The sequence below is a fragment of the Nelumbo lutea genome, chromosome 7, assembly GCF_056320005.1.
Source record: "Nelumbo lutea isolate HS-2025 chromosome 7, American lotus-T2T, whole genome shotgun sequence".
Lineage (NCBI taxonomy): Eukaryota > Viridiplantae > Streptophyta > Magnoliopsida > Proteales > Nelumbonaceae > Nelumbo > Nelumbo lutea.
The window spans coordinates 62109333-62397690 of record NC_142690.1 but is presented as its reverse complement, the minus strand read 5'-3'; the positions used below and the strand labels follow the sequence as shown (position 1 = coordinate 62397690).

The window sequence follows — 288358 nt, the reverse complement described above, 5'->3', positions numbered from 1 at the left end:
ATTTTGTACAAAATGATAATAAAATAGGTCAGCAGAGCGAGCAAGGCAAAGTCGCTCCAGAGTCTAGCCACAGGCAAGGTGACCAACTATAGAGGTAGCCACCTGAAGAAAGGCTAGTTCGGGGAATGATCCAAATGATCACTGGCGGATCAATTATCGCGGGTTGCACCTCAACTGCGGCAAGGACCTCGGCTCGTGAGATCAAAAGAGAAGAGCGGAACCCCCCGAAGTGACCCAAGATAGAGGAACCAATCTTCTTCACCGAGGATGACACGTCTGGAGTCCAGTACTCCCACGATGACGCGCTCATCGTAAAGATAAGTTTTAGCTTCAGCTTTCGGCAGACATACTCTTCAAGCCCGTTTTTGACAAGCTTCAGCTTCAGGAGAGCGATCTCAAGCCCGCGAATACTCCCTTGGTGGGCTTCAGCGAGGAGGAAGTCAGGCCCCTAGGGAGAGTCCTCGTATCAGTAGAGGTCGGCACCTGGCCCAGCATAGTGAGGCTCGAGCATAGCTTTTTGGTGGTCGCAACTCCCTCCTCGTACAATGCCATAATAGGTCATCCCATCACCCTTACTTTGTGAGCGGTGGTCTCCACCTATTATTTGGCCATGAAGTTCCCCACGGACTTTGGAGTTGGGGTAGCGCGAGGCAATTAGCTTGAGTCTCGCAAGTGCTATGTTGCCTCCCTCAAAGGAAAACCCAAGTTGGCAGACGAACTCAAGTTGGAGCGACCTGTGGAGCACTGTGAAGAGCGAGCTGCACCTACAGAAGAGACGACTTCCATGTCTGGTTCAACAGAGGACCTAGATCGAACCCTCCAGATCGGCGCTTCAATCGAGAAGCCTCTACGATCTCAATTGGTAAGCTTTTTACTTCAAAATTTAGATGTTTTTGCATGGTCCGTGGTCGAGATGCCCGACATAGACCCTAAAATCATTACTCACAAACTGAACATTGATCTTGTAGTTAGGCCTGTTAGATAGAACATTGGAGGGCAGTTGACGAGGAAGTTGGGAAGCTCCTCGTAGCCAATTTTATCAGGGAAGTCCATTACCCAAGCTGGGGAGCCAACCCCATTCTAGTAAAAAAGGCTAACGGTAAATGGCACATGTGCGTCGATTATACCGACCTAAACCGAGCTTGCCCGAAGGACTACTTTCCACTCCCTAAGATCGACTGTTTGGTGGACGCGACCTCAGGGCATGAGTTGCTGAGCTTTTTGGACGCCTATTCGAGCTACAACCAAATCAGAATGGACCTTGCTAATGAAGAAAAAATGGCCTTCATAACCGAGCTCGACCTGTACTGCTACAAGGTCATGCCCTTCGGACTGAAAAATGTCGGGGCAACATTTCAGAGACTTGTAAACGGACTGTTCAAGCCGTTGATCGAAAAAAAAAGTAGAGTGTTATGTAAACGACATGGTCATCAAAACCCAATTTTCAAGCGAATTAATAAAAGATTTGCACTATATTTTTGAAATTTTGCGCAAGTTTAATATGAAGTTAAACCCGAACAAGTGCGTTTTTTGTGTCACCTCAAGTAAATTCCTATGTTACATCGTTAACCAATGTGGTATTGAGGCCAACCCTAATAAAATTAAGGCCATCTTAGATATGAGGCCACCCCAAAAATTGAAGGAGGTTCAGAGGTTGAATGGCCGAATAGCCGCTTTGAGCAGCTTCATGTCTAAATCGGTAGATCGCTACCTGCCTTTCTTAAAGGCAATTAAGAAAAGCAAAGACTTTGACTGGACCGAAGAGTGCTAACTCGCTTTTGACATGCTCAAAAGGTACCTCACTAGTATCCTGGTGTTAACCTGACCCGAGGAGGGAGACATTTTGGAGCTGTACCTCTCCATGGAGCTGTACCTCTCCATTAGCAAAGTGTTGCAGGAAGCAGAGACGAGGTATCCTGAGATCAAAATGTTGGCATACGCGCTAGTTGTTGCAGCTCAGAAACTGTGACCGTATTTCCAAGCTCATGCAAGCGCCGTCCTCACCAATAAGCCTTTGAGGCAAGTCTTGCTCAAGCCCGAGGTCTCCGGTAGGTTGACAAAGTGGGCAATTGAACTCAGTGAGTACGACATCTAATATAAGCCGCAAACTTCTATCAAGGCCCAAGCCTTAGCTAACTTCGTCATAGAATGCACTTTCAGCACCGATGTCCCTGAGTTGGCCGAGCCTAAGCACAAGCATGGCCTCTCTCATGGTTAGACAGAACTCAACCTGGGATGAGGATCCTTGGCTCCTCCATGTTGATGGCTCATCAAATCAGTAGGGCAGCGGAGCTAGAATCGTTCTGTACGGACCAAGTGGCATGAAATTGGAGTATTCGTTACGCTTCGAGTTCGTTGGTCCAACAATGAAGCAGAGTATGAGGCGTTGATAGCCAGGATGGCCCTAGCAAATGAAGTAAAAGCCAAACATGTCGTTATCTGCAGTGACTCCCAGCTCGTGGTCAACTAGGTCACCGACGAGTACGAAGCTCACGAGCCAACCATGGTCGCCTACTTAGCCAAAGTCAGAGAGACTCTGCTTAACTTCCAGTCATACTTCATCAAACAGATCCCAAGTTCCGAGAACGCTGAGGCTGATGCCTTGTCCCGACTAGCTAGCACAAGCGATAACACCATGAGGACCGTGTACATAGAGAACCTGCCTTGGCCTGGCATTCTCAAGGGGGCAGAGGAGGTCATTCCTGTCGTACAAGCAGAGCCAAGCTGGATTGATCCACTTGCGAGCTACCTGCTACACGGGACCCTCCCTACAGATCATAGTGCTACTAGAAGTGTAGAGCTTCAAGCAGCCAAATATGTCATAATAGATGGATGGTTGTACTGAATATCCTACACGCTCCCTTATTTGCGCTACTTGTGACCTTCCGAAGCCAAGCTCGTACTCCCCGACACTCATGAGGGCTTGTGCGGCGGACACTTGGGGGGCAGGGCCCTCGCCCAGAAAGCACTACGACAGGGGTATTATTGGCCAACATTGAAGGCAGATGCGATTAAGTTCGTCAGAAGGTGTGATAAATGTTAGAAGCACGCTAATACCCACCACCAGCCCGCTGGCGACCTAAAGTACCTCACCAGCCCCTGGCCCTTTGCACAATGGGGGATCGATATCCTCGGACCGTTTCCACCAGCGACAAGACAGAGGAGGTTCTTAGTTATAGCAGTTGATTATTTCCCCAAGTGGGTGGATGACGAACATCTTGCAATGATCAAAATGCGAAATGTGCAAAACTTCTTCTGGAAGAATATATTGTGCCATTTCGGACTACCCCGAGTACTCATCTCTGGCAACGGCAAGTAGTTCGAGGACATTAAATTCCAGAATTGGTGCAAAGATATGGGAATACAACAAAATTTTACCTCTGTGGCACACCCTCAAGCGAATGGCCAAGCGAAGGTCACAAACAGAGCCATTCTCTGCGGACTAAAGGCACGCCTAGACCGAGCTAAGGGACTGTTGGCAGATGAGCTGCCTAGCGTACTATGGGCTTACCGAACTATGGTGAAGACCAAAACAGGTGAGACCCCCTTCAACCTCACTTACAGCACCGAGGCCGTGATCCCCACCGAAATCGAGGTCCCCGCGTTACACCTGGAAGCATACGACGACGAGGCAAACAAGGATGAGCTATGCACCAACCTCGACCTACTTGATGAGGTACGGGACCTTGCATACATTAGGACCATGGCCTACTAGGAGAGAATAGCCCGGTACTATAACTGGAGTCAAGAAGCAGAACCTCTACGTCGTTGACCTGGATCTTCATAAAGTCATGTTACCTGAGCCCGGTGTTGGTAAGCTCGGCCCAAATTGGGAAGGTCTCTACCGAGTAAAGCGGGTGCTCAGGGAAGGAACATATGAGCTTGAAACCCTAGAAGGGAAGCAGATACATCGTTCATGGAATATTGTCAACCTAAGGCAATATTACCTGTAATTACCGAACTCTAGAGGAGTGGACTATAAGTCGCTCCCCCAGCCTAAGGGCTAAAATGCCAAGCTAAGGACCTCAGCACCTAGTCGCCTCTTCGGCATGGGCGAACTCTAGAGGAGTGGACTATAAGTCGCTCCCTCAGCCTAAGGGCTAAGATACCGAGCTAAGGACCTCGACGCCCAGTTGCTTCTTCGGCATGTGTGAACTCTATAAGAGTAGACTATAAGTTACTCCCTCAGCCTAAGGGCCAAAACACCGAGCTAATGAAAGACCACGGTACCGTGTAAAACCTAATCGCCTTATCGGCATAGGCTAAGTACTTTTAATGCCTAAGGCGCAGGCAGCTCGGGTGTGAACCCTATGATGCATAGCCCACCCCGACATACAGTGGGTTGAACCCGTTAGGGACAACCGACATCAACTTAAGTAACCCAAGTGCAGACAGGTCGGGCATATACCCTACTATGCTGCCCATCTCGTGTACATCATAGAATCACCCCTAAGTACTGGTAGACAGTTCAGGGTGATGATAGTTGAGAAACCTCCACTTCGGGTACTTAGCTTGATAGCTTAACAATTCAGGGTAAAATAGTTACATCGGCAAATAAAGTAAATTGCACAGCACTTAGCAAAAAGTATATTTTCATTACAAAGATGTATTTTGTTACAAAAAAGTTTGTTACAAAAGGGGAAAAGAAAAGGAAAAACTGAGCTCGCAGTACAAGGACCGTCCAAACTACTTAAGGGACCCATCACTCTTGCTTGGAGCCTCCGCAGAAGTGTCAACCTGGTCGGCAGCCTGGTTGGTAGTGTCAACCTCCCCGATGTCTTCATCGCCATCCTCCTTAGAGTCCAGGTCTTTAGCGGCATGACGGGCTACATCTCCTGTGATTCGCAAGGTAGTGATAATGCTTACATCGAGTTGCGGGAACTCACGCTTTATCAACCATCTGCTGAGCTTGAAGCCCTTGCGGTATGCATCCACCATCACCCCATCGAACTCCTCCGACCTAACGTAGTCTTGGACGGCCTTGACCTTGGCCTCCTCCATAGCACCGAGAAGGATATTAGTTCGCTCCTTGACATCAGCTTCGAGGTTCTCTACTTGGCGCTTCAGAGTCCCCTTATTCGACTCAAGGTTCTTCACCTTGCGCAGCAATTCCTCCTCGCATAGCAACTCCTCCTTCTCGCGTTGCCACTCCTCTTTCTCTGACATCAACGATGTAACTAGCTCTTTCTGGCTAGCACATCACCAATGCAGAGTCTTCGGCAGCCAGAGCTCGCTTTAAGTGCTGCTCAGACTAGTCGGTCAGGGCATGCATGACATTTTTCACCTGCCAAGAATCCCAGTTAGCACTAGTAAAGAAACAACTGCAGAAATTGAAGTTGAAATTCAAGACTTACCACCATGCAATGGGTAGCTGCTCAAGCTCTGAGCTGAGCAGGCGATAGTTCGCCCCAGCTGGAGGCCTCCTTGGCACACGCAGCCCCTTTGCTCTTCCGGAGGCTGTATTGCGAGTTTAGAATACTCTGGTCTGATCCTCGGGCTGATTTCCCGCTTCCTGAAGTAGTAGCAGCAGTCTCAGGAGTGGGCTCCGCAGTTGTCTCGGGAATGGGCTCCGCAATCGCCTCGGGCTCCCGAGCTGAGGGGTTCTCCGACTCCTCCAAGTTAATCACCGGAGGAGCATCAGCAGGCTGCTCAATAGGCAGCTCGGGCTCGGGAGTAGGAGCCCGTGGAGATTCGATGCGAGCTCTGTTTGCAGCTCGCTTCTTTCTCCCCTTCATTTTTCTAGAGAGCTTCTTGCACTAAGTCGCTCCATAGAACCTTGAACAGAGTTCGACATCAGTAATGCTACTAAGAAGTAGAAAGTGGCTACCGAAGAAAAAATACTAACTCTAAACAAGGTGACCTACCGGGGCTCAGACCAGAGCATCTCCCTTGTATCCCGGTCCAACGTAATGCCAGAGTCTTGAATGGCCACCCTCCAGTGAGTAGGGAAGGGACGTCTCGTTTCTAGGCTAGGATTTTATTGGGGAGGTCATGTAGTAGCTTGTAGCCTGAGCGAGGGGACAAGTAGTAAGTCCGCCTGCGCTCGGGGAGAATGCTAGAAGCATTCTTCTTTATGGAAAGTATGGAGGCAAAAATGTCAAGGTCAAGAGGTAGGGCATAGTCGAAGCAAAGGGAGATGGTACCGACCACGTTCCGAATGGAGTTCGGGTGAAGCTGGTCTATAGTGACGTCGAAGTGATTTAACACTTCAACAATTAGGGGGTGCAGTGGAAGGCGGAGTCCGACCATGAGCTGTTCCCCGAAAATCACAATTTCTTCGCGATCGTGTTCCCAAGGGAAGTCGCATGTAGGAAGGTGGTAGGTATACTCCCTAGGAAGGTTATACCGAGCTATCAGGCTCCTAAGCCTATCTACCATCATGGTAGAAGGACCGAACTTGTCTGTTATCCGACCTCGATTAGAGGTGGATGCCGGGTTGCTCGAGGTCTCCTGCACCTCATAGGTGGAATGTGCCTCGGAGGCACCTACTTGAGCCGAGGTACCCACCTCAGGCTCATCTAAAAGACTGTCGAAGCTATGGTCTGACATAGCTACGAACTGAAAAACGAACTAAGGGAAGCTAGCTACAAAACTAAAAAGACTGGAACCAAACTGAAGAGGAGAGGCTAAGGAGACTCACCAAGGGAAGATGACCAAACTAGGAAGAATTGTGGACTGGAAAACCCGAGTTGAAGAGCTTAGCCACGACCTCAAGACGAGCGTTAGTGAACTTGTGGCGGAGAAAATGGTTGGGGTCCCCCCTATTTATAGCCGATATGCTCAAGATTCAGCGGTCGAGATCAAGACGATCTAACGGCTCTCAAGAAAACCGGCTGCACGACCCCTGAGGTGAAATCAGTTTAGCGCGTTTTCTAACATCCGCGGAGTCTATAGATCGCATGACGTCCGCGTGTGAACTGTATGCGACCCAGGTTATCCTTGATTGAGCTGAGCAGCGAACTGGTCTGACCGGCGAACTCTGACAAGGCAGCCTAGACTTCGGGCCAAATCCACCCGTCACGTCGTAAACTCCCCACACCAAGTTGAGACCCCTAGCTCGGGGACTGGGGGGCAATTGATGGAGGGTGATTTGACCCGACCTCATCATAAGAGGACACGTGGACGTGATTCGACATAAATGACAACTCAGCGTGACCAGTCCACCAAGATCCAGCGTAGCAGCTCGATACCAGGTGACACACCGATTACCCCGAGCTAAGATTCTTCCAAGGAAGCGCCCCGAGCTAAGATTCCTCCAAGACAGGAATCTCCCGAGCTCAAGGCACTTCAGGTTGAGCTCGGGAGCCCCCTAAGTTAGAATAAATTTACTCCTACCCAAACCTAAGTAGGCCACCTTGGGTAGAAGCACCTCGATATGGCACCTGCAGCTCGGCACAGGGTAATTTGGTACAAGGCAACTCGCGGAAGAGCAGCTCGGCATATCACAAGAAGATCTCCTGTTTGACAACCGTACCTACCAAACCTGGAGACCTGCACCCACGTCTCTCTCCAGGCGGCGTTGTGCTTGCCAACCCTGAGAGGTGTCCCCCGCCTGGCAGGGTCGTACTCTGCAACAATTACCTACGCAGCCCTGGCAGGTAACGGCTGCGACAGAAAATCAGAGCAATTATGCCTGATTTGACAAGGCACCGCTGTATAAGAGCTCCGACCCCCAAAGAGCAAAGGTATTGTAACTTGCGTGATCTGCACTCTAGCTCTCTCATTTCTTGCTCTACAACTCTCTTCCTGCTACTAACTTAAGCATCAAAGTGTTCCCGCTGGACAAGTCCCCCGGGATCATTCACCTTCTCCTCCTCAGGTATCTCATCCATCGCCAGCTATGAGTGCAGCCCCTTCCAGATAGGAGTGACTAGGTCACGCAATCCCAAAAATACCCTAATTGAAAGAATGAATTTCTATCCCAAAGAACTAAACTATCAATCTATTAAGCGAGTGTCCAAATGTTTTTTTGATTCATTGTTATCGAGAAGCTAATATGTGTGCTGACTATCTAGCTAATATAGCTTGTGAGTATCATAATTCTGTTTTTGGGAATAGTGTGTGGAAGTCAGGCAATTACTTTGGGAGGATATTAGCTTAGTAATGTTTATCAGTGGGGCCCTTGTAATGTGTATATTTCTTAATTCTATGATATTATCTTTTGAATAAAAATTATTGATATTATTAGGTAAAATTTATACCTTAGTTCCATTTTCTTCCCTTTTTTAGATTAAGGTGGCGTACACTTGTTAGGTGAATATTATATTTGAGAAAAATATATAACCACCATTTCTTATCTTATGCAATTCATCAAACTTTGTTGCAAGTTCTTGCAACAATTAAAAATTGTTTCATGTTCTTAAAATTTAATATACCAACAAACTTTAATTGAGTAGCCTCTATATTAATTAAAGGGACAAACATTGTTATTCTTAATTTATCTATATTTTAACCTGATTTATTGTATAGCTATTTAGTTAAACTTCACTAGGAATCTTCAATGAATAATATACTTAATATTGTATAATTGTACAAGCAAAATGAAAATAAGGATTATATCTACCCAATTATTCGTGACTAAAATATGGAGCTAATTAATGATTATACCTATTACTTATGGTTCAAGTATATTATTTTGGGTTCTATCTTCAGTTGTCTACTATTCGTATTGGTAAGATTTAACACTATAGTTTGTACTTTGCTATTATTCCTATTTCCTATTGGTAAGATTTAACACTATACTTTGCCTTTTAACTACTATGGTTTGATTTTTTTTTTTTTAATTTTAGTTGCTACCCCTCTCTAAGTCTTATTAACATATTCTTCCTCTTATTTCTTATAGTTAAGCAAAGCTAATTGGATAATAATTTTTTCTTACTTTGTATGTGATTTAGATCTATGTTCCTCTTTGTGTTCATTAGCAGATATGTCAACACTAGCCTACTTGGGAATGCTCATGAAGGTAAAAACATTCAATTTAGAACATGTTAAATTTATTGTCTCTTCACCTCTTAAATTTCACGTTAGTTAATTTATTCAAGATAAACTTTTAATTTATTTAGCTTTTCTTTATTTCATAGAATTGGGTTTTGTAAGGTTTGAGACAACGAGAAAGAAGTTGTTATACACCTACTTTTTGGTTTACATGATTCCGTGGTAATGTTGTCAGTGTAGGCTTTTCAATTGAACGATGTGATCTTGTATATTTGTTTCTTATTTTATAGCCTAATTTATTGTGTTTTGATTTAATAATTCCATTGCTTCTCAGAGTAACATAGTTGTCTTAGGTTCAGATAGCATCAAAGCAAATGCTTTAAGGGTTAAAGTCATTAAGTCATCGAAGATGTTACTAAAGGAGTGGTTAATTTACTTCTAATTATTAGTAACTATTTTTCAAGGATTTTAGGCAATGCCAGAAAAAAAGATTGATTACTAGTGGCCTCTCCATCAATTCTTTGTCAATTCTTATCATTGATTTGGTACATTATTGTTCCAATCTAATGCATTTACATCTGCCATTATATTCAAGTTATGAAAATCACATCTTAGTTTTTTGGTGAGGACTTCCTTTCTTTTTCGCATTATATTGTATAATTGTTTGAAGACTTGAACTATATATTTAAATTTTCAATTTTTGTGCCCCACATATGAGAAGTATAGTCAAACATTACCATCATTGTCATTCTTTCAATGTTGCACTAGCATTTTAATTTGGATTAGAAAGGACATTAAAGCTTGATTTTAGTCTCTGTTTAATTTTTAAATTTTTAATATTATTTTTTTTTTGTATTAGAAAAGACATTTCACCTCACACGCATGCAAATTTTCTACAACTTTTTTTATTAAGCTGCGTTTGTTTTGGGTGCAAATTCAATTTTACATCGATGAAAAAGTTCATGCCGGTTCGATGATCGGTGGAAAATAGAACCGAGTGAATTTAAATTTTTACACTGGTGATGTTTGGTTGTCAGTGTAAAGTGAAAGGCTTCCACTCTGTTTCGGCAATGCAATGCCGGAGACTAGTGTGTCATTGCCAGATATTTCTCTTCGGAAAATACAAACTCGGGAAAAATTCTCTCTTTCTCTCTCTCGATATTCCCTGCCCTAGTCTCCTTCACCGCCATCCTCTTTCTTCGTGAGGTCCCACCGTCCTCTGTCTCCAACCAAGATGCAAATACAAACAAGGAGGCTCTATGAGGAACCTCAATCTCAATGTTCTCGCAATTGCACCTTGCTCTGTCGGCCTTATTATTGATCGTGGTCTCTTTGCTGCCTCCACCACCGCCATGTCACTGGAACAACTCTCACTTCGTATGGCTGTCATCTTCTTGGGTGGTGCAAACAACCGAGGAGCATTGCTACATGCTTCCCGGATGGTGGAAGGTCCAACCATAGCTGCCCTCCTCGTTACACAGTTGATCCTCTCCGACTCTTCTAATTCCAACGATTGCGACATCAAACTTGATACCGCAGCCATCACCAATTTTATATCAACCAGCTCCCATTGTAAAAATGTTCTCTTCATAGAAGAGGTGGTGGAAGATGAAGAGCAGATGGTGAAGATTATCCGATCCATTCACACTAGCTCTGACCTTATATTGGTGGGAAGGCGCCACACCATGGAATCCCAGATCATGGCCGGGATTGGAGAATGGTCTGAACGCCCGGAGCTAGGTGTGATAGGGGACGACATACTTGCTTCATCCGATATAGATGGCCGATTTTCAGTCTTGGTGTTGCAACACCACACAGGTTAATTTAGATCAGCTTGGCTCGACATCGTAGGCTGCTACAGGCAACATTAATTAAAATTAGACCCTGTATATAATTACAAACAAATTAATTAGTTGTTCTAGTATAGAAATCATGGCTGACTTCTTTCAATCGCTTTTGCCGTCATGCCTTTCATCCTTCTAGTTGCACCCTTAGCTATACTGTTGTACTCCGAATTTCAAAACTGGAGACTAAAGTTTTACAAAGAGCCATTGTTGGTTTATGGAACCACACCGGTGACAGCAGCAGAAGCCACAGGCGAAGATGGGAGAAGTGGAGGTGAGGCCGTCGCCCCCTGTGATCGGAGAAGAACACACAATCCTAAAAGCGATCAAAACCTTGGATTTCTAGATCTTGTGGGTACGGGGTTGGTGGTAATGAACAACATGGAGTAGAAGCTATTTAACCGTTGTAGAGTTTTACACGGAATAAGATGGAGATTTACATTAATTTTATAGATGATAACTTTTCACGGATTCTTCATAAAACTCCACAGTTTTATGTTAATTTATGTTGTAAAACGACACCTAAAACAAACATATGGAAATTTGAACAAGGTATAAAATTTATCCCGATTCTTATTTACATCTAAAACAAACGCAGCTTCAAAAAAAATGTTACCTATAAACATGTTATATATATATATATATATATTTTTTAAAAAAGAGATAATGATTCAAAACTTCATACCTCTAGTTTACCAAAATAAAACTCAATGTTTAATCTCCTTATTTATTGCAAGCATGTGGTTTTATTGGTCAAGCTTTAACATTGCAAACACGGATTGATTTTATTGGTCAACCTTTAACATTGCAAACACGGGCCATTCTAGTAGTATATCGAATTACACATCGCCAATCTGAAACCGGAACCGACCAGAAATAGTAGAAACTTTAAAGCCGATTAACTCGGGTTAGTCGGTTTGGTCGGTCTTAAACAGCGAACGGTGTGATGCCGTGTGAAGACGGATTTTGTGAGGAATTCGAATGGATGGATTGCACTTACACCGACGTTCGTGCACTTATGCTCTCCAAATACTTCTCACACGTCAATGACCACTTGTCGACTTCCCTCTGTGGCTCTGTTATCGACTTAACGGCTTTAATCTTCGACTGTGACTGTACGAATTGAAGTGTTGACTGTTGGGCTTCCCTTAGCAGACGTTAACGTTGTGTCGCCGTTAGAAGACTGTCGATGGACGCGAGAGAACGGAACAACGCCCCCATCTATTCGGAGCAAGTATATATCCATGCGTCGCGCCTTAAATATCGACTTCCGATCGCCGAGAAATCGATCTTTTAGGCTCTCGCCTTGCTTTTTAAAACCCTAAATTTCCCATCCATTTCGATACTTTTCTTGCGGGGGTTTGAGCAAATTGGGTCTAATTTCAAGTGTTTTTTTCCGGAAAGATTGGGGTTTCGTTGGATGACTCGAGATCCTGCTAGTTATCGATCTAAATCTAGGTTTCAGATGTGTGAAGCATGATTTCCCGGCAAAAACCAGATTTTTCGGAGAAGAAATGTGGATCATCGGCGAGGTGGATAAGGTTAGTTGTTTATGAATGGACTCTATAGGGTTTGTCTTAGTTGATGTGGAGTCAGGTGTAGTATATAGTTGGAATCTTTTTGTTATTTTTTTCCTTGAATAAAAGATTGGGTTTTCCGATGTTTTAGGGTTTTGATAGGAAGGAGTTTGGAAGGTCTGTCTGTGACATGAGTTGCTTGCTTTTAGGTCGCCCCAAGGTCACGGAGAATTTAGGATTTAGGAACTTACGGTTGTGACATTTTTTTTCTTTTATAATGGGCACGGAATTTTATAGATTTGAGTGTTTTTTTTAAGAGGGTTTTGTATGCGAATATTCAAAAGACTCGGTTTTCGTTGGTTTTCAAGATCGGGAAAATTCCATGGAATTCGTTTGTATCTGTATAAATCCTAAAAACACAGCTGGAAATTTCCGATGTTCTTGTTTGGGAACATATTTATCTTTTAATTAGATTATCCTTTTTTGGTTGATCAGGCATAGATAGTCAAAAGTTTTGGTCTTAGAAGCAGCGTAGAGCGTAGTTCCCCGACTGGGCTTTATAAGTTAAGCATAAGGTTCTGTTCACATGTTCATGTTCAACACTTTTCCAATACTGCATTTTTCTTCTGTAGTAGCTTTGAACAATTACTGTTTTATAGTTAAACACCAGATTTTGATTCAGAGGGCTGGATAAGTTATCAAAGACAGAAAGCAATCGGAGGTGGTTTCTTGGGTATGCTGTAGAACATCCTTCCTTTCATAACTGGAAATTTGAAAGATAGGGCGAAAAGAAATGCAGTCCAATCGAATTTATTATGCTGATCTTGATGATGATGTGGATCAAGGCGAGTTTGATAAAATTCCTGATTCAGTAGTTCTTATAATCCTCAACAAGCTTGCCGACATTCGGTCTCTTGGGCGCTGCACTGCTGTCTGCAAGCGTTTCAACTCCCTCGTGCCCTATGTCCATGATGTCTACATCACTATTGACGAAGTTGTAACAATCAATGGCTACAGTGACGATAGCTCATATTCTTCTTCCCACAAACCCCGTAATTTCTTCTCCAACTTCCTCAAGTACATGTTTTTCAACCTTCTCAAACCCTTATATCATCTACGAAACAGCAACAACACAAACAAAACCCTTCTCCCCCAAGTCTCTCAGTGTACTCTTGATCAAATCCTCAGGAATTTCCATCACATTCACAACCTATGGATTGAACTTCCAACTGCCGATGTTGAAACTGAAGATGGGGTTCTTCTAAAATGGAAAGCAGAGTTTGGAAGCACACTCCAAAATTGTGTTATTTTGGGAGGCACTCAGATAGAAAGGAAACCAGTAACTGATCAGGGATCACTTGAGGACAATGGGAGTATACCAGAATCATTTTACACGAATGGGGGTTTGAAACTGCGAGTTGTGTGGACTATTAGCTCATTAATTGCTGCTTCCACAAGGCACTATTTATTGGAACCAATAATCAAGAATCATTCAACTCTGAAAACTGTGATTTTTACAGATGCAGCAGGTCAGGGAACTTTGAGCATGGGTATCGAGCAGCTGAAGGAATTTAGGGAGAAACCCTTGGCGGCATCAGCCTCTTCGAGACGGACTCAAGTGCCAGCCTCAAACATGAAATTGAGGTATGCTCCATATTTGGATCTTCCAAAGGGATTGGGCATGCAAGGGGCAACGCTGGTGGCTATCAGGCCAGCAGGGGAAGGCAGTAGGAGTAATAAAAAGGAGGTAGAGGCATTTGTTCATGGGGCGTTTGATGGGCCATTCAAGGCAGCAGTGAAGGCATTGGTGAAGCGGAGAACTTACCTTTTGGAGATGAATGGCTTCTAGACTTACTACAGTTACGTGGTTAAGAGGCCGCTTTGTTTGTTCAAGTTACCAATTCAGTTTTTTTAAGTGAAATTTAGTCAAAAACTTCAGTCAACTCTATAACCAACTAAAGATTATAGGGAAGGCTGTGGATTCAGTTGCTGCGTTTCCAGGGAGATGTTGTTCCTGGGTAATCGTTGTATTTTTTTTTCGTTTCCCGTCTGTTGCTCTCTAGTTTTTGTACGTGTACAGCGATAACTATTTGAGAGGGGTTTACTATCGCATGTATAAAAACAGCTGTATTGGCGGCTTAGCAATTGGCATATGAAGTTGAAAATTTGAATTGGCTTTTTAACATTTTGAAGGGGCCTGGTCTGAGGGCCCTGACAATCCGCATTCTTCAATCGTCTGCATGATTTGCAGTATTACGTCAGGGCGTGCATTGAGGAGATTTGTACTTTTGTTGTCTCTTCTCATTTTTCATCACCACCACTGCCCACTGCACCTTGTTTGCAGCAGCGGACCCCTCCACCTCCGGCCCTCTCTCGCCGTCTCTCTCTATCCCTCTTCCCCTTCTGCAGCTCGTCTCAGATCTGTAAGGAATCCAGATTTGAAAGATTCACTGTCGTTGGATCTTGGGTATTTTATTGTCTTTCTGGAGATGGAGAAGTTTGCTCCAATTCCAAGGGAACGTCTCCAATGATCCTTGAGCTCTTGGGATCCCAACGGAAGTATTAACGTCGAGCTTATCTGGCTTTGCGGAACACCAGCCTTGTTGGAGTATTACCGTCGAGCTTATCTGGTTTGAAATCTTTAATATTGCTGCATGGGAATCGGTTTACGGGCAACATCCCACAAGAATTTGCACGGATTACGACTCTGTGGAAGCTTAATTTGTTGAAAGAAAAAATCAAAACCCTCGAAATTCAAACAGTTGCTGGTGTAACCCTCGAGATTCAAACGGTTGCTGGTGTTACAATTGCATATGGATCTCCCCAACATCAATCCTATGCTCTTGCCTAAATCTCTGTTGAAAGCCACCAAATCTCCCAAGAAGGCTTGAATGTCGAAAGCCAGGACTTCTTTTTATTCCACTTTTTCCCCTTCCCTTCTCCTACCCTCCGTCTGTATGTACTTTTTATTTATTTCACGAGTAGGACTCCCATCTTTGGGATTTCAAACAGGAATTTACTGTACTTTGTGATGGTGTATTTGGATCGATGAATGAAACTTGTTGGTAGTTTCATCCAAAAAAAAGAATCCATCAATTGAATTGCGAACCTTTCCATTTGATCGATGACTGTGAATCAGTATTACTGCACAGAGCGATATGTGCCGTTGCAATTCTAAAGACCTCTTTAATGGTGTTTATTATCTTTGTCCTTTTGGAACAAATTCGACAGTAAAATGCGATGTTCAGCGAGAACCGTGTGAGTGAAAGAAAAAGGAGTCATTGGGGAGATTAAAAAGTACTTTTTCCATGTTTATTACCATAAATCTTGCCGCCACCAGAGGTTCCTACGTTCATGGATTCCAGTGTATATTGGGATGACCGGTGGGATGCTTCTTTGAATTAGGATTCGGTGGAGAGGAGTATATTGGAGGGAGTTCGATTGAAATCCTTTGAAAGAAGTGGGTTTAAGTTTTTGTGTTCATTTTCTGTCTCGTTCCGCATCGTCTGTCCCCTAGGGACAAAATTTTCTTTCTCAACCAACGAGATGGAACACGTTGCTCTCCCTTCACATATTAAACTCATGTAATCCTCGTCTTTTCTGATTCCCTCTCTCTTCTCTTCTCCTCCCTCCCACCGTCCTTACACAGTACCGAACCCCCTTGTAGTTGTAATGAGAGAGACCATTGACCATCACCAATTCTTTCTCACACTCTCTCTGATATTTTCCTCACATAACGTTAATGGCAGTTAAACCCATCATCTTAACAAATCTAATATTACTCTTCATCTTAACAACAGTCCCTAGAGATTATCGATCTTTGGTATGACTGGTCTAATGGCTGCAACCCCAGCATCATCCAGGACCAGCTGGGCCGACTTCTTTATCACCTCGAGTGGAACAATAACACTTCCTTGTAGTACATCTCGGACTCCTCAAGGTGTACAAGACTCAATATTTCGAAGCGGGGATCCCTAAACCCAACTGGCTAGACGGTGCAAACCACCTTGGCTACTAATACGTCGATGGGTTCTTTTGCAATGCTTGGGAGAAGGTTGATTTCATTTGGTAGTGATGGTGCACGATCTGGATGCTCCTATCTAGATGGCAGCTGTCAAATTGTAACAAAGTAAACTAAGAGGACCCAGGGTGACTTACCCGGTGTGGGTGCTTCAATGCTTAAATTAGTAATGGTATACGAGTTGAAGGCTAACAAAACTCCTCCAAGATCCCCGACCCTTATATAGGCAAGTTGTCATAAGTCTTACGAAACTCCTCCAAGATCCTCGACCCACGCTTCTAGGAATCCGTTCTGCACTCGGAGGTAGACTTCGTGTGAGCTGATAAGGCTTATCGAGTTCGTCTAATCCGGGAGGGATAAGGATAAGGCTTGCGGACATGCAGCATGATACTAGAGAAACCGAAGACAGCTGGCTAGCTTCTAGAAGTTGGGTACATCTCACCTCGGTAGGTTGGGCCTCCACAAGCTGCTCGGACCTCGATCTTGGCCGAGGTGCCCGAGGTACCCGAGCTGACTTAGCATGCCAAGGTGGCAGGGAATGTTGAATCCCCATCCATGTCATCAAGTTGCATCCACGTGTCTGTGTGCTAGTAGGTCATCACAAATTACCCCTCATCAATTGCCCCCACTCCTATTCCAGGGGTACTTGACCCAATGTGGGAGTTCACGACAAGCTTGGATGGATTTGACCTAGTCTTTGGTTTGGCTGAGGTCCGGTCTGCAAGTTACCTAACTAACCCAACTGTCTCAACCCTAGAGCTAGATTGCGTCTATGGAATGCACGAATGTCACTTGGATTATAAACTTCGCGGATGTCAAACATCTGCTCAACCAATTTTGACCTCGAAAGTCATGTGATCGCCCTCATGGGAACCGTCAGATCTGGTTGATCTGAACCATCTTTGATTAGATATACTAGCTATAATTAGGGGCCTTGGGGTCCTATTTCCTTTGTCCTATTTTGAGCTTTCGTGTTCTAGAGGTCGTGCTCTAACTCTGGTGTCTCCAAGTCGATTGTTCATTCTTGAGGTCGGCCTTTTTTCTTTTAGGTAAGTTGTCTTCCCTTGCTCCAGTCTTTCCTTTATCTTCATTTCCTTCACGTCTAGTTGTAGTAGCGCATTTGGCGAAGAGTGTGTGGGGTCTGATCAGGCTAAGGAGGGCACCTCGGCTCAAGGGCAGGAGTCTAGTCCAGTTGAGGTGGGGACCTCAATTCAGGATCGAAGACCCTCTCATAAGAAGGCTTTGTCTTCACGTTGTGCACGCTAACCTAGAGAACTAGATAGCTTTGACCCCTCCATGATGTTCATCGAGCAATTCCCTGACCACTACGGTTACTACCTTCCCTTGTGTTAGATAGTGTATGCCCTTAGCTCCAATCAAATTGATGTACATGCCCATTTATTGTAAATGAATAAAAGTACATAATTGATTCATGTTATATCTGGTATGTTTTTGTGTAATTACGCTTAAACTGGACACTTATGAGACTCGTGTTAATTTAGAATGTTCTCAGCCATTAGATAGACTTGGGGAAATTTATCTGGCCATGGCTAACACTGATGTGCTACCAAGAAGGTTGGGGCAGCCTATCTCAACTGACAAAGTTAGACCCAAAGCACATGTAGTGTGTGTTTGTTCAAAACGTTGAACCCAGACCAATTTCTAGTTATGCCCTGGACCATAGAGACTGGTGGGCAAAACTGGAAAGTTACACCTACCCCTAGGCTTGATTATGGTACTACACTAGGTGTTGGACTAGTCTATCTTTGATGTACCAATCAGTGAGATCCATTAGGGGTCAAAACTTGGGTATGTTGGGGTAGTCCGAGAATTCACTCAAGTGGGTGATCATAGTGACATGATTAACCCTTTTGTTGGACAAAGTCAATGATCGGGACTGCACTCTCTTTAATGGAAACCAAAACTTTCGGTAGTCAATTTCAAACTTGTTTGTTTGAGATTTGTTTCCTAATCTAATTAGGAGAGAGTTTCCTAATCCAAACCTTATATTTGTATTTTGACTCTTAAATGGATAAGACTTATCTTATCCTTTAGCTAATCCTAATTAGTTTAACAACTGAATTCACCCCCTTTAATTAACTAACTTAAGCCTAGTTCAAATTGGGCATTAGGCCCATTAAGCTTATATGCTCATTTACTCTTTAAGTCGTTGCCAACTTGGCTCTCTTTATATGGTGTGGGACATTAACATTGATCTATATACATCAGCCACATGGGTTCAACCTAGTCTTTGTTATAAGACCTGGTCGAATTCATTGTATGTCACAGTGAACCCCTGAGTCCATCACCATGGGCTATCAATGGGCCCAACATTTACATTAAATGGTTCTTGGATCCAGCAACCTTATGAAAACCCAAGAGCTATGGGCAGATGCAAAATTAGCCCATCAAGTATTACCCTCAATGGTCTTACACTTTAACCTCTCAGCTCATAATGATTGAGCACTGCCTGATAAGAGAGGACCTCTCCCTCGGCTGCATGGTGCAGTGCTGCGCTCTCTAACAAGTTTGAAATCAACTACCGATAGTTTAGGTTTCCATTAGAGAGTGCTTTTTTGATCATTCACTTTGTCTAACAAAGGGGCCGATTCTGTCACTATGATCACCCACTTAGGTGAATTCTCAGACTGCCCCAACATACCCAGGTTTTGACCCCCTCTAAGGATCTCACTGATTGGCATATCAAAGACAGTCAAATCTGACACAGTGCAATACCATAATCGAGTCTAGGGGTCAAGTGTAACTTTTCAATTTTTCCCATCTGTTTCCAATGTCTATGTTAATATTAGAAATTGGTCTGATTCAGGGTTTCAAGAAAACTCACACTGCATGTGCCTCAGGTCTCACCCTAACAGTTGAGAAAAGCCACCCCAACCAACTTCGTGGCACATCAGTGTTAGCCTTGGCAAGATAAACCTCCCCAGGTCTATCCAACGGTTGTGAAGATTCTAAACTAACACGAGTCTCATAAGTGTCCAGTTTATCAATACACAAAAACACATCACAATGACATGAATCAATTATGCACTTTATTCATTTACAATAAATGTCAAAAGATACACCAATCTGATTAGAGCTAAGGGCATAACTGTCTAACAACTCCCACTTGCACTTAGGTTCAATCGGGTACAAGCCAGAGTCCCATACTTTCCACGAGTTTCTCAAACACTTTCTATGTAAGCAGCTTAGTCAATGGACTGCTACATTCTCTGTTGGCGCTACTTTCTGAATTATGACGTCTCATTTACCAACTATCTCCCACAATACATGGTACTTCCTCTCGATGTGCTTCGACTTCGAGTGGGTTCATGGCTCCTTAGCCTGAGCTATAGCTCCAGTGTTGTCACACAACAGTGGAATAGATGATGTGTTGGATGGAATCATTCCTAATTCCTGAATGAATTTTTTCATGCAGACAGTTTCTTTAGCAGCTTCACTTGTGGCAATGTATTCAACTTCGGTTGTGGAATCTGTGGTGGAACCTTGTTTGTTGCTTTTCCAGCTAACTATACAATCCCCTATCGTAAAGATGTACCCAGATGTAGATTTTCTATCATTTGGATCTATCTAAAAATTGGCATCTGTATACCATTGGATCTGTAGTGAACTACCACCGAATACCAAACAAAATTCTTTTTTCCTTCGAAGGTATTTCAGAATGTTTTTCACAGTTGTCCAATGTTCCTATCCTTGGTTAGATTGATATCTAGTTACCACACCTACTGCCCGAGCAATGTCAAGAGGAGCGCATAGCATGGCATACATGATGCTTCCTACAGCTAAGGCATAGGGAATCTCCCTTCATGCCCTCAATCTCCTCAGGAGTCTTGGGAGACATACCTTTAGAGAGAGTGACTCTATGCCTGAAAGAAACATTTCCTTTCTTGGAATTCTCCATACTGTATCTCTTGACAATCTTGTTAATGTAAGTAGACTGTGATAATCCAATTATCCTCTTCGATCTATCTCTACAGAGTCGAAGTCCCAAGATATAGGTGGCTTCTCCAAGATCTTTCATGGAAAATTGCTGTAAAAGCCACACTTTCACCGTAATTAACATTCCAATATCATTTCCAGTGAGTAGAATTTCATTTACATACAAAACCAAGAACGTAACCTTATCCCCACTAGTCTTCCTATAAACACGTGGCTCATTCAGATTCTGCTCAAAATCAAATTGCTTGACAGTAGAGTCAAACCGGATGTTCCAACTCTTAAAAACATGTTTCAGTCCATATATGGATCAGTTAAGTTTGCATACCATGTGTTCTTGACCTGCAACAATGAATTCTTACGGTTGTTGCATATAGATATCTTCAGTAAGATCTCCATTCTAATAGACTTTAGCATAGCCACTAGGGAAAATGTTTCCTTATAGTCGAGTCCCTCTTTCTGAGTGTATCCTTTCGCCACAAGATGAGCTTTGTAAGTCTCAATATTTCCATTTGGGCCCTTCTTCCTCTTGTAAATCCACTTGCAACCAATTGCTTTCACCCCAGAGGGTGGGTCTACAGAGTCCAGACCTTGTTGATCTCCATCGAGTCCATATCGGATTTCATGGCATCTACCCACTTCAAGGAATCTATGTCCAACATAACTTCCGCATTAGTCGTGGGATCCTCCTCACTTGTTGTGGTTTCCACCAAGTAACTTTATTGGTCATAGCCATAATAAACTGGAGGGACATCTCCCACTATTCCTGGGCTCACCTCATCAAGAACAATTTCTTGCTAAAAATTCTCTAGGATGTAATCTTCTTCTAAGAAACAAGTATTTCAACTGCAAAACACTTTTTGTTCTTTCGGATCATAGAATAGGTAACCTACAGAGCCTTTTGGGTAACCTACAAATAGGCAACAACTGGTCTCAGATTTCAATCTTTCTGCACTTGTTCTTTTAACGTGTGTAGGACAACCCTAAATCTTCAAGTGTCTCACTCTTGGTTTCTTACTGGTCCAAAGCTTATAGGGAGTCTTCAGAGCGGATTTGGTTGGAACCCGGTTTAGCACATAAATCGTAGTCTTCAATGCATATTCCCAAAAGAATGTAGGTAATTCTAAGTGGATGAGAAGTGATAGGACCATATCCAATAAGGTATGATCCTCCTCTCTGACACATCGTTTAATTGTGGTGTAGTGGGAGGGGCTAATTGTGATATTATCCCATTGTCCTTTAATTAGTCCCTGAATTTGTTAGAGAGATTCACCACCTTGATATGATCGAAGGGCTTTAATTTCTCTCCCTAACTGTTTCTCGACTTTTTGTCCGAAATCCTTAAACTTTTCAAATGATTCAGATTTATGTCTCATTAAGTACACATAACCATATCGAGAATAATCATCGGTAAAGGTTATGAAATAAACGTACTAATTACGTGTCTTAACATTTAGGGGACCAAATATATCAGTATGTATCAAGTCAAGTGTGTCTGTAGATCTTTTAGGCATACCGGTAAATGGTCGTTTCATCATCTTACCCTGAAGGCAAGGTTCATAGGTTGGAAGATCTTCTACAGTTAGAAAATCCAAAGGACCATCATCTACCAACCTTGTGATACGGTCTATGTTGATGTGGCTAAGTTGGTAATAACACAGGCACGTGGGACTAACTGTATCATGGATTCTTTTCTTGAGATTTATTACCGAGGTTGTTTCAGTTATATTTATTTTCATAGAGGGATGGAAAACATAGAGACCATCCTCAAGTTCCTCATATGCAAGAGATTTGTTATTCCGTTTAATAGTAATCACATTATTGAACAAAATAGAATAACCATCCATGCACAATTTTGAGACAGAAATCAAATTTCTTCTTAAATTAGGTACAAAAAGACAATCTTTTTTGTACAATAATCCCTTCTCTGAAAACTAATTCTACAGTGCCTATGGTTGTAGCTACAACGGTTGCAAAAATCCCCAAGTAAAGAGTCACTTCTCCATTACTTAGTCTTCTGCTTATCTTGAACCCCTACAGTGAGTTACATGCATGAGTAGAAGCCTCGGAGTCAAATACACCAGGAGGTAGAAGTGACCAACAGATTAATCTCTATGATGAAAGAATCGAACATACCTTGTTTCTTAGTTTCCAAGTACTGAGGACAATTCCTTTTCTAGTGGTCGGTCTGCTTGTAGAAGTGACAGGCCTTGTCTTTCTTCTACTTTTTTGCTTTGCGAACCTTCTTCTAAGCCTTCTGCTTCTTCTTGCCCAATTTTCCACCTTCAACAAGTATGACTATCGGCTTATCCTTCTTAATCAGTTCTTCAGCCCTCTTCAACATATTGATGAGTTCCTAAAGGCTAACATTTTGCTTATTCATGTTATAGTTCATGATAAACTTATTGAAGGAGCGAGGCAAAGAGTTTAGGATGGCATCAACCTTGGTGACATGATCTAGCCCTGACCTGAGTGCCTTTAATTCATTGATGTAACCCATCATCTTAAGATAATGGTCATGAACCATCTGGCTCTCAGTCATTCTAGCCATCATGAACAGCTTCAAGACCTTCTAACGAGTAGAACGATTATGCTCTTCATACATGGTCTTCAGACTATCCAGTATATCCTTGGACACTTTGATCTTATTGAATTGTCGCTATATCGGATTGTCTAAAGAGGCTATAATATAACATTGGGCAAGAGAATTTTTCTCTTCCCATTCTTGATACTCTCTCATTACGGCCTCACCCGAACGATCTAGATCAAGGTTCTTAACAATTTTGTCTAATTTCTCGGATGTCAGAACCAGCATAAGGTTTCGGAACCAGTCAGCATAATTAGGGTCCTTGAGCTTATGGATGAGGCATCCATCATATAGATGGCCGAACCCAACAGGTAATTTGGCGAAATTTATAAAATTTATCTCTCTCCCATGTGGGAATCACATTCCTTGTTTTAGAAAAACTGCATTTTTCAAAGATCAATTTTGAACCAAGAACCAAACCAGATCTGAAACCAAAAGGTAGATATGGAGATATCTAATATGAAGAAATAATAACTCCCAATGAAAGTGTTCACGCCCAAGGAGAGGCCAAAGATTGTTCCCACTAAAGATAACACAGTGTTGGATGTCATAGAATCATCAGGTGGTTCTTCATAAGAACCGGATCCTTCAGCAAGAATTTGATGGAGGGTATTTGAGCACAACTCCATATCAGTTTTTCACAAAAAACTGATATCAAGAACCTTTCTTGATCTCTCCTACAGGTGGAGAACAAACTAGCAATGGTGGCAGCAGGAGGAGAAGACGAGCAGAATATGGCATAGTCTTACTATTGCATTCATTCTCTCTTGTATTTGAGATCAGATTGAGTGAATGGAGGTTCACCCACCTCCTCCTTTTATAGCTTAAAGGGAGCTTCTCTTAATCTCATTAGGGGTTTACTAACTCAAATCCTTATTTGAATCTGCATTCTCTTTAAGAGATAAGGATAAATCATTATCTTATCTGTAGATAAAGATTAGCCCTCCTAATCTCATTAGGAGTTTCCTAATCTAAATCCTTATTTGGAACTGTATTCTCTGAGTGGATAAGGATAATCCCTTATCCTATCTGTTGATCTATATCCCAAGTCCACCTCTATTTAATTATCTTATTAAACCATATCGAATTGGGCTTTAGGCCCAATAAGTCCATGTGCTCACTAACCTTCCAAACTGTTGCCCAGTTGGATTTTCTTGTAAGGCGTGGGACCCAAACATTGATCTACACATCAGCCACATGGGTTCAGCCTAGCCTCTATTACACGGCTTGGCCGAATTCGCTATAGGAGACAGCAAACCCCTGAGCCCATCACCATGGGCTCTTAATGGGCAACACTTACACTAAGTGATCCCTGGGCCAAGCCACCTTATAAAAACCCAAGGACTGTGGGCAGATGCAAGATTAGCCCATCAGGCATTACCCTCAATGGTCTTACACTTAACTTCTCAGCTCATAAATGATCAAACACCGCGACAAGAGAGGACCTCTCCCTCGGCTGCAAGGAACAGTGATGCACTCTCTGCTCACATGGATCCCAAGAATTGAAACATTTTGCAAACATTTAGAAACCATTATATATATATGTGTGTGTGTGTGTGTGTGTGTGTGTGTGTGTGTGTGTGTGTGTGTGTGTGGTGTGTGTGTGTGTCTATATAAATATATTTTGTGAAACAAATTTCAACAATTGAAATCAACTGCCGACAGTTTAGGTTTCCATCAGAGAGAGTGCATCCTCGATCATTACCTTTGTCAGACAAAAGGGCTTATCCTGTCACTTAGATCACTCACTCAGATGAATTCTTGGACTATCCCAACATACCCAGGTTTTGACCCCTCTAAGGATCTCACTGATTGGCATACCAAATACAGCCCAATCCGACCCCTAGTGCAGTTTTATAATCGAGTCTAGGGGTCAGGCGTAACATTCCAGTTTTGCCCACTAATCACCAAGGTCCATGGCAATACTGGAATTCTGGTTCGGTTTGGAATTTCAAATAAACCTACACTGCATGTACCTCGGGTCTCACCCTGGTAGCTGAGACAGGCTACCCCAACCAACTTGGCGGCACATCAGTGTCAGCCTTATCAGGATAGATCTCCCCAGTTCAATCCACTGACTGTGAACATTCTAAACTAACACGAGTCTCATATGTGTCCAATTTAAGGGTATTACACAAAAACACAACATAATAACATGAATCAAATATGTACTTTATTTATTTACAATAAATATCATAAGGTACATTGTCTAACAACCTAGAAGATCCAGAGCAAGGTTCTTAGCAATTTTGTCCATTTTCTCGAACATCAGAACCAGCATAAGGTTTCAGAACCAGTCAGCATAATTAGGGCCCTTGAACTTATTATCATCCAACAACTTGGCGAAGTTTCTGTTTGTCATTTCTGTTAAAGCCAAAGCAGATTTATAAGTCCACAACTTAATTGATTTATGTCATCACATAGAAAGGGCTTTTAAACTATGCTTCATTTCCATTTTGGGCATTTTTGATATTCTCTCCAATCTCAATGATGGAGACAATTGTGTCTCTAGAAATGTGGGAAACCACATGGGGTGCATGGAGCTAATTGTTTCAGCTGCAAAACCCCACCACCTTCTGTAAAGGATCTAATTCACTCACCATTTGAGCTTTCCCTTTGGCCTCTATCAAACAAAGTTCATAGCCATTTTAGGTTAAACATTTCTGTCAAGTAATGCTTACCCATCATGTTCATGAACGCCAAGGTACCGTGAGAGAGTCTTCCATTATAGGATAGGTCCCTCCCACATCGGTCTATGATGTTTCTATCATCTTATGAAGCAATCTAGCTAATTGCATTAGCAGAGGGATAGCCCAATTTTATGGTGCATCTCCACCCACCAATACAATCAACCTTCATACTAATGTTGTAAGGACTTTAGAGAATTCATCATATGAAATTCCCTATCACATGCACTTATATTAACTGGAAGGAACGCAAAGGATAACACCTTAGATCTTATTTAGGTTAAACCAAAGTGGCTCCCACTAATTTTCTTAAAATTATATTCAAAGTGGGCCCAGATTGGCTAGGGTCTGAGGTGTTGCTCTTGTGGAGAAATTGCAGTGGACCCCATTGAGAATGGAGATCATCCAATGATCTTAAGGGCACCATAGCAATGATGTGCATTCAGCAATGATGTTCAAAAGAGCCACTATCGAATTAACATGGGTCAAGTGCATATGGCCCATGTACGTAGAACATCACATCACATACATTATATGTATGAAAAACCACAATTGATCTAATCAATTAAATAACTATAAAACCCATAATTAAAATTTAAAACCTTTTCATCCCATTTAAAGCCCATAATACTATCTAGGTGTATGGGTTGAACTGCAAAGAGCAGTTTGGCCCATATAGCATTTATGTTGAATTGGGCTAAAACAGTTTTAACAAATTAAAACTGGGTTTTACACAGGAGGGTCGAATTTCATCTTGTAATTAGCCATCAAACCTTCAACCTATTTAAGAAATTTTAGGGTTGTGAACAACTCTGTTTCTCTATTAATTTACATCATAATCAAATCCTATACATTCCGTCTAAAAAATAAAAAAATATATTTATAAACCAAGAATGAATAGAATACAACAGTTGTAAAGATTCATTGTGCCATTAAAAGATTTCGATCTTCACCGTACAAACAACCCAAAATCCAAAAAATATAAATAGAATAATTCTAAACATATTGTAGATTAATAGATTTAATTTTCAGATCATTCACCCAAAACTGGGAACCGATTTCCTAGCTAAATTGCAAACTACACAAATCAGATAGGACAATTTCGTTGATTTGTGCAGATTAGATCTGGTTTTTTTTTTTTTGTTCAATAATTGAACCTAGCTCTAATACCACTGAAGGGAAGGGAGATCCATCGAATGGATGGCCGAACCATGCAGAAAGGTTGGGCGAAATTTCAAACATTTTCTCTCCCTTCCCGGGAATCCAATTCCCAGATTTAATAAACCACATTTTCAAGGTACGTTCTTGAATCCAAAAGAACAAATGTTGACAAATTTTTGCCGATACGTGTTGAACCGGGTTCCAACCAAATCCATTTCTAAGACTCCCTATGAGCTATGGACCGGTAAAAAACCAAGTGTGAGACACTTGAAGATTTGGGGTTATTCGACACATGTTAAAATAACAACTATTGACAAGTTGGAATCCAATAGTAGTTGTTGCCTATTTGTAGGCTACCCCAAAAGCTCTATAAAATATCTCTTCTATGACCTAAGAGAGCAAAAAGTGTTTTGTAGTCGAAATGCCTACTTCTTGGAAGAAGATTACATCTTGAACGATCATTGTCAGGAAATTGTTCTTGATGAAGAGAGCTCAAGAGTAGTGGGAGATGTCCCACAGGTTCCAGATAATACCCAACTTAGAAGATTGCAAATGATTGCAAATGGATCTACAAGAGGAAGAAGGGCCCTGATGGAAATGTTGGGACTTATAAAGCTCATCTTGTAGTGAAAATGTACACTCAGAAAGAGGGAGTCAATTATTATGAAAGCTTTTCACCAATGGCCATGCTTAAACCCATATGGATCCTGCTAATTGTAGCAACACACTATAATTATGAGATTTGGCATATGGATGTCAAAATCGCGTTCCTGAATGGAGATCTTACTGAAGATATCTATATGCAATAGCTGCAAGGCTTCATTGCCACTGGTCAGGAACACATGGTGTGTAAACTAAACAGATCCATTTATGGATTAAAGCAAGCTTCAAAAAGTTGGAACATCCGATTTGGCTATGGTCAAACAATTTGACTTTGAGCAAAATCTGACTGAACCATGTGTTTATAGGAAATCAGTGGGAGATAAGGTTACGTTCCTTGTTCTATACATAGACGACATTCTACTCATTGGGACTTCGACTCTATAAACATAGATCAAAGAGGATAATAGGATTATTTCAATCTACTTACATTGACAAAATTATCAACAAGTACCACATGGAGAACTCCAAGAAGGGATTTGTCCCTTTCAAACACAGAGTCACTCACTCCAAGGGTATGTCTTCCAATGTTGCTGAGGAGATTGAGGGCATGAGAGAGGTTCCCTATGCCTCTGTCGTAGGGAGCATCATGTATGCCATGTTGTGCACTCGGCTAGACATTGCTCAAGCAGTGAGTGTAGTAAGTTGATACCAGTCAAACACAGGACAGAGAATTATATTATTGTAAAGAACATACTCAAATACCTACAGAGGACAAAAGAGTTTTGTCTTGTCTTTGATGACAGTTCACTACAGATCCTCGGATATACTGATTCTGATTTCCAATCAGACCCAAATGATAGAAAGTCTACATCTGGATACACTTTATGATGGGGTCCTATGTAGTAAGAAAAATATTCCACGACCCAGGCCAAGCACATTGCTGTAAGTGAGGCTACCTAATGAATGAAGTTATTCATCCTAGAATTTGGAATCCTACCATATCACTCATTTCATTGTTGTGCGACAACACCGGATCTACGGGAAATTGTTGGTAGAGAGTTTTAGACAGTGTATACCCTTAGCTCCAATCAAAATGGTGTACCTTATGACATTTAATGTAAATGAATAAAGTATATATTTGATTCATGTTATTATGGTGTGTTTCTGTGTAATACCCTTAAACTTGACACATGTGAGACTCGTGTTAGTTTACAATGTTCACAGCCGTTAAATAAATCTGAAGAGATTTATCCTACCAAGGCCGACACTGATGTGCCGCCAATTGGTTGGGGTAACCTGTCTCAGCTACCAGGGTGAAACCCGAGTACATGCAGTGTAGGTTTACTTGAAACCCTAAACCAGACCATAATTCCAGTATTGCCCTGGACCTTGGTGATTAGTGGGCAAAACCGGAATGTTAACCTTGACCCCTAGACTCGATTATGACACTTCAGTAGGTGTCGGATTGGACTGTCTTTGATATGCCAATCAGTGAGATCCTTAGAGGGGGTCAAAACCTGGGCATGTTGGGACAGTGCAAGAATTCATCTGAGTGGGTGATCATAGTGACAGAACCAACCCCTTTGTCGGACAAGGTAATGACCGAGGATGCACTCTCTCTGATGAAAACCAAAACTGCTAGTAGTTATTTTCAATCGTTGAAATTTGTTTTGCAAAATATATTTACATACGGTTACACACACACACACACATATATATACATATATATATATATATATATATATATATATATATAATGGTTTCGAAATGTTTGCAAATGGTTTTAATTCCCAGGATCCATGTGAGTAAAGAGTGCAACACTGTTCCTTGCAGCCGAGAGAGATGTCCTCTCTTGTCAGGCGATGTTTGATCATTATGAGTTGAGAGGTTAAGTGTAAGACCATTGAGGGTAATGCCTGATGGGTTAATCTTTTATCTACCCACAGTCCTTGGGTTTTTATAAGTTGGCTTGGCCCAGGGATCAATTAGTGTAAGTGTTTGGCCCATTAAGAGCCCATGGTGATGGGCTCAGGGGTTCACTGTCTTCTACAATGTATTCGGCCAGGCCTTATAACAGAGGCTACGCAAAACCCATGTGGCTGATGTGTAGATCAATGTTTTGGTCCCATGCCATACCAGGAAACCCAACTGAGTAGCAGTTTAGAAGGTTAGTGAGCACATGGACTTAATGGGCCTAAATCTCAATTAGAACTGGTTTAATTAGATTAATTAAAGACGAGCGGATATGGGATTTGTATCAGTAGATAGGATAAGGGTTATCCTTATCCACTCAGAGAGTCCAGATGCAAATAAAGATTTGGATTTGGAAACTCTTAATAAAATTAGGAGGGCTGATCTAATCTACAGATAAGATAAGGGCTTATCATTTTCTCTTAAAAAGAGTCCAGATCCAAATAAAGATTTGGATTAGGAAACTCTTAATGGAATTAGGAGCTAATCTCTTTAAGGCTATAAAAGGAGGAGGAGGGCGAACCTCCAGACACACAGTCAAATCTCAGATCACAGAATAGAAGACAACAACAGTAAAATTGCGCCATCTTCTGCTCTTGTGCCCTCTTCCTTCTGCCGCCATTGTCAGTTCATTCTCCACTGTAGGAGCGATCAAGAAGGGTTCTTGATATTAGTTTTTGGTGAAAAACTTATATGAATTCGTGCTTGCATACCCTCCATCAAATTCTTGCTGAAAGATTCGGTTCTTGTGAAGAACCATCTGCTGATTCAGCTCCATCCTGCACTGTGTCATCTTCAGTGGGAACAGTCTTTGGACTTTCCTTGGGCGTGAACACCTTCATTGGGAGTTATTATTTCTCCGTATCAGGTACCTCCCTCTCCTACCTTTTGGTTTCAGATCTAGTTCGATTCTTGGTTAAAGATTGATCCTTGAAAAATGTTAAGACGGTTGTATGCCCTTAGCTCCAATCAGAATGATGTACATTATGAATTTATTGTAAATGAATAAAGTACATATTTGATTCATGTTCCTGTGGTGTGTTTCTGTGTAATACCCTTAAACTGGACACTTATGAGACTCATGTTAATTTAGAATGTTCACAACCGTTGGATAAGTCAGGGGAGATTTATCCTACCAAGGCTGACACTGGTGTATTGCCAAATGTTGGGGTGGCTTGTCTCAGCCCCCAATGTGAGACCCAAGGCACATACAGTGTAGGATTAATTGAATCTTTGAACCAAACCAGATTTCCAGTACTACCCTAGACCTTGGAGATTGATGGGCAAAATTGGAAAGTTACACCTGACCCTAGACTTGATTATGATTATACACTAGGTGTCGGATTGGGCTGTCTTTGATATTTCAATCAGTGAGATTTTTAACGGGGGTCAAAACCTGGGTATGTGGACAGTCTGAGAATTCATCTGAGTGGGTGATCATCGTGACAGGATCAGACCCTTCGTCGGACAATGGTAATGATCGGGATTGCACTCTCTCTTATGGAAACCAAGACTGTCGGCAGCCAATTTCAATCGTTGAGATTTGTTTTGCAAAAATATTTTTTATATGATATAATATATATATTACGGTTTCTAATTGTTTGCAAAAGGTTTTAATTCCTGGGATCCATGTGAGTAGAAAGTGTAGCATTGTTCCTTGCAGCCAAGGGAGAGGTCCTCTCTTGTCGGGCAGTGTTTGATCATTATGGGCTAAGAGGTTAAGTGTAAGACCATTGAGGGTAATACCTGATGGGCTAATCTTGCATCTGCCCACAGTTCCTGTGTGTTACAAGGTGGCTTGGCCCAGGGACCACTTAGGGTAAGTGTTGGGCCCATAGAGCCCATGTGATGGGTTTCAGGGGTGCACTGTCCATAACAGTGTATTCGGCCAGGCCTTGTAACAAAGGCTGGGCTGAACACATGTGGCTGACGTGTAGATAAATGTTTGGTCTGACGCCATACAAGAAAGCCCAATTGGGCAGCAATTTGGAAGGCTAAGTGAGCACATAACCTTATTGGGCCTAAAGCCCATTTCGAACTGGGCAGATTTGATCAATTAAATAAAGGGGCGAATTTTGAGATTGGATTATCATATAGGATTGGGTCTTAATCCTATCCACTCAGAGAGTCCAGATCTAAATGTGATTCAGATCTGGAAACCTCCTAATGAAATTAGGAGAAGACTGATCTAATCTACAGATAAGATAAGGGTTTACCCTTATCACTTAAAGGGAATTCTGATCCAAATATGATTTGGATCACCAAATCCTAATGGGATTAGGAGCTGATCCCTTTATGGTTATAAAAGGAGGAGGGGGCAGCAGCCTTTTGACACACTTCACATCCTATCTTCAGTGCTGAAATCACAAAAGAGAGTTTTCAGCTTTACTACGCTAAATCTCTCTTGTCGTCTCCTTCCTGTCGCCACCATATCTGCCGGTTTGATCTCTTGTTCTCAGTGGGAGTGATCAAGATCAGATATTGATAACAGTCATTTGCGAAAGGGTTGATTGGAAGTAGTGCTCACATGCCATCCAACTGATTCTTGCGAAGGATCTGGTTCTTTTGAAGAACGTTGTTGATTCTGGTCCATCTTGCACTGTGCCATCTTCAGTGAGAGCAGTTTTTGGTTCCTTCCTTGGGCATGAACACCACAATTGGGGGATATTATTTTTCTGTATCTGGTATATTCCTCTCCTACTGCTCTTGTTCAGATCTAGTTCGGTTCTTGGTTCAAGATTGATCATTGAAAAATACGATTTTTCTAAAATAAGGGAATACGATTCCTAGTAGGATGGGGAGAAATTTTTTGAATTTTGCTCATTCTATTCCGCAAGATTCGAGCATCCAAACGATGGATATCTCCTCCCTTCAAAAAATGCAGTTTTTCTAAAACAGGGAATGTGATTCCCACACGGAAGAGAGAAATTTTTGAAATTTCACCCAACCTACCTGCAGGGTTCAGCCATCTATATGATGGATCTCTCATCCCTTCAGAGAAGATGTCCAGATTTATAAGGTAGCATCAGCAAAGAATGTGGCAGACCCATTAACTAAGCCATTGACACAAAGTGTTTAAGAAACATGTGGACAATATAGGACTAAGGCTTGTACCAGATTAGACCTAAGTGCACGTGGGAGCTGTTAGGCAGTGTATGCCCTTACCTCCAACCAGATTGATGTACATATCCATTTATTCTAAATGAATAAAAGTACATAAGTGATTCATGTTATATCTGGTATGCTTCTGCGTAATTACTCTTAAACTGGACACTTATGAGACTCATGTTAGTTTAGAATGTTCTCAGCTATTAGATAGACTTGGGGAAATTTATCCTGCCAAGGCTGCCATTGATGTGCAGCCAAGAAGGTTGGGGTAGCCTGTCTCAACTGCTAGGGTTAGACCCAAAGCACATGTTGTGTGTGTTTGTTTGCAACACTGAATCCGAACCAATTTCCAGTTATGCCCAGGACCTTGTAGACAGGAGGGCAAAACTGGAAAGTTATACTTAACCCCTAAACTCTATTATGGTACTACACGGGGTGTGACATGAAGTGTAAAGTGCATGATGATCACATCATTCTGGCTATGAGAAGAAAAGGATAGACTAGCATGGGATTGTTGACTGTGGACTCCCCCATCGACCTTCAAGAACTTCACATCCCTCAACATGTCACAGACCGATATCCTCATGCAGATCCGTTATTGGCGCTTTGTTAAGTAGCTTGAGGTGTTGAAGTTCTAGGGCAACAAGATTACTAGGGATAAGTATTACGAATTCAAGAAAGACCATGGCCATGACATGGAGGACCATAGGGGCCTTTACAACCATATCAGGGGATTCTTTGACGAGGGTACCTTGAGGGTTTTATTTTTGATGACAAGCTACATACAACAACAATCTAGAGCACATTGATGCACCTAATGACTAAGACACTCCTCTCATTGGCGTCATTGTAGTCAACTCTGAAGAAATGCAACAAGGGGGGAGAGCTCCACATCCTAGAAGGCATATGCTTGGTTGAATCAGGTGGAAATCTGAGGTTCGAATAAAAACCGAAAAGAAGCACGATCAAAATCAACTTTTATAAGGTATCCTAGAAAATGAAGATCATGTGTAAGTGTGTAAAACTGATAAACACCCCTTGGTCGAATTCTTCGATGATGAACTAACACCAGAAGGAGAGATCATCCTATTGTTGACAATGAGGGAGGGACCATAGAAGACCACCAAGGTGGTAGACTTTCCTCATGGTAAAAGATCAGTCACCCACTCACCTCATCTTCAGTTGGTCGATGTTGAATGCTTTCAAGGCCAAGATGTCAACATATCACTTGGTACTAATTAAGTAACTAGTATCATTAGAGGAGACAAACTAATTGCTCATTGTTGTTTGTTAGCAATGTTGAAAGGGAAAACAACTTGCTACGAAGGTCTTGTAGCTGACGCAATATACATCTAGGATAAGCTTCAATTTCAACAAGTTGAGTTTGTCAAGGGTTTTATTTCGGTACATCATACCCCTATTGAATGCTGATTGAGAGAAAACCGTATAAATAGGCTCCAAACTCATGGACGGACCCCATAATAACATAATCTAATTCTTAAAGGCAGATGTTGTCATCTTCATTTTGTTTGCAACAAATATGCTTGGAACTAACCCCTAAATCAAAACCCATCGATGCTGCATCGATCAACATTACCGATCGTTGTGGTAGAAGAAAAGGAGCTTTGCCCCAAAGTGGTGGAAAATATAAAATGAGGTGGTTGAGTATTTAGGGGTTAGGGTCTATGTTTTCTAAGGGTGCAGGGTTTAGGGGTTTTAATGTTTCAGGCTTTTAAAGGTTTATGAAATAGGGTTTGACATTTTTAAGCGTTTAGAGTTCAGAATTAGGGTTTTCAAGAGCTCAAGGTTGAGTGTTTTTAAGGGTCTAGGTTTTAAAAGTTTTATGATTTAGGCTTTAGGTTTTTGAAGTGTTTGGGGCTTTTAAGGGTTTAGGGTTTTTAAGGGCTCAAAGTTTAGTGTCTTTAAGTGTATCGATTTTTAAAGGTTTAATATTTAGGATTTAGGGCTTTTAAGACTTTGGGGTTTTAAGGGCTTAGGCTTTAGGGTTTAGGGTGTAGGGTTGCTAGGGTTTTCGGTTATAGGGGTCCTTACGGTTTGGTTAACCAAATCGTAGGGAATTTTTTTAACCGAACCATGGCGCAGTTTTTTGAACCAAACTGGTAGTACTAGTATTTGGAAAACCGGTAATCGGAACTGAACCAAAATCAATAAGTTAATTGGTTGATCGGTTTGGCTCGTAAGTTTTTCATTTTTTTTTAATTTACAATATATTATAAAATATAATAAAAATTATAAATATATAGTTATATGTAATGCATATTTATTAATCTATATATAAATATATGATATATATAATATAATATAATATGCATGAATATATATAAAATATATTGAAATAAATGTATAACAGTCAATTTGGTTAACCATCGATTTTTTATATATTCCAACCAAAACTGGACTGGTACCTTCAATTTTTTAAAAATACCAAATCAACCAAGTTCTAATTGTTCATGTTGACTCTTTAGTAATAAGATCAGCTAAGCCCTATTTGGCCACTCCAGGAGCAACCGTTCATGGCCATTATGGAGAAATCCTTTACGAGGGAGATACATTAGTTACATTTATATATGAAAAACCAATTTTTCCATTCGATTTGGTTGGTTCAGTTTTTTTGCTCACCCCGAGTAGTGTATAGAGTATAATGTTTAGGATTTAGGGTTTTGGGTTTAGGGTTTAGGTTTTAGAGTTTTAAGGTTTAGAGTTTAGGGTTTAGGGTTTAGAGGTTAGGGTTTTGGGGTTTTGGGTTTTGGTTTTAGCTTTAGGGTTTTTGGGGTTAGAGTTTAGGTTTAAGGTTTTTAGGGTTTAGGGTTTTAGGGTTTTAGGGTTTAGGGCAAATTTGAGGATCCCATTTAGACAAAGTTTATTAGTAGACGATGACGTTGGAGAAAGTGTTGCAAACCTCATAAAGTTGAGACAATGGGATGACGAGTCCCTTCGAGAGTTCTTGATGAGATTTAATGCCAAGTTTGTCCAAGTCTAGAGTCTCACCAATCTTAGCAGGGACTACTATAATGCATGGCCTGTAAACCTCCTGTTTCAGTTTCTCTAAAGAAGAAAGCTCATCAAGACATGATAAAGCCCTTCATTGGAGCTCAAATATACATTAACATTGACGAAGCAAATGCTAATCATTGGGTGGCTGAGCGACGGTCTGACATGAAGTGTAAAGTGCATGATGACCGCATCATTCTGGCTGTGAAAAGAAAAGGATAGACCAGCGTGGGATTGTAGACTATGGAGTCCCCCATCGACCTTCAAGAACTTCATTTGCCTCAACATGCCACAGACCGAGATCCTCATGCAGATTCGTTATTGGCGCTTTGTTAAGTGGCTTGAGGTGTTGAGGTTTTAGGGCAAAAAAAATACTAGGGATAAGTATTGCGAATTCAAGAAAGACCATGGCCAGGACATGGAGGACCATAGGGACCTTCACAACCATATCAAGGGATTCATTTGATGAGGGTATCTTGAGGGATCTATTTCTGATGACAAGCTACATACAACAACCTAGGCTACGTTGATGCACCCAATGACCGAGACACTCCTCTTGTTGGCGTCATTGTAGTCAACTCTGAAGAAATGCAACAAGTAGGGAGAGCTCCACATCCAAGGAGGCAAATGCTTGGTTGAATCAGGTGGAAATCTGAGCTTTGAAAAAAAATGAAAAGATGCACGATCGACATCAACTTTTATACGGTATTCTAGAAAATGAAGATCATGTGCAAGAATGTAAAACTGATCAACACCCCATGGTCGGATTCTTCGATTATAAACTAACACCAGAAGGATAGATCATCCTATTGTTGACAATGAAGGAGGGACTATAGAAGACCAACAAGGTGGTAGACTTCCTCATGGTAAAAGATCAGTCACCCACTCACCTCATCCTCAGTCGGTCGATGTTGACTGCTTCCAAGGCCCATGATGACAACATATCACTTGGTACTAATTAAGTAACTAGTATCATTAGAGGAGACAAACTAATTGCTCATTACTGTTATTTAGTTGCGTTGAAAGGGAAAACAAGTTTTTAGGATGGTCCTGTAGCTGACGCACTATACATCTAGGATAAGCTTCAGTTGCAACAAGTTGAGTTTGTCAAGGGTTTGATTTAGGTACACCGTACCCCTATTAGATGGTGATTGAGAGAAAACCGTATAAATAGGCTCCAAACTCATGGACGGACCCCATAATAACATAATCTAATTCTTAAAGGCAGATGCTGTCATCTTCATTATGTTTGCAACAAATATGCTTGGGACCAACCCCTAAATCAAAACCTATCGACACTGCATCGATCAGCATTACCGATCGTTGTGGTAAAAGAAAAGGAGCTTTGCCCCAAAGTGGTGGAAATTATAAAATGGGGTGGTTGAGTATTTAAGGGTTAGGGTCTATGTTTTTTAAGGGTGTAGGGTTTAGGCTTTTTAATGGTCCAAGCTTTTAAAGTTTAACAAAACAGGGTTTGACGTTTTTAAGGGTTTAGAGTTCAGGATTAGGGTTTTTAAGAGCTCAGGGTTTAGTGTTTTTAAGGGTCTAGGTTTTAAAAGTTTTATGATTTAGGCTTTAGGTTTTTGAAGTGTTTGGGGCTTTTAAGGGTTTAGGGTTTTGAAGGGTTCAAGGTTTAGTGTCTTTAAGTGTATCGATTTTTAAAGGTTTAATATTTAGGATTTAGGGCTTTTAAGACTTTGGGGTTTTAAGGGTTTAGGCTTTAGGGTTTAGGGTGTAGGGTTGCTAGGGTTTTTGATTATAGGGGTGCTTACGGTTTGGTTAACCGAATCGTAGGGCATTTTTTTGAACCGAACCATGGGGCAGTTTTTTGAACCAAACTGTTAGTACTAGTATTTGGAAAACCAGTAATCATAACCAAACCAAAATCAGTCAGTTAACCAGTTGATTGGTTCGGTTCGTAAGTTTTTTGTTTTTTTAGATTTTACAATATATTATGAAATATAATAAAATTATAAATTTATATTTTATATAATGCTTTCTGTCCATTGAGTGCTCACCCATCATATCCGTGAACACCAAGGTACCATGAGAGAGTCTTCCATTTTAGGATAACCCCCTCCTACATCGGTCTATAATGCCCCTATCATCTTGTGAAACATTCCAATAGATCCAACAGCAAATAGATAACCCAATTTTATGGTGCTTTTACTCATTACTGAATAACCCATCTACTTGCTAATGATGGAAGGCCTTTAGAGAGTTCATCATATGAATCTCCCAATCACATGCACTCATATTTCAGGAGGGAACAAAATTATTATGCCTTAATTTAATTTAGGTCAAACCAAAGTGGCTCCCACTGACCTTCAGGAGGTGTGGGGCCCACCATGAAAGGAGATCATCCAATGATCTATAGGGACACCATGGCAATGATGTGCATTCAGTCATGGTATGCGCAAGAGCCACTATCGTATCAATAGTTGAAATCAGCTACCGGTAGCTTTGCTTTCCATTAGAATGAGTGCATCCCCGATCATTCACTTTTTCCAACAAATGGGCTGATCCTATCACTATGATCACCCACTCAGATGAATTCTTGGACTGTCTTAACATACCCAGGTTTTGACCCCCTCTAAGGATCTCACTGATTGGCATATTAAAGACAGCCCAATTCGACACCTAGTGCAATATCATAATTGAGTTTAGGGGTCAGGTGTATCATTCGAGTTTTGCACGTCAATCTCCAAGGTCCAGGGCAATTCTGGAATTTCGGTCCGGTTCAGGGTTTCAAGAAAACCCACATTGCATGTACCTCATGTCTCACCTTGGCAGCTAAGACAAGCCACCTTAACCAACTTGGCAACAGATGTGTGTCAGCCTTGGCAAGATAAATCTCCTCAGATCTATCCAATGACTATGAAGATTCTAAACTAACACGAGTGTCATATATGTCTAGTTTAAGGGTATTACACAAAAACAAACCACAATAACATGAATCAAATATGTACTTTATTCAATTACATTAAATGTCATAATGTACATCATTCTGATTTGAGCTAAGGGCATACACTGTCTAACAATAAATAAGAGGCGAATTCCTCAGTAGGTGAATTGTTCTTCTACACTTTTCTCCCTCATCTCTTGCCATCCCTACCCAGTTCGATCTCCATTCTTGGATTTCATCAAGATTCGATCTTGATATTGTTTCTTGCTAGAAGAAATAATCTGAAGTCGTGCTCACAACCCCTTGTGTGATTCTTGCTGAAGAATTTGGGTTCTTGCTGAAGAACCTCCTTGCTGATCCTGCCTCACCACAAGATATGTCATCTAATAATATTCCATATTAGTTATATCCCTCTCTCTCACTTTTGGTTTCAGATCTGGTCTCGTTTGTTTCAAAAATGAGCATTGAAAAATATAATTTTTCTAAATTAGGGAATACAATTCCCGGATGGGAGAAAGAAATTTTTGAAATTTTGCCCAGCCACCTTGCATGGTATAGGCATCCATATGATGGATCTCCCATCCCCTCAGTGGTATCAGAGTCATGGTTTAAATCTTGAACAAAATCAGACCTGATTTGAACCTGCGCAAATAGGCAAAATCTTTTCTACTTAATTTGCGTAAATTGTTGTTTTTCTGAGAATTCGGTTCTGAGTATTAGGGCGTATGATCTAAAATTTAATTTTTATTTTTCTGATTTTATTATGGAATGGTTCTATGATTATTGCGTGGATATGTGGGTTGCATGTGTGATGGAGATCGAAATCTTTAATGGAGCCAATATTTGCGCACCCTGCATTTTCCTATTTTATTATTTTGGTTTGTAAATAATATTTTTTATTTTATTTTCTAGACAAAATGTATAGGATTTGATCTAATGTAATTAATAGAAAACTAGGGTTTTCTATTTTTTTACATTGGAAGAAATATTGGTCCGCATGGAGGAGAAGAAGACATTCCGTAGATACAAGATCTGCAATCTGCGATTTGTAGATATTGAATGTGCTACTTGCAATTAACCTTTGTTTTGCAGGTTTGCATATTGTCCAAGAACATCACACTACATGCCTCTGATTTATTTCTTGTTGATCTTGGTTGTCTTTTTCGGTTGTAATTAGTTTTTTAGATCATGTTCTTGAAATTGCATATTGTTTTGGACACCAAACCCTAGGCCGAATTTGACCTAGGTATAGTCCAATCTGGTTGGACCAAACCAATGGTTCGATGGGGTTAGTTTTGTAACCCAAATTTGGTTATGGGCCAAGGGTTTGATGGCCCGTCACAAGATGCAAATCGGCCCACCCCTGTGAAACCTAGCTTTGGTGAATTAAAACTGCTTCATCCCATTTCCAACATAATTGTTATATGGGCCAAACTTCTTTTTGCAGTTCAGCCATATACCCAGGTAATGTCATTTGATAATATTATGGGCTTTAATGGGCTGATAATACTTTAATTTTAATAATTAGGGTTTTACAGATTTTGTGATTGATTATATCAATTTTTCATACATGTGGATGTATGTGATGTGTAATGTGCTACGTACATGGGTCATAAGCACTTGGCTCATGTTCATTTGATAGTGGATCTCTACGTACACCATGGCTGAATGCACATCATTGCCATGGTGCCCTAAAGATCATTGGATGGTGTCCCTTTCGATGATGGGCCTCAGATTAGCTTCCTCCCCAAAAGGAACCGTGTGGAATCCTACCCGTTTTGGGCCTATTTGAATGTGACTTTAAGAAAGTTAGTGAGAGCCACTTTGGTTTGACCTAAATCAAATCCAGGAATGTAACAACTTGTTCTCTCCAGAAATATAAGTTCTTGTGATAGGCAGATTCATATGATGAACTCTCTAAAGGCCTTCCATCATTAGCATGAGGATGGGCTTATCAGTAATGGGAAATGCAGCATAAAATTGGACTATCCATTTGCGGGTGAGTCTGTTTGATTGCCTCATAAGATGATAGGAGCATCATCAACCAATGTGGGAGGGGTCTATCCTAAAATGGAAGACTCTCTCACGGTACCATGGCGTTCACGAATGTGATGGACCTACACTTATTGGACAGAACGGTTTAGCCAAAAATGGCAATGAACCTTGTCTAATAGAGGCCAAAGGGAAAGCTCATAAGATGAGTGGATATGATCCTTCACAGAAGGTGGCGGGATTATGTAGGTGAAATAGTTGGCTCCATGCACTGTGTGTGATTTCTCATATTTCCAAAGGCATAATCGCGTCTTCGTCACTGAGATAGGGGGGAAATCTCAGAGATGAATAAATGGAAATGGAACATAGACTAAAAGCTTTTTCTATGTAATTAACATGAATCAATTTAGGTTGTGGACTAATAATTTGCACTGCCTTTATCAGAAATGGCAGACAGACAGTTCGCCAAATTGTTGGACGACAACAAACTTAAAGGCCCAAACTATGCTGACTGGTTCTGTAACCTTATGCTGATTTTGACGTCCGAAAAACTAGGCAAGGTTGCTAAAAACCTTGCTTCAATTCATCCGGTTGATAGGGCTTCTAAGGTTCGTAGGAAGGAGTATTAAGAATGGGAAGAGAAGAATTCTCTTGCTCGGTGTTATATCATATCCTCCTTAGATAATCTGATACAGAGACAATTCGATCAGATCGAAGTGTCCTACGATATCCTAGATAGTCTGAGGACAATGCATGAAAAACATAATCGTTCTACACGACAGAAGGTCCTAAAGTTATTTATGACCACAAAAGTGACTAAGAACCAACAGGTTCATAAACATTGTCTAAACTTGATGGGCTATATCAGTGAACTGGAGGCTCTCAATTCTGGGCTTGATCATGACACCAAAATTGATGTCGTCCTAAATTCCTTGCCTCCCTCCTTCAATCAGTTCATCATGAACTATAACATGAATAAGTTAAGTGTTAGCTTTCAAGAACTTAGCAATATGTTGCAGAGGGTGAAGAACTAATTAAAAATGATAAGTCGATAGCCATGCTTGTTGAAGGTGGCAATTCGGGCAAGAAAAAGAGGAAGGCAAAGAAGAAGCCTCAAAAAAATGTTAGCAAGCCTAAAAAGCAAAAGAAGGACAAGACATCAGATGCTTATCTCTTTTGCAAGCAGACCAACCACTGGAAGAGGAATTGTCCTCAGTATCTGGAGACTAAGAAGCAAAGTAATTTTGAATATTTGGTCAAAGAGACCAATTTGTTGGTCACTTCTGCTTCCTAGTGTATTGACTCTGGGTCTTCTACTCATGCATGTAACACATTGTAGGGGTTCAAGACAAGCAGAAGGTTGAGTGACAGAGAAGTGACACTACTTGGGGACCTCTACAATAGTTGTAGCTACAACTATAGGAACTATAAAGTTAATTTTCAAAGAATGCACTATCGTACTAAAACGGAATAACAAATTCGTAATTTACGGAGAACTTGAGAATGGTCTCTATGTTCTCCATCCTTCTCTGGAAACAAACAAACCGAAACCATATCAGAAATAATCCCTAAGAAAAGAACAGTAAATCCCAAGTCTAAATCCTTTTAAAAGTTCAAGGAGTTTAGATAAGAGGTCAAGAAAGAGTTGGGGAGACAAATTAAGGCCCTTTGATCAGATCAATGAGGTGAATATCTCTCAGACAAGTTCAGGGACTACTTAAAGGAAAATGATATTGTATCACAACTAGCTCCTCCTACAACAACACAATTAAACAGTGTATCAGAGAGGAGAAATCCGACTCTATTACATATGGTCCATTCACTTATTGTCCACTCATAATTATTTATACCCTTTTGGGGTTTTGCATTAGAGACTGCAATTTACATGCTAAACCGGGTTCCAACCAAATCCGTTCCTAAGACTCCATATGAGCTATGGATCGGTAAGAAATCAAGTGTAAGACACTTGAAGATTTGGGAATGTCTGACACATGTTAAAATAACCAGTGCTGACAAATTGAAACCCAAAACCAGTCGTTGCCTATTTGTAAAATACCCTAAAAGATTTGTAGGTTATTTATTCTATGATCCAAAAGAGCAAAATGTGTTTTGCAATTGAAATGCCCACTTCCTAGAGGAAGATTACATCCTAGGCAATCATCATCAAGAAGTTATTTTAGATGAGGAGAGCCCATGGGTAGAGGGAGATATCCCACAAGCTCTAGATAATAACCAACCTATAATGCTTACATGGGTATCCAAGCCTCCAGTTCGTTACAGCTATGGTCAAAAAAGTTACTTGATAGAAGCCATAAATAATGAGGGCAATCCTATGACTTATACGGAAGTTATGTTGGACATAGATTCCTTGAAGTGAGCAGATGCCATGAAAGCCGAGATGGACTTGATGAAGACCAACAAGGTTTGGACTCTTGTACACCCATCCCGGGGGTCAAAGCAATTGGTTGCAAATAGATTTACAAGAGGAAGAGGGGCCATAATGGTGACATTGAGACCTATAAAGCTCATCTTGTGAAAAAATGATACACTCAGAAAGAGGGAATTGACTATAAAGAAACCTTTTCGCCAATGGTCATGCTTAAGTATATTAGGATCCTACTAGCTGTAGCAGCACACTATGATTATGAGATTTGACAAATGGATGTCAAAACCATATTCCTGAATTGAGGTCTAACTGAAGATATCTACATGGAGCGACCACAAAGATTCATTGTTGTAGGTTAGGAACACATGGTGTGTAAACTCAATTGATCAATATATACACTTAAGCAAGCTTTTATGAGTTGGAACATCCGGTTTGACTCTATTGCCAAACAGTTTGACTTTGAGCATAATCCAGATGAGCTCTGTGTTTATAGGAAAACAGTGGGAGATAAGGTTATGTTCTTGGTTTTGTATGTAGATGACATCCTACTCATTGGGAATGATGTGGGAATGTTAACTATGGTGAAAGTGTGGCTTTCATAACAATTAAAAGATCTTGGAGAAGCCTCCTACATCTTGGGTCTTCGACTCGATGAAGATAAATCGAAAAGGATAATAAGATTATCCCTACCTACTTACATAGATAAAATTGTCAAGAGATACAATATGGATAATTCCAAGAAAGGAAATGTTCCTTTCAAACACAGAGTCACTCTCTCCAAGGGTATGTCTCCCAAGACTCTCAAAGAGATTGAAGGCATGAGAGAGATTCTCTATGCCACAGTCGTAGGGAGCATCATGTATCCCATGCTATGCACTCGGCAGACATTGCTTAGTCAGTGAGTGTGGTAAGTAGATATCAATCAAATCCAGGACAGAAGCACTGGATAACTGTAAAAAATATATTGAAATACATTCGAATGACAACAGAGTTTTGTCTGATAATCGATGGTAGTTCACTATAGATCCTAGGGTATACTAATGCCGACTTCCAGTCAAACCCACATGAAGAAATTCTACATCTGGTTACATCTTTATGATGGGGTCTTGTGTAGAAGGAAAAATAGTCCACAACCCAAGTGTGAACATCCAAATTGAAATTGGGTGTCACTTCAAGGCAATGAGAGGAGCCGCCACCCATCAACAACTTGAACAAGGGAGTGATGGGCCTCCCTTGTTTGAGAAACATAAAAGAAAAGAAAAGACTCCCAAACCAAGACAAGACATGTTTCTAGGCATCAAAGGGGGGAGAAGGAAGGTGTTAGGCACCCTCTCCCTTTCTTATCATGTGAATGCCAATTCTAACAAAAAAAAATCATTTAAGGATTTTTTCCTATCTCATAAAGGCTTTATCATTGATGGAATGATTCCTCCCATGCTTCAATCCTTTCTTCTCCCCTCTTCCGGGTGTAGGAAACCCTTAGAGGAGCAATGGGACAAGTGACTACACACTCGTCCCCTTTTTATCCAAGGCTTCCAACAATCCTACTAGAGAGGGAGAGGATTAAGTCATAGTGAACACACATTCCTCATAGACTTTCCTTCAAATCAGGTTCAAGAATCTATAATGTCAGAAGAAGGCAAGAGAGCATAAACAAACTATAAGAAAACTTAACATAGAAAAGAACAAGGGGAAAACCAAGCATGCATTAATCTATAAGAAAGCACCAAGATAATTATGTAACCCTAGGAAATCTGAATTCAGGCATATCATATTCTTCCATTCTCAAACAAAATAAACAACAAAGAACTTGGATAAAGATAAAATGACTCAGAAACTCGGCTTGCATTATTTTCCTATGAGAGAACATAAAAAGCAATAAAATAAAATAACATATGGAATTTGAATTTTGATCACCCATACTCATCTATTCTCAAGAAAGTTATACAATAAATCATAAATTATAGGAAACTTCCCAAACATTTTCCTATAAGCCAAAACATAAAAAAAAACAAAAAAAAAACAAAAAAAAAACAAATAAACAAATAAACAAATAAAAAAGAAATAAAAAATCTATAAATTTTGTTGAGAAAGTACCTTGCTTGTGGCTTTACTTTGAAATAGATTTTGTGAGAGATGGTTGTGATGGATGGACTAATGTGGGATGTCTTCTTCTCTACCTCGCTTCTCCCTTGGCCGAATGCAGGGGTTCTTTGACTCCTTGCTTTTTCTTCTTTTTTTTTTTTTGTTTGGACTGGCCGAAATGGATGAGGAGCCTCTTTCTTTTTCTTCTTCTTCTTCTTCTTCTTCTTCTTCTTCTTCTTCTTCTTCTTCGTCTTCTTCTTCTTCTTCTTCTTCTTCTTTCACTTGCACAAAAATAGGTTATTTTCTTCTCCCATCTTTTTAGGGGGCTGAGATTGAATGGGGCTGGAGAAGGAGATGGGAGATGGAGGAGAATGGCAGAGTTTGGTGGTGCTGTGGGAAAGAGGAGGTTTAGTGGCCGGCCATGGAGGTGAGGGGAGACAAAGAAGAAGATGAGAGCGAGGAGATCAGTTCGGTGGGGAGGGAGAGGTGTGAGAGAATGAGAGAGCTTCAGGGAGAAAAGTCCTAGAGAGAGTGGATTAGAGGAATATTTCGGTGGTGGTAGGGCTGAGAGAGATGGGAGTTTGGTAGTGGAGAGCTTGAGGGAGAAGAGTTTCAATAGTGACGGAGGTTGGAGGAAGAAGAGAGGAAGAAGATCAGAGGGAGAATTCGGTGGGGAGAATGAAAAGAGAGGGGGAAGAGCTGGGGTCGGTGGAGGAGTTCGATAGTGGAAAGATGGAGGAGGCTCCGGTTTGGTTGTTGGGTGTGGGGAGAAAAGATGAGTGAGGGGGAGATTTTGGTGATGAAGGAGAAGAGGTGAGTGAGAGGGAGAGCTCCGGTGGGGGGGAGGAAGGAATGTCCTCCTCTTCGTTAGGGTTGGTTCGATTGGTTTTTATCTAGGTTTCATTTTCTTTCGGTTTATGTTTTTCTTTTGCCTTTTTATTTGTTTTCTTGTAAAACCAAATAAAGATGGTTGGGTTCAGTTCAGTTAGGGGAGGCTTAGTTCCATTAGAACTGAATTAGGCTTAGTTTAGTTAGGCTTGGATTGAAAAGGGGAGGTTTAGTTAGGGTTTTGTTAGGATATCCTTAAGGTTTGGAAAGGATAGAGGGTTTAGATGTTTTGATCCTAATCTAAGGGATGGGAGGGCTGCCACATTGGTCTTTTCCCTTTTGATTGAATTTAAGACTAGGGGACAGCATGCCTTGAAAGGCTCCCCCATTGTTTCCCTTATTTATGGCTAAAATATAGGAGATGTAAATTTAAAATTTAAACTTAAATTTTGAAATTTGAAAATCGAATTTGAGAGGTAAGTATGAAGGAGGCGATTAGGGTTTTGAGATTTAGGGTTTTTTGGGGTGTTGAAGTTAAGATTAGGCCAATCCGATGGTGGTGAAGCAAGGGAGCTCAAATCTAAGGGTAGGATTGCATCCAAGGTAGATAGGGGGTTCTAAGTGAATTTCAAAAACGTGTAGGGGCTTGAATGAAAAAAAAAAGCAGAAGGGGTTTTATGAAAAGAGAGGGAAGATCCAAGGGGTGTAATGTGCAGGATCCAAGGACTGAGGTTAAAATTCAAGATATTAGGGTTTTCCTCAATCAACGGGATTACATGAATTGGAATCTTCAAAGATAATGGGGTAAAATGGGGAATCTTGTAAAGAAATTTTCCGAAGGGGTTATAAGGTGTTTGAAACGGGCAACGATGGGGTATGATGACCTCAAGGAGTGTGTCAGAGTGAGAAATCATGATTTGTAGTGTGTCGAGCAATGTGGGTTGTTGAATCAGGATTTTTCTTAATAGAAGGGTAAAATGGCAATTTCTGGTCTAAAGATGGAGGAGGGTTTATCTGGGTGTCTAGGAAGGTGATGATGTGGTCTGGGTGTATCGAAAGGTGTACAGCAATGCCAATCTTGAAATAGGAGAGTAATAGCTAATGAGATCCCTTTATTTGGAATATTTATAGATGAGGGGCAAAATGGTCATTTTAGGGTCTAAAAATTGTTGGATTGTCAACCAAGGGGCTTTAATGGGGTTTAATGGTTTTGGATGATGTGCGATGATGGATCTTGAATAATTTAGGGCATATCAGGCAATGAGGATGGTCCATTTGGAATCTTTTTAAGTGAAGGGTAAAATGGTAATTTTATGGTATAAAATGTGATGGATCGTTGATCGGGAGGTTTTTATGGGATTTGGAGATGTTTTGATGATGTGTAATGATGGATATGTTTGATTTAGAGAGTGACGGTCATTTAAGTTTTGAAATGTGATGGATGATCCTTCAGAATGTTTTGATGGGGTTCGGAGGTGTTGGATGATGCGTGATGATGAATCTTGAATTTGGGGCATATCAGGTGATGACGATGGTTAATTTAGAATCTTTTTAAGTGAAGGGTAAAATGGTAATTTTAGTTTTGAAATGTGATGGATCATCGATCGAGAGGTTTTTATGAGATTTGGAAATGTCAGATAATGTGTAATGATTGGTATCTTTGATTTGAAGAGTGACGGCCAATGAGGATTGACGATTTGGAATCTTTTTGGATGAAGGGCAAAATGGGTGTTTTTGAGGTATGAAGTTTTCTGGATGGTTAGTCAGTTGGTTGATGAATGTTTTGGTAGGTTTTAAAGGTCCTAGATGATGTGTTTCGATGAAGATCTTTGGTATGAAGAATGATGGCTAATAAGGATCGTCGATTTGGAATATTTTTGGATAAAGGGTAAAATGGGTATTTTGAGGTCTGAAGTTGGGTGTATGGTTGATCAGGAAGTTGATGGAAGTTTTGGGGTCTTGGATAGAGTATCTCGATGAAGATCACGGATTAGGAGAATGATAGCTAATGAGGATCATCGATTTAGAATCTTTTTGGATAAAGAGCAATAGTGGACATTTTGTGCTATGAAATTTGGTGGTGGTCAATCAAGTGGTTGTTAAAGATTTTGGGAAGGTTTGAATGTCTTGAGAGAGGTGTCATGATCGAAATCTAAGATTTTAAGTGCAATGAGCAATGAGAATAGTCAATTTGGAATCTGTCTACTAAGGGTAAAATGGGGATTTCTAGATATGATATTTGGGCGGTGGATATCATAGGGTATTTGGGGTCTAACGGGAGTGTTTGATAGTTTTAATGGTGTTGGAATTTTGCGAATTTACATCGTGGGTCTTTCGGCTAATGGGGGAGTTAAAAATGGAATCTTATCTTAATGGACAAGTAAAGGAGGGAGTTTTAGGTTTATGATTGGTAGAGTGGCATGGATTTGAATTACAAGGTTGTGGAGAGGGTTTGGCCAAGTCAAAGATGTGTGGATCATAGTTTTTTTGTTCGAGAAGTACCATAGTGTGAGATGTGTCAAAACGAAATCTCTGATGGATGAACAGCGAGATTAAAGAATTTTTTGCTGAAATTTGGTGTAATTTGTTATTTGAAGGTTTGGTTTCATGTGATGGTGTCTAATCGGGTAATAGGTATGGTGATGTGATGTAATTGGGAGCATTAAAAGAGAATCTTAGGGATTTAACGGTGGATTTCAAGGTATTTCAGTTTAATTTTGGTTTCCTAGGGTTTTGACATATTCTAAGGATATTGGTTAGGTCTGATCGGGCATTTGGAGTGTGAAAAGTGTCTTAAAGAGGGGACCGAGCAAAAATTAGGTGCTAACGTTTACCCCTCTTTGTTGTGAAGTAGCGAGATAGGGAACAACAAAGACTAGAGGAAGCATAAAAGGATTTTTGTAAGGGACTTTAAGAATTATACTCTTAGAGGTAGCATTGGTCGAACAGCCGAGTTTATTTTTGTACACCTGTCTAGCCCTTGTGGAATGATGCATCCTCGGGGAATGGAACAAAGAGTAAGCAAATACCGAAAAAACATTTTGAAAATGTGAGAAAGCTTGAGGGGCCAAAGTTTATTTCCTCTTGATGCATTATTATGTTTGAATGATTGATGCAAAACATGAAAGAGGTCAACAAGGGTCGAACCACTTTTGGATTTACAGCTCAACAACGTCGAGTTGCTTTGTCTAATAATACAAATAGCTTGATAGGGTCGAGTTACTTTGTTTAACGAATGTGGTGTTTGAACAGTTCAAGTTGACTTTTTAGTGGATATAAAGTTTGACAAGGTCGATTCTCTCTGTTTGATGAATGTGGTATTTCATAAGGTTAAGTTGACATGTTTTATGAATGGAGACTTTGATAAGGTCAATTCGCTTTGTTTGATGAATGTATTGTATAATAAGGCCTAGTTGACCTATTTGATGAATGAAAATTCTATGCTTTTTGAATAAATTTGAGTGAAACTGAACGAAAAAATCATTGCTATCTGAGAAAAGGTGTCTCAGTAAAATCTGTGTTAAATGAAAAAAAAAAAAAAAAACCATTGCTATATGAGCAAAGGTGTTTGAGTAAAACATGTACATTCTTAGTAAATATGAGTGAAACGTAATGAAAAACTATTGCTAAATGAGCAAAGGTGTTTGAATAAATCATGTGCATTCTAAGTAAATCTAAGTGAAACTGAATGAAAAACCATTGCTATCTGAGCAAAGGTGTTTGGGTAAAATCTAAGTTAAATGAAAAAACCATTGCTATATGAGCAAAGGTGTTTGAGTAAAACATGTGGATTCTGAGTAAATCTAAGTGAAACTAAATGAAAAACCATTGCTATTTGAGCAAAGGTGTCTGGATAAAATCTATACTAAATGAAAAAAAAAAACCATTGTTATATGAGCAAAGGTGTTTGGGTGAAACATGTTAATTCTGAGTAAATCTGAGTGAAACTAAAGGAAAAATCATTGTTATATGAGCAAAGGTGTCAGGGTAAAATTTGTGCATTGTGAGTAATCTGAGTAAATTATATGCAATCTGAGCAAACTTGAGCAAAATTTGTGTTGAGTGCAAATCTGGGTAGTCTGAGTAAATCTAAATAAAATTGTGCTTAATGAAAAACCTAAGCTATGTAAGTAAAGGTGTCTGAGTAACATCTATGCCTTATGAGTAAATCTGAGTAAAACCATATTAAATGAAAAACCTATGCTATGTGAGCGAAGGTGTCTAAGTAAAATCTGTGCATTCTGAGTAAATCTGAGTAAGTTCTGTGCAATCTAAGCAAAATCTATGTTGAGTGCAAATCTAGGTATTTTGAGTAAATCTATGTAAATCGGAGTAATTTGAACAAAGCTTAGCAAAATCTGTGTTGAGCGCAAATCTTGGTAGTTTGAGTAAATCTAAGTAAAACTGTACTGAATGAAAAAAAAAAAAACTATGCTATGTGAGCAAAGGTGTTTGAGGAAAATCTGTGCATTCTGAGTAAATCTAAGTAAATTTTGTGCAATTTGAGAAAATCTTAGCAAAATCTACATTGTGTGCAAATCTGGGTAGTCTTAGTAAATTTGAGTAAAATTGTGCTGAATGAAAAACCTAAGCTATGTAAGCAAAGGTGTTTGAGTAATATATATGCCTTCTAAGTAAATCTGAGTAAAATCGTGTTGAATGAAAAGCCTATGCTATGTGATTAAAGGTGTTTGAGTAAAATCTATTCATTCTGAGTAAATCTGAGTAAATTCCGTGCAATCTGAGCAAAATCAGTGTTAAGTGCAAATTTGGGTATTCTAAGTAAATCTAAGTAAATCTGAGTAATTTGAGCAAAGCTTAGCAAAATCTATGTTGATTGCAAATCTGGGTAGTCTGAGTAAATTTGAGTAAAATTGCATTGAATGAAAAAAAAAAAACTATGCTATATGAGAAAAGATGTTTGAGGAAAATTTGTGCATTTTGAGTAAATCTGAGTAAATTCTGTGCAATCTGAGCATTTGAGTAAATCTAAGTAAAATTGTGCTCAATGAAAAACCTAATCTATGTAAGCAAAGGTGTTTGAGTGATATCTATGCCTTCTGAGTAAATCTGAGTAAAACCGTGCTGAATGAAAAACCTATGCTATGTGAGTAAAGGTGTCTGAGTAAAATCTATGCATTCTGAGCAAATCTAAGTAAATTCTGCGCAATCTGAGCAAAACTTGTGTTGAATGCAAATCTAGGTATTTTGAGTAAATCTAAGTAATTTGAGCAAAGATGAGCAAAACCTGTGTTGAGTGCAAATCTAGGTAGTTTGAGTAAATCCAGTAAAACTGTGCTGAATGAAAAAAAAAAAAAAAAAGAACCTATGCTATCTAAGCAAAGGTGTTTAAGGAAATTCTATGCATTCTGAGTAAATTTTGTGCAATCTGAGCAAAATTTGTATTGAGTGAGAATTTTGTGTTATTTGAGCAAAAGTAATTTTTTTTTTTTGGTGACAGTGATGAATGACTAGATTTTTCCTTTATTGCTTTTATGCTTGTGAACTGTGCAATGCATGTCACAAAGGATTTTTGTCATTTTCCTCTTTTCTTTTTTTTACCTGATCTTCTTCTCTTTGAGTTATTCTTTATTCTCTTTTTATCCTCTTCTCTTTGCTTTATTCTTTCTTCTCTTCTCTTTTATTTTTTTCTTGATTTCAATGTTGAACAAAGAAGCAGTAGGCAAAAGGGGTAACAAGCGAGAGAAGAGGTGAAAATGTCACCAATACTAACTCGCGATAGAGCAGATATGTCCCCAGGAATTACACTAAACCTAGATGCAGTAAAAGTGATCGATTCCTTTTTGGAAGGTGATAATCAATGCCTTGAGATCATCAGGGGTAGGTTTTCAAAACGTTAAACTATTAATCTTGAAATCACTTCTGTCAAAGGGGGTTACCCCAAATCTAATGGGTAGATTGATGGGGTCGATGGAAAAGATGCTTTAGTGACCATGGCATACCCCAGTTTGGGTAAAAAGGTGGATAGGGTTAACAGTCATGGTTCTTTGATAAAGGGATATATCCTTATTTGCAGTGATGGGAAGACGCGGTTAATGGAAGTGATACTTTGGTAAAGAGCTATCTCAGTTTGGGTTGGTGAAGTGGCATGGTTGATGAAGATGGTTGTGGATTGAACCCAGTCTAGAAACCAAAGTTTTTGATACACTTTTCCAATTGGGTTTGTTTGCTGCTAGACGAATAAGGTTTGTTTGATACCAAAATGCTAAGTTCTCAAAGATTGAGGACGACTTATTAATTTGGGACGAAACGTGGCTTAGGACAAGGCTTAGAAATGAAGGGTACATAGGCCCAAAATCTGTTTAAGTTGACTAGTCGAATTACTAATTAGGACCCTTATGGGAAGATGCACTCTCATTTACTTTTTCTATTTTTTTCTTTTTCTTCTTTCTTCCATTTTGTTATCTCCTTTTATAGCCTCAATCATAGAACGTGCTCTCCACATTTTCCATCAATATGTGCCACGCACTCTTCAGATTGGGGAGGACTTTCGGTTAGGATGAAGTGTATATGAGAGCCAAGAAGTTCGAACCACTGAGAAAATGTCAATGATGAGGGTTGGTGAGACTATCAACTATACCCCAAACTTCTCTAACAACCTTTTTTTTTTCTAATTCCTCCTAATTCTTGATCATTTATCCATTGTTGCAAGCAATGTTCAAGCTTCTTTGATTTAACTCTTTTTCTTCTAAAGATGTATCTTTTCAAACTTTTTTATCCTTTACTTCCTTTCTATAATTGCATGGATACCCCCAACTTTTGACATTCACCAGCTCGGAGATGTTTGGTTAAGCAAAAGTTGATGTAAAAGGCTCAAAAAGGGAGCTGGTGGAAATACTTTGCAATTTTATGAGGTTAAAGGTTTTAGACAAGGCAAACGACCAAGGCCTCCCTTCATTTCATTATCGATTGAATGACACATATAAAGGGAATACGTGTTGAGCTATACATTTGTTCGTTTGATGATAGATTAGCTTTAGGAGACACTCTTCTTCTTCTCTCTCTTTTCAAATTTTTAGTTATTTTCTTAACCATTGAGAAGTGCATTTCGAGGAATTCAATTTGGCTTACCAAAGGAAAGGTCTAATTGATTGGACTAACGAGCTTTCTGGCGATAATAGAAATGATGTGGTCAACTGAGGAATTAAATGACCGATGATGGCCTCCAGTCCTTTCTTTTGACTGATAAGCAAGGTACCAGGCTTTAATGATGCCTCATTCTGTGCTAGCTTAGAACGGTTTTTCTCTCCAGGGCTTAGACTTATGACTCCCCCATCTTGGGTTATCAAAGGTGGTCTCAATAGAGGTTCAATGCTTCCAGCAGCAATTTTGGCACAATAAGGGTACCCTTTCGTATGGAGCCATTATATACATAAGTCCATGATTAATAGCCAACTTTTTGCAAAGGCCTACCCTTGGGACTTATTGTAAGTCCAGTGTCTAGCTAGGGCTTTGATTGTAAACCATCCTGGAAGAAAGCTGACACTCCTTTTTCTCTAAGGTTAGTGTAGCCTAATTGACCCACTAATCTACGCAAATAAGTATTAAGGTTGAAAGAGAATCTAGAACAATTAAATCAAAAGAGTGATTATAATGGTTCACATAAGCAAAAAGACAAAATAGAGTAGGAAATGATGACAAAAGATTCTAACGAAGAAGCCCCTTCGGAAAAGGTGGCATAACATTCAGAATCCCCAAATCAGGCTTAAATTTTCCATCATCATTGAGGTGTTGGATCATGAACTTCAATTGCCAACAGTCGTAGTATCATGCCAAGGTCCCTGATGGTTGGCGCAAATGGCATTTTAATCATAATACTTAGGCTTTGGCTCAGGCGGCGGCCTTCACGTTTGTAGTCAGATGTAGCCCTTTTGAAGGAAGATGGGCAACAACTAGGAAGGAGGACATGGCAGTGGAGTGAATACCTTTTACTTTGCAAATGGTTTATCACGTGACCTTGGTTAGGTGGAAGATGTTGCTAATGTGTGAGATGATAGACATGTGTTGGAGGTGTTAAGGATTGTGACATATTGGATTTTGGGGGTATTATTTGTGAAGGTGGTGCGATGGATGTTGGGCCATGAACATGTGGTGATGCTAGGTGCAGAGGAAATGGGTTCACCCTAGTCTATGAAATGAGCCAGTTGACCTTAGCCATCAGCAAGCTTACCATCTGTTGAAGCTCCTCAAATTCTTGATGGGTCACAGGCCTATCATAGTTATCAGCAACCATCTTTCTATTAGGGAAACCATGAAAAGAAAGAATGAGTAATCAATCACAAGGAAAAAATGGACAGTGAAAGGGGATGACATTGTGAACCAATTGACCCATGATTGCTTCTCTTAGAAGAGAGATTAGCTTGATGCTTTATTTATAACTTTCCCATTTTTATTTTTATGTTTTCTTTCCTTTTTTTAGTACCTACTCTTCTTATTTTTCTCTCTTTTTTATTTGAATCGAACCCAAGCGCCATTACTCTAGTTGCCTACATACCCCATGAAAGGGATCAGACCAATCGTAGTTCTAACAATTCCCTTTTTTTCATAATTCTGGTTAATTGATGATTACTTTTGATTGATTATCTTAAACACTTTTCCATTTCTCTTGAAGATGCTTTAAATTTGAAATGTGAATGGAGGTTGTTCTCTTTATTTATTTCTTTTTGTTATTTGATCATTTCATTTTCTTTTTTGGAATGTTTTGTCACTTTTGATTTTTCTTAGTGGGTCTTGCATGCACCCCAGATCTAGGGGTAAGAAGGTGGCTAGAAGGTAGGTTTTAGAATGCAAGTGAATGGGGTGTTGGAGGTTGGCTCTATGTTATAGGAAGTCTAGATGGAATGGACCTATTTAGGTGGGCTCTAAGGTGTGCGAGGGTGGGATGAACCTATATGGAGTTGGTTTAGGCTTTAAGATGCAGGATGATGTGTTAAACCTATGCACGGACGGTTCTAATTGGTTTAGGGGTCAATTGTAATTGGTTTAGACAAGCTTGGTTCAGTCTAGAATGATAAGCCTAAATGGTTGTTTCTAAGTAGGTTGGTTAGGCTGGTTCAAATGGGTTGAATAGGCCTAGCTTGGGTTAATCTGGTTTGTTTTAAAGGTTCAAGTGGATTAGGTGGGCCTAGTTTAGACTCTAGTCAGTTGGGTCAGGTCAACCCACTTTAATTCAAAAAGACTTAGTAGGGTTGAGTAGGCTAGGCTTCAACGAGGTGCAGTTGGGTTAAATTGGTGTGGGCTCCATTGGCCCTAAGTGCATTGGGTCAGGTTCTAGAGGGTTGATTTATGCTAACTGAGGTTAAGGTTATTGGTGCTACTGATGGGCCAGTTGGTCAGATTTTGGTTCCTTAAGATGTAGGATGTTTGTTTGAAGTTGATTTTTGTTAGACTATGGAGCTGAATTCAAAAGAGATCTGAAGGGTATGGGCTAGGTGAGCTATGTAAACATGATTGGTATAGGTTAAGTGTTGAGCAATTGGACTAGGGAAAAAGGAATGGCTTGGCCATGATGGGTTATGGAGTTGGCTCCAGTTTGGGTTAGGATCATAGGTTGGATTTGGGCATAAGACCAAAGTTGGTAGTCTAAGTTTGGATCATACATTGGATCTAGGTTTATATCAGCATCAAAAATTAGGCTTAGGTTCTAGTTCTAGGGGTTTTGTTCATGGATCTGAGTTCTAGGGCAGACTTGGATGCGTGTTTCGACCTAGGTTAGGATTCGTGTTATATTTGATATGGATCTAGGCTCAAATCAGAGTCTGGGTTTACATCAGTATAGGCATTTTGGACAAGCATAGGTATGGGGAATCTAAATCTAGGTTTACATTGAGTTATCATGGATTTAGGAGATAGGCTTAGTATCTGGGTGATGGGCCTAGGATCTAGATCGAGTTATCATGGATTTAGGAGATAGGCTTAGAATCTGGGTGATGGGCCTAGGATCTAGATCGAGTTATCATGGATTTAGGAGATAGGCTTAGTATCTAGGGTGATGGGCCTAGGATCTAGATCTAGCATCGGGTTTACATAGGTATCTACGACCTGGGTCTAAATCTAGATATGAGTTTGGGACTAGATGTAGTTTGGATCTGGCTTTAGGAATGCGTTTGGATTTGCATCTATATCCAGGTTCAAGTTTAAGTTTGGGTCTTTATAGGTGTCTATAATCTAATTATAAGTTTAGGTCTAGGTTTCAATTTGAATCTAAATAGATATCTAGCAGGTTGGAGTGGATCCTGATATTAAGGAATTGGGATTTCCTTTGGTGTCCAAATGTGTGTGTTCTCGTGACCCTTCAGAAGAAGACATCAATCATTTGTTGGTGCGTGATTGTTTATCTCGGAAAGTGTGATTCTTCTTCAACAGAGTTATAGGGTTGCCTTTCAGGGGGAATGAGAGTATTAAGGAGCTTCTTTTCAGTTGTTTTTTAGCAGCATCAACCAAGAATCAATGGGCTATTGGGGTAGGGCTGATTGCTTGCTTTGCGGTTTGGGAGATTTGGAAAGAAAAAAATAGGCGCAAAATGAAAAATAAATTCAGATGCTCCAAGTTGGTGATTTGGGTGGTAGTGTGGTGGCTTCATGAGGTTTCTTCCTCTTTAATTCTGGCCCACAAGGTGAAATACAATCAGTAGTTATCCTTACAAGGTGTGGGGCTACGGATCCAACCGATCAAAGAAAGGAACATCAAAGTGGTGCATTTGATGGCGGTCCCGGATGGTTATCTAAAATTTAATGTTGATGGTGCTCCTAGAGGAAACCTGGGCCTGGGCCCCTGTAGTGGAGGGGGTATTCTTAGAGACGGAAGGAATGGTTTTGTTTGTGCTTTCTCTAACACTTATGGCACTAAAACTAATTTAGTTGTAGAGGCCATGGCTTTGTTGGATGGTGTAAACTTTGTCTTGATTGATATTCTTAACGGAGAATATACAACACCATGGTAGCTTTGGTTTTGTTTTTTCAACTACAAGAGCTTAGGAGTATGTTGGATTTCTTTTGTATACATATTTATAGAGAAGCTAACCAACCAGCGAATGCTCTTGCAAAGCTTGGTTGCTTATCTTCTCAGAGAATTGTTTCTGACTACATAAAAACCCTTCCTTCCCACGTCCCAAATTTGATTATAGCAGATCGTCTAGGTCTTCCTTTTCTATGAATTCATTGATTATAGATTTCCTAGATCATTGATGTTTATATGAGCCAGGTTTCCTTTGTATAGTTTTGAGGGGTAAGGCCTCGTGTCCCCCCCCTCCAAGGTTTTTTTGCATATGAATAAATTTGTGATGGCCACCCCTTCACTAGGAGTAAATTTTGGGGCTAAAAAAAACAGATTTTCAAATGCTGTAATTTTTCTAATAGGATGAAAAGATGATTCCCAGTTAAAAATATGGGCAGCTAAATACCCATTGGTTTGAGTGAATCTGTTACCTAAGTCCAATAGTCTCAGATTTAAAATGAATTTATTAAATTCATTGATTGGTCCAAGAGCTAAGCGACATCTCACTCTCGGTCGAATTGGTGACTAAGCCTCCTCCCAAAAGCCAAGGGAATATCCACATTAGAGGCAAAGTTAAAAGAAATTCTCTTTTTATAGTTGCAACATGCAATAAGCTATTTTGAACAAAAAAGTTGTTGATCAGCCAAAAACTAAAAAAAAAATTGTTTTTGCTTTTTCAAAATTACAATCCTAAAACAAAACACTTCTGAATGTGTAGTCAATTGTTTTGGGGCTGCCAAAGTCAATCAAAGAATATATACTTTTTTGGGCTGGTTCTAGGGGAAGCTTCTTGCAGTCATCACAGAAACTTCCATTTGGATGCTCAACTTTTAATTATATATACGATGCATGTATGTATTTGTTCAGATGGGCTAGAGTTGGGTTCAGGCCTAGGTTGGATTGGGATAGGCTTAGATCAAACCTAAACCCCAAGCCCAAATTTACCTCTCCACAGTTGTTGTAGTCCCAAGTTGGTCAGGATAACAGAACTTAAACGAAGTATCCATCAGCATAATTGTTGATGCACAACTTGCTCGCTCCCTTGTGTCCTGTGATTGGGCTCAAACAAGGATCTGATCTAGCAGTGTTGAACTGCACAACCAAGCTGATATTTGTACGTCCGAGCTAGAAAGAGTTGTAAAGAAAGAAGGGTTAGAGTGACTAGGTAGGTTTTACCCAGGAGAACACTCCGATGCTTAAGTCAGTACGGGGTTTTTGTGAGAATGTGTGAGAGAACTCAAGTGCTTCAGTGCGCATACCCCTTTTTAGTGGATTTGGGGATCTTTTATAGTTATCTGAGGTTTAGGTGCCATTAGGCAACGTCTCTGAGTCTTTTGCGGAGCTGTTTCCATAGTTTAAAGCGTGATGGCATGTTAGTTGCTAGATTCACGCGGCGGTTACAGGTCGCCCATGGGTCTTGTGGCACCTAGTTCGGTGAGCTTTTCATATGGTCGTGGTAACGGTGTCTACGGAGGCATGACGCGCGGAATGGTTTAGGCAAGCTTGTGTTGATGGTGGCTCGAGCTCATCCCAGCTCAACTGCTCACCTGATATTGGGTGCCACGTGTTGACTTGTTAAGTTGTCATGCTGACTTGGATGATGTGTTGTCAACAGCATCCATGTGTTGGTTATTATGTGGGGTAACCAAAATGCCCCTCATCAATTTCCCCCGCTCTCGAGTCGTTGCTCAGTAGATGAAGAGAGTAGGACCTTCTAGGGTGTTTTTGGTCTGCTCGCCATTGTTGGTGGTTCAGCTCGCCTAGTTTGGGCTTGGTTTGTGTTGCTTCTTCTAGAATCTTCTGGAGTTCAGAGAGAGGGGAGTGGCTTCGCATGCGCTGCGTTCATGGCTGGCGGTTTGAATTTGAACACACATTTAAATTCAAACCAAGTGTGTGTGCTTATTTTTTAATTTTTGAATTGGCATGCTCAACGGGTGAGCCCACGTGCCATGTTGTCCTGCATCTGTGTCGTTGGATTCTTGGAAGCGCAACTCTGCCAGCTGTCATTTTCATCTGGACCGTTGATCCCATCTCCCACAAACGATAAATATGGGGGCCTTTGGTGAGGTCCACACGTGTTCACTATTTTTGGATTTTTTTGAAGGAGGGTGGTCTGCAAGTTAGTCTCCAACACTGGTCTACTGAGGTGAGCTCTATTTTTCGTTGGCGAGCTATACTTCTCCCTATCCCGTTTGATGTTGTTGTCATTTCTGGTTCTCTTTTGCATTTCTGGTGAGTATTTTTTGTTTTTTCGCCATGTCTCATAGTTTTGCCGAAGATAGGCCATTTGGCGGTAGGTCGGATGAGGAATCGAGCTCCTCTGGTGAGGGTTCATACAAGTCCTTTTTTGGTGGGGCCCTACTAGGCAGGAGGGAGGAGGTAGAGGTTGTGATAGATTCATTCAAGCCGACCTAGTTATTTGGGGAGGAAATAGTTGAGATATGTCAGAGGTAGGATATTCCTGACGAGTATCGTTGGATTGAGCCTAATGCTAGTCATTATCCTTAGGACAATGGCAAGGAGGAGTTGTACGTCTACGAGGAGTCACTTGTGGTTGGCCTCCGTTTCCCCCTTCATCTGTTCATCACTGTTGTATTGAGGTGCTCTAGGGTATCACAAGGTCAATCACCCCAAACAGGGCTAGGACACTGGTTGGGTTGATCAGTTGATGCCACCACTTGGGCTTCCCTTTTAGTCTTAAGGCCTTCTCAGCTCGAGTACAGATGAAAAGAATTTTTGGCCCATTTTGTGTTTACCTTCCTTTCCGCAGCGGGAGGAAGATTTTTAATTTTCCTAACAAGGTTAGCGGCTGGAAGTAGAGGTTCTTTTTCCTTGAGAATAATGGTGGTTGGGATGTTGACACTACCTAGTACAGTAGTTTCCAAAAAGTTTCTAAGTGCAGGGACGCCGAGCTACAGGCTGTTGTCCAGCAGCTCACCCAGGAACGAGTTAGGATTGGAGAGTTTCGAGGTGAGCTGATGCTTGCGCAGGCAGGACTAAGCTATATAGGTGGGTCCGTTGTCAAGTCGCACATTGCATATTCTCTTTAGGTTGTACATTTGCCTATTCCTTTTTCATGTTAGCTTGGCTATTGATGTTTCAATCTTTGTCTGCATCTGCAGATATGGCGAGCATGTCTTCTATGATGTCAGCCGAGGAGGAGTTGAGATCTTCTCGCAAGAAGCGCCGAGATAAGCGTAGGTCATCCAGGGGGAGGTTTCTTCGTCCGAGACCCCTCCAGTCGTCGACATGAAGAGGTAAGGGGACCCGATGTGCACCGAGCAACACCCGCCAAAGTTGTAGCTCACTGAGGAGGAGCGGGAGAGTAGCCCTTACGTGTCCTACATCCCCCCCTTTATCCCCAGCATTCCTGATGTGTCTGTTATTGATCAGTCAAGCGATGCTCGCCTAGCTCTTCAGTTGGGAAAGGGCATACTTCTTCTTGAGGACATGCGGCAGTCCTCATCGAGACTGGGGCTTGATTGACCTGTGTATCATCCAGGTCTGTTTCTTTTCCTAATAAAAACTTCTTGATTTCTTTTTGTGAGGCATCTCACTTCATTTTTGCTTTTTGTAGGTGAACACCTATAGTCAAGCCATGTTGGACCGTGCTCACTCTAAGCAAAAAGAAAGAGCCAGTATGCAGGCTAACATTGGCCTACTTAACGCCAAGGTGCAGAGGCTCGAGATCGATTTAGAGGGAGAGTGTCAGGAGAGCCAGCACCTTTATAACGTGAACCTGAGTCAACAGCGCAAGCTGACCCAATCCTGGTGCGAGCTTAACAAGTCACAATCTAGGTGTGCCCAGGAGGTTGATTGAGCTAGAGAGGAGGCAATTACTTCTTACTTGTAGTCCCCCGCATACAGGAAGCAAAGGGCAATGGATGGTATCCCATCGATGAAGATGGGATTCAAATTGTGTCATCGTTATCTCAAATCCTTGTATCTCGATCTCAATGTCAGCTCTATCCCACGCGAGCTTGTCACACTGGTGGATGAAGAGCCCTTGAACCCAGAGGAGGAGGAGGAGTAGGAAGATGGCGAAGAGGGGGTCGAGGACGAAGGCAACAAGGAGGCACGAGATGATGTCAGTGGTGATAAGTAGCTCAATCTGCAGCTCGGTCGGTGGTCCAATGGAGATGGTGGTGGTTTCCCTTATTGTTTTGGGGGCTTGATGCTCTTGTAAGATTTCTAGGGCATGCATGCCCTGTATTTTCTGAACTTTTTCTTTCTCTCTTTTTCCTTCTTTTTTTTTTTCTTAATGGCCACTTGGTCCGCTTTCTTGTAAGGTCGTTTGGCCCTCCTTTTTGTTAATAAAAGTAGTTGTCCCTTGCAGTACTTTCTGTTTGTTTGGCTAACTTTACGTTGTTCAGCTCACTTCTGTTGTAGAGCATAACTCTGTTTTTCTTTAATACTGTTGATCGATCTTCATAATGGGGAACCGAGCTGTTAATTGATTCGGGTGAGCTCGCAGCTCGAAACACCTTGTTATCAGAATAGTACCTACGCAGGTTGTCTACATTCTAGGCCCGGGGCACAACATTCCCATCGAGTATTTTGAGCTAGTATGTGTTTCCACCTATAGTCTTAGAAACTCTATTGGGGCCTTCCCAATTTGGGCTAAGATTCCCCACCCCAAGCTCGGATACCATAACCTTCCTAAGTACCAGGTTGCCAACCTTGAAGTTGCGTTTTTTGACTCGGGTGTTACAGTATCGAGCTACACATTGTTGGTACACTGTAGTCTGAATATAGGCGAGGTCTCTAACTTCCTATGCTAAGTCAAGGTTGGCTCGCGTCTTCCTCATTTGATTCTTCAATGTACTTCAGATCGTAGTGTGGGGACCACCATTTCAATTGGTATCACTACCTCAGTCCTGTAAGTAGGTTGAAGGGTGTCTCGCCTGTTGATGTCTTGATGGTGGTCCTGTTGGCCCATAGCACGCTAGGTAGCTTGCCCACCCACAAACCTTTAGCTCAAGAGAGTCAAGTATTGAGGCCACGTAGAATGGCTCTGTTGCTGACTTCAGGTTGTCCATTAGATTGAGGGTGCGCCAGTGAGGTGAAGTTTTGTCTTATTCCCATCTATGTACACCAATTCCGGAACTTAGTGTCATCGAATTGCTTCCCAATGTCTGAGATCAATAATTTAGGTAGGTCAAACCTGTAGACTATGCTTCACCAAAAGAAGTTCTGGACATTGCGAGTTGTTATGGTGACTAGGGGTTTGGCCTTTATGCACTTGGTGAAGTAATCTACTACCACCACCAGGAATTTTTTCTATCCTTTTGCCGACAGAAAGGGGCTCACCAAGTTTATGCCCCATTGTGCGAATGGATATGGGTTGGTTAAGTACCTTAAATTGGTGGCTAGCTAGTGTAGGATGTTGGCATGCCATTGACATTTGTCGCATCGTTGAACCAGCTTGGTTGCATCTGCCTTCGTGGTGGGCTAGTAGTATCCTTGTTGTAAAGCCTTCTAAGCGAGGGCCCTGCCCCCCATGTGTCCTCCGCAGAGGCCTTCATGGATCTCATGTAGGACTTGGTCTGCTTCAGCTCATCGTAAACTTCATAAATAGGGTAGTGTGAAGGATCTCCTATAGAGAAGCTCGCCTACTATCACGTAGCAAGCTACTTTTCATTCTATTCGCCGAGCTCCATTCCTCTTTGTCAGTAACATTCCATGTTTCAGGTGGTTATAGATCGGGTCAATCTAGTTTGGCTCTACATCGGTTATATTGGCGACCTCCTCACCCCCATTTTCTATCGAGGGGCGAGGTAGCTCTTCTATGTAGACTGTTCATTTTGTCGAGTCAATCATGCTTGCAAGTCTAGAAAGGGCATCAACCTTTGTCTTTTTCAATCTTGGAATTTGTTGGAGGTACCAAGAGTTGAAACTGGTGAGGAGTTCTCTTACTTTGGCCAAGTAGACCACCATAGAGGGCTCTCGGGCTTCGTAGTCCCCATTTACCTAGTTTACGATTAGCTGCGAGTCGCTACAAACTACTAGGAGTTTAGTTCCCACTTCCTTTGCTAGTGCCAAGCCAGCCAATAGTGCCTCAGATTCAGCCTCGTTATTTGAAGCTCGGAATTGAAACCATAGTGCATACTCTAGCTTTACCTCGCAAGGCCCGTAGAGTATTAACTAGCTTTTCTTCCACCTTGGTTAGACAAACCATCAACATGAAGTATCCAGGGCTCCTTGTCCCAGCCTACTATCTCGCGAGCTAGAGGTGGTGCCACACTGGATGAAGCTTCCGCTTTGGGTTCTGCCATCATAGGCGGTGGCAAGCTGAAGGTACACTTGACAATGAAGTCTGCTAGGACCTGCGCTTTTATTGCTAGTTGCGGTTTGTACCGGGTGTCATACTCACTGAGCTCTATTGACCATTTTGTCAGCCTGTCCGAGACCTCAAGTTTCTGGAGACTTGCCTTAGTAGTCAATCGATTAGGGCAATAATGGTGTGGGCTTGAAAATATGGTCTTAGGATTCGGGTGGCTAGCACCAATGCAAAGGCGAGATTCTCTATGTCGGGGTACCTTGTTTTTGCCGCATGTAGGACTTTTCTTACATAGTACATTGTTCATTGTGTTTTATCCACTTCTCTTACATAGCTAACCACGTCATCACTCGCAGAGACGTAGAGTTTGAGCTTGTCCCCAGTCTCGGGTTTAGTCAATAGGGGAGGCGAGCTAAGGTATTGCTTCAGCTCGTCAAAGGTGAGCTAACACTCATCAATCCACTCGAAGGCTTGGTTTTTCTTTATAGCCTTGAAGAAGGGAAGGCACTTTCCAACCGATTTGGACATAAATCGGTTCAAAGTTGCTACCCGTCCGGTTAGCCTCTGGGTCTCCTTAACCAAGCTTGGTGGTCTCATGTCTAAGATAGCCGGAATTTTCTTGGGATTCACCTCTATACCATGCTGGCAGACGATGTAACCCAAGAAGTTACCCGAGGTCACACCAAAAGCACATTTGTTCGGGTTCAACTTCAAATTATGCTTTCTCAAAACATTAAACACAAGGTCTAAATCAAAAATCAAATTCTTTAAAAAAAGAGTCTTTACAACCATGTCATCTACGTAACATTCCACTTTATCACCAATTAAATAAAAATAAATAGAATTAACGAGTCGTTGGAAGGTCACCCTAGCATTTTTCAGACCAAAGGGCATGACCTTGCAACAGTACAAGCTTATTTTAGTAATAAAAGCAGTATTCTCATAGTCTTCTGGATCCATTAGGATCTAGTTATATAGCTTGAATAAACATCCATGAAGCTGAATAGCTCATATCCCGATGTCGCATACACCAAGTGGTCTATGCTAGGTAAGGGAAAGTTATCTTTTGAACAATCTCGGTTCAAGTCTGTATACTCTCACCCTGCCAACTGGCAAACTACTTCATCACTTAATCTTACCAGTGGGATATTTGTAGGCTGTAAATCAGCTTTGCTGAGCTCTGTTCTCTTGAAAGCTTTTATAAACAAAACTTCCACCGAGCTACTGGAGTCCACTAGAATCCTTTTTACCCTGAAGTCATTTATCAGTAGTTTTACCACCAGGGCATCATCGTGTGGGTATTGAATCCCACACATATCATCCTCAATGAAGTAGAGTAATTCCTCTTTCTGGGGGCGCTTAAACGGATTGCCATTTTCTTGTTCCAACTCTTGGGCTGGCAACTTGCTTCTTCTACGTGGCGAGTTGCTGCACCTATTTCTTGGTGATTTGCTCCTTCTGGGAGACTTGTTTCTTTCTGTTTGTACTTGTCTCTTCTTTAGTTTGCTTCCTCTTTCTATTATGGTCAGACTTCGATCCCACTACTTCTGCCTTGATGAATCGGTGGGCCACATCAAGAAACATGTCCATGGTAGCTAGTGGGTGTAGCTCAAGTTCCCATTTCAGCTTGCGATGTTTCACTCCCATCTTTGCTGCTATAAGTTGTATAGCAGGATCCAGGTCTGGGATCTGTAGACGCTCCATGTTGAACTTCCTGATGAATTCCCTGAGTGTTTCATTCAATTTTTGGACGACATTAAACAAGCAGGTCATCGATTTGGAGTTTCTCTTGCTAGTGGAAAATTGGTTGAAGCTTGGCAAATTGGTCCCAATTTTTTATGGAACCAAGAGTTAATATGGAGTACTAGTGCTAGACTTCTTTCAATGTTATGGGGAATGCTATACACATGATGGTGTTGTTTGCTCCATGAAGGAAGATGAGGGCCTAAAAGCTGTTCGCATGCTCCACCGGATCTGTCTTACCTCTATAGGACTCCAAAGCCAAGGCCAAGTCAGGGGCCAATGGGGTTTCTCGCATCAGTCAGGGTGGTTCAAAGAGGGAAACAATCATGTCGGTAGCCACGCTGTTTTCACCATGTTGGGCTTCACTTCTTGTGTAGGCGAGCTAAATCTTCCTTCCGACATGATGCATGCACTTCTTGTGCTTCTTGGTACCTTCGATCGAGCTGGCAACGTCGATCCCAACAGGAACCTCAACTCGACTTTTTGTTGGGACTTGATCATTTCGTGCTGTAGCATGAGCATGGTCTCGGCCGTCAACCCTATCAAGGACCTGAACCTGGCCACGTATCCGTGGACGAGGTGGGGCTTCACAATTCAAGTTGTTGTTCTAATGAGGTAACTAATGGTTGTTCCTAGGAACTTCGTGGTTGTTGCACGACACTTGCTAACTGTTAAGTGGTTGCTACTAACTGTTACGCAGTACCTGTTGTCCATCCCACGGCATTTGTTGGTTATTCCGCGACACTTGCTAAGTGGGCACTTGAGGATGTCGTTGTTGTTGATATTGCTATTGCTACTAAGTGGGCACTTGGGACTTGAATCTGTTCTCCCAGTACGTAAGTTGTTCGGTCATAATCTGTACACATCATACTAGGTCGTTGAATTGCTGTACGTCGACTTCCGTGGGGGGTGTTGTAGTGTAAATAGCCGTGAAAGGCACATTTATGTTGTCTTGAGCTTTAATTGGAGGTAGGGGAGCGTCGATCTAGCCTATCATGACAATGGGAATTTGGCCAATGACATTGTTATTAGCAAAAGAGTTATTGGAAGAGGCCATGGATAAGTTTTCATAAATTAATGAAGCTCTAGTTTTTTGTTGTGTTTCCCACAAACAGTACCAATTGATAATGCACAATCTATTCACTCCCTCATGTCCTGTGACTAGGCTCAAATAAGGATCTAATCTGGCAATGCCAAGGTGCACAACCGAGTTGGCATCTATACATCCGAGCTGGAAAAGTGTTAATGCCCAAGTAAATTTTACCCAGAAACACTCAAATGCTTAAGTCAGTATGGGGGTTTTTGTGAGAATGTGTGAAAGTGGTTAAATGCTTCAGTGCACATACCCCTTATGAGTGGATTTGAGGCTCTTTTATAGTTATTTGTGGTTCAAGTGTCATTAGGCAACACCTCTGAGTCTCCTGTAGAGCTGTTTCCATAATTTAAGGCATGCTGGCGTGCCATTTGCTAGATTCACACAGCGGTTACAGGTAGCCTGCGGGTTGTGGCACACTTTTCGTCGAATTGTTCCTATGGCCACAGCAACAATACCCTCAGAGGTGTGGCACGCAGAACAATTTAGGCGAGCTTGTATTAATGGCAGCCCGTATTTGCCCCAAATCGGCTGCTCACTTGATGTTGGGTGCCACGTATTGACTTATCGAGCTGTCCTGCTAAATTGAATGTTGTGTTGTCAACAACGTCCACATGCTGGTGATTGTGCGAGGTCACCAAAATGCCCCTCATCAATAACTATCACCACCATAAGGATAACCTTTCACAGGGAACTACAATACAATGCAGTACTCAAAGCCCTTGTGCAACATGCCAACATCATTTGACAGTGATGTTTTACTACACCAGTAAGACACTGAGATCACTACTACATCCTCCAAAACAGAAACCCTTCAATCAAAAAAATACCAACTGACTTACCGCAATTAAAACAAGAGATACCCAATTAACCATTAAATATCATTATCAAGGGGGCAAATTGATGCTATTATAGGGCAATATACCCGTTTGAGTAGCTTATATGTTTAGTTGGAGGAACCAATTAATTTGTCTTCCTCCTTTGGGATGTCACTCATGGATACCTGCATGCCTGACTTTATTTTATTCCACTCATTCTCCACACGGAAGAAAATCCACTGGAAGCGTCGAAGAATCTCCAAGGCCGCGATAGTAAAAACAGTCAGGTAGTTATGGCGAAGATGGGCAGACAGCTTATATGTCCAAGTACAACGGAGGACAAGATTGCTTCCTAGCACCCAAAAGTAAACCTGCAAAACTTAACATTTCATAATTACTTTTTGTGCACATTTAAAACTTTTCAAGGTTCAAAAAATCGTTATCGGTCGATACATATCATATCGGGCCCTTCACGGTACGCCCCTATTGGGGTTGTATTGGGTCAAGGCCTGGTTCAGACTTCAGAGGGTAACCGGGACTTAAACTGGCCCCTCTGAACCAAAATAAAAAATAAAAAAAAAAAGTGACTAAAAAAGACCGATACTAGCCAATACGCCCTACCGGCATATCGCCAGTATCCATTCTTTGAACCTTGTTTCAAACTACCAGAATTTCATTATAGCCAAAACCTTACCCATTGTCGTCCATACAATAGGTTTGAGCAGATGTACTGTTTGCTGAACTTGAAAATCCGAGTGAAGCCACTATCAAATGAGAAGACGAGTTAGCACACAATTTTCTTTCTTTTTCTTGTTTCCAAGAAGAAATAGTAGTGGAATACTAAGGTTGTGTTTGGTTGCAGTGCAAATTTATTTGCACTTATACAAATGCATGGGAGTGCAAATGTAAAAAGTGCAAATTATTGTTTAATTTTGTTTTGGATTTTACTTTATCCTGTTTCATGTCTTAATTTACTATTGCAATCAAACAAAATAAGCTAAAATTTGAAACAGAAAGTCAGATTTACACTCAAATCATTTGCACTGTACAAATTTATTTGCATTGCAACCAATCACAGCCTAAACTACATAATAAATTATTTTAGAAGCCAAGCGAAAATATTTTAATACTAGCACAAGGTTGTCGTCTTTTCATATGGTGCAATGAACAAGTACTCAAAACAGGAGAAATTGTCAGGTTATATTTGATAAGAAAAGAAATTCATGTATACCTCAAGTCCCAATCACGGGCCACATCCCAGTAAAATGAGTAGAGCGAATTTACAACACTTGAAAGAAGCCAAAGGGGGCGAAAAATATTTGTCCACCTATCAGGGAGGACGTGATATTTAAGGGCTGAGAGAAAAATCACTGGGACAGCCGTTGAATATTTTAAAGCTGAAAAGCATATATACAAGTAAGGTTACCAAAACAGTCATTAGGACAAAAATGCAATATATATGGAAGACCAACTAGTCAATCAAATGGGCATACAAGACCAACAAGTTAATCAAAAACATAGTTTGTACATGCAACATAAGAACCGTTGTTCAACACACTAAATAGGGAAGCTCCTATACAGCCTCACCCATCTCTGCCATGTGGAAGAATTTTGTAGCCAAACATAGAAATATCCATAATATAGAGGGACCTCCTAACCGGTTGCATTAACTCCTCTATTCAAAATAAAAGCAGCATAAGTTTTTTTTCTCTCCCCCTCCCTCATGTGAGCCAGCGGTTTTTTTCCCTCCCTCGTGTGTGTGTGTACAGCCAGTAAAAGTTGTGCCCAACTAATGAATACCTATCCAAATGTTAAGATTTTATTTAAAAGAAGCATAAAAGAAGATTTATGCTGCATAATGCAAGAACACAGACTCTTTTTGAGAAACAAAGTTGCCATGGCGAAGTTTCCAAGTTGTCTAAGGTTCCCCTATTAAACAACGGAGTAGGAAATCCACTCCTTACATATACAGAAATTACCTAAAATATCACTTTACTAACAACGTCCAAAACATCCTCCCACTTTTATGCACCTCCAACAGGCCCCTGTTATAGAAGACTAAGGCAGTAATCATTACCCATTTGTTCAATCCGGTTAAGGGTGACCCAACGTCGATCCATTACAATTGGATCAAATATGGAGACACCCCAATTTGATCTAATTTGCTTATATGCATCTTGCATCAATAAAGCAGGTTGCAATGTTTTGTTTGACTCAAGAATCATGCATTCAAGTTCCAAACAAATTATTTTCAATTCATTTTTTCATGATATACAAAATTGAATATCTTTAGTTCATTTTTATTAAGAGTCAGTTGACTAATCAGGAGTAATCTAGTCTTTCACTTTTTCTACCTTATTTTATATTCATTATGTTGTTACAGGTCTGTCCAAGTTTAATTAACCACACCCACACTTAAATAGGGGAAGTTTAGTCTTTGTATGATATTAAGATAAGTAATAGATCTGGCTCACTGGGAAGGTTGATTATTCCCTCCCATTCTTCTATTCTATTTGTTTCCCTCCTCCCTCTTTTCTATTACTCTCTCTTCACTCTCCATTTCTAGAAGCAACCGTACACCATTCACATTGTATTAAAGCACTAAGAAGGAACATACGGAGGCTGTAATCCTATTTCAATCTGCTTTCTTGCTCACCTGAGTTGCTGTACAAGGAAGATGACATATATTGTCACCATGGTTCTATCTCTAACTTAACCGTGATTGAACCTTTGACCCGTGAACCTCTCCCTCTTCCGGTTCTATGCCTGGTCCAGTTCTCTGAACATTGGGAGAAACCAAACCAAACCAAACCAAACAATCTAGCGCAATCTGAAATGTTCGGTTTACAAATGAGAAATAATAGCCATCAAACTGAATGGTGACAATTACATGCATTGTGGTCTAAATCTGTGGAAGTTTTTCTTAAAGCTAAAGGAAAGTTTTAAGTATTTGAAAAGTGCCAAACCAGAAGCTAATAGCAGTGGGTATGATCATTGAAAGCAGGTGAGTTCTTAGATAATATCATGGTTATGGAATAGCATGAAACCCAAGATAAGTGTTATATTTATGGTTTTCCAATATATCCAAAGAAGTCTGGGAACATGCCCAAAGGATGTATTCTGGGAAAGACAACACCACACGTGTATTAGTTATTCTAGCAGTAATTCCAGTTGCAACAGGGTGACAATAATATAAAGGATTATTATGTAATCTTAGAAGTATAAAGATAAGTGTTGTGTATTAGTTATTCTAGCAATAATTCCAGTTGCAACAGGGTGACAATAATATAAAGGATTATTATGTAATCTTAGAAGTATAAAGATAAGTGTTAACTTTATGTTTTTTCAATATAGCCAAATAAGTCTGGGAACGTACCCAAAGGTTGTATTCCGCGAAAGACAACATCACACGTTATTAGTTATTCTAGCAGTAAGTCCAGTTGCGACAGGGTGGCAAGAATATAAACAATTATTAAGCTAATCTTTTTTTTATCAATAACAGAAACTTTTATTAAGATGAAAAGAAGATAGAAATATACAACAGAGAGGGAGGGGTAAAAACTCGATTATTATGCTAATCTTAGAAGTGTACGGAATGAGCTTGATACTTATCAGCCTCTTAGTTTTGACATTAAAACTCAGCAGCAAGTGGGAGAAATTTGATGTAGCACACTTTCCACTTTTTTTTTCTTCCAGGGATTAGGCTAGAGTTTGAACCCACTTCATACCTAAAATTTGGGGAGTGCAAAACAAACTTCATTACAGGAAGTCTTTGCTCATATGTGTACAGTGTCTCTTGGTTCCACAGTGACAATTACCGGGCATGACAGATCAGTATTAGTAATAGCAGTGATCATGGGCCAGGCTGGCACAGATTTAGCACCACTGAAAAGTGCATTAGCCTAGGCCCAGGCCCAACCTGACCTGCACACCAGGCTTACGGGCTTTCTGGGCATAATGACTTTAAGCCCATGGCATGATGGCATCTTATGATAAAAATTTAATTACTTATAAATAAATAACACATAAAACATTAAAACAAATATTGCACAAGTGAATTCGCATCTGTGCCCCACAGCACACCCAATAACACCTACAAGAGATGCACCTATCCACATTGAGATGTGCATGTGGGGCGCCAATGTGAACTCTGCACAAGTGTAATCTAAGTTCGCTTGGCTAGGTTTTGACCTATAGCACAAAAAGCATGGGCCTCATTTAATTCCTACGCTCAGCCCAACCCGGCCCAGAAATTCCAGGCTTGGGACTAGGTTTTGATTTCAGACCCAGCTCGGTCCAGCAAATTTTAGGGCTGGGCCTCATACATTTAAATGTATGTATTTTATAAATAATCTCTACATATGCATATATGTAGAAGATACAGATAAGGAGGAATAAATTCTCTTACCTCACCCGAAAAAGGCAAGAAAATACAATATAGTCCAGAATTTAGTGTCTCTTCCCACCCCTTGTTTAGCTAAAGCATCAGTCATGGAGTTGACATCCCTATTCACCATCCCTTCTCCTCTTTTTGAAGCCAACCAATAACCAGCTTAGACTCCCCTTCAATAAGTACCTAAGAAAGGTTGAGCTCTTCGGCTCTCATAGCTCCTTCCAAAACAGCAAAGATTTCCGCCCTTAATGAGTCCCCAACACCAGTGGGAGCAGAAAAAAGAGCCATAACATTGCTATTCTCATCCTGGAAGACATCTCCAATACCTTATTGCCCTGGATTTCCTTCACTACATAAACCAATATTTTATGTATAAATATTATAATATGACACTTATAATATGTACTATATAAAACATTTTATATATTTAAAATAAAATAAAATTATATGCATATTATATGACATTTAACATACAATATTATATATGTAATATTTTATATATAGAAAATATAGGCCCTGAATCAGGCTTGGAACCCAGGCCAAGCTAGGCCCAGGCTTAGGCTGCAGCCCTAATCGTAAGTGCAAAGTGATAACTCTGCATTTTGATGCCTTAAGGGCATCATTTCAGGGGTATTTTCAGCCTTACAATAGTCAAAGATGCCATTTTCCCAGTTAAATTAAATGTTGTGACCTCTCAGGGTCTCTGTGCAAATTCTATGGAAAACTAGGGAAGTTACATGGCTAAAATGCAGTTTTTGGAAAACTGGTGTGAAGTCCAACTAAGAGGGGGTGTTTTGTGAAAAACTGAGAACAGGAGGGCGCCTCCTATTGGCTAAACCCAGTTTGGCGCCCCTCCTACTGTATTAACATGCTCCCCTCTCCTTAGCAAACCTTAGGGCACCTTTTAACCTATTCTTTTCATCCTTAGGAAACCCTAGCTGCACCTAGCTGTTTAATCTCCACCCTCCACCTCCTCTAATCTCCACCATCCATTCTAAAGCACTCTCTTTGTAGTTTTTAAACCCTAGGGCGCCACCTAACTGCTAATCCTCACCATTCAGCCCCTAACCACTAGTTCTCAGCCCTCCATTCCATCTTGTATCTCAGCCATCCACTCTAGGGCGCCACCCACCACTTTTAATCTCCACCTTTCAACCCTAGGTGTCTCAATCTCCTCCATTCATTTATGGACGCCCAAATCTCTGCCCTACATAATATTGGGCGCCCTCTTCTTTTCTTGTCAACCCTAGGATCACCCCAGAATTATCCTAACCCTCCATTAGAAACCCAAGGGCGCCCATAACTTTGCTAAAACCCAGCTGCACCCCCCCTTCTATTCCCAATTGTGTCCACCCTTCTCTATAAAAAGGACCCTAGGGGCCCTAGAGAAGGGGTTGGTCAATTCACCCAGTTCACAAGGCTAAGGTTTCTTGAGGTTAAGGTTTCTTGAGGAGTTCAAGGGTTGTAGAAGAGGGGGATGCTTAGTTCTTGTCAGGAGAGGTTCCTAGAAGTTGTTCAACCAATCTGCAACTACCGCAACTGGATCTGATCAACCATTCTTTTCTTTTCTTCATTTTCTTTTTTGTTATTTTTATTTCAGCATTCTTTTAGGTTTAATTCATGTTTGTTTATCTGTTTTGGATAACTAAATTCATCTGATTCAAGGCTAAGGTATCTCGAGTGGTTTGAGGGCTGAAGAGGGGAAGGACGCCTAGTTCTTGTCAGGAGGGTTTCCTACAAGCTGTCTGGTCAATCTGCAGCTACCGCCACTAGATCCGAATTTCAGATCACTTTTATTTATTTCTTTTGTTAATTTCAGTACTCTGTTAATTTCTGAATTTTAGTTATTGTCTTGTTTAATTCTAAAACTTTAATTTCAGCATTAATAAATTTTATTTTATTATTTCCTACAATCCCCAATTCCATTATCTTTTTATTTGTCCGAAATAGGAAAATAATAATGTTTCCCTTGCTTCCCTGTGGGTTTGACCCCTTCCTCACCACGTACTACGTTGTTTAAGGTTACGTGAGGATTGGAAAAATTTATAAATCTCTAAACTGGTGTTCCGAAGTAGTTAACAACACACTTCCGGATCACACCACAAAACCCGACCCATGATCACCCCTATTGGTTTGGCTTGGCTTACCTATCCTTATATAGATGAAGGCAAGGCCTCCATTCCCATTCTTGAGCAATGTGGGACTTGGAATAACACTTAACATTTGAGTGTTATCTTAAGTCCCACACTGCTTAGGAATGAGAATGAAGGCCTTGCCTAGGAGGAGAACTCACATACTATATATAAAGTTCTAATCACCTTCACCAACATCGTATAAACAAGTAGATTAGAGAGGTGGATTTTGTCAAACATGATTCTGCCCCCTATTAATAGATGGTTCTTCTTCCATACCACCAGTTTCTTTAAAATCGTCTCAAACACTCAACCCCAAAGAGCCAACTCTCCTGGGGTTTTTTTTCTTTGAGTTTATCTCATATTTTCTCCAAAGTTCTGCAAAAAGAGAACAGGGATGTTTTACCCAAGGTTAAAAATATTGTTACATATCAGCCTGTATCAATAGATACATATCGTATCATGGCTTCCTCAATACGCCCCTACAAGGGGTGTTTCAGGTCAGACCATAGTTCAGAGGGTAGTCGGGCCTTAAACACAAAAAGCACCGATATAGGCCAATACTCTGGTAAGGCGTATCGGCTTGTATCGATAATTTGAACCTTGGTTTGACACATTGACCACTGATTTCCTTCCAATACCATTTCCAATGCAGTGATTTAAAAGGCATGCCTAGGCGCATTTTAGGGTAGGCACCTCGCCCAGGTCCTAGGCACAACACACTCAAAAGGCACACACCTGGTTCACCTAGGCGTGCGCCTGATGCACCTTGCGCCTTAGCCTAGGCGTGCACCTTTTAAAAATTTTATGCTTTTTTTATTTTTTTGAACCTAGCAACTGGGTTGGGGGCTCCACCCCCGAACCCTGATCATGCCCCTCGAGGCAAGCCTAAACAAGCCCATCTTAATAAAATATCTTCTTAAAAGGCAATTAAAAACATAAAATCATTATTTATGTGTGAAAATTAAGAATTTTAAGACCCTAACATGGGCTTGTTTGGGCTTGCCTCGAGGGGTGTGGCACAGAGGCAGCTTGTAGAATCAGGAATCTAATATGTTTTACATCACATTAGCTATTTTAAGTAATGCAATCGAGGAAAAAAAAAAGAGATTGTGGGTTTTACATGCTTGAAAACATTCTATATGTTTGATTTTATTTTCAAATTTTCATTTCAATACACTTTACATGTTATGTTTATGTATTTTAATTTTAGATAATAGGTTTTTTTAAATTTTATTTTAAAATTTATGTTTATACTTTATTAATATTATGTTTAATATTTTTTTATGTTTTTTTTATTTTTGGCATTTTTTTAATGTTCTAACATTTTTTTATATTTTCTAAAATTTTTTTTGTATTTTTGCACCATGCTTCAAAGAGGTGCATGCCTCGCCTTGTGCCTCGGACACAAATTGGCCCCTGTGCCTTTTCTACGCTTTGTTCTTTTAAAACACTACTCCAATGATAGTCTCACTATTTCATCTTCTTTGAGTTCCTAAAATGAATTACAAGTGTATCAAAGGCACAGAATAATTGTTCCTGTTGAAATAATTGATTATATGTTTGTGAGGGTTTGTTTGGCTGATTAAAGCCTTTTTTATTTTTTTCTATTATTGTACCATCACTTAGTAGGGGCACAAGGGTCATTTCCCTTATTTTTTTTGCCATATATATTATAATGAAGTTGGCGCTGCCAATGCTGTTCCATTGTCTCGATCCTTCTTTCTTCCTTCTTCTCTTCTCTTCTCTCCTCTCCTCTTCTCTTCTCTTTTGTTGTAATCTCCAATCAGTTTTACTGTCAAGATGGTATCAGAGCGTGGCCATTGAATCAGGGCGATCAAGTGTCTTCTCCAAGCTGCTGAATCTGGGCGGAACAAAGGAGTACATCTAGGTTGATTGAATCAGACCTGCAACAAGTACCGCCCATTTTTTTTTCTTTTCTTCGCTTTCATTGGTCGTGTACCAAGAGTAAAACGAATGCACCAGAACTACTGAATGTCGGCACACCCTTGTGAGGTTTCTCTGTTTGTTTTGGATCGTGTGATCCTGTACCTGTGAAAGGTTGCTACAGATAACGTATGACCTGTTTTCTCTACTTGTTGGCTTGATGCCTTGTGTGTAAGGATCTCCTCTTGTGTGTGGAGCTTTTTGTTCTAATATAAGGACGGATCCTAAGTTGGAAGTTTTTCGATAAAAAAATTGTGTTGACCATGTCTTCTTGTTAGAGAGTGTATGCCCTTAGCTACAATCAGAATGAAGTATATTATGACATTTAATGTAAATGAATAAAGTACATATTTGGTTCATGTTATTATGTTGTTTTTCCTTGTGATACCCTTAAACTGGACACATATGAGACTCGTGTTAGTTTAGAATCTTCACATTCGAATGATAGATCTGGGGAGATTTATCTTGCCAAGGCTGACACTGATGTGCTGCTAAGTTGGCTAGGGTAGCTTGTCTTAGCTGCCAGGATGAGACCTGAGGTACATGCAGCGTGGGTTTTCTTGAAACCCTGAACCGGACCAAAATTCCAGTATTGCCCTGGACCTTGGAGATAAATGGGCAAAACCGGAATGTTACACCTGACCCCTAAACTCGATTATGATACTACACTAGGTGTCGGATTGGGTTGTCCTTGATATGCCAATCAGTGAAATCCTTAGAGGGGATCAAAACCTGGGTATGTTGGGACAGTCCGAGAATTCATCTGAATGGGTGATCATAGTGATAGAATCAGCCCATTTGTCGGACAAAGTGAATGATCGGGGATGCACTCTCTCTGATGGAAACCAAAACTACCGGCAGTCGATTTCAAAATGTTAGCAAAAGGTTTTAATTCTCGGGATCTATGTGAGTAGAAAGTGCAGCATTGTACCTTGCAACCGAGGGAGAGGTCCTCTCTTGTCGAGCAGTGTTTGATCATTATGGGTTGAGAGGTTAAGTATAAGACCATTGAGGGTAATACCTAATGGGCTAATCTTGCATCTGCCCACAGTCCTTAGGTTTTTATAAGGTGGCTTGACCCAAGGACCTTTTAGTGTAAATGTTGAGCCCATTAAGAGCCCATGGTGATGGACTCGGGGGGTTCACTATCTCCTACAGTGAATTCGGCCAGGCCTTGTAACAGAGGCTGGGCTGAACCCATGTGGCTAATGTGTAGATCAATGTTTGGGTCCCACGCCATACAAGGATAGCCAACTGAGCAGATTAAGAGGTTAAGTGAGCACATAGACTTAATGAGCCTAAAGTCCAATTCGAACTGGCTTAATAAAATTAGTTAAATGAGGACGGTTCTGGGATTTGGATCAGCAGATAGAATAAGGGGTTATCCTTATCCACTCTAAGAATCCAAATCCAAATAAAGATTTGGATCAGGAAACTCCTAATTTGATTAGGGAGGTTGATCTTTATCTACAGATAAGTTAAGGGATTATCCTTATCTCTTAAAGAGAGTCCAGATCCAAATAAAAGATTTGGATTAGGAAACTCCTAATAGGATTAGGAGAACCTCTCTTTAAGGCTATAAATAGGAGAGCAGGGCGAACCCTCGATACAACAACAGATAGTCTGCTGAACTAAGAAGGAAGACAATATACAGTTTGACTGCTTCTGACTTCCACTCTTGTTCCTGCTCTTGCCGACCTACCCAGTTCGATCTCCACCGGTGGGAGTGATCAAGAACAGTTCTTGATATTGCCTTTTGCTAGAAGAGGCAATCTAAAGTCGTGCTCACCAGCCCTCCATCATATTCTTGCTGAAGAATTCGGTTCTTGTTGAATAATCGTCCTTATGATTCTGCTTCACCTCACACTATGTCATCTTCGGTGGAAGTAGTCTTTGGTTCTCTCCTTGGGCGTGAACACCTTCATTGGGGGTTTACCATTACTCTGTATCAGGTCTATCCCTCTACTCCCTTTTGGTTTCAGATCTAGTCCGGTTTGGTTTAAAGATTGATCCTTGAAAATGCAGTTTTCTAAAATAGGAATGCGATTCCCACATGGGAGAGAGATTTTTTGAAATTTCGCCCAAACCTTCCAGCAGGGTTCGGCCATCCATACGATGGATCTCTCATCCCTTCACTTCTGAGAATTATGCTACTTCAAGGATTTCAGGAAATCAAAACAGGGCAAGTGGGGAATGGATATGAGTTTCCCCATGGTTGTTATTCCCTTTGATGGTCTGAATTACCTTGAATGGTCTAGAGGAATAAAAATTGTACATCACTACTAGGGAAAAAATAGGATACATCAATGGAAAAGTGAAGGAACCGAAGAGTGGAAGTGCTGAATATGATAGATGGAACCAAGAAAATAGTATGGTGATGTCATGGCTCTTGGTTTCCATGCTGCCACAAGTGAGAAAAACTTTTATGTGGGCTGAAACTGCTTGTGAAATATGGGAACAAGCAAAGTCCACCTATTCAGAGCAGAGACACTATGGCAAGATATACCAACTGCAAGCTGAATCATCCACTTGTAAGCAGGGAGAAAGGAGTCTCTCGGTGTACTATTCAGATCTAACATCGATATGAAAAGAACTTGATCACTATCAGAATATTAACTGGAAGTGTGATGAGGATGCAAAGGCATGCAAATCACTTGTATCTCAGTAGCAGGTATTTGCCTTCCTCTTGAGGCTGAATCCTTCATATGAGTCCATCAAGGTGCAAATCTTGAGAAGTAAAGAATTGCTATCAGTTCAAGAGGTTTATGCCTTGGTTTAGTTAGAAGAAAGTAGAAGAAATGTGATGAATTCTACAGAGGGGGAGCTAGTTGCTCTAGCTGTCTGAGGAAGTTCAGATACTAATGTCGGAGGTGGTTCTAAAAAGGGTGACTCTCAGAAGAGAACAGATGATAAGAGTAAGCTTTGGTGCCCTCACTGCCAGAAGGCAAGACACACCAAAAATACCTATTGGGATCTCCATGGAAAACCTAAATGGGCACAAGATTTGGATAAGAAGCCAACAACTGATCAGGGCAAGAAACCAAGTTAGCAGAATTAGAAAAGGTATAACTCAGCTAATATGGCATCTCAAGAGACTGGTCCCATGGTAACTTAGGAAAGGCATCCCAGTTTTGACCCTAAGGAAGAGATCATCAACTCCTTCTGTGACCATTTGGAGTTATATGGTAGTACTCTTCGCCAGATGGATACTGATCCTACTCCTACCTCTTTTGCATTTGCTTCAAGTAACACTGCCACTACCTTCCACGTGCCATCTCATACCTCTAATTCCCCTTGGGTAATTGACTCTAGAGCCTCAAACCACATGACTGGTAAGTCAAATTTATTTCAGGCATACAATCTTCTCTCTGGGAGGGATAAGGGTAGACAAGCTGATGGTTCTTTCTCCACCATAGCCGACCAATGAACCATATCTCTCCCACTCAGCCTTACCCTTTCTAACGAACTACATGTTCCTAAATTACCTATAAATATGCTTTCCATTAATAGTATTACTCACTCCTTGAACCGTTCAGCTACTTTCTATCTGTCTTCATGTGTGTTTCAGGATTTGGCCTCAGGGAAGACGATTGGTAGAGGAAGCATGGTGGATGGCCTCTACGTGTTGGAGAATAAAGTTGGTCGTGTGGCTACAGAGTCCTTGAGTTCGTCCAGTGAGAGTCAAGCCTATTTATGGCACAATCGTCGTGGTCATCTTTTTTTTGAGTCATTAAAGGTTATGTTTCCAAAGTTGTTTGAGTCTTTGTTAGTGAGTCAGTTGCAGTGTCAGATATGTCAATTGAGTAAACATTGTAGAAGCACTTTTCCTTTGAGAAATAAAAGATCTTAATTTTCGTTTCATATTGTTTAGTCTGATGTTTGGGGCCCGGTTACTCTACCTATTGAGGCTGGATATAAGTACTTCATTACCTTGGTCAATGATCAGTCTAGATACACCTGGGTTTACCCTATGCGATCTAGAGAGGAAGTGCCTAAAATTGTGAAAGACTTTCAATGCATGGTGCTCACTCAGTTCCAAACTGAAATCCATATTTTCCAGTCGGATAATGCAAAGGAATTACTTCCATAGTGACCTCACGGAATTCTTTGCTTCGAGTGGAACTTCAACGAAGCTCTTGTGCTAAGACACCTCAACCAAACGGTGTGCTAAAAGAAAAAACCGTCATCTTCTTAAAGTAGCTCATGGCTTGTTAATCCATATGAATGTTCCGAAACGTTTTTTTATGTGTGTTGTTCTGTGTGCTACGTACATCATCAACCGTATGCCCTCTTGGTTACTAGAGTATAAAGCCCCACGTCAGCTTTTGTTTCCTATAACTCCGTCGTTCCCCAGTCTAATGCGTGTTTTTGGGTGTCGTTGCTTTGTTCATACTTGTCGCCTACTCAGGGTAAACTTGATCCTCATGTTACTCCTTGTGTCTTCCTTGGTTACCCTCTATCTCAAAAGGGGTATCGTTGCTATGATCTCGTCTCTCATAAGTACTATGTCTCAATAGACGTGTCCTTTGAGAATCAACCTTTCTTCTCAATTTCTCCTTAGGGGGAGAGTAGGGTTGAGGAGAAACAGGCTCAAACTCAACTACCTCCACGACCTGACCCTCCTCCACTCCGTGTCTTTCTTCGCCACCACGAAAGCCAACAGAGTTCAAGAGCCGTGGAACCTGACACTATGCAACCGACATCATCGGCTTCACCGAAGGTTGATCCTTCCCATCAGCCAGGTACACTAGCTTCTATTGATATGCCTGCTCCTCTCAATGTTGATTCCCCTGTCACTAATGATCTTGATGTTCCTTTTCCTAAGAGAAAGGATGTTAGATCTTATACCACTGACCATCCTATCTCTCACTTTGTGTCCAATGATCATATTTCATCTTCATATCGTGCATTCTTCTCTGTTGATAGTATCCCCGTTCCTAAGAATGTGGCAGAAGCTTTATCCAAACCTGAATGGGCAAATGCAATGAAGGAAGAGATTGATGCATTACACAAAAATGACATTTGGGAATTGGTGGATCTTCCTGAAGGGAAGGAACCAGTGGGTTGCAAGTGGGTGTTCACAGTGAAACACAAGGCTGACGGAACTGTTGAAAGGTACAAGGCCAGATTAGTGGCAAAAGGTTTTACACAAGTATATGGAGTGAATTATGCAGAGACTTTTGCCCCAGTAGCCAAGATGCACTCTATCAGAATTCTCCTTTCACTGGCGGCAAATCTAGATTGGGAACTTCACCAACTGGACATCAAAAATACTTTCTTGAATGGTGACTTAGAAGAGGAAGTGTACATGACCCAACCTCCAGGTTTTTGTGCTAAAGGCAGTGAACAAAAAGTGTGCAAGTTAAAAAAATCTTTATATGGGCTGAAACAATCTCCTCGGGCCTGGTTTAGTAAGTTCCACTTAACAGTTCAATAGATGGGGTTCAAACAATGCTAGTCAGATCACACAGTATTTGTGAAGAAAGGTGAAGGGAAAATTTCAGCTCTAATTGTGTATGTGGATGACATAGCGATCACAGGAAATTGGGAGGCTGAAATACAGACTCAAAAAGTTCTTAGCCACTCAATTTGAGGTGAAAGATCTAGGCCCCTTACGTTATTTCCTTGGAATTGAAGTTGCCCGCTCTCACAAGGGCATCTTTATTGCCCAATGGAAATATGTACTAGATCTACTAGAAGATACAAGCAAACTGGGACTCACCAATTGAACCTAACCATAATCTAGGAGACAGTCAGCGAGAGTTCTTGAAAGATGTAAAAAAGTTTTAGAGACTTGTAGGGACTCTTGTATTTGTCTATGACTAGGCCTGATATTTCTTATGCAGTGGGTGTCCTTAGCTAGTTCATGCACAATCCTAGGACAACTCAACTCACCTTGAAGCTACAGAGAGGATCCTCAAATACCTCAAGAAGTTTCCTGGAGTTGGTTTGCTAGTCCAGAAACATTGACATTTAAATGTGTAGGTATATACTGATGCTAATTGGGCAAGGGCAGTTGATGACCGAAAGTCTACCAGTGGATATTGTGCCTTTGTAGGCGGAAACCTAGTCACATGGAGAAGTAAGAAGCAAAGTGTGGTGGCTAGGTCTAGTGTTGAATCTACAGAGCTATGTCTCATGGGGTTGCTGAAATCATGTGGATAAGAAATTTGTTAGGAAAATTGGGTTTTACAGTTAGCAACCTATGTCACTCTATTGCAACAATAAGGCTGCTATCAACATTGTAGCTAATCCATTCCTATATGATAGGATGAAACACATTGAGGTGGACAAGCATTTTATTGGAAAAAAACTTGTAAATGGAGAAATGTGCACCCCATATGTCAGCTCGGAAGAACAACTTGCAGACATCTTCACTAAAGGTCTTCATCATGTGCGACATAATGATTTGTGTGACAATTTGGACATGATTGATATCTATGCTCCAACTTGAGGGGGAGTGTTGAAATAATTGATTTTATTTTAGTTAGGGTCTGTTTGTCTAATTAAAGCCTTTTTTATTTTAATATATTATTGTACCATCACTTAGTAGGGGCACAAAGGTCATTTCCCTTCTTATTTTTCCGCCCTATATATTATAATGAAGCTCGCGCCGCCAACACTGTTCCATTGCCTCAATCCTTCTTCTTTCTTCCTTCTCTTCTCCTCTCCTCTTCTCTTCTCTTCTCTTTTGTTGTAATCTCTAATCAGTTTTACAGTCAAGAGTTCTCGCTTTAGTAGATGAGCCTCTTCCCTCATTACTCAGTCTAGTCATCAATAAGATAAGTTATGATTCACCCTACTTTGTTGATTTCCCGGACATAAATATCCCTTTTGCACTGAAGTCAAGGTAAGCATCATTCTTGTACTATACTTTTATCTCCAAGCATGTATCATAAACCCTTCTATAACCATCCACTTTTGCCTAGCATGTTTCTTTTAAGTTTGTCCCTAGGACTATATTAGAATCACATTGAAATACGAAAGACCCATAGTTGTCAAGGCAACGCCTAGGTGAGCGCCTAGGCAACTAGGCGCTTTTCAAAGAACAGCTCGCCCAAACGCCAACAATGTCAAGCACATACTTATATAAATATTTATTAAATAAAAAAATATAAAATATATAATATTTTATTGGTTGTTTTAGTTATTATAATAGAACCTATTGCATGTTATCATGCTTTTGTATTGAGGAAAGTAAAAACAAAGTTAATCTTCGAGGATTTCACATTGACAATAGAATCAAAGTATCGAACTGTGGAAGATGAGAGAACAACAGCCTCCACCATTCCCACACAGTCCTCTAAAGTTAGTTTTGTTCTCTGTTTCCTGGTTTAAAACAGTGGTTACGCCCCATTGTCTCCTATTCCTTTTTGTATCTTATCTCCAAGTTTTTGGAATCATTTTATTGGACTAAAACAGGGGCTCCACCCCCTTCTATTGTTCTTAAATTTCCTGCATATTTTTAGCTTTTTTTCTCATTATTGGTGTCTGAAACAAGGGCGGAACAGGGGCTCCGCCCCTTCTTTTATTCTTCATATTCTTTTATTTTAATATTTTTTTCACCAGCTTTTCTGGGTCTAGAACAGGGGCTCTGCCCCCTTCTTTTGTTCTTAACTTCTTCCATTTTTTCAGCTTTTTTTTGTTCTCATCATTGGTTTCTGAAACGGGCTCCGTCCCTTATTTTCTTCTTCATATTTCTTCCTTTATTTTATTATTTTTTCACCAGATTTTCTGGGTCTAGAACAGGGGCTCCGCCCCCAACTTTTCTAGAATAGGGGCTCTTCCCCCTTAAGTTCTTTCAAATTCCAAGCACAAAAGTAAGTATATAATACATATCCGAAAAAAAAAAAAAAAAAAAAAACTAGTTCAAAAGGGTAGAAATCCATTGGCAACCTTAGTTTTAAATTCCATCACCTAGGCGAGGGTTAGGCGCCTGGGTGCCCCATGGTCGCCTAGCCTCGCCTTGAAAACTATGGAAAGAACCTACATTGGATATGGTTGAGTTCTCTAATTAAAAAGAACCAATGAGGAAAAAGTGGGTCTCTAACATAATGTAAAGAATAGCTGAATCCACTAACAGAGATATAAAGCATGATCAGTAGCTAAGGAATATGCACAAACATTTGTCAATTACTTGGAGACAGTTTCTCCCATTTATGAAGATGAATTATGTGAGGGTTCTTCTTTCCTTGGTAGCTACACACTCATGGCCACTATATCAGTTCAACGTCAAGAATTCTTTCATAAATGGGGATCCTTAAGAGTAAAGAAAGGAAAGAGAAGAAAGGCAGTCCTAAGGAATGAGAGGATTGATTTAAAAGTTGTGAAAAGGTGTTAGATATCAGCAGTAAAGAGAAAAGGAGAGGAGAGAAGAAGTTGGCGGCAATAGGGTTTAGAGAGAAGTTTATCGAATGTTTTCTCCTTCCCTAATCCTTTTCATTAAAACATAATTTACAAAGTTTCGGTATTTACAGAGAGGCCCTTAATTGGGCGACTAACTTAATTAAGCATAACATAAAAAAATATAAAGATTTGCACGTTAAAGAAATCTTTATATGGCCTTAAGTTGTTAAGCAGTCTCCTAGGGCTTGGTTCAAGGTTCAAAGTATTGACCTGTATCGGTACTCTCTTTTTTTTGTTCTTTTTCGAATCTGGTTCAGAGGGGCCGGTCTACCCCCTGAACCACTTGCCGACACGAAACACACCCTGTAGGGGCATATCGGGAAGGCTCCGGTACAATATGTATCAACTGATACGGGCCGATACATATCAATACTTTGAAAACCTTGGCTTGGTTCAAGCAGTTTGAGGAAGCACTGGTGAAGATTGGTTTCACACAAGTCTACTTTGACCATATACTGTTTATTAGAACACTCCACCTTAGTTCATATCTGGGAAGGTACTTGGGGGGCGGGGGGGGCGAGGGGGGGGGGGCTTGGCCAGGGTCAAAGGGCAGATCTTCCAGCCCGGACACTATACAAAATTCACTTTTGTATTATTGTTGCTTCTTTATTGGGAAATTTTCTATTTGAGATCCTATTAGCAACACCTAAGGCTATGACCATCTGCATAAAAAGAACAACCATGCTGCACAAAAAAAGAAGAGAAAAATGTGAAACTTTAGCAGAAACCCTACTAAGTTTCCTTGCATCCAGCACCAGATGGGTATCCATACTTTCAAGATTCCACTTCACAGAAGAATGTTCAGTTCTTCATATATGCATTTTCTTCCAAGCTTCTCAGTAAAATTATTTGCTTCATATTTATCAATGTTAACTTAATTTTTTGAGAATCTAGAATCAAGTAACTCTACAACCTGCAAGAACACTTTTTGGAGAAGGGAAAAACCAAGAGGCCTCAAAGAAGCAGAGCACACAAAAGCATGAAAAAGGAAGGAAGGAAGGAAAGAGAGAAAGAAAGAAAGAAAGAAAAAAACTTATAACCAGGAAAGAAATTACCTCAGGAACTTTCCCCAAAAACAAATCATACCCACTCCCCAAAAAGACTATCAGCTATCAAATTGGCATTCATCAGAACACATTCTAGTCTGAAAAAGATATTGAGTGCATCTACATTAGGAAATAAATGGAAGAACTCAACTCAATCATATAACATGATCCCCTGCTTTCTTCTCTCCACCTACACACACAAAGGAAAATACAACCCAAGATGTGTTGGTACACTCCATGAATACTTGTCCTGATTTGACATACAGATCTATTTACCTTCAAACTAGTTTTACTCTTATTTAGTGAATAATTTTATTACACTGCTTCAACAAACCAATCTAATTCAAGTCCTCAACTCAATTATAAGCTATGCGAGAAGTACAACTTCTATAACTTCAACTAAGTTGCTCCACAAGAAAGCAAAACATCATTTATAGTCTACCAAAGGGGAAAAAATACTAATTTAATATGTCAAATAAGAAAAGACATATACGAAGGATTTGACAAATATTTTAACAGTAACAATGTACCAATAGCAATTTATTGGTATTATGAGTAAAAAAGTATCCATCCACTATGTACCAATAGCAATTTAAAGGAAAAATAGAAACTCAAAAATCAAAACTATAGTGTCTCATTGAAACAGTGATCAATGCATGATTGCAAAAAGGAGAGATAAAAAAGGGCCATTCCCCATTGTGTAGCCCATGAGCAAAAAAAAAATGTTGGGCATGACAATCCAGAGTCTTGAAAGGTGTTGAATTTACACAAACATAACTTTTGGCACACAATGGCTACTTTCAGATGGGGAGTGAAGGGGGGGAGGCAAATAACAAATGAGAAAACGTAATTAAGAGTACATACCATTTAAAAGAGTGATTTTCTCCTTGGTGTCCTTGTACTGTCGCAGGCACTGCAGAAAACGACATATATAAGGGAAAACAAGCACCAGTGGGATAGCAATGGAATGACTGCCACACACAGAATCAGCTTCGAACCATGCAATTGTAGCAACCTGCATATTGAAAGGATATTGCTCAAAAAAAAAAAAAAACAGAATACATTCTTACATGCAACAAGGAGTGTATATATGAAAGTCAGATAAACAGTGTAGTGTCAAACTGTAAGCAGCAAGTTACTTTAGCTTTCACTAATCCTATAATAACAAATCCAATTGGTAACACAAGAGAAGGATACAATATATGAATTATGTTTCTTTTTGTTATATCACAATCACAATGATTATCAACAATTTTATAGGAACAGAAGCAAAAATTATATGCAATATTTTATATATTAGTAGTGGTTACCAAAGAATCACCAAGAGGCTAGACAAGAATTGCAGATGGTGTGATTAGAGGTTTAAAGTTGAATTGCAGAAGTTAAGGCTGTCTTGGAAGTGGTAGGTTGGGGTTGATGCAGCATGCTTTCAAATGGAGTTTGAAAATATTACTGCGTTCAGGCAGAGCCCCCTGTCTAATTCCAAAAGTCTGCAGGTGGAAGACAAAGTTGTTCAAATCTTGGGCCTACCGTTTCATCTCTGGAAATTAGAAGTTTCTTGTCTCATTGCTTCTCTGTGCAAGGCTCAGAAGGATGGTTTCTTTGTGAAAGACATGCACTCAGCTGCTGTCAGTCTAAGAAACGTAAGACCAGAAGAAATCCCCCGGAAGGTTGAGGTGTTTGCAGATGGGACATTTTACTCTGTGTGGCTGGTGACAGCGATCGAATCTTCTTTGTGGCATGAAGGTAGGAGGGAAGAAGATGAGAAGGTTGAAAATTGGGTAGGTGGACTCAAGGGATTGGCCCGTTCAAATGTTGTTGAGACTTTCATGTATAAGGAAAGTCTTGCAGAAGAGAGTTTAAAAGGAAAGAAGCCAAAACCCAGTTTGGAATGAATGGGAGGAAAGGAAGATATAGCATGTAACAGGTCTTATGCCCAGGCTTTGAGGCGGCGACCGGCGTCTTCATGGTTGGCGCGATAGAGACGAAGATGATAGGCAACAGAGAGAGAAAGGGGCACAGCCGCACAGGTAAGCTCCAAAGCAAGAGGAGAATTGGCCACTATGTGAGACTTGAGAGGTCATTGGTCGGAGGACGCACCAAAGGAAAAACTAGGAAGACGAAGAGAGTCAACGAGGAAAAAGTGAAGAATCACAAGAGAGACTAAGAGAAAGAAAGCCTACAGCCTATTACGGTTTAGGTTTCCAAGAGGGAAAACTTGAAAATAGGAAATTTTGAAAAGGTGCCAGGCAGAGATGTGTTTGTTTATTGGATATTTGGATTTTAAAAATAACAAATTTACATGGAGAGGTAAGGTACTAAGGTTAATCTTTTACTTTTTCTTGGACTTGTTTGAAAATTGAAAAGGCGCCAGGCTAACATGGCACGCAAGACAGTAGGTGGATAGAGTGACAGACACCTTTTCAGTGTGACAGACGCACAGCAGTAAGGTTATTCAATTTTAAAAATATAAATATAAATATAATCTATAATATATAATACCCTATATACATTATATATACACCGGTCGATTCGGTTAACTGCCGGTTTTTGTACAAGGTTAACCAAAACCGAACCAAAATTTTTGGTTTTTTAAGAATATCAAGCCGAAACCAAACCAACTAGTTCAGTTAATCGATTTTTCGGTTCGGTTTCAACGGTTTTTCAGTTTTTTTGCTCACACCTAGGTGTTACCGAATAAGAATGTACACGATCTAAGAGGAGCTGGAGAAAAGCAGAGCCTAAATAGTCAAATAAGTAGGGCCACTAATTTGGTAGTGGGTCATGTGGGTACAAGAAGAGAAGGGGCTCTTTTAAATCTTGGAAAAAATGGTAACAGACCAATTGAGGTCGTTCCTTTAGTGGGGTGCTCGAATGGGCACAAAGCAATAGAATCCCGACCGTTAGAAAGTGGGCTAGGTCGAATTCTAAATGGGGTGAAGGAAGGTGAGGCCATCCAAGGGTGCAAGGAGGATTCAAGTGGGTTGGGCCCATTAAATTACAAAAGGAATGGAGCATGTGACAACATAAAAGGTCACACAGATGTCTCAAAGGGGACAAAAGAAAACTCAAATGGGTTGGGCCTTTCAAGCAACTTAAATCATTGTCCTCACTCAATGTTCGTTACAGTCCAACACCACCAAATGGGAGAGCTCACTTCTATGGGTGCCTACACTGGCTACTAGGAAGGGCTCGCATGAAAGAAGGAACCCAAGCAACAAGAAGAAACCTACGAACAACGGGTTTGGTGATTTGGAAGGAGATTACTTGCATAATGAAGAAGAGACCAACTTAGAGGAGTTAGAAACCTCTTCAGCACCTTCTCCTTCACATTCGTAGGGTGTCTCATTAGTGGTTTCCAACTGCCCTCCTGAGCAAATTGGAGTTACACCAATTTGGGGTTTTTCTTCTAACAACAACCAAACACTTCACCCACAGCCGCTTCAACCCAACCCCATTCCCTTGGAGTTTGGTACTTGTGGGTTGAGTGTCAGCCCAAATACTCTGGTTCCTGTGTCTCTTACTGGTAGGTTTTTTGTGCCTAAAACAGATACTTTCCAGGTCTAACCATTATCTAAAGCTAGATAAGGGAGAATTTTGAGGGGAAGTGAAGGTGAAGGAGAAGGTGTTGAAGAGGTGCTAAAAATGGAATTTAGTGAGCAAATCATTTGAGGAGCTTGTAAGGAAGAAGGTGATGAAGGGGGGGATTGGAAATGGGGTTGAAATTGAAAGAAGTAAAAAATGTTATAGTCCATTCCAAGAAGAAGAGGGGAGAAGAAGAGCAAATAAAGAAAAACTCGATAGAGGAAGAGAGGCTAAAATCTGGTGAGATAGGGGACTTAGAGTTTAGTACAAGGGGGGAGAGGAGGAAGAGACCAAAATAAAGGGTTGGGTAGTTTGGTGTTGTTTGTGCCAAAAGGTCTTAGGAAGATAATATGCTGGAATGCCAGAGGACTGGGGAGTTCTAAGAAAAGGCGGGTAGTAAAAGATTTACTTAGAAAGGAAAATCCAGATATAGTGATTTTACAAGAAAACAAAAGTGGTAGACTAGGATAGGAAATGGGTGAGAAGTATTTGGACCTCTAAAGTGATAGGATGGTCATTTGTGCCCTCATAAGGGGCTTCTAGGGGTCTAGTAACAATATGGAAGAATGAGGTGATGGAGCCCTTTGAGGAGCTAATATGCCGGTTCTCGGTCTCTCTAAAATTTAGGAATCTAGGAGACGATTTCATTTGTGTTCTATCTAATGTTTATGGTCCTAACAAATATCGAGAGAGAGGTGAAATGAGGGAAAAACTTTTGATGTTAGAGGCCTATGGGATGGACTACGGTGTCTTGGTGGAGATTTTAATGTCATAAGATTTACAAATGAGACAAATACTCTCAATTAGATGGTGGCAACTAGTATAAGGAAGTTCAATGAGTTTATTGATTATTGTGCTCTAAAAGAGATTCCTCTCCAGTAAACTTTGTTTGCTTGGTCCAATTTACAAATTCTCCCTATTTACTCCAAGTTGGGAAGGTTCCTTTTCAATCATGAGTGGGAGGACCATTAGGTAGGGTTGATTTGCCCAATTAGTATTAGAACTAAGGACTTTATAGGTGCCCCACACCATTTTGATTTGAAAATATGTGGCTCACACACCTAGACTTTATGAACAAGGTGGAGGAATGGTCGATTGATGAAGTGGGGGATGTCTTATGGAAAGGAGTTAGGTTCCATAGAAAGATACAAAGGCTCAAGTGCAAAATAAGAGAATGGAATAATAAGCATTTTGGAAAAGTGAAGGAAAGGAAAGTAGAAGTGGTGCTCCAAACTGAGCAGTTGGACGATGAGGAAAGTGAAGGTTTGTTAAGAGAGGAGGATGGGATTTTAAGACGGCCTCTGAAGGAGTTGGAAGAAATTCTACTTAGGGTAGAAATTTGTTGGAGGCAAAAAATCGAGATATAAGCAGACTAAGGAAGGGGATGGCAACACTAAGTTTTTCCATGCAATAGCCAATGGGATAAAAAGAAAGAACTTTGTGTTTTCAATGGGTAGATCTAAATCTCCAAGATCGAATGGCTTCACTATGGCATTCTTTTAGGACTGTTAGGAGATTACCATAGAGGATTTATGGGCAGTCTTTGAGGAGTTGGTTCAGGAACATTTTATTAGTCCTGCGATTAACTCCACCTTTCTAGTTCTAATACTCAAGAAGGGTGAGGCAATTCAACCGAGAAATTTCATACCCATCAGTCTAGTGACTAGTATCTATTAGGTTTTGGACAAAGTGTTGTATTTGAGGTTAAAATTGGTCCTACCCAATTTGATAAGCCAATCCCAAGGGGCGCTTGTTCAAGGAAGGCAAATTACCAATCAAATACTAATAGCCAACAAATGTGTGGAGGATTTTAAGAGAAGGGAAGAGAATGAATTTGTATGTAAATTGGATTTGGAGAAAGCCTATGATATGGTTGAGTGATTGTTTCTCTTGGAAATTCTGAGGAATTACGGGTTTGAAGAGAAATGGTGTGGTTGGACTAAGGGGTGTTTAAAAACTTGTCACTATTCAGTGCTACTAAAGGTTTGAGACAAGGGAACCCCCTTTCTCTTTTCTTATTTAACTTGATAGCTGAGGTGTTCAATAGGCTTATTATGAGAGTTGATAGACTAGAAGGCTTGGAGCTCAATGTGGTCACACAGTTACAATTCACAGATGATACAATAATCTTTTGTGAGAGTGGGGACTCACAGAAGGCTTGGAAATTTCAGGTGGGTAATAAAACTATTTGAGCCTATTGCTAAGACGATAATCAAATTTGACAAGAGCTGCATAGTGGGGTTAAATCTAAGGGATGAGGAGCTGGTGGAAGTAGTGAAGGATTTAGGCTGTCCTACTACTAATTAGCCTTTGAGGCACCTAGGTATGCCCTTAGGAGCTAATCCATGGGAAGGAAGGTTTTGGAACCTAGTTGCAGAAAACTATGCAAAGAAATTGGCAACGTGGAGGAAAAATTACATTTCTCTTGGGAGTAGAACAACGGTGATTAACACCACACTAGCAAAATTTAAAGTTTTCTTGCTTTCAGTGTTTAGGATTCTATAGAGATCTATCAAAGTTAGATAAGATTATGAGAGATTTTTTGTGGGAGTCTGAGGAAGGAAGAAAAGACTATTTAGTTAGGGGGGATGTAATTTATAAGGAGCAAGGAAGTTTGGACATAAATAATTAAGGTGGTTGGAAGTATTCATGGACATGCAGACAATGGTTGGGATGCAGGTTACAAAAGAAAAGACGTGGACTTAGTATTTACCCAAATTGGTATATACTTTGCAAAGCTAATGGAGAAAGTTGTTACCACTTACTAATCTCCTACCCTTTTGTTGTAGGTCTTCGGAAAAGCCTTTTCGTCTCTTTGGTTGCAAGTGGGCTGAGCCTCTATAGATTGGTAATCTATTTGATCCTACAACCTTCAGATGGCCTAAGAGAAGAGGTAAGTCATGTGGAGGTGTGCAAGGGAAGCTCTAGTGTGGACAGTTTGGGAGGAAAGAAATGTTAGAATCTTTACTGACAAGGAGAGAGATAAGGATGTGGTCTGTGAGTGTATAGGACTATAAACTGAGTTCTAACCTCATATTTGTTTTCACAATTCTCCTTTGATGACTTATGAGGAATTGGGAAGGGGTTGCAAAAAGCTCCACCATCAAGGATAAGCCTGTAGTAGCTTGGACACCCCTTGAAGAAGGATTTATCAAGTGAAAATGGAAACAGCCTAGGCAATTTGGGGCCCTCCGGTCTTGAGGGGGTGTTTAGAAATGTAGAAGGTCAAAATCTTGCTTTATTCTCAGGCCCCATTGGAATTGGGGATGCTGTTAATGCAGAATTCCACGCAGTCTTAAAGAGAGCAGAGCTAGCTAGAGAACTGGGTTTTGATATTAATTGAAGGTGACTCTAAGCTGGTAATCGTGTGGCTGAGGGATCCGGCAATGGTGGCTTGGTCCTTTAGGGGGGCATTGTGAAGATTCAAGTGGTTTAACAACAAGTATGGCAATTGCTTGTCATTGGGAAAGGAGATCAGCAAATGGGTAGTAGATTACTTGGGTAAGAAAGGGGTGCATAAGAATCGGATTTTTGGGGCTCAATTGTACTTTGTCCTGTTTTTGAGGCATCCTAACCTCAGGCATTTTTTTTCTATTTTTGCACAAAGTGACTGCTCTAAGACTTGGATCTGCAGTCTCAAAATTGCCAGTCCAAGATTTTACCATTACACCAAGCATGGGCCCCTAATAGGATTTAGTACCAACATAATAATAATATGTACCACAATAATAATATTGCATTGAAGTTCCTGCATTGTGATTTTTGTTGCCTAGGCAACTAGACAGGCACCATGTTATCATTACACTCAATTACAGGCGGGGTTGTTGCAACCCTTATATACCCAGTGATGCAGCACATCCAAAAACCCCAGTATGCAGCTTGAGAATGAAGGATATGTGATAGGATGCTGAGAAAGAGAATAGTGAGCTGAGGCACAAAGCAGTGAATTAAAGTCTTTCACAACTCACCTTAGAACTCTAGTTCTAGATTGGAGTCACACCTCTAAGAAAATTATGAAGTCACACCACCAAAGCACAAATGCTCGAGAAAAAACTCAATTTGTTGAGCTCTTATATGCCTTCTTTAATTCTAAGAAACTGCCAAGCTTCAAGTTGACTGTTGACCTTCTATATGCAATCTTCAATTCCAAAAAATTCCATTCATCGAGATAATTGTTAACCTTCAATGTGCTACCTTTAATTCTAAGAAACTCCACCAAGATTCATTAAACTTGCATTAATTCCAAATAAACCCGAAGCATATGTAGTGTGTGTTCTTTACTTCTGTCCTTGTCATCAAAAATCCTTAAATTTCTTTCTTCCCAAATTGTCCAACCTAGTGCATCTTCCCATAATTCTTCCTCTTCTTTTAGGGCACATGAATGTTTGAGAATTAAATAATCCTTCCAGATTAACAGGAGTCCAGCTGCAACCAAACAAAGAAGAAAACCATTCCCAAATGTAGTTAGCAAAAGAACAGGAAATTAAAAGGTGGAAGGCAGTCTCACCGTGTAGCTTACACAAGAAGCACCAATTTGGTCTTTTTCTCTGAAGCAAATCCCAAGTGTTAACGGAGCCATGGAACATTTCCCAACAGAAGGCACTGACTTTAGGAGGGATGGGCTGACACCAAACCTCCTTGACCGGGAAAGAATGGGAGGAGGTAGAACTGAGAAAATTAATCAAAGCAGAAACATTAGAGATTTTAGATTCTCTCAAATTTCTAGTAAAGCCCAAATTCCAATTCAGGTTAGAAGATGAAGAGGATGAATTGACGAATTCACTGATAGGTTTTCCCTTGAGGTTGGAAAGAGCAAAGAGGGAAGGGAAAAACACAGAATGGGCGAATCCCCAATCTAAATGTCCTCCCAGAACCTGATTTTCTGACCCGAAGCCAAATCATACCCTATGTGGGGAAGAAACAAGGGAAGAATATCATGAATGGCTCTCCACAGAGTAGCCAACGTAGCTCTATGCAAACAACCTGCATCCCAACCATTGCTTGACAGTCCATGGATACTTGAGATAAACTCTAGTCCATACTTTATCAGTTTCTTTAGGGAACCTCCACCATTAACCCCCTCTTTCACTTGCTCATTTTTCCTTGTAGGTTTTCCCCATCTTTATGGTTTTCATTCCCACAATGATTAAGATTCTTAGTAGGACAAATGGAAACAAAGTGATCCTCACCTCTACACTTGTAGCGTTCAATGTCACATCTTGATGTCCCAGATGAAGCTCTGCCAAAGTTGTTCCCAGCTGATTGAAATGGCTTGCTTATGGTTGCTTGGTGCTATCAAAAGTTATTGAGGCATGGTTGACTAGTATCTCCCATCCTCAAATTAGCCAAGCGATCACTTACGTTTTCCATCCATTGCATTATTTTCAGCAACGAATGAGCACCTTGCCACTTGGTGAGCTTCCACGATATTGTGTATCTCACCTAGTTGTCATACCAAGAACCAACCGAGAGTCTTGGTACTAAACTGATGCAACACAGCCTAAACCCCCAGTATGCAGCTTAACAATGACAAATATGTGATAGAATGTTGAGAAAGAGAATAGCGGGCTGAGTCGCATGGCCTTGAATTAGAGTCTTCAGCATCTCACCTTAGAACTCTAATTCTTGATTGGAATCACACCAATCAGAAGAAGAGTTATACCTCTAAGAAGATGATGGAATCACACCACCAAAGCACAAAATGCTTAAGAAAATACTCAATTTATTCACTACTGAAACAGATAAGTGCTTCTCTTTATAAAGGCAGGCTTCCATGCTAGGAAGGAAACTAGCATTAAATCTTAATGACTGCCCTCTAAATTCTAATTAAGATGACTGTTGGCCTTCCATATGCCTTCTTTAGTTCTAAGAAACTTCCAATCTTCAAGTAGACTATTGACCTTCTATATGCTATTGTTAATTCTAAGAAACTCTACCAAGGTTCAGTAAATTTGCATTAATTCTTAACTCATGCTCCAATTAATGGGTTGGCTGGCATGGGCTTTGATCTTGGGTATGGATATGGTCTAAATATAGACATGGATATGGACCATTTTGGGTCGGTCTAATTTAACATCTGGACTGTCCAATCAATTCAAATTCGTTCCAATTTAGATTGGTTTCAACCCAAACCCAGTCTATTGACACCTATATTCTTATCTTATATCAATGGACCAGATATTGGCTTAATCCAACCCAATCCAATATAAATTTGCTATGGACGGACCAGGTCCAATCCAATCAAATAAATATTTTGGACCAGATTGTTCCAATCCAATATGTCTTGTCGGTCCGTCCAATCTAGTGTTTTAAAAGCACAAGGCGCAAAAAAGGCGCAGGGGTCAATTTGCGCCTGAGGCACAAGGTGCAAAGCGAGGCACGCACCTTTTTGATGCAAGGCACAAAAATAAAAATCAAAAAAAAAATTGTCAAAAAATTCAAAAAAAATAAAAAATATTAAACATAATATTAATAAAAATATAAACTAAAATTTTAAAAAAATGTTTTAAAAAACCTATTATCTAAAATTAAAATACATAAACATAAGATGTAAAGCATATTCAAATGAGAATTTAAAAATAAAATCAAACATATAAACCATTTTCAAGCATGTAAAACCTCTAATTTCTTTTTTCACTCAATTGCAGTACTTCACATAGCTAATGTAATGTTAAAACATATTACATTCCTGATTCTACGAGCTGATTTTGTGCCACGCCCCTCGAGGCAAGCCCAAACAAGCCCACGTTAGGTCTTAAATTCTTAGTTTTCACACAAAAAATAATGATTCCATAGTTTTATTTGCCTTTTAAGAAGACATTTTAGTAGATTTCACACACCTGGGCTGAGGCGCAAGGCGCATCAGGTGCAGGGGTGTGCCTTTTGAAAGGGCTGCACCTAGGACCTAGGCAAGGCGCATACCCTGAAAATGTGCCTCGCCTGTGCACCTAGGCACACCTTTTAAATCACTGGTCCAATCCATCCAAATTTATTTTGGACTGGACGGGGTCCAATCCAAAACCGGTCCATTGACACCCTTAACAATACCACCTATAAAGCAGCAACCTGAATGACCCCCTCTAAAGATTTATGTGGAAGGGAGCCTCTCCCTTTCCTTCCTAACAATAAATGTTCCACCATTGACACCCTTAACAATACCACCTATCAAGCAGCAACCTGAATGACCCCCTCTAAAGATTTACGTGGAAGAGAACCTCTCGCTTTCCTTCTTAACAATAAATGTTCCACCATGGTAGTCACTCTTGAAAAATATTGTATACAAAGATAATGTAAACTTAAAAAACTCAAGTCCAACTAAATGTGGGTGCAACAGTTGATACCATGTGGGGGACCTAGCCTTCCTCAAACTGCAGAACTATTCATAGAACCTGGAACAATCTTAACGCCATGGTACTTTGGGCCATTCAAGATTTTTGAGAGAATTGGGTTCGTAGCTTATAAGCTGGGCCTCCCTCCTCCACGCTTCTTTCCACACTTCATTTATCTCTACACAAAAAATGCCTTAAGGAGTGATCAGTTGCCCTACACTGCTTCAGTACATGGAAGATGCATTTGTCTTGGACCAGCCTACTAGTTAGAATACACTACCTGCGTGCCCTACCTCAAGCTCCAAAAGGACTTTCCCTGCGTAGACCTTAAGGACAAGATCAGCTTAAGGGGAAGGAACCTGTTAGGCCACAAGCTAGGTCCATGTCAAAAGATGCATTTGACCAACTTTTCAGGTGTGGCATGACTGTGACCAAGTATGTCTATAGGAGGAGGCGACATAGGCAGACAGTTGTCCTTGATGCAAGCAGAGTCCAAATCAACTCTCTCACCTCTGCTTTTGTCCATTTCAAGAGGTTAGGCAGTAACTTAACATATCCAATGCACAAGGTATCTCCTATGAAAATCTCTTCTAGATAAAGATAAATGGATAAGAATAGTCAAAAAAAAAGAAAGAAAGATGACTCCCAACACAATGAAAGCAATATAAATATGTCAAGGCTTAGGTACATCAATATGCACAAAAACCAATTTTGACGTCAAAATGCTAACCTGTCTATGGACCATCCGACAAACCGAACGCTCCAAATCTGAAAATACCTGAACATAATTAACAATTATAAACAATATCAAGAAACAATAGAAGCTAAAGTTAACAACTAGTACAACAACACTGTAATTAAGCCATGATAATAGACAATGAAGACAAATTGATTATGTTCAAAGATTTCAGTAAAACGTTGTTACTAGCAAAGATCTGGAAAGTTCCAGACCTGATCCAAATCCAAGTTGGCATACATTTTAAATGGAGTGCATATTTGCTTTTGTATGGCTTCCTTAAATGCCTGCTACATTAATTGGACCAATTGTTATACCTTCTCAAAGTCAAAAACTTGGTTGTATGTTTTATTTATCCTTGACCAATAAAAGACTCCACTTAACCAAGCAAACTCTCAACCTCACAGCTACTCAAAGAAAAAAGAACTAAAATAAAGGTAAATAACAAAACACATAAATAAATGGTATCATGATTCTTGCAAGTTACTAGCAAATTTCAAATAAAAGCCCAAAGGACAACTAACACAAAATTAGAAGGTTTCGATGCAACCACCCATTTTTCAAGTGGATAATTCAACCATTCACAATTAAATTAAGCAATATGCATAGATTTCCTAAGGTTTTTTTATCGATAACTAAGATTTCATTGATAATGAGGAATAGGTTTCCTATGGTTTAATTGGCGTTCAAGATCCATACCTTTGCCATGGATGTTAGGATATCTGCCAAGAAAAAGTCTGAAAATGAAATTGGCTGCACACAGCATCATCCACCATATTGGGTTAGAACGAGTAATGCCAGATACAACCGACAATAAATTCATTCTTAGTTTTCTTTCTGTTAGTAACACTATAAATTGAATATACCATGTGCAGAAAAATCTTATAAATAAATAATATACAAGAAAAGGAGACGACAAATCCCTTTGAGATAATCTATGGATAGCAAGGTCCTTTCAGAAAAATTCCTCATTATACATATATTTAACACAAAAAACACGCAATGACCAAGAAACAAGTAGCCATCCAATGTTTCCCAATATTCTTTTGAGTTAAAGAACTCAAAACACTAATCAATCTATTCTAAAACACAGCTATAATTCTGCATATCAATCAAGAAAGATGACAAATGACATTAGAATCACCTTTCAAAGATAAAACCAAAAATACCAACATTTGACTCTTTCTTAAGACCACCCAATTAACCTGCAATTTTTTATTATTTCTTATTGTGTCTTCTCCTCCGAAACCAACAATACAGGCCATCCATTCCACCAAGATAATATTTATAAGATAATCAAATCAACATCGTCCAGCAAAATCCAATAAACATTTTGAAGTTTCCTACAACAACACATTATTCTGGAATTTCTGACAATACATAATTATACAGTAGTGTATCCTTAGCATGTAATTACAGGTACAAGAATACTACAAAAATGCTATTCACCTGTAATGGAAGAAAGATCCGCCAGAGTGTCCTCAAAAAGTAGTAGCGAGACGATAAATAAAAAATATCAAAGGGAAATAAAAGTACCATTACAACAATGGCATACAAGAGTACCTGTCATAGGAGTAACAGACAGTGCCGTCAAGACTTGTCATGGCACATATCTTAAAACATAGCAAGTGAATAGCTACTTAAAATTTAATCCACGTATCAAAAAGTTTTTACACGATATAGAAGTTTACAATATATTGTCCTCAATGATTACAGTTGAAAATCTCATCATTTAAATATCCAACATTAATGCTAATAAAAGTGATAAAAAAAAGTAAGTTCTTGATGCAAGCCAATCATGGTGGAAATGTAGATGGTAAAAGTTGTCCTGCTTTTGGGAAATCTCTTTCCATTCTCTGTAGATTTTCTGTGTATTCTTTGCAAAATATTATCACAGTCAGCCATGCTTTATCTCATTGACCCCCGAACCCCTACATTCACTAAAAAGCTCAAAACAAGAAAAACATGGATGGTGTTTGTTTTGCCTTTCCAAAAAGTCATTTCAAATATCAAAAATTCAAGAGATCTTTTAGGATACAAAAGATGAATATACTCTACAAATATTTGCTTTTAACCCCACAACAAGGATAAATGACCTAAAAGTGCTCCAATTGTCTCATAAAATAAAATGTGTGATATACGTTGTCAAACTTAGGGCAACGCAGACAGATAATCAAAAACTAGAGTCATAAACCAAAATAGTTTTTAGGTTGCCTAGTTCTAAAAAATGTTGGCTTTATCAAACCTACTTAAGTACATATTTTAAATCTATGTTACGGCCTATAATATTTATTGTACTGGGAGAATGGAGGAACAGAAATCCAATCTGATGACCAAAATAGAGGACCTAGATGAGAAGGAATCTCAACGAACCATGAATACTCAGGAAAGAGAATTAAGGTGGAGGTTGAAAAAGAATTTAGAGGAGGTTCTTTAGCGAGAAGAGATATCTTGGAGGCATAAATGGATAAAGGAAAGTGATAGGAATACCATTTTTTTTTATAAATGAATACCAAATTTTTTCATGAGATGGCCAATGGAAGAAGGGAAAACATGGTGACTAAACTTGAAGTGGATAGTGTGTAGTTGGACTCTCAAGAGGAAATAGCTAGTCGAGTGGAGTTGGCTGGGTTGGATTGGCCTACACTGTCTGAAGAGATGAAACTGTGGTTGGAAAAGAATTTTGCGGAGGAGGAAATCCAACAAGCAGTTTTTTCAATGGATAGATCTAAGGCACCAGGGCCAGATGGCTTTACTATGGCTTTCTTTCAAGACCGTTGGAACATAATTAAATGAGACTTGTTCGAAGTTTTCAAAGAATTTGAGGAACAGTTTGTCCTTAACTGTGGAGTAAATGCCACTTTCCTAGCCCACGTCCCTAAGAAGAAAGAGGCCAAACATCCCAAAGACTTTAGGCCAATCAACTTGGTAACAAGCACCTAATAAGAAATTGGCAAAGGTCTTATCTTTGAGGATCAAAAAGGCTCTTCCCCCCATCATAAGTCAAGCTCAAGGTGCTTTCATTCATGGTAGACAAATAGTTGACCAAATTTTAATAGCAAATGAAAGTGTGGAAGAGATGAGAAGATTGAATAGGCAAGGTTTTGTTTGCAAATTGGATCTTGAAAAGGCCTATGATTTAGTGGATTGCAGTTTTCTGCTAGAGGTTATTAGAAAGTGTGGTTTTGGGGATAGATGGTGCAAGTGGATAGGTGGTTGTCTAACATCTTGCCATTACTCAATTTAAGTAAATGGAATAGTAAAGGATTTTTTTCCCAGCATGTAGGGGCTTGAGACAAGGTGATCCGTTGTCCCCTTTCCTTTTCACATTGGTTGTTGATGTTTTTATTAGACTTTTGTCAAAAGCAAACAATGTTGGATTGTTAAGGGGATGGAGATTAGGAAGAAATCAAGTTTCAGTTACCCACCTTCAGTTTGCAGATGATATCATAACCCTCTTTGAGAATGACTCAAACCTAAAAATAAATCTTGAGAAGAGTTGTGTGGTGGGGCTAAATGTGGAGGGTAGGGAGTTGGAGTCTATTGTTGCCTGGCCCTTGAAAATCCTATCTAGGACTTCAACTTGGCCCTTGACCTATCTAGGACTTCCCTAGGTGCAAATCCAAAGGAAAGTAGGTTTTGGATCCTAGTGGTAGAGGAAGTTTGAAAAAAGGCTAGTGGCCTGGAAAAAGAATTATATCTCTCTTGGGGGTAGAATAACTTTGATTAGGGCCACACTCGCAAAATTACCCATCTACTTTTTGTCTGTTTTTTGGATACCTGTTAGGGAAGCCAAGAAGTTTGATAAGAGATTTTTTGTGGGAGCCAGGTGCAGAGATAAAGGATCATTTGATTAGATGGGAGGTCGTGGGTCGAAGCATGGAACAAGGGGGCTTAGGGCTAGGGAACCTAGTAAATAAGAATGAAGCTCTTCAGGGCAAGTGGTTATGGAGGTGGCCTCTAGAAAGAGAGGTTGTGGCACGAGGTGGTGGCTAGTATCTATGGTTGTTTTGGATCTAGTTGGGATGCAAGAGTATCTCAACAGGCCACACTCACTACACCTTGGAAGGAAATTTTTGGCATTCTCCCAAATTTTCTTAATTTTGTAAGGTATGATGTCTGCAATGGTAATTTTGTGCTTTCTTGGAAAGATGTTTGGGTGGGTAACCAACCATTAAAAGACCTTTATCCCACCCTTTTTTTCTATTTCTCTCTCTAAAAAAGAGCGTGTTTTGAGGTTTCTTTCTCCCTCCATTCTCCCATTGTCTCCTAATTGGGATTTTGGGTTCCGTAGAGGGTTGAGGGATGAGGAATCGGCTCCTGCCTCTGAGCTCTTACTTTTATTTGATTATGTTTGTTTGGACCCTCCTAAACCAGATAGAAGAATTTGGTCTTTGACCTCGACTAGCTCCTTCTCTTGTTCTTCCTTTTGTAAGCCCCTATGCTCTACTTCTTCCCCTTTGTTTTTCCCAGTTAAAGAAGTCTGGTCAAGGCCAATTCCACCTAAAATTGCTAGTTTATTGTTGGGAAGTTTATTATGAAAAAATTAATATTGTGGACAATGTACAAAAAAAGACTTTATTCATGCTTGCCCCCTGATTGTTGCATTTTATGTGAAGTGCAAAATGAGGACTGTTATCACCTACTGATTCCTTGCTCTTTAACAATAAATATTTAGAATTGGGTTTTTGTTCGGGTATAGGTGGAACATGCCTCCTGAAGTAAATATGCTTTTTGATCCGTCTTTTTTTGGTTGGACAGCAAAGAGGGGGAAAGTAATGTGTAAATGTATTAGGACAGCCCTATTATGGACCATTTGGGAGGAAAGAAATGCCAGAATTTTCCAGGAAAAGGAGAGAAGCATTGCTGAAAGAAAGGATTGTATACTGACAGGGGCAACCCTTTGGCTAAAAACTACTGATCTCTTTGTGGATTACTCTAGTAATGAACTTTGAAGGAGTTGGGCAGCAGTGGCCTCCACATGGTTGAACTTCTGGATCCAGACCATATGACACTGATGATGATAACGATTAATGCATTAAGGCTAAACAATTTAAATGCATGGTTGAACTATTGGATCTAGGACCATATGACAAAAATTTGGTTCTTTTGAGTTCAATGTATGTGACTAACTCTCAAAATTAAGAAAGACTTCTAGGTTGTAACAATATTTTCAGCCCACAGTTGAACCAGCCATTCAAATTGGTTGAGCCATTGATGGGGATCACTCTAGACAGTGTTTTAAAAGCGCAACGCGCAAGAAAACCAAAAGGGCCAATTTGCACCTGAGGCACAAGGCGCAAGGCGAGGCGTGCACCTTTTCAAGAAAGGAGCAAAATTACAAAATAAGAAGCTAAAAATCAAAAAAATGTCAAAAAATTCAAAAGTTATTAAACATAATGTTAATAAAAATATAAACTTAAGTTTTAAAATAAATGTTTTAAAAAACCTATTATCTAAAATTAAAATACATAAACATAACACATAAAGCGTGTTCAAATGACATTTTAAAAATAAAAGCAAGCATATAAAACCCAAAATCTCTGTTTCTCCTTAATTGCATTGCTTCAAGTAGCTAATGTGATGTAAAATATATTCCATTCTTGATTCTATGAGTCGCCTTTGTACCACACCCCTCGAGGCAAGCCCGAACAAGTCTATGTTAGGGTCTGAAATTCTTACTTCTCACATAAAAAATAATGATTTTATAACTTTCATTGCTTTTTAAGAAGATATTTTATTGCAATGAATAAATGAAAAACATTAGCAAAAAAAAGAAAAAAGCACAAAATTTTAAAAAGGCAAAAAGCACATCAAACACACGCCTAGGCGTACCAGGCGTGCGCCTTTTGAAAGGGGTGTGCCTACGACCTGGGCGAGGCGCATACCCCAAAATACGCCTCGCTTGTGCGCCTAAGCGAGCCTTTTAAATCACTGGACATTATAAGACATTATCCTCTTTTTTTTGGTCAGTGACATTATAACACATTCTAGTAAGAAGGTGGCCAACAAACAGGTTCTGATTTAGCATGGGGATGACTCTTGGGATATGGACAAACTTGATCAAGGACATTTTCATCATTTTGAGCAGTATCTTGTTCCTCCAGTTTAGGAGTAGCATTTTTTTTGTAAATATAATGAATAGTACTTCAGACCACACAAGTCCCTCTATAAAAAGATGTATTCTCTTCCTTTTGAAGCTAATGACTGAAGATTTCTTGAAAGCTCTTTTGCAAGTTTGTTGTATAAAGTGATTCTATAAACCCTAAGAGTGAGTCTAGGACCCTTGGGCTTAGAGTGATTCCTTGGGATCTCTCTCTCTAATGGAAAAATAGGCATTTACTTGATACTGCACAGGCCCTTGTCATTCAAATTCCATCCCAGTGTTTTAAAAGTGCAAGGCACAAAAAAAGTGCAACAAGCATTTTGCACCCAAGGTGCAAAACACATGCCTTTTCGAAGCAAGACACAAAAATGCTAAAAAATCAAAAAAAAAGAGCCAAAAAAAGAAAAAAAATAATTTTTTTTGGTAATTGAAAAAGCAAAAAAATACTAAACATAATATTAGTTAAAAATATAAACTTAAATTTTAAAATAAATGTTTTAAAAAACCTATTAACTCAAATTAAGATACATAAACATAAAACGTAAAACATATTTAAATGAAACTTTAAAAATAAAATCAAGCATAACATATAAAACATATTCAAGCATGTAAAACGCCCAATCTCTTTGTTCTTTTCCCAATTGCATTACTTCAAATAGCAAATGTGATGTTAAACATTATGCATTCCAAATTATACGAATTGCCTTTGTACCAAACCACTAGAGGCAAGCCCAAACAAGTCTATATCAGGGTCTTAAACTATTAATCCTTATAAAAAAAAATTATAACTTTGTGTTTTAAAAATATCTTTTATTAAGATGAATGAATGAGCAACATTAGCAAAAATGGCGTTTCCAGAGCTTCAAAGTGCCTCACCTATGCGCCTAGGATGGCCCCTTTTAAATCACTACACCGTCCCCAAATTTTATTGGAGTGATGTTTTTCTTACGTCAAGCTTCCTTATTAATAGTAGGCCCTTTGTGGTTCTCAATGGTAGGTCTCCTTTTTCTCTTTTGTTTCCATCCCTCCCTCCTTTTCTACTTCAGCATCGTGTTTTTGGATGTATTTGCTCATCGTCTTGGTCCCAGGATGGAAAAACTTGATTTCCATGCTCACAAGTGTCTTTTTGGGTATTTCCATACTCAAAAGGGATACATGTGTTATAGTCCTACTCTTCGTTGATCCTTCGTTCTTCCAAATGTGTTTGTTTGAAAATGTTCCCTCTTTCTTTACAATTGAGTCTCCTTCGCCTCCACCTATTCCTCTCCTTGCTCCTATAGAGGTCTCCCTACCAACTTCCATTGTGCAGGAACCCACACGCCCACTAATTCACAAAGTGTTTACTCCGGGACCATAGAGAATTTTTACACCAACTCTAGCCTCTCCTCAACCATTGTTACCTTCACCATCAACAATCCATCTAAGTTAGACTTGCCTATTGCACTTCGGAAAGGCAAGTTTAGTACTAAGCACCCCATTTCCCAACATGCCTCTTTTACTTGTTTGTCTCCTTCACATCAACAATTTGTCTCTTCTTTCATCTATGTCAATTTCTCAATCTCTACAAGAAGCCCTTGTCTCTTCTTACTACAAGGAGGTAATGGATATAAGGATTTGTACTCTCCACTCATTAATACCTAGGATCTCACTCCTCTACCTTTTAGTAGAAAGATGGTTGGATGTCGATGGGTTTAGGGCTATGTCATCCATCTGCGGTGAGATTATATGGCTGAGAGCCCTCCTTAATGACCTTGGCATCTCCTTGTCATCCCCAATTCCTGTTTATGCTGACGATGTGAGTGCTATCAAGATTGCATCCAACCCGGTCTTCCATGAGAGCACCAAACATATAAAGGTGGATTGCCACTTCATTAGAGACCAGTTTTCTGTTGGACACATATCTCTACCGCACGTGTCTTCTGCCCCACAACTTGCTGACATATTCACGAAGGCTATGACCAGTGCACACTACCAGTTTCTAGTTGACAAACTGATGCTCATACCTCGGATCAGTTTGAGAGGGGGTGTAGAGACTGATCTATGTCTCTTACATCTTCTTTCCTTTTTTGGCCCTTGGGACCACCCTTTTATATTATAACTTATGTATACTATCTTTAGTTTTATTATTTCTTGTAAGACAAGGACATAATTGTCCTTTCCATAACATTGTATTCTTTCATATATAAGTTAAATATTTCTGGGTGTGTAGTTCAAGACAGAACACACCCTTTTCACTCTCAACTCTTTCTGCTTTGATTTGATCCAAGTTGACAATCTGACCATCCAATTTAAGTAGGTCCTAGAAGGCTAGAACATACCATCTAGGATATTTAAGTCCAAGGAAAAAAAAAAAAGAAGTTTTGACTTTTGTGTCCCTTCTACCCCTTCTAAAGCCCAAGTCCCAACCAAAACCATTGTTTGTAGAATAAGGAACAGTAAACCTAAATACTAGCATACCACCTCCCCTTTAGAGGACAAACAATATAAGGAAAGAAATTGCTCATTTAAAGGGGACTGCCCCACCCAAGTATGTTTTTTTATGATAAAAGAAAATTTAGTAAAAGAGAAAAAAGCGAACAAGAGAGCGGTAACAAGCAGTCACCCACGAAGAAGAGGAGACCCCAACACAGACATGACTTAATATCAAAACAGCCTTCAAAGAGAACCTTCAAAACCTAACCCAACATTCCGTTCCACCTAGACCCCAAAACAACAGACAACCTAAAACAAAAACAAAACAGGGAAGACATGAGCCAACCACCATGACTCCTCTGTATACCCATCGTCACTCTCATCTTTTTCTTCATTCCAAGGCTCTCCTTCCCCCATAATAACTTTCTTTAAACTCTCCTTCCTCCTCTCAAATTCTTCAATGTCTTTTCTGGAAACGCCTCTCCTCCCAAACAGAAAAAACTAATTTTTTTCCAAATTCATTATTTTTTCAGCAATTTTCTCAATAACTGGTCCAACCTTCTATGTTTTTCTCATGAAATCGTGCCAGCTATCCTCATGTCAGCTTCATTCCCTTCCTCAATATACTTCAATAGTTGTCAAGTGGTTACCATCTCTAAAGCTAAAATAGGATCATAATTCGAGACTCCCCCATCAGGATCAACTAACTCCGACCAGGCCAAGCTTCAGTCTAGAAAAAACTTTAGTTACATGAACAATATGCATCTTACTAGAAGCCATGTGCTTCTTAGGAACCAAGTCATCCTCAATAGATTCACACCTTTCCCCCAATTTCCTCCTGCAACCTAGATAGATACCTAACTTACCAACCACAACCTTCTGAAAATGAATTAGAGAAATAGGTCAAAGCTCGCCATAACTGTCATTTGCTTCCCCAAATGGGCCACCTTCTTCAACCCCAACAATTTTATTGGGTCTTCAAAATGACATCCAATTAGTTCTCACTATCCCCCAAACGTGACTCCACCCCTTCAGCTTCCCCTGTACCTCTCAAACGCAGCTCAACTAAAGAAGGACTAGCTTCTTGACATGGCTTGAAAGTTGAAAGCATTGTCCCGAACAATAGAAACATCATACACCACAATAGACTCGCCACAATGAAGAACGCAAGCCCCCATTAACGAACCAGCCACACTATCCGCACCATTAGAACTGTAAACAATGAAGCCCCAGAATCAATACACTCATTTCTGCAAGTAGACCAGACAATGGAAGAGGAATTGTCCTCAGTATCTGGAGACCAAGAAAGAAGGTAATTTCGAATCTTTTGTCAATGAGACCAATATGTTAGTCACTCTGCATCCTAGTGTATTGACTCTGGGGCTTCTACCCATGCAAATAACGCATTGCAAGGGTTCAAGACAAGCAAAAGGCTGAGTGACGGTGAAGTGACACTTGGGGACTTTTGCAACAGTTGCAGCTACAGCCATAGGAACTATAGATTTATTTTTCAGAGAACGAATTGTTACACTTAAAGATTGTCTTTATTTACCAAATTTGAGAATGAATCTAATTTCTGTTTCAAAATTGTGCAAGGATGGTTATTCTATTTTGTTTAGTAATACGATTACTATTAAATTGAATAACAAATTCCTCACTTACATAGAACTGGAGAATGGTCTCTATGTCCTCTGTCCTTGTCTTGAAACAAGCACAACCGAAACTACGTCAAAAATTATCCCCAAGAAAATATCACGAGATACGGTTAATCACACGTGCCTGTGGCATTACCGACTTGGCGAAATTAATATAGATCGTATCACAAGGTTGGTAAAGGATGGTCCTATGGATTTTCTAATTGTATAAGATCTTCCAACCTGTGAAGCTTGCCTTTAGGGTAAGATGACGAAACGGCCATTAACGGGAAAGCCTAAAAGATCTACGGGGCACACTTGACCTAATACATACTGATGTATGTGGTCCCATAAATGTTAAGACATGCAACCAACACGTTTATTTTATAACCTTAATCAATGATTTCTCTCGGTATGGTTACGTGTATCTAATGAGACACAAGTCCGAATCCTTTGAAAAGTTCAAAGAGTTCAAACAAGAGGTCAAAAAATAGTTGGGGAGACAGATCAAAGCCCTACAATCAGATCAAGGAGGCAAGTATCTCTTCGACAAATTCAGGGACTACTTAAAAGACAAGTGGACTGTATCATAGTTAGCTCATCCTGCTACACCACAATTAAACGGTGTATCGGAGAGGAGAAACCGGACTCTATTGGATATGGTCCACTCACTTCTCATCCACTCAAAACTACCTATATCTTTTTGGGGATACACATTGGAGACGGCAATATACATGCTAAACCGGGTTCCAACCAAATTCGTTCCTAAGACTCCCTATGAGCTTTGGACCAATAAGAAACCAAGTGTAAGACACTTAAACATTTGGGGTTGTCCGGCACATGTTAAGAGAACAAGTGCTGACAAATTGGAATCCAAGACCAGTCGTTGCCTATTTGTAGGATACCCCAAAAAGCTCTGTAGGTTACCTATTCTATGACCCAAAAGAACAAAAGGTGTCTTGCAGTCGAAATGCCTACTTCTTGGAAGAATATTGCATTCTGAACAATCATCATCAGGAAATCGTTCCTGATGAGGAGAGCTCAGAAGTAGTGGGAGATGTCCCACAGGCTCCAAAGATCTACTCGGGTTTCTAGACCTCCAGTTCGTTACGGCTATGATCAAGAAAGTTACTTGATGGAAGCCACAATCGGTGAGGAAGATCCCATGCCTTATATGGAAACTATGTTGGACATAGATTATTTGAAGTGGGTAAATGCCATGAAAGTCGAGAAGGACTCGATAGAAACCAGCAAGGTCTGGACTCTTATAGACCCACCCCTGGGGTGAAAGCAAATGGTTGCAAATAGATCTACAAGAGGAAGAAGGGCCCTTGATGAGAAGATTGAGACCTGCAAATCTCATCTTGTAGCGAAAGGGTACACTCAAAAAGAGGGAATCGATTGTTGAGGAAACCTTTTCGCCAGTGGCCATCCTTAAATCCATACGGATCTTGCTAGCTGTAGCAGCACACTATGACTGAGATTTGGCAAATGGATGTCAAAACCATGTTCCTGAATGGAGATCTTACTGAAGATATCTATATGCAGCAACCACAAGATTTCATTGTTGCAGGTCAGGAACACATGGTGTGTAAACTCGGACTTAAGCAAGCTTCTAGAAGTTGGAACATCCGATTTGACACTACCATTGGATAGACCTAGGGAGGTTTATCTTGCCAAGGCTGACACAAATGCGTTGCCAATTCGGTTGGGGCAACTTGTCTCAACTGCCAGGGTTAGACCTGAAGCACATGTAGTGTGGGTTTGCTTGAAACTCTGAACCGGACCATTTTCCAATTATGCCCTGGTCCTTGGAGACAAATAGGCAAAACTGGAAAGTTACGCCTAGCTCCTAGACTCGATTATGGAATTGCACTAGGTGTTGGATTGGGCTATCTTTGATATGGCAATCAATGAGATCCTTAGCGGGGGTCAAAACCTGGGTATGTTGGGGCAGTATGAGAATTCACTTGTGTGGGTGATCATAGTTACAGAATCAGACCCTTTGTCGGACAAAGTGAATGATCGGGGACAGCACTCTCTCTGATGGGAACCTAAACTGCCAGCAGTTGATTTCAAACTTGTTTGAGATATATTTTGCAAAATATAATTATATATATTATGTTTTATGAAAAAGGTTTGCAAAGGCTTTAATTCCCAGGATCCATCCCGAGCAGAGAGTGTGACATTGTACCATGCAGCCGAGGGAGAAGTCCTCTCTTGTCGGGTAGTGTTTGATCATTATGGGCTAAGAGGTTAAGTGCAAGACCATTTAGGGTTTATATACCTGATGGGCTAATCTCACTTAAGACTATAGTCCTTGGGCCTTCATAAGGTAGTTGGACTCAATGACCATTTAGTGTAAATGTTGGGCTTGTTAAGAGCCCATACTGATAGACTCACACGCCATACAAAGAGAGCCAAACTAGCTAACAATAAAAAGGGGAGGCGAGCCCACTTACTTAATGGGCCTAGGGCCCAAGATTAATATGATTAATCAATATGGGCGAATCTTGGTTTAGATAAGGATTTGGAACAGCAGATAAGGATAAGAGGATAAGTCTTATCCACTTAAAGAGTTCACATCCAAATAAAGATTTGCATTAAGAAACTCCAAATTAGATTAGGAAATTAACTCTTTAAGATCTATTTAAATAGATGAGGGCGAACTGCTAAAAGGTTACACACTGCTTTCAGTTCTCCCTCTCCTTCTGCTCTTGCTGCCATATACCCTGTTCGATCTTCAGTCTTGGACTGATCAAGAGTGGATCTTGATTCTGATTTTTGCAAGAAAAATCATATCTGAATTCGTGCTCACCTCCCTTTGCTTGATCCTTGTTGAAGGATTGCAGTTCTTGCTGAAGGACTACATTGTTGATACTGCTTCACCTCAAGCTGCACCATCTTCAGTGAAAGCAGGATTTGGTACCCTCTTTGGGCGTGAACACCTACTTTGGGAGCTATGTTTGTGGATTCCGTATAAGGTATAGCCCTCCCTTTGTTTTGGTTTCAGATCTAGTCTGGTTTGTTTCAAGAACGACCCTTGAAAAGTGCAGTTTTTCTAAAACTGGGAATACGATTCCCTGAAGGGAGAAAGAAAACTTTTGAAATTTTGCCCAGGCCACCCTGCATGGTTCGGCCATCCATATGATGGATCTCCCTTCCCTTCAAATTGCCCATGAAAGTTGATCACCACTTTATAACATAACTTATTCCTATCTGCCATTTTCTCAACAATGCCAAATTCTTCTTTCCAATATTTCCAATTCCCAACCCCCCATGCCTCTTACATCTACTCACATCAAAAAGTCTCTCACCAATTTTTCTATTTGCTTTCCCACCCATGTTATCTTAAAAATTAATATGTAGTAAACCAAGAGATTTGCCAATGTTAACCTAATTAAGGTAATCATGCCCCCAAAGGTAGCATACCCCTTCTTCCAAGTGGCTAACCTCTTTGACACTCTTTCAATCATAGGAGTCCAAATCTATGCTCTTTTTTAGGGGGGCTTGCTCTTAGGGGTAATTCTAGATATTTCATATGCCAAGAGAGAGAATGTCACCTTGTCTAAGAGCGCAAATGTCAAGATAAAATCTAGTACTGGCCCATTCACCAAGAACGAGTAATGACAAATCTCGGGGCAGCCCAATATCCACTTGCACCACTTTTCCTCAAAACCACAGTTTCTCATAATCATCAAGAGAAATTATCAGGCCACTTTATTGTATGCTTTATCAATATCAAGTTTATAAATCAATCCTTGTAGAAAATATGACCATCAAGAGAAAATATCAGTCCACACTCATTAGCAACTAGAATTTGACATGCAATTTCTCTACCATGTAGAAAATATGAAATCTAGTCCAGAATAGGTCGAATCATAACTTTATTATGTCATAAATTAACAGCATGAAGTTATAAGGATCCAGAAAAACATTTCATATAAAACCCATAATTTATAATTGAGACTTGATAGAGCAGGCAGATACTATACTGGTTGTGAGGCAGCCAATGATACTTCTCCATGGGAGTAGAGATAAAGATAAGCTGTCATGCTAGTTGGGACAATAATTGTCATCCATGTTGCAGACTGCAAAACAACAAATTTCATAACTCAAGTTACGTTAAAACAAGTCCCTAGAAGTCTAAATGAGAGTTCAACTAGTCAATCCAGAACCAGAGGAAGATAGTTACCAGAATGAATATTAATCACAAAGAAATGAAGAATATGAGAATGCTCAATTCAATAGAAAAAGAAAAGCCACAATTTAATCCATTTGCAGACTTATATTCAAACTTACTGACGTCAAATTAAAAATTAACACCACTTTTGTCTAAAATGAAGACTCAGGCATATATTTATTACAGAAAAAAGAACTTAGATGTATGTAGGATATGGAAGGCAGCAAAATTAGAACATGGAAGGCAAGGCCCATTATATTTTCTCAGTTAAATCCTCCAATGTAGCACAGCTCACTGCTCAGGTGCATCAACGATCCTTTCCCTTGAGACCGAAATGTTAAAGGCCAATGTTCCATCTAGGGTTCACTTTTTTGGGTTAGACTGTAAGAAACTAAAGAGTTGCCAATAGAAATGCAACAAAACTCCTCAAAACAGCATCCTAGTAGAAATACAAAACTTACTTGCCAGTAATCTAGGGAAGAACAAGAAGGATGAATAATAATATATAGTTACTTAGATATAGAAAGCATTAAGAATTTCAAAGCTCTATTGATTGAATCAGAAAAGTGAACAACAATTGTCTAATTTGAAAGTTGTATAGTTGGAATCAATATGGAGGAGGAGGTAGTAGAGTGTGCAAGTATTTTGGGTTGTACGGTGTCCATTTGGCCTCTGAATTGTTTAGGAATGCCTCTATGAGATAGCCCAAGGAAAGAAGATTTTTGTCAATTTTTAGGCTTCAAAAAGAGATTGGAAGAAGGTTGGAGGAGCTAATGAGAGATTTTCTTTGGAACCAAGGGAGGAGAAAAGAGACAATAGGGTGAGGCGGGAACTAGTATGTAGAAATAAAAAGTTTGGAGGTCTCGATCTTAGAAATATTCAGAAAATAAATTTGGTTCTCTTGGGGAAGTGGCTATGGAGATTTCTGCTTGATAAGGAAAAGTTGTGGGCTAAGGTAGTAAGAAGTATTCATGGATTTGCAAATAATGGTTGGGATGCTGGAATTCTGACTAGGACTACAAGAGTTTTACCATGGAAAGCCATTCAAGCTATCTTGTCTCTTTTTTTGCCTTGGATCATGTATGATTTGCATTCTGGTAACCTTATTAAATTCTAGGAACAATTATGGATTGGGGATTCCCTTTGAAGGACCAGTTACCACATTTCTAGTACCCTCAAACTCTGTCTCAAGCTTTGGTTAGAATTTGGGTTTAAGAAGGGCATTTAGGGATTCAGAGTTAAATAGAACATCCTCACTTTTGGGTATCCTTGATGGTGTTTACTTGGACCCTACAAAACCAAATTGTAGGGTTTGGACTGTCTCGGCCTCTGGCAATTCACTTGTGCCTTCTTTCTCAAACCCTTAGCTCAACCAAAATTTTCCCTTGGGCTGTCTTTCCCTATTAAGTGGTGTAATCCTATTCCTCCTAGGGTTGGGGGTTTTTGTTGTGAAACATTTCTGAACTAAACCAACACTTGTGACTTGCTTCAGAAAAAGAGACGTAAAAGTTGTTTGTCTCCTCATCGGTGTGTTCTTTGCAAAGCTAATAGTGAGAATGGTTATCACTTGTGAACTTCCTACCATTTTGTTAATTGTATTTGGGAATAGGTTAGCTAAGGGGTAAATAGGGATGCTTTGTTTTGGGCTCGTGTAATTTTGTTTTTTTTTAATCAATAACAAATAGCTTTCATTAAAATATGAAAATCAAGTACAGGAATAAGGGGGGAGATAAGCTCTCTTAACTCTCCCACCAAAAGAAGCTATTTGTTATTGATTAAAAAAATGGTGATGGAGTCAACTTTAGGAGCCTTTAGACTCCAAAAGCCCTATAAAAACTCTTGATTAAACTCTCTAAACTATCAGTTGGGGGTACAACACCTAACAATCGAGGGGGATTCCAAAGTGGTAGTGGGTTGGTTGAAAAATCCTGAAGAGGCTATGTGGCATTACAAGAATGAAATGAAGAAATTTAGTTGGTTGAAAGGAATATGTTGGTCGATGTACAGTGGGTGGGGAGATCAGCAAGGAGGGGCTGCAGCTCGCGCCTCTCCCTAGGATGTTATATGAACTCACTCTAAATCTGCTTCCGAATTAATAAATTTATTATTATTCATCAAAAAAAAGTTTTTCTCTTTTACGTTCGGGGTCAATGTCTTTCAACCTCTATCGCCAGCAGAAATCTTCTCCAAATGGCCAAAATTCAGAGGAAGCAAGAAAGCCAGAATCATGTGGAGCTGCATTCCATTTGCAGTTTCCGGGCTATATGGAATGAGAGGAACAGAAGGATCCTTGAAGATAAGTCCATTGATCACTTGGTAGCTGCAGTGAGCAATCTGATTTCAGATTGGGTGCTACAGCTCCCAGGGTTCGACATAGCGAACAAAGTTGATTTGTTAGAAAGCTTCTGGAGTACTATTGAGCTACAGCCCCATAATGAAGATTTTTTTTCAGTTTGAGTGTTGTACCTTTGCTCGGTTTGTCAACTTGACAACCAAAAGTTCTTTTACTGTACCTCTTTTTCAATTTAATGAAATTTTTCTACTGATATTTCAAAACAAAACATTGAGAGTAGCACACTGGGCAAAAAGTTTGAAGCTGTTTTCGGATTTCAAGATTGAAGATTTCTTCAGAGCTTGGGGTATTATTGCTGCATTCTCAACTAGAAGACAAAGATCTTTTGAGGCTTGGTCTCCCCCAATAAATGGTTGGAAGAAACTGAATTTTGATGAAAGCTGTTTGGGTAACCTAGGCCCCTCAGGTATTGGGGGGGTCATTAGGGATGAAGATTGGAACATAATTGCTTTATACTCTGGCCCTGCGGAGCAGGGTGATGTGGCAAGATCAGAGTTTTTCGCAGCAGTTTTTGGGATTGAGAAGGCAAAAGAACCGGGTATTAGTAGGCTGATTATTGAGGGAGATTCCTAAACTGTGGTTAAGTTGCTGGTTAAAGGGGAGGGGGTGGAGTGGCACTTGAGGAATAAAATCAGAAAATTCAAATGGCTGTCACAGGACATGTTAATCCGAATAAAATGGGTGAGGACGGCTAATAGCTTGGCAGATAGCTTAGCCAAGCAAGGGATACATAGAACACATGTTTTAGGCTCAAATGTAATAACGATTTGGGACAGCTTCCATAGCTGGTTCTTTTCACAACTTCTTGTTGTAATCATGTTTCTCTCATAATTAATGAAATTTTTTGTGTTGCTGATCAAAAAAATTGGCACCATCAAAAGTTACTTCCCCTAAACTAGAAGACACACCAAATTTGCAATTCTCCATTGAACAAACATTATTTTCTTCCACCACTGAGAATCCATTCAAGGCACCTCAAATTTCCGCACCAAAAATTAAGAAACATAAGAGTTTAGACCCACCATCAACCATTACTGCTACAACCTGAAAAAGTGATCTCCCCAAAACATTCCCTATTTCTCAAAGCAAAGCCACGAGGTGTTGAACAACCCATCACCATGACCAAGGGAAAAAAAGAGCCTCCAGCTCTACCTAGAAGTTGGTTTCATGATGGCCACCCTTGCGATAACCATCTCTCAACCTTCAAAAACTCAAGATGACACCCATCAAATATCCCTACCAAAGACTTGTGGAGGTCTAACATTATGCCACCCGATCGTCCTCAATAAATACCTCGTTAACCAAATAAACCACCAAATACACCTACTAAACACAGGCAGAGCAGTGTCTTGCTCATATATGCCTATATCAATAATAGAAGAAGTTTCTTGCTTTTTGGGCTTTTGTTAGTATTAAGTTTTCCTACAGAAGCAAAAAGAAAAAAAAGAACATTACAAAAACTGCTTCTTTGAGAGCATAAACCTAGTTTAAACCACCCAAGTGGAAACCAAGTCAACCCAGTCCAATGACCAACCCAAGTCACCAAGCAGTAAGTCAGAGCAAAACATAAATATTGCAAGGTGCCAACCAGCTGGTTGGTAAGGTCTCCTGCTGGTTGTAGCAGAGACTTGGGATCCACTACCACCTGCAGCAGAGTTGGGGGGTAATAGGTTGGGGGATGGGCTACCCCCCCATTGTGTAGCCCTTCAAAAATTAATTAAAAAAAAAAAGAGCAAAACATAAATATTCCTAAACTAAACGGTAGCACCCCCAACATTAGGGCACAGCCTCTCTTCCCCTCTTCCTCTCTCAGTTTCTCTCAACTTTACACTTGCTGCAGGAACTACAATGGCTTGATCCCTCTCCAGAGGATACATAGTGCAGCTCCTCCAGGGGGTGCAGCCACTTTCAATCTTACCCAACCTATTTCTCCTCAAACATTGGAGCCAACCAAGGCTGTGATATCCATGGGGCTTAAAGAATCAAAAATAAATTAAATTTTTAAGGATATACACAAGTTATTGAAAGCACAAAATTATATAATTCACCAATTAACATATGAATGTTAATACCTTCCATATTTCCCTATGAGTAAGATGGTTCTGATCAAGGTCAAATATCTTCATGTAACTGACACCAGACTGAGCAAAAACCCATAGATTAACTCCCCAAAGCCAAACCATCATAGTCTGACACAACAAAACCACAAATGGTATGTGAGCTGTGACACAACGAAAAAATCTTTAATATCAAAAAAAAGGAAATAATCCACAACCATTCTCATGACTTATCAACAAACGAACCTAACTTACCACAAGAAGGAGAGGATTATAATACAAGAAAGCTTCATACAAAAACAAATCCCGTAAATCCACACTCATTCTCATGACAGAATCCCAGCCAATCTGCAATTTTGACAAATCGATCCAACTAAAACATATAAAAAGACAATCAAGTTTAAAGGTTCTTCAAATACATCCTCAACAACCTCCCAAATGTCCCATGCATAAAACAAGAACACAAGAATCATAACTGACCTTGCAACAACCAAAACCCCAGACAATAAACAGCAAAACCTGGAAAAATCAATTTCAATCAGGTCTATGTAAAAGCATGATTAGAATTAGGAGAATGAAAACAACACATATAGTATCAAGTATCAAAATGGTACAAAAAACCAAAACTGTGCATCTTCAAACTCAATATGTTTCCTAATGCAATTAAAGTATGCCAACATGTGCCAAGGGTGCAAATGAGATAGTGTTACCTAACCTCACGGAGATTTTTAGTCCCAATGTTTCAAACTCTCAAATTAGCTCCATCAACACATTCCTATGTATTTTTTTTCTCTTACTCTAACACAGTAGTAACAGTACTTCATTATAAATGAATAGTAACAGTATGATAGTGGTAGTTGCAAGTACAGCAAATAAACAATGTAACCAACAAAAAATTTTCTCTTTTTTTTTGTCTAATAAGAAGTTATCATCACATCACTTAAAAAGTTGCAAATGAACAATACAATGAGACCATTAACATCCAAACAAATTCTCAACTGCAAGGTATCAAGGTTTTAGTGAATTCTTTTGGGATTTAAAAAAAAAAAAAAGGAATAGAAATTTCAAATGTTAATGCCTCCCACCACCAAGGAGAAACTCCTTGTGAGCATAGGATCTTTAACTAAGCACCCCTTGATATCAAGGCACAGTATGGACTAAAGCAAAAAAAGAACAAAAGTGAGTACCAAGTATATATCTTAAGCACTAAGAAACAAATACCTTGAATCTCCATAGAAGGATTGGGGATGGCATTATCGCAGCCACCTGCATTGGAGAATTTGCAGTCTTCATTTCAAACAATTCTCCCAGGTTCACAGAACCTTCTTCAAAATTGTTTCCGGCTTCACCTGAACCAAAATAAGGATCAACCAAATTAGAAGTGTAAATAGTGCTTCCACAAAATGTGGCAGAAAAGGAGAAATCATTTCATATTCATTGCTCAAACCTTTCAATTTGATACCTAGGTCAGACAAAATAGGCCTGCTACCAGAACGCCGTAGATGAGGACTATTAGAAGGAATTGCTGTAGGACTTCCAAACATAAGTGAAAATAGAATCCGCGATGGATGCAATGTTTATCCACAAATTAGCAGAACCTGCACGAATAAAATTTGGGGGAATTATTTTTTTTTAGAAAAGGTAAAGTAATTTCATTAAAAATGAGATAAAAGTACAAGAGGATCCCACCCCCCCCCAAAAAAAAAAACAGACTTTGGGGAAAAGATACAGAGCATACAACATTACAAATTCCATAAATCCTCAAAGGACAGTCTAGCCCCAGATGAGAGACCTAAAACCCCTTTAGGGCAGAGATCCAGGAGAGCAATTTTCCAAATGTAAATGCAATCATATCTTCTGGATCTTTGGACAGATTTTGAAAAATTCTTTTATTTCTTTCTGCCCAAATAGTGCTGATTACAGCCACCGGAATGGACCTCCACAGACTTTTTGGTAGCTTTGACAGACCTTGCAGCTCCCAACATCTCAGCAGCTCCTATACAGACCCAGGCATGACCCAGTGAAGATCCAGGGCAGAAAAGTAATGATTTCAGGTCTTAGCCGATATAGGTCAGTGAAGAAAAAGATGATTAATATCCACCAAATCTTGGCCGCAAAGGACACAAAGCAAATTTTGAAGCTGAAAACGTCTTTTTGAGAAATGAACCTTGGTTAAACATCTTTCTAGAATTGCAGCCCAAACCAAAGCATTAATCTTTGAAGGAGAGAGTGGATTCCAGATTATAGATGCAGGCATCTCTTCCAGGGTGTTATCAGATAAGTAATGAGCAAAGGATTTGACTGAGAACTGGCCATCTGAACTCCAGTTCCAAGTCCAACTATCCTCAGATTGCAAGTTCAGCTGCTGAAGGGCTAGCAATTCAAGTAGCTCTAAAAATTTGAGGGAATTACCAACAAAGATAAAACCACTACCAAAAGAGGTAAAATATTTCTCTTCTGAAAATGACAAAAAAATGTTAGCAAGGTATTTTCCAAATAAAAAGAATGTCTAGCATATCATGGTAGAGAGCTTGTCATCTTTTCCAAATAAAAAGAACCTGAGTTTTTTGTCATTCTATGATTGTAAATAATTTCTATGGATACGATAGTTACATTGGACATGGCACCTCTGATGATGAAGAAGCTGATATAAGCTAGAATTTTGGAACCAGGATTGATGGGAAAAGACTTAAAATGAAATACAATTTTTTTCCTAAATGTGGTGATGCTATTCGTTTGAAACGACATTTGGCTAGAGGATATCCAAATATTCATGACTGTCCACAATGCCCCTTGGAAACTTCCCTTGCAATGAAGACAAATCTAATTAGACAAGATCTATTCAGGAAGCAAAAGAAAGGTATAAAGCCAGTGTCATCAAACACAATTATATGGTTTATTAACGAAAAAGAAAACTATAGTAAAACAGAGACAATCATCCAAAAGTGCATTTCGTAGTAGCAAGGATTCTGCATTGGTGGGGGAATACTTGCCAATCTCTTCACTTCCACTGTTAAATGACTACTTGGGTTAACCAACCTACAAATGGCCCGTGACTAAAATAATGGTTTTAAGCCTATTAATTAACAAGTGGGTTGGAAGGGTTCAACAGGTTGGGTTAAAAATTTCCACCCCTACTTCTTATCATGTATCGGTCCTTTGGTCCTTGTTCGGCTTGTCCTCAACAGGGGTACAACTTGGGTGGGTCCAATCCAAGCACGAACGGACCCAACCCAAGTTTTTGCACGAGTTGGGCCTAAGTGCTTGGATTACGAGTTGGGCCTAGGCTAGAAAATTTTGGCCCAACCTAAACTTGGGTTGGGCATTGGTTGAGGACTAGGGTAGCCCAAGCCTAACCAAACCCAACCTAAGCCTGTAAGAGAAGAATAAACACATATGTGCATTTTATTTATATAAAAGTGTATTTTTCTAATATGTATAAGAAGAAAAACAGTCCAAAAGAATGAGAGGACTGATTTAAAAGTTGTGAAAAATGAGTAGATATCAGCAGCAAAGAGAGAAGAAGTTGGCGGCAATAGTGTTTTGGGAGAATAGTCAATCAAACATTACTCCCTTCCCTAATCCTTTTCATTAAAAAGTAATTTGCACAGTTGTGGTATTTATAAAGAGGCCCTTAATTGGGCGATTACTTAATTAAGCATAAACATAAAGAAACATAAAAGCCCCATTAACAAAAGAAACCGAAATAGAATTAAATAAGAACATCCCATGGGCCATTCGGCCCATTCTCTCTACACTCCCCCTCAAGCTGAGCATAGATGTCAATCATGCCCAGCTTGCCAGTGTCATGTTGTAGTTTGGCCTTGGAGATTCCCTTGGTAAGAATGCCAGCTAACTATTCCTCGAATGTAATAAATGGTAAACAAACTTCTCCAAAAGCCACTCTTTCTCTCATAAAATGTCTGTCAATTTCAATAAGTTTAGTCCTATCATGTTGTGTCGGATTGTGAGCAATGTTGATGGCAGCCTGATTATCACAATATAGCACCAATGGCTTATCATACTCAACGCCTAGTTCCTCCATCAATGATCGAAGCCAAAGTAACTCAAAAACTCCATGAGCCATAGCCCTGTACTCGGGCCTCGGCTGAAGATCTAGCAACAATTGATTATTTCTTGCTTCTCCAAAAAACAATATTACCTGCCACCATGCTACAGTATCCAAAAGTTTGCCTCCCATCATCATCAATGTTTCCCACCCAATCAACATCTATGTAAGCCTCCAGTTTCATATGACCATGCTTAGCAAAAAGAATTCCCTTCCCTTCCCAGGAGTACTCTTCAAATAACATAAAACTCGTTCTACTGCTACCATATGAGTGTCCCTGAGAGAATGCATGAACTAGCTAATGCAACTAATAGCATATGCAATGTCAAGCCGAGTTATGCAAAGATATAATAATTTCCTTACTAACCTTTGAAACACTCCCTTATCCTTCAACAGTTCTCCATTAGAGGCAAAACATTTGTGACTAATATCAATAAGAGTAGCCACTGGTCTTGCATCCATCTTGCTTGTTTCAGTGCGAAAGTTTAGCACATACTTTCGTTGATAAATAAAAATTCCATCCTTAGACCGAACCACTTCAGTGCCAAGGAAATACCTCAACTCCCCCAGATCTTTGATCTCAAACTCTGTACGAAGGAAAGATTTAAGATCATCAACATAGACTATAAGATATACCACCAATGAACCTCTCCTCTTCACAAAGAAGGTATGATTAGACTGAGTTTGTACGTAACCAAAGTTAACAAGGGAAGCCCTAAACCTTTCAAACCATGACCTAAGTGACTATTTGAGTCTATAGAGAAACTTTCTCATGTAATTCTCCATTCAAAAATGCATTTTTCACATCAAAGTGATAAAGAGGCCAATTTCAATGAGCAACCAAAGATAGTAAAACCCGCACAGATGTCACCTTTGTAACAAGAGCAGAAGTCCCCAGATAGTCAATCCCATAAGTTTGTGTATAGCCTTCTGCAACCAACCAAGCTTTGTACCTCCCAATGGAGCCATCAACATGATATTTAAAGGTATACACCCACTTATAGCCCATCGGCTCCTTCCCTTCAGGCAAATCAACTACTTTCCATGTGTCATTCTTGTGTAGAGCATCTATTTCAATTCTCATAGCATCCCTCCATTTTGGAAAAGTATGTGCTTTTGATACAAACCCGGGTATAAGGTTATAAGCAACAGAAGAAAAAATGAGAAATCAAACCATTGGAAAGATGTTTTGAATGCAATGTGCAGTACACCTCCGTTTACCTTTCCTGATAGCAATAGGGACATCAAGATCTAGGAAGGGTGGCTGCAAAGGGATAGTATCAGTACCTATTGTCCCTTCAGTAACTGGAAGTGCAGGAGGCTCATGTGATGTAGAGAAAACAATTTGCTCACTTCTGGTCCTTCGCCGCTAGTACTACCTGGGATTAAAAAGGGGACGATGAGGTAATGGAGGAGGAATAGGAATATTGGAAGGAACTGAAGATGATTGTTCCCCCCTTGACTCTTCAAGAATAAAAGACTCAATAGGGACAAGAAGGGGGAGTACAAACAACTGTGACGAATTCTCCCCCTTCGAATAATGCTTCCCCAAAGTAGAATCATAGAAAGGAATGGACTCATCAAACATAATATTTATTGAAACATAATGAGTTCCAATGTTATGATCAAAACAATAATAACTCTTCTATGTGGAGGCATAACCAAGGAATATGCACTTATGAGCCTTTGGCTCAAATTTATGTTTCTGGGCACTAAAAATGTATACATAACAAGTACAGCCAAAGACACGAAGGAGAATAGGAAAAAGGCCCTTACCCAGATGAAGGAGGTTAAAGGGGGACTTAAAACCCAACACTTTGGATGGCTTATGATTAATTAGGTAGGTTGCAAAGAGAAAAACAACCCCCCAAAATCTTGTAGGGACATGTGAGGCAAACAAAATGCTTCTTGCAACTTCAACTATCTAACGTTAAAGGGGGACTTAAAACCCAACACTTTGGATGGCTTATGATTGATTAGGTAGGTTGCAATGAGAAAAACAACCCCCCAAAATCTTGTAGGGACATGTGAGACAAACAAAATGCTTCTTGCAACTTCAACTATCTAACGTTAAAGGGGGACTTAAAACCCAACACTTTGGATGGATTATGATTGATAGGTAGGTTGCAATGAGAAAAGAATCCCCCCCCAAAATCTTGTAAGGACATGTGAGGCAAACAAAATGCTTCTTGCAACTTCAACTATTTGACGATTCTTCCTCTTAGCTACTAAATTTTGTTCTGGAGTACAAACACAAGAAATCCGATGAATGACCCCAAAATCAGTGAGATAAGAGATTAGATTTTTCTCAAATTATTCTTTTGCATTGTCAGAACTTAATGTTTTGATTCTTGTATCAAACTAGTGAAAAACAAATTCATGGAACTACCTCACAAACTTGGAAACTTCATCTTGGGATCTCATCAAAAATAACCAAGTATATCGAGAGAAATCGTCAATGAACACAATAAAACATCTATAACCTCCCATAGAGGGTAGTGGTATGACCCCCACACATCAGATTGCACAATATGAAATGGAGAGGATGATCTTTTATTACTCAAAGGATAATTGTTTCTACAACTCATAGTGAAGGTTGAACAAATTAATTCCCTTAAACAATTTTGGGAATGACCAAACCAGAAAAAGATAAATGACCCGAACGAAAATGGCATAACATGCCACGACTAAAAGACACTGAACTCTGGAGGTAGATTCAAAAACAGTTTTCCTAGGTTGTCATTGGCTGTCCAAGAGTATCCAGCAGGTATATTCTATTCGCCTCATGGCCACTCCCAATCACTTTCTGAGACTTCAGGTCCTGAAAAAACACAATAAGAAGGAAAAAAGGTTACACTGTAGTTCAAGGATTTAATTAGGCTACTCACAGACAATAAATTAGTATTCAATCTTAGATATGATTACAATCTATCAGGTAAATTATTAGTTTCATTACGGACTCAACAATTAAGACATGGAATCAATTATTAACCGAAAAGAACAAGTTCAAGGATTTAGTTAGGCTACTCACAGACAATAAATTAGTATTCAATCTAGATATGATTACAATCCCTTAGATAAATTGTTAGTTTCATTATGAACTCAACAATTAAGACGTGGAATCAATTATTAACAGAAAAGAACAAGTATATAGATAAATAGAAACAGTTCTAAGCCTTTAAGGGAAACCAAGAACTCCATAAAGTTTCAAACCACCAAAATTTTAACAATATTCATACCCTATGAGATATCAAAGATGAACACAATATTTGAATCCCATTAGTTAACAAGTAAAAGTGTTTATTCTTTGCTCCAACTTCATGGACTCCATTCCAGAATAGGCTATGCAAACTCTTATTATGGATACCAGTCCAGAAGTTGTTTAACTCCAGAACATGCTCAAGTAAAATAGAAAAACATTTGGTGCATTGTTCAAAATGACATGCACTGGGTCCAATATTATGATGCAAGTAAATTAAAAGGTTCCAAATATCAATTTTGATTGGTCTGAGCTGAATGTTGAATTCATTTGGAAAGTGGAAACAAGTTCTCTGAGCTAGTCTGATATAGTGGAAACAAGTTTCACCAAAATTTTAAAGCTTGAAGTTTAAATATGAACTTGGTTTTGGACGGCGTAAACAAGTTTAAAAAGGAAATTCAAGACGAAGATTCATTCCATCATTGTAGAATTTATTGCACAACTAAACAGCCCTAAAGGGTATCTAACAATAGTTATTATCTAACTTGTTAATCAGGCGATCATTTTGATGAAATTGTTCTACAAATTGCCCTCTTATGCGTTCTGTAAACATTCAATTTTACTAAATTCAACAATAAATAAGAACCAAACTCAAAATTGTTCCACAAGCAAATCAAGAGATCGCACCACTATCAAATGATGGAGATGATACCTGGTTTTGAATTAGATTTCCTAGCTTCAGACGGGAGCAAGTGAAAGAGAGGGGAGAGATAAGATCTGAAAGGAACCAAGGTACGAGAAAAGATTTGGATCTAATAAGAAAGAAAAAGAAAAGGAAGAAAGAAAAAAGATGGAGGACAACAAACCTGGTGCAGATCTGTTTAGCCTAAACACTCAAAGAGGAAACAACGGTTTTTCGAATGCCCTTCCTCAAATGCAAAGATCCATATGCTCAAAAAGACCTGAAGCTTCAAATGAAGCTTTCAGATTGAAGACAAATCTAAGCTTTCTGGGGGGAGGGTGTTGTTTTTTCATCTTCTGTCTTCTGGTTTCCAAACGAAAAAAAAAATACAAAATCAGGTCTTCTAAGCTTTTAAAAGCTTGAAAGATCACTTAGAAAGAGTTGTCAGACGCCCCCTACATTTACACCTCTTATCATCGTCCATGATTCCACATGCCCCCTACATTTATCATACTTCCCTCAGCCGATCATGGTGCTTCATTATGTTTTGCAGCTGAAGCATAAAGCTTCAATGGCAGATCCATTTTGCTCCATTTAATAATTGATTGCATAAGAACAGCAACAATATATATAAGCATTTCTTTTATTTGTCTTTTGTCTTTTGACATTTTAAACCTTTCACGATAATAATTATTGTAATGTTTATGTGACTATGTTTGTAAGGAAAAAAAAAAGTAAACAAGAAGTAGATTGGATTGCCTTTCCATCTTTGGAAGCAAGAAGTAGCAGATGTCATTGCACTAACCTATGGAGGGAGAGTGGATGGTGCTTACTGGGGAGACCTCCATTCTGCGGCTATTCTCCTAAGCGGAGTGAGGCCTAAAGATATACCAAGGAAGGTGGAAATAAGAGTGGAGGGTGTCTTCGTTTCAATCTAGTTGGCTTCCTCCATTAAAGCAGGCTTGTGGAAGGAAGCTAGAATGGAGGGAGGTGAGGAGTTAGGAATAAGCTATACGTGAAAGAAGCAGATTGGAGGGTTCAAAAAAGACTGGAAGTTATACTAAAATGGGCCAACAACTTCTGGGGAGCCAAAAAGACTTGGAGCATATGGAAAGTCAGAGGCCTAAAACACAATAAACCTCTTTGACGCGTAGCAGAACCTTTGCACAAGTGGTTGAGAACACTGCCAAGGCAAACTTTAATGTTGAAGAGGAGAGTAAAGAGGTGACAAGTGTTAAAAAGAAAGTTGAAGTAAGAAACAAGATGGTTGAACCGGGAGCTGAGGTGGGTCGAGTTGGTGGGCTAAGTAGTATTGTGGGGTCGGTTAAGAGCATTGAACCCATGGACCCAGTTATTTCTCCTAGACCAAGGGAGAGAGGAAATCTTAATTCTCTTGGGCCCAGTTTTAAGCCCATAGCTATTAAGGATAAGTAAGTCATGTGCTCACTTAAAATAGCACATGACTGGAGTTGGGCGGTCCAGTCACATCACTTAAACCCTCACATGACTGAAGGTGGGGTGGGGGGGGATCTGTTGATAGACAATTCTAATCGTCTATCTTCTTCCTCCTCTAGTTCCTTAGGTGCTCAGTCATATGCTCACTTAAACCATCACACGACTACAGTTAGGGGGGGCTCAGTCACATGCTCACTTAAACCCTCACATGACTGAAGTTGGGGTGGGGTGGGGGGGAGATTTGTTGATAGACAATTCTAATCGTCTATCTTCTTCCTCTTCTAGTTCCTTAGGTCGAGTTCAAAAAGCAGGGCAAAGTGGGCATTCTAGTAGCTCTTTTCAATGAATCCCAACTAAGAGTTTGATTCGGTTGTCGCCTGAAAGACGGTATCCTAGATGCTCCAAGCGCAATGCTTTAGAAAAGCTAGATTTTGCAGTTTGGCTTGGAGATGAAAGCATCGGTGATGATGACTATGAGTCAAATGGAGCCTCAAGTTTGGGTAGCCTCGATTTGTAAGCTAAACAAAATCTGATTGAAACAGGGAGCTTGAATATGGACGTGTTGTACTTAGAAGAAGAAAGGGCTACTACAGATTTTCCCAAGGAAGAACAAAGGGTAGGAGGTGCTGCATTTGCTAGACAGATTCCACTATCCCATCATGAGGGAGACAACAAAAAGTCTCAGGGCGTACAAGACTTAAATGTAAGAGAACAGTTCTCTCTTGTGAGCATGGATAAGGGCGAACTAGGAAGGGGAGTATTAGGGTTGGGTTTTCAAGAGGGTACGCTAGACGGTGGTGCTTGCTCCACCATGTCTACTCCACAGAAGTCTCCCTGTAAGGAAACGACACCAACTTCAGTCAGATTTGGCAAACAGTCTAGTCCTAGCATTCCTTGTGCTATCCTTTTCCAACCAAGTATGGATGTCAACTTGTTTTTGGTTACTAACCAATGTAGTATGCCTAAAACAGAAGTAGTAATATACCACCTAGAAGGTACAACAAGGGTACGATTGGAGGTGGAAGAAGGTGGAAGAGTTGGGGAAGGGTGCCTTGAAGGGAAGAGTGGGGAGGTAGATAAAATTTGGGGACTGATTTGTATAGAGTTTGAGATCTCAAACAAAAGGAAGGATATGTAGATGGGTTAAGTGAAATGGTGATGGATAGGGGAAAGGAAGGGGTTGATTATGATAAAGGAGGACTTTAGACTTCAGTTTTGCAAGCTATTGGCGAGGGAGGTCAAGCCGAAAAGAGGGCTCAAAGCAAATGGCAGGTGAAAACTTATAATAAAAAGAGTGAGTCAAAAAGGAATAAGGAAAAGAAGAAATGTTTTGAAGTGGAAAGATTAATTGGTGAAATCGGAGGGAATATAGAGTTGTGGTAGAGGTGATAGGAGAAAGCTTATGAAGTAAGGAGTGGTGGTTTATGACTGAGGTTGTTTGCATGATTTGTAACTATGAGAATAGTTAGTTGGAATGTTAGGAGATTAGGGAGTGCAAGGAAAAGGATGATGATAAAGGATTTACTTAGAAAGGAAAGGCCTGACATTGTTATGTTACAAGAAACAAAATTGTTGGAGTTGGATAGAAGATGGGTGAGGAGTGTGTGGAAATCAAGAGGAATAAAGTGGACCTCAGCCCCTTCTTGGGGAGCCTCGAGAAGGATTGTCACATTATGGAAGGAGCCACTCTCTCCAAAGGAATCTCACCTAAGACCCCTGAGGAAATTGAGGACATGAGAAGAGGCTCCATATGCCTCAGTCGTAGGGAGCATCATGTATGCTATGTTGTATACTTGGCCAAACATTGCTCAGGCTGTTAGTGTTGTAAGTAGATACCAATCTTACCCAAGACAAGAGCATTGGAGTACGGTGGTGTATGGAAGAACTAAACCTCCATACTTCTCCATTCCACAGGTTGGGGGCACTAGAATAAGCCAAAAGGCATAGAAGAGTCACGAAATAGGTCCTTTAAGTGTTACATGAGCCTACTTCCCTAAAATCTCATTCTTCATGGAGTACAATGGTGTACAGAGGAACTAAACCTCCGTACTTCTCCATTCTAGAGGATGGGGGCACTAGAATAATCCCAAAGGCATGGAAGCATTACAAAATAGATCATTTAAGTGTTACATTAGCCTCCTTCCCATTCCACATGTTGTGGCCCTAGAATCAACCGAAGGGCATGGAAGCGTCACAAAATAGATGCTTTAAGTGTTACATGAGCCTCCTTCCCAAAAAATCTCATTCTTCATGGAGTACGGTGGTGTACGGAGGAACTATACCACCATATATGAAGAGTGCTTGTTCACTAACTTCTTCTATATATTTTCTTTTTCATCTGATTGTGATAAGTTTAGTTTGTTGATCAGCTTCTCAAAACAAGTTTTATAGTTCAAGAGGGGGTTAAAACTGAAGTACCTAACACTTCAAGTTGTAAATGGAAAACTTCCCTCCCTTAATATATCCTCAATAATTACCAATTCCCATCATTTTGTTTTGCATATGTGTGAGCATCGGGAAAACGGCACACTTGAGCAAAAATGAAGTCGCCACCCATCAGCTATGGAAATGAAGGTGAAGAGAACTCCAAGAATGGCATAAAAAATATTTTGGTTCGATAGTAACTCTAAGACCCAAGGCACTGACTGACTACACCAGTCAAGGTAAGACTCTGAAGGGAGAGGGAAGGGGTTAGGCACCCCTCTCCTGGGTCCAATAGGTGGGGCCCACATGGAATTCCAAACAACCATAATCACAAGAATTGCAATAACAATACATACCAAAAAGCATTATTTTTGTTAACTATTCATCTTTTGGTTAATTTTCTTGCTGAAACATATTTGTAAATTTATTTATCAATTATTGATCAGCCAACTCTTTTTCTCTGAATCCGCTGAACTTGCTAATATCCCATATTTACTGAGTGGGCCATTCGATTAACAAATTAAATCCATCATGACCAAGTTTTATAATTAATTTTTTTTGTTTTATTTATATATATATATATATATATAAAAACTTTTTATCAGAACTGGACTACTCTCAATAACTGACACTTTCCCTTCCCCCTGATTTGATCTACTGACCACCGTCTGAACTATGACATCCTCATCTATTCCTTCCACTCTTATCACATATTTTATCATTATTGTTTTTATCTAACTGGATCGTCTTCCATTATCTACTATAACAACAAAAAAAAAAAGAAAAAACAAATAGAGACAGGCTAGCAACTATAATCATAAGGGAAGAAGATCAATTGCATAAAAGAACAAAGGCAATCAAGATCTCGAGAGAGAACGAGAATGACAAGGTTGGATAGGCATCAAGAGTTTATAGGAACCAATTTCACCGAGCTCCGTCAACCCTCTGATTCTCCCTCAAATCCTAATTGCGCAAAATGCAAGAAAACAAATAGTGACAAAAAGAACTAAAAATGATATTAACTACAAAGGGGTGATATCAAGGTTTACCTAATTATGTTTAAGCATGGAATTAGCCGACGGAAAAAAGGAGACGGTACCACAATGTTCTTAATCTCTTTCTCCTTTAGATGCTGCAAACACTGATGCTTATGGATAGGAACTCAGCGGGATAGTTCAGAAGTAATCTCTTGAGGTGGGGATCTTGTCGGAGACTGTGAGAAGATAGATCCAAGTAGCCTCTACTGCGGTTGGTTCTGCTAGCTCAATGGATCAAACAGGGCCTGGGGAACGAGTTGAGGAGACCAGAGGTGACGAAGGAGAGGGGGGAAATGATAGGGAAGGAAACATAATGACGGAGAAAGAGAGAGTGTGAAATAAAAATCGGAGATGAAAGGGGTCTGCTGAGATCGAGAATGGCGTCGAATTCAGATCCACTGCTGCAAATCTTCCACTTCCGGCAGTGGGAAGATGAAAGGAGAGATGACGACAGGAGAGAAATGTGGAAAGGGATAAGGAGAAGGAGGGAGTGAATGAAACAAAAGAATGAAAGAAACCGAAGAGTGGGAGACTAACCCGCCACTCCTTTGATCGACGGAGATTTGATGAACAGTGCCCTCTCTCCTCCTTTTTCCTCCCTCAAATAGGAAAAATAAGTTCCTCTTTATACTAGGGCATGGTGACAGTATTGTAAATAATTGAAAGTTCGAAGGTAGTTTTCTAATTTTGTAAATTTGTGTCAGGATCAGTCCATGGGAAGTAGACCGGGGTCTGGTTTAATGATGGGTGGTTCGGGTCAAAAGGTGGAAGATTGAGGGATCTGACCGCTGAAAAAGGTTTTGTACGACTGAGTTACGGAGATTGGTTAAAATGAAATTTTTTTATATGGAAGGGTATATAAGGGTATTTTTTGTTGAAATTTTATAGGGTGGGGTTTTTAGACATTAAGAGTTGATTGGTGGGATTAAATTGGCCCAAATAGGCTCAAATTGGGTATATCTAAAAGGGGCTTAATTTGATTAATTTGGGTTTCAAAACAAAAGCTTTGAATGATCGAGTGACAAACAATGTCTATTTTGGATGAAATTCACAAGATATGATTTTTTTGTAGCCTGAGGTGATTGGTAAAGTTGAATTGAGCCAATTGGGCCTAAATCGAGCAAATTTGTAATCTGGTCAATCTGAAACCTTGAAATATAATATTGGTGCAACTAAAGGGTAAACGGAGGTATTTTGAGATGTGATACGATGATGAGGTCTGATTAGTCTTAGAGAGTCAAGATCATGGGAATTTGGGTTAACTAGATGTTCCATAATGAAATCTTTGTTTGATAGAAGGTTAAGTGAGAGAATCTGGGGGTGAAATTTTATGAGCAGTTGTTTTGATGTACCTAGAGTTTAAAGGTGTGATTTTATTGGTTTGAATGTGTTTGAATCAGGGTGATCTGGGTAGTGGGTGTTTAAGCTAACAAGAAAGGTCAAAATGGAATCTTCGTTTGATAAGGGTATAAATTGGGGAATCTTGAGATGAAATTTTATGAGTAGGTGTTTTGGGAGGTCATGGGTCAGATGATTGTGTATGATCTAATGGTTGAGTGTACGTGAGGGATGATCGATGCTATCAGACATGTATCGGACAGATTTAACGATGAATTTGGAGGCTTTGGGGCTGAAAGATGAGATTCTTTTGTGTTTCTGGAGGGTTTGATCAAACGTTCAAAGTGAATTAAAGGTTTAGTCGACAAAATAGATCTATATTTAAATGTCATTTAATCTGCAAGGAAAAAAAAGGTCATTTGTTTCTTATAGAGTAACATGAGCTTCCACGCTAAATTTCATGTTTGTTTGTTTCTCAATTCAGGTTCTACTATCTTTACGAAAATGTAGACTTACATATAAAATTACACTGTGCATGCATCCAAACTTATATAGAAGATTACATAACACATGCTACATACAATCATGTAGCAACTAGGTAAAATTAATTAGTGATTTATTACCAATAAATTAATTAATTAATAGTATTTATTAATATTAAATTTTATAATTTAATAATTATCTCCACTAATAATTAAATTAATTATTTTTATTACTACTTTAATATCAAGATTAATTAAAAACTCTCGAAACTCAATTAAAAATCTATTTATTTATATATTCATCATTAAAGAAAATTTACCAAAATATATTACTAGTTTTAGTAATTAATATTAAATATATAACCAACAAATTTTTAATTAATTACCAATAATAATTAATTATTTTTATTAATATTGAAAAAGAATAATTAATAATACTTTTATGGAATAATTAAATCAATTGTTTTATTACTATTTTTAATAATTAATAATATTACAATTGTAGGAGGGGTCAAGCGCAATTAGGGAATGGTCTCTTTGAAAGATAGAGAGAGACATGTGAGTAAGGAATGAGCTTTTTTGGATAAAGGATGTGAAAATGGGAGAATTAGAGAGAATGAGAATACTCAGGAATGCTAGGTGACAAATGCCAAGGATTTGATGATTTTCAATACGAAGAGAGTATTTGTACCGTATCGAGAAAGGGAATATTGGATTTGTTGTCAATTATTAAGTGTTCTACTGGGTTTCACCACGTGTCTCATGAGCCTCCTTCCCATGATTAACTTTTCTTCTCCTCAAGATTTCTTATTACTCACATATGGTACTACCTTTTACACAGTTTAACTTAATTGACGTGGCGGTAGTGACATCATTGCTTGGCCAACGCTACTTCGCGGACTCCACATGACGCTTCGTTACGTCTTTTACTTTTGTTACGAGTGAGTTTATAAGTCATCAGTTTATCGCAAATCTTGGTGGGCGTGGGTTTATCGCACGCTCGAATAGGCTTGAGGCCCTTGGACAGGTTCGATCAAGGTTTCCTTTGGCTCGGGTACTGAGTAGGCCCGGTGGACCGCAGGTTTATCATGATTTTTGCGATACGTGTTGTGAGTTTATCGCAAGGTTGATAGTGTATCGTGGGTTCATCGCAGCATGGGGATTGACTGTGGGTTGTTCACATGCAACTTTGCAGTGTTTATCTTGATGTTTGATGGTCTATGTGGGTCTGAGCAAGCACTATGTACCTACAACTATTAATAACAATAATGTTTTTTAAACTAGGAATTATAAAATTTAACAGTTATATTCATTAGTTCAAGCTTAGTGTGGACCAATTTGAACCCGCACCAACATTTTGTAATATACATATCTACATATTATCAATATGTTCTACTTGGAAATTGGGCTATAAAGCTCAATATGCCTAAGCCCAAGTCCAACCTTAGATTCTAAGTTAAGCTTGAGTTGGGCCTGAGTTGGTAAAATTGGGCATGGGTTACTAAATTATCAGTAATTATTGTCTTTCTATTTTTGTTATATATTAGTAAATTATGAATATTTTTTTTTCTCATACCAACCAAATCCGTGCATTACAGAGGTCCCCACTAGTATATAAATTAAGGGAAAAGGTGAAAATATTTTGTATTTAGATTAATAAAGTCTTGATTACCAGAAGAAAAGATAAATAAATTCTAAACAACTCTATTTGAAATTTTAAACTTCAGATATTGAGAGGTGGAGAGTCTCCTTTCGTGTATGTTGGTTTACACCTTGAATCGTTTAGGTACACATCATACTTTACATGGGCACTCTGGTTCACATGTGTAGGAAAATTAAATGGCTCATTATGTTTTATAATAATTTTTTTTAAATTAAAAAGAAAGAAAAAGTGAAAACAAATCGAATTTGAAAGTTATGAGATACTAAGCAAAAAAGGGAAGTCTTGCAAACCAAACCCAAGAGCTTGGTGAATGCCATTAATGATTGCAGACCTCCCTTTCATCTTCAAGCTTTGGAAAGGGGTAGAAATTCTATTTTAAATTGCCAGGTAATCATGGGAAGCCTCATTGCTCCTTTTATAAGAGAAGGACTGTAAGATAAATGTTGAAATCAAACCGAGCTCTAATAGCCTTGGTTCAAGTTTGATTAAACTTGATTCAAATTCAATTATAATTGAGTTTGAATCAAAAGGTAAGTTCAATTAGTTATTTGAACTTGAGTTTGGCCGATAAAAAAAATGAGGCTTAAAATCTCGTAAGCTTGACTCGATTAATACATATATCCACCCATACATACATACATACATACATACATATAATATATATTTATAAAAAAATGTATCATGTATATTTATAAAATATAAAATATATTAATTTTCAAGCTTTTAACTCGAACTAGAACTCATTGAATATTTAATTAGACTCGAACTTCAGCCTAATAATTTTTTATTCAAACCAAGCAAAAGAAATTTGGCTTGGCTCAGTTGGATTGCACCCCTTTGTTAATTTTTTCGTTACCGCTGCAAGGAGAATCTATTGATTTCTTTCCTTTTTCTTTATTCTTATTCATTTTTTAACATTTTTCTCACATTCAAAGTGAATTTGTGGATTTTTTGTTGAATGGAAATTGTTGTTACCAAATATGGAGTCAAGGGCAACAATATAATTTCTAGCATCCAAGGCCAACTGGTTCAACTTGTTGAGGGAAATAAGATATCAAAGGCCCCAAGAGTTGTCATAGGGGGACTTCGACGGTCAAGTTAGCCAAGAGTTGTGAGGAGTTGGACCATGCAAGAGATGAGACTTAGAGCTTAAGTTTGAGTGTGTCCTTACCTCAATGTGAGAGCCCCTTTTTATAGTTGGAATTACATAAGAGGAGTATCCGATTGATGCCACAAGTAAGGGTGTGTGGGACGGCTAGGATACTTAAGGTTGACGCCACATATCAAAATATGCAGGTCGGCCAAATACACTAACATAAAAAATAAACTTTTTCACTTTACCCCCTGCTTTGTCATTTGTGGTCAGTATTCTCTATAGCGTCTTCCTTTGATTTTAGTAAATATTTCAAAACTTTTTTATCTATTTTTAATCGTTCTTTCCAAAATAGGTTTCAACTACGAAAAATTTTATTATTTCTATTTTCTTAATTCATAAAGTTTATTTTGAAAATTTCCTGTTTGGAAAATATTTATTCACTATGTGTAACTTCTGAAAAAACCCGGATGAGTTTAGCAATCGGCAATAGAGATAATGTTTTATGGTTACAAATAAAGAGCCTCGTGCGTGGTGAGATAGCCATCATTTGAGAATATCAATGGTTAGATTCGAAGAAAGGAATGAACTAGGGGAGTGGGAGCCTACGGGCTATTACCATCCAGACTCGAAACTAGTGTGGGGAGTGCATTGTACACACTCATCGTAGTTTAGAGGTTAGAACTTAAAAGGTGGAAGTAAGGAAGAAAACATATATATTTACAAAGTAATGTAATATGATTTTGAGTCCTGTTAGGTGGCCGTTGTCATGGTCTCCTGTAACTAAAACGTCTTTTTATTCTCTCTTCTTTGTTTATCTCTCACAAACACACTCTTTTATTATCTTTATGAGCTTTCAGGGATAAGAAAGACACATACCTTGATCTTTGTTTCTGAATTGTATAGGTTTATGATATAAGAACTGCTTGTTTTGTTGTTGTTGTCAGCAGTGAGAGGAGAGGGTGAGAAGCAAATCAAAAGGAAATGCTGGTGTTTTGTCATGCCGGATTTATGATCTTGGTTTTGGGCGTCGTCTTCTTACTAGCAGTGGTGCTTTGTAGATTTTCAAAGAGTCTAAAGCTCAAAAGAGCCTTTCTAGTGGACCAGAGAGTTGGGCTGAGTGAGCTTAGAGCTCACGACAAGGTAATGTACCGCCAAATCTTATAGGATGTGATCGTCGATTTACCCGTCAAGGGTACCTACAATCCTTACACCATCTTGCCTTTTAGTTATATTTTTTGTCCGTTGTTGATTTTAATCTCTGGATTCAATTGAGGTTGGCTTTTGGCTTCCGCATCTCATTCTTGAATTCGTTTTATTTTGTTCATTAATTTTCTCTTCTTGGCTTATGGGTCTGGTTAGTTTGTAATTTACATTGATGGGCTTTTTCCTTATCTTTGTTTAATGGGTTATGGATTTAATGGTTATTGATGTTTTGAGGTTCTTTAGTTTGTAAATTGAAAACTATGTGGGTCTATGTTGTTCTTTCTCCTTTTATGCTTTTGATGTAGTTCATATATGGGTTTTCAAAGATGTCGATTCTTCTTCTCCGTTTGTTTATTTTCTTCGACTTTTGATATCTTCAAAACTTTATTGGGTGGGGATTTATGGATGTGCAATAGCGCAAGTGCTTCTCCTTTTCTTCGTTCCTAATATTTTATTGTAATAGTTTTGATACATTCTTTTTTTTTCACCCATACTCTATTTTACGAGGGCGAAATTGGAGACTCCTCCAAAAGAATTCTATGTTCGAATTGACACTGGAAGTGAAGTCTTGTGGGTCACCTGCAATGGTTGCCCCAAGCTACCATAATTTTTGGGTAGGCATTATGTATTAGATATATTCATTTGTATGACTTCGGTGGTGGGGATGGTATTATGTTATTTGAAACTTACATGATTGAGATTTGTGCTTGAGACGGATGCAACAACTATCAGTTTGGAGACTTGATCAAACCAATCCATTTATGGGATTTTTGGGTCTATGCAGTACGAACTGTCTATCATTTTACAACTGTCATCATGAGGAGATGCACCATGCTTTCTCATTACTTGATAGGAGCTAATATTGGTGGAGGTTTATTGGTTTTTGGTGGGATTGTGGAGCCAAATATTGTATATAGTCCTCTTGTTCCAAATCAGTACATCATCTTCTTGGAGCTATTATCTTTATTTACCATTTCTTTTCTTTTTATGCAGCTTAATCATTACAGTCTCCTTTCTGATCTCAAGTTTGTTTTCTGGATTATTAGTACCAAAAATAATTGTGAATGGACATATTGGAAACACTTGCATTTTTTTTTTCTTTTTTGTTTGTAAAGGACATTTTTCTTTATTTTGGAAAACATTTATAAATTTTAGTGGTTGAATGTTGCTAATAAGATAAACAAATAATTGTTTTTTATTCTTAAAAATACTGAGTTTGTCCACTAGCACTGCCTTTGGAAGTCTATGCTTCAAGCAGAGGAAAAAAAATTAGAACCCTAGTAGTCAATGATCTTTACTTACCTATAAAACTATCTGGTTAAAGTTTGTTTGCTTCCTTTGATCTATTTCACTTATATCCTAAGTTTGTGTTCATCATATGGATCTTTATATAGTTTGGTTAAAGCTTGTTTTCTTCCTTAAGTTTGTTCATCTCGCTCTAATAACATTTTTTATCACCATCCAACTCTACTTCCCCCTCATTTTATCACTTATTGAGGCTATTCCTAGATTTCCATGAGTATGCTCACTTCTAATCCTGTGTTTTCAAGTTTTAACATCTAACAATTTCAACATTCATATTTACTTTCATGCTCATTTTTAGACATTTTTTTTTAATTTATTGATTCTCTTTCCCATACAACAATGTCGGCTTTATGGCCATTTTATAAAACATTCCTTGTATCCTAAGTGGTATTCCCCAATCACTCAACATTTTGGGTAAACTAATTGTACAGGCAATATCCTCCTCAATTCTCCCTTGTTATGAATTATTGAACCAAGGTAATAAAGAAATTATAGAGCCATATCTTGGTCTCCAGTACTAATATTACATATTCTCGCACTAGTTATATATTCGCTCTAGTTTTGTCAATACATGGAGTTTTCTCTTTGACATGTTTAATCATCCATCGATGACTATGTGATCAAATAAGGGCTAAGTTTAAATCTTTGATGAAGTCTCATTATAATTAGAAACTTTGAAGTTTCTCCCCTAGGTGTTTAACACTAGTCATTCTGCCATCATATATCTTCTTTGGTCCACATATCTATTTGTTATTCACTCATTCATTTATTTCCCAAAACATGCCATGTCATCTCTTCCCGTCTAAACACCAGTTTATATTAAAGTATTCATACATCTTTTATTATTTATGAGGTATTCTGTCATAGACAACAATCCTTGTGTGCTAAACATCCAATGCGAGACAAGTTTATTATTATAGATCATAATCTCTTATTCAATTCCATTGCTATTATTGTTTATATGCATAAGAAAAATCAAATTTGATTCATCACGAGGAAATGCACCATGCTTTCTCATTACTTCTAGTCCAAAATGCAGTGAACGAGTATTGGTTAGATGTTAGCCTTTGCATTTATGTCATGTGTGCATATACTTTTGGTTTGTATCATACAATATAAATACATGTTTATATTTATTTAGATGTATTATATGTAAATACATTATTTATATATTTGTATACATGCCTACACATGTACATATTTGTATTTTTTTCATAAAGTTCATTGTAAATAGGTTCTATAGATACCTATGATGTATACATGAAAGCATTATTCTGCTTAAAGTAATCATCCTTTAAATTAATATTCTTGATGGCATGTAAAACTATGAAATTAAACATATTTACAAAAATATGTAAGTACTTATATATGTTAATCGTCGACACTGCTCTCATTTCAGAAGGAATGGTAGGATCCATCTTATGGACGCCAAAAATATTACGGAATGGGTGAGAAATTTTCAAAAATTTTCCTAGCTTCTCCCAACTGGGAATCGTATTCCCTAAATTTATAATACAATATTCAATGATCCTACTTGAACCATAATTGAACCAGATCTGAACCAAAAGGAAGAAACAGAATTTTACCTGATCCGGAGAAACAGTATCTCCCAAAGTTGGTATTCACGCCCAAAAAGGACACCAAGATCCGCTCTTGTTGAAGATGACACAGCTGTAGGTGGAACGGAACCAGCAGAGTGCGTCCCACACACTAGATCCTTCTCAAGAACCCTCTAGAAACTCTGAGCACCAAATCTTTTATAGTCTTTTTTGCAAGACGGATGCCAATAATTGATTTCTTGAATTATTTCTTCTGCAAATATCAAATCTTGCAAGAAGGAATGGCGGCGGCTGGAGGAGAACTCCTATGACGAATTTGGTTGAATTGCTTCTCTTCTCTCTAGAGTGTGTATGAGATCTAATCTCAGTTCGCAAGATGCTTTTTTGCTTGAACCCTTGGTTCGAAATTGTCTTTTTTTCTTGTAGGGTTTCTCCTCTTTTCTTCTTGATTAAGAAACATCTTAAATTAAGAGTTATCCCAATCCAAATTAGTATTTGGATAGTTTACTCCTATCTCCATATTAAGTTAGTTTACTCCTGATTTTATCATGAGGTTACCAAATTCAAATCTAATTTGAATTTGGTCTCCCATAGTGGATAAGGTTAGCGACCCAATCCTTTTGCTAACATTAATCTCAGATCTGCCCCATAGATGGGTGATCATATCAGCCAAGCTCGAAATGGGCTTTCGGCCCATTAAGTATTCAGTGCTAAATTAGTTTCCAATCTGCTGCCTAGTTGGACTTCTTTGTATGGCATGAGACCCAAGTGTTGATCTACACACCAACCACATGGGTTCGGCCTAGCCTTTATTACAAGGCCCAACCGAATTCACTGAAAAGCTCAATGAACCCCTGAGCCCATCACATGGACCCACACTTACATTAAGTGGTCCCTGGGCCAAGCCATCTTATAAAAGCCTAGGGACTGTGGGCAGGTGCAAGATTATCCCATCAAGTACTATCCTAAATGATCTTACACTTAACCTCTCAGCCCTTGATGATCAAGCACTGCCCGACAAGAGAGGACCTCTCCTTGGCTGCAAGTAACAGTGTCGCACTCTCTACTCACATGGATCTCGGGAATTAAAATCATTTGCAAACATTTTGAAACCATACAAATATACATATATATATATATATGTATATATTAATTTTGCAAAACAAAATTCCAACGGTTGAAATCAATTGTCAGCAGTTTGGTTTTCATCAGAGAGAGTGCATTCTCGATCATTACCTTTGTCCGACAAAGGGGTTTATCTTGTCACTGTGATCACCCACTTAGATGAATTCTCAAACTGTTCCAACATACCCAGGTTTTTATCCCCGCTAAGGATCTCATTGATTGGCATATCAAAGACATCCCGATCTGACACCTAGTGAAGTGTCATAATCAAGTCTAAGGGTCAGGTGTAACTTTCTAGTTTTGCCCATCTGTCTCCAAGGTCCAAGGCAATACTGAAAATCTAGTTCGAGTAATCTCATACTGCATGTGTCTTGGGTCTTACCCTATTGGCCGTGACAGGTCATCCCAACACTTGGTGGCACACCAATATCAGCCTTGGCAGGATAAATCTCCCCAGACTTATCCAATTGGCTATGAACATTTAAAACTAGCATGAGTCTCTATAAGTGTCAAGTTTTAGGGTCTTACACAATATTATACCAAACAACATGAATCAAACATGCACTTTATTTATTTACACTAAATAACAAAAGTACATCAAATCGGATTGAAGTTAAGGGCATACAAAACTATCTAACAATTTCTTGAAGAGTAAAATAGAAATTTTATTAATTAGAAAAAATCAATTATGTGCAATAGGTGACAAGATGGCACCTAGCTCACAAAACGAAGCATACTGAACCAAGGCACAGTTCAAACTAAGACCATACAATTTACATTAACTGAATATCAAGCATGCCACAGAAAAATTTCCCCAATTCCGATCTGCTCACTTGATCAAAATCTGGTAACACATGCACCCAATTTGCAATTAACTTCCCCACCAGACCCACAAGAACTTTTGTGGTTTTGAAATTGTCTTCAAAGATTCTCTTATTCCTTCCGTTCCAAAGTATCCAACACATAACAACGGGGAAGTAGCTACAAACTATCCTTGCTTTCCTATTTCCCCCAAAACTTGGCGAGGTGGAGAAAATTTTTGCTACTAAACTTAGTTGAACAGTTATTTTCCCAAATAGAGATGTGTAATAACTCTGCATGATTCTTGCAGTCTTGCAAGTGGAAAATAAATGTAAAACAAATTCTTCATTTGAACAACACATGACATAAATGTTTGCCATATAAGATCCTCTACTCTTCAAATGATCAGTTGTTTGGTTGTTGTCAGTGGCAACCCTCCTATTACTTTCCCTAAGGCCCCTCAGTGGCAACCCTCAATACCCTTATCCTTCCTTCCCTCTGCCACAATCCTTAGAGAAACGCCTTCTCATTTCTCACATATCATCATGTAGATGGGTTTCCTAATAAAAGGGAGAGGGCCATGTTGAGGTAACAATTTGAAAGTGTTAGGAAAGGCATAAGGGAGATACTCTAAGAATGTAGGGTTGGGAAGGGGAGAAAGAAGAGGCCATCTGATGTGGACAACTTTGTTTTGTTATATATATATATATACTCACACGTAGCTCATTCTCCTCTTCTCATTTATCATACGTGCATATTTATTTTTATATGCAATCATTAAAAACCTCATGGGTCTTTATTGTCTCTTATAAAATCCATTTTTACTCATTAATAAATCTCTCTCTCTCTCTCTCTCTCTCTCTCTCTCTCTTCTCACCTTAATATTCAATGTTTGCAATATCTCCCCTCCCTATTAAATGTCTCTTAGTCCCTTTTGACTCTCTCTAATAAAATAGTGTGTAAATTAGATGGGTTGGGCTAGTTGGGTTAGGTTAAGGGTCAATCTAAATATGAACCTTAGCTTGGACCCAAATTAATGCCTAAAAGTCTAAATTTGCCCACGAGTATATGGGGCGAATAAAACTAAATAAATCATTGCTCATTTGCTTAAGTTATCAAGTTTTTTCCTCTATTTTGCTCCTTTCCTTTGGTTCATGTTTTCCCTTTGTTTTTATTAATATAATTTAATGTAGATTTCTTTAGTGGATTGTTATGGTTCAATAATAAAATGTAGTCAGAAAGTACTTGATGTAAGTTTCTGGTTATATTCATCAATTAATTTTTTTTGAAATTGCTTTTTTTTTAATGTGGTTATTAATCTCATGCTAAGCACATTTTTTTGGTTTTATAGTGCTTCACAATGGGAGGTAACCCATTGCCCCAACCTAGGTCTCTATTACAACTAACTCGATAAAGGTATATTGAGCCACGATCAATTGGTCTATGTGCTTCTCATAATATATAAGCTATATAAAAAGGAAAGTTTGAAGCTAGTAATTAAAAAATAAAAGATTTTTTCTACTATTCTATACATAAGAAAGTATAAACACAACATCTCGTGCATTGCATGGGTCATTGCTAGTGTGTGTAGAGAGAGAGAGAGATTTATGGAATACTTCTATTTCGTAGTATTTAAGGCAAATCTATAAGTGGTACATACTACATCATTTTTTAGAGAAAATAGAAAATAGGAAAATCTATATCTGTACTAATATTAAAAGTGTGAAACTTTTGTTTAAATAAAATACCCCAATTTTTGAATTTGGCCATTCTTTAATTGTAATGAAAAGATGAAACTTGAACGATCACTCTTTCTCTTCATTCACAATCTTCTCATTAAGTCTTATATTTAAGGTATTAATTCCGATTAACATTAATTGAATCATATTATTTACTAGAATACCCTCATTTTTGAATTTGGTAACTCTTTAATTTAATTGTGAGGGCACAAAATGTAATTTGAACTATGACATTCTCCTCTTTCAATTCCCTCTCATTAACTGTGACAAAAAAATAATTGTTTTTATTGATAATAGAAATAAAATATAATTTTAAAACCAATCCAGAATGGATTTATTTTATTGTTTGGTGGTGAGTCAACAATTTAACCTTTTGGGTCAAATGTGTTAACCCTAGGTGTTCCAATTAAATAATAATAAAAATTAAAAAAGATTAAATTAAAGTACGTAAAAGTATAAAATACAAAAAGCTTTATAGACCTAGGATCAAATCCCACTGCCACCAGGGGTTGGGGGGTTAAGGGAAAGGGGATGGGCTACCCATGTTGTGTAGCCCCATGAAGTGAAAAAAAAAAATTTTTTATAAAAATAAAAACATAAAAATCATAAAAAAATGAAAACATATCATTTACTATCATTATCATAAAAAATTATTAGTGCAAGGCACATGCAATCTTACTATACTACTTAAAAAAAGATGGAAAACTCAAAAAGTTATAAATGTTCCCATTGCATATCCAATATTCCTATACTAGTGATGGGGAGATGTTTGTAATGGGTGATTCAATGTGCATGTGGGGCACTTGTAGGGCGTGCTATGTGGGGGAGCCCATGCAATTTGGATTTTGGAGCGAAAATAGGCATATAACGTGGATAACATTATTCTGGTAGGAGACTTGCCACGTGTTTGAATTATATATTAGATAACCAACCGTCTCAACAATTCAAGAGAATTTAACTTCAACTAATGACTTTTGTGTCGAGGGAAGGGAACAAACTCTAAGCAAAAAAATATGGAGGGAACTAACAAGCACTTGTTAGTTTAAACAAATAGGTGTCCCAAATTGTCAGAGAGGAGCTATACTGTAATTGTACAGAAAGGAGGGGGGTTTGTCTAATTTATCCTAAAACTTAAAGCATCAGAGCAGTGAGCAGCACTTTTCAATTCCGGAAAATTGGAAGAGGTGCTTCTTCGAGGGGAAGAGCAGTTCTCAATTCCACTTTCTAGGGCTTTAACGGAGGTCACGTAGCAATGGACGCAGCAGCTCAACCCTCTGACACCGTGATGGCGGAGGCGGCTCCGCCCCCTGAGCCACCTCCACCTGCCGGAGCTCCCCAACCCGGATTTGATAGTATTCCGATGACTTTAAGTCACGGTGGACGATTCATACAATACAACATATTCGGCAACATATTCGAGATCACCTCAAAGTACAAGCCTCCAATAATGCCCATCGGCAAGGGAGCATATGGCATCGTATGGTATCGCGCCTCCTCTCCCATTTCTTCTTCATGACCTCTTCAAATTCTCTGAACATAAAATGTAGAAAGACTACTCTGTCATTATCCATGTATACTTCCTTTCAGCTCGGCCTTGAATTCAGAGACAAACGAGCAAGTTGCAATTAAGAAGATTGCGAATGCATTTGATAACAAAATTGATGCTAAGAGGACTCTTCGCGAGATAAAGCTCCTCCGCCACATGGATCATGAAAACGTTAGTGAGTGATAAATACTATTTGTTCTATTTTTCCAGCTTGCTATCACATTGGTCGAGATTTTGAATTTTGATTTGATTGTGACGAAACTAACTATATTTATAGAGAAATTGCTTTGCCTTGTAATTATGAATCCCTAATATTTGACTCATAATCTACCGTAGGTGTTAGGTGTTTTGCTAATCTGTGGTTGTGCTTGTTTTCGTAACAGTCTTTATCTTTGCACTTCATTTTGTAAACAATACTTGGCTGCATTTCTTTTTCTAATGTTACTTAAATACTCTTTATACTCCTTAAATTTAGATACGATCTTCAGCTCCTCTTGTTCTACTACTATCGATGTGCTTGTTAGGGCTGCAAATGGATTGGAGAATGGGCTATAAAGTAGATTCGAGTTTGGCTTGTTTTTATCCAGATTCAAATTGAATATTATCTGTAGATTTATTTTGGATTCAAATATTGTATATCATAGAGAAAATATGATGAAAATAAGAACATTAACCAATAAACACAACATTCAGAACATCTTTACTAATAGATAGAATGTAAAATTTAAATATACATTAAAATTGAATAAAAACAGATAGGGGTGGATTCGTGTTGGATCCAATTATAAGTGGATTGAATTTGGATCATCCTTAACCAGATCAAATTCAAACTCAGATAAATGGACACCATTTGTAGCTCTAGTGCCTGGGTCACCCTTTCTTATCATAATAAACACTTATGGTATCTCCATATTTGAATGTCTTGTCATTCACCAAATAAAATGGACTTCTCCTTGGTCAATTCCTAGATCTTCAATGCCTTCTATAATCCTACTATTTTCTACATTCTTATCTCTCCATTTCCATAATAATTATTTAATGATTTATACTAATTTCACAAAACCTTAGGATGCCTTTGTCAGTGATTTAAAGCTTGTGCCTCGCCAAGGATTTTATTAGAAAAGGAGAGAAGTTTGGAAGTAATACCGGAGGTAACTCATAATAGGGTGATACACTGGTTGAAAACTTTGGATATGTTCACAGATTTCTCAGTAGATGAGTTGCTAAGAAAGTGGAAGGAAATTGCAGAATCAGCCTCAGCTAAGAAGGTCTCAAGTTCTTGTAGGAACCCTCCACCTCATAGTTTTACTAAACTGAATTTTGATGGCAGCAGTATGGGCAACCCGGGGCCCTCCAGAATAGGGGGAGTTATAAGGGATGAAAAAGGGAATCTGTCAGCCATATTTTTTGGTCCAATTGGGGTTGGAGATTCCTTGAGGGCTGAGATATTAGCAGCTCTAGAAGGGGTACAAAGGGCTGAAGACATGAATATCAACAGACTGATCATAAAAGGAGATTCTGAAATTGTGCTGAACTGGCTAAAAGAGGACAACTCTAGGCTTTGGAATTACAACAATGAAAAGGGGGAATTTAAGTGGCTGACTAAGGACCTTGAAGTTTAATGTACTTGGGTAAAGAGAATTGAAAATTCATTGGCAGATGGTCTAGTTAGGCAAGGGGTGAGCAAAAACTCTATTTTTTAGGCTTAATTGTAATTGCTCTTATGTTTTTGGTGTATCTTGGTTGTCTCCAGGAGTTAAGAGGTTTTAGCTCCCTTACTCTGTAATTTTCTCAATCAATTAATAAAATTTTCTGTTATTGATAAAAAAAAAAACAGAAGGTGAAGGAACCTTTGGAGAAAGAGAGAAGCAGGAGAGAGGGCTGTTAAGAGAGGAATTGGAAGATATCTTGTTCAAAGAAGAATTAAGTTGGAGAGAGTTTACTTCCCCCCACCATTGTAATTGAATCTTATACTATTTATTCATTAATGAAATCCTTCTGTTACTGATAAAAAAATGTTGGGCGTCTAGATAACTATCCAGATCTTTGTAATTTCACTAATCAATAATTAATGAAAGTGTTGCTAATATAAAAAAAATTGGTCCATCTCTTCTACAGTAGGAGTGTCATTCCTTAAAGATTTTTTGGAGGTAATGAATTTGCCTAACACTTCTCTAATACTTTGTGTTCGTAATAAAGTGCTTTTACTCTTACAAAAAGATGGTTGTGATGAACCTCCTTCTTGATGTTTTGATTCTCTAAATTGAGACTTAATTCTTGCATGCTTTGGAATCTTGCCCTTTGTTCTTTTTTCATTGCCCTTGAAGACTAATAAAGTGCTTTTACTCTAACACATTGTTTCCAGTCTAGACACATGATGCATGTGTTCCTATATTAATAGCTCTTTGTTCTACTTCTTCTTCTTCTTCTTCTTCTTCTTCATCATTATCATCATCTATATTAACATGTTTAGACTTTACTTGTGTTTCGACTGTTGCTACAGTAGTCCGAACAGGAAGAAGAGAAGAAGAAAAAGAAGAAGAAGAAGAAGAAGAAGAAGAGAAGAAGAAGGGTCTTTCGAAAATTTGATGGGTTAACCCATTCAGTCGACCCCCTTAATCTATATTAGATTCTAATCATAGTTACAAAGACAAAAATAACCTTACTTAAGTGTGTGGCAGAGTAACTCTAATAACACTGCCACATAAGCAAGTTACTTAATAAACAGAAGAAGACTAAACTACCCCTATTCGGCACATCTTAACACTCCCCCTCAAGCTGGAGAATATATGTCATATAATCCCAGCTTGTTACATAGATAGTTCACTTTCCCTGAGCTTAGAGCTTTTGTAAACAAATCTGCCCACTGGTCATTGGAACCCACATGTTCTGTATTTATCTCTCTGGCAAGAACCTTCTCTCTCACAAAGTGGCAGTCAACCTCTTTGTGCTTTGTTCTCTCATGAAAGATAGGATTGGATGAGATATGTAGTGCAACTTGGTTGTCACAGTACAATTTCATAGGTTTATCCATGTGAAACCCAATTTCTTGTAGGAGATTCCTCAGCCACACTAATTCACAGGTAGTGTGAGCCATGGCCCTATATTCGGCTTCAACACTGCTTCTGGCTACAACCGTCTGCTTTTTACTCTTCCATGTCACAAGATTTCCTCCCAGAAATGTGCAATAGCCTGTAGTAGATCTTCTGTCACTCACTGAGCCTACCCAGTCTGCATCTGCATACCCAACTACTTCAAGTTTTCCTTCTGGTTTATACAATAGCCCACGACCTGGAGCTCCTTTCAGATACCTCACAATTCTAAGGACTGCATCCCAATGAGGTATACGGGGGTTCTGCATGAATTGGCTCACCACACTGACTGCAAAGGAGATGTCGGGTCTCGTGATAGATCAAGGACATATTTCCTTTGGCACAGATTCACACCTTGTTTTGACCTGGCAACCTCTATTCCCAAGAAATACTTTAATGTTCTAAGGTCATTTGTTTGAAAATTTTTTGCAGAAATACCTTTAGTTTGTCAATCCCCAATTTATCACTACCAGTGATGACAATATCATCCACATAGACCACTAATAAAATCTTCCCAGCTTCTGAGTCATAGCTGAACACTAAGTAATCAACCTGGCATTGCTTCATTCCAAAACTCTTCACCACTTCGCTGAACTTCCCAAACCAAGTACGTGGAGATTGCTTCAACCCATTAATTGCTTTCTTCAGCCTGCACACCTTACCACCCTCCCCCTGAGCAACAAACCCGGGTGGTTGTTTCATATATTACCTCCTCCACTAGATCACCATGGAGGAAGGCATTCTTTATGTCAAGTTGAAGGAGAGGCCAATCATACATAACTGCCAAGGAAATTAGGACACGAACATAACCAATTTTAGCCACCAGAGAGAATGTCTCCATATAGTCCACACCATATACCTGTGAGTAACCTTTAGCAACAAGTCTGGCCTTCAGACGCTCCACACTACCATCTGGCAAGTATTTCACAGTATACACCCATTTACAGCCCACAACATGCTTACCAGGTGGAAGAGTAGTAAGTTCCCACGTTTGAGTATGTTGAAGAGCAGAAAGTTCCTCCTCCATTGCCCGCCGCCATCCAGGTGAACTAAGAGCTTCTTGAACCTTGTTAGGTAGGGAAATAGAAGACAAAAGTGAAACAAACTGGCGATGTGAGTCAGAAAGACGAGATAATGAAACAAAATTGGAAATGGGATGGAGTGTGGAACTATGTTTACCTTTCCGTAAGGCAATGGGTAGGTCAAGATCTGAAGGTTCAGCAATATGAGCCATGAGAGGATCCGCAGATGAGGTAGAAGCAGGAGGAGGGGCCGGTGTCGTTCGACGTGTATACACTTGTCGGATCGGTGGTCGTTCAGTGGTGACCTGCACTGGATGAGGAGATGAGTCTACTCCAACAACAGCCTCTGAAACTGAATCACTGACAGGAAGAGGAAGATGAGGTAAGGGTGAGGACAATGGTGTTTCATGACTGGAGAAGAAAGGGACAGACTCAAAAAATGTGACATTAGGGCAGACATAGCACTTTCGGGCAATGGGATTATAACACTCGTACCCTTTTTGAGTCCGAGAATAGCCAAGGAAGACACATTTAATTGAGCGTGCATCTAGCTTGTCTATTCCAGGACTCAGATTATGAACAAAGCACACACAACCAAAGACACGAGGAGTTAATGGAAACAGAGATAAAGTGGGAAACAAGATGGAGAAGGGGGACCGACCATGAAGAATAAAAGAGGGCATCCGATTAATGAGAAAACATGTAGTGAGTACAGCATCACTCCAAAACCATTTAGGCACATGCATGTGGTGAAGCATAGACCGAGCAATTTCAAGAAGATGACGATTCTTCCGTTCAGCCACCCCATTTTGTTGAGGGGTGAAAGCACACGAGGTCTGATGAATAATGCCATGCTGTTTTAAATATTGTTGAAATGCAGTAAGAAAGTATTCACCACCATTATCTGAACGAAGAATTTTGATTGGAACACCAAATTGTGTGCGTATTTCAACATGGAATTTTTGAAAAATGGAAAATAATTCACTTCTTTCTTTCATTAAGTAAATCCATGTCATTCTTGAACAATCATCAATAAAGGAGACAAAATACTTGTACCCATTATAAGAATCTATTTTGATCGGACCCCAAACATCTGAGTGAACCAAAGAAAAATGACTCAACATACAACTCTCAACTCTTGGACTGAAGGACACACAACAGTGTTTACCAAACTGACATGACTCACATTATAAAACTGACAACTGACTCAATGATGGAACCAACATCTTGAGGACCTTGAGAGATGGATGTCCCATTCGGCAATGCCATTGTAGAGGAGTAAGGGAAGTCTGAAGTGCAATTGAAGATCCATCGCCGTCAAGGTAATACAATCCACTAGCTTCATGCCCTCCACCAATCTTCTTCCCCGTCTTGAGATCTTGAAAAACACAAGTGGAAGGAAAGAAGGTGACAGAACAGTTAAGATCTTTGGTTATTTTACTAACAGACATAAGATTGAATGGAAATTTAGGTACGTATAAAACAGATGATAAAGGGACAGAAGCCAAGTCAACATTACCAACACCACAGATGGGAGATGAGGACCCATTGGCAAGTGTAACAGTTTGTGGTGTGGAGGTTTCAGCAAGAGAAGAGAACACACCTGGAGTCCCGGTCATATGATTTGAGGCTCCAGAGTCAATAATCCAGGAAGGAGTTTTAGATGACATGCAAGCGATACCTGATTAGACATATGTGGCAGTGGTATGCTGTGAAGTAGTTTGAAGAAACCGTTCATACTCATCGCGCGGAACACTCACCATCTCCCTCCCAGAAGTAGATGTAGATGTGGAAGGTGTTAGGTCTGCTAGTTTACTGTCACTAATAGCAACCTCGCCTGTTACAGCATGATTAACCCATTTAGAGGGAGGGCCATGTAGATCATAATAGAAATTCACTGTGTGTCCATCTCTACCACAATGAGTACATTTCCTTGTAGAGTTATTTTTTCCTTTGCCACGGCCTCCCCCTGAGTCACGGCCACCCCGACCAATCATGGATTTGCCACGGCCCCCTCTGGAATGACCTCCCCCTCTTGTACTATGTCCACCACCTCTAGCTGTCACTAGTGCTGATCTATCATACTGTGTGGGGTTCTCTGTCTGGCCCAAAGAGATTCTACGAAGTCTTGAGAATACTTCCTCAAGTGTAGGAAGAGTAGAGCCCCCAATATTTGAGCTCTAACTGGTTCATATTCCGACTTCAGCCCCACTAAAAAATCTTGTAACATCTAGCTGCTCCCTTTGCTGTTGCTGAACTTGAATATTTGGAGTAAGGGGATGATAGACATTGAGTTCATTCTTTATATTCTTCATGCAGGCATAGTACTTTTCTAGTGTTTTGGTTCCTTGTTGTAAATCATAGTACTCCTGATACAGCTGATATACTCTTGTTGTGTTATCTTATCCAGAATATAGCTCTTAGCATGCTCCCATATATCCTTAGCTGTATCAAGGAACATGAAGTTGGCACTGATTTTGGGTTCCATACTATTCCACAGCCAAGTCATGATTTGAGCATCTTCTTGTTCCCAATCATCAAACCCTGGAGAGTCAACCGGTGGCTTCTCATCTCTAACATGCTTTGCTTTCTTCTTTGCCTTGAGAAAAACTTCCACTGATTTAGCCCATGGAACATAGTTCTCCCCATTTAGTTTAATTGAGGTCATTTGTACTCCTAGGTAGTCAGAGGAAATTACTACACTAGGTTTTTGATCATTGTAGCCATCTCCTATTGCTGCCATTGTACTCTTTCACAGTTGTCTCTAACTTTACTTCTCAGCTACAAGCTGATTGATGTTGTTCACAGTTTGATATTTCAGCACCTATTGCAGCCTCTAAACACCACTGCTAACTTCACACACTTGTTCTTATTCAAACTACTGCTGACTTCACACACTTACGTCCCACATAAGCATCAATTTACCATTCACTAATCACAAGTAGAGGCCCTCTTACAACCACAACACAGCCAAATCTGCTGCACCCAGTTCAGACTTATTTAACACACTTAAGAGGGCATTACATAACCACAAGGAATTCGGCAAGGTCACTGCATTCTACCTTACACCACTCGGCCACTTACAGCAGCCCTGACACCATTCAACGACTTACAGCAGCCCTACACCATTCGGCTACTGCACACACAGCCCTTCCTAGGGCAACAATGAACCTAGTTCTCTAGGTTCTACTCAGTACAACAGTTTCTTGTAGGGTTTCTACCCAGAAATATATGTAACACTAGAAGAAGAGAGAACCGACCTTCCTTTGAGAATATCAATCAACCATTCACTACTGAAGTCACTTTCCTTGTTGAAGAAGGTTATGCGCAGCAGAGAGACAAGCTGTAGTGTTTCTGACCTAGGGCGAACCAGTTTTCTCCATTGACTGATCAGAAACGAAGGTGAAGAGTCACGAACAATGCTGATGTGCTTTACCAACTGACTTAGGTCAGGAGCATGGCTCTGATACCATGTTTCGACTGTTGCTACAGTAGTCCGAACAGGAAGAAGAGAAGAAGAAGAAAAAGAAGAAGAAGAAGAAGAGAAGAAGAAGGGTCTTTCGAAAATTTGATGGGTTAACCCATTCAGTCGACCCCCTTAATCTGTATTAGATTCTAATCATAGTTACAAAGACAGAAATAACCTTACTTAAGTGTGGGGCAGAGTAACTCTAATAACACTGCCACATAAGCAAGTTACTTAATAAACAGAAGAAGACTAAACTACCCCTATTCGGCACATCTTAACAACTTGTGTGTACTCATCCTCATTCTCAGCCCTAGGTCTCAATTTCTTCGTATCATTTTTTATCCTTATTCTTTCTGTTTTTTTTTTCTTTAACTTCTCTTGTTTCATGAGATGATTTTTGATCACTTTAGGAATGTCTAATGGGCATTTTTGTGAAATTAATAACATTTGGATATCTTCTAGCAAAATGATGTTTCAAGTGAGTTACATCACCACCCTTCATTTCTAGTCTATAGTCATTGCACGTTGTATGGAGTCTATTATTATTATTATTATTATTAATTTTTATACCAAATTTCCATCTCTTTTAAGTGCCATATCAAATGATAAAATGACTTAAGTCCAAGTATCTAAGTATCCAACATCATAATTCACATGCATAAACATTAATTATAAATTTAGAATTTAAAATGATAAAAACTCATAGATGATTAGTGGGTGGGTAGAACAGCTAATACGATAGCGGATGGGTTAGCTAAACAAGGGGTATCAAGGGAACATTTATTCTGGGCAGCACTGTAAACTTTCTTTTCCTAGTCTGAGGTAGTACTTTGTTGTTGTGGTGGAGAGGTACCAGCTCGTGCCTCTCCTTTGGGCAGGCTGTATTGTAATATCATTCTGATTATCATGAATAAATTTTCAATCATTTATCAAAAATAAAAAAAACTCATAAATGATTAGCGTAAGAAACAAACACTTAAAATTCATAATTCATAAACTGTCATGTTCACATTCAAATTCTAGTATTAAACTATTAGACTAATTGTCTATTTCTTAGTGTTAAACAGTTCAAAATTAATATACTTCTCATTTATTTTTAATAACTTGTTACTTGTTCTTGTGATCTTGTCTTTTTGAAAGTAATTCATATGTCTACTTATAAAAGGCTAAAAGGAAAGAATCTAATTATCATCACTAGGTTGTCAAGACAATGATAATATTTCCTTATTTTCATATTTTACTAGTAATTCTCTTTGAACTTGGTTACTGATGAAGAAGGGGAGAAAAGTATTCACAAGCCATAGGGTATAGATGAAATATGTAAACAACAAATGAACAATGGTCTCAACCTTAGCCTGAACAATTTGTGATTGGCTATGTAAATCCCGTTCAGCCATTGTGCCCTATCACAAACCATGTTTGCTGTCAAAATTTGAGTTCTTATATCATTTCTTATCAGTTCAGACCATGTTTTCTTTGGTCTTCCTATTGCTCTTTTAGTGTCTTATAATTTAACCATGCCACTCCTTACTCGTGTAGTCTTTCTTAATGTTTTAGAATAAAATATTTCTCATTACAATAACTAATTCCGGCTATCTGTATTTCCCACTTTTATATTATTGAATTCAAACTTAGTGGTCAAAATGTATTCACACAACTCAATATGATAATCTAGTGCTGACTGATGGCACTTGTATCTGTCATACAGGTTGTGGCGATCAGAGATATAATACCACCACCCCAACGTGAGTCATTTAATGATGTTTATATTGCATATGAGCTGATGGACACTGACCTCCATCAAATAATTCGTTCCAATCAAGCATTATCTGAGGAGCACTGTCAGGTTATATTTCTGGTGATATTACACCTAATATGTTTAAATGAACATCATTATCTCTTTACCACATTAAATTGTGTATGTAGCCATTGAGACAGAAATATGGTTTGCACATATATGTTTTACCTTAATTCATTTCCGAATGGGGCATTGGTGTACTGGTGCACTTAAGTAGAGTGTTTCCAAATGCGTTTTATTAAAGGGATTGGTAAAAGGAACAATCTGTGCTCTAATGACGGTATATCCGCTGCCTTACCAAAAGCCATATAAGAAAGAAAGCAAAGAAAAAAAAAGAGATAACCTCTATACATCTGACCAATAACCAACCTATGCCTGATCCTAATTTGGAACTTTTAAACTCATTATGAGAACTTCGAGGTTCAAATCCTTGTTATGCCTTACAGGTTTTAGAGGAGAATAAGTACCCAGTTTTAGTTGGTGAATCTCCTGAAGGTTTAGGAATTGAGATAATTTCAAATAGTGTGTAACAAATTTTTTAAAGGCCAAAAGAAGAGGAATTTATTTTGGAGCATCTGTATAGTATTGGGGCTTTTCAGTGGATAATGGTACTATAATGGTGACATAAATGTGATATTGTGAGGAGACTCCTTTGAATGACACCTTTCACTTGTTTGTGCTTGTAGTCTAATCTAAGTGCTCTAGGCTGGCAGATTTCATTTTTTTCTACTAATTGAGAGGATCATTTTCTTGGACTTGTTTTTTGACTCTTTCTGGGCTGGCCTTGGATCATTCTCCTGTTATGCTCAATTTGGGTTTAAATTAGAAGGATCATCTCCTAAGGAACTGAACTGAAGTGATACAAACAAATTTATATAGAGAAAGTGCTAGAATGGTTTGGAAACCACTTGCACCGAATAAACTGAAACTGAGCTTTGATGAGAGTTCTTTTGGTAACCCGGGGAGAGCAGGTGTAGGAGGAGTGTTTAGAAATCATCAAGTAGTAGTAGTGGCACTATTCTCAGGACCAATCGGCCTTGGTGACTCAATTCAGGCTGAAACTCTAGCTCTCCTACAAGGTTTGAACTGGCTGAGCAGATTGGAGCAACAGAACCGGAAATTGAAGGAGATTCACGTCTGGTTATATCTTGGGCAAAATCAGTTCAGCGCCTTGGAAATTCAGATTTGTCTTCAGAGAAGTAGACATGTAGTGAGAATGGGCCGAATGGGCTTTAGTAGTTTAATTTCTTGTAAGCTATGTTTAAGTTTATGTACTTTTAGTTATGGGCCTTCTTTTGTTTATTTTATTAGTTCTTTAGTGCTGGCAGCCTTATTATAAGGGCATGTAAGGAATTGTACTCAGATTTACATTAAGATATAAAAGACATCTTGAGTGGATTAGAGAAGAGATCGGATTTCTTCTCTTCTCTCTTCCTTCCTCTTCTTCTTCCACAAGCTCTGCTGAAATCATTCATTCTTCTTTCTCCCTTTTTTTCTTCTTCTTCTTTTTTTTTTTTTTTCTATTTTCTGATTTACTGCAAGTGTGTTTCACAACTAGACATACTTGCAAGGAGGTCTAATTCTAGTTTTGGATGGATAAAAAGGGAAGCAAATGGATTGGCAGATATCCTTGCAAAACAAGGTGCAGACAAACCTACTTTACTCTGGGCAAAATCATAATTTGTTGTAATATGGGTCATTACAATGCTGAAACTTCAAATTCTTGTATAAAAAAAAAAGGATTATCTCCACTTCAAATTTGAAATATGAGGTTATCCCACTCTTTAGTTGATGCCAAGAGAGAGATGGGCAAACACGTGATTTTCTTATGAGGCATTAGATGAATACTTGTTGAATCCCTCGTGGGAAGACACACATGTGTGGAAAGAGGAGCACAAGGGGTTGTTTACGGAAAAACTCTTTATGCAAAACTAATCAGGGGGAAAATGGTATCACATTATGGTGGGGGTTGGGTGGATGTTTTCACATGGCTTGTGGCTCTAGGTAAAGTTCTCATGGTAGACAATTTAAATAGAAGCAATTTCAGTCTTATTAGAAGTTTGTTGTCAAGTCTGCCAACCTACTACCTTATTAAAAGTTCTAGCAGAAGTTGCTAAGGGGGTGGAAAAAATTCAGAAGAATTTCCTTTGGGAAGGGGTGGGAGGAGGGGAGGGTAAAAGTTTGATTTGGTGAAGTGGGATAAGGTATGTAGACTGGAGGGAGAGGGGGCTTGGGTTTTAGAAGAGTGAGATTTTTAACAGGGCATCTATAAAAAAGAGGCTTTTAATAGGGCTTTACTTGGGAAATGGCTTTGGAGGTTTGAGTTGGAGAAGAAAAAAACATTCACTTGGAGGAGAGTGGTCGTGGGGAAGTATGGGATAGTGAGGTTTGGGTGGGAATCAAGGGGGGTTAACTCTTCTTATAGGGTTTGTATGTGGAAGGGAATTATGAGATTCAATCAGGAATTCAAAAACTTAACCAGGCTATTTATTTGGGGATGGTGCTAGGATGAGGTTCTGGGAAGATGACTGGTCCGGAGTTGGTAAGCTGAATGAGTTATGTCCAAGACTGTAGAAGGGAGGAAAGTTGGGTTTGGGTGATCGCCAGGTATGATAAATGTGGTAAGAAGAGTTTGGTCGGAGGAACAGGGGTTAGTGTTGTTGGTGATCAGGCCTCTTTCGTGGAGTATGGCGTCGGCTGCTGCTCACAGGTCAATAGTGTGCCTGCAGCTATTTGCTCCCGTTCAGAGACTAGGATTGCAGATGCGATTTCTGAAGATTCTGGTTATGGAATCAAAATTCCAACTTCTTTGGGTACCGTGGAGGTTGGTCTTAAGGGGTTGGGGAAGTCGGAGGAGGTTTTGAAAGAGGTTGGGAATGGAATCACTAGTTCAGATGCTGATTCTGAAGCTGAAACCGTGACCAGAGAAGAGGAGATTACAGATGGTGGCGCCATTGTTGGTGATGAGGAGGAGAGTTGTTTGGAAGACAATTATTGCTTTAAGGAAGTGAAGGTTGGGAGGCTGGGTGTAGATCTGGGCTGAAGAAGCAACTTCGAGGAGAAGGAGAAGGAGGCACCTTCTGAGGTGACTGTCAAAAAAATGCGTAGTTTAAAAAATCATAATGTCTTGCATGTGATGAAAATCTTTTCTAGGTTGAAGCTTGGTCTTGTTGGAACAGGACCAGCAAAGAATTATAAATGGGTCTATAGGAGAAAAGATAACGAAAGGTAGTGGGTCTGCTGAACCTGATCTAGAAGAAAAACAGTCCAAATAGAAATAATAAATCAAATTAAAAAGAAGAAAAAACAAAAGGAGACAACCAGAAGGAAGAAGAGGAAAGGGAATGATGGAGAAGAAAGGGTGAAAGAGAAGAGTTGTTCGTACTTCTCCTCTCCTTTCCCTAATCCTTTTCATTAAAGAATAATCACTAATAATCAGTAATTACAAGTAAATCCTTAGTAATTACAAGTAAGTCCTTAGTGGGGCGGCTGGCTAATTAAACATAGGAGAAACTAAAGTTAACAGGTCCGTTTAACAAAACAGAACATAAGCATAAAATTAAAACACAACTGTGGGCTATGGGCCATTCAATCCATCTTCTCTACACTCACCCTCAAGCTGAGCATAGATGTCAATCATGCCCAGCTTGCTTGTATCATGTTGTAGCTTGGCCTTGGAGATTCCTTTGGTAAGAATGTCAGCTAACTGTTGTTTAGATGTAATGAAGGGTATATGAACTTCTCCATAAGCCACTCTTTCTTTGATGAAATGCTTGTCAACTTCAATGTGCTTCGTTCTATCGTGTTGTACATGATTGTGGGCAATGTTAATGGCGGCTTGATTGTCACAATACAGCACTAGTGGTCTGTCATACTCAACACCCAATTCCTCCATCAGGGATCGACGCCAAAGTAACTCAGAAACTCCATGAGCCATATCTCTGTACTCTGCCTCAGGTTAAGATCTAGCAACAACAAATTGTTTCTTGCTTCTCCAAGAAACAATATTACTTGCCACCATAATATAGTACCCTGAAGTCGACCTCCTATCATCAATGTTGCCTGCCCAGTCAGCATCTGTATAGGCTTTCAGTTCCATGTGGCCATGTTTAGCAAAAAGAATACTTTTCCATGGAGTATTCTTCAAGTAACATAAATTACTCTTCGCTGCTGCTATGTGTATCTTTGGGGGCATGCATGAATTGGCTAATGCAACTAACAACATATGCAATGTCAAGGCGAGTCATACATAGATATAGCAGCTTCCCTAGCAACCTTTGAAACACTCCCCTATCCTTCAATAGTTCTCCATAAGAAGCAGAAAGTTTGTGACTCATATCAATAGGGGTAGCCACCGGTCTTGCACCCATTTTACCTGTTTCGGTGGGCAAGTCTAGAACATACTTGCGTTGGGATATGAGGATTCCATCTTTAGACCTAGCCACTTAAATACCTAAGAAATACCTCAATTCTCCCAGATCTTTGATCTCAAACTCTGCATGGAGGAAGGCTTTAAGGTCATCAATCCCCGTCACATCAGTGCCAGCCACTACAATGTCATCCACATAGATTATAAGATATACCACCAATGAACCTCTCTTCACAAAGATGGTATGATCAGACTGAGTCTATGTGTAACCAAAGTTAACAAGAGCAGCCCTAAACCTCTCAAACTAGTCTTGAAGTGATTGTTTGAGCCCATAGAGAGACTTTTTCAACGTGCACACCTTACCCTCCATGTCTGGGCCATACATCCTTGGTGGGAGAGACATATACACCTCCTCAGGTAACTCTCCATTCAAGAAGTCATTTTTCACATCTAGTTGATAGAGGGGCTAATCTGAATGAGTTGCCAAAGATAGTAGAACCCTCACAGAGGTCATCTTCGCAACAGGGGCAAAAGTTTCCAGGTAGTTAATCCCATACATCTATGCATAGCCTTTTGCAACTAATTGGGCTTTGTACCTCTCAATAGAGCCATCAACATGATATTTGATGGTATACACCCACTTACAACCCACTGGCTCATTCCCTTTAGGCAAATCAACCACTTCCCATGTGTCATTCTTGTGCAGTGCCTCTATCTCGGTTCTCATAGCATCCCTTCATTCTGGAGTAGAGAGTGCTTTTAATACAGACTTGGGTATAGGGTGAGAAGAAACAGAGGAAATAAAGGAATAACATGAAGGAGAAATAAGACAAGAAATATATTTAGAAATGCAATGTGCAATACATTTCTGTTTACCTTTTCTTATGGCAATAGGGACATCAAAGTTTGGGAAGGGAGGCTGCAAGGGTGTGATCTCAACACCTATTGTCTCTTCAGCAACTAGAAGTTTAGGAGGCTCATGTGATGTAGTAGAAACAATCTGCTCACTCCTGGTCTTTTGCTGTTGGTATCACCTATGATCTGTGAATAGGAGGAGGGTGAGGCGGCAATGATGGAGAAACAAGAATAGTGGAGGAACTAGGAGATGATTGTTCCCTTCTGGACTCAATAGAAGAAGACTCAAGAGGAACCGGAAGGGGAAGTGCAAACGATTGTCACAAACAGAGCCCTGTAAACGATGCCCTCCCTGAGAAGAACCATAGAAAGGAGACATAACGAGTCCCACTACTAGGACATGTGGACATGATCTAACTGACAGGACGACAACTCATCCCTATGTACCCAAGTCTGCGACGGACCGAGCTCGGATAACCGAACCACCTTGGAAGCAAGTCCACTTCGAGACACGATTGCATCAAGATCACCTCGGTTATAAGACACCTCGACATTTGTACTAGGATGGACCCAAGGGGCACTAGTTCGGGTGATATTGATCGATCTTTGCATGTTAACCTTAAAGACATCGCCACCAGATTCCACACTTTACGGGATCACACCTCGTAATTGCCAGCCATATCTCCCCCGTCCGAATCGGGTGGAAGCGATAAGCCTTACCGGCTGGTAGTGTTATCTCCTACTAATACGAATATGGGCTTCATCACGACAAGAATTCCAGAACCACTCCGAAAAACCTGTGAGGACTCCAGTATATACAGACCCCAACCCTTCGGGGGAAAAGGTATGCGTAATCACTGCTCACTAGCTCTCTTGCTTTCTAAACTACCTTCAACTCACAAATTATTGACTTAAGCATCGGAGCGACCTTGTTGGGTAAGCACCCCCGGGTTCCCTGATTCTCTCTATGTAGATCACCCAACTCCGTCGTCTACTGGAAGCCAGATCATCGTCAGCTAGGAGCAGCCAGATTGCGTTGCATCATTTGGTGCCATCTGTGGGAAACACTTCAAAAAGCCTTTTTCCACCAAGCGTCCCAAATTCAGCTTCCATGGCATCTTCCAGCAACGCTGGACAGAACGCTGACATGAACACCTCCGGGGGGCAACTTCAGGTCCCAACGATCTGCATTGGACAGTTCATCGTACCTCTCTGCGGACGGGGTCCCCACACTGAACGTGCCTTAGGTCACTACACTAGTGAATGCCCCACTCCCTCTTACGGTGGGTGCAACCTTCGCCGAACCTTTTGTTATTCCCTCGGCGGTCGGACATACTCAACTTGACGACCTGGTACACTGCATGCGAGCTATGCAAGCTCAAATGCAGTAGGTGTAGCAATTTCAGCTGTACTAGCAACAAGTTCTGCATCACATTTACCAAAAACAATACCAGCAACAATTCCGTTCACTGCCACAGAATTAGCAGCCGGTTCCACCTCGGCATCCGGCAACACAACAAGTCAAGCCTCGCCGCTAGAGCGAACACCCTCCTTGCAGGGGAGAGACCTCCTAGATCCAGAACCCTCTTGGGAGCTAAGTCTCGTCCCGTGGCAGGAGGGAGAGACAGGTTACTCCTCCCACCTCGCAGCAAGTGAATAGGTCGGGAGACACCCAGCCCACCAGAGCTGCTTCACCTCGGCCTTCGCAGTTTGAAGTTCCACTTGCAGAAAACCGGTTCGGGATCTTGGTCGCGGACTCTAGGCAAGGCCCCTCAGTCCACAACAGCAGCTGCCAGCAGTCCGAGCAGCTTCTAGCCAGAACCGTGCCTGACAATACAGAAGCCAACTGCACTAATGCGTAGCCAGTGAAGAAGTAGCAGAAGAGGCATTGTAAGGTTCGTCGAGCTGCAATTCAAAGTCAGCCCAAACAGCCTAAAGGCAAAGAAGAGGCGAGCTCGGGAACTGTGAAGACCACTCCACTCCTCTTCGTGCTGTCTCCTCTATCCCCCGAGCTCCTGGCCGTCCCGATACCCAAAGATTTCAAGGTACCTCCCCTGGACAAGTATGACGGGTCGTTCGACTTGAATGACCATGTGGATTCTTTCCAATCACAGATGCACCTAGTCGGGGCTGATGAACCTTGCATGTGCGTTGCTTTCTCCACAACCTTTAAGGGAGTAGCTCGCACATGGTACAAAAACCTTGCGCCCGGGGCAATTAAGAGTTGGGAGCAGTTCGTGCAGATCTTCACCTCGCACTTCATCACTAGCAAGAGGTGCCCGAGGTCCCAGGAAAGCCTCCTCAGCATGGTCCAGCGGGAGGGAGAATTGTATTGACAATTTCCTTTAGAGGTGTTGAGGATTTGTAGGTTTGAGAGAGGTGGTGTAAATGGATGTTTGGGTGTGTTAGTACCTGCCATTACTTAATCTTGGTTAATGGAGTGGTGAAGGATTTCTTTCTTGCTTGTAGGGGTATTAGGCAAGGGGGCCCACTTTTACCTTTCCTTTTTACCTTAGTAGCTGATGTTTTTAGTAGAGTCATCACTAAGGTCAATAGGGAAGATATTGTAAGGGGTTGGATGATAGGTAGAAGTTGGGCCCCAATCACCGATCTTCAGTTTGTAGATGACTTGCTGATTTTCTGTGAGGGGGTGCTAGAGAGAAGGTAGAAAATTTAAAAGAGTTGATTAAAATAAATCTGGAAAAGAGTTGTAAAGCAGGTATTAGTTTGGAGGATAGGGAGGTCGGGGCTATTGAAAAGTGTCTTTGAGTGTTTCATCTCTTTTTGGTCATTGTCCTATTTAGGCCTTCCATTGGGGGCAAACCCTTGGGAGTAGGTTTTGGACTATAGTGATAGAAAAGTTTGAGAAGAGATTAGCACCGTGGAAGAACTACATCTCCTTGGGTGGTGAACTACTTTAGCGAACCTAACTACTTATTTTCTCTATGTCATTAGGATACCACCTATGGAATCTACAAAGGCAGAGAAAGTAATGAGAGATTTCCTTTGGGAACCCAGTGCTGCCAAGAGTGGAGGCATTTGCTTGGCTGGTTTACCTTGACAGTATTCTAACCACAGATCACTTGAAGAAAAGAGGCTTTTTCCTTCCAAGTTTCTGCTATTTGTGCAAAATGGAATTTCTACTGCTTTCTTTTTGGAAAGTTAGTCTTCCAGCCATGATCTCCTGCTGAGATTTTCTCTAGAGTCTAGATGGCGAAAAATTAGTGGCAGAAAGAAAACCAGAATTATGTGGAGCTGTATTCCTTTTGCAGTTTGCTGGTCACTGTGGGCTGAAAGGAATAGAAGAGCATTTGAAAACAAAGCAAAAGGTATGGAACTAATAGTTTCTGCTCTGGGTTCATTGGTATCAGACTGGGTGCTGGTTCTGCCAGAGTTTGATCAAGTTAGAATAGTAGTGACAATAGTTGGTATTATAAGACAGTATGGTATTATGCTGATTAAAATGGGAAAAAATATTTATTTTTTTCTTTTAACTTTGGTTGGGGTTTTTTCAACCTCAAAAGTCATCTATATGAGTCAATGAGATTGATTCTGTTATGATATCTATATCGACTTTTTCTTCAATTATTTCTAGTTGATTTATTTTTCATTCTCTAGTCTTCTCTCCTTTCTTCCTGATATCTGCATATCTTATCTTGGATGTGAAAATGACTTTTTTTATTTTTTATTTTTATTTTCTTTGTTGGATGCTTTCTGCAGTATTTCCTGTATCAGATTCTCCGTGGGTTGAAATACATACATTCTGCCAATGTTCTACACAGGGACTTGAAACCTAGCAATCTTCTCTTAAATGCTAATTGTGACTTGAAGATATGTGATTTTGGGCTTGCGCGTATTACCTCTGAAACTGATTTCATGACGGAATATGTTGTTACAAGATGGTATCGGGCACCAGAGCTGTTGCTAAACTCATCAGAGTATACTGCAGCAATTGATGTGTGGTCTGTGGGTTGCATTTTCATGGAATTGATGGATAGAAAACCCTTATTTCCTGGCAGAGATCATGTGCATCAACTTCGTTTACTAATGGAGGTAAAATCATCATTTACTACAATATTATTCATATGATTTTAGTTACAAAAAAGATGTACCAATTACTGTTACATTATTGTTTATCTGAAAAGGCCTCACTGTTGTGGAAGAGCAATGTTTCTACTAGAAAATTGAATGCACATTATAGAAACTCTACAGTACTATCTGCACAAAGAACAAGTGTTTACTCCGTTATTACAAAAGCTTGCCATACTCTTTTGTCAAATTATTTTGGTGATCCCATGCTCTATATTGGACAGATTATTACTTTATTCTTAGTATCTTCAATTTGGGATTGTTTTCTTTCCTTGTTTGGGTGTAGGTGGAACCCCTCACCAAATACACACAGTCTGTTTGACCTTTCCTTTGTTAGCTAGCAGAAGAAGAGGGAAAAAACTTTATGGAGGTGCATAAGGTCTGCGTTTTGTTGGACAATATGGGAAGAGAGGAATCAAAGAACTTTTGCAGAAAGAGAAAAGGGATGCTCTAATTGAAGTCATCACCGTTAGAGTGATCCGTTGGGTGAAAACTTTAAAAATATTTAAGGATATTTCTGCTACAGATTTGATGAGGAGCAGGAAGGAAGTGGTTGATTCTGTTCCTAGTAAGGCTGTCTCGAGGCCAATTTGGTCTCCTCCAATCAGTGGTTTTATTAAGCTGAGCTTCAATGGTAGAAGTGAAGGAATCTGGTTCCCTCAAGAATTGAGGATTTTTCAGAAACGGTGAAGGAAGAATTATTGGCTTTTTTCTAGTACCAATTGGCGTGGGAGTTTTTTTGAGGGCTGAAATTCTAGCTGCTTTGGAAGGGGTTCAAAAAGCCAAGGAGATGAATATTCAAAAAATGATAATTTAATGGGGTTCATAGTTGGTTATAAGCTGGCTTCAGAAGGAAGAGGATCTAGGTTGGTGGGACTGCATTAATGAAAAAGAAGGTTTAAGTGGTTAACAGGAGGAATGAAAGTGAATATGATTTGGGTGAAAAGAGATGATAACTCCTTTGCTGATGCATCTAGTTTTACTATTAATCATCATTCATTACATTGGCTTCCATAGTTGTCTAAGTGTTTAGGCAATTCTGGGCAAGAATGGGTTGCCTAGTTACTATGTAATTGACCTAAAAGAATTTCTTATTGTTTTAAAACTAAGACAAATCCAACATTAAGGAGTGGAACGTTCAACATTTTAGAAGATTAGAAGAGAGAAAACAATAGTTAATTAGTAGAATTGAGGGCTTAGATGCAAAAAAAGCTTTGGACACCTTTGAAGGAAGGGATAACGAGGAGAGGTGGTCTTTGACGAGGCTTTTGGAGGATTTGTTACTTAAGGAAGGGATCAGTTGGAGACAAAAATCAAAGAACACTTGGCTTAGGGAGGGTGATAGGAACATCGGATTTTTCATGCTCTGGCTAATGGAAGGAAGAAAAATTTTCTTTCAAAATTGGTGGGGGATGGAGTAACCTTGACCTGGCAATCTTTCATGGTGAGATTGCACGAGTTTTTGTGGTTCACTTTAAATATATTTTTAAGAGACCGTTGGATAATAGTGTGTGTCTTGATGGTTTGGATTGGGCTAAATTATCAAAGTGGTATTTTCTATGGATAGATCCAAATAACTGGGTCCCGATGATTTCACAATGGCTTTCTATCAAGATTTTTGGGATGTGTTGAAAGTTTGTCAGGTAGTGTTTATGCCCTTTGCTCCAATTGATGTATTGTACATAATTTTGTTATGAAAAGAATGCTTATTTCATGTATGATCGAGTTGTTCTACTAAATACCCTTAGTTCATATAAGTATTATGTATGAAACCACATGATTGTTATAATATGGACTTAAAACTTCACAACTAGTGGATGCATTGGGGGAAGTTTATCTTGACAAAGTTGTCTTTTTCGCACTGTCCAAGGTTGTGGAGCTAGCTGCTTGGGTTGTGACCTAAGGTGTGAGGATGGGTGTTTACAAGAAACTTTGAATTGGATCAAACCCAACATGTTCCTGGACTTTCCGACAAGTGGAACAACTGGGTGTTTCTTTTAATCCTTAGACTTCTTATTGATATCAGATTGAGTATTAAATTTGTCTGTCTTTGATATGACAACTAGTGAGATCCGTCTAGACTCAAATATCTCGGTATGTTGGGACATTGAAGGATAGTATGTCGATTGATGATCAATGTGATAGGTACTATTATGTTAAGACATAGAGAACACTTTGTAGAACTTTCTCCTTGGAGTTTGAATCTACTGACAGTAGGATTATCTGAATCCTCAATGAAGGATCCAGTGGTGTTGGGAGTTGGACACCATGTCATAAAGATAGAGGAAAAAAATCCTTCCGTTAATGTGGTGTCAAGTGTTTATAGCAGATAGATTGATTGCAAGTGATTAATTGGGCTATATTGACTTGAGTATCACATAATGGGGATGGGCTGAACCTTAATGGGCTTGATCACTTAAACCCATAGGCCATAACAACTATTGTCGAATTAGCCTATAATGGCTAGTAAAAACTTAAGCGGCCAACCCCGCTAGCTTGTATAAAGCATGTGACATGTTGGCACTCTCATTAAGTTGTGTGCCCCACACCATACAAGCTGTAGTCTCCTAATTTGGTAAATATTTTACAGCATTAATGGGGTGCTAATGGATAATTATGAGTTTTACATAAGAGTCCTAGTCAAACTTTGTTCTAGACAAGTCTAGTAAGACTGGGATTTGACTAGTTTGATTAATTAGATGGATTCCAATCTAGTGGCTGATTTAAGAGAGCTAGATTCTCTCTAATCTTATCCTAAATAAGTTAGGACATGTAAATAGATTAGGAGAGGACTCATGCAGCAATCCCAAGTCTATAAATAGAGAGGAATTAGAAGGGATCGAACCATGCAAGTTCTCAATTACTAGCTGAATTCTATCCCACCATTGTGAGACCTTTAGACTAGGGTTTTGAACCCCATTCAACTAGACCTTTTACCCATTCTTTCTAGCACTACTACACCTTTTTTTTTTGGTCAAGAAAATCACCCAAAAACGTGAGAAAGGACAGATCTTTGCTGCTGTACATTCTGGAGAAGAAATCCAAGACTACAAAGATAGAATTGCACCATCTTCAACTTGTTGCAGTGTTACCAGAAAGATTCAAGCTTGAGTGTGCACACCACTTCGAATTCTACATTTGTGGACTTCAAAATCAGGTAATGCACACAATCTTGATCCAAAAGATCCAATATTTCATGGTCCAAGAACCCAATTGGTCCAATTTTCTCATATGTGTGATTTCAGCATTAGGGTTTTATGAATTTTTGAACTGGGATTTTTGGCACAATATGATCATTGGATGATCGACTTTCAAAGTTGACATGTCGAAGGTTTTTAATGAATTCTTTTGAGAGAGGTGTGATAAAGCTAGGGCTCAATTCCACCTTTTGCCTTAATCTAAAAGAAAGTTGATGCTGTTAGCCCAAAGGAGTTCAGACCGATCAATTTGATTAACTTGTATAAAAACCCCAGTTAACCAAGTCATAGGCTTTCTCAAAGTGCTTTTGATAGGGAAAAGCAAATCACTGATCAAATTTTAATTGCCAATTAAGTGTTGAAGATTTAAAGAGGTTTGGGAAGAAGAGTTTGGTGTGTAAGTTGGACCTGGAGAAGGACCATGACTTGGTTAATTGGGGTTTTTTGTTGGGGGTAATGAGCAAATTTAGGTTTCGCGATCGTTGGTTTAATTGGATTTCAGGTTTCATTAGGACTTGGCATTACTCGATTTTGGTCAATGGAACTGTAGTGGATCTTTTTTTGGACCTTAGGGGGCTAAGGCAAGGGGATCCTCTTGCCCCTTTTTGTTACTTTAGTAGCGTATGTTATTGGAAGGCTAATTTTTAGGGCTGATGCTAGAAATCTGATGAGGGGGGTGGAGAGTAGGTAGAGAGGAGATTTCAATCACCCACCTACAGATTGTTGATGATACAATTCTATTCTATGATGGTGGTGATCCCAGGTGAGTGTGAAACCTAAAGGTGATTGTATTCGTCTTTAAGAGAATGTCAAATTTAAAAATTAATTGGGATAAGAGTTGTATTGTAGGCCTGAATATGGAGGAAAGAGAAATTTCAGAGGTGGCAGAAATGTTGTGATGCATGAGTTTTCAACGACCAATGAATTATTTGGGGATGTCTTTGGGGGATGATCCTAGAGGTATTAACTTTTGGAATCCGGTATTAGAGAGGTCTACTAAAAATTGGTTTCCTGGAAGAAAAAATATTTATTCCTAGGAGGATCACCCTTATTAGGTCCACTCTAGCCAACTTGCTTGCCAGTTTATTTCCTATTAGTGTTTAGAATTCCAGAAGGGATTATAAGAGGCTAGAAAAGATGATAAGGGACTTTTTGTGGGAGCAAGAGGAGGAGAAAACGGACCATAGAGTGTGTTGGGAAGTGGTTAGAAGCAGCAAAAAATATGGTAGATAAGTGGCTCTAGGGGTTGCCAATTGATAGAGACAAGCTGTGGGCAGGGGTAATTAGCAGTGATGGTTGTGATGCTAGAGTTTTGGTTGGGGATACAAGGGTTTCATCTTGGAAGTCTAATTATGTTATCCTACCTTCCTCTCTACCTCATATCAGGTATAATCCTTGTTCCAGTAGTCTTCTAAAATTTTGGGATCATCTCTGGTTGGGTATCTCACCCCTAAAAGAACAATTCCCCTCCCTTTTTCAATTTCTAACTGGAGGAATAAGCCCATTTCTTCCCTCATGGTTCCCTCCACATCAAGCTTAGGGTTTGATTGAGACTTGGGGATTAGAAGAGGATTGCACACCTCTAAATTAGATAGTGCTTTAACTTTACTTCATGGTCTTGTATAAGGTTCAGAGTACTGATACGATACGCCCCACATTGGGCATATTGTGTCATATCTTTAGGGGTCCGATACACCTGTTTATAGGTGTTTTCAGGAATTCCTTTTTAATGAAATATATATATATATCTATATATATATATATATAAACCAAATATTGAGGAAAAAAACTAAAAAAACATAAAAAGCACATGGTTTTAAGTACCAATACACCTCTGCTGATAGATAGAGGTGTATCGATACTTTGAACCTTTGTCTTAAGAGGGTTTTATTCGATCCCTCAAAGAGAGTCGGATTTGGACCCTTTCCCCTTCAGGTACTTTCACTTGTGCCTCCTTTTTCTTGTCTCTAATCGTATTGGGTGATAATCTGGGTCTGGTTAAAGAGATCTAGAACAAACTAGTTCTGCCTAGGATTGGAGGTTTTTGCTGGGGAAGTGTTTCTAGAAAGGGTTAATACCTTTGACCTTCTCCAAAGAAAGAGATGGAAGTGGTGTTTATCTCCTCACTGGTGTCTCCTTTGTTAGGCTAATGGTGAGTCTTGCCATCACTTATTAATCTTCTGCCCTTAGTATCTTCAATTTGGGATTGGTTTCTTTCCTTGTTTGGGTGTAGGTGGAAATCCCCACCAAATATACAAGACTGTTTGGCCTTTCCTTTGTTAGCTAGCAGAAGAAGAGGGCAAAAACTTTACGGAGGTGCATAAGGCCAGCAGTTTGTTAGACAATATGGGAAGAGAGCAATTGAAGAACTTTTGCAGAAAAAGAGAGGAGTAGGGTATTCTCTAATTGAAGTCATTTTTTTTGACAAGTGTGCTCTAATTGAAGTCATCACTGTTAGAGTGATCCATTGGGTGAAAACTTTAAAAATATTTAAGGATATTTCTCATACAGATTTGATGAGAAGCAGGAAGGAAGTGGCTGATTCTGTTCCTAGTAAGGCTGTCTCGAGGCCACTTTGGTCTCCTCCAATCAGTGGTTTTGTTAAGCTGAACTTCAATGGTAGAAGTGAAGGAACCCGGTTTCCTCAAGAATTGGAGGATTTTTCATAAATGGTGAAGGAAGAATTATTGGCCTTTTTCTAGTACCAATTGGTGGGGGAAATTCTTTGAGGGATAAAATTCTAGCTGCTTTGGAAGGGGTTAAAAAATACAAGGCAATGAATATTCGAAAATTGATAATTTAATGGGATTCATAGTTGGTTATAAGCTGGCTTCAGAAGGAAGAGGATCTAGGTTGGTGGGACTACATTAATGAAAAGGAAGGTTTAAGTGGTTCACAGATGGACTGGAAGTGAGTGTGATTTGGGTGAAAAGAGATGACAACTCCTTTGCGGATGCATTGGCCAAACAAGGGGTGGGAAGAAGTCAATTATTTTGGGCTATGTTGTAATCTATGAAATTGCTTGGGGAGAGTTAAGAGAGTTTACTTCTCCCTTCTCTTTGTACTTCTTTATTTCAGTTAATGAATCTTTTTAAGCTATTTATCAAAAAAAAAAAAAGCTAAGAAAAATCCACAAGTAGCCCACAATATCACTTCAATAAGGACATAAAAAAATGTCACTTAAATAAGGACTCCAACTCCTAAACAACTCTTCTATCACTTCAGTAAGGACATAAAAAAATGTCACTTAAATAAGGACTCCAACTCCTAAACAACTCTACTAACACTTTTCTATTCTCACTAAAACTAAATTTAAAGACACCAGAAATTCCTTTAAGTAGTAAACCATAGTTTCTCTTTTATCGCTTCAAATATGGCTGACACCTTCCTCTCCATTCTTTTGAATGAGACCCTTAGGAACTTATTTATCTAAGAGATATTTACCTACATCCAATTGTACAGCTCTTTAATTCTTCTCTGGGCCTTTGTTTCCTTTGATTTCATTTCATTGACCCAAGAAATATGTTGATGGTTGGTCTGGTCCCATCTTGGTTCCTACTCTACATCTTCATCGCAGATCATCTCTGAATTAGCCCCAAGTACCAACTTAAAGGAGTGATAAACAATGCCTCCTCTCCAGCTGAATCTTCCCGTGACTATCACACTACAACATCTTCCCTCCTTGGAGAGGACGCTCCTTAGAACATCTAGAATAGAGGGGTCAAGCTAGCTTGCATATATTGAGCACTGAAAACCTCTGGTAAATTGACTAGAGGTCTTTTTTCTGTTTGAGTGTCTTTGGACCGAGATTTGGATCGAAGGAGTTTGGCTCATTCACCTTCATCAAATCCTTTCCTCTCATCTCTGCTCTAACTTCCACATTTCCTCTAGGTTTTTCTCTTGATCTTGGATAGGTTGTTTTGCTGTCGCCTAGGGTTTGCCTCATTTTTTCTTTTTGAATAGTATTTCCTGCCTAGTTTTCCTGGTTTGGGTCCAAATCATTGGCTTTACTCACACTTGGTTTATTGTTGCATTTTATTAGTTCCTAGGTTGAAGTCTTACCATGCTCCCTTTCTATGGAATATTGATGTGGGGCCATCCGATTTCCTTCACGAAATCCACCTCTCTTCAACTAAGATTTTCCTACTAATTATTTTATAAAGGACCTATAAACCTCTTTTTTGATTTTGAAAACCTCTTGTCGTGTTGTGTCAATTGGCTGATCATCCACACCAACCATGTTATTGGCTTGGATGCTCGAGCTGTTTGAGAGGCCTCTCTTGCTGCCATACTGATAGCTCCTCTTTTTTACGATCGAGCTGTTTGGGCTTTCTCATTAGCATCTGATTTGTTATGGCTTCTACTTGACCTGACATCTACTTTGACTACCATATCTTTTAACTTTGACATATGATCTCTTGATTCTAGTTGGTGGCCAATGGAAGCATCAGGTTGTGGTGGCTTCACCCAAATGCCATCGTGTCCATTCCCATGTAGCTGAATAATGTTGTTAGAGTTGTTCTTTGTTTCTATTGTTAGGGTGCTGTCAACATGTTCTTTTCTTGTTTTAATTATTTTATTATTAGGGTGTGCCGTCAGTGGAATTTTTGTAATTTTCTTTTCTTTTAATTACTTCTTGCTATTATAAACAAGGTACAAAGTCAAATATGCCCCTACTTAAGTATGAGACATGTAACTAACTTAATACTTAAACAAATGATGAAAAGATTGAAATACCCTTCCTTAGATGACTCTAACACTCTCCCTCAAGCTGGAAAATATATATCATATAGTACCAACTTGTTACATATATCCAAGAAATACACGTGACACATGTTGGGAGCTCTTTGGGAGGCCAAAGTGGGGGCTGTAAAGAACCAAGAGTAGGGTAAGTGCAGGGTTAGAAGAAGCCTACTACAACCCATAATGCAACAAATGTGGCAACTTAAGATACTCAATCTGCTAGGGTGTCAGCTGGTATTGCTCGGGAGCACTTCACTGGTTCTAACCCTAAGGAAGATACATTGAATTCTTTTCGTAGTCATTTGGAATCATATTGTAGGGCCTTGCACCACATGGACAGTTCAATTACTGGTACCCCTTCTACTTCATTTGCGCCTTGGTAGGGCCTCTAGTTTCCATGTCTCCACTGCCACTGGTTCCCCCTAGATCATTGACTTAGGGGCCTCTTACCACATGACTGGTAAGCCAAACCTTTTTCAGTCTTTTAGCCTTTTGTTATGAAGGGATAAGGTGAGACTTGTAGATGGATCATTCTCCTCCATTGTAGGCCAAACCTTTTGCATGTCCCTCAACTTCCTATCAATCTACTTTCCATTAGTAGTATCACAAACTCTTTAAACTGTAGTATAGTAATATTTTTTCTTGGTTCATGTGCTTTTTAGGATCTAACTTCTAGGAGGACTATTGGTAGAGGAAGCTTAGTGGATGGTCTCTACACTCTTGACAATAAGGCTGGTTTCTCAGTGTCATCCTTAGAGTCGCATAGTCAGTCAAATAGGAGTCATTTTTTTGTTGTTGCATAATCGGTTAGGTCATGTGCCTTTTGAAATAGTGATGTCTTTGTTTCCTTATTTATTTAAGTCATGTTCAGTGTCAAACATGTAAGTTGAGCAAGTAATGTAGAACAATATTTTATTCAAGTAATAAAAGATCAAGTTTCCCTTTCCATATTGTGTATTTTGATGTTGGGGGCCTACTACTATAATTTCAGAGGGTGGGTACAAGTACTTTATCACATTTATTGATGATTTCTCCCGCTATACATGGGTATTTTCCATGTGTAGTAGAGACGAAGTTCCAAAGATTGTGAGAGATTTCCAGAGGATGGTGTTTACACAGTTTCATATTGAAATTCAGATTTTTCAATTACATAACGCAAAGGGATATTTCCATGGTGAGCTCAATGAGTTCTTTGCTTCTCATGGATCCATTCATAGGAGCTCATGTGCAAGAACACCGCAACAAAATAGTATTGCAAAAAGAAAGAACATACACCTCCTTGAGGTAGCACGAGGGATGATGTTACACATGAATGTACCAAAACATTCTTGGATAGATGCTGTACTTGCTTCTGCTTATGTCATCGATCACATGCTCTCCAGAGTGTTGAACTACAAGGCCCCTCATTAGTTGTTGTTCTCTCAGTCTCCTTTATTTTCCATTCCCATGAGGGTTCTTACTTGTTGTGCTTTTGTCCATGATCTCGGTCTATTCCAAGTATCATTTTGGAGTATCCCTCCTCTTACAAGGGTTACCAGTGCTTTGATCCTATTCTTCATAAGCTCTGTCTCTATTTTTTTTTGATGAATGAAGATAATGTATTAATCCAGAAAATTAAGGCGATACAGGAAACCCATGAAGAGGCACGAGCTGTTACTTCTTCTAACAAAGTATTACATGAAACTAAAAACAGGAATAAACAGAAATAGAATTACATCGCAGCCCAAAATAAATGATCCCTTGAAGTCCCTTGCTTAGCTGGCCCATCCGGTATTTGCTGATCTTCCCACCCAAAGAGAGGTAATTGTCATGTTTCTTGTGAGCTAGTTGACTTTCCTCAATAAGTCTCTGTATCGCCACATAGCTGAAGCTGGCTCTGTCATCCATCCCACAACAATTTTGGAGTTTCCTTCAACTACCAAATGCTCAACTCCTAATTGTTCTGCAATCTGAATACCTTGTACAACTGCTAAAATCTCAGCTCTATTAGAGTCTCCTATTCCCACAGGGCCTGCAAACAAGGCTAAAATGTTGCTTTCGTTATCTCTCAGCGCCCCTCCAATCCCCGATGGGCCTGGGTTTCCTTGGCTACTACCATCGAAGTTCAGCTTTGCCCAACCTTCAGGTAGAGGCTTCCACACTGCATATTCCTTGTCCTTGTATGACTATTGGTCACCGCTTTCCAGTTTCTCCAAATATCATCTAAGGAAAATGTATGAAAGAAGTCCATAGTTCTTAACCATTTTTTTTTTTTCGTAAAAGGTAAGGTACTTTATTAAATCAAATAACTATACAAAGGAGCCTAGGCCAATAGAGGCTGCCTAGAGCCACCTCAGATTACAATCTCATCCAATCTCATCCAAGACTGAGAGCTAAACAACAATCGCATGTTCTGATTTTTAAATTCCTCTGTTGCCAACACCCAAGACAATAATTTGCCCACAGCTTTTTGCATCATTTCCCCTGGAGATTTAGCTTTACCCTGGAAAATTCTGTTGTTTCTTTCAGTCCAGATAGTCCAAAGAGCAGCTGCCGGAATACTGTTCCAAACCAAATTACCTTTCTTGCTGAGGATCTCAATTCTCCAACAATACAACAGATCCTTCACAGAATTTGGCATTACCCAACTGACTTCCAAGGCCTGAAGGAAATGCCCCCAAATATAAGTCGAAACTGGGCAATGCATAGAAAGATGTTCAATAGTTTCTGCCGAACCACCACACAAGCCACATGATATATCCAGAATCTGAGTGCCACGTTTCATCAGATTAACTCTGGTCAGACACTTATCTAAAACTATTGTCCAAATCAGAAACTTTACTTTAGAAGGACTAGTTGAGTTCCAGATTTGCCTAGCCGGAAAGTTCACATGACCTGAACTGACCAAATTGAGGAACATAGACTTAACAGTGAAAAATCCATCAGCTTCCCATTTCCAACTCCAAGCATCCTCCTTATTCAAATCAACCCTCTGATTGCAAAGCAATCCCAATAGATTCGCATACTCTTTTAACTTCCCAATCAAAGATACTCCTCCTACAAAGCGGATTCCAAGTAATAGAATTACCAGAAACATTAAAAATCTCAGCAACAGAGGAATCCTGATTAACAGAAATTTGATACAAGAGAGGGAAGGCTTCTTTCAAGCACACTTTAGAGCACCAAGAATCTTTCCAAAATTTAATTCTTTCCCCATTTCCCACCTTATATCTGATTCCTTCCTCAAATAAAGGAAAGTCCTTCAAGATACTTGTCCATATGGAGCTTACCCTCTTGCAATAGGGCACTTGGATCTCCAATCACCCCAATCCACCCCATATTTATCCACAATAAGCTTTCTCCACCATGCATTTCTTTCATTAGCAAATCTCCAAAGCCATTTACAAAGAAGGGCAGAATTGAACTTCTTTCCTTTTCTTTGAATACCCTTGCATTCCTTTCTTCCCAGATTGTCCACATGGCGGCTGCTCTAATACATCTCCACATCATTTTTCCATTTTTTGTAGGCCACACAAAAAAGAAGGATTGAACAGGTGACTTAAGTTTATGGGCAGATTCCACTTGCACCCAAACAAAGAAAAAATCCAACTCCCAATAGCATTTTAAAAGGAACAAGAAAGAAGTAGGTGGGAGCAATCCTCACCACTAGTCCTGCAAAGTACACACTAGTTAGGGGACAAACACATGAAATGCCTTTTCTTCTGCAAGCAGTCCAAAGTATTACTCTTTCTATAAAACACCTCCCACTAGAAAACAATTGTTTTAGGTGGAACAGGTCTAGACCAAATCTCCTTGGTCAGAAAACCCAAGCGTCCCGTGGAAGAGCAAAGGAACTTAAAAAAGGAAGCGCAAGTGAAAAAACCTTTTGGATGAGGGGATCATAATCTCACATCTGAACTAAGAGGGTCTAGAAAGACACTACCAAGAAGAGACAACAAGTCTGAAACACTACTAAGTTCATCATCCCTCAATCCTCTACGAAAGCCAAAGTCCCAACTTAAGGATGAGGGTGAAGTAAGAGATGGGAGAAAATGAGAGAGCTTTTTCCTTGTAAAGGGAAAGAGAATAGAGAGCTGGGAACCTGTCCTTAAGGGTAACGGTACCCACCCAAGTGTCTTCCCAAAATAAAACAGTCACCAGAACTGACATCATTTCTGGCAAAGTTGAGAAACTGAGGGAGGGATACTTTGGATTGCTTTCCAAGGAGATGCCAACTTAGCTTGACGTGATACACCCGCATCCCATCCATTTTCTAGTTTGCCATGTATACTAGCTATCACTTCATGCCACAACCTCTCCCTTTCTCTAGGCCACCTCCACAACCATTTTCCTAAGAGAGCTTTATTCTTTAGAGCTAACCTTCCTAATCCCAATCCACCCTCCTTTTTACTCTTACAAACTATTTCCCACATGATTAGGTGATCTTTCTTTTCCTCCCCAGTCTCCCACAACAAAGATCTCATTAACCTCTCTAACTTCTTAGCCTTCATATTAGGAATCCTAAAGATAGAGAAAAAAATAGACCGATAGGTTTGCTAGGGTAGCTCTCAATAAAGTCACTCTACCCCCTAGAGATGTAGTTCTTTTTCCAAGAAGCTAATATTTTCTCAACCTGAATCGGGGTCCAAAATCTACTCTCCTTTGGGTTAGCCCCTAGAGTGAAATCTAGGTACTACAAGGGCCACGAAGAAATGGAACAACCTAAACAATCTGCCATAGATTGAAGGATCTTCTCATTCAAATTAACACTTACCACACAACTCTTATCCAGGTTTATCTTCAAATTGGAGACATTCTCAATGTGCTGTAGCAGTGCTCTGAGATTCCTCACTTCTCGCCTATCACCCCCCCTTCACAAAATATTATGATATCATCGACAAACTGCAGGTGGGTTACTCGGACATTGTTCCTTCCAATCCTCCAACCTCTCACTTCCTCTTCCCTTTTTGCCTTAGATATTAATCTACTGAAGACATCTACAACTAAGGTGGAAAGAAACGAGGAGAGAGGGTCACCTTGTCTAAGGCCTCTACAAGCTGGGGAAAAATCTTTGACCACCCCATTAACCAAGACTGAGTAATGGCAGGAGCTAATACAACCCTTTATCTAGTTGCACCATCTATCTCCAAAACCACAACACCCTAGGACCTCTAGTAAAAACTTCAATCCACAAGATCATAAGCCTTCTCTAAATCTAACTTACATACAAAACCTTGAGTCCCCGACTTTCTCATGTCCTCCATGCACTCATTTGCTATTAAGATTTGATTCGTTATTTGCCTTCCCTGCACGAAAGCACCTTGTGCTTGATTAATGATGGAGGGTAGTACTACTTGAATTCTCAGAGACAACACTTTAGGCAGGATTTTATAGATGCTTGTCACCAGACTAATTGGCCTAAAATCCTTAGGGTCTTTTGCATCTACCTTCTTTGGGATTAGGGCTAAGAAAGTAGCATTAACTCTAGGGCTTACCTTTTTTTTTTTATTTGCAAATTCCTAAAACACCCCAACAAGGTCTTCTTTAATCACATCCCAACAGTCTTGATAAAAATCCTTTGTGAAGCCATTTGGACCAGGTGCTTTGGATCTATCCACTGAAAACACCGCCTGTCTGATCTCTTCTTCACTAAAATCCCTTTCTAACCAGTTTCTTGTTCTTCAGACAATCTAGTCCAATCCAAATCTTTCAAAGTGGGCCTATTATTCAACAGTTTCCCATAGATTGATTTGAAATGATCCACAAACAATCTGGCTATCTCATCTTGATTTGTGACTTCCTCCCCATTCATCTCTACCTTAGCCACGAAATTTTTTCTTCTTCTCCCATTAGCCAATGTATGGAAAAATTTTCTATTTCCATCCCCTTAATCCATTTGTGTCTTGACTTTTGCCTCTAAGAAATTTCCTCTCTTAGAAGAACCTCTTCCAGATCCTTCTTTAGGTTTCTTTTGAACACCCTTTCTTGCTAACTCATCATCCTTTGGGCTTCTTTGGGATCTAGTTCCTCAATCCTAGACACCATGTTAGTTTTTTGCTCCTCTATCCTTCCAAAGTGCTCCCTATTCCATTCATTGATTCTGGATCTCAACCTTTTCAACTTTTTGTGGAATCTCACTCCCTTCCAGTTCACTCCTCTTAAGTCTTCTGTCCACCATTCCCCAATCAAGTGCACAAAATCCGGGTGAGTTAACCACATATTCTCAAATCTAAAAGGCCATGGACTAGAGGCTAATGTTTCAGGACTTAACTGGATAGGGTAGTGGTCAGAAGTGACTTTGGGTAGAACTCTAGCCATCAGGTTCCTCCAATGGTTCTCCCACTCTTCAGTAAAGAGGAACCTATTTAATTTCGAACAAATGGGGCTTTCTTGGAAATTAGAACTTGTGAAATTGGCTTGTAAGAGGGGTAATTACTTTAGACCACAAGTATTAATGAATTCATTGAACTTTCTCGTGTTGGTTGTAATTGCATTTTGGGGGTTATTAGATTCATTACAAAACCTAATTACATTAAAATCCCCCCAAGAAACCAAGGACCCTCCCACATCTCATTAGACCTCATTTGCCATACAATTCTTCCCACATCTCATTCTTCTCTCTATACGTGTTTGGTCCATAGACATTGGTTAAAACCCAGGTGAAGCCATCCCCCACATTCCTAACATTTAAAGACATAGAAAATCTCCCTATTAGCTCTTCCACTGATTCTACAACATCCTTCCTCCATAAGGTTACTAGACCTCCAGAGGTTCCACAAGAAGGAGCCGAAGTCCAACAAACTCCTCTTGATCTCCATACACGTCTAACCTATCTTCTATCCAATTCTGCCAGTTTGGTTTCTTGTATCAAGACTATGTCTGGTTTCTCTCTTCTTAATAGGTCTTTAATTACCCTTCTCTTTCTTTTACTTCACAAATCTCAAACAAGGTACAAAGTCAAATATGCCCCTACTTAAGTATGGGACATGTAACTAACATAATACTTAAACAGATGATGAAAAGACCGAAATACCTTCCTTAGCCGACTCTGACATGTAGGTTTGTTGGGTTGTATACTTGCCATGTTGCCCATGAACTACTTAGGACATTAGGAGCCAACCCTAGGGAAAGCATGTTTTGGAGCCCTATACTAGAAAGATTCTCTAAGAAGCTTGTTGCATGAAGAGGAAATACATATCTTTCTGGGGAAAAATTACTCTCATCTGGAGGGATGAGAGATCCATCATATGGATGGCCGAACCCTGCAGGAAGGTTTGGCGAAATTTCAAAAAATTCTCTCCTGTTTAGGAATCGCATTCCCTATTTTAGAAAATTGCATTTTCAAGGATCATTCTTGAAACAAAACCGGACCAGATCTGAAACCAAAGGAAGGAGAGGGATATACCTGATATGAAGTAGCAGTAACTCTCAATGAAGGTATTCACGCCCAAGAAACAAGAATGGAGTAAAGGGCTGGTGGAGGTGTTCACGCCCAAGAAACAGGATCAGCAGGACGACTCTTCAACAAGAATGGAGTAAAGGGCTGGTGAGCATGACTTCAGATTGTTTCTTCAGCCAAGAAACAATATCAAGAACTCTTCTTGATCAGTTCCACAGATGGAGATCGAACTGGGTAGGGATAGCAAGAACAAGGGGAGAATTCTGCAGATTGCTGTATGTAAAACTGAGGAATTCGCACCCTATTTGTAGTCTTCTTTGGATCAACCTCCTAATCTAACTAGGAGAGAGTTTCTTGATCCAAATATGATATTTGGATATGGACTCTTAAATGGATAAGACTTATCTTATCCTTCAGCTAATCCTAATCAGATTATAAATCAGATCTAGACCCTTTTAATTAACTAACTTAAGACCAGTTCGAATTGGGCCTTAGGCCCATTAAGCCTATGTGCTCACTTACACCTTTAACCTGCTGCCCAGTTGGCTCTCTTTGCATGGCGTAAGACCCTTACATCGATCTACTCATCCGCCACATGGGTTCAACCTAGCCTTTGTTACAAGGCCTGGCCGAATTCACTGTAGGAGACAATGAACCCTTGAGTCTATAACAATGGGTTTTTAATAGGCCAAACATTTACACTAAATGGTCTTTGGGTCCAACCACCTTATGAAAACCCAAGGACTGTGGGCAGATGCAAGTTTAGCCCATCAGGTATTACCCTAATGGTCTTACACTCAACCTCTCAGCCCATAATGATCAAACACTGCCTGACAAGAGAGGACTTCTCCCTCGGCTGCAAGGAACAGTGCTGCACTCTCTACTCACATGGATGCCGGGAATTAAAACCTTTTGTAAACATTTTGAAACCATTATATATATATACATATATCTCTATAGAAATATATTTTGCAAAAACAAATTTCAACGTTTGAAATCAACTGCCAGCAGTTTAGGTTTCCATCAAAGAGAGTGCATCCCCGATCATTCACTTTGTTTGACAAAGGGGCTGATCCTGTCACTATGATCACTCACTCAGATGAATTCTCAGACTGTCCCAACATACCCAGGTTTTGACCCCCTCTAAGGATCTTACTGATTGACATATCAAAGACAACCCAATCCAACACCTAGTGCAGTACCATTATCGAGTCTAGGGGTCAGGTGTAACATTCCAGTTTTGTCCATCTGTCTCTAAGGTCTAGGGTAATACTGGAATTTTGGTCTGGTTCACGGTGTCAAGAAAATCCGCACTGCATGCGCCTTAGGTCTCACCCCGACAGTTGAGACAGGCCACCCCAACTAACTTGGCAGCACATCAATGTCAGTCTTGGCAGGATAAATCTCCCCAGATCTATCCAATGGCTGTGAATGTTCTAAACTAACATGAGTCTCATAAGTGTCCAGTTTAAGGATATTATACAGAAACACACCAAAACACATGAATCAATTATGTACTTTAATTCATTTACAATAAATGTCATCAAGTACATCAATCTGATTGGAGCTAAGGGCATACACTGTGTGACATCATCAAGTATGCATTGGCTAACCTCCTGGTTTATTACCTCTCTGTTTTCAAGAATCCTAGGAAAATAGCTAACGAGCTAGAAACGGTCATGAGAAATTGCTTGTGGGTGCTCAGAGAAGGAACAAAGGATCACATGGTCAAAAGGGAAGTAGTGTGCAGAAGAAATGACTAAAAGGGCTTGGTTATAGTAAATTTAAAGGAGAAGAATAAGGTTTTACTAAGGATGTGGCTATGTAAGTGGCCCATGGAAAGACAGAAACTGTGGTACATGGCAGTGGTTAGTATTCATGAAATGATGGTTACTAGTTAGGATGTTGGTTTATCTTCAATGGCTACATTATCGTTTCCTTGGAAGGCTATTCACTGCTTGCTTCTTGTGTTCCTTAATTTTATCAAATATGAGGAAGGTTTTGATGACAAAATTCTTCGTTGGGAGGATCTATAGGTGGATATATCCCTCTTAAAGGACTGTTTCCCCTCATTTTCAATTTCTACCTTCAATTATGAGTCAATATCTAAACTTATAATTCTTCGTCTTCAATTTCTGGTTTTGATTGGGACTTGGAGTTCAGGATTGGCATTAGGAAGTTTGATCACCCTAGTGTCTTGAACTTAACCCAACTTCTAGTGGGGTCTACTTGGATTTTCAAAAGCCTGATAGTTGAACTTGTTCTCCCTCCTCCCAAGGGGTCTTTTCTCTTATGTTTCCTACTTTTGAGTCCCTTGTTCTCCACCTTTACCTATGCAGTTGTTCCCTGTGAAAGAGATCTGGTGCAAACCAGTTTCTTCCAAGGTTGGGACTTTTTGTTGGAGAGTTTACCATGGAGGGTCATTACTATGGATATTCTTTTAGAAAAGAAGACCAAACTAATGTTTATTCCCTAATTGGTGCACTCTTTGCAAAACTTGTGGTGAAACTTGCTAATATTTTGTCCATTTTTTGCTTGTATTTGGGATGTGACAAGCCTATTTGCCCCTTAAACCTTTTCTTGGCTGAAGAAAAGGTTAGAGATGCAAAAGAGCGGCAGTTATTTGGGCAATTTGAGAGGAAAGGATTGCCAGAATTTTTGAGGAGCAAGGAGGCCTCATGTGAAAGCATCATTGTGAGAGTTGCCCACTGGATTAAATCTTTGAACGTTTTTTGACCATTCTCTTTGGTTGATGTAATGAGAAATGTGGGGAAGTGCCTGCATCTTCCTCTAATATGAATAGGGTTCTTCTAGAATGGACACCACTGGAAAAGGATTTTATTAAATGTTGGAAAACGTGGGGTTACTGGTGCAGATCTATATTTGGTAGTTATGTAAAAATAGAATTGTATATATTCTTAGGATTGTGGAAGGATTGATTTAGAAAGTTTTCTTTCTATTTCTTTCTTTCTATTCTTGTACTTTCTATTTTCTTTTCTTTCTATTTTTTTCTTCTTTCTATTTATTTCAGCACCTTACTGTATAAATATGCCGATTGACAATAGAATGAAATAGATCAGTGTTCTACCATTCCAAAACGTGGTATCAGAGCTCTAGGTTTGTCAACCTTGAGATTTTTTTTCGGCCTGCAATGCCAGTTTTTCGTGTTTTTCTCTTCTGGCCTTCAATGTTGATCTATAACCAGAAGTTTTCCTTTATTCTCCTTTATTCCGGCCAGTTCCTCCTTCCTTTATTCTCCTTTCCTACTGGCCTTATTTTTCCTCCATTAACAATGTCTGACATGACTGCAACAAGTGCTCCTGTCCAAACCGATGAAGGAGCAACAAGTTCTCATCCTCACACTGGTGATTTGCAGAATATTCAGACAACATATAGACTGAATGGCCATAACTACTTGAAGTGGTCACAACTAGTGCATACCTATTTGAAGGGAAAAGGAAAAATTAGTCACCTTCTTGGAACAGGGCCAAAGTTGGGCGAGCCAAATTTTGATGCTTGTGACGAAGAGGACTCCATGATTATGTCATGGTTTTGGAGTTCAATGACACACGAGATCAGTGATACTTGTATGTTTCTTCCCTCTGCAAAGGCTATTTGGGATGCTGTTCGACAAACCTATTCCAAAGCCCACGATGCTGCTCGTGTCTATGAGGTCAAAGTGAAGACAGTGGTAGCCAAACAAGGGAGCAGAAGTGCTACAAAGTATGCAAATCTGCTGCAAATTTTATGGCATGAGCTTGATCATTATCGGGTTCTTGAGATAAAGTGCCCTGATGATGCTGTGATCTTGAAGAATTTTATTGAAAGAGATAGGGTGTATGCTTTTTTGGTCGGACTGAATGCTGAATTTGATCAGGTCCGAATACAAATTCTTGGCAAAGAAGTGCCTCCATTGAATGAAGTCATAGCCCCCTTCAGAGCTGAGGAAAGCCGCCGTGGAATCATGCTTGAGCCTAAAGATCCCGAAGGCTCAGCCATGGTGGCAAGGGGAGGAAGTTACAATGGTTCAAAGGGTGAGAACAATCACAACTTGGCTCGCGACACAACTACCCATGACTCTAACGATAACCTCTGGTGCACCTATTGCAAGAAGCCCAGACACACAAAAGATCGGTGTTGGAAACTTCATGGGAAACCTCCCACATCCAGCAAGGAATGGGGAAATCGAGGAGTTTCAAAAGGAGTTCAACAGGCCCATAATGTCTCCACAACCCCGCAGCAAGAACACTCAAGTTAGGGACCATTTAATGATGAAAAATTGAAAGGTTAAGGAGCTTCCTGAAATCCTTGAAACCAGGAAGTGGTTCTACTTCTCTTGCTCTCTCAGGTTAGTCTTTATCTCTAGGATTACATGCCTCGGCCAGTGTTTTTCCATGGATTCTTGATTCTGGAGCTACTGACCACATGACACCCTCTTCACTACATTTTCTCACCTATACACCCTGTCCTAGTAATAGAAAAATTTTTGTTGTTGATGGTTCTTTAACCACAGTGGCAGGGATTGAGAATATTCAAATTACTCCATCCCTATTGCTTAAAAATGTGCTTCATTTTCCTAAGTTATCCACTAGCCTTATCTCTATACATAAACTCACCTAGGATGTGAACTGCAATGTTGTGTTCTTTCCTTCTTACTGTGTATTTCAGGACCAGGTTTCGGGGAAGAAGATTGGACTTGCTAAGGAAAGGGATGGACTCTACTACCTTGAAGCAACCAACAAACCATCTCACACTGTTATGCATGTCACACACGAGTCATTCTTATCTACCTCCAATAAAGATTTAATTTGGCGTCATCACTTCTGTTTCGATCATTCTTCATTTCCTGTTTTAAAAACAATGCTTCATTCTTTGTTTAAAGGAATTGATGTTGAAACCTTTCATTGTGATGTTTGTGAACTTGCTATGGACAAAAGGATTTCTTTCCCAATCAGCAATAAAAGATCTTCAACTCCTTTTTATTTGATTCATTCGGATATATGGGGCCCTTCTCAAATCCCAATATTACTAGTTCTAGATGGTTTGTCACCTTTATTGACGATTGCACTAGGGTCACATGGATCTTTCTTCTTAAGTCTAAATCTGATGTGGGTACCATTCTTCCCAACTTTCGTAACATGGTCCAAACTCAGTTTGGTGTGAGAATTAAAAAGTTTTGATCTGATAATGCTACAAATTATTTTAATCAGAATTTGTCCCCATTTTTTCAAAAAGAAGGCATTGTGCATGAATCCTCCTGTGTTAAAACTCCTTAATAGAATGGGATAGTTGAGAGGAAAAATGGCCATCTTTTGCAAACCACTCGAGCCTTTCTCTTTCACAACCGGTTGCCAAAACAATATTGGGGGGAAGCTGTCCTTACTGCTGCATACACCATAAATAGACTACCATATAAAGTTCTTGACAACCGAAGCCCAATACAAGTCCTTTCTCAATTCTACCCTGATATTCGAACCTCAAATAATCTCACACCAAGAATTTCTGGCTGCACTGCCTTTGTTCATGTCCATAATAAGGGAAAATTGGATCCACGAGCAATCAGGAGTGTCTTCTTGGGATATTCCCCGACTCAGAAAGGTTATAAATGTTATCATCCAGCCACCAGAAAATTCTACACCTCCATCGATGTCACATTTGAAAGGTTATAAATGTTATCATCCTCAACCTGTGCAAGTCCAAGATTCAACTCCTAATCCTGGAACTGAGGGATATGCAGAACCTGAACCTGCTCCTTCACAGTCTGAGTATGACCTAGAATGTACCAAACGCCCATTGTACCCTTTAGCCAAATCTGTGTCGCTCCAAAGATTCTTTAAATCCCATAAAAGTTTTCTAGCCAGCCTTAACACCATTCCAATTCCTAATACTCTAACTGAGGCACTTTCTAATAAGGAATGGAGAAAAGCCATGAGAGTGGAAATGGAGGCACTAGAAAAGAACAACACATGGGAAGTTGTGGATCTACCAAGAAACAAGAAGACTGTAGGTTGTAAATGGGTGTTCACAATTAAGTACAAATCTGATGGGTCGTTAGAAAGGTACAAAGCACGACTGGTAGCCAAGGGATATACACAAACTTATGGGGTAGATTATTAGGAAACTTTTGCCCCAGTAGCTAAATGAATACTCTAAGGGAGTTGTTGTCTTTGGCTGCTAACTATAATTGGGATTTGCAACGGTTTGATGTAAAGAATGCATTTCTCCATGGTGATCTAGAAGAGGAGATATACATGGACATTCCACCGGGTTTTGGAGAAGGCATTAAGGGGAACAAAGTTTGTAGGTTGAAGAAAGCACTATACGGCCTCAAGCAATCTCCGAGAGCATGGTTTAGAAGGTTTACAAAGGTGATGCTTAGTATAGGTTACAAGCAAAGTCAAGGTGACCACACATTGTTTATCAAACACACAGCCTCAGGGGGAGTTACTGCACTATTAGTTTATGTGGACGATATAATCGTTATTGGGAATGATAAAAAGGAGAAGGAAGCATTGAAAAACTGCCTTTCCAGAGAATTTGAGATAAAAGACTTGGGGAGACTAAAGTATTTTCTCGGAATTGAAGTTGCACATTCTAAACAAGGCATCTTTATCTCTCAACAAAAGTATGTTGTTGATCTTTTGAGAGAAACAGGAAGTATGGCTTGTAAACCAGCTTCCACGCCTATAGATCCCAATCATAAACTTGGAGAAGCCAGCGAAAATGCAAGTGTAGACAAGGAGATGTTCCAAAGACTGGTTGGAAAACTCATTTATCTTGCACATACATGGCCAGATATTGCATACGCTATAAGTGTAATAAGTCAGTTTATGCATAATCCTAAAGAAGTTCATCTGCATGTTGCTCATCGAATTCTGCACTATTTGAAAGCCAATCCACGAAAAGGAATTTTATTCAGAAGAAATGGGGGACTGGCTCTTGAAGCATATACAGATGCCGATTATGCAGGATCTCCAGTAGATAGACGGTCCACTTCCGGTTACTTTACCTTCTTGGGAGGAAACTTAGTCACTTGGAGGAGTAAGAAGCAAAATGTAGTGGCTTGGTCAAGTGTAGAGGCAGAATTCAGGGCTATGGCATAAGGAGTGTGTGAATTACTCTGGTTGAAGATAATTTTAGAAGACCTGAAGATTCCACGAGAAGAGCCTTTGAAACTATATTTTGATAACAAGTCAGCCATCAATATTGCTCACAATCCTGTTCAACATGACAAGACGAAGCACATTGAAATCGACCGACACTTTATAAAAGAGAAACTGGACAACAAGTTGATTTGCACTCCCTATGTGTCTACAAAAGGACAACTGGCCGGTGTATTTACTAAAGGGCTCAATAGTACAGACTTTCGAAGAATTATAGCCAATCTAGGAATGGAGGATCTCTATTCACCAGCTTGAGGGGGAGTGTTGGAAAATGTGGGGTTACTGGTGTAGATCTATATTTGGTAGTTTTGTAAAAATAGAATTGTATATATTCCTAGGATTGTGGAAGGATTGATTTAGAAAGTTTTCTTTCTATTTCTTTCTTTCATTTCTTGTACTTTCTATTTTCTTTTCTTTCTATTTTTCTACTTTCTATTTTCTTTTCTTTCTATTTTTCTACTTTCTATTTTCTTTTCTTTCTATTTTTTCTTCTTTCTATTTATTGCTGCAGCTTACTGTATAAATATGCTGATTGGCAATAAAATGAAATAGATCAGTATTCTACCATTCCAAAACATTAAACTTAATTTTGATTGGTGTAGCTTGGGCAATCTGGTACCCTTCAGAGTGGGGGTGTGCTTAGGGATGAATGGGGCCTTGTAAATCCATTGTTTTCCAGTCAAATAGGAGTTATTAACTCTATAAGAGCTGAACTGATAGCAATTCTACAAGGAGCAGAGGTGGCAAAAATCTTGCACTTTAACCAACTAATACACTTATTAAGTAGAACCATAGAATTATGTTGAAGATGTAGAGTTTCTTAGAGAAAATCCATGCATCAAAGACGTGGGCAGTTTACTTTTGTGTGACTAGATCTGACATTTCAAATTGTTGTAATTAGTGATCTATTCTTTGGGCCTTTTCCTCTTTATGTTATTAGTTATTACTGTGTTGGGCCTGAAGCTATTCGGCCTGGATTAGTTTCTTTATATTTGTGATGAAGTGTGCCTTCACTAAGCAGGGGCATATCTGTCCATTCATGTAACATTATTCCCTTAATATAAAAGTTAACTTTAGGGATGGCCGAGAACATACTAGCCGCCCCTCTATTTTGATTTATCTTCAATTTCTCTCTTCTCTTTGCTCTAATCACCTTTGCAGGTCAACAAACATGGTATCAGAGCACTAACGACCTTATTTCTGCTTGTTCTGACCTATTTTTTTCTCCTTTCTGTTGTCTTTTTTTTTTTTTTTCTGGTTACTGATTAAATAGCCCTAGGTCTGATTCTTGTACACAAAAGGACCTGTATCTAGGGTTTCCCTTTGGGTGTAGGGACCAAAGGGGAAGTTTTGTCTGGTGCATGCCCTACTAGAGCTTGTTCATAGTCAGTTGCCATTTGGCTACTAGTGAGATCTGTTTAAAACAGATCTAGGAGGACTGAGTAGACAGTCTTAGATTTAATCCTGGAGAAGAGTTTCTGGTGCTGCCAACTGCTGTAGAAGGGTTTTCTGAAATTTTTGGAAGGTGCAGGTGGGCTGAGAAGTGTTTTGCAACTAGGTGCTTGTTGGAATTGTTTTTTTTTTTTTGAAGATAAATAAAATTGGAAAAAACATTCAAGAGAAAGAAATTACATAGAAAAGGTGATAAGGAATCACCTTCCACAAGATACAAATAAAAGAAACCCATAAATAAACCAAATTCAGCCCCTCCCAGAAATCCCTAAATCTCTTTCAATAAAGGACAAACCCAACCCTTCTCAAGGAAACAAACCCAACCCTACTCTTCTTCCTGTTTTTCGGCTTTGGTTCTTTTCTTTGAGGCTTCTCTGAACGTGATTTGTTTCCGAATTGTGCCATTTGGTATCAAAGCACAAGTTTGATCCTTCTTTGGATTATGACTCCTAAGAAGACACAAGTGGCTCACATCATGGAGTAGAAACTCAACAACAGAACACAAAAGGAGGTGGCCGAGTTGAGAAGACAAGTCAATGCACTTGCTCAAGAGTTGAGACCACTACGTTCTCATTCTAAAACAGGAAACAACAGCTCCGATGCATGTGCCTCCACTCGTTCATTTTCATTATCAAGGCAAGCATCCAGGTTGGATGTTGTTGTGGGTAGTGACCATAAATAGTTCGAAACTGGTTTTAATATTGAGATCCTAAAGTTTCATGGAGGTTTCCCTACTCAGCAAGCAACCAAATTGGTTGTACTTGTAGATGGTGAATGGAAGTGATGGGAAAGTGATCTCAAGTTTGAATTCCCATAGTTTCATGGAGTTCCATGAAGGAGTTATCGGTTTCAGAGTTTGAAGGTAAAATCAAATCTTATGGCTTTGTTGATTGCTTTAATATTGTTGAGGATACTAACGAAAATCTTGTGTGGCCATTCTCCTCTACAATATCTATTGAAGAGAAACTTGTTGATTGGAATAAACCTCCAATCTTTGATGAAGAACCAATTGCTAAGGAGGAATCTTCTATCATTCACAATGAATTACAAAATGATGGAGTTAATACTTATAATCTTGGGGATTATGATTACATTGTCTACATACATGTTTATAAAAATCCTTATTGGCAAGAAATTTTGCAATGTCCAACATGGTCAATAAAGGAAGAATTAAGTTATTTGAAGATCAAGAAAAACATTTCAAAAGTTAAGGGATGTAATGAAGATAGTTCAATTCATATTGGAGGGTTACACCACCAGTTACCTATGAGAAAGTTAGAGAAGCACAATGGAAGCGCAACACCATATGTTGGCTTTCTCTCAGATGGTAACATGAATCTAGGGTCGGATTCTTTCCAACCTGGGGAGGATGATGTAGTGCGAGATTCGGCCCAACTGAGTAAACAATTACCAAGTTAGCACCATCACAGAATTTCTATCTTAGTTTGTGTTTACCAAATTAGCGTTACAGTGCGATTTCCGAATTTGTATGCAATTAGGACTTTCTTTTTTGAAGAGAGTTAGTAGGATTATAATAAGGAGTGTTTTATTAGATTAGGAAACTTCCTTGTAAGAGGCATAAGAGTGCAAAGAAGTCTATATAAAGAGTAGCTAGGGCAAAGCTAGGGGAGTTTTTGTTGATTTCTCTTATGTATTCAGCGAAGAATTATTCTTCTTCCCGTTTTTTGGCTTTGATTCTTTTCTTTGAAGCTACTTTGAACATGATTTGTTTCTGAACTGCACCACAAGTGCCCCACATCAAAAGTGTACATGTGCTCCATCAAGGGGTCACGTGACTCTAATAAAGCTTCTATTTAATAACTTAAAACCACTAAATCATGATGTCTGGGCGAAAGTTCCACCATGTGCCACACTAGCTCTTCATTTTCTAAGCGTCTAAAACTTCCTCCCAGTCTTCCATCATTTATACTTCATTTACCTGCATTTGAGAAGCTTCCACCGGTCTTAGAATCACCCTTTCTCCTTTTGCCACGTAGCATTTCTTCTTCTGTCCTTTCATTATCTTCTTTGTGTGCATCCCTACAAAGAGAAGTCCAATAGAGGACACTAGTCATGCAGGAAAGAACACACCATCTGAAAGTACTTCAACCTTCTCTGGAATATATTCTGGCTTCACTCCATTCAGTATCATGGTAGCTAAATGGATCAACTTGGAAAATCCCCTCAGGCTTCTAGCCACATACAGATGCAATCATAGTTTTGAAGGCACCAAGGCAAGGCTAGGCGACTGGGGGGCACCTTGTTGCCTAGTCGCCTAGGCATCACCTAGGCAACGGATTTTTTATGTTAAAAACATATATCCTAGGGTAGTTCCCTAGGTACCATAACCATATTTCTTTATTAATTATTCATGATTTTCTTAAGAAAAGTATAAATTTCATATTGAAGTATAGAAAATCAACATATTCATGAGTAGAAGAGGAAGAAGAAAAATAAAATTAAAAAATATAGGGGCGGAACCCTTATTTTTGTTATAGGAAAAGAAGAAAATAAAAAGTATTGGTAGTAGTAGTAGAAGAAGAAGACTATATGGAAGAGGAAAATGTGCTGATTAGATAAAATTTTAAGTTCTTCCTTACTTATTGGTTCAGGTTTTTAAGTCTTTGAGGGTTCAATATAGCATATAGCAATGTTTGTGTTGATTAAACCCTAATAAATAAGAAAATAATAAAAAGAAATTAGTATATAAACACACACATAATGATTATTTTAGTTTAATATTGTCTATTTTATAATTATAATCTCAAAAAAGAATGAATAAAAGAGTATTTTATAGTAGGAAGTAGAAGAGGAAAATGTGCTGATTATATAAAATTTGAAGTTCTTCCTTACTTGTTGGTTCAGGTTTTTAAGTCTTTGAGGGTTCAATACAGCATTTAGCAATGTTTGTGTTGATTAAACCCTAATAAATAAGAAAATAATAAAAGAAATTAGTATATAAACACACAAAATGATTATTTTAGTTTAATGATGTCTATTTTATAATTATAATCTCAAAAAAGAATGAATAAAAAAGTATTTTATAGTAGGAGGTAGAAAACTGCTTGGCGATTAGGTGAGGCGAGCCTCAAAGGGCGCCTTGTTGCCTATGTGTCGCCTTGACAACTATGAATTGAATTGATTCAAAAACTTCCTTCTTCTAGAGATGAAAGGGCATCATATGGATACTGTAACAATACCATTATTAGTCTCAACAACCAGCGACTGTGCCTCTAACTTATCCTCTTGCAGGTCAAGAAGAGTTTTACATTATTCAAATGGAGTTAAGATCACTGTACCTTTCAGCTTCAAATTACTCACAATAGCATCGACAATTATCCTTTAGTCTCTAACAGATTCTTTCACCTCCACAACCAGCTTTCCTCCCAATTTTCTTTCTCTAACCTGATGCCTATTCTGCCTTGCCCTGACACCTGGCCATTGTCACCACTTCCAAAGAAGAATGCCTCTCTCCAACATAGTCCTTGTTCTTCCTCTGAATCCTTTCTAGAAAGCCCAAAAAAGTGCTGCTAGAGAAGTAAGACTTGCAACCTTCAGGGGAACAAACTAATTATTTCTTCCCATCTTCAGAAAATTCATACAACACAATGGAAGCTCCCTTATTGTTCCTCTTTCTTTCTGCAACGTATTTTCTTCTTTCTTCCATCTTCACACTTTTCAAAATGTCTAGCTCCTAAACTAAAGCTTCTTCAATGAAACATTTAAACTAATCCACTGCTTCAAACCCTACCAACATCACCAAAACTCTCTGTTCTTGCTTTACTTTCTGTTGAAGATTTGTTTAGTTTTTGTGTTGTTTTAGGAGTAGTTGTTTATGTTAATTGTTAGATAGGAAGCGGGGACCACAGCAGTTGTGTTATGTCCATTATTTATTATTTCTTTAACTTTTTTATGTGGTTTTTAGTGTTTGCCGCCCTATAAGGGCATAGTAGTCATCATACTCTTATATTTCTAATACAATTATTAAGTGAAGGGGGTGGCAAGATTATGCTCTCTTTTTCTTTCTCAAGCTCTTTTCTTCTCTTCTTCTTCTCTCTTTGTTCTCCCCTTCAAGAAAACACCTTTTTTCTTTCGTAGTTTTTAATTCAATAGATTTCTACTTGGTATCAGAGCTTTGGCTAGGGTTCTTGGAGTTTTCTCATGCAGCCCTAGATCGGCCGACTGCATGAGGTGATAAAGGGCTGATCGATCTACTGCAAATTGCCCAGTTCTTGGATTTTTTGGTGGGGTCTAGTCTTTAGGAAGGTGATCTACTATTCAACATCAAAATCAGGAAGAACTGGAGTACGGGGAAGAGTCCTTGAAAAGCTAGACTCTTGAATTTTGTTCTGATCTAGGCCTCCTGGAGTGGCCAGTTTCCTTTTCTCTTTGATGGGAGACGCTTGGAGGAGAGAGATTTCTCTTCGGATAGGTTTTTCTTCTCCCTGAAGGATTCGTTTCTGTGTGTGAGTTCAAATTGCTTTTGGAAGCTCTCCAACCTATTTTTTCTTACTATTGAGTTGTTTGAAGTAAGATGGAGAGTTGGAGTACCGAGGTGGAATCCATCGGTACCACAGGACTGGGTGTTGGGGGTAGTAGTGATATTTTTGGGTCTAGAATCATTACTACAATGAAGCTTGATGGTACAAATTATTTAGAATGGGCACAATCAACCAAGATCGCTATTGGTGCCTATGGAAAATTAGGGTACATCACTAGGGAAAAGAAACCTGATATAGATTCTTCTCGATGGGTGCAGGAGAATTACATGGTTATGTCCTGGCTATGTAATTCTATGTTACCTCACATTGGCAAAAATTTGTATGGGCTAATACTGCAAAGGAAATTTGGGATGGAGTGGCTAAAACCTATTCTCAGAAGCAAAATGTAGACAAAGCCTATTAGTTAAGGAATTGGGTGATTAGTATAAAACAGGGAGATAAACCCCTTGCCATGTATTTTTCAATGCTGAAAACCTTTTGGCAGGAGATAGATCACTTAGAAATTGTGGTGTGGGAAAGTGCAAATGATACAACAACCTATTAGAAACTGGTAGAGAAAAATAGGGTTTTTGAGTTCTTGGTAGGACTAAACGTTGAATTCGACATTGCTAGGCAGCATATCCTTTTTAGAGAAAGTGTGACACTCTCTCAAGCCTATGCCTTTGTTTCTGGAGAGGAGAGTAGGAGGAATTTCATGCTGAGACAGCTCGAGATTGACTAGTTTGCTATGGTTAGTACAACCAAACCTAAGCCAAATGGAGACAGGGGGAGCAATGAGACTAGAAGGGAGGATAAGAAGGACTTGGTGTGTGATTATTGTAAGAAGCCTAAGCATACCAGAGACATTTTCTGGAAGCTCCATCCACATCTCATACCTGCTCGAATCAAGAACAAGAAGGGAAATGCAAATGTGGCCACTACAGGCGACTCTTCGACCCCCCTTTCCCAAACAAATTGGGAGTACATTGCAGTAGCAGCAGTTAGAATAGAATTGGAAAGGTTTGGATAGCTTATGAGTAAGAAAGATGCAACTAGTTCTAGCCCTTTAGATGGACAACAGAGTACAAGAGCCAACTACACCACTTCTTTTTGTCATACAGGTAGTTCATATTGCAATTGCAAATTTTGCATCCACTTCAGGTAAGGAGGGGCCTCCCTAGATTATAGACTTAGGAGCATCTAAGCACATGACTAATATACCAACCCTTTTCAGTTTCTATCAGTTGTGCTCTGGTAGAAACAGAGTCTCTATAGCAGATGGTTCACATATTCCCATTGCTGGGAAGGGGACAGTTAGAGTGACCAATGACATTTCATCTTTTGTCTTACATGTCCCTAGACTTCATACTAACCTTCTTTCTATTTGTTCTTTGTCATAAAAATTGAATTGTTCAGTGACTTTCCTTCCTGGTAATTGTGTGTTGTAGGATCTGGAGTCAAAGAAGATGATTGGGAGTGGTCGTGAGGTGAATGGAGTCTACCTTCTAGATGAGATTTCGAGACATCAGAGCCACCATGTTAGAAGCAACAGTAGTAGTGGATCAGAGTCAGTGAGTCAGATTATGCTCTGGCATAATCGGTTGGGTCATCTTTCTTTTAGTTCATTAAAATTCTTTTTTCCAAAGTTGTTTTGAGTCTGTCCAATTATCTACCTTGGAGTGTGAGAGTTGTCAATTGGGAAAACATTGTAGACATTCTTTTAAACCAAGTAATAAAAGAAGTGCTTTTGCTTTTGATGTTGTTCATACTAATGTATCGGGACCATATCATATTCCTTTCATGGGTGGCTACTGTTGTTTCCTCTTATTTGTGGATGATTATACATGATATTATTGGATATATTTGATGAGGTCCCGTGATGAGGTTCCTAACTTGGTATGACAGTTCCAGTAGATGGTTCTCACAATTTGGAATGAGAAATAAAGCCTTCAGATTAGATAATGCTAGAGAGTATTTTGAGAAGGATTTGACCACATATTTTTTGGAACATGGTATAATTCATCAAAGCAGTTGTGCATATACACCGCAACAGAATGGAGTAGTAGAGAGAAAAAATAGACACATTGTGGAGGTGGCAAGAAGTCTTATGGTTTGTGCTTTAGTTCTTATCCATTTCTGGGGAGATGCAATTCTTACAGTTGTACACTTGATGAGGTCCCGTGATGAGGTTCCTAACTTGGTACGACAGTTCCACCAGATGGTTCTCACACAATTTGGAGTGAGAACTAAGGCCTTCAGATTAGATGATGCTAGAGAGTATTTTGAGAAGGATGTGACCACATATTTTTTGGAACATGGTATAATTCATCAGAGCAGTTGTGCATATACACCGCAACATAATGGAGGAGTAGAAAGAAAAAATATACACATTGTGGAGGTGGTAAGAAGCCTTATGGTTTGTGCTTTAGTTTTTATCCATTTCTGGGGAGATGCAGTTTTTACAGTTGTACACTTGATTAACCGTGTTCCTTCACAAACTTTGGGGTTTAAGGTACCATTCAATCTTCTTTTTTCAGATGGGGAGATGTTTCACATACCTCTGAGGGCTTTTGGGTGTGTTTCCTTTGTTCACATTCTTGGCCCCCATTGCAAGAAATTGGATCCTAAGGCCAAGAAATGTGTTTTCCTTGGTTATGCTCAAAAACCAAAAGGGGTATTGTTGTTATGATTCGGTGTCGAGGAGAAGATTTGTCACTATGGGTGTTACTTTTTTTGAGTCTACCTTCTTTTTCTCGAGTGGTTCTCCCAAGGGGGAGAGTCCTGGGGAGGAGAACTCATAGTTTGTTCCTCTTCTTGTTTCCTTTGTGCCCCTAGTTTTACCATAATCACTTCCATCAGTTCCATTACTTGAGCCACTACAAGCAGTCTCACAACACCACCAGTGTCGTCAGACGATGGTTGACTCCATGCATGCTCCATTAGTAGAACCCGCACCACTCTCCATCAGTCCTTCTGAGGATCCAGATTCAACAGATACAGTTTCAGGTATTCCTCTTGAGCCTGGACCTGTTATTTTTTCTGATGATAATGTTTCTGTACCTAACACTATTGTTGCAGCTGATTCCGTTGACCTTGATCTTCCCATTGCACTTCGCAAAGGGAAGGGAAAGTGTACAACTCATTGCATTTCACACCATCTCTCGTACAGTGCCTTATTACCCTCCTGTCGAGCCTTCCTTTCTTCCTTGGATTCTATGTCTATACCCAGGAATGTTACTGAGGCTCTCTCCAAACCTGAGTGGAAAACAACCATGCAAGAAGAGATGGAAGCCTTGGTTAAAAACCAAACTTGGGAATAGTTGATCTTCCTCCAGACAAGGAGACAGTCGGATGTAGATGGGTGTTCACCATGAAGTACAGTCGATGGCAGGATAGAGAGGTACAAGGAAAGGTTAGTTGCAAAAGGGTATACTCAGACCTATGGCATTGATTATTTGGAAACCTTTGCACCAGTAGCTAAGATGAGTTCAATCCGTATCCTCTTGTCTCTAGAAGCCACCTATTCATGGCTCTTATTTCAGCTTGATGGTAAAAGTGCATTATTTAATGGTGATTTGCAGGAGGAGGTATATATGGACATTCTAGCAGGTTTTTATGAAAATGTTGGTGAATGAAAGGTTTGTAAACTGAGAAAATCATTGTATGGCCTAAAACAGTCTCCTAGGGCTTGGTATGATAGGCTTAGAGGGGCACTTATCCATTTTGGGTACACACAAACCCAGTCTGATCACACCCTCTTTGTGAAGAGGAGAGATACACTCGTGTCAATTCTGATTGTGTATGTGGACAATATAGTAGTGATAGGAAATGATTTGAAGGAGATTGATGCTCTCAAAAAATCATTGCAGCAAGAATATGAGATAAAAGATCTTGGTGAGCTCAAATACTTCCTGGGGATTGAGGTGGCAAGATCCAAGCATGGGATGTTCACTTCATAGAGAAAGTCTGTACTAGACCTATTGCAAGAGATTGGAAAGATGAGAACCAATCCAACTGACACTCCTATTGATCCAAATCATAGAATTAATGTTGTGGATGGTGAGTTGGTAAAGGACTCAGATAGATGAGAAACATGATAAACAGATAGAGGAAGTAGGGCATTCAAGTTCCTAGCTAGGTTGGATCCCATATATGAAGGTATAGGGACTCAGATATTGGGGTGGGGGGATGAACATCTAGACTTACAACATGTTTATTACCTTCTAGGGAATGAAGAGGAAAGGAAGGAGATACAAGTGGATACCTAGATGTAGCCAGTTGAGCATTCGGTTTTAGTTTCCTTCGGTCCAAAAGGGGGAAAGGGTACTGATGAGAGGAACATCTTAAATTTACACACCAAGGAGACATGTTAAGTTCTTTATCATCATTTGAAACAACTTGCATTAAGGATATGAAGCCTCAAAAGGGCCAGATATCGAGTTGAAAAGTGGCTATGGGCAACAGTGCAAAAAGCCATAAGAACACATCCACAGTTATTCCTCCAATGGGATAGATCACTAATTCTTTTGCCTTGAAGTGTTTTTTGCATTTTACAGCTGATGAGATAGAAATTCATAGTTGAGCCATGTCCCAGTTGATGAACAACCCCCTTGCATCCTCTCCCCTTGCCAAATCAAGTATTATATCTACTGATTGTGTTACTGGTCCTACATAATCTGGCTCTTGGATTATTTACTCGAGATCCATTGACCATATGACACACATGTCATTTTGTTTAACCCTTCTCACCTTATGTCTGGTCAAGATAAGGTGAGTGTAGATACTAGTTCTGCCTCCACCTTCTCTGGAAAGGAGGTAAACCTCAACAGGGATCTCTCACTTAAATACATTCATCATGTTCCTACCTTTGCTTCAAATTTATTATCTATTTCTAAGCTTACTAGGAACTTGAATTGCAGTATAGGCTTTTTTGGTTACTCCTTGTGTTTTCCAAGACAGACTGACAAGAAGAACAATTTGGAGTGGTCGTGAGGCTAGAACTCTTTACTACTTTGATGAAGACATCGGTTAGGCCCTACATTAATCTACTTTATTGGTCAATATAACAAGGAGTCAGTAGCTAGGTTGCATATATAGTATGCTAGGCTAGGTCATATTTAGTTTTCTTTGATGAAAAAATTGTTTCCTGAGTTCCTTCAGTTTATTTCAAGTCAAAGTTTAGTTTGTGAAATCTGTTAGATGTCAAAGCAATGTAGAAACATTTATTCAATTTCAAATTATGAAATTCATGCTCCTTTTGATTTATCCATTTCCTGGGTTCCTTCACCCTTTGTTTCTATAGATGCCTACAGGGGCATATCTGTCCATTCTTGTAGCATTATTCCCTTGATATCAATATTTACTCTAAGGCCAGCTGAGAACACACTAGCCACCCATCTATTTTGTTCTCTCTTCTCTTTGTTCAAATACCATTGCAGGTCAACAAACACTATGTTGTCTGTGTTGTTAGTCAATATATGTGTGCTCCTAGAAGTACACTTTTTGCAGTCATTTAAAAGGAAGAAAAAAAAGATATTAACTAACACAATTCAGCCCAAGAGTCATCATCATGCTAAAACAAGGACTTAGTGGACAGATTTCTTTCTATTTGAATAAGTTCTAAGAGGCTTAGGATCCATATTAGTGGGTTTGTAGAGGTATTTGGAATTCTTGATGACACAGTAATCAGAATAAGTGGGTTTACTTGGAATTCTTGTTAAAATCTTACAATTCACGATGTGAATCATGAATTCCAAGGGTTTTGATTTGAATCTTATGTCTGAATCATTTTCTACAAAAAATTTATGGTTTTTGTTTGAATACTACAATTTGATTCATAAATCTTATGATTTATTCTATTCCTGTGATTAGCTACGATTTGTTTTAAAGACGCTACTAAAAAATGATTTATTTACATTATTTAGAACCATGCATTAAGTTTATTTTCCATCATATGTAGGTTAAAAAGCCATTGTATGTGGATAATTTGACTTTGAAGTCAAATTTGGTTATATCATCTTAAGATTCTATTGTACAAGTGATAAATTCTATTGCTTGAGATAAATATATAGTAGATGTGAATTACGAATAGACTAAAATCATTTACTTATATATAATTAGCCTTCTAATAAAAATAACCTTGCAATTTATGATACGATTCACGATTCGATTTGATTCAACTTTCTCTATGATTTATGATACAATTACGATTTTCAAAATGCTACTATATACGATTTAGATACCATGAAGATTGCTTGGTTGGAATCTTTGGCTCTTTTGCTCTGGTGTAAAAGTATGAGAGTGCAAATTCTGGTTTATTTCTGTTTCAAGTTTTTGCCCGACCTTATTTTTTTTTACATTGCTGATGAAGTAAAATAAAATCAAGGTAAAACTGAAAGAATAAGTAAATCAGAAATTGCATTCTTTTCATTTGCACTTTCATGCATTTCTACTAGTGTAAATAAAATTACACTAAAAAAAGCAGTCTATACAACCCATGCGGGGATTCAGCCCATTTGTTCATCTTTTCTATCATAGTTGCCATTACTACCTGTCTATTGCAAACGGATATACAACTTGCTTTAATATATTCATGGTCCACTTTCAATCAATGTTTCATTTGTCATTTGTCTCACATGCATAGACTCTAATTCTTGTATATTAGCTGCAATTCAATATGAGCCATTGTTTTTGTACATTGCAGCTGATCGGCACCCCAACTGAAGCAGATTTGGGGTTTGTGAATGAAAACGCAAAGAGATACATTCGACAACTTCCTCGTCACATTCGACAATCATTTACTGAAAAGTTTCCACATGTTCACCCTGCAGCTATTGATCTTGTTGAGAAGATGCTAACATTTGACCCTAGACAGAGGATTACAGGTGAGATTTTTGGTATTTCTTTCAATTTAATGTTTATGAGACAAAAGAAACCACAACTGCAACAGCACAACCTACATTGCTAATAAGTATTTCAGTTTTTACCATGTTTATGAGCTGTTACATGATATTACTTTTTCATTTGTAAATCTTGATTGATTCAAACAGACGAAGTTTTATGGGTATCAATCTACATCTTAAAGAAGAGAAGGGAACTAATAAGAACAAAATTATTGATCTCTATTGAAATGATGGTTGGCATCAATGTGCTTGGTTCATGGAAGAAACCTTGTAAACTTATAGGTTCACTACATCTTGATGACATAGACTGAAATTTAGCTTCATTCAATGATTTGGAAATTGTCAAAATGCCTTTTTGCAGTTATAAGAAATGAGACTTGTTGAGTGGGGCCACCGGTTTGTGTTGTTGAGTGGGCTGATTTGTGTTTAGTTTATTTTCTTTTAAATTAAGGAGTTGTTGGGCCTTGGGCCTATTAGTTTTTATTTTTAAAAGGGTTGTAACTATTTAGTTTGATTTGCCGCCCTACTAAGGGCATCTTTGTAATATCTCATATTTAAGTTAAATATAAATAGAATGAGGGGCTGGTGGCTAGGGTATGATACACAATCCTAGTTGACCTTCTTCTCATTCCTTCCCTTTTGTCTTTCTATTGCTGAAATCTACAACTTTCTCCTCTTCCTTTCACAAGAAGCTTGATCGAATCAGCAAATAGTGGTTTCTACTTGGTATCAGAGCAGGTTGAAGGTTCCGGAAGTGATTCTCTCATGCAACCCTAGATCGGCTGACTGCATGGAGATTTAAGAGGCTGATTGAAGCTCTCAGGTAAGCCCAGTTTTTGGATTTTCTTGGTGGATCTCTATGCCCTATAGTTGGTCTAGGGTTTCTCATCAGAATTAGGAAAAACTGGAGAAAGGGAAAGAGTTCTGTTTTTGTTGGACTCTTCATTTTTGTCCTAGGTAGTGTTGCCCTAGTTTTTTAGGGTTCTTTGGAGTTTTTTATAAGGGGCGATTCAAGTCCCACGTGGTTTGGAGGCTTCTAGAGAGGGCGGTTGCTTTTTCTCTCTTCTCCCATCCCATAGAGAAGGAATCTTTCATGGGAAGAAAGTCCAGGAGACCAAAGGAGTGTCGTTGGTTCCAGAAGGTGTTTTCTTTGTTTTTGCTGCATTTTTTATTTGTTTTCTATACCCTTTTGAGAAGCATGGAGGGACACAAAGTTGAATATAAGCCCGGGAATGAAATGTGACCTGTGGGAGGAGGTGCTGGAGACCCCTTCGGAGCTGGGACCATTACTACAATTAGGTTGGATGGTACAAACTACTTGGGGCTCGTGGAAAATTGGGGTATATTACTGGTGAAGAGGTGAAACCTGAAACTGACAACTCCCGGTGGGTGCAGGAAAATTATATGGTAATGACATGGTTGTGTAATTCCATGTTGCCACATATAAGTAAATTTTTTTATGGGCAAATACTGCTAAGGAAATATGGGATGGGGTTGCAGAAACCTATTCACGAAGGGAGAATGTTGCTAGGGCTTATTAACTGAGAAATCAGATTATTGCTACAAGGCAGGGAGATAGATCTGTTGCAGCCTATTTTTCAGTCCTTAAGACCCTCTGGCAGGAGAACGACCATCTAGAGACTTTTGCTTGGGAAACCACCAATGATGCAACTACCTATCAAAGATACTCAGAAGGCGAACTAGTAATGGACCTTGGGAGATACCAAAGACTTGTGGGTCGGCTACTATATTTGTGTATTACAAGTCCAAACATCTCCTATGTAGTAAGTGTAGTGAGTCAATACATGCATGCTCCGCGAGACCAGCACTGGAAGGCAGTTGACAGGATCCTTGCTTATTTGAAGGGACGTCCAAGCAGAGGCATATCGTTTATTGATCATGGACAATTGAAGCTAGAGGCTTATACAAATGCGGATTGGGCAGGATGCCTTGATGACAGAAGATCAACTTCAGGAGTGTGCACCCTAGTTGGGGGTAACCTAGTCTCATGGAAGAGTAAAAAACAAATAGTTGTGGCAAGATCGAGTGCAAAAGTCGAATATAGGGCCATGACACATGGAGTTTCAGAACTTCTTTGGATCCGTTCTCTGTTAGAAGAAATCGGTGTACAAGCAGAAGAACCTATGATGCTATACTAAGATAACCAGGCAGCAATTAATATTGCCCATAATCCAGTCCAACATGACCGAACTAAGCACATTGAAGTAGATAGACATTTTATCAGAGAAATGGTATCTTCTGGAGAAGTTTGTCTTCCATACATTTCTTCTGATCTGCAGCTTGCTGATGTTCTCACAAAAGGCGTTGCAAAGAATAAGCTAGAGCATGATCTACGCAAGTTGGGAATGTGTGACATCTACTCCCAACTTCAGGGGGAGTGTTGAGTGGGGCCACTGATTTGTGTTGTTGAGTGGGCTGATTTGTGTTTAGTTTATTTTCTTTTAAATTAAGGAGTTGTTGGGCCTTGGGCCCATTAGTTTTTATTTTTAAAAGGGTTGTCATTATTTAGTTTGAGTTGCTGCCCTACTAAGGGCATCTTTGTAATATCTCATATTTAAGTTAAATATATATAGAATGAGGGGCTGGCGGCTAGGGTATGATACACAATCCTAGTTGACCTTCTCATTCCTTCCCTTTTGTCTTTCTATTGCTGAAATCTACAACTTTCTCCTCTTCCTTTCCCAAGAAGCTTGACCAAATCAGCAGATAGTGGTTTCTACTAGACTCACCAAGAAAGATTCACCAATATGTAGTTGACTCAAGATACCCTGCGCAGTTTACATCTACATAAGCTTGTAATTAGGTAGATGAAAAGAAAATTCTTTTCTATAGGGGACCGCCATGTCACCTAGTCACCTAGGCAGTGGGTTATTTAAAATAAGAAAAAGTATAAATCCTAGGATAGTTCCCTAGGTTTCATAGTAATAAGGTGTAATCTTTAACTAATAATTACCATAGTCCTTGTATAAGATAGGAAAGAAAGAATACAAAACAAAAGGGCTGAGCCTTTGTTTTGGTCCTTATAATTCCTAAGATGCATATAATTGTGTAACTCAGAAATTTCAATTAATATATTGACATAATTATATTTTTATTATTTTTACTTATAAATATCAAAAATTAAGAAAAAGTATCATTTTTTTACATGAATTGTTGATGAGTCAATGGATTCGATATTTGATAAATCATTAATAGAATTCATTCAAGATTTATAGAATAAATTGTTTATGTAATTTTTGAATTTTTTATTTTTATTTTTTGGAGAAAGTGCATAAATCTAATAAAGATCACAAAACTAACTACAAATTAACATCTTTTTGCAATTGAAACCCCAAAATACAACATCAACTCAACATTGAACGGTTTTCTACAATAAAGATAAAATTGAATGACTTTACGTTTTTTCTTTGGTTTTGCTGGTTGGGCGTGTAGAAACAATCCCAACCATGCTTTAGAACAAATCACAAAATGGTGAAGTTCTGAAAATTGGAAAAATTGGTCAAAAAATCTAAAAAGCGAACTCGCTTACAAAGACATTACATCGGCCTTGGGTTGACTTCATCAGTAGCAATTTGGGTCCATGTTACATATACACTCCGGCTTGATGTGGAGTTTTGAGAAGAGTAGTTCCCTTGTTTCTTATTTATGTGCTGTTTATTCTGAGTTAGATATGGGATATATATTTATTTTCTTTATTATTGGCAGGGGTACTATAGGAATTACCTTGTTAATGTTAAACTACTTCTGTAGATATTACCTTGTTACCCAGCAAAAATAATAATAAAGATTGCATTGCTTCAGACTAATCAGAATTTGGTGAGTACAGGATGAGGTGTAGTTTTCTTTATCATAATAAGCATTATATTAGATTATACAATGTGATATCTTATGAGTTTTATTCTATGGTTACAAGTGCCTTGTTAAAATTTACAATTCCATCGTTACACCTAGAAGATGTTTGAAATAGAATTGAAATTGCATGTTATATGCTAGTAATATATTTCTTAGTTTCAAAGGTTCTTGCCCAGTCTGGGTATAGTCGGAGTGCTCCAACATGTTGTAGCAAACTTACATTTATTTCAATACTTAATGAATTTATGATAAAAAGTTCTATGCCCTGTCTATTGTTTGTATACCCTTCCTTTTCCTTTTTTTTTCTCTTTTTTTTTTTCTTTTTTTGGTTTATGCATGCATACATACACATGTGCATGTACATATGTATGTATTTTGCCAAGCCCTACGCTAGAAACCATGTCAATTGCCATGAGAATTCCATGCTCCACCTCAAAAAGGAAAAGGAAAAAATGAATAAAGGCACTACTCGATCTTGATAACTAACTCTTTTATATAAGAAGACCCACCCAAGCAAATAATATCTAAAGAGTAGAGACTACGGATTTATCCTTTATCTTCTTACTATGGCACTTGGTTCTATTGAATTGCCTATTTGACCATTCTCCTTCTAATCCTTACACGTGTTTACAGTAGAAATGTTTATTCTACCGAATTCTCTGGTTGGTAGGAAGAGGAAGAACCTCATCACTGGGATGGTGAATGATGTGGTGATAAGAAATACTCCATAGATTGAAGGAGATGTTTCAACCATATGAGTAGCGTCTTCGAAAACCGGGTTGGAAGCAATATGAGTAGTGGAATGATTATCACAAACAACTTAATAGGATTCCCTATAAAAATACCTCTCTTGAAGTAGATGTTTCAACCATATCAACTCACAGGTGGTTTGGGCCATTGCTGTATACTTAGCTTCAGAATGGATGATGGTGAGATAAATCAGTTTGCCAACTAATCTCCTATACCTGCTAAGATCATTGAATGGCTCCCCCTGACTATCAGTCATGTTCACATTAGGATCCATAGGGGTTTCAAGTTTCAACCGATTTACCCCCTAGTAGACCGGTCTCATCCAACAAATCCAAGACATACTTGCATTGTGGCAAGGAGATTCCTCACTTCGATTGGGTTACTTCAATACCTAGGAAATACTTCAAGGATCCTAAATCCTTGGTTTGAAAGTGTTGTTGCAAAATTTGTTTCAAATCATCAACATACACTCCCAAAATGATCTTCCCAGATGTGATGTCCCTGTTGAAGACTGAATAATCAACTCCACATTGCTTTGAGACCAGACTCCTATACAACACTGCTGAACTTATCAAACCAGGCCCGCGGTGACTGCTCGATTCCATGATGTCCCCTAAGCAACATACCCAAGAGGTTGCTCCATGTATGCCACCTCTTGAAGATCACCATTAAGGAAAGCATTTTTTACATCAATTTGGTACAAGGACCAGTCAAAGTGGACAACAAAAGAAATAATAACCCCTACAGATGACAACTTCATGTGTATAGCCTTTTGCTACCAGCCTGCCTTTGAGCCTCTCGATGTTACCATCTTGTCTGTGTTTGATCATATACACCAACCTATAGCCAATTGCTTGTTTCCCATGGGGTAAGAAGGTAAGGTCCCATGTGTAGTTAGACTAGAGAGCTTGAAATTCGTCACCATTGCTTTCTTCCAATCTGGTGAGGCAAGAGCTTCCTAAACAGACATAAGGTCATACAGAAGATAGAAGAGACAAATTTTTTGCGGGTGGATCTACCAATGGTTTTGATGTTGGTGGAGGAGCAGGAGATAAAGCCTGAGCCGGTCATACATAAGGGCCATTTTGCGCTTGAGGTGCAACGCGCAAGGTGAGGCACGTGCCTTTTAGGCAAGGCACACAATTTTTTGAACAATAAAAAAAAGAAAAAATTGAATTGTATAATTAAAAAACATATTCCTAAACTTCAAATTAAATTAAATGATTAACAAACAACTTATTAATATGTCAAAAAAAAGACAGAATTAATGCAATACAATGAACAATCACATAGAGTTAGAGTCATGTCATACTATTATAGGCAATTTTCTTTCAAAAAAAGACATAGATTATAGACATAGAGTCATAGACAGTTTTCTACAATTGAAGTTGGCTTGGTCTTTTTACACTAGATTTTGTTGCTCTTGCTTGTGAAGTTGAAGCTCTAGACCTTGTATACTTTAGTGGTTCTTCAATTTCAGAAGCACGAGCAACATCTCCCCATGTTGGTGTATCATCATTAAACACCAAATCAGCTTCTGCACCATCCTCATCATGCCCTACCTCTCCCATTAACCATTTATTATTCTCATCTATATCTTTTAATGAAATGGGGTCATCGGTGCTACGTGAGTCAAAACCTTCTTTAAGCATCTGGTTGAACTTAACAAATACCAAGTCATTCAATCACTTCTAATCCAACCAATTTCTTTTCTTAGTATGAATCTGTTAATTCAAAAAATTTGAATGTGTAAATTTAAGATAGTTTATCCAAAAAAGTGGAAGTACTCTAGTGTATTAGTTTGGCATACATGCTCAAATATGCACCAAATTCACCCACATCCCGATGCACTACATGTCAAACTTAGATCTTCCATTGCAATCTTTTGTAGGTTTGGGGTAGAAGCACCAAATATGGTCCACCAATCAACTAAAAAAGTATAAATATTAACTGAATTAGTGATTAGACTAAGTAAAAATATTAAGAGAATCAAATATTATATTAATTATTAAATCAATGTTATTTACTTGGTGCTTTAATCTTCCTCCAGGAAATAGCCATATCAAAACCAAAATTGCCTTCTGCATCCTTCTCAAGCATATCAATTACTTTAAAAAGCCCCGTAATAACCTCTTCATCTGTTTCAATTCTCTCTTGATCATCATAATAAAATTGGGGGTTCAAAAAATAACCAGCTGCATGCAATGGTTGGTAAAGTTGGCATTCCCACCTCTTATCAGCAATTTCAAAAATGTATTCATATTTTTCTTTCCTTCCACCAAATGCCTTGTCAATGGCCTCTTTTGCTCGGTCCATAGCCTCACAAGTGTAACCCATGGTAGGCTTGTTTTCATGATCCACCAACCTTAATACACGAACAAGAGGGCCACACTTAAGATAGGGGTGTAAACGGATTGAATTTGAATCGGATCAGGCAATATCCGAATTCGAATCCAATTAGAAAATTCGATATCTGACAAATACTGAAAATTAATATTTGAATTCGAATATGATTAAATATTCGATTCGATTTGAATTCGACTAATTAATTATTTTAGGTAATTAATAAATATATAAAATAAATGTTTTATTTATATAAAGTATATAAATATGTAAATTATTTATACAATTTAATTATTATATAAATTATATAAAATGTTTAAAATTTTTATATATTATATATAAGAATTAAATAATCAGTTGAATTCGAATATTTATCAAATTGAATAAGGTCATATCCGAATTCGATTCGATTATACCGAATCTCAAATCCGAAATCGGATTTTCGAATACCGTTTACACCCTTACTTTAAGAGTAAAGATGACATCATTCCAAAATGTGGGCATCATGACTGTCTCCCCTATTCTTTTCCCTTTTTCTTCTTTTATCCATTTGCTATCGTTCCATTCCTTTCAGTTGAACAAATCTCTCAAATTCTTCTTTTGTTTGTATATACTCTACAATGTGTGAAAGGAAGTAGAAAAATGGGTTTTGGCTGGCCTAATGGCCTAATCAATTCTCTCTGATTTGTGAACTTACTTATCAGGTTCAATAAACTTGGGTGGTTATAGATATACCCTGTAAGTGCAATTGCCCTTTCAACTATTCTCTTCACAGTAGGTAACTTCCCAATGTTTTCCAATATCAAGTCCAAACAATGGGCAACATGTCAGAGGAGGATGCTTTGCCATAAAAAACTTTCCCAATAATACAAGAAAACAATTCAAGAAATAAGAACTTAAGAAATGTGACTCTAACATGTCAAAGACTAGAGGAAAGTTTGTTAAAATTCGGCCTGCCCTAGAAGTCTGTTTTGTTTGTTAGCTGTAAAGTAAACAACAAGAAGGAAGAGAGGAAAGAAGAAGGAAGAAAGAGGAAGGAGAAGAGAAAAGGTCTGGTTCGAAAATAGGAAAAAGTCAACCCTAGTTTCGGCCAAACCTATTATTATATTATTGTGATTGGAAAAGTCATAAGTGCCCTTATTTATGTAAGAGGCACTCGAACTAACATAATAGTACACATCAACACTCTCAACAGGTACAAAGACCAAAATACCCCTACACTAACACTCCCCCTCAAGCTGGTGAGTATATATCATATAATCCCAGCTTGTTACATATGTAGTCCACTCTCCCCCGACTCAAACCTTTTGTAAACAAGTTTGCCCACTGATTTCCTGTATTAACATATGCAGTCTCTATCACTCCATTCAGTACCTTCTCTCTCACAAAATGACAATCCAACTTCGATGTGCTTGGTTCTTTCATGAAACACCGGATTGGAAGAGATATGAACCGTTGCCTGATTGTCACAATAGAGTTTCATTGGAGTATTGATGTCATATCCTATCTCCTGTAGAAGGTTCCTTAGCCACACTAATTCACAAGCAGTATGTGCCATAGCCCTATATTCTGCTTTTGCACTGCTTCTTGCCACATCTGTTTGCTTCTTACTTTTCAACGTTACTAGGTTACCCCCTAGGAAGGTGCAATAGCCTGTGGTAGACCGTCTATCAGACATGGAACTTGCTCAATCAACATCGGTGTATCCTTCTACATCCAGTTTTCCGCCACTTTTGTACAGTAACCCACGACTAGGAGCTCCTTTCAAGTACCTCACAATCCTTAGCACTGCATTCCAATGTGGGACCAAAGGTTTCTGCATGAACTGACTCACCACGCTAATCGCAAATGAAATATCTGGCCGAGTAATGGTTAGGTAGTTTAGTTTGCCTACAAGATGTCGGTATCTGCCAGGGTCTTCAAATACTTCACCTATATCACTGCTCAGCCTCGTATTTGTATCCATAGGTGTCTCAGTCGGTTTAGTACCCAACAACCTGCTTCTTCCAGTAAATCAAGCACATCTTTCCTCTGACACAAATTAATGCCATTCTTAGATCTTGCTACCTCTATGCCCAAAAAGTATTTCAATTTGCCAAGGTCCTTTGTCTGAAAGTATTCCTATAGGAATGCCTTCAATCTGTCAATGCCCATTTTATCATTTCCAGTCACAACGATATCATCTACATACATCACCAATAGTATTTTTCCTGCCGGAGAGTCATGACTGAAGACATAATGATCAACTTGGCACTGTTTCATACCAAACTTCTTGACCACCTCACTGAACCTACCAAACCATGCTCGAGGGGACTGTTTAAGTCCATATGTAGCTTTCTTAAGTCTGCATACCTTACCATCCTCCCCCTTGAGCAACAAACCCTGGTGGTTGCTCCATGTAGACCTTGAGCAAATCACCATGCAAAAAGGCATTTTTGATATCTAGTTGATGTAGAGGCCAATCATACATAGCTGCCAGGGAGATGACAACACAAACTGACCCTATCTTAGAAACCAGGGAGAATGCCTCTGTGTAGTCAATGCCATAGGTTTGGGAGTACTCTTTTGCAACCAGCCGTGCCTTTAGGCACTCAACACGACCATCTGGCAAGTACTTAACGGTATACACCCACTTACAACAGACAACCTACTTCCCAGGAGGAAGAGCAGTGAGGTCCAAGTGTGATTATGATGGAGGGCAGAGAGTTCTTCTTCCATAGCTCATCACTCTGGAGAGGTAAGTGCTTCTTGGACATCCTTAGGAACAACCACTGAGGATAACAAGGAGATGAACTGGCGATGGGAGGCGGAGAGGTGAGTAAGGGAAACAAAATTGGAATAAGGGTGAAGGGTGCATGTGCGTTTACCTTTCCATAAGGCAATAGGGAGATCAAGGTCGGAGGCTGGTGTTGGATCTGGAGCCGGATCTGTCGAGGGTGATGAAGCCGAAGGAGGCGCAACTGGTACACATGGGCGATGTGTATACACGTGACGGGTAGGTGGACGGTCAATGGACGGTGGCATCGAAGGCAAAGACGTAGGCACGACTGGAACTAGAGGAGGAGGATCAGCCACATGAAGGGGAAGAGGAGGAGGTGATGTGGAGGAAGCAGCATCACCGAACCCCACGAAGAACGGAGTAGACTCGAAGAAAGTAACATCAACACATACCAAAGAATGACGGGAACTGGGATGGTAACACTTGTACCCTTTCTGAGTTCGGGAATAGCCAAGGAAGATACACTTAAGGGATCGTGCATCTAACTTGTCAGTCCCGGGACCTAGATTATGGACGAAGCAGGCACACCCAAATACCCGAGGAGGAAGCGGAAACAGAGATAAGTTGGGGAGCAAGACACTAAAAGGAGAACGACTATCAAGAATAGACGTGGGCATCCAATTAATTAAGAAACAAGAGGTGAGCATTGCATCACTCCAAAAGGGTTTGGGAACATTCATGTGGTGCATGAGTGAGCGTGCCGTTTCTACAAGATGTCGGTTCTTTCTCTCAGCAACTCCATTTTGTTTTGGGCTGTAGGTACATGAAGTTTGGTGTATAATGCCATGTTGGTCCAATTATTCTTGAAAAGATGAAGACAAGTATTCACGGCCATTATCAGAACGGAAAATTTTGATGTGAACGCCAAATTGATTGCGGATCTCAGCATAAAATTTCTGGAAGATGGCAAATAATTCACTTCTTTCTTTTATTAAATAGAGCCACATCATTCTTGAAAAGTCATCAACAAAAATAACAAAATATTTGTGTCCATTATATGACATCACTTTATAAGGACCTCAAACATCTGAATGAATTAAAGAAAAAGGACTCGACACACGGTTATCAACCCTAGAACTAAACGGAACACGATGGTGTTTCCCAAATTGACACGGCTCACAATCTAGAAGAGAAAGTTGACTCAATGAAGGGACCAAGGACTTCAGCACTTTCAGCGAAGGATGACCAAATCTACAATGCCATTAGAGAGGAGAAATAGATGACTGAAGGGCCGTTGACGTTCTTCCACCACCATCAAGATAATATAGTCCACCGGCTTCATGCCCTCCACCAATCTTCATCCCCGTTTTGAGATCCTGAAAAACACACATAGAAGGGTAAAATGTAACGGAGCAATTAAGGGACTTGGTCAGCTTACTAACAGACATAAGATTAAATGGAAGTTTAGGTACATATAAAACAGAGGATAGGGACACAAGGTTTAGGTCAACATTACCAACACCACGAATAGATGATGTGGAACCATTAGTAAGGGTAACAGATTGTGATGTTGAGCAATGAGTGGGAGATGAAAACACACCTGGAGTTCCCGTCTTGTGATCGGAGGCTCCAGAGGCAATAATCCAGGGGTTGGGTGTGAATGTCAAACAAGCCATACCTGAGTGTGCAAAGGTAGTTGTGTTCTGCTGTGACGTGGATTGAGCAAACCTTTCATACTCATCACGAGGAACACTCACCATCTCCTTGTCTGGATCATCTGGAGAGGTAGAAGGCATCTGGTCAGCTGACAGGTTCTCGTCTAAAGCTGGAACTGGTGTCACTAGTCATGGCATGGTTGGCCCACGTCGAGGGTGGACCATGTAATTCATAGCAGTAGTTAATAGTATGCCCATCCAAACCACAATGAGTGCACCTCCGTGGACCCGAGCCACGTCCTCAACCACGAGCTCCCCCTGAATCTCTGCCTCCAGTGCGACCACCACCACGGATATGTGTAGATCCACCACTACCACTCCGGCCATACACTGGACCACTACTGCCACCTCGTCCTCTCGACACTGCAAATGCTGATTTATCTGAGATATTAGAGTTTTCCATAGATCCAATGGAAGTCCTCCGAAGACGAGCAAACACCTCCTCTAAAGATGGAAGGGCAGATCCTCCTAGTATTTGGGCTTGTACTGGTTCATACTCAGACTTCAGCCCCACCAGAAAACGAGTCACATCAAGCTGTTCTCTCTGTTGCTGTTGAACCTTGACATTAGAAGTGAGAGGGTGATAGACATTTAGCTCATTACGGATATTTCTCATACTGGCATAGTACTCCTCAAGGCTCTGATTTCCCTGTTGCAGATTGAAGTATTGCTGATACAGTTGATATACCCTAGTTGTATTATCTTGACCAGAATACAAATTCTTAGCATGATCCCACACCTCTTTGGCTGTGTCAAGAAACATGAAGTTCACACTGATTCTGGGTTCCATACTGTTCCACAACCATGTGATAATCTGTGCATCTTCCTGTTCCTAGTCGTTATACTCCTGAGAACTAGTGGGGGATTTCTCCTCTCTTTTGTGCTTTACCTTCTTCTTCGCCTTCAGAAAAACCTCTACAGACTTGGCCCAAGGGACATAATTCTCTCAATTCAGTTTAATGGAGGTCATTTGGACATTTAGGTAGTCAGTAGATATCATCAAAGTAGGTTTTACTATCGCTATTATCTGCAATTGTCGAATTCCCTTATCACTGAATCCTGAGCACTACACACTGCACACTGCACACAGACACTTCATCGAACTCTGCACACTGATTTCAACAATGACAAAGGCTGAAAGTTGTACTTGTAATTGAAGGGATGAGAGATCCATCGTATGGACGCCCAAATCTTGCGGAATAAAGGGGCGAATTTCAAAATTTTTCTCTCCCTTCAACTGAGAATCGCATTCCTTATTTAGAAAATCATATTTCAAGGATCATTCTTGAACCATAAACTGAACCAGATCTGAACCAAAAGGAGTAGGAGAGGATTAAGCTGATACGAAGAAATAGTATCCCCCAACGAAGGTGTTCACGCCCAAGTAAGGATCCAAAGACTGCTCCCACTGAAGATGGCGCAGTGCAGGATGGAGCAGTTCAGGATGGAGCAAAATCAACAGTATTCTTCTCCAAGAATTCTGTCCTTCGCAAGAAACAGCAAGATGGCACGTGAGCACAACTTCCTATCAATTATTTCTCAAAGAACTGATGTCAAGATCGAATCTTGACTTCTCCCACAACTGGAGATCGAACTGGATGTCTGGCGGCTGCAGGAAGGAGGCGGCAAGAAAGATCTTTGTAGGGGTTGCAGAAATCTTTCTTCTGTGATTTCAGCTCAGAAGAGGATCTATTTATCTGATTCTTCTAAAGGTTGCCGCCCCCTCCTTTTGTAAACCCAAAGGATCAGCTCCTAATCCAATCAGGAGTTGCTAACCCAAATCATATTTGGATCAGACATCCCCTTAGGTGATAAGGATAAACCCTTATCTTATCTACAGATTAGATCAGCCTTCTCCTAATCTCATTAGGAGGTTTCTAGATCTGAATCATATTAAGATTTGGACTCTCTGAGTAGATAGGGTTAAGACCCTATCCTATCTGCTGATCCATCTCATAATTCGCCCATATTTAACTTATTAAATAAGTCCAGATTGAAATGGGCTTTAGGCCCATTAAGCTTATGTGCTCACTTAACCTTCCTAACTACTGCCCAGTTGGGCTTCCTTATATGGCGTGGGACCCAAGCATTGATCTACACATCAGCCACATGGGTTCGGCCCAGCCTTTGTTACAAGGCCTGGCCGAATACACTGTTATGGACAATGCACCACCTGAAACCCATCAAATGGGCTCTATGGGCCCAACACTTACTCTAAGTGGTCCCTGGGCCAAACCACCTTGTAACACCCAGGGACTATGGGCAGATGCAAGATTAACCCATCAGGTATTATCCTCAATGGTCTTACACTTAACCTCTCAGCCCTTAATGATCATACACTGCCCGACAAGAGAGAACCTCTCCCTCGGCTGCAAGGAACATTGTTGCACTCTCTGCTTTGGATCCCAGGAATTAGAACCTTTTTGCAAACATTTTAGAAACCATAATATATATACTTTTATATCTCATATAAAATATACTTTGCAAAACAAATCTCAACAATTGAAATCGGCTACCGGCAGTCTTGGTTTCCATCAGTGAGAGTGCATCCCCGATCATTACCTTTGTCCGACAAAGGGGCTGATCCTGTCACTATGATCACCCACTCAAATAAATTCTCAGACTGTCCCAACATACCCAGGTTTTGGCCCCCACTAAGGATCTCACTGATTGGTACATCAAAGACAGCCCAATCCGACACCTAGTGCAATATCATAATCGAGTCTAGGGGTCGGGTGTAATTTTCCAGTTTTGCCCATCAATCTCCAAGGTCCAGGGCAATACTGGAAATCTAGTCCAGTTCATAGATTCAATTAATCCTACACTATATGTGCCTAGGGTCTCACCCTGGTAGCTGAGACAGGCCACCCCAACTGATTTGGTGGCACCACAGTATCAGCCTTGTCAGGATAGGTCTCCCCAGACCGACCCACTGGCTGTGAACATTCTAAACTAACACGAGTCTCATTAAGTGTCCAGTTTAAGGGTATTACACAGAAACATACCAAGGGAACATGAATCAAATATGCACTTTTATTCATTTACAATAAACTCATAATGTACATCATTCTGATTGAAGCTAAGGGCACACAAAACTGTCTAATAGTAACACCACAAACCCTACTCTACAGCTACCGGAAGTTTCACCATTAAGTAAACACTACTTCCTTTCGAATCACACACAAACCAGCATAAACCCTAGCATACTGCAATCTTAAAACCCATCATACGATCTGTACCACACCTCTCATGTGTTCCATAACAGAAAATATCCATAAAAAAAACTCCTTACCTCATCGCCTGAAGGCCAACCACACGAAGGAATGAAACACCACTGCACTACACACACCGGCCCTACATTAATTAGGGGAGGGCTTAGAAACCATAGAAACCAATCACCAACACACCACCGGAGGCAGAGAAACCTCCAAGGGAAGAGGGCAATCACTCCTTTTCAGCCATTTTCCTAGTCTCCAACCAACGGCTGAGAAATCCAATAGAAACCCTAGTTCTAATGCACAGAAAACAGAATTCTAGCAGGTCTGATTTGTTTGATGTTGCTTCGATACCATGTTAAAGTTCGGCCTGCCCTAGAAGTCTGTTTTGTTTGTTAGCTGTAAAGTAAACAGCGAGAAGGAAGTGAGGAAAGAAGGAAGAAAGAGGAAGGAGAAGGGAAAAGGTCTGGTTCGAAAATAGGAAAAAGTCGACCCTAGTTTCGGCCAGACCTGTTATTATATTATTAATCTGATTGGAAAAGACATAAGTGCCCTTATTTAAGTAAGAGGCACTCGAACTAACATAATAGTACACATCAGCACTCTCAACAGGTACAAAGACCGAAATACCCCTTCACTAACAAAGTTAAATAGAAATAATTACAAAGTATAAAACTCACCGGCTAGGACATAATTTGATGCATTGTTAGTAATAACTTTGAGAACATTTTTCTCACCAATTCTCTCCACCATCTTGTCAAGCAACATAAATAACCTCTCAGCTGTTTTTACTTCACTTGAAGCATCAATGCTCTCTATAAACATTGTCCCAACACGGCTATGGACCAAAATAATTATGAGGGTCCTATCCTTTGTATTGGTCCTCCCATTAGTCATAAGAGAGCAGCCCCATATCTCCCCATACTCCTTATGGTGTTGAAGCAGTGATTTTGTATAATCAACCTTCTTCAAGCGTACGGTATTCAAGGGATTTTTAATCCCAGACCAAATTGCCCTATTGCCTCTACCATTGCTTCAAAACTTTTCAAGCGTACGGTATTCAAGGGAATACTAGCTTGATAAAACCGTCTAGCAATGTGTATGCATACTTGTTCTCTCCCTTGTTTATTATATGCATCACTAATAGTGGTTTGCTCCATCTTTTTTTTTTGTTTTTTTATCAATAACAAGAAGCTTTATTAATGATATGAAACTATGTGAAGCTTAGGTACAAATGGGAGGTAAAAAGACTTAACTCCCCACCAAAAGAATACAAGGGAAAAAATAAAAAATTAGCCCAAAAAGTCGAACCCCTATTCATCAGCAAAAGTATTAGCAGTCCTCTTCACCCAGTTGTAATGAACCACAATATCCCTACTCAGCCATTTAAATTTATTCTTCTCATTGTTGTAACTCCATAAACCGTTGTCACCCTCCTTTAGCCACCTAATCACCACCTACAAGTCACCTTCAAGGACCAAACATTTGATGTTCAACTCTCTTGCTCTTTGGACACCTTCCAGGGCTGCAAAGATCTCAGCCCTAAGAGAGTCTCCTTCCCCAATTGGGCCTGAGAACATAGCAATAATAGCCCCCACCTCATTCTGTTCTTTTCTCAAATTCACAATTTCTTCTGGGCTTGGAGTAGGAAACAATTATCCAAAGGCCCCCTTTGCCTTCTTATCGGGGGCTGTTTAGAACTTCTTTTTGAACCTGAAGTAGAAGGAATGTGATCACCACTACCAAGCACTTCCTTCCACCTTGTCCCCTATCTCATCTTCATCTTCAATTATATTTTCAAAATCATCAAAATCTGGAATTCTGCTCCCTTGATTTCCAACTATGTCCACTTTCATTGATTTTTTCTTTGCATGTATGCTAATATCTCTTCTTTCACCTCTTTCGGGCATTTAGGACAGACTTTAATATTTCTTCTTCCACCAATTAAATGCTCTTTTGCTCTATAGATCCCTCCATTTGTCACTTTGCCACAAAATTTGCAAGTGACAGAATTTGTATTCTTTGGATCTTGGAAATAACAAAATTTCCAGCCCAAGTCTTTCCTATTGCTTTCTTGAGTATTGTTGGACTTGTCTCCCATCTCTTTACTCTACTTGGTTGGCAAAATTTCCTATTGGCAAATAACAAATCGCAATTTGCAACTATCAATACTCATATTTGTGAACCTCATACTTCAAAAATAAATAAACTATTCTACCTGATAATGAGAAAAACTGAACTCTTTTAATGAGAAAAAAATGAAAAAAAAATGAGGTAGAGCCACTGTTTGTGTAAGAACTAAGAAGCAAGACTGCAAGTCTGCAAGTATGCAAGTCTTTGTAGAAACTAAGAAGAAAAATAAGAAGAATGGACAGTTTTAGTGATAAAAACCAAAAAACAGTGGGGTGAAGTCCCTGTTTTAATGAGAAAAACTAAAAAAAAAGGGCTGGATCTCCTGTTTTTATGATAAAAACTGAAAACAATCTGTTTTATTGAGAAAAAGTGAAAAAAATGGGGTGGATCTTCCTGTTTTTATGATGAAAACCGAAAAACAATGGGGCAGAGCCCCCTGTTTTAATGAGAAAAACTGAAAAAAATGGGGTGTATCCCTTGTTTTTATGATAAAAACTGAAAAAACAAATGGGGCGGAGCCCCTATTTTTGTGCAAGAAACAAGACTGCAAATCTATAAGTCTCTGTGGAAAGAAGAAGAAAAGGAAAATGAAGAAGGAAGAAGAAAAAGAAAAAGAAGGGCAGTTATGTTTTTTAAGTAAAAGCTCTGTGAAAAATAAAAAAGAATGAAGAAGAGAAAGGGGGCCCTGTTTTTGTGCAGGTTGTGTACGAAGAAGAAGAATAATGGAGCTCTGCCCCTGATTTAACATTAAAAACAAAAGGAGAAAGGGGCGGAGCCCCTATTTTACTGAGAAAAGCCGGAAAAAAATAAATGGGGCAGAGCCCCTGTTTTTGTGTAGGCTTTGTACGATGAAGAAGGCTGAGTTTCTTCACAACTTGGTTGGATTGCTCAAAAAAATGTGTCGTCTGTTGCCTGGCCTGAGGCACACACCTAGGTGCAAAGGCGAGCGCTTATCCAATGGTTGTGCGCCTTAGCCTGGAAAACGCCTTGCCTCTGTGCCTAGGCGCACCTTTTAAAACATTGGTCTGATGTACACTTTGTGAATTGATGGTTGAATGCGTTCATCAATAATAGAAAGAGGGATAAACACATCACCTAAAGAAGATGAGAGAGGAACAAAGGGAGAGGGTTCTCGCCCAGAAAAATAAGGAAGTCTCTTGAAGGTGACATCAAGAACAACAAACGACTTATGAAGGATAGGATCATAACATTTGTACCCCTTTTGTGTGCGAGAGTAGCCTAGAAAGATACACTGGATTGCTTAGGACTCAAATTTATCATGTCCAGGGCCCAAGCGATGGACAAAACAAACACAACCGAAAACACTCAAAGGAAGAGAGAAAGGGGACTTTGAAGGAAACAAGATAGAGAATGAAGTGAGAAAAGTGTCACTTCAATAGGTCTTAGGAACAAACATTTAGAATAATAAAGCATGAGTTGTCTCAATAATGTGTTGATTCTTCCATTCCACCACACCTAGGAATAAGCATCGGTTTGTCCATAAGAAACATGTGTCAGGCCCAAGTCATCGTTTTCATCAATAAGTCGGCAAGTTGGAGGCCAGGGGACACGTGGAAGAGAGGTGGTGCTTGCAAGGAGGTTGCGAATGAAATGGTAGTCAACTTCAATGTTCTTTGTGCACTCATGAAAAACAAGATTGGATGCAATCGTAATTGCACTAGCATCATCTACAAAGAGAGGAATTGAAGGCGGAGGCTCATGTAGTATATCATGTAGGAGTGCCTTGAGCCAAAGAATTTCACTACTCATGGAGGACATGGCTTTATACTCAACTTTAGTGGAAGATTTTGATACTGCAGATTGTTTCTTGCACTTCCAAGAAATGAGAGAGTTACCCAAAAAACACACCAACCCGTAATAGATCTCCGGATGTCTGGGCAACCAGCCCAATCAACATCAGCATAGGCAGTGAGGCTAATAGAAGATGGGGAGAAGAATAAGCCATGAGATAAGTTTCCCCACACAACTAATAATCCGGTAAACTACAGACGAATGTGGTTGTTGTGGAAATGACACAAACTGACTCACAACTTGGATTTCATAAGCTATATCCGGCCAAATCATAGTAAGATAGATTAGACTGCCCGCCAAATAAGGGTAGGATCTTCAAGGGGGGAACCACCTTCCTTATTGAGTTTAGGATTTGATAAGATCGACTACATATTTATGTCGATTGACAAAGTAACCATGGGAATTATGACAAACCTCTAGTCCTAAAAAGTAAGTCAAGGGTCCATCTTGAAGGATTCATTGAGAAGTCTTTTAGATCGACAATTCCTTCTGCATCATTTCTCGTAATGATGATGTCATCAACATAGAAAAGAACAATCACTCCTTGATCCCGATGCAAAGTGAAATCTTTTAAAATATAGTAAAGCCAGCATCAGTGTTAACATAGTGAAATCTTTTGAAATATAGGCCCTAACTGTTTGTTTGAGGCCATATAGGGACTTCTTGAGTCAGCATTACAAGATGTGGATCCATACAATATCCAAGAGGAGGCTTTATGTACACAATCTCTTTCAACTCTCCATGTAGGAATGGATTTTTCACATCCATTTGAGGGGCCTCTCATTGTTTTGCTGTAGAGATGGCTAATAGAAGTCGAACAATAGTCATCTTTTCCACTAGAGCAAAGATCTCCTCATAGTCTATCCCGTACTCTTGTTTATAGCCTTAAGCAACGAGTCTAGCCTTGTATCTATCTAGACTCCCATCTAACTTCAGCTTCATTGAATAAACTCAGTGACTACCAATAAGGGGAGCTTTAACTAGGTCTCAAGTGTCATTCTCAAGGAGAGCTTGAATTTCAAAGTCCATGACATCTTTCCAATGGGGAATTGCTACAACTTGTTGGTAAGACTTGGGAATATCTGTGGTGGACAAAATGGCAGAAAAAGAGCTATTATTTGGAGAAAAACCATAGCAATCAAGAGGTCGAGAGGAGATGAACTTATAGGGATATATGGAGTGATTGGACCAGCAGTTGGTGGTGGAGAGGAGAGAAGCATAGAGGCTGGTGTAGACCGTTGCTTCCTGAAGTAATTTTGAAATTGCTGCAAAGGTGATGTAGGTGCTCCTGAAGAATCTGTAGAGTCAAAACTGTGTAACAAAGAAGTAGAGGGAACAAGGAAGTTAACAATATGTTCAAAGAAAGATAATTCTCAAGAAAAAGAACATCGCAAGAAATCTGAATGCAACGAATTATGGGATCATAGCAAAGAAAGCCCTTGTGGTTAGGACTATAGCCCACAAAAGCACACAAAGTTGCTTGTGCAGTTAGCTTAGTGCGTTCTTGGGGCGAAGATGAACAAAACAGACACAACCGAATACTTGAAGCATAGAGAAGTCTTAGGATGATGAAAGAGAGACTAGAAAGGAGAGGAGTTGTGTAGGATAGATGATGGAAGAAGGTTTATGAGATACACAACAGTGCTAGCCACCTCCACCCAAAACTAGGAGGGTACATGGGAATCTTGTAAGAGGGTTCTGACTACACTTAAAATGTGTCTATTCTTTCTGCTACTCCATTTTATTGTGTAGTACCAAGATAGGATTTTTGGTATTTGATGACTTGTTTCAAGTAGGCTTGAAAACCCTTGTCAAAGTACTCTCCCCCAGAATCTGACCGTAGGATACATATCTTGGCTTTAAACTGAGTAGCAACATGTGCTCGAAACAGTTTGAATGTAGAATATACCTTAGATTTCTTGCAAAGAAAATAAATCCAAGTAAAACATGTGCAATCATCAATGAAAATCACAACATACTTGTACCCCAATCTAGAAATAACTGGAGACGGCCACACATCACTATGTATTAAATGAAATGGAACTGTTGCATGTTCAGAATGAGAAGGAAAAGGTAAAACATGGCTCTTGCATAAACAAGTAATACATGCTTTATTAATATTCTTAAGAAAAGCTGTAGAAGTTGGTAAACTACCAGAAACAAACAAATAATCATGTTTCTTAGAAAAAGGGTGACCAAGGTGTAGAAAATAAACACGAAGTAGATGTAGAAGCAGCCTTCTTCTCAAACTCCAAAGCTAACAGCCAACCCAATCTAAGTCCATTCACCTTCACCTCCCCAGCTTACTGGTCCTGTATCATACAACCATCTGAGGAAAACAAAACAGTATTACCATCTTCCACAAGTTGGCCAATAGAAATCAGATTAATAGTCAATTTCGGTACAGATAAGGTCTTGGGTAGGTGAAAGTGAGAGGACTTGGAAGTAGATAAATGTAATCATCACAACCAAGTATATCTAATTTTTCATCATTTGTAGTAACAATGTTCTATTAGGGAAATGGGGTTTAGGAGACTGACCAAAGGAGGCCTCTGTCATGTGGTTAGAGGCGTTTGAATCAATGATCCAAAGATGATTTGATGAAGGGCAGAAGTAGGAGATTTACCAAACAAACCAATAGCAGAAAAGGCAGAAGAGATAGCTGAGGATGAGGCATCTGAGGTGTCGACTTACACACTTGGACATACCCACCAAACTGCTGCCTTCTTCCTCGCAATCTGACTTTGACAAGAGCAACGAATGGGATGGCAGATACTCTAGCTAAACAAGGGGTTGTTAGAAATCAAATGTTTTGGGCAAAGTTGTAAATTTGTTGCTTGGGGTGGAGAAAAAATCTCTCGTTGTAATCTTCAAGTTTGACTTTTATAAAATTCTCTTATTGATAAATGAAAAAAAAAAAACTGATTCCTCAAAAATCAGTAGAGGAATCACCTGGTACCAACTTTGGTGATTTTGGATGATGCCCAAAGCTCTAGGAGAAAGCTTCACAAAGGGGGGTGATTTTAGAATTAATTTCTGCAGTGATGTCCATGCCAAATATGTGCAACCAATAATGTTTGCATATTTTTTGAAGAAATCACCTTGTTAGCATTACTTATATCAAACTCATTTTCTTGAATCCCCAAACCCCTAAAAATCACTGGCTCTTGAAGAAATGATTTTGATTACTTGATTCCTCAAACAAAACACCCACTTAATGTTTTTTGGACTACACCTTGCCCTAGAGGTTGTTGGAGGCCACATTCATTCTCTCATGTAAAATTGGCTTAGTTTTCTAAATGTCTCACTCCCACAGTGCTTGAATCTTTCAGCACTAGTCACCAGAAGGGAAAAGCTGCTTCATGTTGAACTTAAAATTCTTTATTTGCAGTTGAAGATGCATTAGCGCACCCATACTTGGCTTCCCTGCATGACATCAGTGATGAGCCTGTCTGTTCAACTCCATTCAGCTTTGATTTCGAGCAACACGCACTGTCCGAGGAACAGATGAAGGAGCTGATCTACCTGGAGGCCCTGGCATTTAATCCTGAATATCGGCAGCAGTAACGAGTCATCATATTCTCCTCTCATTGCCTGGTAATTGATTCCTTAATGTAAATATGTTCATTTTAAAAACTTGGTGGTCCTGGAATAGAATGTCTGACGATGGGCATGAAGTTTGTGGGATTCGTGTAATGGAAGGGTGTTTGTATGGATGTATACTTTCTACGGGTGCTTTTCCATACAGGCTACAAGAGTTGGCTGCACAGCGATAAGTAATTCTGGCTCTTCTAGTGTTATACTGCTCCTTTTTCTTCAAAAATTTATTGGACAATCTCTTATTAAAGATATGGAAAAATATGCGTAATGCTGGTGATCTACTGGCATAGATTTGATAGAAAATCCCTTTGACATGCTCATATTGAAGAAAACTAAAAAAATGTCCAGCTCAAGATGGAAGTGTCAAGGAGAGACTGTAACTACTAATTTGATGTTCAAACTGTTTGATTCTTGCTTGTTCTGTCTCGTTCAATTGAGAGAGGGTCATCGGGGGTTGAATGATAGGAAGAGAAATGTATTTATAGGAGAGAGCCATGTTGAATTTGGGTTTGTTTAATATGGAACGAATGTGCGCAACTAGGGCTGTAAATCATCCGATTTGGCTAAAGGTTTAATGTATTAACATGTATATAGGTCGATATAGGCCAATACATTGGTTTAATAGCAAAAACTCTGTTCCATCCAATGTTTTCAAACCACCATTTACCTGGACGGTTGGACCATTTGGCCCGGAACCGTCCAAGCAATTGATTCCGTTTTACTGCATACCCAGTTTCTGGCCAAAACCGTTGAATTGGTCAATGACCTGTTGACCCAGGCAATTGAACTGTCGATCCATTTGATCCGTTATTTGGATCAGATGGTTGAACCATCAACCTGGAATACGGTGGCCAGAACAGTTCCTGTTCCGGGTCATTTTAAAACCTTGGTTCCACAATTCCACCTGATGTCATAGACTATAGGGTTTGACCATGATACTGGAAAACTTGTAATCAATCAACCAGTATCATAAAAAAAGTGGTAGCCAACCAGGTGGTTATCAAATATACGAGGAGTTTTGATTGTTCGGCCAAATTCCTTCTGGTATCATGTCTTTTTTGCAGCATGGATTCTTCCTATATATTGCTACTGTCTAATATGGTGGAATTGTATTGTTATTTAAATTTAAAATTTTCATTTTTTTGATAAAATAAATGCTTTTGTTAATTGCAAGGTTCAAAGTATCTGAAACGCTGTGTATCGGAAAGGCAAATTTAAGAGACATATCGGGATATGCCCTGAATACGCATGGATGCGGATGAAAAATTAAGATACACATGGACACGCCTTGAAATGCTATAAATACACCAATAAATAAACATCAATAAAACTAGATATAAGACATAAATGAGATATTTATGCATAAAGATAACATGTTTTAGTGGGTTTTATGAAAGAAAAAAAACATATTATAATCAATATATGGGATCAAAAACATACTATCTAATAAATTACTTAATTCTAATTTGAATGAATTTATGGACATAATAGATCGTTATTTTGCATGTTTCATTCGATTTTTTTTTAAAAATTGAATTATTATTTATTTTAATCAAATAATTATTTTGGATGTTTTATTCTAAAAATTAAATTAAAAATAAGAAAAGTAAATATGTAATAGAAAAGTTGAATGGATTTATTGACATAATAGATCAAATAATTATTTTTCATGTTTCATTCTAATTTTCTAAAAACTGAATAATTATTTATTTTTATTCCAATAATTATTTTTTATGTTTTATTTAAAATATTAAATTAAAATTAAGAAAAGTAAATATGTAACAGAAAATTTGAATGTATTTATGGACATAATAGATCAAGTAATTATTTTGCATGTTTCATTCTAATTTTCTAAAAACAGAATAATTATTTATTTTTATTCAAATAATTATTTTGCTTGCTTTATTATAAAATTAAATTAAAATTAGGAAAAGTAAATATGTAACAGAAAACACAGAAAAATTGAATGGATTTAAGGACATAATAGATCAAGTAATTTATTTTGCATGTTTCATTCTAATTTCTAAAAACTAAATAATTATTTATTTTTATTCAAATAATTATTTTTCATGTTTTATTCTAAAATTTAAATTAAATTTCAGAAAAGTAAATAGGTAACAGAAAAATTGAATGGATTTGATCTATGGACATGGTAGATCATCCACAGATCTACAACATAATCAATTTCTAGAGGTAGATTACAAGAAAAACCTAAAAATTACATTTTTTTTTCAGATTTTTTACTATTCTGGAATTTCTTCAAATATTCACAAAGATCTACATATAGCAGCAAAATAAGTGGGATTTTTTTGCACAAGAATAGCATATCAACATACACAAAGATGTTTTCAAGCATCCAAACTAAAAAAAAAAAAGAACATTGGCTAAAAATGTAAAAAAAGTTTCTGGACAGTTTGGGGAAGAAAGAGGGCTTATCAAATGGGTTTAGAAGCCCTCTTTTGAAGGTTATTTTATTCGTATTTCTGCATAAGTGAACTCGTTGTGTATCAGCTGAAACTTAACAAAACTGGCCAATACCAGCCCGATACGAACTCGATACGATTTTGGTACAGCAAAAAGAGATGGTACCTGCGATTTAGGATCATCTCTCATGTTGGTAAGTCGAAAAACAATATGTATTGGCCAATACAGGCCAATACATGGCAAAATTTTAAACCTTGGTTAATTGCTATATTCTAGCAAAGTGTCAGCTAGCTGATTGGTAAAGTCTTTTGTGGAATCCCACTTGCACCTGGGGTGCTCTAAGGGGAGATCTCCTTTTGGTATCGCAACAGCTACCCCCGCTGTTGCAATACAAAACAAAAATGCAATATTCTTGACCATCAACAAATATTCAGACATGGAGCCTTTCTATAAATGAACTTGTTGCTGACTACAATGGGCCAAGGGAAACAATATAATTATGCTTCCATTAGCTGAGGGTTGGTAAGTCCGAGGCTGATGAGTTCGAAGGCTACAAGGTCCGACCTAAGGATCACAAAGCACGTCAGAGGCCCCGCGTGTTATCACAGGGGCAGAAATTCCGATAGTCAAGTTAACAAGGGCATAACATAGGGTCGGGCGAGGTCCGAGTATAGCTCAAACAAGGTCACCAAAGAACTAAAGAGCTTAGAGCAATAAATGCCAAGATGGATTACCTCATAGTGATGCCACCTATTTATAGCTGAACTTGCTTGGAGTTAGTTAGCATTGGACAACTAGGATGCAATCTTGTTCGTGCCATGTGGCATGATCTTGTGCCCAACCATGTGTGCCTACATCATTTGCCCCCCACTCTCGAGGTTGCGGTGGAGGTCTTCGTGGAGACCTTGATTTCGACCGAAGATAGTGCAACCTCATTATTGGGAGGTGCTAAGTGGCATGTTTTGGCGAGGACATCGGCTTCTGCTCTATGGAGATAGCCTTAGCTCAGGAGCGTGGAGGCGTCGACCTCATCTTCGGCTTCTGAGGGCTTCCCTTAGTCATACAATGGCAGCTGCTTGGAGTCGCCTACATCTTTTGGAAATGTAATGGAGGGCTGAGGGGTCGGTACCATGCCTTGTATAGGTACGAGTTGATTGTGCCCATAGCGGTGTGTTTTACAGTCCTCGCGGAGGACCCATGTGTAGGATAGGCGTCGACGTCGGCTGATCGTCATCGTGGATGAGACAAGTGTTGTCTCCTTTTGCCATAACCGTGTGCGAGACAGGTGCAGGCGTTGGTTGGTGGTGACTGTGCGTGAGATGAGTCTCGGCATCAATTGGTGGTGACCATGCACGAGATGGGTCTCGGGGTTGATTGGTGGTGATCGTACACGAGACGGGCGTCGGGTCGTGGCCATACACGTGATGGGTCTCGGTGTTGATTGGTCATGACCGTACGTGAGACAGGCATTGGGTTGTGACCATATGCAAGATGGGCGTCGGGTCGACCAGGTTGAGTTTCTTATAGTCCAGAGCTGGCAGGTGAACCGGGTGAGCTGCTCGACATCGTTTTATCTTCCCAAGGTGAGCAACACGTGTTAGATGTCGGTTCAGATTGTCATGTTGGTTGCTCCACGGCCGTTGGAATTATTTGAACCGTCCATTTCTCTATAAATGGGGCGTTGGTCGAGATAGTCTTCGCCATTTGCCTTCTCCAGCTTGAACCTTCAAAGACCTCTGCCATCATCTTAGTTTGCCCTTTAACTTTCAGAGACCTTGTCCATTAGGTAAAGGCCTAAACCTTAACCATGTCTTACTCCATCTTCGATCTTGAGTGCTTTGAATGTCCTGAATAGTCAAGCACTTTCTTGCCTTGTCTTACCACATCATTCAATAGTAGCGAGAGCTACGCTAGTGAGCCCGAGGGCCCTACTCTAAGGCCCGAAATCTGTATGCTAAGGGACTGCCCCTATAGGCGCAGGGCTCATCTGGATTTTGCTCAAAGTCAAACTTTTGATGGTAGAGTCAAATCGGATGTTCCAACTCCTAGAAGCTTGCTTAAGTCCATATATGGGTCGATTTAATTTGCATACCATGTGTTCCTGACCCACAACTATGAAATCTTCTGGTTGCTGCATATAGATATCTTCACTAAGATTTCCATTCAGAAATGCAGTTTTGACATCCATTTGCCAAATCTTGTAATCATGATACGTTGCTACAGTTAACAGGATCTTAATGGATTTAAGCATGGCCACGGGCAAAAAGGTTTCTTCATAAGCAATTCCTTCTTTTTGAATGTACCCTTTCGTCACAATACGAGCCTTGTATGACTCAACCTTACCATCAGGGCTCTTCTTCCTCTTATAGATCCATTTGCAACCAATTGCTTTTACCCCAAGGGGCAGATATGCTAGAGTCCAAACTCCATTGGTTTCCATTGAGTCCATCTTAGCTCTCATGGCATGTACCCACTTCAAGGAATATATATCCAACATAGCTCGGGATCCTCCTCACTAGTCATGGCTTCCACCAAGTAGCTATCCTGGTCATAGCCGAAACGGAATGGAGGCCTAGAAACCCGGGTAGATCTTCTAGGTTGGTCATTACCTGGAACTTGTGGGACACCTCCCACTACCCCTGAGCTCTCCTCATCAAGAACAACTTCCTGACGATGATTGTTCAAGATGTAATCATTTTCCAAGAAATGGATATTTCGACTACAAAACACATTTTGTTCTCCTGGGTCATAGAACAGGTAACCCATAGAGCCTTTGGGGTAGCCTACGAATAGGCAATGGCTGGTCTTGGACTCCAATTTGTCCGCACTCGTTCTTTTAACATGTGTCGGACAACCCCAAATCTTCAAGTGTCTCACACTTGGTTTCTTTCCGGTCCAAAGCTCATAGGGAGTTTTTGGAATTGATTTGGTTGGAACTCGATTAAGCAATTATACCGCAGTCTCTAATGCGTAACCCCAAAAGGATGTGGGCAACTCTGAGTGTACGAGAAGTTATCGGACCATATCCAATAAAATTTGGTTCCTCCTCTCTGACACACCGTTTAGTTGTTGTATAGCAGGAGGAGCTAGCTGTGATACTATCTCCCATTGACCTTTAAGTAGTCCCTGAATTCGTCAGAGAGATACTCGGCACCTTAACCAATCGAAGGGTCTTAATTTCTCTCCTTAGCTGTTTCTTGACCTCTTGTCTGAACTCTCTGAACTTTTCAAAGGATTCAGACTTGTGTCTCATTAGGTACACATAACCATACTGAGAGTAATCATCGGTGAATGTTATGAAATAAACGTGCTGGTTACATGTCCTAACACTCATGGGACCACATACATCAATATGTATAAGACCAAGCGTGCCTGTACATCTTTCAGGCTTACTGTTAAATGGTCATTTCATCATCTTACCCTGAATGCAAGGTTCACAGGTTGGAAGATCTTCTATAGTTAGAAAATCCAAAGGATCATCATTTACCAACCTTGTGATACGATCTATGTTAATATGGCCAAGTCGGTAATGTCACAGACATGTGAGATTAACTGTATCACGGGTTATTTTCTTAGGGATGTCATCCGACGTAGTTTCGGCTATGTTAGTTTCCAGAGAATGATGGAGAACATAGAGACCATTCTCAAGTTCTCCGTATGCGAGAAATTTGTTATTTTTTTTATAGTAATCGTATTACTAAAAGAACATAATATCCATCTACACACAATTTTGAAATAGAAATCAAATTTCTTCTCAAATTCTGTACATAAAGACAATCTTTTAGTACAATAGTTCCTGCTCTGAAAATTAAGTCTACAGTTCCCATAGTTGTAGCTGCAACACTTGCAAAAGTCTCCAAGTAAAGAATTACTTCTCTGTCACTCAGTCTTCTGCTTATCCTGAACCCCTACAGTAAGTTACACGCATGAGTCGAAGCCCCAGAGTCAATATACCAGGAAGCAGAAGTTACCAACAACTTGGTTTCTATGACATAGGATTTGAAATTACCTTGTCACTTAGATTCCAGGTACTGAGGACAGTTCCTCTTCCAATGGTCGGTTTGCTTGCAGAAGTGACAAGCATTTGATGCTCTGTCTTTCTTCTGCCTTTTGGACTTAGCAACTTCCTTCTGAGGTTTTCTCTTTGCCTTCCTCTTCTTCTTGCCTGATTTGCTGGCTTCAACAAGCATAGCAATGGTCTCATCCTTCTTTATCAGTTCCTTGACCCTCTACAACATATTGCTGAGTTCCTGGATGCTAACATTTAGCTTGTTCATGTTGTATTTCATGATGAACTGATTGAAGGAAGGAGGCAGGGAGTTTAGAATGGCATCCATCTTTGTGACATGGTCAAGCCTGGATCCAAGAGCCTCAAGTTCATTAATGTAACCCATCATCTTAAGACAATGGCTACGAATCTGTTGGTTCTTGGACATTTGCGCGGTCATGAACTGTTTCAAAGCCTTCTGCCGAGTACAACGATTCTGCTCTTCATACATCATCCGTAGACTATCCAAGATATCCTTGGGATCGAATTGTCGTTGCATCGGATTATCCAAGGAGGCTATGATGTAGCAGCGGGCTAGGGAATTTTTCTCTTTCCATTCCCGGTAGTCCCTCCTACGGGCCTTAGAAGCCCCATCACTCGGATGTTTCGGGGCAGGATTCTTAGCTACATTGTCCAACTTCTCTGAGGTGAGGACCAACATAAGGTTACGGTATCAATCAGCATAGTTTGGGCCTTTTAGTCTGTTGTCATCCAATAGTTTAGTGAATTGTCTGTTTGCCATTTCTGATAAAAGGAAAATATTAGTCCACAACCTAATTTGATTCATGTTATCCACATAGACATGGATTTTAATCTATGTTCCATTCCCATTTGTTCATCTTTAGGATTTTTCTCGTATCTCTGTGATGGAGACTACAAATTATGTCTCTGGAAATGTGGCAAATCACATAGAGTGCATGGAACCAACTATTTCAGCTGCATAACCCTATCACATTTCTATGAAGGATCATATCCACTCATCGTATGATTTTTTCCTTTGGCCTCTGTCAGACAATGTTCATTGCCATTTTAGGTTAAACCTTTCTGTCTAGTGAGTGCTCACCCATCATATTCATGAAAGCTAAGGTACCATGAGAGAGTCTTCCATTTTAGGATAGGCTCCTCCCACATTGGTCTATGATGCCTTTATCATATGAAACATTCCAATAGATCCAGCAACAAATGGATAACCCAATTTTATGGTGCATTTCCTCATTACTGAAGAACCCATTTTCATGCTAATGATGGAAGGCCTTTAGAGAGTTCATCATATGAATCTCTTTATTACATGCACTCATATTTCAGGAGGGAACAAAAGTTACGCCCTATTTTAATTTAGGTCAAACCAAAGTGGCTCTGACTGACTTTCATAAAGCCAGATTTAGGTGGGCCATAAACGGCCAGAGTTCTACACGAATCCTCTTGTAGAGGTATGGGGCCCATCGTGAAGGGAGATTATCCAATGATTTTTATGGACACGATGACAATGATATGCATTCAGCCATGGTGTGCGCAAGAGCCACTATCGTATTAGCATGGGCCAAGCACTTATGGCCCATGAACGTTGCACATCACACATCCATACATCACATGCAGGGATAAAATTGATCCAATCAATTAATATCTGTAAAACCCATTATTAAAGTCCTTAATAATTCATAATATTACTGATTAATATTATCTAGGTATATGGACTGAATAGCAAAGAGCAGTTCAGACCATATAGCTTTTATGCAGTTAATGGGCTTAAGTAGTTTTAACACATTAAAACTAGGCTTTACAGGTGTGGGCCGAATTATATCTTGCAACTAACTATCAGTCCCTTGACCTAAGAGTAAAAAATTAGGGTTGAGAACAACCCCCATCGAACCACAGATTCTGTCCAACCAGTTTGGTCCAATCTGGTTCGAATGAGTCTAGGGTTTGGATTTTAATTCAAGATTTTAATTCAAGACTTGATCTGAAATTAAATTATTGATAAAAGACATTCAAGAATCAGTACTAGGGTTGTTCGCAGAACTGCTACCCTGTAAAACTAAGGTTAGTTCACAGCTTGCAATTTCTCAAACTACAAATCACATATGGGTGAACCCTAATATGCGAAAATTCTTCCTTCTACACAATCAGCTTCGATCTTGATTGAAATCAAATAGAAAAATCCTAATTTTCTATTAATATTACATCAAATCGAATTCCTATACATTCAGTCTAGAAAAAAACAAAAATAATTACATACCAGAATGTAAAAGAACTGCAAAGCATATATTTCTTGCACCAATCAAGATTATGATTTCCACTGTACGAACAACCCATAAATCAAGATAAATATAAAGAACTGTTCTAAATATAAATCCGATTTAAAAGATTTAATTTCAGATCTTTCGCCCTTAATCTGGGAACCGATTTCCTAGAAAATCTCTTATCTGCGCAAATCGGGTAGAACGCCTTCTACCCATTTGTGTAGTTTCAAATCTGGCCAATTTCGGTTCAAGATTTGAAATTGGCTTTGATACCACTAAATAGATGAGAGATCCATCATATGGATGGCCGAACCCTGCAAGTAGGTTGGGCAAAATTTAAAAAATTTCTCTCTCGCATGTGGGAATCACATTCCCTATTTTAGAAAACTACATTTTCAATGATCAATCTTGAACCATAAACCATACTAGATCTGAAACCAAAAGGTACGAGAGGGAAATACCTAATATAGAGTAGTAGTAACTCCCAATGAAGATGTTCACGACCAAGGAGATCACCAAAGACTGCTCCCATTGAAGATGACACAGCATAGGGTGGAGCAAAATCAGTAGGGTAGTTCTTCAGCAAGAAACTGATTCTTCTCCAAGAATCTGATGGAGGGCAAGTGAGCACGAATTCAAAAAACTGATATCAAGAATATTTCTTAATCACTCGTACAGGTGGAGATCGAACTGACAATGGCGGCAGCAATAGGAGAAGGCAACAGCAAGAGATGGTGTCAGCCTAACTGCAACCGTCTTCTCTCTTGTATTAGTAATATGATGGGTTAATTGGGGTTCGCCCTCCTCCTCTATTTATAGCCTTAAAAAGAGGTTTTCCTAATCCCATTAGGAGTTTACTGATCCAAATCTTGTATTTGGATTTGGACTCTCTTTAAGAGATAAGGATAATCTCTTATCTTATCTGCAGATAAAGATCAGCCCTCCTAATCTAATTAGGAGTTTCCTTATTCAAATCTCTATTTAGATATGGACTCTCTGAATGGATAGGGACAATCCCTTATCTTATTTGCTGATCTAAATCCTAGAATTGCCCCTCTTTAATTAATCATATTAAACCAGTTCGAATTGGGCTTTAGGACCATTAAGTCCATGTGCTCACTTTTTCTCCAAACTGCTACCCAGTTGAATATCATTGTATGGCGTGGGACCCAAACATTGATTTACACATCGGCCACATGGGTTCAACCTAGCCTTTGTTACAAGGCCTGGCTGAATTCACTGTAGGTGACAGTGAACCCTAAGTCCATCACCATGGGCTCTTAATGGGCCCAACATTTATACTAAATGGTCCTTGGGTCAAGCCACCTTTTAAAAACCCAAGGACTATAGGCAGATGCAAGATTAGCCCACCAGGTATTACCCCCAATGATCTTACACTTAATCTCTCAGCCCATAATGATCAAACACTGCCCGGTAAGAGAGGACCTCTCCCTCGACTGCAAGGTACAGTGCTGCACTCTATACTCACATGGATTCCAGGAATTAAAACCTTTTGCAAACATTTTGAAACCATAATATATATGTATATGTATATCTCTCTATATATATTTTTCAAAATAAATTTCAACGGTTGAAATCGGCTGCCAGCAGCTTTGGTTTCCATCAGAGAGAGTGCATCCCTGGTCATTCACACTATCTGACAAAGGGGCTGATCTTGTCACTATAATCACCCACTTAGATGAATTCTCAGACTGTCCCAACATACCCAGGTTTTAACCCCCTCTAAGGATCTCACTTATTGGCATATCAAAGACAGCCTAGTCCGACATCATAATCGAGTCTAGGGGTCAGGTGTAACATTCCAATTTTGCCCATCTATCTCCAAGGTCCAAGGCAATACTGAAATTCTAGTCCGGTTTAGGGTTTCAAGAAAACTTGCACTGCATGTACCTCATGTCTCACCCTGGCAGCTGAGACAAGCCACCCCAACCAACTTGGCGGCACATCAGTGTCAGCCTTGACAGGATAAACCTCCCCAGCTCTATCCAATGGTTGTGAATATTCTAAATTAACACGAGTCCCATGTGTCTAGTTTAAGGGTATTACATAGAAACACACCATAATAACATGAATCAAATCTGTACTTTATTCATTTACATTAAATGTCATAATGTACATTATTCTGATTGGAGCTAAGGGCATACACTGTCTAACAACATATCGATACTTTGAACCTTGCCGTTAACATCCATTAACATTCCGTCAAAACTTATAAACACGTGACACCACGTGACGTTTAAAATATTTTAAAACCCAATGCGACCCTTACCCCCTTCCTCCTCCGACCTTTCTCTCTTCCCTCTATCTTCCTCCCATAGTTTCCATCAACACCAGATCACCTTCCTCCTCTGACCTCTCTCTGTTCCCTTTATCTTCCTCCCACAGTCTCCATCAACATCATATCACCAGAGAGAACTGCACCGTATCCACAATATACAAAAGAACTAAAAAAATCAAAAAAAAAAGTAAAGCATCTATCAATCCTTTCACAGTCAAGAACAAAAAAAAGAATAAAAGAAAACTAAAGCAGAGAACGAGTGAACTGGCACACCCTTCATCATCTTTCTTCTTCAATACTGGGGTTGCTCTGTTGAAGAAGTAGAGAACGAGTGAACCAAATTGGCACGACGGCGGGGGCGGAAACTAAAGTAGTATGAGCGAACTGAATAGGGGCAATGGTGGCAGCAACTCCCTTTGAAGTCCAATCTTTCTCTCTCTTTTCTTCCTCTGGATGACGGCAACGACGACGACGACGGCAACCCGCTCTGAACTCCCATCTCTCTTCTTCCTCTAGGCCACGGCGGCGGTAACCCCCTTTTAACTCCGACCTCTATCTCTCTCTCTCTCTTCTTCCTCTGGGCGACAGCAATGGTAACCCCCTTTGAACTCCGATATCTCTTCTTCCTCTAGGCGACGGCGGCAGCAACCCCTCTGAAGTCCAATCTATCTTTCTCTCTCTCTTCTTCCTCTGGTCGATGACGGTGGCACTACCCTGTAACTCCACCCAATGGCAGGTGGGTGGGGTAGAAACTATTGGAGAGAGAAAGAGGTAGAGTAGAAATTTACCATAAGGGTAGAGAGAAAGTAGAGTAGAAATTTACCATAAGGGTAGAGAGAGAGGTAGAGTAGAAACTAGAAAGATATATATAACTCCACCTAGCGGCGATAGCATCTGAACTCCGAAGGGTAGTTGAAGCATTTCGCATTGTTTTTTACGGAGGTTAACCGTAAGAATAGAGTTAGTCAATTGTCAAAAATAGTAGGGATAGCATCAATAAATTTTCAGTTAGCTAAAGCATAAGGATAGTTTAAAAAATTTACCCTTAAAGAAACGCAAGTGATAAGCATTATCATCTAAGTGGACTTTACTTCTACGTAGGGTAGGGCGGATACAGTGTGGGGTTTATCATAAATAAGATAAAAGAATGGAAAATATTTATAGTTTACTGGGGGTTCCATAGTATTATTCTGGTTCTTTCTTCATGGTCTTCGTTCTTCGCTCAAACCGACATCCCAAGAAAGAGTGGTGTTATGGCCTTGATTGTTCTTATTGATTTGAGTTTGCCTCCAACTCTCAATTTCTTATACTTCCCTCACCTATGCACCTGAACCCCAACACATGCAAAGTTGAAATTCTTCAAATTTGGCAACCTGTTGGGCTGGGCTTCGCACATGTGATACCAGCCCAGGCTTGATTCCATGTCTATAGCTTTTGTGTAAAATGTTAAATATATAATAATTTTATATTATAATAAGTGTTTAATGTGAATTCTATTATTAGATAAAATAAAATATTATATATTATATGTATTATAGTTATAGGCAAGTGAAAAAAAAAATCCTTAGACAACTCTAATTAGTTGTGCCACTTAAATATCCATAACCTCAAAAATCAATACGTTACCAGCCCAAGGTTTACACCATGATAACTACATAATTGGGAAAACAAAAGGAAACAAAAACAGAAGTTGCCAACTTGTAAGTTGTAACCACATGCGTCAATTGAAAATTGAGCAATTCAACTGATTTTTTTCTAAATTATACATAACTTAAAAACCTGAATTCATGAAGACACCTCTCGGGGAATCTTTATTGACAAAGAAAAAGGAGGGATCTTATCTTCTCATTTATAAGATGGCATATTCCCATGAATCCCCAAAAAAGAACTTGTTACAATGAAGAAAAGGTCTTTATTAAAAAAAAAAAATCAGAAATTCAACATTTCTGATGCTCTAATGTCCTCTTCATATCAAGGTGCTTTTTCAATGGAAAAAAAAATACTTACCATTAAACAGAAAAGGAAGATAACAGAGTTCTTACTTCTCAACAAAAAAAAAAATATCCAACATATCAAGGTACTTTTTCCATTTACAGGGACGGCAAAATCATTGCAAAACTGAGAAACTTTGCTCTATGGGGAGGTAAAAGGAATTACACATCAGTAAACAGCAACCCGTTTCCTCCACTGCACTGGAAACTGGAAAGTACAACAGGCGGTTAAAAAAAGCCCGGATTCCAGCACCAGCAGTGTCCCATACTCCAAGAGCCCAAAACCTCTACCGGTAGTCCACAACTGTACAGATATTCCCCGCGAGCACAAAGCAAGTTCTCAAAAAAATAAAAAGAACCCTGCCCAAAAAGTATCACTTCCTCCTTCCTCTAGAAGTGCACCCCGTTACCATTGCTGTACACACCGTTTAATAAGCCATTTGCAGCCTTGATTGCATTCCCGTTTCCTTTTTGATGGACTTTCCCTGGCCATGGCCCATTGCTTACCGAATTCTTCACCATTGTTACCTTGTTAACACGGACAGAATTCTGCAAGAAAGGTTCCAACTGGCCGCATGCTGCCAATATAAGTCCTATAACACGTGAAAGCATCAGGATTTAAATCTGGACAGAGCAGAATGCAAATGATCAAAGACTCAAAATGCTATCACATTAGGGGGTATTCAACAATATGCATGATTTTGTTTTTCAAAACAAAAAAACTGCCATTACAGCAAAAAAATGATTTTGCTGATGCCAAAATTAATTTAGTTTTAAAAAACAAAATAATACATATTAGCAAAACCCCCTTAATTTAGGGTCCTAGCTCCCATCTCCCCTTGAAAACTCACCAGAAGATACAACTAAATACATTACATACAAGCAGCACAACACAAGTTTTCCACTTTTCATGCAACTAAATAAATCTGCATAGAAGCATAATATGCATAGGAAACTTCAACCATAGAAGGCAACCATAAGTTTGAGTCATTGAACTAGTTATTTAATTTTAAATTTAAGTTCTTCCCAACTCTCATAATTAGACATGTTCCCAGCCCCACTATCTAAATGAAAATATCTGACACTGGTGAACGATGACCATGAACACTGAACAAACTGAGCAAAACCCAGGTAAATGATATTAAGACTAACAGAGATGAAGATACATCATAAGCAGAACAGTAAAGACAATTATCTCGGGTCTTTCCCCCCTTTTAGCTTATAAACAACCATAGAAGATTAATCAACATAGCCATAGAACCAAATAGAAAATCCGTACATAGATCCTGTACTCTCCAAGAACAGAAATGGGAGCCAACCTTATGCATATCATATATGTGGCTTTAGGTACCCTTTTCTTGTCTACTTGGACACATTTCATTTCCCGACTTTTTTGAGTAGATTATACCACAAATTCTCACTATTAACTTCTCAAGAGACATTTTTGGATGAGTGAAACAAATACCTAAAAACAGTGCAGAAGGTTTCCCAGGTCTTGACTTGAACTCAGGATGAAATTGAACACCAATGAAGTATGGATGACCAGGCAGTTCAACAATCTGTACACGATGCATGAATTTCAGGACCAAAATTGTTACATAAATAATCATAAAGATTTCTTTTTCTAATATAGATGTAAAATTCAAAATCAAATTGATGCAAAGAAATACCTCCATGCGTTGACCAGTCTCATCTTTGCCAACAAACAAGAGACCAGAATTTTCAAGCTGTGGAACCATATCAGGATTGACCTACTCAAATGTAAAGAACATTATAGAGCAATGATGACCCACATAGAAAACCATGCAACAAAATGAAAGGAACACAATAAGTGATGCCAATATGTAGAATGCATACCTCATATCTATGTCGATGTCTCTCATCAACAGAACTCACATTGCCATATCTAACACCATGAAAATCAGTCCAATAAGAAGAATATTTGTTTAGGAGACCAGCATCTCCATATTCTCAAGTTATTAAGATCCAAAATTATGGGTGGTAGCTAATATGTATGATAAGGGAATTATTGGTCCTTACAACTTCGCTGATTTACAATCAGTAACCTGGAAGTACGTCCTCCTTGATCCAAGCCGCATAGTCGCTCCCATATGAGTTTTTGAACCCTGTTCATGGATAGCTGAGTTGGCACAACCAAATAATAGATGGAAAAAAAATGAAGAGACCTTCGAATGGAAACCAAATATATAGAAATATATACCTCTGGCATGAATATTACACAAGGATTTGCAGTTGCAGGGTCAAACTCAGTGCTGTTTGCATCTTGCAAACCAAGAACAGATCGTGCAAAATCAATGACAGCAATTTGCATTCCTAGACAAATACCAAAGAAAGGAATTCTATTCTCCCTGGCATACTTTGCTGCAAGAATTTTTCCTTGCACACCTCGGTCACCAAAACCACCAGGAACCAGAACACCATCTGCACCCTGATGTGAAAGGATGTTTAGACAACTGAGACACAAATGAAAGGAAACATAGGTAAAGAAACCCCTTAACAATTAGCACCACTTTAATCATACAACTATTTTAAGAGTATCATAAATCTAAAGTAGGAACCACCTTCAACAAATTCCATGCAGCTTTGTACACATCAGGAGACTGCATGTAGAAAGTATTTGTCAGATTGTAAACTTAGCAAAATGAACAAAAATAAATAGAGCATATTATGCCAGAATTAGCAAAAACCTCCTTTGCAGTTGCATCTTCAAGGTCAGCAGCCGGAACCCATTCTACTATCAGTTTCCTATGGCATACAATAGAAGCATGCAGAAGAGCCTGGAAATACAGAATTTTCTGATTACCTCATCAGCAATATTAGCATTTTATGTTTCAAATATCCCTTTAGAACATGCACAAGTGCCATCATACAGAATTAGACACATCAGAAACTCCCAAATCGTGAATGAGTGCATAAGGAATGTATCCACTAAATAAATATTTTTTATTAATATCCATTAAATAAATATGTTGAAGCATTTGGATGCATAAAAAGTGTATGAAAAGCAAAAATATACAGGTGCTCATAGATGTCTTTGATACACAGCATGAGATATCAGGAATTCCATAACAATTGCATAAGCACAGGACCAAATTACCTCAGTACTTTCCAAGTACATGTTGGTTTGGGTACAAACCTGCCTCATTCCCTCGCATTACAAATTACACCATGAAAAAAGTGGATCACTTCTTAACCACCTTAACCTATCCTGCCATATGGCTGTAGCTAGAATTGTCCAGCATGAATGAACATCTATTTTCCAAAACCCTCCAACACCATGTGTAACCGCTAATAGAATACTTTCTGACATTGTCATACATGCACCACTTGCCATGAGGAGAAAGCTGATGTTTCAACATTTTTCCCTACCCATAGCCATACTTGGTGCATCTAGGAGATAAAAATCCCAAAATTTTCAAGGTTCATTGTATTCAATAAAACATTTGCTTAATCACTAAAAAGTGGTCCATTGGACTAAAGTAGCAGGACCATGGCTATGTCTTAACCACTAATGACTATCTCCACTAGAGTCCTCTGCTGCATAGTGCTGACATCCTATTATATTGGTCATGTGAGATGGAGCATGGAAAGAGACACAGATGGGTCTAGGCCTTGTCCATGATATTGAACATCTTGTTATAAACTTATAATGGACAGCTAGGTCTGTTGGTTTTACTGTTGATACTATAGTGACAGGATAAATTCTGGAGAGTTTGGTTCTATTTTATCAGGTTAATCACTCTTTTTAAAGTTAGAAAGCAATAGCCTTTACTAGATATTTCTGTCCTCTAGAATTTCTGCTCTTGCTACAGGCTAATGAGGAAAATATATTACTGCAGTAAAGAACTTCAGAAAAGAAAGAGAGGAACTCTTGCTATTTAAAATCAGGGGAGGAGGGGAGAGAGACCACAATAAAAGCAGATTAATTAAACTAAACTTGTATTGATCAAATTAACTCATTAAAGGTTTAATTACAATAATTCTATTTATAAATTCAATATAAAGGTTCAAATATCCCATTATAGGCTCCAATTTGAAAAGTGACTGAAAAAGAACTAATACATGGGAACACTTAAATATTGATCTAGACTCCTAAAACAATACTAAATACCTGTTATTAGTCCTACTGATAACTAAACAAGTCATAAACAACACTAAGACAACACAAAAACACTAAATCCAAATCTCATAGCATTGACCTACACCCTATTACTAAAGTGGCCATAACTTCCACAAAATGAATTGGATCCACTTCACAAGATACTGATCTTGTTGGATGGGTACTTGAAAGGGTACTTGAAAAACAGATCTAATGAGAGCAAAATCAAGTTATTGTACAAGATTTGACCCTTTGGACTGCAAGAATGTAACGTGTTTAAAACCTTAACTTTGAAGAACTTTAAAATTGAAAAAACATTCTCACAAAACTTCTCAAACTAATTTGATCCTTTAAAATGATTTTATTCCTGTGACACCAACTATCAAAAAACTCAAATTGACAAAAATTCAAATCCCAAAAGATTACAAAATCATCACTGATGAAGAAATCTGTTGAAACCTGATTTATATGATTTTTCTCCAGTTATCCACGTTAGGCCTGTTCATGGACCAGGCTCAGGCTTAGCTTTTGCAAAAATTTGAATGGGCCCGGCCTGAAGCCTGGCCCATGAGCAGGTCTAACTCACATCAATATCATTAAGCCCACAACTGCTAATGAATGGTTTTGACTTCAGTGGGGAAGTGATTCCATGGAATGCACCATTTCAAAGACCAGTGCTACAAAAAGAAGAATGTAAACAATTGCAAAAAGATTTTAAGGAGGCACTTTTAAACCCTAGAAATGAAGATCAAACAACCTTGAAGACTCAAAAGGAAAGTTCTACCTAAGACATCTCTAGAATAAGTTAGGTAGCACAGTGGTATTTTCTACACTCCTATTCCTCCAAGGGCAGAATCTTTTGTTTGGCTTATGACACGGGCAAGAATCTTTTGTTTGGCTTATGACACGGGCAAGAATCTAACTCCTGAAAATCTGAAATGACGAATTTTCAGGTTGGCTAGCAACATAGTTTTCAAGGCACCAAGGCGAGGCTAGGTGACGGGGGCACCTTGCCCCCTAGGTGGGTGCCTAGGTGATGGATTTTTTTAAGTAAAAATCACATATCATGGTAGTTCCCTAGGTTCCATAACCAACTTTTTTTAATAACTAATCCATAATTTTCATAAGAAAATTATAAACTCCATGTTTAAGTCTAGAAAATCAACATATTTATGAGAAGAAAAGGAAGAAAGGAAAGAAAAATAAAAAAATATAGGGGCTGAACCCCTATTTTTGTTGTAGGAAAAGAAGAAAAGGAAAGGTGGAAGAAGAAATGTGTTGATTAGACAAAATTTGAAGTTCTTCCCTTACTTATTGGTTCAGATTTTGAAGTCATTGAAGGTTCAATACAGCAGTTGGCAATGTTTGTGTTGATTAAACCCTAACATATAAGAAAATAATAAAAAGAAATTAGTTTATAAACACAAAAAATAAATATTTTTCTTTAATAATGTCTATTTCATAATTATAACCTCAAAAAAATAACAATATAAAAGTATTTTATTACACAGTATGCAAAACTGCTTGACGACTAGGCTAGGCGAGCCTCAAGGGTGCCTTGTCGCCTTGAAAACTATGGCTGGCAAATAAGTTGGGTATAAACGAAGATGGCAAATCATCCAATGTTAACACCTCACATGGCTAAAGATGTTTGGAGTTTCCTTTCCATGATTTTCGGTTGTAAAGCCAGCTATGCTGTATGGAGAAGAGTCTTTGGCAATCAAGCAGAAAAATATATAAAAAATGAGTGTGCCAGAAATGTGTATGCTGAGATGAATGAGTGGAAAAACTAGGAAGGAAAGGACCAGAAATGAAGTCATTCGTAGGAACATAGGAGTAGCCTCAATAGGTGATACATGATAGAAAGTAGACTAGAAAACTTGAGTTCACTGATGTGCATAGAAGACCATCAACAGCATCGATAAGAAGTGATTTGTTGCAAGTTGAAGAGACTAGAAGGGCTAGGGGTAGATAAAAAAGGACTTGGGTAGAAGCAGTAAAAAATGATTTAAGTGCCAAGAATTAACAATGGATATGGCTTTCCCATATAGTCAGGATAAGGTTTGGATGATGATGATGATGATGATTGGGGATTTGTCATATATACCTAATAAAATTCTACAATAATGGGCCTCCATTCACGTAAAGAAAAAGTATAACATGTTATGAACTACCATGCCTTTTTCCAGTCTTGTAGAGAATACCAAATGGGGAAAAACAGAAGGACTGCTTTTCATCTATAAAAAATAAACAAAACAAAAGGACCGCTAAAGAATCCTGAAGATAATTCCCATGTATATGCAGACATTTGCTCATGCATCAAAGAGTAATCTCCAGTGCTCTAAGAATTGGCATGGAATGCTCAGACATCAAATGAGGACTAAATTGTTAACACTGATTTCAGAGATCACTATACACTATTCACTAGCATTTTGTTGAGAAAGCACATCCTTGTGTTTTGTAAAACACAGACAAATACATCACCTAAGATAGCACTGGGAGGAAAATAAGGTTGTGAAAAGAGAATTAATTGGATTTGGCTATTATACCACTTATGTTTCAAGACCTTTCTCAAATACTAACATTTAAATCTTCCTTTCATGCCTATACAGGCTTCAATCACTAGTGCAGAGCTCAGTATGTATTAGTATTTCATAAAGAAAAAAAAGCCTAATTGCAAACAGTACATGTCTCAGTTATATCTGAAAATCCCGATTTAAAACCAAGTCAAGGGACTTGGATTTTTTTTTTTATGAAAGTCAGGGGACTTGGATTGATTATGAATGGAAAATCAAATTTGCTGAAAGAGCTTAAACCTTCGATAGATGCAACAAGGAAAAATGCCAAAAAGAGGACATAAAGAAACCTATCAAGAAATGCAGCAAATTAAAAAGAAAAGGTGAGGAGATAAATTGAAAATTCTTCAACAAAGCAAGTTTTACTAAATACAACACAAATAATTAAAGGGTGATGGATACATCTCATAGAATTTTGATATGGAGCTCCTGGAACAACTGGGTGTGCGTGCATACAAAGCTTACAGGATTGGTACTGCAAATGGTATCCATTTTAAATTCAAATATGATCCAATTAAGGCAAATCTGAATACGCTTCATTTATTACTGGATTTATGCTTAAATCTAAAAATATGGATATACCGCAATCCAATCTGATCTAATTTTTTGCTTATATCTACACAAAATTAATATAAATTAGTAAATTTGGTTTAAAAATATTTATAGTTCAGATTTATGCTCATATCTACACAAAATTAATATAAATTGATTAATAACTTAGGTTTAAAAATATTTACACATTCAGATTTATGCTTATATCTACAGAAAATTTATATAAATTAATTAATAAATTTGGTTTGAATGTTGTATATTTACTAAAGAGTCACTGAGTCATAGGTCCAAGTCTCTTAAAAGATATTTTCATGTCAGTTTTTTCAATATATACAATATCAAATTCAAGTTTAGTCTTCTTCTATTAATAATGTATAATATTCAGAATCTCAGATCATTTTTTGCTCCATGTATAAATGGTATTAAATAACAGAATCTAATCCGAATCCAATCAATCTCAGAATATTTAGATGATTGGGATATTGGTATTTTTGAGATTTTTATATTTATTTTCTAGTTATGTCATAAGAATAGGGTTTTAAGTTGTTTAAAATTTACTTTCATTTTACAATTACTATTTATGATCACTTTAAGGCATTATTTATAGTAATTTTCGTAATTACTATTTATAGTAAAATTTCAATTTACTTTTCTTAGTAATTTTGGCATGGTTTAAAATATCGATATGAACGACAAAAACAAACAGGCAATATTGGGTGTTTCGGTACTTCACAACCTTTTTTTCGTTTTTTCCAAAAATGTTACAAGGGGTCGGTTTTGGGCTTGCCTATGCCTACCCCCTGAAAGTACCCAAATTCCGAAAAACCCCTTATTTGGGGTTTCAAAAAGTCACTGATATGGGGTGCATCGTATCAAAATTTTGAACCTTGATTTCTGAAATCTTCATATTAAGTTACTTTTAAAAGGACTGGTGAGTGTTAGAGTTGTTTTATTAATTAGAGTCCCTATTGGAGTTCCCCTATCAGTTACCCACGGATTTGTCTTAGTTTTAAAGCAATTAGAAGTTGTTTTATGTCAATTTCCTAGTCCAAAATGGAGCCTATAAAAGGATGTTCTCATGTACATTTTTTCTTTTTTCCCGTTTTTGCTTTTTCTTCCAAGTAATTAGAAATTTGTTACTTCGCTGTCAATTCTAACAGTAAGAGTTGTCTATTTAAATTTCTTACTCGTTTTTAGGTGGACAGAAGGCTGTTTACATGCTCTTCCATTCCTATTCTTCATCAGTAAAGACAGAAGTCTGAAAGCCCTCCCTTCCCCCTACAAAGCCCACTACCAGACCTGACATTTGTAGGACCCCCTGCCCTGTCCAGTGATTTAAAAGGTGTGCCTAGTCGCACAGGCAAGGCACATTTTAGGGTATGCGCCCTTTCGAACACGCACCTAGGCATGCACCTGATGCAACTTGCACCTCAGCCCAGGCGTGTGCCTTTTGAAAATTTGATGCTTTTTGCTTTCTTTGAATCTACCTAGCGGCTAGGCAGGGGGCTCTACCCCTGAACCCCGTACCACACCCCTCAAGGCAAGCCCAAACAAGTCCATGTTAGGGTCTTAAATTCTTAGTTCTCACACAAAAAAATAATGATTTTATAATTTTAATTGCTTTTTAAGAAGATGTTATATTAAGATGAATGAAGGAACAACATTTCCAAATAGGGGATTCTCGGAGAGTAGCACAAAGGTGGCTCGTAGAATCAGGAATGTAATATGTTTTACATCACATTAACTATTTGAAGTAATGCAATTGAAGAAAAAAAGAGAGTATGGGTTTTACATGCTTGAAAATGTTTTATACGTTTGATTTTATTTTTAAATTCTCATTTGAATATGCTTTACATTTTATGTTTATGTATTTTATTTTAGATAATAGGTTTTGTAAGACATTTATTTTAAATTTTAGTTAATATTTTTATTAATATTATGTTTAATATTTTTTTTTGGCATTTTTTTTTATTTTTTAGCATTTTTTTATTTTTGCACCTTGCTTCAAAAAGGCGCACGCCTCGCGTTGAGCCTTGCACCTTGGTCGCAAATTGACCCCTACGCCTTTTTTTGCACCTTGCACTTTTAAAACACTGGTCCTGTCGTAGTGCCATATATCAAAAGTGCAGAATTTTATATAAAATAAGTTGGAGAGATTCATCAAACAGCACTTATAATGAAACTATTGTACCATCAAGACATTTGAGGGGGAAAACTTGAAATTTACTTCCTAAAATTTAAAATTAGAGTAAATAGGTGGGCATAGATATTACAAACCTTACGGACAATAACATACCTTCAGTACAGAAAGGTAGGAATCTGAAAGTCCAGTATATTTTCCAACCATGGCAATTCTGACCTGTAAATTACATGACATCAAATGTCAGTACATAAACAATAATAGCAATACACAAATCAGGAATTTCAAATCCAGTATCAAATAATTTTGAACCTACAGGCTCATGCAACATGTCACAAAGGTCAGCCCTTGCAGTCCATTCCTTCAAATCAGGATCCCTATCAACACTGCACATGATGACATATGACCTCAGGAGGCTGCTGGAAGAAAATCTTACAGCTATCACAGGTTAAACATTATAAATAAAGTCCAACTCTCATCAAGTAGACCATACAACAAAAGTGAATTGAGTTTGTAAACAGACCATGGAAGGTTTAGTGCTTTCAGAATTGCTTTATGTGCCTTCTGATCCTATAGGAGGAGAAAAAAGACCATATGTTTGTGGTAAGGAAATAGTCAAAATACAAACTGCGAAACAAATCCAAAGGTATAAAAAGCATCTTACTCTTAATAGCAAAGGGATGTGCCAAATGTTTGAAACATCATAAAGAGTGACAATGTTTGCAGCCTGAGAAATGTTTTGATACAATTAGCCACTTGCATAGCATGATAAAAAAAGCAATAAGCAATGTATTATCAATATTTTGGTTATGGTACCGGGACATGGCAAAACTGAGAGAGTTTTTGTTTCACATTTTCATCCAGTGCCTGTCCAAGGAACCCATACATAAAAGTTAAGACCAACTACCACCAAATCAAATACTGTCTCCATGTGACAATGATACATGTGTCATCAAGAAAGAGACAAGGGAGAGAAGATTACCTTTGTGCTGCGACAAGCTAAGATATTTGGTGTCAAACCCAATCCTCTGAGTCCCCGAACACTATGCTGGGTTGGCTTTGTTTTCTAAAATTGAAACATAACCATGACATTCATTGAAAGCAATTAGTAACCATGCTTGGCAAGGAATCCCACATTAGGCTTGCCCCTGGCTTATGTGTGTATACCCATCATCCAGCAAAAGCATTTCTTTTAAAAGGTTTGTATGAAACTAAACAGATAGTTCATATATACCTGTTCACCAACAACATTCAAGACAGGTACAAGACTGACATGAACAAGGCAGAAGTTTCCAGGTCCTACAAGAGGAATTTTAGGGGAAAACACAAGGAGAAACAGAAAATTACTGGGGCATCCAAAAGCCAAATGATTTCTGTAGGCCACATGGCATGTACAAGAAAAGCAAATACATAATCTTACCTACACGATATGAAAATTGACCCAAGGCCTCAATAAATGGCATGGATTCAATATCACCTGCCCCAAGGAATGTCAGGATCATGGCGATAAAAAGTTGATAAGAAATCAAGCACCCTTGTATCAGTTACATTTAATATACCTATAGTTCCACCCAGTTCAATGACACATACATCAGCTGGACCTTCTTTTCCATCCACAGGTATCATTGCTACACGCTCAATCCACTCTTGGATAGCATCTGTAATGTGAGGAACAACCTAGAGGAGAGAGAGAAAGAAAGAGAGAGAGAGAGATGGTATCTAAGCCAATCCTTGATCAAAAGGAACAGAATGGTAACAGAACTTATTCCAGCAATTGAGACACACCTGGACAGTTTTTCCTAGGTAATCTCCCTTTCTTTCCTTGTCGATAACTGACTGTTTAATGCACCAAAGAAAAATCAGCTTCCCGCTAACTTGATGCTTTATACAAGTCAAATTGTTGGACAAACCTCCGGCTATGGACATATTAGGACAATGATAACCATGAGGTGATATTCAATTAAAAAAAGAGTACCCGGTAAATCTTCCCAGTGGTGATATTGTTGTCACGGGTCAACTTGATATCTAGGAACCGCTCATAGTTACCGAGATCCAGGTCCACCTTCAAAACAAATTATTGCTATAAAAATCTTATGTGACATTACCACCTTTACAAAAGCACAGTGATAAAAAATATAATGACCTTCTGATAAAAGGCAATATATGGAAAAAATAGTGCTTAGTGCAAGAGAAGTATATTGACAATGATGGTGATCATGAGAGAAGTAACAGTATATTCCATCATCATTAACAGTACCCACTACAAACTCCCAATACCCATTCCATTTGAGATATTTCAAAGGAAATTGCTGACCTTCCAAAAAACATACTTTCCCTCAAAGGGAGAAAGCAGAAAAACGCACATAAACATAAAGAGCAAGCGCACTTAAAAGTGTTCCCTTACCTCACCACCATCATCTAAGACAAATACTTCTCCATGCTCAAAGGGAGACATCGTCCCTGCATCAGTGTTCAGGTACGGATCTGCATAGGTTGATAAAAAGTATATGTGAAACTTTCATAGTTGGCGCCTGGGAGGGGGGAAAGGAAGGAAAAAAAAATAAAAGAGAGACCAGCGAGCAAATGACATTCTTTGCTCCTCAAATGAAAAGGAAGAAGAGTAACTGTAACATAACCTGAACGGTATCATCTGAGTTGGATAGTGCAATATCCGAAAGAAATTAAATAGTATTGATGTAAAGTGCTTTAACAAGCATCTAGAGGAAATTACTGCATGGATACTACACATAAGACAAATATGACCATTGGCCAGCAAATTTGAGGCGCCTCATCAATACCTCACCATTTTTATAAAAGCAACTATTTATTTTCACAAAGAATGATAGCCTTTCTTATAGATAGAATAGAAGATTTAAAAGGAAAAAAGAATGAAAAAAATAAAAAGGGAAAATACAGAAAATATCTGTATGAAAAAAATCATAACATAATCCCGAAAGAGAAAAAGTAAACAAAGATCTATTAAAAAACCAGCGTTTAACTGAAACCATACTGGTTTTGCTTAACATCAAAACCAGATGCAGAAGAAATTGATTGTATGATATCTAACGAAGGTTTCATTTGCAAAAACAAAAAGATCGTAATCACAAACAGCACTCCGGAGATTGAAAATATATATATATATATGCTTCAGTATACAAAAAATATTACAAAGAAAAAAACAGCAAGAAACTCCTTCCAAGGAAACAGACAGACACACACAACGCATTCCGTGACTTAGTCTCTGATAAAAGAAGAGACACAGACCTATCTTTATGGAAGTAACGCGAAGCCCACAGGCCTTGAGTACCACTCCAATGCTACTGGCCGTCACCCCTTTTCCAAGACCGCTGACGACGCCGCCGGTGACCAGCACGTATTTCATTATTTTCCGGTTAATAATGAATACACGAACAAACAAATCCTCTTCTCTAGTCTCCCCTGTTTCACCAATAACAGATATCGTTGGCAATAAGGATCATTCCAACAAAGGCTTGCAGAATACAAAAGGGAATAGGAAAAAACTTCTCTAAGCATGCATTTTACTTTACATACTAACACTAAGAAGAAAGACCTTGTTGTGTTCTTCTTCTTCTTCTTCTTCTTCTACTACTACTACTACTTATGCTTGGCTCTCTGTAACTAATAAACTAACCAGGTCGTTCTCCTTCTTTATCTACTTATCCCTCTAACTAACAAACTAACATATATTGTGTGACTCGCTTCGCAAAAGACATGAGAGAGAGAGAGAGAGAGAGGAGAAGACAAGGTGGCGGCAGGGATGAAACGAAAATGGGTGAGAATGATGAGGAAAGGATTAGCGTTAGCGAAGAATTTATATTACCTCTCAAAGGCCTCCTTTGTCTTGTTTTTATATCTCTCCGGTCTCCGCCTTCCGGTACAAAGATTTTTTTTTATATCTTTCTCTTCTTCCAGTCTTCCTCCTCCTTTTTCTTTCATTCTCTTTAGGGTTTCTTTTTTTTTTTCTCGCTTCTTTCATTGGCTTATTATTGTTGTTAAATAAAATTTACAACTAAATAATATATTGGGTAAAATACAAAAACCTCTCTTAACGTTTTTGACAATTATAAATTTTTTTTCTATAATTTTATTTTAATAAATATTTTCCCTAAACTTTTGAGAAACTTGATAAAAGCCTTTCTTTCATCACCATAGAATGATACACCATTTTTTTCTAAATGCTTATTTTACCCTTTTATAAATTATTTTACATACAAAATTATTAAAATAATCATATTTTAATTTGACAAAAAACTCTTTTAATGATCACTTTCTAACATTTTATTGAATTAAAATAGGATTATTGCAGTAATTTTATATATAAAATAATTTATAAAAGAGTAAAATAGGTATTTTAATAAAAACTAGTACATCAGTCTAACGTTTTTCATATGGAAAAAATATAAAGGAAATTTTTATCGAATTTCTCAAAAATTCAAGAAAAATATTTGTTAAAATAAAATTATAAGGGAAGTTTTTGTAATTGTGAGAAACTTCAGAGAAAATTTTTGTATTTTACCATAAAATGTTTTTAATTTAACTGATTCGGCCTTCATAACTTGACACATATTATGATTTTTATATTAATATTTTAATATACATTATCCTTGTTAATAAAGATTACCTCTTGCATTTTATGTCAAGCTTGGCTTGGGCTTTTGCCATGCTTCTTTCAGCTTGGCCCCAATAGTGAATTTTAATAATTATTAAAACTTAGAAGTAGATAGAGTAGTTATCATGAAATATTATTTCTATCCTCAAAGATGCAGTCATCCGAGAGAAATTTAGACCTGGCAATTGGGTTGATTGATTCGAGTTCGGGTTTGGTCAAGACATTTTGGGTTAATTTCAGGTCGGGTTGGATTTTGGATTGGGTTATCAAATGTTATATCTTAATCTTAAATGTCGGGGTTAGGGTTGACCCATGGGTCAATTTGGGTCATCCCAAAAAATAACTGAATTTTAAAAAAATAATGAAAATTTCCAAAATTAAAGGAATTAATCTTAAAATTCCAAATATAAAATAAAAAAACCTTGAACATTTAACAATTTAATTTAAAGAGGAAACAATAAAGAGTAAGACTAAATAAAAAAAAATTAAAGAGTGAAAACTTCTAACAATGCATAAGTAATTTCAATTAGACGACAATTAGATTAGCAGGTTGACCCATGACCCAATCCAACCCAACCCAACTCAGTTTTTTCCAAATTGGATCGGGTCAGGTCATTCTCACATTCATATAGCTAAATATGAGACCTTAACCCTATTTTTTTGGATTGGGTTGGGTACAATTGGCATATTGGATCAACTTTTTGTCAGGTCTAAAGAGAATAAAATATTACTAGTTCAATTTTGCTTGAGAACCGAAATCCATCTTCCCTCATTAATCCTCAAGTGGGCCCTTTTGATATTGCATGGTAACATTCAGAGTTCAGATGCAATTTATTTCATATCAAGGGTAATCTATACTCTAAAATGCAACTGTCCACGTCGGTTTAATTTCTTCTACTTCTTTACCCTTTAATTATGTAAATTTTTTTAAATAAAAAATAAATAAAACATGGGCTATTCACAACGGATTCGGTTTCTTTTTCTGTTTGGGAACTTATAATCATTCTCTGTAAAATATGCTACTCTTTTAACACCAACCCGTGGATTGCATGGGGCTCTTCTATTACTAATCTAAGTCTAAGGATCCGTTTGGTTTCCTGGAACGAGGACCATTTCTATTCTAACTGTTTATTTAGTAAGAATAGAAATCTCATTCCTCTTTGAATTTTGATCCTCATTCTTGGGGAATGGGATTCCCTGATACGGGGATGGCCATTCTAAGATCCCCAAGTGAATGGGATTCCCATTCCAGGGTTACATACCCAAACTCTAATATTAAATATATAATAAAATATTATAAAATTGATAATAAGATAATAAGAATAATAAAATAATAAAATCTTAACAAAAATATTATAAAGTAAAAATAAATAATAGGACTATAATAAAGTATTAATAAATTAATATTACAAACAAAGATATTAATTATTACATATAGTACGTAATAATAAATTATAAATAAAATATTAATACAACATAATTTAAGTAATAAAATAATAATGATAATACAATATTAATAAACAATTTATCAAATAATAATAAAATATTAATAATTAAATAATAAAATATTATGAAAGTAACAATAAACAATAAGAAAATATTAGTAAATTACTAATGAAACAATAATACTATTATAAAATAATAATAAATTAACAATAAAGAGCAAATATATTTTTTATTAAATAATAATCATAATAATAATTAAGTATAAAACAAAATATTAATATAATATAATTAAAGTAATAATAAAATGCTAACAAATTAATTATTAAATAATAGTAAAGTAATTTTAAAATAATAAACACAAATAATAGAATGATAATAAAATAATAATATATTAATAAAACATTCATAAATGAATGAAAAATACTAAGATATTAATTATTAAATATTAATAAAATATTAATTATATATTTATAAAATATTATAATAAAATAATCCAAAATTGAAAAATTTCACTTGATTTTTCCAACTTCAAATGAACCAAACAACAACAATGGGAATCTAATCTGGTTCTAGACCAAACCAAACAAGTATTATGAATAGGTGATTTCATTTTCTAGGGAATAAGATTGTGCTTGGTAACATTGGCATTTCCTAGTAATGGTTCTTTTTTTTTTTTTTTAATTCATCCACACCATGCTACATCCATGCCTTCAACACTAGTTTTTTGTTTAGAAGCATTGCTGCAATAGGCAACGCTTCCTCTAGTTTGTTGTTTGGTTTCCTTTTTATATTGAGATTGCCCAACCAAATACTAATGCAATTGTATGGCAATGGATTTATATAAGTGCATTAATATGATTGCCGACGTAAACCCAAGTCAAATGGAACTAGTTCAAATTAATTGATCATTCAATTTGCATTAGTTTGAATACTAGAACTTTCTAGAATAATGACTGAAGGGCAAAATAGGCAAAAAATATAAAGATTTCTAAATATAGAGGTCGGCCCAAACACTATAAGGCCCCATACTCATATGCGGACTCAGACCATCACCACCACCTTACCAAAGCTACTTGGTTCACAGCAATACTAATTTAATACATGCTAATGTATATTACATGATCTAGATGCTTATCTAGGAGTTGTATTCAATCGCTTAGCAATAAATATTATACAACCATTAACATCTAACGACCTAAACCCTGGAACTAAAATCTAAAGGTTAAAATTGCTAGAAATGCAAATCAAGTTGTCCAGTAATCTCAAAACCCTTATCTTCCGATTAGAATGGTATAATAATGTTAATCTAATGGTTAAAAATGACTGAAATCCATATGCACTGTCACCCCAAGATGGTCTATGAGTATTAAGTACCCTTGGTGATGCCTTCTCAATGCGTTGTACTTGCTTTTTAACTAGGCATAGTTTTTATTATGGATTTGGTTAAACTTTTCATGTATGCATGCCCATCTTTCACAATTAAAGGAAGACATGGGCTAGTTGTTTGCTTTAACTATATCCACCATCAAATTAATCAATGTGTCTTCCCCAACACCTATTCATATAACACTATCAAATCCTAATTTGTCAATGTCTTCATTATCAAGTCCAAAACCATCTTGTTAACCCACTGGCCTTAGTTACAATATTTGTTGCCCTAAATACTTGTTAAAATCTATAATGAACTATATATAGATGGTACACAAATTTTGAGCAAACACACAAAACCACACAAAATATTCCTTAGCATCACAATTTGTAACCCAAGATCAAAATTTGAACAATCATACAAGTAAAACTATAATGAACTATACGTATATAGCACATATAAAATTTGAACAATCACACAAATAGTTCACATAAGCTACTTCTTGAAACTCTATCCTAGTGATTTGTAAAACCAATATATTGCACACAAATTAGTGTATTTTCTTTTAAGTTGTTTTTAAGCCTACTTTGTATGAAGTTCAAGTGACACGAATATCACTTAGCCACTGTTCGTTTTTTAGTAAGTTATCTGGGTAAATGCATTTACCCAAGTAAGTGTTTCCTAGGAAAGATTTACCCAAGTAAGTGTATTTACCCATGTTCTTTTTTTCCATGTAAATAAGGCAATGGCCATTTTAGTCATAAAAATCCATTATTATAAGGGACATTTTTGTCCCATTCAAATATTGGCAGCTTTCCCCCAAAGTGGGAAAGTTATTTACTCACCTAGGAGATGGGTTGGGTAAGTGATACCTAGGAAAATAAGCTTTCCCTAGTCTCCACATAAATCTGAAAAAAGAAGATGGGATTATTGGTCAATGGAAATCAAAATCCCATTGACCAATTTTCCCCCCTCTCAAAATCCAGAAAAAGAAAGCACCCTTAATGAGATCATTTGGGTCAATGTCGATGAAGTTTAAGTGTCATGAATATCCTAATTGATGGATTCAACAAATTACTAAATTAATTCAATGTCCCCTAAGATTTCATAAGGGAAGTTAAGGTTTTAGTAGACATTTAATTTGATGGATAATATCACTAAATGAATGTAGTGCTTGAGGATGATATCATTAGTATGTTAGTCATATGCCCTAAAACCAATTTTGTGACACTTTAGAGGGGAAATTTTGTATTATTCACATTTATTAGTAAAAGGACATTTTTGTTATTCATATTTGCAACTTTTAGTTTCATGTGAATAGCCTATAGTTTATTTGTTTAGTAAACATATTTCTAAATGTTGAGAATGCTTAGACAAGGGTGTTTTAGTCTTTTTCTCTTCTCTTGTATTATCTCTGTATTTGGGTGCCCAAGTAGGGGCTTATTTATAATTTTTCTCTTTTTAAAATATAAAAAACTTTTGAGGGTGTGAACAATAACCAATACACACCTCTCAATACATCTCTCTTCTTTTTCTTTCCTCTCTTCTTTTCTTTTCTTTCTTCTAAAAATCCTAGATTCATAACTCTTACTTTACAACTTGGTATCAGAGTAGTTAAAGGCACTTGGGAATACCTCTCCTGTTGATCCTCTCCCACGAGATGAATTGTTGACGTCAAATTACCGTCAAATGACGTCAGTAGTCTGTATAGGTGTTGCCGATAGTTAATGAAATTTACATGGCTTGATTCGCCCCTGGTTTTAGAGGATTTTTTTTTGTATGGCTCTTGTTCTTGTTCAAAGATTCTATGATTTTTAGTGGTTTTTTCAAGGAGAAAATCGCAAAAATTCAAAATTTGACGTCAAGCCTTATACATCATGTTTAATGGGTTCTTCTGCTACAAATCCTTGACCGTTCATGTTGTTTTACACTTTGGGGATGACAGGAAGTGGTCTCATAATTTTTTAAGCCTTGCATAATTTTTGTGAGATTTTCTTCTCCTTTTATTTTGTTGCCAACCTAGTTTTTTTTTTTTGCCTCCTTTTGTCTTTAAATCGCGTGATGACTTAGGTTCTTGGGTCTTTAACTTTGGATAAGCATTGGGGTCTTTTTTGGTTGGCGAGAAAGTGTTTTAATAGAATATGAAATTATTTAAGGATGTATAACATGGTTTCCAATGTGCTCCCAGGAAGTGTAGATATTTCTAGTAGGATGATAACTATTGTTAAACTTAATGGAACCAACTTTTTAGAGTGGTCCCAATTTGCTAAACTTACCATCATTGGGAGAGATAAACTGAGATTCGTCATAGGAATGGAGGTGAAGACAAATCTCGAAGACCCGAAATTTGCAAAGTGGGAGTATAATAATTTTCTTGTAACATCATGGTTGATTTGCTCATAGAAGAGAATAGAATATTTGATTTCTTGGTTGCTTGAATCCAAAGTTTGATTTTACCAGGCAATATATTCTTAGTGTCAACATGTCATTCTTGCTTTTGCTTACTCTCTTGTACAAGGGGAAGATACTCGAAAGACCCCCATGATGCAACCTCCTGTGATTGATCACTCTGCCTTTATGTCATCTCGACCCAAGCAAAATACTAGTAAGCACCCTTTCATCGAGAAGACCGAGGATGTTGTTTATAATTATTGTAAGAAGCCAAGACACACTAAGGAAATGTATTAGAATCTCAATCCTCATTCAAAACAAAAGAAGTACAAAACCAAGAAGAAAGGGCAATGTTCACTTGGTTATAGTTGGTAATGATGCTCAACCTTCTAATGTGCCTAACTCCTCTGATGTAATGAATAAACTCAGAAATATACTATTGCAACTAGAAAATGGTGGAACATCCTCCTTATCTAGTTTTAGACATAGTAATCCATCTAGTTCATATGCCAAGATAGATACTACACTTGATTATTCCACATCTTTTAGCCGATGGATTGTAGACTCTAGGGTCAATGCCCATATAATGGGTATGCCTTCACATTTTGCCTCATATAAATTAACCCCAAAGAAGGGCAAGATTACTATTGTTGATGAAGCCAAATTAATTAATAACCTATCTCTTGGATATGTTTTTCATGTGCCCCAGTTACATAAAAATTTGTTGTCTGTTAGTTCTCTTACAAAATCCCAAAATTACTCGGTGACATTTTTCCAATCTAGTGTTTTTTTATGATCTAAGCATAAGGAAGATGATTGGAAGTGGGCATGAAGTTGATGAAGTCTACCTCTTTGATGGACCTTCAAAGCATGGATTGTCAAGCCAGGTTGAATTTTGTTCAAATGAGAAAATGAGTCTTTTGAAATTATGACATTGTCATCTTGGTCATATTTCTTTCAATTTTGTAAAACTTTTGTTTCCAAACTTAGTTGACTCTATGTTAAAGTTGAACATTGAATGTGAAGTTTATCATCTATTCAAACAATGTAGAGCCACATATTTTATGAATAGGAAAAAAAGTAATGTTGCTTTCCGTTTGATCCATACTGATGTTTGGGAACCATATGCATGCTATCCCTTGTATGTGTGGGTATAAATACTTCATCATCTTCATTGATGACAAAATCAATATACATGGTTCTACTTGATGAAAAATTGAGATGAAGTTCCTATGATTGTTCAAAACTTCATGAATATGGTAGAGACACAATTTGAAAAAAAGAGTTAAGATAGTAAGATCTAACAATGCTAAGGAACACTTTAAACATCATTTGCATAGATTTCATGAAGATTGGGGCATTATTCACTAAAGTTCATGTAGTCATACTCCATGACAAAATTAGGTGATTGAGAGGAAGAACAAGCATGTGGTTGCTCGAGGTTTACTGTTTCAAATTCATGTTCCCACCCATTTCTGGGGTGATGCTATTGAGACAATTGTGTATCTCATTAATAGACTTTTGTCAAGGGTCATTAACCTTTAATCTCTTCATCAACTTCTCTTCTTTAATGAACCTTCTTTTAATTTACCCATCAAGATCTTTGGTTGTGTTTGCTTTGTTCATAACATGAGTCCTTCCCAGCGCAAGTTTGGTCATAAATTAGTTAAATGTGTATTCCTTGGTTATTCTCCAGCATAGAAAGGCTATATATGCTCTGATGCTTTATCTGATAAGAGATATGTCTTTAAAGATGTTACCTTTTTGGAGTCTTCTTCTTTTTTTCCAGTCATCCTATCCTTCTCTTCAGGAAGGGGAGAATGTAAGTGAAGACCAAGTTCCTTTCTACCTTTTTGTTCCTATCTTTATTCCTCCTTTTTCTCCATCTCTTCTTTGTAATGATGATACTCCTTTTCCTCCTCCTCCTCCTCCTCCTGTGTATCAGCCTCAGTCCTAGTAACAGTTTTTCATTAAGCGCAGTAAGAGGGTGGATTCAGAAGTAGAATGCCCATCACAATTTGGTTTTCTAGACTTAGGTAATCTTGAACCTCTTGACAATCCTATTACTAATTTTAACCTTGATCTTCTTATTTCCATTTGAAAAGAGAAGAGGACATGTAGCAAGCATCCTATTACTAACTATATTTCTTATGATGCTCTCCCACCTTCCTATTGTACCTATATTTCTACCATCTCTTTTATTTCCACCCTTTGCAACGTTACAAAGAAAATGCAATCCCCTCACTAGAAGGAAACTATGAACCAAGAAATGGATGCCCTAATAAAGAACTAGACTTGGGAGGTTGTTCCTTGTCCTAAGGATAATATTCCAATTGGATGTAAGTGGGTTTACACTGTTAAGCACAAGGCAAATGGCTTAATTGAAAGGTATAAAGTTTGGCTTATAGCCAAAGAATACACTCAAACTTATGGTATTGATTATTTAGGAACCTTTACTCCAATTGCTAAAATGAATTCTGTTTGTGTGATCATGTTTCTTGCTACCCATTACTCTTAGACTTTATATCAAATGGATGTAATGAATGCCTTGCTTAATGAGGACTTACAAGAGGAAGTGTATATGGACTTACTACCTAGGGTAAACTTTCTTAATATTTATGGAAAAGTTTGCCACTTGAAAAAGTCCTTGTATGGTTCAAGCAATCCTCGAGAGTCTGGTTTGACAAGTTAAAAAATGCTATCTTAAATATTGGGTTTTCTCAATCTCAAGCTGACCACACTTTATTCATTAAAAGAGTTGATGGTAGAGTAACAATGTTGATGGTATATGTTGATAGCATTGTTGTGACAGGTGATGATATCACATGTATTTCTCAGTTAAAGTTTTTCCTTGCTTCCAAATTTGAGATTGAGGACATTGGTGATTTCTAATACTTTTTTGGCATTAAAGTTGCAAGATCCAAAAAATGGATTTTTTTTGTCACATAAGAAGTATGTACTTGATTTGTTCCATGAAGTAGGGAATTAGGGTGTAAGCCTATAGAAACTTCAATTCATCTCAATCACAAGTTGAGTTCCACTGAAGGAGAAGTTCTTCCAAATAGGGGGATATATCAAAGATTATGGGATGCCTTATATATCTTTGTTTAACTAGACTTGGCATATCCTATACTGTTAGAGTGATTCAATATATGCATGAACCCAAGACATCTCATATACAATTAGTTAACAGAATTTTAGTCTATCTAAAAGGATGCCCTAGTAAAGGATTATTGTATTTCAATTACAACCATCTAAATATCAATGCTTATACAGATTCTGATTGGGCAGGGCCAATTGATGATAGAAGATCTACATCAGGTTATTGTGACTTAATTGAAGGTAATGTGGTTTTATGGAAAAGTAAGAAACAATCTATTGTTGCTCATTCTAGTGCCAAAGCAGAATACAGGGCAATGACTCATGGAGTGTATAAACTATTATGGTTGAAGACCTTATTGACTAAGATGGGCATCCAAACAGATGTCCCAATGAGGCTATATTATGACAATCAAGCAGTCATAAATATTGCCCACAATCTTATTTAACATGATTGTACAAAGTATATTGAGGTGGATAGACACTTTATTAAAGAAAAAATTACTAGCGGAGAAATTTTCTTTCCTTTTGTAAGATCGGAAGACCAATTAGTTGATTGCCTCACTAAAGGTGTTCACCATCCAAAGTTTGTTAAGAACCTTGTCAAGCTAGGCATGATTGACATATATGCTTAGCTTGAGGGGGAGTGTTGAGAATGCTTAGATAGGGGTGTTTTAGTCTTTTTCTCTTATCTTATATTATCTCTATATTTGGGCGTCCAAATAGGGAATTATTTGTAATTTTCTCTTTTCAAAATATAAAGAACTTTTGAGGGTGTGAACAATAATCAATACACACCTCTTGACACATCTATATTCTTTTTCTTCTCCTCTCTTCTTATCTTTTCTTTCTTCTAAAATCCCTAGATTTACAACTTTAAATATGTTAGAAATTTTAAAATATGTTTCAAGTAACACAAAGATCCTAAAATGGTTCCTAATCATATGACCATATGAGGGCTTTGATAGTTTGGATAGACTAGCACATATTATGCTTGCATTATGAGGTAATGAATATAAAATAACTTGTGTAGAGACACTAAAGCAAATATATGAGTGCCTATTAACATGACCCATAATAGAACAGTTACATGGAGTATCATTAGTCAATAACTATTTTATCATCCGAGTCATACAAACAATTCTTAGACCTAATGCAACATGGATATCTTGTGTATGGGGCATTATGATTTGAAGGTACAAATACTTATTCCCTAACCAAGGATTTAAGCATATACATATTGACTATAATGTCTTATACATGGAAGTATGTAAATGCAAAACATGGAATCTATCACTTTTCACGAGGAGAGAGGATGTTCTATGCAACTGAAATTGATGAGACTCAAGAAGTCCTTGGCTAAGGCAGAATGGTATATGGAAATAGTTTCAAGGGTTACCATATGAGTCATCATTAGTTTAGTTGGACATTTGATTGAACTAGTGGGGTTTGATTCATTTGCCACGTCCATTTTCTCTTTTGAAACATTGTATGATGGAAGGATTTGATTATATGACAACTAGAAATGGAAAGGTTCAAACTACTAATTTCAACCTATTAGGGGAATGCTAAATGAAAATTCATAAAAATTCACATAACCATTTTAATTGGTCAATTCATCATATTTACCATGGAACATTACTTGGTGTGGTGGTAAATTCTTGGATTGTCATGCATAAGCACATGGGTTCAAGTCTGAAAGTAGTCTCTCTAAACAAGAAAGAAAGAAAAGCCAAAGGTTAGGTTCATATCCAGTCCACCCCTATCAAGACCTTAAATAGCCAGCTCAGACCAATAATTTTTTTTGTAAGAATCCCATAGGCTAGATCATTCATTGCACCAAATCAACTGTCAATACAAGCAAAAGGAAAGCATAAGGGAAGGACCAAGTTTGGGTCTGATGCAAATTATAACTGAATTTTGCTAGTGAGTGAGAAACATTATTCCCTATATGTGGGATGTAAGTAATATGAAACTTTTGAAGGCCACGTAGAAGACTCCTTCAATCGGCTATATTGGTATAAAGCTACCATGGAACCTCTAAATGAGAGTCTAACAGGAGTTGAGTTATCTTCCATGCGTCCACTTCGAGATAGAAGTGTGCAAGGGATAATTCTTGGGCCAATTGCAAACCATCTCTGAAAGCCACCGCCTTGACCACTTTAGAATCAGCTTTAGGAACACCAGCAAATCTATTGCAAACAAATTCATCCAAATGGTCTCAAACAACTATACCAATTTCAAAACGCATAGGGCCCATAACCCTTGTATTGGTTTTCCTGTCTTTCCCTATGTTTTCCTTCAAACCAAACATAGCCTTAGTAAAAACACTTACATCATCACTTGGTGCAAGAGGGATGATTGTAGACCAGCATAGCTCCAACCAATGTAAAAGAGACCAAGATGGATGAGTGGAGTCCGAATCTCCTACCCACACAAACTTTACCCACCTCTACCCACATAACATTGCAGACACACATGGAGAACATCTCATCCTCCTATAGTATTATGCATGGAGAGATTTTTCCACTTCATATAGTGTGTTGTGGGTAGACGTGGGCAGGAGATCCGAAGTTGAATGAGTGTCAATGCGCACTGTCCCACAAGAGCCAAACCAAATGGACGACAACATTGAACAATGAAGTAATATATGATCCATAAATTCTTCATGATCCCCACATAGCTTTAATACATCGCCTAATAAAGCTATGTATCCGTGGGGTTAGTTCATCAAACTTCTAGAAACGCCAAATCAATGTGGAGTAAAATGCCAATTCACTTTGATGTGGGAGGAAGACGCCAATTCACTTGCACTCTTCAGCAAGGTTTTCAAATCATTGTTGATCCGAACAATCAGACTATTTGGCTCGAGAACCATTCAGGCAACCAGTTCCATTTTACCCCAAACCCGGTTTATGGTCAAAAACCATTAAAAAAGTCAACAACCCGTTGACCTAGACTGTCGAGCCATCAACCCATTGACCCGTTCAATCGTTTTTTTTTAATTTATTTGTCAGAGCGGGTTGCCTGTTCGAACTGAATGGTCGAACTGTCAACCCAAAAACCAATGGCTAAAAGGGTTTCGCTTCTGGATCATTTTTTAAAACATTGCTCTGGAGGCACATGCCAACCTCCTATGTGGAGTAAAACACCAAATCAATAGATCTTGTGATGAATAAGGTTATATCAATGGATCTTGTGATGCATAAGGTTTTCTTCACTAACTTAGTAGTGGGATTAAAATGAGATTGTGCAAGCAATGATTCACTAACCCAAGGCATCCCTAAATAATGTCGTGTCCCAGACATTAGCAACGATCCTGACACCAATAGAGGTGTCAATTGGATTGGATTTGGTCCAACCTGATCCAGTCCAATGTGAGTCCACTTACAAATGGACTGGACACACTCCAGCTCAAATTCAATCAAATCCATTAAAATGTAAATAGATTGGATTGGATCCAATCCAAACCGAATGAAATATCAAAATTTATATAAAAGCACTTTTGGCATTGAAAAAACACATTTGTAAAAGTACTTTGATAAAAATATTTTCATAATAGTACTTTTACAAAAGCACTTTTAGAAAAGTACTTCCATAGACTTTTATAAAAGTACTTTCGTAAAAGTGTTTTTATAAAAGTACTTCCATATAAGTGCTTTTGTAAAAATGTTTTTCTAAAAATACTTTCACAGAAGTGTTTTTGTAAAAGTGCTTTCATGAAAGTACTTTTTTTAAAAGTGCTTTCGTAAAAGTTCTTTCAGAAAAGTACTTTTATATAAGTATTCCGTAAAAGTTTTTTGTAAAAGTGCTTTCGTGTAAAAGTACTTTTATAAAAGTGCTTTCATAAAAGTAATTTTGTATAAGTTCTTTTGTAAGACTGATTTTATAAAAGTACTTTTGTAAAAGTGCTTTGTAAAAGTATTTTTATAAAAATGCTTTCGTAAAAGTATTTTTATAAAGTGCTTTCATAAAAATACTTTTCATAAAATTACTTTTATAAAAGTGCTTTCATAAAAGTGATTTTATGTTGGTTTCAGTTTTGATTGATTTCAAATTGGACAAGAGTTTGGTCTCATGATCGGATTATTGGAAATTTGGTTTAGATTCAATTTAAACCAATAAGAATATAGACCAATTTGTTTTGGATTGGCCCAATCCAATAATTATAATGAACCATTCAAATCCGATTTGATAAGGTTTGGATCGGATTGGATCCAAACCAAAACCAATTGATTGACACACCTAGGCATACGCCTTGGTATTTATTTTTAAGTGAGGAAGATACACACATACAAAAAAAAAAAAAAGGTTCTCCAAGTCAAATTTAATCACAGCTTTTAAGAATGATGTTTTTGCTACTGAAACTTCAGCAGAGAATCCATACATCAGATCCTTGCATGGTTGCATTCAAATCGGGCTTATTAATATAAAATATGGATCTTGAGGACCCAAACCCGATAAATATGGGAATGAAGTAAGGTCCAATAAATGTCAATGGACGACCTGCTCCAATATTGGCGACCTTGGTAGCTTTTTCTTAAAGGTTGTCGGATGGGTTGTAAAACATTTCATAAGGGACTACACCTGGTGGAATCAATATATCCTAATCGAAAAAGGGAAAAAAGAAACCATTAAGTTAAGAATTCTATACAAGAATTGCTCCGTTGGCTTAAAGATGCTGATCGAAGATAAAGTTGTAAAGCCATGTTAAATATGTCATAGCTTCAGGAAGAAGATCGAACAATATAAATAGCTTTAATCTGTCCTGATCTAGGCACAAGACCAATATTTCCATTGCTTCTTTTGCTTTGTTTTTCTATTCTACTTTTTCACTTTTTGATGAGAATAATCTTAGTTGTGCAAAAATTAATGTGAATAAACACCCGAGAGTCCACAGCTCGTGTTCATACATGGTTTAACAAAATTAAAGAATCAATGTGAATAAACATCCGAGAGTCAGTCCACAGCTTGTTCATACATGATAACCAAAAATCAATGTGAATATGCACCGAGTCCACAGCTTGTTCATACATGGTTTAAACTTTAAACAAATCATCGGGATAGGATAGAGAATCCGGAATATAATTCTAACTTTTCCAATAAATTTCCTGTTGCAACTGTCTCGACTGGGATATATAGATTCATTGAATTTAGTAAGAGGTTCACACCACGATGTGTTTTTGCTTCGATATAGGAATATATGCATTATTTTTAATTTATTCTTCATATATGCATTATTTTTAATTTCTTCTTCACAGATAGTCCCTACATCACTTGGCGTATTTTTTGTTCCAAAATCCTATTCCAATTTTTTCTTTTTTTTTTGAATTTCCTTATTTTTTAAATTTTAATTAATGATATTATTTCATTAATTAAATCACTCCTAAAACATCATCATTCCTAAAATTTCTCTTAAATTATTTCTCCCACTTATCTTTTTCCAAAGTTTGCATTTGGAAACAATACAAATATGTGTGAATGCAAATACGTAGAGTATAAAATGGTTCATATAAATTGCAAAATTGTGTTAGTTTTGCATTGACAAATTTACCTTCTCACCAAACAGACTTTTAGCTGTAATGGATGCGAACATGAATTCCAATAAAGAATATGTTTTTTTTTTTTTATCAAAAGCCCACTTGAATGCAAATTTACTTCTTTTTATTGATGTACTTTTACATCTTATTATCAATGTAAATATGCATTAATTTGTCATTTGTCAACGCAAAAATGTAATGTTGCCAAATACAGGCAAAAGTGAACCAGAGTGCAAATTTACCATGAACCGGGATTTACACTCTATTTGTATCGTTTCCAAATGCAGCCTAAAACATCTCTTAAGACTTATATACTATCTTACACCTCTAGTGCCTCAATAGACTATCTAACATCTATCTCTGTCTCTCTCCCCTAAAAATTTTTCCTATACTATCTCACTAGAGAATGAATACCCTGTATTAAGTATAATGGGGGCAAATATTCTGATAAATTTTGTTTGACATTCATGATTTATGTTGTAGGGTTGGAAATAACCACTCTTTTAACAATCTTTCCAAAAAAATATGCTGCCAACCTTTGGTTTAGGGGCTTTGTTTTAATACACACATATTAGATACTTCCAATAGAGTATCTAATGTCTCTTCACATCTCTACCTTCCAAATACATGTTTAAGTTAAACATAAGTTATTAAAATAAGATAATTAAAAATATCTAATATCCCAATAAGAAAAAAAAGATAATAAAATAAGATAAATAATTAAAACAAATTAATAATTGATTATAAAATCTTATTATATCAGTACCCGATTTTTGCTCGGTCTGTCGCCTGAACCCCCAATTCACCCCAAATTCTTGATCAAACCCTTATGACCTCTCCAAGACACCTAAAAACCCAAGAAACCTGAATCTCACCCCGAAAACCCCCAAATCCACCGCTAAATCTCTCTAATACCAATCAGATGGCCATGATCAACCCCAATTTATACCTCAATCCTTAGACTAGACATACCATTAAACTCAGTACCTCCCAAAATATTTACCTAACAAATCTCAAATCAAAATCCCCTATTTACCCTCTAATCAAACAAACATTTCATTTTGACCCCCTCTCGCACCCACAACCCATATCCATTTGATCCAAACACATCTAAACCTATCTAACCTTACCAATCAACTCAAATTATCCAAAAACCCTACCTTGTGAAATTTCACCCAAAACTACCTTTTTTTGCCCCTCGATCACAGAGATTTTGTTCCAAGGCTCTAGATTAACCGAATAAATCCCTTTCCAGATCTATCTGATTTGGGACCATTTGGCCCAATCTGACCCCACCAGACAACTCAGAATCTCCAAAAACCTCACCTCGCCAAATTTCAATCATAATTACCCCCATTTACCCATCTAAAAAGATTTTGTTGCGGCCAATCACATTAGCCTACACGCACAAAACCCTTCTTAGCGATTAGACACCCATGAATTCCGATTGGACCCCATTAGACCCAATTGGACCAAATTACACTCGATTTTGCAAAATTACCAAACTACCACCCAGAGCCCAAAAATTACAAAAATGCCATTTAACCTAATACTTAAACTTCTCTTTGTTTCATTCAAAGGGGAAGAGGTCTTTACGATTCATCATCTCCTACCTTTAGACTAACAAGGTAGTAGCGGATCGAGACTCTCACTTCCCACTTCTCTCTATCCCAAACATCGCTCACTTTCCCTTATCCTTTTTCCCATCTTCCATCTTCTTCTTCTCCGGTTGTTGAGTTTCTTGACACCACCCCTGCCGGTGAGGTCGAAAGATAGCATCAGCACTGAATTACATCATTCATTTACAACCGAAGCATAACTCTCATGGCGAAACTAAAGTTCGAAGCCCGTTTTCCTTTATCAAATCTTTCCAGATCAGTCGTAGTCTTCATTCTTGTCCAAAGAGAGACATCCTAAAATTACAACAAGCTTAGGTCTCTTCAACACATTGATTAGGTTCAGGCCAGAACATAGAAGGTGTACCCCAGGCTCGATCTTATATTAAGTTATTTTTTTTTTGTTTCTTTTGTTCTTATTTAATACATTGATTTCCTTTCATTCTATTATTGTGGAATAACTGAAATTTAAGAGGGAGGAGGGGAACTACCGGAGCTGGTGATAAAGCTCATGCCAAACCAGCTCCTATAAGCTCTCAATCTCCCCTAGTCCTATTGTTGCTTATGTATATGTGTCCATTCTCTAGTATTTTTTTTAAAAGATGTGTGTGCTTAGAATTTCTAAGAAGGAAATATCTCATTTCTTGGCTCTTAGTTTTCTCATGTCTTTCCATCGGGATTCTGCTATGATGTTACTCTCTTAATTCCTTTTGTTGGCTTTTGATGGAGGGTGATTTGGCCCGACCTCATTATGAGGAGACACATGGACGTGATTCGACATAAGTGACAACTCAGCGTAATGAGCTCGTTCCAACTCAGCGTAATGAGCTCGCTATAACCCAGCTTGACAACTCGCCATGAATGGCAACTCGCTACAAGATAATACTCCGTCACCCTGAGCTAAGACTCTCCCAAGTAGGGAGCACCCCGAGCTAAGATTCTCCCGAGTAGGGAGCATCCCGAACTAAAAACACTTTGGATTAAGCTCATCAGCTCCCTAGCTAGAATAAGCTCACTCTTGTCCAAACCTAAGTAGGCCACCTCGGAGACCTGCCTCTGATAGAAGCACCTTGGCATATCACCAGCAGCTTGGCGTATCACAGGGGGTTCCTTGCCTGACAACCGTACCTGCCAACCGTGGAGACTGTGCCCACGTATCTCACCTGGTGGCGTCGTGCCTGCCAACCCTGGAGCTTGTTTTTTCTGGTAGGACCGTACACTACAGCGACCACCTTCGCCCACCAGCTCAACTCTGACAAATAACGGCCAGCCACTCCAAGCCATTATCTGACAGTAGATTGTCGCAGTAGAGATTCAGAAGCGGTTATACTTGACATGTTAGGATACTAGTATATAAGGACCCCGACCCCCAGGGGCGAAGGTATTGTGTGATCATCACTCTAGCTCTTTAATTTCTCTACAACTCTCTCTCTCTCTCTCTCTCTCTCTCTCTCTCTCTCTCTTTCTCTCCCAGCTTTCAATCCGGTTACTAACTTAACCATCGGAGTGTTCTCACCGGGTGAGCCCTTGGGTTCCTTCATCTTTTTCCTCACAGGTATCTCTCATCCGTCGCCAACTAGGGGCGCAACCACTTCCAGCTAGGAGTGACCAGATCATGCATCATCAATTGGCACCGTTTGTGGGAAACGTTTCGAAAAGCCTCTTTCCGCCAAGCACTTTCAGTCAAGTTTTCATGGCTTCCTCCAGCAATGCCAGACGCAGCATGGATATGAATACTTCCGGGGAGCTACTTGAGATCCCGACGGTGTGCGTCGATCAGTTCACCATACCTCTCTCTGTGGATGGGGTCCCGACTCTGAGCGTGCCTTAAATCACGGCACCAGTGAGTGCTCCACTTCCTTCAATGGTAGGTACAACCTTCGCCGAATTGTCTATTCCCTCGGTAGCCAGACAAAACCAACTCGAAGATCTGGTGCACTGCATGCGAGCCATACAAGCTCAAATGCAGCAAGTCCAACAGCTCCAACTGTATCAACAACAAGCAATGTACCATGTTTGTTAACAACAGTTCCCACTATTGCCTTTGAACCAGTAGTCGATTCCACCTCAGCATCTGGCCACACAGCAAGCTAAGCCTTGCCGTTGGAACGAACGCCCCTCTCGCCGGGGGGAGACCTCTCAGACCTAGAATCCTCTTAGGAGCCAGGTCTCGTCCTGCGGCAGGAGGGAGAAACCAGTTACTCCCACCTCACCGCACGTGGTCGGGTCGGGAGATTCTCAGCCTAATAGACCCGCATCACCTTGACTTTCAGAGTTTGAGATCTCGCTCATAGAAAACCGGTTCGAGGTCCTGGCCGCAGACTCTAGACAAGGTCCCTCAATCCACAACCATTGCCAGCAGTCTGAGCCACTCCCCTCGAGAACTGTGCCTGATAACACAGAGGCCAGCAACACCAATGCAGAGCCGAAAAAGAAGCCATAGAGACGCCACAGAGCTCATCGAGCTACAACCCAGAACTTGCCCGAACTCCTTAAAAGAAAGGAAAAATCAAGCTTGGGAGCAGTGAAAGCCACTCCGCTCCTCTCTGTGCCATCTCCCCTGTCTCCCAAACTCCTGGCCATCCCGATGCCAAAAGATTTCAAGGTACCTCCCCTGGACAAGTATGATGGATCATTTGATCCGAATGATCATGTAGATTCTTTTCAGTCCCAGATACACTTAGCTAGGGCAGGTGAGTCCTGCATGTGTGTACCTTTCTCTACTACATTTAAGGGGGTAGCTCGCACATGGTATAGAAACCTCGCACCCGGGACAATCAAGAGTTGGGCACAATTTGTGCAGATTTCACCTCACACTTTATCACCAGCAAGAGGTGTCTGAGGTCCTAAGAAAGCTTTCTTGGCATAGTCCAAAGGGAGGGGGAATCTATCCGCAGTTACATCAAGAGATTCAATGATGCATGTCTACAGATACCTGATCTAGACCCCACAGTGAGGCTCACAGCAACCAAAAGAGGCATATTGCACAAAGAGGAGGAGATGAGCCAGAAGAACGAGAACCCACCAAGAAGAGGAAAAGAAAAGGTGAGACCTCAACTAACGGAAACAATAAGATGAAGAAAGAACCAGCTCGGGGAGGAATCCAAACCAGTTTTTTTGAGCTCCTCCAATTGAAAGGACGAACTACACGCCCTTGAACGCGAAGCGAGTAGAAATCCTCACGGCGATCACGGATGCGTCTTATGTGAAGTGGCCACCTCGGATGAGAGGTGACCCGAATACTAGAAATAAAAATCTGTATTACCATTTTCATAGAGATCACGGTCACAACACCGAAATTTGTAAAAACCTCCGCGATGAGATAGAAGAACTCATTCGTCGTGGGTATTTGAGAAATTTTGTACAAAGTGATAATAAAACAGGATGGTAGGGGAAGCAAGGTAGAGACGCTCCCGAGTCAAGCAACAAGCAAAATGAGCAGCCGTAGAGGCAGCCACCCGAAGAGAGGCTAGTTCGGGGAACAATCCAAATGATCATTGACGGATCGATCATCGCGGGCTGCACCTCAATTGTAGTAAGGAGCTTGGCTCGCGAGATCGAAAGGGGAGCATAATCCCCTGAAGCAGCCAAGGATAAAGGAACCGATTTTCTTCACAAAAGATAACGCACACGGAGTCCAGTACCCCCATGATGACACACTCGTTGTAAAGATGAGAATCAATGATTTTGTGGTAAGGCGCATCCTCGTCGACTCCAGCAGTTCGGTAGATATACTCTTCAAGGCCGCATTTGACAAACTTTAGCTTCGGAAAAGCGATCTCAAGCCCGCAAATACTCCCTTGGTGGGCTTCAGCGGAGAGGAAATCAGACCCCTATGGAGAGTTACAATACCTGTGGAGGTCGGCACATGGCCTAGTATTGTGAGCTTCGACCACACTTTTCTAGTGGTTGCGACTCCCTCCCAATACAATGCCATAATAAGTCGGCCAATCACCCATGCTTTATGCGCAATGGTGTCCACCTATTACTTGGCTATGAAGTTCCCAACAGACTTCGGAGTAGGGGTAGCATGGGGCAACCAGATCAAGTCTTGCAAATACTACATCGCCGCCCTGAAAGGGAAAGCCAAGGTGGCCGATGACCTCGAGTTGGAGCGACCTGCGGAGCAGCATGAAGAGCGAACTACGCCCATAGAAGAGACAGTCGCTATACCTACTTCGACAGATGATCTAGCTTAGACTCTCCAGATCGGTGCTTCGATTGAGGAGCCTCTACGATCTCAGCTAGTAAGCTTTCTACTTAAAAATTTAGATTTTTTGCATGGTCCGCGACAGAGATGCCCCGTCATAGACCCCGAAGTCATTACTCACAAACTGAACACTGATCCTATAGTTAGGCCTGCTAGAAAGAAGAAACACAACCTAGCCCAGAGCGTTGGAGAGTAGTCGACGAGGAGGTTGGGAAGCTCCTCGCAGCTGATTTCATCAGGGAGGTCCATTACCCGAGCTGGGTAGCCAACCCCGTTATGGTAAAAAAGGCCAATGGTAAATGGCGCATATGCGTTGATTATACCGACCTGAATCGAGCTTGCCCAAAGGACTGCTTCCCACTTCCAAAGATAGACTGTTTGGTGGACGCGACCTCAGGGCATGAGTTGTTGAGCTTCTTGGATGCTTACTCGGGCTACAATCAGATCAGAATGGACCCTGCTGATGAAGAAAAAATGACCTTCATAACCAAAATAGGCCTGTATTGCTACAGGGTCATGCCCTTTGGGCTAAAAAACGCCAAGGCTAATTTTCAAAGACTTGTAAACCGATTGTTCGACCCATTGATCGGCAAAAAAGTAGAGTGCTATGTAGACGACATGGTCGTCAAAACCCAGTTTTCGAATGATTTAATAAAAAATCTGCATTCTATTTTTGAAAATTTGCGCAAGTTTAACATGAAATTAAACCCGAACAAGTGCATTTTTGGTGTCACCTCAGGTAAACTCTTAGGTTACATCGTCAATCGACGTTGCATTAAGGCCAACCCTAATTAAATTAAGGCCATCTTAGATATGAGACTACCCCGGAAATTGAAGGAGGTTCAGAGGTTGAACGGTTGCATAGCCGCTCTGAGCCGCTTCATGTCTAAATCGGCAGATTGCTGCATGCCTTTCTTCAAGGCAATTAAAAGAAGCAATGACTTTGAATGGACCAAAGAGTGCCAACTCGCTTTTGACAAGCTCAAAAGGTACATCGCTAGTATCCCGGTGTTAACTCGACCCGAGGAGAGAGATATTTTGGAGTTGTACCTCTCCACAAGGGATAATGTACTCAACTCGGTACTGATAAAAGAAGTAGATCGGGTCCAATGACCCATCTATTATGTTAGCAAAGTGTTGTAGGAAGCAGAGACGAGGTATCCAAAGATCGAAAAGTTGGCGTACACGCTAGTTGTTGAAGCTCAGAGACTTCGACCGTACTTCCAAGCTTATACGATCGTCGTCCTCACCAATAAGCCTTTGAGGCAAGTCTTGCTCAAGCCCGAGGTCTCTGGTAGGTTGACGAAGTGGGCCATTGAACTCAGCGAGTACGACTTCCAATACAAGCTGCAAACCGCTATCAAGGCCCAAGCCTTAGTTGATTTTGTCGCAGAATGCACTTTCAACACCGAAGTCCCTAGGTCGGACGAGCCTGAGCACAGCGATGAAGCTTCGACCAGCGCGGCCTCTCTCCTGGTTAGACCGAACCCGACTTGGGATGAGGAGCCCTGGATCCTCCATGTGGATGGCTCATCAAATCAGCAGGGTAGCGGGGTTGGAATCGTTCTGTACGGGCCAAGCGGTGTGAAATTGGAGTATGTGCTATGCTTCAAGTTAACTGCGTCCAACAATGAAGCAGAGTATGAGGCTTGATAGTCGGGCTGGTCCTGGCGAGTGAAGTAAAAGCTAAGCACATCGTTATCTGCAGTGACTCCCATCTCGTGGTCAAACAGGTCACCGGCGAATATGAAGCTCGCGAGCCAACCATGGTCGCTTACTTAGCCAAAGTCAGAGAGGCACTGCTCAACTTCTAGTCCTACTTCATCAAGCAGATCCTGAGATCCGAGAACACTGAGGCCGATGCTCTATCCCGATTAGCCAACACAAGCGAAAACACTATGGGAACCGTGTACATAGAGAACCTGCCTCGGCCTAGCATTCTTGGGGGGGGGCAGAGGAGGTCGCTCATGTCGTACAAGCAGAGCCAAGATGGGTTGATCCACTCACGAGGTACCTGCTACATGGGACCCTCCATGCAGATCGTAATGCTGCCAAAAGGGTAGAGCGTCAGACAGTCAAATACATCATGATAGACAGACAGCTGAACCGAAGATCCTACACCCTCCCTTCTAATTTTATGCTTTCTCACTTCACAACAAATAGCTGACCTCACTCTACAAGATCGTCCAATACTTGTTGGAAAGTTCACTATTGCCAAAATTAAACAGATTTCATACATTAAGTTACTTTTATCATTGTTTTTTGCTTGTTTTTAATGTTTTTCTTTACGACAAATGTACCTTGATTCCAAAGGTTCTTAATACCTAGGAAGGGTCACTTTACCAAGAATGAAATGGCCTGAACATGGTGAAATGATGCTGCACAGGAATTCCTTTTTGTCTCTATCCTCCTTCCTCATCTCGCCCTTTTCCCAAGCTTACCCTTCGCAAAAATCTCAATATGCTTCTTTTGGTCTTTATTGTTTTGTAGTTTCTTACCTCACAACAAAGAAGGGGAGCTATTAGCTTCCAATTTTTTCTCGGTCCATTGCTTAAACCCTGAATTGACCCCAAATTCTCGATCAGACCCTTCTAATCTCTCCAAAACACCTAAAACCCAAGAAATCCAAATCTTTCCTCGAAAGCCCCCAAATCCACCGTTAGATATCTCTAATACCAATCCAATGGCCTTGATCAACCCCCATTTACACCTCAATCCTTAAATCAGACCCCACCATTAAACTCAAGACCTCCCAAAATATCTACCTAACAAATCTCAAATAAAAATTCCCCTATTTACCCTCTCATAAACAAAGATTCCATTTCAACCCTTTTCGCATCCACAACCCATATCCACTTGATCCAAACACATATAAACCAATCTAACCTTACCAATCACCTCAAACTACCCAAAAACCCTACCTTGTGAAATTTCACTCAAAGTTGCTTTTGTTTGGTCCTCAATCACATATAGATTTTATTCCAAGGGTCCAAATTAGTTGAATCAAGCCCTTTCTGGATCTGCTTGATCTGGGCCCATTTGACTCAATCTGACCCCACCAAACAACTCAGAATCTCCAAAACCTTGCCCTACCAAATTCCAATCAAGATTCCCCCATTTACCCATCCATCTAAAAGATTCCATTTCGGCGAATCACACTAACTCACACACAAAAAAACCTTTCTTAGTGATCAGACACCCATGAATTCCAATCGAACCCCATTAGACCCAATTGGACCAAATTACACTCGATTTTGCAAAATTACCATACTACTACTCAGACCCCAAAAATTACAAAAATTCCATTTTAACATAATACTTAAACTTCTTTTTGTTTTATTCGAAAGGGGAAGAAGTCTTTACGATTCATGGTCTCCTACTTTTAGACTAACAAGGTAGCAACGAACCGAGACTCTCACTTCCCCACTTCTCTCTGTTCCTCAACATTGCTCACTTTCCCTTCTTCTTTTTCCCTCTTCCATATTCTTCTCTGATTGTTGTGTTTCTTGGTGCCATCCCTACCTGTGAGATCGAAAGATAGCAACAACGTTGAATTACATCATTCATTTACAACTGAAGCATAGCTCTCATTCTTGGCGAAACCGAAGTTTGAAGCCTGTTTCCCTTTATCAAAATTTTCCAGACCTGTCTAAATCCTCGTTCTCATCCATAGAGAGACACCTTGAAATTATGACAAGCTCTGGTCTCCCCGACACATTGATTAGGTCCAAGCCAGAACATAGAAGGTATACCCTATGCTCGATCTTATATTAAGTTACTATTTTTTTTCTTTTGTTCTTATCTAATGTGTTGATTTCATTTCATTCTATTATTGTGGAATAATTGAGATCTTAGAGGGAGGAGGGGAAGTACTAGAGCTGGTGATGAAGCTCATGCCAAACTAACTCCTGTAAGCTCTCAATCTCCCCTAGTCTTGTAGTTGCTTATGTATATATGTACATTCTCTAGTATTTTTTTCAAGAAGATGAATGTGCTTAAAATTTATGACAAGGAAATATCTCATTTCTTGACTCTTAGTTTTCTCTTGTCTTTACATCGGGATTTTGCTGTGATGTTACTCTCCTTCTAATTCCTTTTGTTGGCTTTCACATTGAATGAGTTCGGATAGGAGGGCTGGCGAAGTTTTGAATCTTAATATATTATTTTGTTCCTTGTCCTATTGATGAAGGGATGAGAGATCCATCATATGGATAGCTGAACCCTACAGGAAGGTAGGGCAAAATTTAAAAAAATTTTCTTTCTCCCATGTGGGAATCACATTCCCTGTTTTAGAAAATCTGCATTGTTAAGGATCAATCTTGAACCTAAACCGAACCATACCTGAAACCAAAAGGTAGGAGAGGGATGTACCTGATACGGAGTAGCAGTAACTCCCAACGAAGGTGCTCATACCCAAGGAAAACTCCAAAGATTGCTCCCACTAAAGATGATACATCGTAGGGTGGAGCAGAATCAGTAGGTGGTTCTTCATAAGAACCGAATGCTTCACCAAGAATTCGATGGAGGGTATGTGAGCACAACTTCATATAAGTTTTTCTCAAAAAACTGATATCAAGAATCCTTCTTGATCGCTCCTACAGTGGAGAGCGAACTGGCAATGGCAGCAGCAGGAGGAGGGCGCAAGAGTAGAAGATGGCATAGTCTTAGTGTAGCCAATTACTATAGTTGTCTTCTCTCTTTCTATGATCTAAGATCTATTGTGATGAGATGAATGGAGGTTCACCCTCCTCCTCCTTTTATAGCCTTAAAGGGAGCAGCTCTTAATCTCATTAGGAGTTTGCTAATTCAAATCCTTATTTGAATATGAACTCTCTTTAAGAGATAAGGATAATCCCTTATCTTATCTGTAGATTAGGATCAACCCTCCTAATCTAATTAGGAGTTTCCTAATCCAAATCATTATTTGGATCTGGACTCTCTGAGTGGATAGGGATAACTCCCTATCCTATCTGTTGATCTAAATCCCAGATCCTCCCTCTTTAATTAATCAAATTAAACCCGTTCGATTTGGGCTTTAGGCCCATTAAGTCCATGTACTCACTAACCTTCCAAACTACTGCCTAGTTGGATTTCTTTGTATGGTGTGGGACCCAAAAATTGATCTACACATCAGCCACATGGGTTCAACCCAGCCTCTATTACAAGGCCTGGCCGAATTCACTATAGGACACAGTGAACCCCTAAGCCCATCACCATGGGCTCTTAATGGGCCAAAGACTTACACTAAGTGGTCCCTGGGCCAAGCCACCTTATAAAAACCCAGAGACTATGGAAAGATGCAAAATTAACCCATCAGGTATTACCCTCAATGGTCTTACAATTAACCTCTCATCCCATAATGATCAAACACTACCGGACAAGAGAGGACCTCTCCCTCGGCTGCAAGGAACAGTGTTGCACTTTCTACTCACATGGATCCCGAGAATTAAAACCTTTTTGCAAACATTTTGAAATTATAATATATATGTATATCTTTATATAAATATATTTTCAAAAAATAAATTTCAACGATTGAAATCGGCTGCCAACAACTTTGGTTTCCATCAGAGAGAATGCATCCCCGATCATTACCTTTGTTCGACAAAGGGGCTGATCCTGTCACTATGATCACCCACTCAGATGAATTCTCAGACTGTCCCAACATACCTAGGTTTTGACCCCCTCTAAGGATCTCACTGATTGGCATATCAAAGATAGCCCAATCCGACACCTAGTGAAGTATCATAATCGAGTCTAGGGGTCAGGATTAACATTCCGGTTTTGCCCACTAATCACTAAGGTCTAGGGCAATACTAGAATTCTGGTCCGATTTAGGGTTTCAAGTAAACCCACACTGCATGTACCTTAGGTCTCACCCTGGCAGCTGAGACAAGCCACTCCAACCAACTTGGCGGCACATCAGTGTCTGCCTTGGCATGATAAATTTCCTTAGATCTATCCAACGGCTGTGAATATTCTAAACTAACACGAGTCTCATATTTCATATGTGTCCAGTTTAAGGGTATTACACAGAAACACACCATAATAACATGAATCAAATATGTACTTTATTCATTTACAATAAATGTCATAAGGTACACCATTTTGATTGGAGCTAAGGGCATACACTGTCTAACAATTGACCTGTTGTTTACTTTATCTTTGTGTTGAGGTTTGGTCTATTTCATAGGTCATGGTTTTATTCGTCCATATGCTTTGTTATGTCCTTGGTTGCATGAGTCTAAATTCTCTGATTGCTGATTTAATTAGCCTTTATTTACTGAACAGAGCCAGAGTTTATCTAATTATTTGACATCATTAATACAGTAGTTAGAGAAGGTTATCAGTATGAGTTCTCTGGTTAATCTCCCCTTTTGTAAACGAACAATAATCTTCTCTTTGTTCCTATGTTTTAGGTGAAAAGGTTGAGTGGCTGAGAGGAGAAGATTAACTCACACACACACAAAAAAGAAAACATAATAAAAAGGTAAAAAATAATATAATAAAAATGGGAAAAATAAATAGAACAATGAAAAAACAAAAAGGAAAATAAAAAAGCGAGAACAAAACAAAAAAATAGTAAATAGATTAGGTCAAAGGCAAAATGGGGAGGCTAGTATAACTTCAGTCATGTTTAGGTGGTTGGAGGAAATAAACCATCAAAAAGAGAATGTTAAAAAAATAAAGTAAAAAATATATAAAAATTAGAAAATAAAAAATAATAATAAAAATGAAAAGATTCCAAAAAATAGAATATTGAAAAATAAAAAATGAATAAATATAAATCGTGTTTCCATAAGAAGATAACATAAACAAACGATAAAAAAAAGAAATAAAATAACTTAATTAGTTTGTTTTTTCTTGTGATGGTTTATTCATGACTTTGTTTAGTTTTATTGATTATTAATTACTCTTAGTTAATCAATGAATTGCTTGCTTTAATTTATGCTTGCTTTGGATCCCCATGTGGGCCCCACCCATTGACCCGGGAGAAGGGTGCCTAACCCCTTCCCTCTCCCATTCAAGTCTTACCCAAACTTGTTTAGCTAGTGCCTCGGGCTATGAAGTTACTATTAAATCGAACTTGCTTTCCAATGTAGATCTTAGAGGTTCCATCGCCTCCATTTTCATAACTGATGGGTGGCAATTCCAAACCAGCTCCAACTGAGTTGTTTTCTCGATGCTCACAATAATAAAAAATAATTATATAATCTTTTAATAATTATTAATTGCTATAATGAATAAAAGTTCTAATTCCAATCCATTTAGCTAGATTCTATTTAAAATTATAAAAATAATATAAATTAATTAATTAAATAATGAAATTTATAAAAAAAGTCGATTAAAAATAATTTTTGTTATATTAAATTTAATTTATTTAAAATAATTAAACTTAATAAAATATAGTAATAGTAAATAAATTTAATTTTACTTTAATAATACCACTGCATATATTGGGCAAATTTCAAATTTTATGTTATCTTGGTGATTAATGATGATAGCTTTTTATAAACCCAAGAAATTAACTATTATTAAGAGCAAAATAATTACATTTTGAGAGGCTCATAAAAGAGGGAGGAGAAAAAGAAAAGGCAGAAAAAGGATCATATTTCATATCAGAAAACCCTTGGTCACCGATATTTAACGAAAGACAATCTAACACAGAAGCATGTAAACGGGCTATAAACAGATCCAAGGGCATAGATTGTCCTTTGAACGAAATAGAGTTCCTAAGAAGCCAAACATTGTAGCAAAAGACACTAACCTAGATAAAAAAAGTATTACAATCATTCAAAGATTGCAAACTAGATAACAGGCACATAATAAGTTAATAACTTCCGCTGTGTCACATGGACGAATATTATCTACCCTTAGACCCCAAGGGTAAGCACTCTAAACAGCTCTAGCAAAAGAGCACCCAAAGAAAAGATGAGTTTGGGGTAAGGTAGTCCAAAATGTATGAGTTTGGGGTATTCTGGGAAGGAAGGTGTTGTGAGGGCATTTTGGATATTTTGAGGGTTTTTAGGGGTAAAAGGGCCTAAATGGGAAATTTGGGATATTTTGGGAAAAAAGATGTGTGGGGGTATTTTGATTGTTTTAGGGGTAAAAATGTCAAACGACGTGAATTTGGGGGTTTTCTGGGAAGAGATGTGTGGGGGTAATTTGGAATTTGGATATTTTGATGTTTTTCAAGGGTAAAAAGGTCCAAACGAGGTAAACTTGGGGGGAATTCTGGGGAGGAAGAGGTGCGAGGGATGTACAAGCTATTTTGAAGTTTTAGAGGGGTTCTAGTTAAAATTGTAACAAGGGAATATTCTAATCCAAGGGTAAACAGCTTTTGAGTGGTCAGGATTTACTGATGGAGGGTTGCTATGTTAATGTTATATCATGAGAGTTGTACAAACAAATGACAGCTTGGGAACACAATCTTGTTTGGTTTGAAGCTAAGAATGGAGTTTTTAGGTGAAATTTGGTAGGGTGAGGTTTTCAGGGTTCCAGACTCATTGGTGGGGTCAAATGGGTCTGAAGAGGTATGCATCTAGGAAATTTATGAGATCATGGTTCTTGAACAATAACGATGGTTAAAAAGGAATCTTGCATCGATCAAAGGGGCAAAGGGTGGAACATCAAGATGAAATTTGACAAGTAAGGGTCCTAGGGTACCTAGAGTCTTTAGGAAGTATTAGATTAATCGTGTGAAGTGTACGAAGAGGGATTTGCAAGTTACAGGGGGAAGTATTATACACTTTTTGGGCGCTGATATCATCGACACATTATATTATTAAGTGTGATACCTCCTGAGCCAAAACGAAGACCATGTAAAGATTTGGTCTGAAGATTTTGTAGTAGGAATCTAGAAAGAACATCAGTCCCCAGTACAAATAAAAATGGAGAGAGGGGACAACCTTACCCCAAGCCACCATGAGGTTTAAAAGATTGGGTTGGTGCACCATTAAGCAAAACAGAGAATGTCTCCATTGAGATACAAATAATGATCAGATGACAAAATTGCTCTAAAAAACCATGAAACCACAAAACATGTAATAGAAAGCTCCATTCCTTTTTATCATAAGCCATGGAGAGATCCAAAGACTGGCTGTAATAATTTTTGTAACAAGTATTACTAGATAATATTAAAACAAGTTCACAAGTATTAATAAGTATATACGTGTAATATTTTATTAGATGTTTGAAATCAGCCATTTAATTTAAAATTATTATTTGTATGCCATACACACATATAATGCACAAATTTGCATTAATGATCCATATCATTAGATGATTAATACTCATATTTACCGAAGTCTCCATATTCCAAACAATAGCATAATATATATAATAGCTAATGCAAAATTGATCATAATCGAGTTGAAATCATAATTTCAATTCTTTGATATATACACAGTTTTGGAAGTTTCTTCATTTAAAAAGTGGGAATAAGTTCTAGATTCTAGGCCTTTTTGACTAATAAGGGGGTTTTCAATAACATTGTTAGTTTTGTTTTTAAAAACAAAAACAATTGCCACATCAAAAAAAAAAAAAATCTATAATTTTGCTTATATGGCAATAGTTTTGCTTTTAGAAACAAAACCAACCATGTTGTCAAATATCTAAAATGCCCCTATTTTTGAAATTGGTTTTTCTTTACTACAAGGGCAAGAAAACATAATTTTCTCGATGCCACTTTTAAGTATATTCTAGTCATTAAGTCCTACATTTATGACATTAGCTCTCATTAAATTCTACATATAAGGTATATTAAATAAATGAGTTTTGTAGATTTTTCTGGCTAAAACACCCTACATTTGATTTTAGTCACTCTCTAGTAGTAAGGGAAAAAGAAGTAATTTATACTATTAATTTTTATTTCATTTAATTTCCTCTCATTTTAGTATTATGTTTAAGGTGCTAATTCATAATATCTCTCATTAAATTATACATTAGAAGTATTTTTATTTTTTGCTAATAATTTCTATTAATTAAATCTATATTCAAAATTTTGACAATATGAAACCTATTTGTTTAAAATTGACCTGAAAGCAAAATTATTCTTCAAAGAAGCTTTCTGTTGGCAGCCACAGATTTCTAGCATAGAATTTTATCAATGGATGTTTGGTGGCCAATTCTGTTGTGAAAATTTATGCCAATGGATATTGACCATGGCCATCCATTGGTAAAAACCATATTGGCGGTGTGAAGACCTATGCCGTTGGTTTATGAATCCTAATACAAAGCTTCTTTGAAAAATGAAAACGTGATATGGCATGATTATCTGATGTTTTACTATATTTTCTCGATGTCATTATCAATTTAATGAAATTGTTAGACATTTTGTACTTTCTCATGTTATTAATTTTAGTTTGAATATTACAGAATTTAAATTCCATTTCTACTTGGAAGTTCCAAGCTCTTTTCATTTGTACAACCACCTATTCAATTGAGCAATTTAATTAATTTCTTTTTAATTAGTTTTAAATAGGTGTTAATTGTTAGCTTTAATTTTTCTTTGGTATTTTTTCTATTCAACCAAATGCAAAAGCTTTTCTAGTTTCTTTCCTTTTTTTCTATTTCAAAATTTATGTTATTGATGCGGGGCCCATATGAATGAAAATGAAACCTGTAACCACATCGATTTAAAATTTATTCTCATTCTTGCTATAAAAAGAATTCATTTTCTTAAAAAAAAAGCAATGTTTACTTCACAACAACATTTTTTCATTCTACCCATTTCTACCCATTAATTAGTATGCATGAGCTTTGCACATCGGAATTCTAAATGATGATAATGATAGTAATAATGCATCCAAAATTTTCTATAAAATTTATATTTTAATTTTTTATATTTTTTTTTTGTTTTTCATTATTAATCGGATGTAGATTGCAAAATCTAAACCCGAGTATGTAAACACCTCATATTAGGCTACAAAATTTTGGGTATTGATGGAGGGTGATTTGGCATGACCTCATAATAAGGGGATACGTGGACATGACCCGACATAAGCGACAACTCAGCATAACGAGCTCAGTACAACTCAGCCAAACAGCTCGCCCGAAATGGCAGCTCATTGCAAGATGATACTCTGACACCCCGAGCTAAGACTCCCAAGTAGGAAGCACCCCGAGCTAAGACTCCCAAGTAGTGAGCACCCCGAGCTGAAGACACCTCGGGTTAGGCTCATCAGCCCCCTAACTAGGATCAGTTCGCTCCCACCTAAACTTAGGCTCAGAGACCCACCTTAGAGAAGCACCTCAGCGTGTCACCAGTAGTGAAGGGATAGGAAATCCATTAGAAGGACACCCATAGATTGTGGAATAAGGGGCGAATTTCAAAAATTTTTCTCTCCCTTCAACTGGGAATCGAATTCCCTATTTAGAAAATCATATTTTCAAGGATCATTCTTGAACCATAAATTGAACCAGATCTGAACCAAAAGGAGTAGGGAGGGATAATACCTGATACAGATAAGTAGTATCTCCCAATGGAGGTGTTCATGCTCAAAGAAGGATCCAAAATCTGCTCCCACTAAAGATGGCGCAGTGCAGGGTGGAGCATAATCAGCAGTGTTCTTCCAAAAGAACTTGACCCTTCTCAAGAATCACCTGGACGGCTTGTGAATACAACTCCCACCAATCTTTTCTCCAAAAGATTGGTATCAAGATCCAATCTTGATTTCTCCCAAGAACAGGAGATCGAACTGCTGTAGGCGGCAAGAGAGTGTTTACAGGGTGCAAAATTCTCTCTTTTGGTAATCTCAACTCTAAAGACAAGAGTGTGTATTGCTTGCATGTCTAAAGGCTACCGCCCCCTCTTCCTTTTATAGACTTAAAAGGGATCAGCTCCTAATCCCATTAGGAGTTGCTAACCCAAATCATATTTGGATTAGAAGTCCCTTTAAGTGATAAGGGATAATCTTTATCTTATCTGCAGATTAGATCAGCCATCTCCTAATCTAATTAGGAGGTTTCTAGATCTAAATCTTATTTAGATCTTGGACTCTCTAAGTGGATAGGGTGTGGGCCCAATCCTATTAGCTGATCCATCTCAGAATTCACCCCTTAAGTAACTAATCAAATTAGCCCAGTTTGAAATGGGCTTAAGGACCATTTAAGGTTATGTATTCAGTTAGCCTTCTAATCTGTTGCCCAGTTGGGCTTCCTTGTCTGGCGTGGGACCCAAACATTGATCTACACATCAGCCACATGGGTTCGGCCTAGCCTTTGTTACAAGGCTTTGCCGAATACACTGTTATGGACAGTGCACCCCCTGAAACCCATCTCATGAGCTCTATGGGCCCAACACTTACCCTAAGTGGTCCCTGGGCCAAGCCACCTTGTAACACCCAGGGACTGTGGGCAGATGCAAGATTAGCCCATCAGGTATTATCCTCAATGGTCTTACACTTAACCTCTCAGCCCATAATGATCATACACTGCCCGACAAGAGAGGACCTCTCCCTCGGCTGCAAGGAACAGTGTTGCACTCTCTATTTATATGGATCCCGGGAATTAATACCTTTTGCAAATCATTTCGAAACCATAATTTATATACTTTTATATCTCATATAAAATATATTTTGCAAAACAAATTTCAACGATTGAAATCAACTGCCGGCAGTCTTGGTTTCCATCAGTGAGAGTGCATCCCCGATCATTACCTTTGTCCGACAAAGGGGCTGATCCTATCACTATGATCACCCACTCAGATGAATTTTCAGACTCTCCCAACATACCCAGGTTTTGACCCCCGCTAAGGATTTAACTGATTGGTACATCAAAGATAGCCTAATCCGACACCTAGTGCAGTATCATAATCGAGTGTAGGGGTCGGGTGTAACTTTCCAGTTTTGCCCATCAATCTCTAGGGTCCAGGGCAGTACTGGAAATCTGGTCCTGTTCAAAGATTCAATTAATCCTACACTATATGTGCCTAGGGTCTCACCCCGGTAGCTGAGACAAGCCACCCCAACTGACTTGGTGGCACCACAGTGTTAGCCTTGTCAGGATAGGTCTCCCCAGACCGACCCACTGGCTATGAACATTCTAAACTAACACGAGTCTCATTAAGTGTCCAATTTAAGGGTATTACACAGAAACATACCAAGGGAACATGAATCAAATATGCACTTTTATTCATTTACAATAAACTCATAAAGTACATCATTTTGATTGAAGCTAAGGGCATACAAAACTGTCTAACAAGTAGCTCGGTGTATGTCAGCTCGCGGTAGAGCAGCTCGGCGTATCATGGGAGATTCACCGCCTGAAAACCGTACCTGCCAGACTGAACCCGCGTCTCTCACCTGGTGGCGTTTGGCAAGATCGTACACTGTAGCAATTACCTTTGCCCGCCAGCACAGCTCTAACAGATAACGGCCAGCCACTATTTGCAGAAGATCTCCGCAGCAGAGATTTGGAGGCGGTTACACCTGATATGTCAGAAGACCACTATATAAGGACCCCGACCCCCAGGGGCAAGTGGATCGCGTGATCATCACTCTTATCTCCTTGATTTCTCTGCATCTCTCTCTCTCTCTCACATGTCTAAGTTACTAATTTGATCGTCAGAGAGTTCCCGCCGGGTGAATCCCCCAGATCCTTCATCTTCTTCCTCGTAGGTGTCGCATCTATCACCAGCTAGGAGCTCAGCTACTGCTAGCTAGGAGTGACCTGATCGCGCACCATCAATTGGCATCGTCTGTGGGAACCGCTTTGAAAAGCCTATCTCACCAAGCAATTTCAGTCAAGTTTCCATGGCTTCCTCTAGCAACGCCAGACGCAATGCTGACTAGAACGCCTCCGGGGGACAACCCCAAACCCCAATGGTACGCATCGGCCAATTCACCATACCCCTCTCTACGGATGGAGTCCCTACTCTCAATGTGCCTCAGATCATGGCACGGGTAAATGCTCCACTCCTCCTGTAGTAGATGCAACCTTTGCAGAATCGTCCGTTCCCCCAGTGGCTGGACAGAACTAGCTGGAAGACCTGATGCACTGCATGCGAGCTATGCAAGATCAAATGTAGCAAGTCTAGTAGTTTTAGCTATACCAGCAACAAATGCTGCACTACGTCCATTAGCAGCAGTTTCCACCATTGCCCTAGAACCAACAACAAGTTCCACCTCGATACCCCGCTACGCAGCAGGCTAAGCCCCGCTGTCGCGGTGAGCACCCCCTTGCCGGGGAGAGATCTCCCAAACTCAGAACCCTCTTGGGAGTCAGACCTCATCTCACGGTAGGAGGGAAAGACAAGCCACTCCCCCCACCTTGCAGGATGTAGTCAGGTCAGGGGACACTTAGCCAACCAGACCTGCATCACCTCAGCCTTCATAGTTTGAGATCTTGCTCATCGAGAACCAATTCGAGACCCTGGCTACGGATTATAGACAAGGCCCTTCGATCCGCAGCCGTCGGTAGTAGTCCGAACCCCTCCCCAGGCTTATTGTGCCTGATAACATAGAGGCCAGCATCACCAATGTAGAGCTAACAAAGAAGCAATGGAGACTCCGCCGAGCTCATCGAGCTACAGCCCAACACCTGCTCGAACTCCCCAAAGAAGAGGTGAGCTCAGGAGCAGTGAAAGCCACTCCGCTCCTCTATACCATCTCCTCTATCTCCTGAATTCCTGGCCGTCCCAATGCCCAAAGACTTCAAGGTACCTCCCCTGGACAAGTATGATGGATCATTCGACCCGAATGATCACGTAGATGCCTTCCAATCACAGATGCACTTATTTGGGGCAAGTGAGTCCTGCATATGTTAGCCTTCTCCACCGCATTCAAGGGAGTAGCTCGCACGTGGTATAGGAACCTCACGCCTAGAATGATCAAGAGTTGGGCACAATTCGTGCAGGTTTTCACCTCCCACTTTATCTCCAGCAAGAGATGCACGAGGACCCAAGAAAGCCTCATCGGCATAGTCCAGAGGGAAGGGGAGTCCATTCACAGCTACATCAAGAGATTCAATGATGCATGCCAGCAGATACTTGACCTAAACTCCGCGATGAGGCTCACAGTAGCCAAGAGAGGCATAACGCACAAGGAGTTCAAGTGGCACGTGGTTGTCAACAGACCTAAGAATGTAACTGAATTCCTCAAGCTCGCGGACCAGTTCATCGGAATGGAGGAGGAGATGAACCAGAAGAGAGAGAACCGGCCTGAGAAGAGGAAAAGAGAAGGTGAGTCCTCAACCCATGAGGACAACAAGAAGAGGAAAGAACCAATTCGGGGAGGTAGGCCAGATCAGTTTTTCTGAGCTCCTCCAGCCGAAAGGCCAAACTACATGCCATTGAACGCAATGCGGGCTGAGATTCTCTTGGCAATCAAGGACGCTTCGTTTGTGAAGTGACCACCTCAGCTAAGAGGATATTCGAATGTTAGAAATAAAAACTTGTATTGTCATTTTCATAAAGATCACGGTCATAGTACCGAAAGTTGTAAAAACCTCTATGATGAGATAGAAGAACTCATCCGCTGTGGGTACTTAAGAAATTTTGTACAAAGTGATAATAAAATAGGTCGGCAGGGGGAGCAAGGCAGAGACGCTCCAAAGTCGAGCCACAGGCAAAGTGAGCAGCCATAGAGGCAGCCACCGGAAGAGAAGCTATTTCGGGGAACAATCCAAATGATCACCGGCGGGTCGATCGTCGCGGGCTGCACCTCAGCCGCAGAAAGGACCTCGGCTCGCGAGATCGAAAGAAAAGAGTAGAATCCCCCGAAGCGACCGATGACGTGCTCGTTGTAAAGATGAGAATCAATTATTTCGAGGTAAGGCGCATCCTCGTCGACTCTGGAAATTTGGCAGATATACTCTTCAAAGCCGCGCTTGACAAACTTCAACTTCGGGAGAGCGATCTGAAGCCCGCGAACACTCTTCTGGTGGGCTTCACCGAAGAGGAAGTTAGGTCCCTGGGAAAAATTATAGTATCCGTTGAGGTCGGAACATGGCCTAGTATCGTGAGACTCGACCACACTTTTCTAGTGCTCGCGATCCTCTCCCTATACAATGCCATAATAGGTCGACCGATCATCCATGCTTTACACGCAGTGGTGTCCATTTATTACTTGGCCATGAAGTTCCCAACGGACTTCGGAGTAGGGGTAGCGTCGGTCGACCAACTCGAGTCTCACAAATGCTACATCACTACTCTGAAAGGGAAAGCCAAGGTGGCTGACGACCTCGAGTTGGAGTGACCTATGGAGAAACATGAATTCAACAAATGATCCAGCTCGGACTCTCCAGATCGATGATTCAATCGAGGAGCCTCTACGATCTCAGCTGGTAAGCTTTCTACTTAAAAAATTAGATGTTTTTGCATGGTCCATGGCAGAGATGCCTGGCATAGACCCCGAAGTCATTACTCACAAGCTGAACACTTATCCTTTAGTTAGGTCTGTTAGACAGAAGAAATGCAAACTAGCCCCAGAGTGTTGGAGAGCAGTCGACGAGGAGGTTGGGAAGATCCTCGCAGCCGACTTCATTAGGGAAGTCCATTACCCGAGCTAGGTAGCCAATCTCGTTCTGGTAAAAAAGGCCAACAGTAAATGGTGCATGTGCGTCGATTATACCGACCTGAACCGAGCTTGCCCGATGGAATGCTTCCCACTTCCCAAGATAGACCATTTGCTGGATGTGACCTCAGGGCATGAGTTGCTGAGCTTCTTGGATGCTTACTCGGGCTACAATCATATCAGAATGGACCTTGCCGATGAGGAAAAAACAACCTTCATAACCGAGCTAGGCTTGTACTGCTACAAGGTCATGCCCTTTGGGCTAAAAGATGCCGTGACTACTTTTCAAAGACTTGTAAATCGATTATTCGAGCTGTTGATCGGTAAAAAAGTAGAGTGCTATGTAGATGACATGGTTGTCAAAATCCAACTTCCAAATGACTTAATAAAAGATCTGCATTCTATGTTTGAGGCCAACCCTGATAAAATTAAGGCCATCTTAGATATGAGACCACCCCAAAAATTGAAGGAGGTTCAGAGGTTGAATGGCCATATAGCCGCTCTAATCCACTTCATGTCTAAATCGGCAGATCGCTGTGTGCCTTTCTTTAAGGCAATTAACAGAAGCAAGGACTTTGAATGGACTGAAGAGTGCCAGCTCGCTTTTGATGAGCTCAAGAAGTACCTCGCTAGCATCCCGGTGTTAACCCAACCAGAGGAGGGAGCTGTACCTCTCTGCGAGTGACGAGGTAGTCAACTCGGTACTGATAAAAGAAGTAGATCGGGTCCAGCGACCCATCTACTATGTTAACAAAGTGTTGCAGGAAGTAGAGATGAGGTATCCTGAGATCGAAAAGTTGGCGTACGCTCTAGTTGTTGTAGCTCGGAAACTTTGACTGTACTTCCAAGCTCATACAATCGTCATCCTCACCAATAAACCTCTGAGGCAAGTCTTGCTCAAGCCCGAGGTCTTCGGTAGATTGACGAAGTGGGCCATCGAACTCAATGAGTACGACATCCAGAACAAGTCACGAACTACCATTAAGGCCCAAGCCTTAGCTAACTTTGTCGCAGAATGCAGTTTCAGCACCGAGGTCCCTAAATTAGTCGAGCCCGAGCACAACGAGGAAGTTCTAGCCAGTGTGGCTTCTCTCCTGGTTAGACCAAAACCGACTTGGGATGAGGGGCCCTAAATCCTCCATGTGGATGGCTCATCAAATCAGCAGGGTAGCGGGGCTAGAATCGTTCTGTATGGGCCATGCGGTGTGAAATTGGAATATGCACTACGCTTCGAGTACGAGGCGTTGATAGTCGAGCTGGCCTTAATAAGCGAAGTGAAAGCTACACATATCGTTATCTACAACGACTCCCAGCTCGTGGTCAACCAGGTCACTGGCGAATATGAAGCTCGCGAGTCAACCATGGTCACATACTTAGCCAAAGTAAGAGAGACTCTGCTCAACTTTTAGTCCTAATTCATCAAGTAGATCCTGAGATCTGAGAATACTGAGGTTGATGCCCTATCCCGATTAGCCAGCACAAGCGACAACACTATGAGAACCGTGTACATAGAGAACTTGCCTCGGCCTAGCATTATCAAGGGGGCAGAGGAGGTCGCTCCTGTCGTACAAACATAGTCAAGCTGGATTAATCCACTTGCGAGCTACCTGCTACACGGGACCCTCCCTGCAGATCGTAATGCTGCCAGAAGGGTAGAGCGCCAGACAGCCAAATACGTCATGATAGATGGACAACTATACTAAAGATCTTACATGCTCCCTTATCTACGCTGCTTACGACCTTCTGAAGCCAAGCTCGTGCTTTGCGACACTCATGAGGGTCTGTGCGGTTGACAAATGGGGGGCAGGGCCCTCGCCCAAAAGGCACTACGACAAGGATATTATTGGCCAATGATGAAGGCGGATGCAATTGAATTCGTCAAGAGGTGTGACAAGTGTTAGAAGCACACCAACATCCACCACCACCCTGCTGCCGACCTAAAGTACCTTACTAGCCCATGGCCCTTTGCATAATGGGGGATTGATATACTCAGGCCGTTTCGACCTGCGACAGGACAGAGGAGGTTCTTAGTGGTAGCAATTGATTATTTCACCAAGTGGGTGAAGGCCGAACCTCTTGCAACAATCACGCCACGAAGTGTACAGAACTTGTTTTGAAAGAATATAGTTTGCCATTTCGGACTACCCCGAGTGCTCATCTCTGACAACGACAAACAGTTTGAGGACATCAAATTCCAGAAATGGTGTAAAGACATGGGGATACAACAAAATTTCACCTCGGTGGCACACCCTCAATCGAACGATCAAGCGGAGGTCACAAACAGAGCCATTCTTCATGGACTAAAGGCACGTCTAGCCCGAGCTAAGGGACTATGGGTAGACGAGCTACGCAATGTATTGTGGGCTTATCGGACCACAATGAAAACCACAACGGGCAAAATCCCCTTCAACCTCACTTACGGCACAGAGGCAATGATCCCAACCGAGATTGAGGTCCCTACACTATGCCTGGAAGCATACGACGACGAAGCAAACAAGGATGAACTATGCACCAACCTTGACCTACTTGATGAGGTATGGGACCTTGCATACATTAGGACCATGGCCTACCAGCAGAGAGTAGCTCGGTACTATAACACCAGGGTCAAGAAGCGGAACCTCCACGTCGGAGACCTGGTTCTTCGTAAAGTCATGGTACCTGAGCCCAGTGTTGGTAAGCTCGGGCCAAATTGGGAAGGGCCCTACCGAATAAAGTAGGTACTTGGGGAAGGAACGTATGAGCTTGAAACCCTAGAAGGGAAGCAGATACCTCGGGCATGGAATATTGTCAACTTAAGGCAATATTACTTGTAATTACTAAGCTGAGTGGACTTCGAGTCGCTCTCACAGCCTAAGGGCTAGAAGTGCCGAACTGGTAATGACCTCGGCACCATAAGTCCCAGTCGCCTCTTTGGCATGGGCAAAGTTGAGTGGACTTCGAGTCACTCCCACGGCCTAAGGGCCAAAAGTGCCGAACTGGCAATGACCTCGGCACCAAAAGCCACAGTCGCCTCTTTGGCATGGGCAAAGCTGAGTGGACTTCGAGTCACTCCCACGACCTAAGGGCCAGAAGTGCTGAACTAGCAATGACCTTGGCACCATAAGTCCTAGTCGCCTCTTTGGCATGGGCGAACTTCAGAAGAGAGTGGACTACAAGTCGCTCTCCCAACCTAAGGGATAAAATGTCGAGCTAACAAAAGACCTCGGCACCTAGTCGCCTCTTCGGCATGGGAGAACTCCAAAAGAGAGTGGACTACAAGTCGCTCTCCCAGCCTAAGGGCCAAAGTGTAGAGCTAATAAAATAACCTCAGCACCATATAAGACCCAGTCGCCTTCTTGGCATGGGTGAGCTCTAGAAGAGAGTGGACTACAAGTCGCTCTCCCAGCCTAAAGGCTAAAACGCCAAGCTAACAAAAGACCTCGACACCTAATCGCCTCTTCGGCATAGGCAAACTCCAGAAGAGAGTGGACTACAAGTCACTCTCCCAGCATAAGGGCTAAAATGTTGAGCTAACAAAAGACCTTGGCACCTAGTCGCCTCTTCGGCATGGGCGAACTCCAGAAGTGAGTGGACCACAAGTCGCTCATCGAGCCTAAGGGCCAAAGTACCGAGCTAATAAAAGAACCTCGGCACCATATAAGACCTAGCCGCCTCCTTGGCATAGGCGAGCTCCAGAAGTGAGTGGACCATGGGTCACTCCTAGAATTCAAGGGCCAAAGTGTCGAGCTAATAAAAGAACCTGACACCATACAAGACTCAGTTGCCTCCTCGGCCTGCGCGAACTCCAGAAGAGAGTGGACTATGAGTCGCTCCCCCAGCCTAAGGGCTAAAATGCCAAGCTAACAATAGAACTTGGCACCACCAAAGACCTAGTCACCAGTTCGACATAGGCAAAGTACTCTAAAAATGCCAAGGAATAGGCAGCTCGGGTATGAGCACCTATGATAGCTCAGGCATACTAGGCAATTCGACATAGGCGAGGTAACCAGTGCGCAATTCGACATACACCCCACAATGTCACTCACTTCGGCGTACACCTTGTGAAGTTGCCTCTAAGCACTAAGTGACAGTTCGGGGTAACAACTAAGGAACCCCTACTTCGGTCATCTAGCTCGATAGTTCAACAGTTCAGAAAAATCACCATGGCCAGAAGATCAATTGCACAACACTTAACACAAAATGTATTTCATTATAAAGAGTTCATTACAAAAGGGGGAAAGGAGAAAAAGAAGTTGAGCTCTTAGGCTCACAATACAAAAACTCCTTGAGGCACTCGTTTCTCTTGCCCGAAGACTCGGTGGAGGAACTAGCCTTGTCATTGACATTGGTCTCTGCAATGTCATCACCGTCGCTCTCTGCTTCCGAGTCCGGGTCTTTAGTAGCTTCAAGGGATACCTCCTTTGTGATTCGTGAGGTAGTGATGGCACTCACATCAAGCTGTGGGAATTCGCGCTTGATCAACCACCTACTGAGCTTGAAGTCTTTGCAGTAGCCCTCCGCCCCAGCCTCGACCAATTCTCCCTCGAACTCCTCTGAGCTCTTATAATCTTGGACGACCTTGACTTTGGTCTCCTCCATGGGCTGAAGAAAGATTTCAGTCCGCTCCTTGACATCCGCCTTGAGGTTCTCTACTAGGCGCCTTAGAGCTCCTTTATCTGTCTCAAGGTTTTCCACCTTGCGCAGCAGGTCTTCCTTCTCCGACATCAGCGACTTGAATAACTCTTTCTGAGCTAGTGCATTGCTTTCTAGCAAGTGAATCTAGCCGCGGGCTAATTTCAACTCGGTATGGGCCTCACGAGATGAACACTCAACAGCTAGAGCCCGCTTTAAGTGCTGCTCAGACTGGTAGGTCAGGGCATGCACGATGTTGTTCACCTGCCAAGAGTGCCAGTTAGTACCAGTAAGGCTACAAATGGAGAAATCGAAGCTTAAACAAGACTTACCACCATGCAGTGGGTAGTTGCTCGAGCTCCGAGTTGAGCAGGCGATAGTTCGGCCCAGCTAGAGACTTCCTCGGTGCATGTAACCCCTTTGCTCTTGCGAAGGCTGTATTGCGGGTTCAGAATACTCAAGGCTGATCCCCCCTTTCCCTGAAGTAGTAACGACAGTCTTAGGAGCAGGTTCCACAGTTGTCTCGGGCTCCTGAGGTAGAGGCTTCTCCGGTTCTTCTAAGTCAATCACCGAAGCAACAGAGGGTTGTTCAGGCTCGGGAGTAGGAGCCTGAGGAGACTCGACGCGAGCTCTTTTGACAACCCGCTTCTTCTTCCCCTTCATTTTCCCGAAGAGTTTATCCGTGCTGAGCCGTTCCATGGGGCCTGCAAAAAGCTCAACGTTAGTGATGCTATCAAAAAGAGATGGCAACTATTAAGATAAGATACTAACTCTAGACCAAAGCGACCTACCAGGGCTCAAGCCGGCTTCTATGAGCTTGTCCTCGGTGATATAGTCCTTGTAGTTGAACCTGAGCTCTTCCCAAGATTAGAGCATCTCTCTTGTTTTTAGGTCCAACCTAATACCGGAGTCTTGAACAGCCGCCCTCCAATGAGTAGGAAAGGGCCACCCTGCAGAATTGCGGACTACGAAATAATCCCGTTTCCAGGCCGTGATTTACTAGGAAGCTTGTACAACAACTTATAGCCCGGGCGAGGGGACAGGTAGTAGGTCCGCCTATGCTCGGGGAGAATGCTAGAGGCATTCTTCTTTATAGACAAGATAGAGGATAAAATGTCGAGATCAAGGGGCAGTGCGTAGTCGAAACAGAGGGAAATTGTCCCGACCACATTCCAAATGGAGTTTGGGTGAAGTTGGTCTATGGTGATGTTGAAAAACTTTAAGACCTCTATGATTAGGGGGTGTAGAGGAAGACAGAGGCCAACCGCGAGCTGTTCTCCAAAAATCACAATCTCATCATGACCGTGTTCCCAAAGGAAATTACCCACGAAAAGATTATAGGAATACTCCCTCTGAAGATTATACTGACCTATCAGGGCCCTAAGTCTCCTTAATGGTCAAATTGTTTGATTTGACTACGGGACTCTATCGTGTCAAATCCTAAAAGTTGTACAAACAAAAATTGAAAAATAAAGAAGTGAATGGCAAGAAATAGGGACGGCAATTTCATTCACCTACTATAGTCTAAACATTTAACAATTCTCTATTATCATCTTCGCTTATCCTTTCTTTTCTTTCATTTATTATGGATTGCAACTTGATTTGGCAATTATTTATTTGAAATTGAACAATCTTAGTGCATGCTACATCATTATTTTATAATTAAAGAATTATATTCTTCATTTAATAAACTCACTGTTTAGACAATGACTTAATAAGTCGAAGACCACTCATCAGGATTTTGGTGCAAATCCTGATTTATTTTTATTTAAAATTTTACCTTATTTTGTTCGATTACAGTACAAAGGAAGTAAACTAAGACGTGTATGGAAGGAAATGCTTTTCGTATTTGAGTTTTGGGGGAAGGCGGGCTACATCATCCCCTATAATTCAATTTCCTTTTGATAATTGATCAATAAAATTCTTAGGTGGCTATTCTTCCACCTTGAGTAAATTTTGAAGATAAAAAAAAAGTAAACTAAGACCTAAAAAGAAAAACTCAAAAGAAAATTAAATAAAAATTTACATTATTTTTCATTTACACTCTTATACATTTGTACTATTATAAATAAAATTGCAATGCAACCAAACGCAACCTTTGACATCTAATTGATGGGTTTAATTACTCTTCCTCTCCCTTTTGCATAAGTTCGTTTTTCAATTTATTGGAATTATTTATTAATTGTTCAAATCCATTTTGGGGGAACCCACCTACCCAACTCACCGCATATATCAGAGATGCATGGCTACTCAGAGGGATGTTTTAGCCCTACATCCATCTAATTCACCAAGTGCCAAGGCCATAAAACTGTCAACAATAGATGATACTTTTTGTCAGCCTCTAGATTACCTAGACATTGTAAATTCTGGTTTAATTTTGTTTTGGATTTTATTATATTCTGCTCAGGTCTTATTTTACTTCATTTTTACTGTAATCAAACAAAATAAGATAAAATTTGAAATAAAAATAAATCAGAAATTTCATCCAAATCATTTGCACTACCAGAGTTTTTGCATTAATGCAAATAAATTTGCATTGCAATCAAACACAGCCTTAGGAACATATAGAAGAAAAAAAGTATCTATACTATATATAAAAGTGTGAATGAAGCATGAAACTTTTTTTGGACTAAAATTACCCTCTATTTGTAGGGGTGCCAGCAGTATTGGAAAATCTGATTTCGAATTCGATATTCAACATAGTTGAATTGAATTCAGATAATTCGAATATCTAATTGGTCGAATTTGGATATCCTATTCGTATCAAATAGTTAATTAGAATCGAATTT

At 39.2% G+C, this 288358-nt stretch overlaps 4 protein-coding genes and 1 pseudogene across 31 annotated transcripts; 3 read left to right on the top strand and 2 right to left on the bottom strand.

Annotated features, from left to right (window-relative positions):
- The first annotated feature begins 10193 nt into the window (after positions 1-10193).
- LOC148846694 (cation/H(+) antiporter 15-like) lies at positions 10194-10757 on the top strand. Its single transcript, XM_088955993.1, has one exon. The coding sequence runs from the start codon at positions 10194-10196 to the stop codon at positions 10755-10757; it is 564 nt and encodes a 187-aa protein (XP_088812119.1).
- A 978-nt stretch (positions 10758-11735) lies between these two features.
- Positions 11736-14460, top strand: LOC148846693 (F-box protein At4g18380 pseudogene; annotated as a pseudogene). Of its 4 annotated transcripts, XR_016102236.1 has the most exons (3): positions 11932-12319; positions 12791-12870; positions 12966-14460. The product of XR_016102236.1 is annotated as an F-box protein At4g18380 pseudogene, transcript variant X4 (transcript). The 4 variants fall into 4 exon arrangements; XR_016102234.1 differs by lacking the exon at positions 12791-12870 and having other exon boundaries at positions 11736-12319; positions 12955-14460; XR_016102233.1 differs by lacking the exon at positions 12791-12870 and having other exon boundaries at positions 11835-12319; positions 12978-14460.
- Positions 14461-66449: 51989 nt separating this feature from the next.
- On the bottom strand, positions 66450-128337 carry LOC148846692 (uncharacterized). 21 transcript variants are annotated; one of them, XR_016102137.1, is made up of 16 exons: positions 127742-128337; positions 120220-121753; positions 116311-116461; positions 116085-116212; positions 115344-115382; positions 115119-115211; positions 114879-114995; positions 110266-110361; positions 97568-97681; positions 96818-96871; positions 96113-96160; positions 85334-85484; positions 84479-84659; positions 67777-67942; positions 67240-67309; positions 66450-66916 (listed from the first exon to the last, which is right to left on the bottom strand). XR_016102137.1 is itself a non-coding variant. In XM_088954345.1 (15 exons), exons 3-15 carry the CDS (start codon positions 116405-116407, stop codon positions 66674-66676), a joined length of 1401 nt encoding a protein of 466 aa, XP_088810471.1. In that variant the 5' UTR covers positions 116408-116461; positions 119300-121753; positions 127742-128337; the 3' UTR covers positions 66450-66673. The 21 variants fall into 21 exon arrangements, 18 of the variants coding, with proteins under 18 accessions (XP_088810471.1, XP_088810460.1, XP_088810470.1 ...); XR_016102138.1 differs by having other exon boundaries at positions 84621-84659; XR_016102139.1 differs by having other exon boundaries at positions 121636-121753; positions 127742-128329.
- A 12669-nt stretch (positions 128338-141006) lies between these two features.
- On the top strand, positions 141007-218059 carry LOC148846691 (mitogen-activated protein kinase homolog MMK1). The gene is made up of 6 exons (XM_088955385.1): positions 141007-141522; positions 141628-141757; positions 150878-151015; positions 159912-160244; positions 195398-195578; positions 217548-218059. Exons 1-6 carry the CDS (start codon positions 141293-141295, stop codon positions 217721-217723), a joined length of 1188 nt encoding a protein of 395 aa, XP_088811511.1. The 5' UTR covers positions 141007-141292; the 3' UTR covers positions 217724-218059.
- Positions 218060-230747: 12688 nt separating this feature from the next.
- Positions 230748-244154, bottom strand: LOC148846690 (uncharacterized). 4 transcript variants are annotated; one of them, XM_088954643.1, is made up of 22 exons: positions 243988-244154; positions 243411-243584; positions 242551-242630; positions 242122-242208; positions 241932-241982; positions 241706-241823; positions 241567-241623; positions 241381-241445; positions 241129-241212; positions 240963-241013; positions 240811-240873; positions 240670-240716; positions 240463-240532; positions 240303-240365; positions 233467-233556; positions 233341-233379; positions 232980-233207; positions 232799-232884; positions 232616-232664; positions 232429-232509; positions 232224-232317; positions 230748-231351 (listed from the first exon to the last, which is right to left on the bottom strand). In XM_088954643.1, exons 2-22 carry the CDS (start codon positions 243526-243528, stop codon positions 231149-231151), a joined length of 1824 nt encoding a protein of 607 aa, XP_088810769.1. In that variant the 5' UTR covers positions 243529-243584; positions 243988-244154; the 3' UTR covers positions 230748-231148. The 4 variants fall into 4 exon arrangements, with proteins under 4 accessions (XP_088810769.1, XP_088810767.1, XP_088810768.1 ...); XM_088954641.1 differs by having other exon boundaries at positions 243718-244033; XM_088954642.1 differs by lacking the exon at positions 243988-244154 and adding an exon at positions 243699-243985.
- Positions 244155-288358: the final 44204 nt, after the last annotated feature.

Coding starts and splice junctions, on each gene's coding strand:
- LOC148846692 (XM_088954334.1), bottom strand. CDS start 116,407: ATGTTTGGAAGTCCTACAGCAATTCCTTCTAATAGTCCTCATCTACGG. Junction 115,383..116,084: donor TCCTTCTATGGAGATTCAAG/GTATTTGTTTCT, acceptor TGATTTTTCCAG/GTTTTGCTGTTTATTGTCTG. Junction 110,362..114,878: donor CTCATAGGGAAATATGGAAG/GTATTAACATTC, acceptor GTTGTTTTGCAG/TCTGCAACATGGATGACAAT.
- LOC148846690 (XM_088954643.1), bottom strand. CDS start 243,528: ATGAAATACGTGCTGGTCACCGGCGGCGTCGTCAGCGGTCTTGGAAAA. Junction 242,631..243,410: donor CGTTACTTCCATAAAGATAG/GTCTGTGTCTCT, acceptor CAACCTATGCAG/ATCCGTACCTGAACACTGAT. Junction 232,885..232,979: donor GTGTAATATTCATGCCAGAG/GTATATATTTCT, acceptor ATCCATGAACAG/GGTTCAAAAACTCATATGGG.
- LOC148846694 (XM_088955993.1), top strand. CDS start 10,194: ATGAGGAACCTCAATCTCAATGTTCTCGCAATTGCACCTTGCTCTGTC.
- LOC148846691 (XM_088955385.1), top strand. CDS start 141,293: ATGGACGCAGCAGCTCAACCCTCTGACACCGTGATGGCGGAGGCGGCT. Junction 160,245..195,397: donor AACTTCGTTTACTAATGGAG/GTAAAATCATCA, acceptor TGTACATTGCAG/CTGATCGGCACCCCAACTGA. Junction 195,579..217,547: donor CCCTAGACAGAGGATTACAG/GTGAGATTTTTG, acceptor CTTTATTTGCAG/TTGAAGATGCATTAGCGCAC.